Raw genomic sequence first — 229,483 nt, forward strand, 5'->3', positions numbered from 1 at the left:
TACGTGAAAGAGTAACAAACATCCATACATCCATACATCCTTACAAACTTTCGCCTTTATAATATATATTAGATATTAGATATAATATGATCATAATTGATGTTGATGAAGTGGACGAAATTAAATAAAACACCAACTGATAAGATAATTCTATATGGAAAATCGAATTAGGATTCTGAGAGAAATTTTCAGAAAATGCAATTAACAAAAGCTGATGATAATTATATTAAGGAGATTAAATAAAACACCAAATCTCAATAAAAGGATTTATTAGTTAAATATAAGATCCTTGTAATTGGACAAGAGGTAGTAGTTAGAGACGCTACAGTTTGTGGACGTGCGCACGACGGTGGTGCGGTCCGCACGCTCGAAGTTGGCTTTTACTATCTCGTAGTAACGCCCGTCACTGGAAAAGTTATATGTTATTTTAAAATAAAGATATGGAAACTACTGTATAATTAATATGCGATCTTTTTATATACATTTGTAACCCTGAATCGTTTGTTTATACTTAGGTATATATAATCTAAGAAAAAGCCATTGCTGTGAATTGAACAAGTATTTCGTGAATTCTTCGTATTTTAAACAGAAAGTCTGAATTCAATTAATACTCTACGACATGTCAATAAAAATCAGTCTAATAAAAATTAACATATTTTATAACATAAGTTTCCAAGATCGTTTCATCAAGATCGGTTCAGCCGTTTCGGCTTCAAACGTAAACAAACAAGTAGTGTGATTTCTGCTCTTTATTTCATTAGTATTCTTTATTTACTAGTTTAAATATAAAATCTTTGTTTGGTTGATACGAGGGGGTACCACAAGGGTCTACATTGAGACCGCTACTATTTCTTTTATACAATACTGACTAGCTTGACATTTTATAAAATTTGTGATCAATTCTTCTTCAATTTTACTTTCTTTACAAACTTCATAAAGAAAAGATGAGTTTATATCAAAAATAAAACAAAATTTTAAATTATTAATAAGATGTACTGAGTTTTCCAAATATTTATTTAAACACTTACCTCAATACAAGGCACTTAAGTTTAAGGCATTTAACTCGCAAGACGTCGATAGCCTTTTGGCTCTTATCGCTAAAACGTAAGTTTTCTGGGTCCCAACGCAGTTCCAATCTTTCTAAGTTGGGACAACTATTTGCTATTCCGTCCATTAGCTGGAAAGAAAAATAAAATAAAGAAAAATGTTTATTTACCAATCATAAGAGAAATGAAGAAATAGGAAAGAATTCATAAAATATTTTAATATATTATTATTTTAATAATTTTTTAAATTACCTGATCCACGTGAATATTAACGCCTAATCTTTCTTGCGTGCCCATTATAAGAATCCTGAAAAAAAAAAACTTCGATTACTAACTATATGGAACAAATTTTTATATTTTTATGATATACTAGCGGTCCGCCCTGGCTTCGCCCGTAGTACATGTTTACGTTTTCTCTCTAAAAGAACAATCCTCGTACTTCGAGTACCTCGTAAGTCCATTCTTCATTGAGTTTTATGCAAGATTTATAAAATGACAGTAAAATATGCCATTAAAAGAGTTAAGGGAATACCACAGGGTTCCATCTTAGGGCCACTATTATTGCTTTTATCTATCGATCGAATTGAATTTTGTTGTGTAGTAGAATGTTTTAAGTTTATATATTATATTTTCGGTTAGCGTTTGTATGTGTGTGGTGGTGTGGTTGGACTGGAATAAGTGATAGTTATGTTTTTGTGTGTGGTTTTACATTAACGACGTATCTTGTAATCTTGTGAGTGACATGTATATGTGACGCGTGTGTGTAAATTGTAGTAAGTGCGAGGGTGTGTGTGTGTGTGTGCGGGCTCACTTGGCGTTGGTGAGCAGGTGCAGCACGCTCTGCCACAGCTGGTCGGTGATGTGCGGCATGCCGCTGAGCGCGAGGGTGTGTGTGTGTGTGCGGGCTCACTTGGCGTTGGTGAGCAGGTGCAGCACGCTCTGCCACAGCTGGTCGGTGATGTGCGGCATGCCGCTGAGCGCGAGGGTGTGTGTGTGTGTGCGGGCTCACTTGGCGTTGGTGAGCAGGTGCAGCACGCTCTGCCACAGCTGGTCGGTGATGTGCGGCATGCCGCTGAGCGCGAGGGTGTGTGTGTGTGTGCGGGCTCACTTGGCGTTGGTGAGCAGGTGCAGCACGCTCTGCCACAGCTGGTCGGTGATGTGCGGCATGCCGCTGAGCGCGAGGGTGTGTGTGTGTGTGCGGGCTCACTTGGCGTTGGTGAGCAGGTGCAGCACGCTCTGCCACAGCTGGTCGGTGATGTGCGGCATGCCGCTGAGCGCGAGGGTGTGTGTGTGTGTGCGGGCTCACTTGGCGTTGGTGAGCAGGTGCAGCACGCTCTGCCACAGCTGGTCGGTGATGTGCGGCATGCCGCTGAGCGCGAGGGTGTGTGTGTGTGTGCGGGCTCACTTGGCGTTGGTGAGCAGGTGCAGCACGCTCTGCCACAGCTGGTCGGTGATGTGCGGCATGCCGCTGAGCGCGAGGGTGTGTGTGTGTGTGCGGGCTCACTTGGCGTTGGTGAGCAGGTGCAGCACGCTCTGCCACAGCTGGTCGGTGATGTGCGGCATGCCGCTGAGCGCGAGGGTGTGTGTGTGTGTGCGGGCTCACTTGGCGTTGGTGAGCAGGTGCAGCACGCTCTGCCACAGCTGGTCGGTGATGTGCGGCATGCCGCTGAGCGCGAGGGTGTGTGTGTGTGTGCGGGCTCACTTGGCGTTGGTGAGCAGGTGCAGCACGCTCTGCCACAGCTGGTCGGTGATGTGCGGCATGCCGCTGAGCGCGAGGGTGTGTGTGTGTGTGCGGGCTCACTTGGCGTTGGTGAGCAGGTGCAGCACGCTCTGCCACAGCTGGTCGGTGATGTGCGGCATGCCGCTGAGCGCGAGGGTGTGTGTGTGTGTGCGGGCTCACTTGGCGTTGGTGAGCAGGTGCAGCACGCTCTGCCACAGCTGGTCGGTGATGTGCGGCATGCCGCTGAGCGCGAGGCCGGCGAGCTGCGGCCCGGCGCGGCACACGAAGCGGTGCAGCGCCTCGTCCGACAGGTTGTCGGATGCGTCCACGTCCAGGGCCACTAGACTCCTGTACACAAACAAATGTGTACAGCTCACGACACAAATTTCTTAGTCACACTGGTCATGCAACCAATCGGACTTGTAACTCGAGGTAAAAATTTGTAAGACCACCGGTCATATAGCTATTGTCACTAGCCACGTAAGTCAAACTGAATTGAACTCTACAAAACCATGTGAATATTATCGTGGCGTGGTGCAAAAATCACAACATGCTGTTCAACACTAAAAATGTTTTCATATGAATTTTTGTCGTAACGTCAATGGTCTTATTTACCAAGACTCAAGAGTATGATATTTACAACACTGATCTTAGGACTGTAATAGACGAGATTTTTAATTTAAATTTCCTCTTTTGAAAATTGCATGTTGTATTAAATCTCAATTGTTTAACCCGTACGATAAAAGCACAAATATTTCTTTATTAATTGTTTAGATACCGCCTAATTTATTTTAGTTTCTGCGAATGTTGTGTTCATCTTAAATTGTTGTTTATTTTATAACGCGAAACATGCTAAAGTAACAACTGAACAAAATATAAGCCATGACAGCTAAGGCCCGCCAAGTCGTTACATAAAAAAAACATAGTTGAGTAATCATTGTGCATGATAAAGAAAATACAATAAATAATAAAATCATTTTTCGAATTGGTAAATTAATGTTTTGAGTGACGAATCAGTACTAAAAGTATGCAAAAATTTTCCACACTTAAAAATAAAATAAAAAAAAATCAAAGTTCCTATAAATGTACGTGTCCAAAAATAAAACACACACTTACACACTTTTCAACTCACCTGGTAGTACCAGCTTCCATCCAGGCCTTCAACACAGTATCATTGAAGCCGTTAATCTGTCCAGCACTTAAGAACCTCAAGTTCTGGATCCTGGTCAGCATGTCAATCAGACACTCTGTGGACAAGTCTGTAGCGGTCACATCAAGCTCTTGGATGGAAGACTTCTCCCATTCCACTTGCATCACGTATTCTGATTGGAGACCTGGAAAAGAAACGACGAAGACCTTGAAGAACCAGACAAATAATTAATCTTGCTCGAATGATCAAATAGTAATTAATCTTGCTAGAAGAACCCGAATGAATCCTGGTAGAATGACTAGAGAAAGAATTAATCCGGCTCGAAGGAGCAGAAAAATAATTAATAGTTCTCGAAGGACCAAAACATAATCAATAGTACTCTAAGGTCTAGAAAAACAATAAATACTGCTCGAACGGCAAGAGAAATAATTAATCCGGCTCGAAGGACTTAAGACATCAGGAATCCTGCTCGAAAAGATCAAACAGTAATTAATTTTGTTCGAAAGACCAGAGAAATAATAATTCAGGACCAAATAAATAATTAATACTGCTCGAAAGATTAGAGAAATAATGAATCCGGCTCAAAGGATCAAATTAAAAATGTATCCGGCTCAAAGGACCAAATAAATAATGAATTTTGCTCAAAGGACTAGAGAAATAATAAATTCCGCTTAAAGGAACAGATAAATCCTTCTCAAAGGACCATGATATTAAATGACGCAAAACTATATTGGAATTGGTTTATTTGTATTTGAAATCGATACGAACCTAACTATTACAAAATATCAAAACATTTTGAGTAAAGAGTAAATAAAATACATTTTAATAAAACCTGAAAAAGAGTAGTTACAAGGAGCAAATGAAAAATCTTAATGATCGCTATTTTGATGAATATTATGATAATAATTAAGAATTAACTTACTGCATCCATTCATAAGAAGACAGGTAAGTCTACGTGAACGCTGGAACAAGGTTTTCATGGTGGAACCTGTCACCTTGTTGCAGTAGTTCACTGCAAGGCATTCCAACTGAAATGTTTTATAAATATTTATGAAAATAAAGTAGTTACTTAATGGTTAAGCAAAAAAAATCTCTTGAAAATTTGTAAACTTGTGCATGATTTGTAAACTTTTCGTTCCTATATTTTTATTTTTTTAATAACACTTCATAAGAGGGCTTACTGACAAAATTATAGATACACTTATTATAATGGACAAATACACTTATTATATACCCTTAAACCCTTGACCACTGAGCGGCTCGATTGGGCCACGACACAATAGATTTTCTATTGTGTCTGTGATTCCGGGGGCTGAGGCATTAACCTGAATTAGGATCAAATAAATAATTACCTGAATACAATTAGAACTGAACGCATCGATATGCGAGTCGTCCACAAAGTTGATACCAAACAAGTTAATCACGCGCAAGTTAGGCGTCGCTGACTTTAACTTGTGAACGTTAATAACTTCGTAAATTTCTTCTTCTTCTTCCTCGACCTTTTCGTAAGTACCTGGTGAACCCGTAAGCAGTAATCATATTTTGAATTAAATTTTTCACAAGTATCACTATAATTTTTTCTACAAAACTACTGCACTGTTTTAACTAATATCACATTATGGTGATTGTGAACATTATCAAAGGCTTTGCATAAAACGAAAGATAAAATTACTAGACCGATACGAATACTTATAAAATTACTAGCGGCCCGCCCCGGCTTCGCCCGTGGTACATATGAAAAATAGATGTTGGCCGATTCTCAGACTTACCCGATATGCACAGAAAATTTCATGAGAATCGGTCCACCCGTTTCGGAGGAGTATGCAGACTAACATTGTGACACGAGAATTTTATATATAAGAAGATTTTGAAGTGAAACTTAAATATTGCCAAAGAAGTTTTGACACGTATGCTCGGCACACACGCTCTTTTTTGTTTTATGTGGTGTTGAATAAACTTTTTTCTTCCTTTTTTTAATATTTTATTAAACAAAATGCCTGGCTTACTAAAATATCGAAAATTAGGTTGGGACAAATTATATGCCGAAATTAATTAAGTGAATTACTCACCAATTAAGTGAAGAATTTCCAAACCATTGATGAAATTATATATTTTTCTCATGAAGCCTTCCATGAAGATGACTTCAGAAAGGCAGATGCAAAGATATCTTAGCTTTGTGGGGAACGCCTGCATCTCGGAGAAGTCATGCAGTTGCATGGCTGAAATCCACAAGTATAGGAAATTAAGACAAAATACGTATAATATATCTGTTTCTATGTGTATTTCTTCTGTTTGTGTGCTTGACTGAACTGCTCTTAACTGCTCTTAGTGGATTATAAATATGATCGAATCGACGGATATTCGAAGATCGGATTTCGGATATTCAGATACGTAACAGTAGAAAAACAGAGTGTTCACCTATATCATCGTAGCTCCGAAAGGGATGATCGTACTTGGAAGATTTGGAAATATGAAAATTAAATGGTTCTTGATAGTCAACATTTTACAAGTTTTTAGTTTTTTGGAACTAGCGACATTATCACAATATATACTTAGGCAAGAATTCCATAACGGTTAAATTAATAAAAAATATTTATCTTACCTGTACTAAAGTCCAATAGCATGTGAGTCAAGTTAGGACATTTAGCAGCCAACTCATGGAGTACAGTGTGAGTGATCAGCTCTATCGGTAGTTCGATGTAGCGAAGTGATGGTCCGAATCTGATGGATATTAGCGCCAGTAGGGATTCTAGTGATCCTGGAATTGTATTTAAAATATATTTGTTAGTGTTTATAAATTTAAAGTGATTTAGTTTTTAAATCTGGAAAAATTATACACGAAAAAGAATTATGGGATTCTCATAACTTGGCACTTTTTCTGTTGAGATCTTGGAGATATTATATTTTACATTTTGCGAACTTCTTTAGATATTTACGTACAATTTTACGTCAATTAAGTTTTGGTTATTTAAATTGCTAGTAAATAAATATGAAGATAAATGCTGCTGGGTACATAAATAAATTAAAGATACGATTTAAGATTTTCTTAACCTTAAAAAAGTTACGAACACTTAAGTAAATTCATAAAAGGAGGATGTTCTAATTCGTAGGAATCTTTCTATTCATATTGTAGAAATATCACTTACCTACGTGCAATCCAGATATCTCAGGTCGCAAGCTCACGTGGGTCCAGAGCTTCGTGTCGTACGCGACCATGCGCCAGCGCTTGCAAACTGTTGCCATGCGACATATCTCCCGGTGCGTTAGGTACGAGAATATGTTCAGTAATACCTTGTCTGGTAGCTTTTCTATCGTCTGAAATGAGGGTAGTTTTATGTTAATTTTGTTGTACCGAGGGTGGTTGGGATTGGTTGGTTAGGTTAAGATTTTTGTTAGGTACAATATAGTGGTGAAGATTTGATAGACCTATTTTTCATCGTTTGAGCACAGCTGGTCTTGCGATATACTCCAGGGGCGTTAGGTACGAAAATATGTTCAGTAACACCTTGTCTGGTAGCTTTTCTATCGTCTGAAATGACGGTAGTTTGGTATTAGACTTGTTCTGCTATCGGGGGTTGTTAATATTGGTTGGTTATGTTACGTTAATTAATTATATTTTTTAGGTACAAAATAGTGGTGAAGATTTGATGGACCTATTTTTCAGCGCTTGGATGCCGTCGCCATGCGACATATATCCTGGTGCGTTAGGTACGAGAATATGTTCAATAGCTTTTCTATCGTCTGAAATGACGGTAGTTTGGTGTTAATTCTTTTCTGGTATCGAATGTTGTTAAGATTGGTTGATTATGTTGTTTATTACTTTTTATAGTTTTTGTTTGGTACATGAATATCAATTCATGTACCAAACAAATATAAAAAATATAAAACTATTTCTGAATGAGTCTGGGTGAAATTTGGTTGGCCCTTTACCCCCAGACTTAACGTAGTAATTTATTAAATTATTAATTAATAATTTAGCCAAGTTTTACAACTTCTGCATAAACCTATGTTGTGTTTATCTTTGTAAGGGCCGATTTTTCAATGCTTGGATAAAACTTATTTGTCGAATAATGTATAAAACTACCATTTTAAAAACGTATTCTAATTGCCCGTATTTGACAGTTTACGTGACATTTTAATATTATCGTGTAATACTTTATTGGACGGATAAGTTTTATCCAAGCATTGAAAAGTCGGCCCTAAGTGTATGAAATAGATGTAAAATATATTAAATAGGCCATCAGTGACATTATCTAAGTAAATATTGTATTAGCTAAACAGAACATACCCAGAAGTTGTAAACCAGTCCTTAATAATTTGTATTCTCTACTTCAGTTTAGAAACCGGCCATTATTTATTCTGTACTTCAATATATAGGGTGATAATTAGCGCCATCTATAATCTCAACTAATCAACAAACACATTTGGCATATTTTATATTTTTGAGTTTAGTTTATTTTTAGTATTGAGCACTTTCTATTTTGTGATATCAATTTTTTACCAATTTAAAAATATATTATTCTGAATACAATTAAAAACGAAATCTTAAGTAAATAAGAACATAACAGCAATTACTTTTACATAACATTGTTATGATTATTTTTAATCTATATTTTGCGTGTTGTCTGTTTTGATTCAAAATTGGGTTAAAATTGTATTATAAGGTCGTCTATTATAAATATAGACGACCACATATTCTATCTATAGATAATATATCTATAGGTTATTACAGACAGATTCATTCTAATTACTGAAGCTTTTACATCACATATTATACTATACATGTGTACATATAAACACGATTTTACCGTATTAGCGAAGGGACTCCGCATCCCACCTTCAGTTAAATACACTTGGCTGGCTTCGAGAGCCAGCTGGCCCCACACATCAGTCGGTATATCCATCACAAATCAACAAAATATCACAAAAAACATGAAAAATGCAAAATCAACTAAACTTGATCCGTCCGAATGTCTACGGGCTAAGAATATGCTGTAGTTAATTTTGGAATCATCTGGGTGGTGTTGCAATGTGATGATGTTGAAATGTATCGTTTGCGTACATATTTTTTAATTATTGTATCAATAAGAGTAATATTTGGTGAAAAATTTGGGTTTTTATTTAGAAAAATGACGGGCTTGTGTAGCTTTTGAGGAAAATAGGCTTGATAAAAATTGTTAGTTTTGGCGGGAATTTCGAAAGAATGCGCGCGGTAATTCGGCCATTTTGTTTGTTGAAAGATTGTAGAATGTGGATATTTTGATACTCTTATTGTAAAAAATACATACTTCTTTGTAAATAAAAAATATTGTTTTATTTTTTGTTCTTTTTATTTCTGTTTATGTTCCGTACCGTGACGATTTTGTTGATAAATACTAGGTATATAAATACCTAACTAAGCAATTAGGGAAATGTGTTGTTTTGACATTATTTCTCGAACATTTAATTATTTCTAGGTCACTGTAAAATAATGTTAATAAAAGTAGATATTGAGCTTTTAATTGAACGTGGCGTAAAACAAGACGCATACGTAGAAATATTTAAAAAAAAGTATACCAACGTATACTATGGCTTATTTTTTGTTAGTCACCAATTGTTAATTCACTAATAATAATAATTGTTAAATTTGTATAATATCATCCTGATACTTTCCTATTGTAATGATATTCTGCAATATAGCTCTATCAATCAAAACTAGATGGCGCTGTGTGTTACATATCTAGAACGGTTAATTTCTAGTATAATGCTTTTATTTAATATCATCTATATTAGGATAGTATTATATTATCTATGGTTTTAGTAAATAATTAAGAACAAAAACACATTATGTAAGGCTTATCTCCGTGCAGGACTTTTACAAAACACATATTTTCTCAGAGCAGTTGTTCTGGCGATGCTGATAAACAATCATTAATACGAACTTACGTGGCAGAATCCATAGATGCGATCAAATGCGAAAACTGACTTAGAACATCCTTAAAATATGTGACGAAACACACAGAAAGATACCATTCAAACAAACACTAATATTAGTAAGTCTATCGATTACTAAACCGAATCTAGAGTTCGATTCAAACTTAATGGCGGTTCGGAAGTTAAGTGCAGGTGCGAGTGCGTGTGCACACAGGTCCCTTAACGTCCCGGCTCCCGCTAATATCTAAAATTGGTTCCGAGCCACCATTAAGTTTGCATCGAATGTACCATGCGTGCAACGGTTGAAGATGACCAATGATACTAATAAAACTTCACCGACTTGGCTCTTTTTCCTCCGTAAAGGCGCTACTGGCCTTGCAGGTCGTACTATGTCTTGGTCCTGCATCTTCAACGCGTCAGGGAAAGCATTAGTTAGTTAGCAGTTAGTCCTGTGCAAAATAAATAAATAGTAAAAATTGTGCAACGTTAGAACTTTGAAGCGTCATTTTAGGTTATGTTTAGCGGGATAATAAGCTTATTGGAAATAATCTTGCATTTAAATAATATAGGTTTGCTAATCTGTACAAGTACGTTATTTCAAAACATTTGGAATTTATATATGTTGGGTTAAGTATGCAAAAGCAAACAATATTAAGGTTAATTAAGAAATTGCGAATTTCTCATATTATTGAGCACTAAATAAGAATATTATTTGCTATACAAAATTATTATTTCATCATTCAAAATCACTGAAAATTCTAAAAAGTATTAATCCTGATTCAATGGAATTGAGAAAAAATAGCGGAATGAAAATTATCTACGACATATATTTAGCATAACAAAACTAATTTGGTATTGCTTGTACTATAAATTATTAGACTGAAATGCCGTAGCACGCCTAAGACTTTAACTAATACATCCATAATTAATTATCACTATGTACCTAAAACATTAGTTTAGAAAACTTTAAGGAATAAATAAAGGAGCACTATCTTAAAATTTTAAGTCACTATACTCATCAGTAAGTAGGTACCATAGAGAAACACTTTGCTCTTATTATTTTGGATTCAAAACACATTGTTGAATATAATACAAAGTTCAACGACGTACGAGCAATGAGTTAGTTACGGTATTTATTCCAAAAATTGAATACTTACATCTTCATTAATCTTAAATCTCAAAATGCACATTCACTATCAATTAATAATTGTAAATGGATTGTAAATCATAATTCTCTTGTATCTAAAGAACACTTGTAAGTGGGCAGATCGCCAAAATATCACTTACGGATGATTCTATACTTCTGTAACCTTTGATTTCATTATCGTAATGTTACTTTGGTTCTAGTATTATTTGTCTATGATTTTGATAGTGAAATTTTATCTAACGTAATAGTGACGTTGTACGTAAAAATGCAGTATCGTACCAAGGCCTAATTGTATCTAAGCTTTCAAATCTAATCAAAGTTTATTGGGTTTTTAAATGATCAATGAGGTCGACAAACTTTCTGCATGAAAAATCGTCGATAAATACGTACAGAATACGTAATATGGACATAAACAAAATCCAGATTTGTAACGTATGATATTACACAATACTAGCGGTCCGCCCCGGCTTCGCCCGTGATACATATTTCGCAGTAAAAGGTAGCCTATGTTCTTTCTCAGGGTCTAAAGATTATCTGTGCCAAATAGCAAAAAATCAAAATCGGCCCAGTAGTTTATGCGTGAAAACCATACATACATACTAACCTTTCCTCTTTATAATATTGGCATATTCTACACTTTACGATGAAGGCAAGAAAAATGGCATAAATTAAATATTATTATATTGAAACCTAATCGTATTTGAAACGAATCCTCAGACATTAGAAATTAGAATAACTAGAACACTTGACCGCCATTTGATATTGTTTGACAGAATATAGGTAATGTTGTTTCTATCGACGTTGAGGAATGCGAAATGTGTTAACATTAGGCTGTGATTTATAGTTACAGTAATGTAATGTTTACAGCTTTTGTTAAAGAGACGAGTGACATATAATTGTCTATATGCAATTATTTACAGAGTTGAACGTTTAATATGTTTACGAATTAAGAGAAAAGTGCTAGTCACATACTGCATTCATGCAAGTCTAATGCACTTCGTTTATCATTATTTACATGAAGTGACAATTTATTGAAATACCCATATCTATTTAAAACTTAAAGCTTTCAGCCTTTATTATTTTCTCTCTTTTCTTGTTTTAAATTCTCGTTGATTTTAGATCATAAGTATATATAGGAAGGTACCAAAATATATTGTAATGTTTGTAAACCTCTTTATTTATTTTCTATTATCTAGCAAGAATATGTTCTAATATGCATATGCGTAGCGAGAGGAATTTCATGTATCACAATTATTTCACTAATACATTTTCCTCCGGAATCCAGATAAAAATAGATTTTAGTAGACACATAGGAATATATAGGTGTTACTATGTTGCTCAATCGATTGAAATTCTGTGCCTCAAATAATTATTATCATTTATATTTAAATTTCTAATAAACTAGCTATAGCCTGTGCCTGTGGTCGCATGTCAGATATATATAATGGGCTCTCTTCACAATGGGCAACGCTGCCCAACGAATGATGGAATGACGGCCGATCCAAAGAGAATACAAATACTACGTGGGCCGATCATTATGGCAGTTGGCAGACCATGTGTCCGAAACATCATCACAATTTTTTAATAAAATATCACCAAACTTATTGTATTTAAATAGATCATTAAATTGTTTTTACCTACATGTTTAATTATCAAACAATATTGTCTTCAAAGTCGCGTCCAGTTATTGGCAAGAGACATGGTATTTCCTGGACCAGTGACTCACGCGCAGACTGTTAATCGTTATTCAGTATAGAACGAGGTCGGATTGGGAGTATCGATAGTGTATTGTGATGAAGATGTGCCTATTATAAATGTAATACATACAGCGTCTAGCACATAGTGGCACATATTACTAAATATAATACTATACGTAAACAAAATAAGTATATGTATGATACCTACGTATTATGTAGGTAGGTATTACCATAGTATTACATATATTATATGATAGTACATACTCGATGAGATGAAAGTCATCGGTTTTTGATCGTCCGATCAACCCACATTCTTTTAGGAACACTGTAGATAGATATTTTTATTTATAGAAATACTTAGAGATGAATAACCATTGACCGCTAGTCGAATTAAACGACTAGTCACTACTCACTAGCATATACATAATTAAATAAAAGTGACTTAAAACTTTCAACTGCTGGTACAGTTGTTTTGGGAAGAACAAGAACACCATGAAGTCTTAGATTTGGTAGTTGGAGGGGAAGTTTACATTCTCGCGAAAAAATCGATCTATAAGAGAAATGTACTGTATATTTTCTACATCGGTTTTTAACACTGACATATATACTGTAGGTACACATGTGTTGAGTGTAATTACAAAGAAAACAAACAATAAAATATATCAACCTTCGATATCAGTGTTGTGTTGCCAAAAAGGTCCCCGTCCTTTGAAATCAAATTAACGCGGTAGTTGAGACCAATGGGTTTTCAGCCAGACCGTGACAGCGCTTAATTCTATTAATTAAATAAGTATTGTTAGATGCTATTTTTAAATACAGCGTTTGTCTTGGCTGGCGGAGTTTATTATATAATATATTTGAACATTGAATACGTATTGATCGAATGATTGTGTGATAAGAAACAATATACAACAAATTGCAATATGTAGGTAGTTGAAACTGATGGTGAAGATGGCAGTAAGTAGTGCTTCTATGTATATGTACTACTAACACGTTACACTGGAGTCTACACTAATAAGCTATACAAAATTTCATGCAGATCCGGTAATAGGCCGATAGAAATCGTCACTAAAAAACCCTAATATCAAATTCAAATTCAAATTCGTTTATTCAGTCTAACTTAACCTAACCTTAGAGCTAAATACATTTGGTGGTAACTGTATAATGATAGGTTTATATCAATCAACGGTTCAAGACTGGCATCTTTGCTAGGTTATCGCAAAGCAAGTGCTGCATTTTTGGTATGTTGTTTGGATCAGGGTGATGTAAATACCAATTTGCAACTTCTAAAAATTTGTGCTCGCCGCGCGATAAACTGCGAAAATTTTGGACTATTTTCACTTTTTGCTCTAAAAGTTATGGAATATGCATTACCGACCAGTAACATTCACTGAATAAATGAAGCTAATTAAATTTACAACAATTTAATTTCCACCGGCCTATAAGCTGTTTTTGCGTGAAAGACATCTATACTTACACTAATGTATAAGAGCTTTCGTATTTACTAATAAAATTAGTAGGATTTTATAGTCTGTCCACTATAAGAATTGCTTTTTGACAGCTCGACGGGTGATACCAGAAGTGATGTTCAAAAGATTATCGGTTGTGATACCATTTCAATTATAAATTAAAAATATTATCATAAATCGAATCAGGTACGTAAATAATAATTACAACGTAAACGTACTAATAAGATATGTAATAATAAGACCACATATCTATGCATTGTATGTTAAAACTAAACTAAACTAATATTTTATTATTTATTGGTTTCTATCTTACAATTTGGTTGTCTTTACGTTTAAATTATATAACATAATAGAAGAGTTTTTCTGCATCGGATATATTTTACAGAGTATTTCTATCGATTATTATAATCTATCGACCCATCATTGAATAATTCTGTGTAGACATCACTAAGTGGGCGGGACCTGTCCATGAAGAACGATAATTATTTGTATGACATTTTAACATAGACAATACAATCCTTCATAGGCGTGAAGCTGTCAAAAAGCAAATAATATAATGGACAGAGTATAGTATTTTAACTAAGTACCTATTTATATATTTATAAATATTGTATGCGATATACATCTCAAGTTTTTTAAACCCAAATCACGAATACCATAGAAAACTAAATAACAAGGCACTTTGCACACTATTCGAATACTGAAAGGTGCACTAATTTTGAGAATATTATGTTAAAAATTTGGAAAATCCAAAAGTGCACGCCTCATAATTTTTTTTTAATAAATATTTATTAATTATTATTTTTGTTTATTTAATAACAATTAAACCACATCGAATCAGACCCTGAAAAATGAAAGGGTTCTATTCCTGAGCATACTCAAGCGTAAGAGAAAAAAAAAGACTCGATTAGTAAAGTATTTCGGTCGCTATCGTGTTAACAAGAAAAAGGATCCGCACATACAGACACACGGACGTCCAAGACAGAACTTTTTAAAACTGTTTTTTAACTAGTTTAAATAACAAAAATGACATCAAAAATATCATGAACGTTAAAAATAGTGTTTTTTAGGGTTCCGTAGCCAAAATGGCAAAAACGGAACCCTTATAGTTTCGTCATGTCCGTCTGTCCGTCTGTCCGTCTGTCCGTCTGTCACAGCCGATTTACTCGGAAACTATAAGTACTACAGTGATGAAATTTGATGGGAATATGTGTTGTATGAACCGCTACAAAAATATGACACTAAATAGTAAAAAAAAGAATTGGGGGTGGGGCCCCCCATACATGTAACTGAGGGATGAAATTTTTTTTTTCGATGTACATACCCGTGTGGGGTATCAATGGAAAGGTCTTTTAAAATGATATAAAGTTTTCTAAAAAACATTTTTCTTAAAGTGAACGGTTTTTGAGATATCAGCTCTCAAAGTCGTAAAAAGTATGTCCCCCCCCCTCTATTTTTATAACTACGGGGTATAAAATTCTAAAAAAAATAGAGGTGATGCATGCTAATTAACTCTTTCAACGATTTTTGGTTTGATCAAAGTATCTCTTATAGTTTTTGAGATAGGTTGATTTAACTGTAATTTATTATATTTGCTGCTACGGAACCCTTTGTGCGCGAGCCCGACTCGCACTTGGCCGGTTTTTTCTTAATATGTGTGTGTATGTATTATCTTACAAGTGCAATGTATGATACATAAAGACATTTTAAGTTTGAAAAATCAGATGTTTTGCGCGAAGTGACAGTAGTACCCACCTCAACGCTTCGCTTAAGAGGCGTGCAATATACATAGTGGAATCGAGGAATTCCGCGGTAATTCGGAAAATTGGGAATACCAATCAAAGCATCGTTTTCGGCATCGCATGAAAATAAACGGGTATGAACACAGACATGTACTTAATACATGTCTGTGGGTATGAACTATGATCACTAGTATGGCGTAACGCAAAAATGTTACACTAAATTTTTGTCCAACCCCGATAAAGAAGTTTCACTTCAAAAAACCGTATCAAAATCCGTTGCGAATTTTTAAAGATTTAAGCATACAAAGGGACATAGGGACAGAGAAAGCGACTTTGTTTTATACATACTATGTAGTGAAGATGCAGCCACCGCAGGATTAGTGTGTTCATCATGAATCAGTGGTGGTAAGGTATTAATCACCTTGCCATCATAAACTGAGTTGGCTCCATTTGTCAGGTCACTCACTGCCACATTACCTACTGTTTCTTAGGAATAAGCTTCTTCTTATTCTTATTATTTTTCTTTTATTTGTTTTTCCTTTGTAAATCAATTTGTAATCATGATGTGATTCTGACAATAAATGTGTTTATTATTATTATTATGTTTCTCATTTCCATAATACTCGGGTACCACCAGAAGGACAGTACCCGGATCTTTGGAAGGCTTACGTGGGGACACGGATCCAACACGCAGAGGCCTTTCGAGAATTTTAATGTGTTGTGGGACACCAGCCGCAGCCTGCCCATGACTGCACTATAGAGATACAGCCCTGGGCAGTCCGCGGCCGATGTAGGACTATTGCAGGGTATGGAAATTTAATGATTGGGCTATGGATTGGGATGCTAAATGGACTGGTACTGAGGACTATGGGAAACTATGGCACCTGCCTTTCTACTAAAAGAAAGTAAAAATATGTTGGCAGGTGGTGACTCGCCCTCTCACTGTATGGGCCCCCGAAATAAGTCGCTGCAATAGTGCGACAAGGGGGCAACATATTGTGAGCAGCTAAGGGTGGAGAGGCGTCCCTGGACTTTAAACTACGATCACGCGCTCCCTGAGGGTCCAGCATCACGTGCCCACTCGCCACTTACGCTTCGCATCCACCCTTCGAGCTAAAAGCTCTCGCGACTCCACTCTGGCCGGCCGGTTAAGGCAAGCCAGAGGTGGGGGTCCTGTCCTCGTCAGGCTTCACTCCGACCGGCCGGTGAAGGCGAGCCGGAGATGAAGACAGGGGCCTCCCCGGGAGCACTCGGTTCCCGCGGGGTCGCTACTCCCCGACACCCCGCCACAAGATGTCCTGCGGGTTGACTGATTGCACGGGTGGAATATCTATTGTCACGTAGACAATAGATATTCCAACCGTGGGCGATGGGGTCGTCACATCCCTACGCCCTTATTATTATTATGTGTATCTCACTTCCATAATTATTATTCATAGTTTTTTGATGAAACCAAAATTTTATGTACTTATATTTATAATTAGGAGAATATATTATATCAACATTTCCAGTCAAAATTTGGCTGCTAGCCTGCTAGATATGTATACCGAATACAATATAATAGATATAGGTAAATTGTTGAATGGTCAACCATTCAACAATTGATGTAGTACACACAGATACACAGTAAACATGACTTACCTATGTAAATAATTGTAAGTTCAACATTAAATATCAAAGTACACAGGTGCTTATGTTATGCACAGTCGAGCTATACCTACTCTGAAAAGTTTATGAAATAACTTTATTTTGTACTAAAGATGGTACCTATGTTAAAAACCTATTCAAAACAAACTAGGTAACTTTAACAACCTTTTGCGGTATATCTTACGATGACCGCTGATTTCAGGTTCTCTACACAACTTCAGACGTTTTATCGCCATCTAATGTATTTTAATTTTAACTTTTATTCAAAACGTGTTATACGTGTAACTATGAATGTTTTTTATTTGCCATAATTTCGCTTAAAAATGCATTCCTGTTTGAAATTACTCTTTTCCAAATCTGTGGAATTTTGTCGCCAAGAATTAGGGACGGTTACAAGAACCACAGAGGTTCTTGCGCTCTATCCAGTTCTCTGTAGAAATACTTTCTGAACCGGTAGAGCAGTATTTGGTAAACAAATATTTGATTAATTAACTGTATCGATTTTGTCGATTCAAAAGTACTTCTAAAAAATTACTTTTAAAGCGTATGTTAGCATACTGAAGCGTCTTTAATGCTGGTTTCATTTTCAATACATTTAGTAGATACTTATTGAAAATCACTACATAGTACAAAGTCGCTTTCCGCCGTCTGTATGTCTGTATGCGTCTGTATACCTTTAATATAGATACTTATACTTACAGTGATTCTCGAGGAAGGTTTTCGCTAGATAGTATTATTTTATCTGTGGTTTTATTAAGTAGGTATATAATTTATTAATTTTAGACAAAGCGGGCGAAGCCGCGGGCGGAAAGCTAGTATTTAATAACCTTCAAATATTCCAGCATTTCCAGACGTAATGTCACAAAATTATCAAAAAATAGATATGTAGGTACATATCTAATATTATATTAATATCTATACATTAATGGAATCCGTTGACGTTGGTTGAACATCTGTTACTATTCGCTTGATGTCATACGTATTTTATAAAAGAACACATCTCATTTAAAACGCGGTTTTTTGGTCTGTCCATCTTAATAAGATAAATATTTATACGGTATGATTTTAGTTATGAATGCGTCAGTAACTTAATTATGATAGCTGTTGAAAATATAGTTTTTAATAAGTACTTTTTTCTTCTATTACATTTCTAGTGTCTACTGAAGATTATTTTTTTTTTATTAGAATGAACATTCTTGTAGGTAATTATGAACCTGCCTATCTATACTAATATTATAAAGCTGAAGAGTTTGTTTGTTTGTTTGAACGCGCTAATCTCAGGAACTACTGGTCCGATTTGAAAAATTATTTCGGTGTTAGATAGCCCATTTATCGAGGAAGGCTGTAGGCTATATATCATCACGCTAAGACCAACAGGATCGGAGCCACGCGGGTGAAACCGCAGGGCGCAGCTAGTAGCTAAATATTTGGTGGGTAGGTAGGTATGTAAGACGCTTTTCTAACATACATTTCTATTATCTGTATGTTTCCTTAATAAATTATATATATAGAAATTAGGTTTTTCAAGAATTAAGATTTACGTTTGGATTAAAAAATATTCATATCTTTAAATTCTAAAGTAAGTATGTTAAATATTAATTTAAAAGTAAATGAGTAATCTTTGATTATAATATGTTGTTTTATTCAGAATCGAAAAAAATATAGAAGTAAGTACTTAACTACCTAAGTACCTTCTTCTTTTTATTGTTCGACATTTACTGTTATGTATTTATTTACACATTATAAAAACATTGCTTTGCATGATAAAATAATTAAAAGGCAACAAAAACAACATCAGTAGGCGCAATAAATATTATACTACCTACCTGCCTGAAAAATACTATATTGTGTACGAATAAACAATAATTATTTATTTATTTCCAATAGATGTAAGATGTCAATCAGAATATATTTATTTGTGAAATGACATTCAGAATCTTTTCCAATGAGTCAACTAACATAAATTACAAATGACACACACATTACATCTTAATTAGTTGAATGAAATACAAAAAAAATTAAAAACATACCACAGTTTGTTTCCTGCGAAAGCTGGCTTGAGTGTCATCACGGGATACAAGAGCCACAGAGTCCACATTCAAAATGCCCCAGGAATCCATCGTGAAGGCAACAATCCAAATCGGGCAAAACACTTCAGTCTCGAGGTGACGCGGGAAATTTCGACACAAAATTCAAACGAACATTTTGGCGCGAACTTATTCAGATCACTGCTTTTAATTTGTAGCCGATAGGTACGTTGTATAGCGGAGTACTGTGATATATAAATTGGCAGGCCAAAATAAGTACGGCATTTCGCTTTAACTGGGTTGGAGAGCATTGCCAAGAAGATTCGTGTTGCATTCGTGTCACGCTGTCGCTTGTAGATCGGTTTTCAAACATTGTTAATTATTCATTGTCGCGGCTATTACCCGATGGTTTTAGTGTTAACTAATTGAATTCCAATTTTAAATGTTTTATTTTTTTTACAGATACCATATTTAAAAAAAACAATCAGTTCTTAAGTCTAATAAAAACTTACTTAAATTAAAATTATGTATTCAATTTTATTTAATAGATAAATTAAATTAATCATGTTTAAAGCATTAAATTAATAACGTTAAAGTATTACTTCTATAATATTACGTAGGTATTCATTAATGTCCTATAAGATTGATTGATTCCAATGATGCATGCGCAAATCAATTTTAAAACATTATTTAACATAGGCGCAAATAATACATTTTAATAACATAATATATTTGTCGTTATATTTTTAGGCAGTCTTAAAATAATATTATCAATGAACATTTTAAAGATAATTTACAATACAACCAATTTGCTAATGTAAGCGAGCAGGCGCCAAATATTGGTAATTTAGCACAAAAAGTTTTATATCCACGCTCACATTATAAAACAAAACTTAAACAAAACGACTTCAACAAAAAAAAATAATAATCAAACGATAGGAATTAAAACTTTCCCACGTTTTGGGGACGTAAGGAACGTCGGTTAAAAAGTAGATTCGTTACGTATTTTCCTTTTTTAAATGATTTAATTTTCATTTTCAGTGATTATTTTTCCGACCCAAATATCGACCAATAGAATTGCACCATTCGACGTCATTATACTGATAATTTTTTGAAAATTTTCTCTGGTCGTTGACGTCAAACTGACAGGTTCAATTCAATTGTGAAATTATTGGCCGACATTTGGGACGGAAAAATAATCTCCCGAATACCACACGAGCTTCAAAATTATCTGGCATTTCCCTCAAGGTTCCCTGCAAACAAATAAAGTCGTCAAGTTTTTCAGGAAAAATCACTCGCGCTTCGCGCTCGTGATTTTTTAACCTTGACTAAAAACTTTATAAAACCGTTTATAAACGCTCGTCATTTTGAAATATTATGTTGAGAATTTACTTTTTCCTAACGTCCACATCCACAATTAGTCGGTTGAAAGCAGACAAAGCAGCGCTTCGGGAAACTCCTGTTTCTGTAGCAATAGTATTATATGTACTACTCTTTGTTGTGTAGTTTTTATAGTAATAATTATATTCCTAACCATCTTGAAAATTTTGAATGATAACTTTCATATTAAATAATATTACAAATAAATAGAATATTTTATGAAACATAAAGTTGAAAAATAAGAAATCAATAATAAATTTAATAACGAACTTTTATTTGTTTGAAAATTTATAATTTCTAATTTCATTAGATTTCAGTGCAACATTTCTTGACTTATATGGCGACACTAGCTGGTTTAAACTGGCAATCTAATGGACTCTATCACTCTAGTCCAAAGAGTATCTAGTCTATGCTTCTTATGTCACAGTGATCATATTCATTTGACGTTTGGATTCAATAATTTTAATTTGAAACAAATCAAGTCAAAATAAAGTAGTGCGTAGAGATTAGTGCTCCTAAGTACTTGTGATTTATAAATCGAACACAGTATATTATGTAAATTTTTTAAATAGTAATCTTTATCAATAATCTTTAGTCTGAGTAGATAAGGTTGAACCACGGACGCACTCGATCTCAGTGCAGATTAGTACGTATAAATGGTTGTGTGTTCCTAAAAATATGAGACTTTATTGAAAACAATAAAACCTTCTTGGTGTAAACCTTTGTTTACAAAAAAACATTGCCAGTCAAGTTTAAAAATAAATTACGAAAATGGAATCAACGGTTATGGCGGGAATTTTTCCAGAATATTTCTATACCTTTGTGGAAGAATTAGATGAACACCCATGGTTATTTTCTGCAATGGCATCAGTACTTGTTGGTTTAAGTGGCATTCTACCTTTGCTGATAATTCCAATTGATGAGACTGCATCGTTCAAAGACGGAGGTAAATTATTTTTATCATATTTCAATCTATTTTCGGTATTGCATTGTCATATTATTACAAAGAACATCATTGTCTTCGTAATTTAAATTTCGAATGCGATTTAAGCAACTGAGCCAATTATTGTAATAAAAACAGAACAAGATATTTTTTTTCCATAAAATTAACTAGTTTAATCAGATCAACATAAAAATATAGGATATAACAATTTTTTATTGCCTGCTATGCTGCTAAATAGTTTATAATTTAAGTTTTTGCGATCTAAATTCACTGATGCATGGTGTCTTATGTAAACTGGAATCCTCATTTCTTTGTCTTTTGTTGTGGTTTATACAAAAAATATTCATAATTCATATCACATGATAGATATAAAATTGTATTTAAATCACTACATAGTATAAAACAAAGTTGCTTTCTCTGTCCCTATGTCCCTTTGTATGCTCAAATCTTTAAAACTACACATAACACAACGGATTAACGCTTACCAATCTATGTTATAAAATTTGATTCATTTCCTCATCAATAAAGTAACCAGACATGCTGCAAAAGCTTATATGCCTTACAAAAATACTTTTAATTTTCATACATAATTCGCCTGAGCTCAAAAATTTTACCCTTATATTATTAACACTAGCTGCTCCACGCAGTTGCACCCCTGTGGCTCCATATATCCTATAGCCTTCCTCGATAAATGAGCTATCTAACACCGAAAGAATTTTTCAAATTGGACCAGTAGTTCCCGAGATTAGTGCGTTCAAACAAACAAACAAACTCTTCAGCTTTATAATATTAGTTTAGATTAAAAATGTAATTTATAGATAATTATAAAAGGAAAACTTTTCTCAGAAAAGAATAGGCTATTCTCAAAATTTGATCGAGATGTCATTTGTTTTTATCTGTCTAAATTTAATAACAAAAGTACTCATCATGTTTTAATGCAAAAAATGAGTTTCCTATTGCCAATTCAACGTCAGTCAATAAACTTGTCCATATTATGGGAACCAAACAAATGTTTACAATAAAGTTTTCCTCAATAAAAGGATGTTACATGATACACTGATAATTGTTTATTGCTTAGGGTAATTGTCTATTTGACCATTGATAAATTTTACGACAATATTAATGAGCATATTTTCCAATTTCCAATAGGATGTACTGAAAGCCTGATAATGATTAATGGTACTATAGTTTGTAAAAAAGCATTTACTTGTTACATTGGGTAGAAAAACAATTGCTTTATATTTTATTTTTAACTGGCAGATAGTATGAATATAATTTTAAAATATTATGTTGAAAAGGCAATCAGATTAGATTTTGTCAGTGTCCATTTTATTTTACACTAGCTGTGGCTCACGGATTTACCCGAATTGCTCCGGTCCTATTGATCTTAGCGTTATGATAATATTATACAGCCTTGCTCGCTAAATAGGCTATCTAATACTGATATTTTAAAATCAAGCTCGTAGTTCCTGGTTTCCTAATCAAACAAACTCTTCGACTTTATAATATGTATTTTTTTACAGTAGATAGGGAAGCCCTTGACCACAATCTCGCCTGATGGAAAGCTAACATGAGGTTTCATGGTACGCGCTTCCCTAGTACTATAATATATTTAGTATATCTGTATATTTTTGTTTGTCATATTATGACTTAAATAAATAAATCGTCTCACTGTCATGTCGGCGCAAAATGGCCTTAGAATTTCAGAAAATTAAGCAATATTTTAGCAACGAGTTAGTGACAGATTTCTCTTTAGATAAATAATAATCTATCATTCGATATTGTGATAGCAACATTGTCCGCTACGTGGACGAAATTATTATCTTACGTATTGACTTTGATCACAGACTTTGATGTTTTAAAATAACTCAGGCCAACATCTACTATAGATTTATACATAGGTACATCTTATAGTGTATTTTTTGGATTGCCAACATCACCAAATCTTTACATTAAGCTACATATTATGAGTTGTTACTGTACCGATTTAAAAAAATCTCTTTCTATGTTCTTCAATATTCTTGAGTGACAAAGGCACATTTATTTATGCAATTAGACTTCTAGAAGCACTTTTGAATCGTCATAATATATTTTTAACATTTTTATTTTGTTTATCCCGGGCGGAGTCTGGTCTAGCGGCTAGTTTATAGTTTATTATCAGAAAAATTAGGAAACTCGAACGTGGCGTAGTCTTACAATTTCTACTTTTTGTAATTTACTTTAAACTATTTCTGGTTTGCGTGGACCATTCTATTAGGTTGATATAAATTGATGACGAAAACTCGCTCTTGCGAAAAAAGCAATTTCATTCTCAATTGAAATCTATCGTTTCCATCAGCCGTAAGTACCTATACTTACGATAAAAACAGAAAAGTGTAATTCTTTATTCGAGAATAGAATAAAAATGGCTATTTTTTAAATAAAATAAATAACTTTATCGCTTTTTATCGTCTTTTGACACTTGTCTTCTACTATATAAAAAATAAGTCGGGTTTTCCTTCTTGACGCTATAACTCCAGAATGCACGAACCGATTTCCACGGTTTTGCATTCGTTGGAAAGGTCTCGGGCTCCGTGAGGTTTATGGCAAAAGGTGTATCTGGTGGCGAAACGGAGTTCGCCCGGTTTGCTAGTTATTAATATAAATAAGTCTTTTTCATATCTGTCTAATAACGATGACTGATTTTTTCTCTCCTACCAATAACCTAGCTGAATTGAGTTCCGAAGTAAAATGTAGGTCTCGTTAATTTGTGTGGTGAAATAAGTCCGGGACCAACAAATTAACGTACTTGTAAAGGTAGGTACTGTTAGTTGTTACTATTTTGTTAGAAATTGAGTTAGGTATTTCTTTAATAATCAAAATGTATGCCAATTTGTTTATTCGTAAGACCATAAACATTTCTTTCTTAATTTAAGATGGTTCTCTTGCCCTTAAATAGAAAATAGCCCAGTTTACTTGACATAATTTGTAGTAACACATTATCAAGTAAAACTTTTAAATATTTAAACACTTGAAAGGGATAAAACTTAATTCGTATTGCTGATAAACAGTACGTGATGCCTTACACGAAATATAATTGACACAGTTGTAAGATATTTTAAAGCACTTCATCTCTCGCGGTGTATTTAATCAGGTTTTGATAATAGATATCAGTAGCTTCTAAGTATTATGAAGGATTTGTATTTATATTTTTTCTATAGAAGGAAAATGATAGTTTAAAAAAAATCCCGTTTTGTTGATTTGTGCTCGTTTGTAATTTCACCTATGACCTATGTGAAATTGAACCTGAAACCTGACTTAAAATATCATATAAAACTTAGCCTCAGTATGAATAATTTCCACTTTAGTATAGATTTCCTGATAAGTGATAACATAGCGTTTTCTGGGGAAATAACTAATTTCTAAAGATTCTATATTAACAAAAAAAAAATTGTTGGGACATGGGTGGCATTGTCTACTAGTTCAAAGCTGATAACATACAGTGCCCATTCATTATCTTAACCACGGGGAACCCTACGACATTTATATTTAATACCTATAATATATAATTTATTACAATAGATAAACCCGGCAAAGAGATTAAACTCTGACCCGGCATTTTATTTATAAACATCACATCATTACTCGGAATTCAGACGTTCCTACTTTTGTTTTATTCATCCTCGATGCTCTTTTTGGCATTCCATAAGTCGTTCTACGAAAATCAATTCGTGGATGTTATTTTTTTTTAGTTTCTAATCATTTGGTATGCCTTGGCCATACAGCATTCTATAATATGATATGCTCTGATGTTAATTAATTTGTCCATTGGTTTTACTTAAGTATATTTTTCTAATCATAATTTCTAAATTGAGAATAAGACTAGAGTTAGACGCGGCGTCACATGTGCACACGTGATAATATTTTTTTTGTTGTGTTCGTTATTGCCAGAAGAAGAATCTTATAAAGGAAAAACTTAAAAAAAATTGCGCCAAATATTCTTAGAGCATTAAACCACAAATATTCATTAAATTTAGAAAACTTAGGCGCGCGTTAGACAGTTCGCGCAAAGTCAGGACAATGTATATCGGGTCATAGAGCAGGCTCCAAGGAGATGTTCGTTTGCAAAAATAGCGGACCTAAATCTGACTTCTGATATAGATTGTATAGATCCCAGACATCCTATAGACAGATGTTGCCAACCAGTTTTGTGGCCTCCCTCTCCCCACCCCGGTAATTAAATATGGCATACAATGAAAAAAATAAAAATTTCCGAAACATGCCGTGTGGGGTATCAAATGAAAGAGCTTATTGTGTAGATCACGAATACATATATAGCATACTATAACATTTCTTACACTTTCTCTAAGATTTTTTAGAAAATTTACGAAAATGCTCCGTTTTTGAGTTAACTTTAAACCACTATAGATTGAAAACTTATGAATATATTTTTTAAATTATTATTTTAAATAATTAACAATAGTCCATTGTTTACGATTCAATAGTTCGTACAGTGAAATAGTTGCATGGGGGAGTGGGGGGAGCATTCAAAGATGGCGAGTATATTTTCAAGTTTTTTTTTTATATTTAATTACCGGGGTGGGGAGAGGGGGACCACAAAACTGGTTGGCAACATCTGTGTATAGGATGTCTGGGATCTATACAATATATATCAGAAGTCAGATTTAGGTCCGCTATTTTTGCAAACGAAACTCCACTGAGAGTCCGGTCTATCAGCTAGTAGACGATAAATTTTTAAATCAAAGGTCGATCAGTTTAACATTGTGGATGTGTCCGATAAGAATATGAAACTCTTAACGATAATCTATCAGATAACATCAATATGTGACTGATTCTGTATATCTTCGCTCCAAATGCCTTTATTCCTTTTGTTCTAAACCTTCTATATCCAAATAAAGGAATACAATTACTTACATTTAAATTATAAATGTGAAAGTTTGTTAGGATGGATGTATGTGTATGTATATTTGTTTGTTACTCTTTCACGCAACCAGGTACCTACCTATGGAACCGATTACCATGAAATTAGCACACATATACAGGGTAACTTGGATTAACACATAGGATAGGCTTTATCCCGGAAATCCCACGGGAACGGGAACTACGCGGGCGGAAAGCTAGTTCTTTATAATATTTATTTTGAAAACTGCATAAAAGTAATTGTGAAACTAAAAATTGTCTCTATTATTATCTTTTGAAGAATATTCAATCACAGCTCGATATAGAATTACCAATAACAGATTAACGCTATCTAAAGTACAATTTTATAACATAATCTGTACAACCTGAAGTGATTTTGATAACATCGATTGCTGTATTACATGATAATTGATAGCGGTGTTTAATTATTGATTTGTTAACTTGTTCCTATGTTTATTCGAATGATAAGAATGAAGAAAGAATACGATAAGCTTAAATATTAGTTAATAATAGACATGATGTTTCCAAATGGTGAAGAAAAACATCAATATGATATCGACAGGATTTTTCTGTAAATAAAAATTGATGTATGCGTAATCAAACTAATCCATACTCGGCGTGCGAAGTTGTCTTTGGCCTTAACCCTCATATGAGGCCGGTGTCCCTGTATTGGTACACTTTATCGCTCCATTATACGATTCTTTAAATTTCTAAAAATGTTTCAATATATAATAGATACGTCGGCAAAACATAGTTGTGTAGTGAATGAAGGTAGTATTTTAACACCTAGATTAAAATAAATATTTCCGGACATATTAAGTACCTAGTCCCATACGCAAAGCTTATCCAACCAATAGGAAACGGATAAACAAATATAAATTAATAAACTTATACACATAAACAACTACAACTTAGAAAACACATTTTGTTCCAATAGTAGGAATTATGATCATCATCACATTTTGGGTTAATTTATATCTATACTAATATTATAAAGCCGAAGAGTTTGTTTGAACGTGCTAAATGCTAATCTCAGGAACGGAACAGTAGGGTCCGATTTGAAAAATTATTTCAGTATTAGGGCGCTTGTGCACTACAAGGAATTTTACTGTCCGGCATTCCGATTTTTTACGGTCCGGTGTGGCATGAAAAAACCGATGTATTGCTTGTGCACCTGTCCGTCTTTACTCGGATCAGTGCGGTACAGTTCAAGGAAGTTTGGCGGTATAATGCTATCATAAATGATTGTTTTTGCATTTTGCAAGAAACGAGTAAAAAATATAGAAGGTGAAATATTATATTATTTCGTTATAATAAAAAGTAAAGTTCCGTAAGAGATTTAAAATGCGTGTTTCACTTATTTATTTTAATCGGTGACGAGGAGCTAAAGCTATTCCCACTTGAACTTTAACTTACCAACACTTACTTAGATAATAATTATAGGTCAATGCTTGGTCAATGTATATAAAATAACAATACCGACTTCTCAAATCTCATTGCCAACTAAAAGAAAGTAAAACAAGAGCTTGCTTTCAATTGGCATATGCAGTAAAAACAGTAAAATCCAAGCAAGTGGGCATTCGAAAACAATTATACCTACAGCGACTCGTAGACACAAAAAACCATCCGGAATAGGGAAAAGTAAAATGTCGGACAGTAAAATTACGTATAGTGCACAAGCTAGTATATAGATTAATGGCGTGCCATACCGGACCGTAAAAAATCGGAATGCCGGACCGTAAAATTCCTTGTAGTGGACAAACGCCCTTAGATAGCCCATTTATCGAGGAAGGCTTATACATATTTCATCACGCTAAGACCAACAAGAGCGGAGCAATACGGGTGAAACCGTGGAGCACAGCTAGTAAATAATATCTAATAATTAACGACCCACTAATATGTTTTGTACATGAGACGTTAATATTTTTTAATCTGTAATATATTTTTCCAGCTGGTGCGGCCACACTAAGGATACTGCTAAGTTTTGCAGTGGGCGGTCTTCTTGGAGATGTGTTTTTACACTTGCTTCCTGAAGCGTGGCAAAACGATCTTGCTAATACGAAAGGTAAGTTAATAACTTAGTTAGTTCTTAGCAAGGCTTTTAAGGTTGTGTTAAATATTAAGAAATGGAAAAATGAAATCCAGTTTCCACTTATATAAATTTAATATTCGCAAAAGTTATAACAAAAATGTAAATTTTAGAGTATTTTAATTTATGTTCCTATGCTTATTAATTATGTTACTTTAATATATCTGAAAAGTTATCAAAGTGTGGTTAAAGAACATTATTATGTCGTCCTAAAATTAAAATATAGTGCATATTTAAAACTAGCGGTTGTAAGACCGATGACTGCTAAATATTTTCGCCAGTCCACTAAGTATTTGTCCTCCAAAAGAATCTTAAAATCTCCTTTAAACGACCTCTAAACTTCAAATCACATTCTGCAAATCAATATTATTTCAGACCTAAATACATCGATTTTCACTATTACGTGTATCAATCGACCGGCAAATACGTCACTCCCGTTATTTATTCACACCTAATTAATAGTCCGGGATACATCGCCCATTTTTGCAAGTGATTACTATCAAGCTAATTTTTCGTGAGTAGCTTTATTTTGATGAGATGCCCAATAATTTCATGTACGAAACTCTCGATTGTGGTAGCTTACAGAGGTATCAAGGATAAAAATTTTTGATTTGACGGTTCTCAAATATTTATTACGCAATTTGTAGGACAATATGTCTGTTGAATTATATAAGTATTAAATAAGTGAAAATAAAAAAATCAGCTGGTTAGTAATCATTTATGATGACTTCGTTATCGATACACATTGGAAAGGGGGACTCTTTGATCAAACCATAGATTTTGTAGGACAAATATTTTTTCGAATAATTTAGATAATTATCTTGAGATTGAACAAAAAAAAACATTCAGTTAGTAATTAATATTTGAGAACCATCAAATCAAAATATTCTATCCTTGTTTCCTCTGGTAGCTACCACAATCGAGAGTTTCGTACATGAAATTATTGGGCATCTCATCAAAATAAAGCTACTCACGAAAAATTAGCTTGATAGTAATCACTTGCAAAAATGGGCGATGTATCCCGGACTATAATTCTTTGACCCAAAGTTTCATCGATCCAGTAACTATTATTTATATTGTCCCAGTATATTGTTAATTCAATGTCACAAGAAGAACTTGAAATTCGTTTTATGTAATAGGAAATGGATGTTTTTGCTATGTATTATTTCCTGTATTCTTTGTTATGTGAATCTATTCAACAAGGCTTTTTAGATATATGTATTTAAATTAAATCTTAGAAGTATACTTGTACACTGTACAGATATATTTATTTAGTACTAACGGTCCGCCCCAGCTTCGCCCGTGGTACATATATTTATGTTTTCTCTACATAAGAACTATCCTGGTACTTCAAGGAATATAATAATTAATTATTCTATCGAATACATTTAAAATCAAAAGCTTTATGCTATATTGCCTTCTCAAATGCAACATTATCACTTAGAGCATTAAACCACATTATCATTTATAACGACCATCTCTCCTTAAAAATTTTAACAACGAAAATTAAGTCACATAAAACATAAACATTTTAAAAATTTATTTAGTCCCATACTAATAAATAATTTGGAAAATCCAAAAGTGCACGCCTCATAATTTTTTTTTAATAAATATTTATTAATTATTATTTTTGTTTATTTAATAACAATTAAACCACATCGAATCAGACCCTGAAAAATGAAAGGGTTCTATTCCTGAGCATACTCAAGCGTAAGAGAAAAAAAAAGACTCGATTAGTAAAGTATTTCGGTCGCTATCGTGTTAACAAGAAAAAGGATCCGCACATACAGACACACGGACGTCCAAGACAGAACTTTTTTAAACTGTTTTTTAACTAGTTTAAATAACAAAAATGACATCAAAAATATCATGAACGTTAAAAATAGTGTTTTTTCTTAATATGTGTGTGTATGTATTATCTTACAAGTGCAATGTATGATACTTAGAGACATTTTAAGTTTGAAAAATCAGATGTTTTGCGCGAAGTGACAGTAGTACCCACCTCAACGCTTCGCTTATGAGGCGTGCAATAAATTCATTTATATAAAAGTAAAAATAATTAACCGTTTTAAAAAATACACTAAATCCCGTAATATATTTTATAGCACCTTATATGTAGTATGGAAAATTAGTCTCCTAATTGAATTGCCCAAAATGTAAGTTTTTACGTGAATCAGACATATAACAAAAGCCATCTAATGACAAGTACACACAATCTGACAGTTAATTCAGAAATACAATCACGTCAATATTAACAATGTGTCATACAAGTCCATTGTCAAGAACGCACGTGTTTTCCTACATGACGATATACTTAATTATGCGTCGAGGTTTTGTGTTGCCAGCTGATTACTCGCTAATATAACCTCTATTGCATTGTAATAAGGTAACGTTAAAATCGTGTGATCACGAGGTAATGTGTTCCAAGTAAATAAACAAACTTGTTGTGGCGTTATCTTACCATTTGGCGTGTATGGAGTCTATGATTGTAGTGTAGTGATTTGTAAGAAATAAATATTAAAGTAACAGCACATTTTTTTGTCGATTCATGATTTGGTGTGTTTTTCTTATTGTGAATCTGATTTTCATGTGTATTGAGTAGTAATTATTTAAACTTACAAACTATAGAATTTTACCTAATTAAATTTCGTATACAGATGCAAGATGACACAAAATCAGTCAATTCTTACTTTTTCTTATCCCTATTTTTTGTCTTAAAACATATTCCATACATCAGTCTTTCACAACATTATGCAATATTCATATATACAAATCGGACCAGTAGTTCCCGAGATTACGCGTTCAAACAAGCAAACTCTTCAGCTTTATAATATTAGTACCTATAAATTTTCATGTATATACATTATACACTATACACCTACATTCTTATATATTATGTTTTTTTAGTCTTATGAGGTTCAGTGACATATTATGTTGATAACAGAGGAATCTTCTTTATGAATCATTTTATGCTATGGTTTTATGTTTGTTTTCGTCTACGTAAGATATCACTAGTAGATAATTTTGTAAATATTTAGGTAGTCTGTGTAATATTTAATGTTTTATTTATATAAACTATAATGTTTACCTAGTGACCTAGTGCTTTCTATAAACAACTTATTATAATAATAAATAATAAATAAAATAATATAATAAATTATATAATAAATAAAAATAATAAAATCATTTATTGATCAATTTGTAGGTTAGGTACAAACATGTAACATTTGGACCCCAAACTAGCCTACTAGGACAGCCTGTATTTTGGGGTCCAGTACTACAACTACAACGTCGACCGAATTGAAAAATGCTGATAACCGTTATTTCGAATTACGAAGCTTTCAAATTTTGGTAGAATTATACAAATAGGCTATTCATCATCATCAACATCAGCCCATATACGTTCCCACTGCTGGGACACGGCCTCTTATTAGGGTACAGGCCATAATCCACCACGCTGGCCAAGTGCGGGCAGATATCACATGTCGTGGAACTTTTGATTCTTCGATATTTCGCTTTCCTCACGATGTTTTCCTTCACCGTTTCGAGCAATAGCAGATAAATAGAAAATATTATTCATACAAAGGTTAAAGTACAGAATACGTGAATTAAAATCACAACAACAGTTTATCAGAAGCCAATGTAACATATTTTCATATACAGTGTCAAAAAAATTGATTTGCGAATACATCCTAATCAGCTGTATAAAATATATTTTGCGATTTATTAGAACAATTAAATATGCATAAAAAATTATAAGATCAACAGATATAAAGTACAAAGCCAAGTCGTTACGAAGAAGTTTTCTTACAAACACTGAAGCGAAAATCTAGAAAATTCATGATCACATTATTACCATCGTAACTACTGGAAAAAAATATTAAAAAAACATCCTCTGCAGTCCAGAGTTTATATCCAAAATAAACACGTATATTAATGTGATCTAAGAATTTCACAAATATTTATCATGTACTAATTTCAATATTGAATTAATGTATGTGTTTACAAGTCATTATTTTTTAACTAAAACAATAATGTTAACCTAAATTATAGCTAATGTTCTTGAAATATACACAAATATTCATTTATTTTAAACATGGCTGAATGATAAAAACTTTCCAATATATGACACTGTAAAAGTGTTGTCATTTATTATGGCCAGTATAACTTTCGTTCCAAAATATTGTACCTAGTTCACTCTAAAAGTTTTGCGTTACTGGCCACCCATAAATGTTTGAATTTCGAATGTTATTTTTTTTTAACATATGAAGTCTCATTAGTAGAAGAAAAAAAAATTTTGGCGGGAAGCGCTTGTCAATTGTTTTTTATCCCAAGTTGAAGTTCATTGTCCGTAGCAAAAATGGAACTTACACGAAAAGATTTTAGGGCGATGATTTTTTATGATTTTAAAAGTTCGCTTTCTCCACAAGATTGCACTGCTCGCCTTCAAAATGCTTTTGGGAGGGAAGCACCACATTTGAGCACTGTAAGGCGTTGGTATGCTGAATTTCATCGCGGCCGTGTTTCTCTCTATGATGAAATTCGTGAAGGTCGACCCACAACTGCGATCACGGAGGAAAATTTGGCTACCGTCAGACAACTAATTGAAGAAAATCGCCGTATCACTTATGAGGAGATTCGAGGACATTTGGGGATTGGTATGAGCCAAATTCGGAAAATTTTACAAGAACATTTAAAAGTTAGGAAGCTTTGTTGTCGGTGGATCCCTCACGAACTCACTCCAGAACAAAAACGGCATCGAGTAGATTGGTGTAAGGAAATGCTATTTAAGTACAATCACGGACGTTCTAATGCTGTGTATGACATCGTGACAGGAGATGAAACATGGATATATTGTTATTCTCCAGAAAGAAAGCAGCAATCTTCTGTATGGGTGTTTGAAAGTGACAGCAAACCAACAAAATTGAGGCAGGCGAGAAGCGTCGGCAAACAAATGATTGCGTTTTTTTTCTCCAAGACGGGTCCTGTCTGCACTATCCCACTTGAGCAACAAAAGACCGTTAATGCTGAGTGGTACACCACTATTTGTTTGCCCAATGTCTTTGAAAAAATAAGGGAAAAACGACCTAGATGTCGCATCTTGTTGCACCATGACAATTCTTCGGCGCACACCGCGAAGAAAACAAAGTCATTTTTGGCTTCTGAAAACATAGCGCTCGTGACCCATCCAGCACACAGTCCAGACCTAGCACCGTGCGATTTCTTTGTATTCCCAAAAATTAAAGATTTAATGAGAGGTTCGACATTTACGGGGCCAGAAGAGGCAGTGATTGCTTTCAAACATCATGTAGAAAACATACCATCGGACCAATGGTCCTCATGTTTCCAGAAATGGTTTGAACGAATGAAAAAGTGTTTAAAATGTAACGGAGAATACTTTGAAAAGCAGTAAATATAATATTATAAAAATAAATTGTTTTATTTATAAATTACGCAAAACTTTCAGAGTGGCCCACGTATTTTTCTTTTCCTTTACATATTTTGACTGACCGGTTGGCTTAGTTGGTAACTTGGTAGTGAACCTGCCTTCCAAGCCGCCAAGAGGTTGTGGGTTCGATTCCCACCCAGGACAAATATTAATGTGTTGAATATTGATGTTTGCTCTGTGTCTGAGTGTTAATTATCTTTATACCAAAATATGTATTTTAAATTAACAGTCATTTGGTTTCCAGCCAAAGCGAAAAGCTTATTATGGGATCAGATCGTGCGGTGTGTGAAAAATGTCCTGAAATATTTATGTATTTATAATAAATAAATTTCTTAAAATTAAATTCCAGAAGGCGAACACGTATCAATGAAATGTGGACTCTGGTGTCTGTTCGGCATGTTAGTCTTCATTATAGTAGAGAAGCTCTTCGCTACAGTAGAAGAAGAAGAAGAAGAGCCAAAGCAGAATGGATCTATCCGACACATAGAGATAGAAGAGATAGAGAAGCTTCTAGAAGCCGAGAAGATAAGGGGGGGAGGGTGTGGGGGGAACGGGAAGGTCACGGCCAAGGAATTGTATGATACGTGCGTGTTTAATAATAATACTAAAGGTGGGTTCAGTAGAATTGTATTTCTGGATGATTTGATATAGCTAGAGATAAATGGGCAATAAATATGTACTATGCAAATAAGTCAAATTGAGGGGTTTGTACCTATAATGGAAAAAAAAGAAAGTTTGGTTATACATGCATATGAAAATTTTGAGTTTGAAAATATGCATTTGTTACCAATCGAATTTAATTGAATCAAGAATCTCCCCAAACAAATACAAATTCACACAACTTAGCGAAATATATTATTCACATTTACTTTCACATTGTATATTTTTGTTTATATGTTATATTTACATAATTTTAAAACAAACTTCGGCTTTATTTACGGCTCTTCTCTAAACTGCTTTCCAATCCGATGAACGATTGGATGTTTCCAAAGTGCTTCTGGAAGTTTAATTGTCAACATATTAACGTTTTATCAACCCAAAAACTAAAATTATTTACCTATCTAATATAATATTATCAAGCTATTGCATAGCTTCTATCGCGGGCCTTGAGCGCGGGGACCGAATCGAGAAATTCCGTAACGAAAAAACCTCACGCTCCCCACTCCGACGGACACGGAGGTGTGGCTTGAAGGCATAGCATGCAATAGCTTTACCGCGGCAGTCCCCGAGTGACACACGTCTTTTTTTTATTCAATTCCAGGTGAAGGAGCCTGTTGCAGTGCTATAGCCTCATCGAATGGTGCTGTTCGTTGTAAAGGCTCAAGATGGATGGGACGATGCTTGTTAAGAGAAGCCAGGGAAAAAGTGCAGTCTAGTGAAAAGAGTGATAAGAAACATGTGAGTACATAGTATTATATTTAATAATCTTACTAATATGTATTATAAATTCGAAAGTTTGTGAGAATGTGTGTGTGTTTGTTTGTTACTCTTTCACGCACTACTGAACCGATCACAATTAAATTTAGCACACATATAGAGCGTAACTTGGATTAACACAGAGGATAGGTTTCATCCCGGAAATCCCACGGGAACGGGAACTATGCGGGTTTTTCTTTCAAAACGCGGGCGAAGCCACGGGCGGAAAGCTAGTTTATAATATGTATGACAAGCCTGACCCAGGATAAAGACGAAAAATATAGCCTATGTTACTTCCTAATAATTATATTAATAATCCTTTTTATTAGTGAAAAAAATCATTAAAATCGGTCCAGTACTTTTGGAGCCAAATAATATGCCGGAGCCTCATAAATACCCAAAATACACATTCTGGGGATAAACGATTGTGTTAACACATACATAATATGTTTTTTAGCAAAACTGTATAAGAAGCGGATGAAATTGAAATCAAATTCCTTTTTTATAGTACTTGATAGTAATTTAGGAAAAGATAAATAATGTTTAATTACAAACGATCATGCCTCATGTAAATACTTTTAGAAATATAAATACAGGGTTTCTTTTCAATGACCGGCGAAATTTTCAGAAATGGTTCAGAATCAATAACATTTTCGATCTAATGAAAAAAAAAACGTTTTTTTTAATTAGATTTCATTCCTGTCCGCCACTAAAAAGCGAACGTGTGGACATTACAAAAGCACAATTCAGTTCAACAACCCAGATAGGTAGAAGTTAGCACACACATAAATTTGGCGATGCGCGCACGCACACAAGTGCATTGATTCTCAATAAGCTTATCGCGTGTTTACGATTTAGGAAATTTTTAAGACATTTTCAAATGAATGCTATTATTATTTTTTTTTTATTCGACAGTAATATTTCAAATGTACCTTTGGTTTAAGAATCCTTATCGATTTTAGAGTGATTTTGACTTGTTTCTGTAATTCTTTAGGCGCTCGTTTAACAAAACTAAATTAGTAACAATGTGTTTTATTATCTTAAATTAAAGATTCATTCAATATCTAAAATATGCTCGAGACAATTTATTGATATTCATTGTCCAGTTTGTTTAATAGCCAATAACCTGAGAGGTGTTTCAATTTTTTCCATGCGGGACGTTCGTGTCTTTGTAGTTTACACGGAATTTAAAAGAAGAAGTTTTCTTATAAAATATACGACAGTAAAGACACTGAGACATCCTAAAATATGCTCGAGGCAATTTAAGTACTTTTATTCAAAAATTCAAAGAAAATCTAAGTTAAAATAGCCTTACTTTGATGAAATTTTATGTGTATTTGGCGTCGAATTTTTATAACATACAACAGAGTAAAAAATAAATAAAAAATACACATTAAATGATAGATTTATGCTTAAAAATTTGCAATCAAAAAAATACATATTATATGATTTATGAAAGTAATGGAATATTTTAAAGTTCTCTAGAATTTTCGATTATATACGGGAGCGCAAACGCTGTTACGGCAGACCGCGCTCCGCGCTTTAGGGAGTAGGACGTGTTGCGCTGCTCCGTCAGACACAAAATTACTAAAGTACGTTTTTCCCGCGCGTAGTAGTCGGGAAGCCCACGATACTAGATTAGAATTGGTGGAGTAGACGATACCGAGATAATAAGGTCCTATAATGTTTCCACTTTGAGCGCTTTCAGCCTTTGCTACTCGACACACGATGATCGCCTTCAAACGTAAAAATACTAGCTTTCGTCCAGCGCAATTTTGTATTAGGACTCTTAATAACTAGATCTTAATTTTAAATTTTGGCTGTTCATTGAAAACTAACCCTGTATTATTATTATGTTTCAGGTGGCTGGTTACCTCAATTTAATGGCAAATTCAATAGACAACTTCACCCACGGGTTAGCAGTTGGAGGCTCTTTCCTTGTCGGCTTTAGAGTTGGTCTACTTACTACTTTTGCTATACTTGGTGAGTTTAAACTCATAATATACAAGTGGTCCGCCCCGGCTTCGCTACATGTTTAAACTATCCTATCTCTCAAGTTGGATCGAACTGCACATGGTGTGTGAATTTTATTATAATCGTTTAAGTGGTTTAGGAGTCCATTGAGGACAAACATTGTGACACGAGATTTATATACATATACATATTAAGTTTAAACTCATAATATATATTAATTTATGAACATTTGAAAGAATAAAGAAAAATCCGTAATGAGGTGGAAATCGAATCCGCGTCTTTCGCCATAACGTGGCGACTGATTTTTTTTTTTGTTTAAATTGAAAATTATCCGATAAAAAAAGTCATATTTCAATAAAAGAAACGTGAATTCCAATATAACATTACAAGTGACTATGTTGCAATGTGCAACTAACTTTAAAATAAATATAAAATTTTGTTTTATGTTATTTATATTAGAAATTATTGTTGTCATTCAAATAAAAATATGATTGAAATGATACCTTAAATCTGGTGAATAAAAAAACTATATTTTCAGTACACGAAATACCTCATGAAGTGGGTGATTTCGCGATCCTATTGAAAAGTGGATTCTCACGGTGGGAAGCTGCTAAAGCGCAAATGGTAAGAATAAAAGTATTGTATATAGAACCATTATCAAGTTAAAAATTAATAAAAATACTTATTTGTACTCGAAGTCTGGGTAAACTACCCAATAAATGAAACACATTTTCGTTTTTTATATTTTACATTACATATATGTAAACTAGCTTACCGCCCGCGGCTTCGCCCGCTTTGTCTAAAATCTAATAAATTATATACTAAAACCTTCCTCTTGAATCACTCGTTCTTTTAAAAAAACCGCATCAAAATCCGTTGCGTAGTTTTAAAGATTTAAGCATACAAAGGGACATAGGGACAGAGAAAGCGACTTTGTTTTATAGTAGTGATGCAGTCAATTATTTTTATTGGTTTCTCATGATTAAGTTCAAAAGTAAAAGTAGTTTTTATTCATCATTCAGTAGAAATATAATATTAGTTGTAATAAATGAAAATAATTGTTACAGGCGACAGCATCAGCTGGTCTTGTGGGCGCCATGACTGCGGTTATCTTTAGCGGAGCTAGGAATGCTATCGGTATGTATATTGTATATCCTACTAATATTATAAAGGCGAAAGTTTGTATGGATGTTTGTTACTCTTTCACGTAAAAACTACTGAATGGATTTGAATGAAACTTTACCACAATATAGCTTATACATTAGAATAACACATAGGATAGGTTTTATCCCGGAAATCCCACGGGAACGGGAACTATGCGCTTTTTCCTTTGAAAACACGGGCGAAGCCGCGGGCGGAAATCTAGTTATTTTATGAATATCAGTTTATCACAAATGCTAAAGAATTTATTACATACTAGCTTTCCACTCGCGGCTTCAACTGCGCAGTCAAAGAAAAACCCGCATAGTTCCCGTCCCGGGATTTCCGGGATAAAACCTATCCTATTTCCCGGGGTAAAAAGTAGTCTATATCCTTTCTCGGGTATCAAAATATCTATACCAAATTTCATGCAAATTGTTTCAGTAGTTAATGCATGATTGAGTAACAGACAGACAAACAGAGTTACTTTCGCATTTATTATATTAAAGTATGCATAGTGATTTCGGTTTGTGACATTAAATTATTCTTTTTAATTATTACATATAACTTCTAAGACATGTCAATTACATAATATGTATATTCAAGTGCTGAAATATTAAAATTTATTTTTGTTACATACACACTTCTTAATATTAGTAGTATTTTTATTTATTTATTAATACTTTATTGCTCTTAGAATCATTACAATAATACTTAATCTAAGGATACATTACAACAATTGGCGGTCTTATCGCTATGCAGCGATTTCTTCCAGACAACCGGATGTACGGAGCGAAATTAAATTAGATTTTTATTTACTTATAAAGAAAAATTTCCTTCTCTATTATTATTTTGTAATAATTTATTATTTCCAGAGGCGCGAACATCGTGGATAACGCCATTCACAGCGGGGGGCTTCCTTCACATTGCCCTAGTTACTGTACTACCAGATCTACTGAGAGAGGAAAATCGCATCGAATCGCTCAAACATTTAGCCGCTTTGATAGCCGGGATAGTGGCTATGGCGATTATGTCGCATTATTTCTAAAATATAAATTAGCTGAAGAAAAAATAGAATGATTTCAAAAATGAAAAATTTCTTAGTCTATTTCGTTTTTCCCGTCCGGAAATCTTTAATTAATGATGAGTTTACGGGAAGAATAATAAATAACTAATATTGTGAGTTACTCTTTGGATTCTTAACGGATTTAAACATGACAACAAACACAAAAATGTCAATAATTTTGTCATGAGTAGTATATAAGGTTGGTTTTTGCCATCCTAAATCGTTATTGCGGTAATTAATATTCAAGGAAAAACTAGCGGGAATACATTTATAATATTTTAAATAAATAACACTTAGAAATTGTATATATTTCATCGGATTAAAATTAGTATCGTGCAAGTCACTCTGTCCGTATGTTAGTTTTACAACTAAATAAGCTTCAAGGATTTAGAAAAACGTTTAGATAGAATGTTTTAAATTAAAGAATAAAGTGTAAATGTTGAAAAGCATGCGATGGAAACATCGGAAAGTTTACGCATAAATGAACAGATTTGTAACCTGACCTTAAAAAATTGGTTAATAATACATGTAAATAGTATTTTCATAAAAAATTATCGAAACTAGAATAATTCAATAAAAAACGAAAACTCACAATAAATAAAAAAAATAACACATTTAGTCCCAGGTTCGATTTCTAGCTAGTCCCAACCATTTATAATAAGTGTAAATAAATAATCCCGCCATATTAAATCACTTGTAACTAGTCGATACATTTTAAATGTACAAAAAAAAACATAAAAATTATTTTTCGATATACGTCCGAACGGACAGACAAAAGTATTATTGGAACTTATTTTAGTTAAGTTGCACTGTTGACTGTTTTAAAAATATATTTTTTACAGAAATACGTAAATTTCTGCTTATTTGTGAGTTATTTATAAACTTTTTAGATCGAAATATTAAATTAGGAACTAATTCGAATATTTAAAATAAAATATGTAATTAAATATATCTAAAAACAATCAACAGTGTTATAGTAATAAGTAACATTTTAATGTACTTTTTATTAGGTATATTTAGTAAGAACAAATACTCCACTATCGACAAGCAATATAATTTAATTTTTATTCAATATAAAATCTTATTTTTTTAGAAATAGTTCTGTCACTTTTTTTCATTCAAGAACTTTCTGTACGAAAAACGCAAGTATGGAAAGTTTCAAAGAAATATTATGAAAACTAAACCAGTTTTTCAGGCACATAGAATTTCTATGATACGCATATTTTTTGTTTTAAAACCTACAGTTTGGAAATAATAATTAAGTACATAGGTCAATCCAATTTCTATTTAAATGTAAAAAGTTTATTTTCAATAAAAACTACATTTTTAACTTCCTATAATATCTTTAGGAATATTTTAAATCGAATAAAAATATTTTTATAGTTACGAAAAAATATGTATTTTTATGATACGTAGTAAGTACATATCCTTATTTTTAATATAATATTGTTTCTGTTAAAATCCAGTTATTTAAGTTCATACAAAAGTAATATATTTGCATTTAGTTGTAGTACAAACTCCACTATATTGTGATATTATTTATATAGTATCAGACTGCGCTCATAAAAAACTCCACAAAGCTGAAAAATAAGCAATCGTACTATATTTATATTTTTTAATATAATTTTGAGTGTGATTTTTATTGTATTTTTAGGATCATACATAAATATGAAACGTGTTTTTACTATTGCATGTTAATTTTTAAATGGTGTGAAATTATTTAGTTCAAAAATGTATTAAAATAAATACACATTTTAAATTGTACTTCATAGATTATTGTGACAATTTTAGCGTAGTTTTTGTATAAGTGATAATTATATAAATTTAAACTTGTGATAAATATGGCCATTTGTATAGTATTGTATCCTGTAACATGTTATGAATAAAATGTTTATTGATCAAGTTTTTGTTTTATTGTGTTTTCCTTTGTACAGTCTAATATTTGTATCTAGTAAAAAAATCTAATAGACCATAAAAATTTTTTTTATTGATATACATACACCTTATAATTCAAAACTCATGCAAAAGTTCTAACAGTACCACATACTTTATTAATTTATCTAACAATGCCAATGCAATAAAAAAACTGAAGTAGTTACAACAATAAAAAAGATCATGAAAGAACCTGAACACGGAAAAATCAAGGCAAAAAAAGCTTGCCTTGACTAATCAGTTCTAAGTGCGTTCAAAAGTAAGAAAAATTATTTATTGTGCTTTACACACATTGACATGATTTTAAAAGCAACTACATTTTCTTGCCCGCTATTCCCTGGAAAAACTGCTAACAGAACCGGTCGCGGTGGTAAAAGGAAAACTAATGACGATTCAAAAGTAAGTACATCTATTAAAAAACTTCTTGAATAAATAAATTTTTGCCTTTAAAACACGTACCTACTAAAAACCAGAATTAACTATGGTAAAAAACGTATAGACGATTTTTTGTAACGATGAGTCGAGGTTTGGGTATTACCATGTATTACGGAACTTGTAAAAAATTAAGGCATGTGCAGTGCCACTAAATATCACACCTGTTACAATTCACGAAAAATTAAAAAGGCCTCAATAAAAATAATATTAGAGGCAAAGGCCGCAATCTGATCAAGGACGACGACGGCTGTTAATTATTATAAGATATAACGGCTATCATCTATGCATAAATTATAATAAATGAGTAAAAAAGTGTGCCTAAACATTTACAAAAACATGATTGAGAAGTGCTAAAAACAGTAATAGAACAAGAATTTTTAAATTAATGTCTGTCAGTTTGTACAAGCTGATTTAAAACGGCTTATAAAAACTTACTACTGTACGGATTTCAAAGAAACTTTTTCAGTTATACTTGTATACGTAGTATATTATTATTAGTCTGTGGTTATACATTAGTAATCTGAGCATCATAATTCGGAAACTGGATCGCCTGATACAGAAACAGAACCATATTTTTTACGATAGAGCGTATAAACGTGGTGCCTATTGGTAATATCACCATTCACCGCCCATAAACATTGGCATATGGGTATTGGGTTGGGGAGCCCTTCTGTAAAATTTTCATTGCAGCGTATTTACGAATTCCGATAGATGGCGCTGTTATCCTCGATTGTGTAGGACGCAGCGAAGCCCGCATGGTTTATACATTTATAGGAATGATGTCCTTTCAGTCTGATAGATATTTTACTTTTAAGAAGAGTGTAAGCAGATATACATTTACTACTTATTAAATAATTCAAACAATATCTATGTCAAAAGTCCATCTCTAATTTACCTAAATAAGCTTAAGGTATGACGCTCAGCCTAAGCTAATCTTTTCATTAAATAACACAATAAAATATACTTACACAATATCAAACATCCATCATTAAATCCTCGAGGACGAGGACGCGGGCACCAGCTAGTTACAAAAATAAAATTCTCCAAAATTAAAAACATCACAATAACAAAAAACGTACGGTCGGGGGAAAATTAACAGACTGGTTTTTATAGTTGAATTAATGACATCAGATAAAGTATATATATTTGAAAAACGACTGCACTGCTTGCTATAAGACTCATTTTGGTTGCGCAAACTAGAGAGACGAACAAAACTCAATAATATTTTGTTAATTTTAGCAATTAATTTGTGAATAAATATCTAAAAGTTGTTAGTTCAAAAATAGAAGACTGAACGATGATAATAGGAATTAGTACAGATATGGTTGAGCTCTCGAGAATTGAAAAAATCATCACAAATAAATCTTCGTTTATACAACCAGAGTTCTCAGAAGAAGAATACATAATCTTCTAAAAGCTGCTTTACAAACATCAAGGTCAATTGAGAAAGGAGGAACACCAATGGCTGCAATCGGATGGTATCGTCCGACAAGATTATTAATTGATACGCAAGCGATTAAAGCAAATGTAAAAAATGTATGCCTGCGTTTGCCACAAGGTTCAGAGTTGTTCGCTGTCGTAAAAGCAAATGGATACGGACATGGAGCTGTCGAAACAGCGCAAGCCGCAAGAGAAGGTGGAGCTTCAGGTTTTTGTGTTGCTCTCCTTGATGAAGCTATTGAATTGCGACAAGCGGGAATTACTGAACCGATTCTTATTTTAAGTGTGGTCGATCCAGTGTATATTCCGTTAATGTTGACGTATGAATTGTCTGTTACTGTAGCTACAAAGGAGTGGCTGATAGAAGCAGCGGAGCAATTGCAAGAGAAATCGGATGAACCGTTAAACCTACACATAAAGGTTGACACTGGTATGGGAAGAATTGGCTTTACAACACCGCAGGCAACGAAAGAGGCTGTTAAATTGATCAAGAAAAATCCTAATATGTATCTGGAAGGGATATTCACGCACTTCTCGACCGCAGATTTTAAAGATTCAACTTATTTTGATCAGCAAACGGCGCGCTTTAATGAACACTTGGACCAACTGTCTGAATTACCAAAGTATGTGCATGTTAGTAACAGTGCGACTGCGTTGTGGCATCCTGATAATGTGGGGAACATGATTCGGTTCGGAGTTGCGATGTACGGTTTAAATCCCTCAGGCCGAATGCTTCCGGAGCCGTTTCCACTGCAACCAGCGTTATCATTAATTTCATCGCTGATCCAAGTTAAAGAAGTGCCTCCTGGTGAAGGTATCGGGTATGGTAAAACGTATACTACGACCAAAAAAGAATGGGTTGGAACGATTCCTATCGGCTATGCTGACGGGTGGTTGCGTGGTTTACAAGGGTTCTATGTACTCGTCAATGGATACCAGTGTGAAATCATCGGTCGAATCTGTATGGATCAGTGCATGATTCGATTGCCAAGACAAATGCCTGTAGGTACGAAAGTGACATTAATAGGCGAGGATCATGGTCAAACGATTACAGCGCAGATGGTAGCAGAAAAATTACGAACAATAAATTACGAAGTTACGTGTACATTTTCACAGCGGATACCAAGAGAATACATATAGTGATATAGAAAAGGAAGTTCCAAATAGTCAAATGTAAAAAAAGTTGCCGGTTGTAAACAAGTTTCGGTGCGTTTCAAGGCCAAAAAAGTACGTTTCCTACAAAAATATGTGTCACATACGTATAGATTTCGACGATGAAAGCATGCCGGGAAAATATTTTAGTACATAGAGTCGAGGTCGAGGTCGAGGATCACCAGCGAGTACGATGCGCCAACTGACGTTTTATAATAAAAATTGTTATCGTCTATAAACTGTTTTATTTATGATCATAATATTTATCGAAAATTGTGTATGGAATTTTATAAAAGTTTATTTTAAATATTAAGTGCATTTGTGTTGACAATATACGAAACATTAATAAAATTGAGTTAGATAGCTTTTAAATAATTGTCATTTTAATCATGGTACATATTTATATGCTAATATTTCTCAATAGTAAAAAATACCAAAAAGAAGCTACTGTAAAATCTTAAATGTAGTTGTAATAATGAGTACCTACTTGGTAATAATGGTATTGAGGAAAATATTGTCAAGAGGATATATTTTAAGCTACGAACATATTAAATTTGAATTTTTTGTGGATATTAAATCTCTCAATAAATAATCATAATTATATAATCATAAGGAGGCAAAAAATAAAACAAAAAATGACTTAAAATAACTTTATTGAGTTACATCATACAATGTTATACAGTATTTCATACAATCCTTTACATGGAACATTTTAAAATGCCTTAATAAAACACTGCTTACAAAATGGACAATCGCAAACCGCGTGTCTACACGCAAATAATTGATATTGGCAGTAAAAAGTAGAAAATATAAAATATTCGACAGGAAAACTATACCCACACTAAAGTAAAATTAAAAACATCGTAAGTAATATAATTTTGAGTTTTATTTTATCACCTAAACATAAAAAAAAATGTGTGCGTGTACTAGTGTACACACGTAAGAAGTGAAACTTCTGTATGACCTTATTTTTCAAAAAATAATTTACTAAAATACGCAACTTTATAGAAATACGTCAAATCACGCGTGGTAGGGATAAGAAAAAGATGGCGCGTAACGGAAAAATGTCACGCGTAGCGAAAAAATGTTACACTCAATTTTTTTCCAACCCCGATAAAGAAGTTTCACTTCAAAAACATCGTAATATAATTTTGAGTTTTATTTTACCACCAAAACATAAAAAGTGTGAACTAAAAACAATAGTTGAGCCAATGCAAAATAACACATATGCATTTGACAAAAAATATAGAAAAAAGGTAAATATTTTGAATACAATGCAATATATATACTTAAAATAACCGTTGAGTATCACACATTTACATAACATATACTTTCTCGACACGTTTCATGCAGAAGACCTCCTTGGTCTTGGGGCAGATTATCGAGCCGTGTTCCTTCATCATTTCTTTGAGCGCCTGTTGAAATAAATTAGCAGATAAATATGTGTTTTTGTTATTTTTTTTTTTGGGGAAAAATTAATTGTTTCTTTACAGTCGATTGATATATTTTAAGTAGTTGATAAAGATATAGGAAATATGTAAAGAAAGAAAATTACGTATCATTTACCTAAGTTTAGCATTTAAACAATATTTTTTTTACTTGCAGCGATAAAAAAGCTTATTATTAGGATGCACGGAATGAAAAAATCACATTTCAACAACAAAAAATAGTAAATAATTACTAGGCAATTTATAAAGATGACTTTAAATTCCGGTTGATTGTGCTGTATGGACTAAGAAATTTAAAAAGAAAATAATTATTAATATTTTTCCTGATTCATCCCGGTAGAAGCGATTTACTGAATCGATGGTAGCTTGTACTACTGCATAATGTATGTGCACATACATTATGCAGTAAACATATACACATACAGTACACACACACATATACAGTACGCATACACATACAAGCTACCATCGATTCAGTAAATCGCTTCTACCGGGAGAGTACTATGTGCGTGTGTGAGTACCGTATGTGAATATATTATGAGTACTTTAAATGTGTGCGAGTACTGTAAATATGTGAGAGTACTGTATGTGTGAGAGTACTGATTGTGTAAGAGTACACCGTATGTGTATGAAAGAAGAAGAAGTCGATTATTCCGTAACTATTACAGATATCAAAAAACTTTAAACTGATATCGAAAGTACTTCACCTAATGAGTAAAATGACAATAATAACTTTTTTTTTAATTACACGAGAAATATCCAAAAATGTTACATTAAACGTAATAGTTACGGAATAATCGGCTGTGCACCCTTAACGATTACATCCTGTATATGTGTGTGATTACTACATACATTTCTGAGTACTGAATGTATGAGAGATTTTTATTCATGTATACGTGCACTGTCGTTAGAGTGTAATGTAAATGTGTGTGAATGTACTCTATGAGTGAGAGTACTATGTGTGTATGTGTGTACTGTATCTGTGTATGTTTTGTTTGTATGCATGTGTACTGTGAATGCTGTGTGTGTGTACTGTATATGTGTGAGTGTACTGTATGTGTGTACGCACCTTCTCGCCGTACACCTGGCCGTTGGGCAGCACCATCGGCTGGTTGTGCTCGTTGAGCGGCAGGCGCGTGATGCGGCACACGAGCCGCGAGTGCGAGCAGTGCGCGTGCGGTAGAGTGGCCGCTAGTGCGTTCAGTGGCGGCTGGCATGCGGGGCAGCCAGACACCTTGGACATAATAATATATAAGTCATAAATTCAATTTATAAATTCTAAATTTTCGGGTTGTCTGGCAGAAATCGCTTACAGCGATAAGACCGCCCTCTATACATGTTATTACTTGTTTGGTTCTAGTTTATAATCCTGTATTAAGTGTGCAATAAAGAATTTTTCATTCATTCAATACGTAAGCCTTCCAAAGAGCCGGGTACTTTATTTCTGATGGTACACGAGTATTATGGTACTGAGATACATAATTTTAAAATGGGCATGTCTCCGCAAATCGACGACAAGAGCCTATTTTGCGTGTGAGAGTAAAAGAGGTGGGGAATCCAGTTAAAACTGACACCTTGGTTTGAAATGATTAATTTTATAGCAACTTTTAATATTCTTATACTTTTAACTTATATTATTCTTATCTGTCACGGCTCTAACGCTGAACAGATTTTGCTAGCTTAGATTAGATTTTTTAGCTTGAAAAAGAACAGCCACGAGCGGAAAACTTGTTAAATACTAAATTTATAAAAGTTTGTGAATATGGATGGTATTATATGTTTGGTACTATTTCACGTAAAAACTACTGGACGGATTTGGATGAAACTTTACAGAAATATAGAACATCAGAATAACACATGAGCTTATATAGATTATTGCTACATGCTGATTATATTATTACAGATAAGGTGCGTGTACACACACGAATACAGTACTCACATACATATATACGGAACTGACACACACACAGCATTCACAGTACACATGCATACAAACAGTACACACGCACATACAGTGCTCTTGCACAAATACATACAGTATTTACACATTCACAGTATTCTCACGCACGTATTAGATATATAGACAACTTAAATAATACTTGACTGTGCACGGTGATTCTGCACACATAGATGAGAAAATTTTTATGATTTTTTTTCAAACTACCCACCTTGGTGCTTTCCGAGTAACATTGTGGAGTATTCAACGCTGCAAGACCCAATTGTAATGTCACGGGTAGAGCGGGAAGACGCGCCGGGTGCAAGAGACGAGCGTGTTCCCAGCGGAACTGCGCGACTAGGGCTGTCCAACGTGAGTCGGCTAGCAGACGACGGTAGGGCTCCACTTCTGTGGTATAGAGATAGTAGAGATATTGTGAGCAAGGTAAGTGTCAGTGTCAGGTAAAGAAAAAGCATAGAAAAAATGTAAGACTTGGTTTCGGTCGTCCCAAACTATCCGTCTCGAAGGACCATCCCGATCCCAAGTCCGATTTCTGTAAGCGTATTGTAAACGTGTACAGTACGAGGCTTGGTTGAACTTAACATAGGTTATCCGTCTCGAAGGATTATCCCATTAATCCACACCTATTGGTGAAAGTAAAGTCCGGTTTCTGTGAGCGTAATATAACAAAACAATGCGAGGCTTAGTTAAAGTTAACATAAGTGATCCGTCTCGAAGGACTCATAACAATTAATACCAATAACTGCATTTTTATATTACGTCAAATAAATAAAGAAATAAATAAAACAACGAAAAAACAACAAAAAATATAACACAAAAATAAATAAAAATTACTATACCTGTATCCTTGGGAAAAGCAAGCATGCCCATGCAATGCTGTATGTCTTCCAGCTGCCCGTCTTCGTATGTAGAGAAGTGCTTCTTAGCGTAGCGGACCGCTTCTAGACGTTTGTCTTCACGGACTAGCTCTATAAACTCCTGTTAAAAAAATGTATCATGTAATTACTAAATAGATACGGTAGATTGATTTCTATAACAATATGATACATTTTGATAGCAGTGGCTTACTATCTATACAATAAAAACTGCTATTTTTCTCTTTAACTATTCATTGTACGCGTACTTTCAACAGCAATTGCTATCTCCATCTTTGGTCCTTCGAGCCGGATCAGATCAAATATCGTCTAATCCGGCTCGAAGGACCAATGATGGAGAAGCTAAGTCATTGAATAAACTAAACTAGAATCTCTTATTTCTTTGAAAAAAAAAATCTATATGATGCGCTTTTCATTCACTCCATAAAAATTCCGATAGATGGCCCTGTAATTAAAATATGAAATGGTCCGGTGATAAAATGATGAGAAGTGGTGGCTCACTCGGACCTTGAATAGCGAGCACGCAGGAAATAAATTGATTTTTCAATTTATCTGCACATGTTGTAACATCAGTTGTGATGTTCAAACGGTGGAGGAAAACATCGTGAGGAAATCGACATGTCGAGAATCAAAAAGTTCGACGAGCTGTGTCATCTGCCAACCCGCACTTGGCCAGTGTGGTGGATTATGGCCTGTACCCTCATAGGAGGCCCGTGTCCCAGCAGTGGGAACGTATATATGCTGATGATGATGATGATGATAAAACCTTATGTGGAGTTGTACGTCAGTAGGTTGTCACTGCGTGTGTGTGTGTATGTGCTCACTGCGTGCGTGTGTGTGTGTGTGTGTGTGTGTATGTGCTCACTGCGTGTGTGTGTGTGCTCACGTTTTCTATGCGTGTGTGTGTTCACGTGTTATATATGTGTGTGTGTGTGTGTATGCTCACGTGTTATATGCATGTGTGTGCGCTCACCTGCAGGCGCGTGTCGAACTCCATGGTGGAGCCGAGCTTGCGCAGCTTGGAGCGGTTGTCGGCGCACCACTGCAGGCAGCGCGCCGTGCGCCGCGCCGCCAGCTCGCGCTCCACCGCCGCGCCCGCCGCGTATATCTCTGCGATAGACAATGTTATCGTAAACTAGCGACCCGCCCGCGGCTTCGCCCGCGCAGTCAAAGAAAAACCCGCATAGTTCTCGTTCCCGTGGGATATCCGGGATAAAACCTATCCTATTCTGATATATAAGCTATATTGTGGTAAAGTTTCATTCAAATCCATTCAGTAATTTTTACGTGAAAGAGTAACAAACGTCCATACATCCATACTTACAAACTTTCGCCTTTATAATAGTAGTAGGATTGGTCTTAGCGTGATGATATATAGCCTATAGCCTTCCTCGATAAATGGGCTATCTAACACCGAAAGAATTTTTTTTATCAGCCCAGTATTTTATAGCTACTTCGAGAGTGCCGCAGGGATCGCACCTAGGTCCTATTTTGTAGGAAGGCTAACATAGGAAATTATAAAATTCTACATTTAAAGTTTTAGCTAATTACGTTAGATTCAATATTTGCTATTCATAAGCATTAGGCGTACTGGATCCTAAATGTTACAACAAATGTCAGGTACTCACATAACACTTCAATTTAACATAATGTATGTAATATCATAGAATTTATGATATGTATAATATGAATAATCTATGAATGAAATAAATAAAAGAAAATGAAATGAAATGTCTGACTTTTACGCTTATCACATTTCTGAATGTTTATAATTCTAGTTCATTTATTTATAACGTCACTTGTCATTGTAGGACATGCCTAATAGACTTACAATAAAACTACACAACTTACCGACATTAGTCAAATCTTTGAGATTCCGAGTTTCGGCAAGTTTAGCTGCCGAATCATAATATCCATTGCGTAGAAAGTAATCCACTATCATTCTGTCCAAGCGCACTTTACGCCACTGAGTCATTGCGGTCTGTAAAAAAACAAGAAACAAATTAAATCTACAAATTTCACCTTGTATAGGGCAGAATAATTACACATGTCTCTCTTATGTATGAATAAATTATTTATTAATTTTTCTATACATTAGCTGTATATGAAAAGCTGCAATAGACATTACATCCAGAGGCGGCTCGTGACAAAATTTTATGGGTGTTCACTTGAAATAAAACACTGAAAATACATGGTGTAAATCAGTACAATTTATTTAAAAAAAAAAATATATATAGATTCCGGGATTCAGGGATTCCGAAGACTCATCATGCCCCCATAAAGCAATTTGAAATGCACCACAAAATACGACACAATCTATTAACCTTCGTAAAATATGTCTGTTTTGAGTTTTCATCGACACGGTCATTGAACTCGCGTATTGACTTTCGGTACCTACGCGGAATCTAGTGCTTTACGAATGTCTTGTCGTCCGATAGACGCCAATTGCAGTTCATTCAACAAATGGTACCGAGATTGTGAATGTTTTTTCATCTTGATTGAAAGATGAGCTAAGTCGTCAACGCCCGTTTCAGTCCAAGCACTCTCACCTCCGCCGGCCGCGCCCGCTTTAAATAAAAGACACGGAAAAAAAAATAGTTTGTTGCTTTCATCACAACCACACAACCACGGTGTTTTCACATATTGTTCAGATTTAAACACACGCATATATGTTTTCGTTTTTGTCGTACATTTTTGCGTAAGATCAAGTTCAGGCCGTGGCGGTCCCTTATTAGCTTTACATTCAAGCCGAATTTTTAACGTTTTAACACACTTTTTAATGAACGCCACATTATAATTTATTGTTCATTTTAACACTCACAAGTAATACTGATAACTACAGGCTATTTCAACACGTATTTTATAATTTTAATTAGAAAATTGCATGAATCGCGCGCGTGCATTGAAGTTGACTCGAGTGTTTGTTTATATAATAGAAGTGGAAACTGGCAACGTCGCGCCGCGCGCGCAATCGCTGTCCTCAGTCCTGCCGGGCGGTAAAAACGAACCGGCAACGTTTGCGGGTGCGGCGCTCCGAATTTTGCTACTTTTCCATAGAAAATCTTTTGTTTCACGCGCAGGGCTCTGGCAAAACCCTCTCTTTCACTCCTATTGGATTTCGTATTAGGAAATGTACTAAATCTTTTTTCATTGGAGCGCAATCGTGAGCGCTCCGCTTCGCGCGTTACATAATTCAGTAGGTATTATACAGGTGTATGGGATGATGGAATGATGGATATATTCATTGGTATTAACAGTAGTTTTAAAGATTACGATTGATTTTAAATAGTAATAATTAATGTTAATAATTAAATTAAGGAGTATGATTTTATTATAATTATTTATGGGAGTTCACTGCACCAGCGCTCCTTAGGGCGAGCCGCCTCTGATTACATCTACACTTATGTATATTAAACAGATATGTGTACTTTAGTATATGTAACAAATAAACTCAAAAACAATCCAAAATTATTTAACTGTAACAAACTATTTTATACACTACTAGATTTCCGCACGCGGCTTCGCCCGTGTTTTCAAAGGAAAACCCGCATAGTTCCCGTTCCCGTGGGATTTCCGGGATAAAACCTATCCTATGTGTTAATCCAAGTTACCCTCTATATGTGTGCTAAATTTCATTGTAATCGGTTCAGTAGAATTTGCGTGAAAGAGTAACAAACACACACACACATCCTCACAAACTTTCGCATTTATAATATTAGTAGGACATTCTTAATACCAAGAAATATTTAAAAATTTTACCTCTCGAGTCAACCCAGGCAAAGTCGGGGCAAGCTATAATAAAGATTTGACAACATATTACCTTATTCTGTGAACTATTAGGTTCAGCAATGGCCTCCGCCTGCTCCTTCAAGTGCTCAAGACGTTTCTTGCAGACGAACGCTGCTTGTACCTCCTCGGTTATCGCGTCTGACGCTTTCCTTTTCATTGTGGTTAGTTTCTCCACCTGGAAATGAATTTTGTGTATGTGTATTTGATAGTATTTAATATACAATGCATGTAGGATATTACATGTTTATAATTAGTAGCCTTTGGCTTTGCTTGCATGGTATGTCTATACTAATATTATAAAGAGGAAAGGTTTGTATGTATATATGGTTTTCACGCATAAACTACTGGACCGATTTTGATGAAAATTGTTAGACCTTGAGAAAGAACATATTCTACCATTTATTGCGAAATAAACCGCACCGTGGTGTACCACGGGCGTAGCCGGGGCGGACCGCTAGTATGTAATAAAAATATAGTAAGTTACAAATATATCTGGGTATTTCGAAACCTATAAAACTCGTATTTAATTATGTACAAACTCAAGATTAAGGATTCAATATTTCTAAAATATTAATGGATTATCTAAACAAAGCTCAATATCCATAAAATTTAAATCAAATTGTTTCATTGTTGAACTGAAAAGAAAAAGCTTTTTTTTTACTCATTAAATTCTTCATAATAACTTAAAAATGTTTAAGTTTAATATAACGAAAATAACCAATATTAACCGAACCTAAAATGACCAATTATCAACTACGCAATCTACTCAACCTGTTAGTAAATATAGCAATCAAAGAGCTTACCATGCCACCAAGTAAAGTGTTGATTTCACCAGCTGTCGAGCCGTTTTTGACAGCTGTATCCAGATCACCGACTGCAGCCACAACCTGCCTCGCTTCCACGTCAAACACTCGCTGGGCGTTACGATACTTCTTGTTGAAGACCTCGTAAGGCACCTGAGGAATTCAGTATATACAGTTCTTAGAAACGAAGTTATAATTATTTTTTATCAACTACATATAACGGAAATTTAAAATAAATTAACGCCACAAATGTGCAAACTGGATAAATTTAGATGTGAAAGGCAACAGCATTTCAGGAATGATTGAAAAAAAGGAAAAACTTATGCCAATACTAAAAGTGAATATATTTTAAATCTTAAATCAGCCTTTGCTAAATGCTACACAAAATATTTTCAAACAGCACTGACTGTCAGGTTGATCTAGTGACTAAGGTTTAAAATAGTAGCAGACAAAAATAAAAATTCCGATGAAAAGATTGAATACCTGCGTTCAATTTAGTCTAAAGCCAACTATGCAGGAGATAGAGTTGGAGAACTACAACACTTTTTAAACTTAATTGATACATAATTTATTAATAATAAGATTGTGTTACTACAAATCTGTGATTTGTAATTTAAAATATCGGCACAATTCCATAGTTAATAATTAATACAGCTTAATAATTCATTCATGATTAAAACTGTACCTTGACAATATCTTAACTTATAAGGAATCAAATTTAAAAATAGAAATAAAATATATCTAGGTAGGTACCTAAGAATCCCACAAAAAATGCTTTTAAAGGCAACTTAATTATATCATAATTTGCTTTCCCACAATAGAAATCAAATTTAAATTAGTGTGAATTTCGAAACAAAACTGACTATTCTCGAAATAGGTATTAGCAAAAATTTATACCCTACTTTCTGACCTCCATTAATCACTGTATTAGTTCAAAGAAATTTGACATTAGAAATAAAATTATTTTAACTTACCTTCAATGTCGCATGTTCCAAAGATTTTATTTCATTCATTGTTGTTATTTTTTCAGGCCTTCAAGTAAACTTGCGACTTCAAAAATGATGGAAGATGTACACTACGCAATGAAAACAAAACTCAGCTGTTCACTTACATGAATAGCAGAAAATAAACACGTTATTTCTACCAACTATAAACTGTAAACAGCATTTAGGAACAATCGTATTGTGTAATATATAAAATAGTTATATTGTATCACTATTTTTATTCCAAATTAATGTGTTACAAAGAATAAACTATAATTTTATTACGTATTGAAATTGAATGAATTGGATACTGTGTTTACCATTACCAAATTTTATGTTCAATATTTAAGCCTCGTCTACACCGTTAATTTTGCATGTAAAATAATTAAAAATTCTTTACAGAATAATATGGATCTGTAGTATTAGATAAAATCTGTTTATTATAGCAAAACATTTTTTATATTTAAGAGAAACGCTAATTTTATTTATTGCATAGCATTTACACATCTTTTTAAATTTTAACACTTTGTATAAAATAATTACTAGCACATAGAATATGTTGTATTATAATGTAGGAACCTGATTATAATTGTTTATGCTAAAATTACAGGAGGTTTATGGAAGAGGAAGTATAATTACGAATAATTCACGGAATTTATACGAATATTAGAAAATAAAGATAAGGACTCGGCCAGTAAGCATTAGTATGAATACACTATATTTTAGTTTTTGAAAGTGAATGGAGTTAGGCAAACAAAGTGTTATTGATTTATTAAAAAAAAAGCTTTTTAAATAACTTACTTTTAGTATCAATGTTACTAAACTAATCGTCTGTTTAAGTCTAAGGTTTATGTAGTAACATAAACTTCTCAATCTTTTCATTTGTGTAAAAGTAATTCACTGCTTTTAATCTTTATTTCAGCTTTTGCTTTATAAATTATTTTGTTTATGTTTTATTTTAAAAATATATATTATATCGACACTGATAAATTTAATGAGCAGTGCAAACTATTCTTAATAAATTCATAAGTTTTCTACATATCCATAACTTTAGTTATCTGTTGTATTTCAACGTTTGTTATCTGTGTAAAATCGGCGCGTCAGCGGTCAGCGCGTCACATTTCATGAATCCGCCATTTTGTACGTAGCTAGCGGCAATTGAGGGTTCGCTTTCCCGGTTATGTGTTGATTGCGTGAAAAAACTGAAAACTTCTTCCGATTGACTTTGCAAACTGACTTTCTGCTGAATTGACATTATATAGTGTAATATATTTGCAGCTGTACCTAGTGCTTTCGTGAATAGTGAGTGTCGAGTAATTGGAGCGCGTGGCTGGTTGTTACTCTTTGTTGTTGGATTCTGCGTATATACGGTAAGTTTCGTTTAAGAAATGCTACTTTGGATACATTTTCATTGTGAAAAAGTGGATTATAGTGTTTCGCGTTAGTTGCGAGTTACACATGAATTGTAATTAGCGACAATGCGGTAGCGTCAGTCTGATGAATTAACGCTTGTGGCAGGCGCGTTCTACGCTGGGGTCTGAGCTCACTGTGTTCAGTAATGGCTGTCGCTTTGAAACGTACCAGTTACGACGCCACGCGTATTGGAATCAAGTTCGGACAATAGTTCAATGAATGTTTCTAGAACTTATTGCTATGAACTTTCAAGGTGCACGCGGTCGTCATAGGCGGACCACGGATCGCTGACCTAGTTAATGTAGAAAGTTGATGCGTTAATGATGCAAATAATTACTTTTTTGGTTAGATACCAGTGGCGACTATCAGGGAAATCTTTGGTAAAATTTAATTTATTCAGTTTCGCCTTGTGTTTTTTTCAGTCTCGCCTATTTTCATATATTATGTTAAAACATTTTAATTTCACTGTTATGCTAATCACTCACTTGAATAGTAAATTTATTTTTTAGCAATATATTATTATATTTATAAAGTGAAAATCGCAATCATAATAACAAAAAACTGTAAGTTGTAAATAACTAAAAAAAAAGTGTTATTTCCATGCATTGTAATGTGATGAAGTAGAACAAAGGTTAAGTATTCGGTTCCAAATATATAAAAGTATACATTTTATAAAACACAATATAGCATAGTAAACCTCAACAGAAAAAATAATTAAAAAACTTTAATATGGTTTGTCTAAAACATCACAAACATTGGTTATAATCCACGGTAATAATTCAACTTTGAATAGAACACTGTCCCTTTGCAAAGTGTAATTACAAAGTTCTTGTTCAACTAACTTTGATTCAGGTAAAAGTTTGAATGAAATTCATTCCAAAGTTTCACCTTTCGTTATTTACCTATAAAAGAGCCCGTGTTTGTTTCAACTTGTCAGGTTAGTTCAAAATTCTTTAACTTTTATTAATTTATCTCATTGCTTTATAAAATAAACAATTTGGAATTTTGAAGACCTACACAATGCGGAGTTTGCCAGAGTTTTGTTCAAATGAAAATTCATCAAGTTGCAACTTTTTGTATTTCTTTGACAATTGTATTTCAAAGTTTTGTTGTTTGAACGATGATGGGCATTATTAATAATTCTAAGAACTTGAGAGAAGTAAACATTTTAGATTGCAATTTAAAATTTTATATTACACAGGCTATTACAATAGGTACTTCAAAGTTATAAAATTTAATATCAATGTTTACTTAAGATATGACAAAAAAATAAAGTGGGAATTTTAGAACAATTTACTGTGAAACAATCATCTGAGCTTTAGTTTAATATCCCAAGAACTTTCTCTAAAGTAACCAATATTGTCTAGACCTAGAGGAAATTTTGAAGGAAATTTAGACAAAAATACAATGATTTACAATGCAACAGGTTGCATAATGTAAACAGTCATTTAATAGAGTTATATTTAAAAAAAAATATTATTGTCAGTTTCATATGTACAGACTTTCTCTTGAGACATCATGGAAAATACCCATTATATTCATTATGCCCAAGTATTATTTTACCTTATCTATCCTATTGTGTGTGTATAAACGATTACATATACGAAACATAAGGTCGGATGTTTATATGCACATAGCGCGATTCGTCGCTTTCTGCATAGCAACACATTCAACCTGTTATGACACAAGCAGTTTGTTTTGTACTGTAATTCTCACAATGCCTTATCATATAAATATATGTAGCGTCATTATAGATTATTTCATAATATTAATGTATTTTACATCACTTACATCTTACATCTTTCTCTAATGCCTTCATATCAGTTGTTGAAGAGTAGGTAAATAAATTACTTACTATAAAAATACACAAGGTTTTAACTTTTAATACTAAAGTTATCTACCGAAACATCACACGGACAGAGACACGCGTACTTTCGCATTTATATAATTTATACGCCTTTATTGTAACAAAGTAGAAAGTATGTAATTTCTTCCGTTTGATTTTGACGCGATTACCTCACTTTCAGAAAATGTTTCGGATGCTGATTATTTGGTGTAGTGGTATTATGAATAAATAAGTCGAATATGTAACCTCAACCTGAAAACGCATTTTTACTGATAAATTTTCTTTCAAAATAACATCGTATCGTAACTGAATGATCTAATGCAAAATTTCACACTTAGTACCTATCTGAACTAAGTTACATTAACTATAAACTATTAGTTTTTCAAGTGTACATTAAATTGCCATATCTACAAACAAATACATAAATATCAAGATGACATCGGACTTACCATATTACTATCGATATTAAGTTATGTAACTCTCATTTCATCGTTATCACAAAAGAGTCGTATAAATGACGTCATGTTTGCGCATGTTATAACGCGGCATTGTTGTATTTCAAATTAAAAGCATTACAAGATAATTTTTGCCAGCGTTTCATTATATTTTTGCAGACTGACTGACCTAAATTATTTTTAATTAACGACAAGCATACGCCGTCGGTTTTTGTTCATTCGTAAGCATAGACATTGTTCACGTTGCCGACGAATGTTGACACAAAAATAACACAATTAGACAATGAGCGTATAAAAACGACACTAACAAAACTTGTTAACCTTCGACAATATTAAATTCTGTACTAAGAAGGCTTTAATATTAAATGTGACTAAGCAATGAATGGCGAAATATTAATCAAGTTTGAAAAGTAAATCAATTTAGTATTTACCTACTTTGAAATCGGAATAGAATTATTGAATGTGAAGTGTTTTAAAATTATGTACATATTCTTAAACTTAAAAATAATTTTTTATGAATATTTAATGATTAGAACTTAGAAGTGTGCTTAAAACCTTTTATAGCGTACCGATTTCACTATACTATACGTAGGTATCAATTAATATTTGCACTTGTAATAACATTATAAACTGTTAGCATTTTTAAATTACTCGATCGGCACATTTTATCACAGCACGCGGTATTAAATGACAGTGACCATGGCCAAATTAACGAAATAATATAACCATTTGTATACGTATTATTTATTACGCAAAATAAACTAGATTTTTAGAAACACGTTACGTTTCTAACGTAATGTAGAACGCGCAAGATGGTTATTTATAAAAGCGTAGCTATTTTATGTTTATGAAGCCTTCTTCATTATAAATTCCTATTATCTTTATTAAAAGTAAGTTTTGATAGTAGAGTTAAAACGTTGTTCCTATTTTTATCTGGTTTGTACTAATAACATGGTTTCATCATGCCAGGACAGGTGAAACAAGTTAATGTTTACTCGTTATAACGTATTTTCCTTTTGTGTTCTTATTTCTAATTACATAGATGTTATCATACAACTTTAAGGATATTGTAACGAGGCCACTGCGGTTATGATTCAGAAAAACCGTTGCAAGTTATCTTTAATTCATTTATATTAATAAGCAAGGACCAGAGCACCTCATTTGCATAGCGTGTGTACAAATATTTTTACTTTTATCGCAAGATGAAATCCACAACGTTATTTTGTACTGAAACGTCTTTAAAAGGTCATAACGCTTTAACGGGCTTACATAACGACGCTCTATTCGCACGACACGTCTCAGTAAATAGCACTCGTATGCAGAGACCACATCCGCTCCGTCCACACACACAGGCGCGCACACAAGCACACGGCCGTGTGAATCGCACACACCCGAGGTCAATTCGCCCGGCCGGCTTGATCGACTATCGATTGTAGTTTTATATACGCCCACTACTTTGTCTTTATCTCGTTTCAAAAGTGAACATCTCCACACCCTGCACACGCTTTTAGTACCTGCATCAACGCAAGCCATAAACATTACACGACAAAAGTACATAGTAATAAAGTGAGAACGAAAAATTAAGATAACGCTTTTATAGATAACTTTTGAACATGTACGATAAGATAGAACATGCACGTAACACACCTAATTTGATACCTAAAATTCGCGCTTCTTCAAATGCAAAGTGTGCTACGTGGCGTAACTTTCTTCGTCACGAATTGGATATAAAACGGTCGCTGACAATATATGCGCATACATAACTCACTCGAATACAACGCCGCGTTTATTTTTTCGACAGTGAGGCTCGTTTTAAAGCAAATTGGACTCGTCTGTCACGCAGAGGGTTTTCCCCAGATGTTACTGTGCGGTATTTTTTTCTATTTCGCTCGCTTCGTCACGATGAAATGTCGCGCCACTTGATAATGCCGTGTTTTTGAGTGGCGTTAATGTTGTCTGGTTTTTGGTTGTGAATTTTTCGATTCCACACTTTAATTTTCATACAAAAATTACGCTCGGTAGCAAGTGTTATCAGCGGAGCTGTTAGAGCAAAGTGCTTAACGCGAGAAAATATCTAAACGTATAAAACAAACTTGAACGGTCACGCTCCACTGAAATTGGTCGATATGAGAGCTATAATTTAAGTTACGTAACGTTGAATTGTTCCGCAGACTTCCACTTGGAGCGCAAACCGAGGGGTCCTTATCCACCCCTATCGTTGACCGACCTATTAAAAACGTAATTACAAATCGCCTTTGTGTGTAATTGTTAAATGAGCGGTGAATTTATTTTTGAAACTGGTTTCATAATACAGACTTGCGTAGGAGAATAATGTTCTTAAGAGATAAACGGTCTTACTTATAAAATGTTACCCATTCGCTAAGCAATGGATTAGTTATTGCAATAACCTGTCTTGTTTTTATGAATGACGTTTCATGTGAGCAAGAGCAGGACACAGCTATGGTAGGAAATGGTTGAAATTTATCCATTGTTTAACTTTTTATAAGTAAGGCCGAAAATTATTAACAAGTTTTGATGTTAAATAATTAGGTTATCTATGTATACTGAAAGTTTGAACGGTAAAATGACCAGTAAGCGTTATAAATTTGAACAAGCATCAGCACGTTTTACGACACGCCAGCGGCCGTTCGCGCTTAGTTGCCAGTTTTTTCAAGTTTGATTCTAGCCGGCAGTATAAAGGCCGATAACAAATGACGGTCATAGCGGAGCGGGCATGTAATAAAACACTCGAATGTTATTGCTCAGCGATTCTGATGGCTGAAATACATAAAATTCCGGTCATACTGTCGCTTCAGCGAATATCAATGGCGCTTCCTTGAATTTACTACATATTTTAGATAGATATCTGCGGAAATGGCTCCTATTCGAATCAAAACGGGAAATGTTAAGCGGGGTAAATTTATATGAAAAAAGTTCTAGACGATTCGCTGCTAGCGGCGAGACGAGGTGGGTGTCTTTAGACAATTCTTTTGCGACAAATGACCAATTATAGCAATTTGTCTTTTGTAGAGTTCACCTTCATTAAAAATGTTATTGTACGCACGGCCATACAAGTACGTATGTAGACAAAGGGTAGGTGAACAATGGGTAATGTATTTCTGAGACAAAAGGGACGACTATGTAGGTACATACGTCCCAGGAGGAATGTTGAAGGGAAGCGATCCCAAGATTTGAGATACGACCTTGTTCCGTCCCCCCTCTAACTCATTTATCGACTGCTTTGTGCTCCCGAGTACCTACTATGTCTGTCATTTTGATATCGCGATGTGACCGGGAATCCAATTTCGGTGAAATATACAGTACATTGTTGTCAAAGTAATTGAATATACTATTGCCTATTTGTTTGTGATGTATCAATAAGTTTGATTTACATGAGAATTTGACGACAGCAATGCGGTGTGTGGGGACGTCAAAGCGTCTAATAAACAAAGATATTTTAATATTTACGCCATAAATGCGATACAAAAACAGCCACTTACTCATCTAGCGAGGAGACGGAATAGTAATTCGGAAACTTGCTCCCGAGAGACAAATATTAAAGCGAAGTTGTAAGCGCTTTTATTCCAGAAACTACCATGAGTAGTTTGGAACTTGTGCAAAGCTTCCAGTTCTTGCTAGTTTTCATTACTCTTGAGGGTAGTTTAACATGTGCTTTTGCTTAATAAAATCAACTATTACTTTGTCTGTAATCAATTTTGGTAATGTACATATTTATAAAGTTTGAATGTTGAATTTCAAATTGTGTCCACATTTATCATATTATTAATTTTATTCATTGTTAATTATTATGTGCAATAAAAATCAGGTTTGAAACGCTTACTTTAGAATAACTCACAATTCACATTTCATATTGTGTAACGCCTAGAATTTGCCCTACATTTTTCTAAAACTTGTTTTGGTATTATGGTTTTTATGGTTTTGTGTTATAGCATACACGTTGCACAATATTTTAGTATATCGTATCAAGTATCGTATGGTATCACAGGATATTTTTATTTATAATTTTCCAGAAACTATTTATTTATACAAAAGTTAAATTGCGATGACTTGCCTCGTTTATTCTACGTTCGAATGTGACGCCTAAAGTCGTAGCTACATCAGATATTATATTATTTTTTCAGATAATTAATAGTGGCCCCACTAATTTACTCGTAACATAATGAAATAGGTATGTACTGTGTGTGCATTTCGATCTACGGAATGATAGCATTATATTTTTCTTATATATAAAAATGAATAGCAAAATGTGTTGGTAAGCGCATAACTCGAGAACGGCTGAACCGATTTCGATAATTCTTTTTTTATTATATTCCTTGAAGTACGAGGATGGTTTTTATGTAGAGAAAACATAAATATGTACCACGGGCGAAGCCGGGGCGGACCGCTAGTTGGAAATAAATAAAGAACTGGTAGTAAATATATTATCATTTATCACATTATATATTTTAATTGAATGTAGAAAATATATCAAAGTAAACGTAGGTAAGTGATGTGCAACGCAAATAGATGTAAAAATAAACATCTTCAAATGTTTTATACAGTTTTTTGTTAGAAACTACCGTGTGTCCGGGTTGTGTTGATGTGATTTTGTATTTTAATTTTTTCAATATGAAACACATTATAACCATATATTAGTAGCAAAACGTAGAGATTATCGGAATAATTTAAAAGATATTGAATAGTTTTTTCAATTTTCATACTTAAATCGCAATTATTATAACATAGTATTGGTAGTAGGATAACTTTTATATTTTCGCTTTAGTTGCATTAACGTCAGTAGTTTAGCTATTTGGAAATGTCTGTTTCATTTTAGACCTTATAAGTTATCATGAATGAATAAAAATTTATTCTCTATTATTGAAAACCACATCTCATTGGTAGTTTGTTGTTAATGGTGATAGCATGTAAAATAAATTGCTATACAATACTATCACAAAATAAAATATGATTTAAAGAGAAACAGCTTGATTGTACATAATGGTATTTTTATCAAACAAAAATCATGAAATATGTAGATTAAACAGATAGAAAACAAAATTAAATTCGTCATGTCTGATGCATCGATGCGGTGTCATTATCCAAATAACATAGGGGCTTGTTGGTCCCCGCTCACTAAGTTTCAACTAATATAATACATAATTGAATTGTAATATGATACCAGGACCTTTTTGGTCATAACAAATATCAAACTCGAATTTAATACAAAACTTAGATTTTTCTAAATGGTTAATTTATAGTCCGAAATAAATATAGTGTGTTTATCTACACTTGAGCCTATTTCTACATTAAATCTTTTAAGAATCCTGAGCCAAAACCACAGCTAACAGATGCAGGATCTTTCGAGCCGGAATTTATTCCGTCGCAACCCATTTGCCACTTTATGCCTGGCGTATTCTTTAATCTATTGTCTAGTAAAACTCGTGAATTATCGAACACGTATAGCGCAGTGGCGGTGGCACGCGAATAATCCATTTAAGTGTGATCATTTGGTTGTTTATTGGCGTACGGTCGGCCGGCGATAAAGAAATTTATAGCTCAATTCGGCAAGAGCTGCACGGTCGGTATGCCTTTGTGTTGAACCATGCTGCGTCAGCGGTTTGCACACGGAGACATTGTTTTCTTGTTATTGTGTCTTTAGTAGCGGCATTTCGGGGGAATTATGCATGTGCTAAATTTAGTACCGTACTATAGATAGATGTGGAAGATTTTGAATACTTCTACTATAGATAGATGTGGATGATTATTGGGTAGTCCTAAATGAGACTAATCGTTTCGCTTTTTCAGTCTGTCGGCAGATTCCTTGAAGATAATTGTTGCCATTTATAAATGGCGCCAATCTATTTTATTAATCAGTCCTATTAGTGAAGACAATAGAAAGTTTTTTGCGGGGTATTCTGTTATTCAATTTACTGTAATTATAAAAATAATGATCTAGAAATTTATAGCTTACTACTGTAAAGTAATGGTTCTATACTAATTTTATAAAAATCTTAAATGTTTTATTGTAATGCTAACTTTGTGCGTGCAAGCTGTAAGGTAAATACTGTGAACTAGTTTACATTCGATGATTGTAATAATATTTCACACAAAATCAACATTAGCTGTTGTCCACCAGGTGTTACGTACACAAATAAAACATCACCTTTCTAAGCACAATGCTTTCGAAACCATTCACATAAGGGACGGGACCTAAATGGGTCGAGTTTTGTCAATGGAAATCCATGATTAGCTCTTACCATGGCTAGTATTTCCTCGTGTTTGATTTGACGCGGGTATCTCGGTGCGTTTTGACCAAACGAACATAGAGCTAGAGCAAGAGCATTCTTTCGTGATATTTTAGTTTAAACGAAAACTCTTATTTAGTGTTGATCAGCATTAGAACATTGCATAGAATCTTTTCGAACGCACTAAGAACAAAGAAAGAATGCTCTACGCTTGTTTACACTAAAAGTGGGGTAAGAATGAGCATTCGCTCCTTTGATTTAAACTTTACAGCAACTGTAGTATCCTCATGACCGGTCTTTAATCAGCAACTGTAGTATCCTCATGACCGGTCTTTAATATCTAACTAACTAACGGCTAACTAATGATCGGCCCAATCCGTGTTGCGTGTATGTTGTTACAATCGAATAAATGAATTGGATAACGTATTTTAGATGATCATTAGCAACGGTCGAAGGAAAATTTCGATTGTGTGTGTTTTGGGTTATGGGGAAATTGTATGTAATGTTTGAATCGTATTTACTATTTATACACGTTTGTAATGTCTTCTATACAGGGTGGAAGGTTAAGATGGGGCATGAAGGGCAGGTACCTTAACCGTTGTAGCTACATGAAAACGTTCTTAGGAGACTATCCTTAAATTCTTGAGAAATTTTAATCTACATTCACAGATTTTAAAAAAAATGTACGGTCAGCAAAAAAAAATCTAGCAGAAAGTGGCTCATTTAAGAAAAGCTTGACACGTCCGCGTCGTTCACGCGTATTGAATGAGAATACGGTGATAGCAATTTTAGCACTAATTGTGGAAGCATATCCCGAAATTTCTTCAAAAAAAGTTGCCGTCGAAGTTGGTTGTTCGCACTGGATAGTGTTAAAAACATGGAAGAAATACGGCTACAAATGCTACCGCCATGGGCGATTAGTCCAAGCATTGCAATCTGGGGACTATGGACGCAGAGTTGCATTTTGCAGATGGTTACGGGGCAAATTTAGTAGAGATAATGATTTTATGAGTTTTCTATTAGCGCATCTTTTGTTGAATCACTTATTTTCTTAGTGAATGTGTGGAAATAGTTTTTCGCGATTTCTGACTTTTCTAGTACTCATACCTCAGTTGGTCTTTTAGAGTGTTTTGATCCACATGAGAAACTGGATCGATTGGCATCAAAAAAATTTTTTTTGAAAACTGCCGATTTCCTTGCTGACCGTACATTTTTTCAAAAATCTGTGAATGCAGATTAAAATTTCTCAAGAATTTAAGGATAGTCTCCTAAGAACGTTTTCATTAGGGATGTAACGATACCGATACCGATACCGATATATCGGCCGATATAATCGGCAAGCCGATATATCGGTATCGCCGATAATAAAACAACCGATACCGATATCAAACAATTCAAAAAACCGCGCCCGCGGCCCGATGAACGATGCGGGAGGCCGCCCGCGCGTGCGCACTTTGTTTTCTGAAAAAACTCTACCAATAGTGAACTTTTATTAGGTACTGATTGTATGTGTATTACTTAAAGTTTAACTGACTTTGTAAAATAATAATACTAAAATAAATGGTTTTGTTGTTTTTTGATTTGGCATTTTTATTTAGGGCCGATTTTTCAATCCCGAGATAAACAGTCTAATAACTACCCCTCGAATAGATTTATTCAATTATTTATCTAACTCATAACGGCTCGCCTATTTTTCAATCGAGATTTATATTTTGATGAATAACTATCTGACCAAATATTTCCATATTGGCAGCTCTGCTCTCGGAGTGGCGAAACAAACATATTAAATTAGTCAGGTTAGAGCGGGATAGAGTCAACTCTTGCAATTTGTCAACAACCGTCATTATGACTCACGTCAGGAGTGCATTTTAAGTTTGTCTTGTATTGCTCTTGTCTTCTATGATTGTTGATTGTTATTTCGATTCGAGTAAAGAGTTTAGTTAAATTTGTGTTTCAATTTAAATATTTTACGATGGAAACGACATACTTAAAGGCAGCTTTCGGCAAATTTTCAATGGCATGGTCATCAGTACTATCAAAAACATCAATTTCAATATGATTTTAATTGATAATAATTATATAGAAAGAGGTTTAATTGTTAATAATTCTACGCTCTATGTTATGACATACGAAAATATCCCAAATTTGACGCGTCAGTTGTCAACTCAAACGCCTAACCGTCGAATAGCACGCTATCTGGCCGTTGGAGCGGCAAATAGATTTATTCCTCAAATAACGTAGTTATTCGATAGATAAGTCCTATTCGTCTATTGAAAAATTGAATATTTTGTTAACTGAAGAATAAAGTCTATCTAGCTGTTTATCTGGGCATTGAAAAATCGGCCCTTAAAAGAAAACGATTAACAGTTGAGTCTCTGTTAAATGTTGGTAACTTTTTATGCATAATTCACTATTTATTTTTCTCCCAAGCCATCGATATCGGTATCGGTATCGGTATCGCCGATACATTACTACAAATATCGGTATCGGTATCGTATCGGCAAAATCATGTATCGTTACATCCCTAGTTTTCATGTAGCTACAACGGTTAAGGTACCTGCCCTTCATGCCCCATCTTAACCTTCCACCCTGTATATAAATTAGGCTGACATTATTTCATTAAATCTAATTAATTTATTATTTTATTAAATCTCAACTCAAATGTAATAATAATAAAATCGCTTTTAGTAGTCCAAGTTGGTCCAATGGTTAAATGGTCTGTAGAAACAATTAAAAGATGTTGTAGGTACAAGTTTTAGAACACAGCATCGGTCGAAACTATATTTATTATTATTAAAACATGATGTCAGTGCAGTTTCAAATGATCTGACCCCAATAAACCGCAAACTGTGCATTCTATTTGAAGTATTGTTTTGTCGACGTCGTTTTAAATTCAACCACTTAGTGCACGTATCGATTACAATGAAATCTCGAGCATTTATGAAATTGTTTACTTTTATTAATAGCAGCAAAAAACATCTATCTGTTATTAATACTATGTCTCTTAGCATTTAAATGAAATCTTTTCGTTAATTACTATTTGTTCGTAAGCACTCTTTAATTAAGCGTCCGTTTTTTAAGTGGAGAGTTTATTTAAAGCGTTGGTGTTCATAATTTAAATGGCGTCCGTGTAAACAGTATTTAGGCGGTGTTCACAATAGTCACAAATGATGGCGGTTATGCGGGAGTGTCAATAGAAGGATGGGGGTGTAGGATAAACCGAGTGTCACGATGGGAAATGTAAATAAGCCAATATTCATCAGTTTTAGAGGCCATGTCGTTTTGAGAATTCCTTTTGTATGCCTACGTTTGACTGACTGACGCTAATAAATGGCGACAAAGAATGTATTTTGCACAGTTATTATCCTTATGTAAGCGGAGACATGTATCAAACAAAAGACCATTTAAATGTTCAGACTATCTTGAATTATAAGTGGCATAACCAATTCGACTTTCTTTTATATGATATGTGTAATTAAAGCGGCTATTAAGAGCCTTGTATTTGCATAGCCATGGACGCGGCGCATCCACGCCCGTCGGTCAGGTTTTTACGGTTTCCGCTGGGCTCACGGATTGCCGGCCGAATGCCGAGATGGGATGCTTAATTGGATTTCGTTTGGTATCGGAAACGGCCGATTCTTTCCCCCGCTATGCAGTTGTTCACCTTTGTTGCTATGCCGCGCTTTTTGATATACAGTTTTTGAAAGTTGTAGCAATGTTTTTTAACGTTGAAGATCGGATTACTTGTGATTACGAAGAATGGTTTTGAATTGCTTTTTAATTTAAGATTGTTATAGAGGATGTATTTTTGCAATATAACGTTTTAAATAAATAGGTACCAAGCATAGCGTCGGAAGTGTTTAATTTACATTTAACAAATCGTGTTATAAGAAAGCTTCTTAAATTTATTATTTCAGGTTTTTTTTTATTACCTCAGGCATAATAGAGCTGTCTATGTGTACATCTTGAATGTTCCTTTTGATCGCTTATACAAAGTAAGAAGCACCTATACAGTATTTATTGACCCATAAAAGCTTAATGGATGTTACAATAACATAGTTACTATAGCCGTAGCACTTGAAGTAGCTTCTATTTTGTTAAAAAGTTATTCCTTTACTTGAGTTTTCCAGTTCGAAAGTTGCGGTTAACTTTAAACTGGCGAACCGAGTTAAAATAGGTGGGTCTCGGGAAGTTTGCCGTTCGCGAGCGACGTTCATACCTCGTGGTTAGGGAGCCAGGTGCAAAGGAGAATGGGCGATTTGTCCCCAGAGTGTATCAAGTTGTGATGCATGTCATTTGAAAGGTCATAATAATAGCTTCATTTTATTGTATGACACCAACAATGAGACTCGTGCAGGGAAAGAACTAGGAATCATTTAATTTACTAAACCCGTGAAAGTCTAAAACAGTGTTTTACATACGTTTTTACGTTTATTCCGTTTTTTTTAAAGAATATATTAAATAAGAATATATTATTTTAAGTTTGGCTTTTATTTGTGTGCTATTATTTTATTTGCTTTTAATTTAGCACACCTTGCGGTGCGTACCTATGCCGGTGGTGGTGGGATGGTAGGATGCCTGGTGGGGGACGGCGTCGGCGGCGCGTTGTTACTTGTAATGGCTGGTTCACACTTTGATTAGTGCGAGTGCAGGTGATTAGTGGGAGTGCAGGTCAATGGTGAAATTCGCGACGCTACACACTACGCTAAACACTTAACACTAAACACTCGTGTCCAGACGTGTTTAGGCAGGCACACTGCGAGTGAGGGGGAAGGGAGGGCGCGCGGGACGTGACTACTCGCAGTCCACTCGCAAAAAAATAGAACACGTTTCTATTCACTTTACTACACAGCCTACTAAACACTTGCACTAAACAGTCGCTGTCCACACGTAGTCACACTAATCATCTGCACTCGCACTAATCAAAGTGTGAACCAGCCATGAACAGCGACTGTTTAGCGACTGTTTAGCGTGTTCTATTTTTTTGCGAGTGGACTGCGAGTAGCCACGTCCCGCGCGCCCTCCCTTCCCCCTCACTCGCAGTGTGCCTGCCTAAACACGTCTGGACACGAGTGTTTAGTGTTTAGTGTTTAGCGTAGTGTGTAGCGTCGCGAATTGCACCATTGACCTGCCCTCGCACTAATCACCTGCACTCGCAGTTGAATTGGACACTACTCGCACTACACACCTGCACTCGCACTAATCATCTGCACTCGCACTAATCAAAGTGTGAACCAGCCATAACTTGCAGTCGGTAATTACGCCGCGCGCATACGCACATACATTTTGCTCTTTCGGATCCGTACTGTTTTGTATTTTTGACCTCTGCACGTTTAAGAGCTATTACGCACTGTCGACCAGTCGCCGGCGACTCAGTCGCCGGCGACTGGACTTACTCCTGGACGACTGACGACTAAGTGCGCAAGCCCCTATTTAATTTATAGTAAGTCACAGTCGCCGGCGACTGAGTCGCCAGCGACTGGTCGACAGTGCGTAATAGCTCTAATGGACTTGAGTTTTCTACACATACTTTGATTTTGGCTAGTTTTATGGACTTGATTGCAAGTGAATTGGATACGTTGTTAGGATGGAAGAACGTGTGAATTTCTGGATGAAATAATTGATGTTGATTATTAGTTCTGTATATCTCCTTTACTTTTTGAAAGCATGTAGAAAAGCGAATATATATATATAATACATATTCTCTCGTATATTTTTGTAATTCCAATCTCCTCATATGTTTATTTGTTATGAACCAAGTCAACGTGCCAAGTCAAGTGCCAACTCACGATCATCGTGAGATTGCACTTCTTCAGAGCAAAGTTCGCATGAAAAAGGACTCTGCGCATATAGCAGAGAATAATTGAGTGCGATACATATTAAAAAAAATCTTCTCATATGATATTTTATGAAAAAAGTCTCAATAGGTGTCTAGGTGTGCCGCTTATACGCTACGCTATATAAAATAATATGAAAATATGAATGAAAAAAGCGTATATCCTTAATAAAACTGTTTTAGACTTTCACGGGTTTAGTAAAATTAAATGATTCCTAGTTCTTTCCCTGCACGAGTCTCATTGTTGGTGTCATACAATAAAATGAAGCTATTATTATGACCTTTCAAATGACATGCATCACAACTTGATACACTCTGGGGACGGAATTCATACAAAAGTGCCCATTCTCCTTTGGTTAACTATTTCCTCTCAAGAGATAATTCGTCAGACGCATGAGAGTATAGTATTATAAAGCCTCGTGAACGTCAGCTGGCGCTCGGTTGGGGGGGTGAGCGGTTGTAGCCTCCCACGCACATAGGAAAAAAAATACATTCATTCATTCATTTCCTCTCAGCTAAAAATTTGTCAAATTGTAGCTAACCCAATTGTAGTGTATGTCCTTCCCTATTATCGGCTCTTAGACGCACACGACCTCTCGCTCCGACCGCCTGCAGCCAACTGAGCTGTGTGAGCGGTGTCACCGTTGCACGTGCGCAAGAGATGACATAATACTTCCCTCTCTTTCACTCACATACACTACATCCCTCCTTTATTTTAGAAATTTTTTATTTGTTCAATTAATTTTATTAAATAAAATATTATGTTCTATTCGGGTATGTTAGTCTATACCTAAGCACCAGTATCAGTTAGTAAACACAACTCAGGGACACGTCCGCTCCATACCAGTGATAGAGTAGAATGTGTCACCTGGCCTAGTAATATAATTCTATCTATATGCAACATCTCTCCTTTTCATTTTTTTTTTCTACATTAAGTATATGTATATTCAAAATTATAATAATTTTTACAATATATGTATTCAAATCGATGTTAATTAATAATTTTTTCAAACTCAAACCTTCATTCATCAACCAGACCTCGTCCAGAAACATTTTAAAATCGTCAATATAAGGACAAAATATGAATTTACCACTGGTTCGGAAAGCCGCCTCAACAGAGAAGAGCCGGCAAGAATATATGTATAGGCATATAGTCGCTCCTTCAAAATCATAGAAAATAGAAATGTAACATCTTACGTAGGTATTTATAATAACAATAATGACAATTTATTTAAGTATACGACAATCTATCATGAATAAGTTGTATACTTATATTTAAGTTTATTAAGTCATCATTTATTTATTAACCAATGGGACGAAATCGTTTTCAGTAACTTAATGTATATGTAAGGTATAATGTTTAAACTATGTTCCTTCTGTAACTTAACTATACTTTTGACTAACTGTACCTGTACTGTACCTGTACTGTACCTGTTTTATTTTTTCCTTACATGGCTATTGCACTACCTTGTTGATATGTTTCACTCACTATTTATGATGACCTGCACTCCAGGTCATTTAGAAGAGGTGAATGCTGCTTCTTCTGACGCATAATTTAATTCACTTTACCTGCACCGGCATCACACACCGGCATTTTCCCACATATTAAAATTATAAATAAACGATAGCTGCAAAAGACCTTATAATTGGATTAGTAACAATCTAAGTAAAACTTCGGTACAATTATTACCAAGTGAAATGCCTATAGACTGGGTACATACTTAAATGCTCGGTTATTATTTAATATCTATATTCTGTATATATGTACTTCGTTACTAAAACAATATATGTTCCGATTTTAATTCAATATACCTAATAAAATCGGAATGTAATATAATATGTATATATATCTGTACCCTAAATAATATAATAAATATTATACGGCAAAATTTTAACCAAACATAATTGGTTCATTATTTATTCTTATTTAAGCAACAACAACTTATCATATGATCCTTAGGCACAAGGAAGATTTGTTTATTTCTTCGTTTGTCCGTCTCTCTTTCATATCGTAATAAAGCGATTTATGATATATTTTTGGGCGATAGTTTAGAGGCTAGAAAGTGGCAGCCTTTTTTATAGCGCATTAAAAATATTTAATTCATACAGATACATAGTATTACAATGTTAAGGTTGATAATTATCAATTATTTAAATACCAACTTTCGGGTATAAACCACTCTGACAGAATTATAGTCTTAGTGGAGCTTGCTCTGCAACAGTACAATATCATACTACCTATACTGTGCCATTGACTTCTATTGAACCGCTTTTAGCTTCACCTGTATGTTCGTATGACTGTATGCAACCGATTCTTTTCGATTCGCTTAGGACCTACCCAAACCGTACAGATTTAACTTCAGTGACAATATTACAACAATTTATTGACAATACAATAATGAATATTTAGTAAAGCGTGATTAATAATGTATTTCTTTTTTTATACTTCTTATTGTAACCTCAACACACACGCGGTGTTGTTCATTGTATGGTTATTACATTAATAACACATAGGTATTTAAAATTCAATAAATGTAACGAACCTAAAACGAATCAAAATGTATCATTTTGTTGATGACTTTTTTTTATTTGTTACTTATGATAACATTTGTATTTGTATTACTGACAACTTAATAGCCACTTGAAAAAGATAAAGATAACTTAATGACAATAATAGTGGCTAGACATTAATCGCACATTAATGGTCTGAAAATAAGTACTTAGTTGGATACATATTATTTTTTTTTAACTGTACAATGTTAACTGTAACAATCAGTAATACAAATTTAACTGTAACAATCAATAAAAATTAATTAACTTGAATTTACAATATTCAATTTTGCATTTCGAAATCAATACCACTATACCACCTCAATATTGTAGAGATTAATACTTGGAATTTATATTCTGACTAAGGCACGAATGGTGACCTTTTCGCGATAATACATTTTTTTTTTTTTTTGCTTTGATAAGAAATCTTTAACGTATTTCTTAATTGATAATCTTTTATTCATTCTAGTACGATATCCATTATTTTTTCGCAGCGGTGTTAATGCATTAGGTGCGATATTGAATGTTCAAAAGATGAGCTCTTAAAAGATGTATTACGTCGTAAGTACCTACTTTATGAATATGAAATCAGACCAGTCTTACAAACCACCATTAAAACTTGGATTTTATATGAATTGCTACGTTGTAAATCTTATTAAATTCTTAATAACTTTTAAACTTGTAAATAAAATTATTAGTGTATTGACCACAGATCACAGAAATAGATCTCTATGGTATTGACTTTTATAATACTATTCACGTTGATGTTTGTGTTGCTGATTTTCTCGTCTATTATAAAATTGGTGTTTTTAAATTAAAAACAGTCGTTATTAATATAGTAATAACTAGATACACATGGTGTATGATTTTACCTTGGTTCTTACATATACCTTGCATATAGGTACCAATATTTGCGGTATGATGTGGTTATGATCCATTTTTTATTTTACATTAAATGTTCGTCTTGAAATTGACCTTTATTATCTATCTAAAAATTTTAAGTGTATATTTGACAGGTTGTTTGTCACTATACACTATCTAAGTATCAAAGTAATCTACTATATAAAAATAAGTCGGGTTTTCCTTCCTGACGCTACAACTCCAGAACGCACGAACCGATTTCCACGGCTTTGCACTCGTTGGAAAGGTCTCGGGCTCCGTGAGGTTTATAACAAGGAAAAGGTGTCTCTGGTGCGAAACGGACTTCGCCAGGTTTGCTAGTTATTAACAATTAACGATTCATATTTTATGCCAACTGTCTATTGTCCAACTATTGTCTTTCACGGTATATTATTGTATAAATTACGTAAAAGTCGTTTTCAACGTTCCAACATGTAATGATTAACAGTGTGTTATACCTAACCCCAAACCGGGGTGCTACATTTCCGCTGAGGGAGTAGTGTTATACTACTGCTACGTTCCGTTTAGAAAGCTTCTACATACCCGCAACGTTCCCGCGCAGGGAATTGTCGCGTCCTTGCCACGTTCCGATAAGGAACCTCATACGCTGCTACATACCGCTTAAGACCCATCTTCAGTAGTAGTACGACATTGCTACGATTGCCGCTGAGGAAATCCTTCTACGTCTTGCTTGCTTCGGCTCCTTAATTCCTGTTGAAGGAATTCAGCGACCAACCCTAACGACACCCTACCGCCTAGCCTTCGCAACGAGACGCGCACTCCATCTTACGTCCACCTATATCAGTAAGAGCCCTACCGGAGGGTTTGGACCTAGGCACACCACGGCTCTTATTGTTACTGATATTTGTATTTTATTTTATTAATTAACTAAATTAATTGTCGACTGTATGGTGAGCAGTTCTTATTATTATTTTTTTTTGTTTCCACCTCACCTACAACGCCACATAGTATGTATATATAATAAAAATGAATAGCCAAATATGTTGCCAAGTGTAAAACTCAAACCTCGGCGCGCGGCGCGTATCGGCTTAACCAATCCGGATAATATTCATATTCCAATTCGTTTAACGAACCGATAAATGGCGAAAGAGCATAACAACGTCTGCCAGGTGGCTAGTTTGAAATAATGAATATTGAGACTACTCTGTATGTCTCTCATTCCATTTATTTTTGTTTTCGAATATTCATTGTTTTATTACCTTACTCTGTTTATGATTATTATACAATCACTTAACCTGACTAACTTTATAGTTGTCGGTTAAAATATGTGCAATACCTACCGCAGATATTTTAGGCATTGTTATCATTATGATTATTCTTTCGTTGTTTAACAAAATCTGCTATGAATTTACGAAAATATTAAGTCACCTTTAGATATTATGAATAATAAAAACTACCTACTGTAAATATTTTAGCATTTATTATTTATACTCTTAAAATTGTGTTATTCCATTTTTAATTTGGATAACAATACTAACCGTAACTATTTTCGAAGATACAATCCATATTAGAAGAAACACTATGAAATGATGACTAACTATCACATCTTTTTTAAAATCGCGTATGTAAGTGCATGAATTCGCAATATCGGCATCACCCAAAATATAAACATTTTATACGAGCATCACCCGTATCACATCACTACAGGCATCACCTGTATTGTAATTATATTACGACTACCAGGCATCTCTGGTATAAAATTACAAAGTACATACGGGCGTCACCCGATTTTTGTTTTTTCCACTACCAGGCATCATCATCTGGTATAACATTACAAAATACACACGGGCGTCACCCAATTTTTCTTGACCACCAGGCGTTATCTGGTAACACAGTACAAAGTACACACGGGCATCACCCGTTTTTTTCCTGTACTACCAGGCATCATCTGGTAACACATTTCAAAGTACGTACACGGACGTTACCCTTTTTTTGTCAGGCTTCATCTTGTAAAATTATAGCTTAACAACAACAACTTTAGAAATCCCTTGTCGTGGTCTACATCACCATCGAAACACATACATCAGAACTTCCATAATGTTACTATATTAGCCTGTCCAGGAAACTTACGTTCCTGATATAACCATGATGATAACCATTAATTACTTCTTTATGCAATAATGAATAATCTTAAATAATACTCATGCAACTTCACATCGAGTAATTAAAATAAGATATAAGTGGGTATTTGGTATAATTATATTTTTTGTAACCAGACAAATCTATTCTGAGCTGATCGGGAATCGAACCTTCTTAGCTCATTTAATCATGTTTAATCCTCTAAGCAGGTTTTTACATATCAGTATTAATAAATTTATATGTAATCAAATGTCCCAAAATAATAATCTACAGCCTCGACTAAACAAAATATCACATAAATTAATCTCGCTTAACGCAGTTACAGTCCTATGAATGACTACGTGAGTACATACTGGACGACGCTAGCTGTATACCCGTACACTGTACAGTGTATTTATCATACAGGCACCATACGCTCGAGCAATAAAGACAGCCCGCGTATGCATTGGTATTTGGTATCAGTGAAGTTATGTATACGAGAAACATTTTACAACACCTACTTTATCCTTCTGGCTACAAAAACAGCGTTATTAATACATACCTACTTACTAACGCATTATCACCAATACAGTTGTTCTCTCTTTTACTCTCACGCACGAGACATAATACATGTCTCACTCATGTACTTCGTAATAACAACTGCCGATTAAAATATAAAAGAACGTCCAGCCACGACGCTGAATGGTGCGTGACTAAGTGAAACTCGGGCACTTAGCTGAGTTTTTTCTTGCCAAAATAGAGAGCGGGTAACGTATCTAGCTTTTTATATATCATAGTCTGGCTACAATTATTTAAGAGGTTTTGCTAAATCTTTATGTAAACGAAACCTTCGTTTTCTACGGCGCGGAGGCACGCACATGTTATTGCTTTGTGCGGGTATTTTTTTTTTTATGTAAGCGTCACAAAATATCATAATTAAAATAAGTATGTGTGTCTATTATTATTAACTTTAATATTCCCTTCGATGTAACTTGACTGTGGATATAATTAGTTCAATAGTTATCACAGCACACCTATTTCCTCCCTTTTTTTGTTTGTTTTGTAATTTTTTTTTTTATTATCAACAAAAAATTACTTACATTTATTCCCGATTTACCTCGTCGCCAAAAATGTAGTGTATGTCCTTCCCTATTATCGGCTCTTAGACGCACACGACCTCTCGCTCCGACCGCCTGCAGCCAACTGAGCTGTGTGAGCGGTGTCACCGTTGCACGTGCGCAAGAGATGACATAATACTTCCCTCTCTTTCACTCACATACACTACACCAATATCTCAACGAAAAAAAATAGTCAGCTGGTTACAACATGGTGTATTATACGTCAGCTGGTGTCTCGAACATGAAAGTTAAATTTAAAGAAAAATTTATTTTCCGTTATTTCCTCTCAAACAAAAATTTACCTGATGATAGCTTATATGTAACTGTGGATAAATATATATGTCAGCTGGCTGTATCTTGGTGGAAAAACCGTCAGCTGATACGGGAGGCTACAACCGCTCTTCCCCCCAACCGAGCTCCAGCTGACGTTCACGAGGCTTCATAATACTATACTTTGATGCATTTTACTAATTACCGCTTGAGAGGAACTTGGTCATAAAATCTGCTGCTGGCTCCCGGACCATCGCCGGAGTTCGAAACAAAGAGGCGAAATTCGCTCCGGCTCAGTAATTTATTCCCGATCACCTTTATCATTGCCAATGGCGCCATTACCGAGTGCTTTATTGACGAAAAAATGCTATGTTACAACGAAAACAAGCCACTAGAGTTGCGCGGCGTCGAATTTGATATAACGTCGGCGCTGACTCATGTAGTGACGGCGGAAGGGGGTGGGCGGGAGCGGGCGAGCCGCGCGGGGGCGAGGGGGGAGGTGAAAACGCTCAACTCAGCCATCTATTGTAGTATTGTGGAGGAAGGTTGTTTTTGCGAAGTGGTATGTCAGCGACATACCGAGTGCCGGCGGACCGGAGGTAAAACAATCGCTTAGAATAAAACGGAGAGATAGTAGATTTTATACGTTGCGTTGCTTGCGTTGATGGGTTTTCTTGGATGTTCAACTTTTGTTGTTTTAAAATGTCGTGCAAGAAATTTCGTGTGTTGTTTTAAGGACTGTAGCTGGTTTGGATTTAACTTGTTGCATCTTATTATTTGTACTCGAAAATAATGTTGCTTACTGTTATTCTAACTTATTAAAATTTTCACGTGTAAGTTTTTGCATGGTGAAATAATATGATGGATGTAATTGGTATTAAGAGTATGGCTATTACAAACTTATTCAACGCTCTAATAATACATAATACTGAATTCATGTACATGTGTTGTCTTTAACAATAGATAAGCGTAATGCATCACACTTCTATTTATAATACCGATAATTAGGCACGTATTTCACCAGTCGATACGAAGTACGAACGGTTGACAAAGGTAGGTAGGGACGTGACTTTAAAGTTTTTATTTCCACGAATAAGGTGTTTTATCGTAGAATAGGTGGGAGATGAGTCAGCGCGGAAGTGAATTCGCGACAATGCTAGAAACGGCTATTACTTGGCCGAACTAAAGTTGGCCACGGCACTTTGGGAGCGGTGCGAAATAGGGCTGCTGACTAGAGAGTTTTTGTTTAGAATATACAGTTGAGAGTTGACTATAATCTTTTGTTATAGATTTAGTTGATACTCCGTTTTTAAGATTAAGTGTTGTTTTAATAAAATGAGCGGTTCATTGGACGGTCATGCAATGAATTTATTTTCGTAATAATTTTCAATCTGATGATTTCGTTCAATAGAGTGATGAGTCGTTTTTTTATTGCTTGCGACACTCGATATATTCGCTTTGTATCTATACTTTAAACTTAAAAAAAATACAATGAATTATAATGGTGTGTCAAGTGTCAACCCTATCATTTATCAGACTTCAAAGCAAAAAACGGAAATCGATTAAATGACACCAGAGTAATTGCGTCACAATCGTTTTATAAACGTTTAAAATAACAGTATAAAGTATTTGAAACACATCTTAATACTTAATATGTACCTAAATAAAATGATTATGTAAACAGCTATTTCGTCACTCGTCTCATATGTAGGTATCTCCGATGTTTTACCTTATCGGACGCGTGTTTACGAAAAATATAATAACGTTTTATCAGTTTGTTTGGTTGCCATAGTACGAAGTCTGCTAAATGCTATAACCATTTTGTTGTCACGGGTTGTCGCGTTTATATATTTTCATCTGTGACGTTGTTTGTTATCGTTTGTGGGGTTATATATTATCGATTTATGGGAAGAGTATTAGTTTGTTGTATTGGTGTTTGGTTACATATATTTATGTGAATACTAGCGGTCCGCCCCGGCTTCGCCCGTGGTACATATTTTCGTTTTCTATACATAAAAACCATCCTCGTACTTACAGGAATATAATAAAAAAAGAATGATCGAAATCGGTTCAGCCGTTCTCGAGTTATGCGCTTACCAACACATTTTGCGATTCATTTTTATATATAAGAAAGAAGATAAGAAGAAGATGACAATACAACTAATGCATTACTTTCTGATGATACGTTTACGTGTCATCATTACATGAGGAGTTTTAAAAAACATTGTAGGTACAATATAAAGGAATGTGTTTACTGCAGATAAATTTATATTTAAATATCAACTATCTACAAGAATTCCACAGAACGAGACACGTTCCCGCGTCTTATCGGCTGCTGTCAGTCACCTTTCGAAATTACGCCTAGAATTCGAAGTATTCGTCTTAATAACCATTTAATACATTTAGGGCTTTGTCAAATAGACTACGTTATTAGCGCGCGTCAGAGTGCTAACCTGACGCTGCGCTATGACACTGAAATGTATTGTACTACGCGGTAAAGTCTTTGCCAGATAAAAAGTATCTGACAAATTTATTACAATATTGTGAGAAAACGCGTACCTAGCGTGTGAAAGAGCGTTGTCATTTCGTTCTGTTTGACTGTTCTCACTCCACATAGTACAACATAATTCGGCATCATAGCGCGGCGACAGATTAGCGCTCTGACGCGCCCTAAGTGCGCATTCTATCTGACAAAGCCATTATATTAATATGAGTATGCATCGCGATGCTAATTTATTCGATGCGATGTCGGCTTAACCGGATCCGTAACGAGTGAGTGGTCAGCGTGAATCGGTTTTATACCTCTTATGTATTATTTATAGCGTAAACGTGCTGTTTAAAAGTTTTTGCGGCGTCATTTGTGAGGAGAAATGTTTGATGTTAGACGCGTGCCTATTGAAATTTGGTATTGTTGCTTGTATGGCATGTACTTGTATGAAATGTTTGGTTTAGCTTTAACTTTCATACAACACCCACCTAGGTATGTGTTATATGAAAGTTTCTATGTGTGTTTATATTGAGAGAATTATGGAAATACTGCCGTTAGTTTTCTTTTAAGTACGTAGGTGTTATGTATTCTATGGTCTTGATTATGATTATGGAATTTCGAAATGTTTGTTAATTATATTATATATACGGCATTGTTCGGATTCGTTAAAAATACATTTAATCTTTGTAAGGAATATAATTTTACCACTTCCTAATTCGATGTTACTAAAAATAACTGATAACGAACCAAATGTAATCGGAAAGTTATCGATTTCGATACAAATTTGGGTTACGCTGTATGTGGCGTATTTACTCAATTATGTAGGTGTTGCGACAAACAGTATCTACGATAGCGGATATTTTATACCTCATATAAATATATGTACGGAACGTAAGGCTTTAACGAATACCTATTTTCAAATAAATATTAGTCTTATATTGAGATGTTATGAGCTCTTAAACTAATAAACAGTTATGTTTTCTATTGATTTAACTCAGTCAAAAGTAATAAGACTTCTTTGGCAGCATTACGAAAGACGTACTGTTAAAAATTGTTATGTAAATAAATCTGAAGAGAAGAGGCAAGTAAGTGTAAGTGTTCATAGTAGAATCACAAATATAAGTAGGTAGTTTGTTTTATTAGAATATGCGTGCCTTTATAAATAAGCCTCTTATAAAGTTGTTGTTTGTACAATTGAGAGGAGCAACTTGAAGCAAGTATTAATATTTCGCAAACGCCTTGTATTGAAAGTTGAAAACGTATTTTCCGTACGACTGGTGCCGTTGTGCATTTGCAGTTTGAAAGTATTTTGTGTTGTGCATTTGTTTGTGGATATTTTTGTTATAATTGTCTATGCAATGTAGCTTAGGTGGCTCGTATGGAAAGGAAGCCAAATCGATATGGATGATAGGTATCAGAACTTTTATAAATACGTTGACTTGTGATGTAGCGTGATTGTGTAAATAGTAAATACCGATGCGTATGTTTTATAAAATCCGATTACATGTGAAGCTGCCATGTGCCCTATTATGTACTGTGTTGTGATAGGTTCGGATTATTTTATAATGGGCTCATGTACGGGTGATGTAAAGAATGCTAAAATACTAATAATATACACGTATACTAGCTTTCCGCCCGCGGCTTCATATACCTTTGTCTAAAACTTAATAAATTATATACTAAAACGTTCCTCTTCAATGACTCTATCTATGTAAAAAACCGCATCTAAATACGTTGCGTAGTTTTAAAGATTTAAGCATATGTACATATAGGGTCATAGGGACAGAGAAAGCGACTTTGTAGTGATGTTATAATATAAAATGAAGATGTATTATATACCTATAGCTTATGACTTAAATATGTACCTACTTAGATTAAGTCGTAAGTTAAAGTTAAGATTATGCATGATTATTTAATTTGAACGGGATTTTCTTTGGAGTAATTGTAAAAGAATTAATTAATTGATATTGTTAATTAGAAATTAAACGCTTTCCAGTTTTACACTTTATAACCTAAACTATCTACATGTACATTTAATAAACCAAACGTATCTAGTTTGAACCGGTTCCGAATTGACGTATTTATCGGGTAATTACCCGTAAAAGCGGCTTGTCTAATTATTATCGGCGTTGGTCGGTGACGTTAATAAGAATGCTGAAGACATCCATTTCGAGGAACGTGCTTGTCTGTTTAAATGGATAGATTAAATACGAATATTTTATGTGTATAAAAAAGCTAATTTTAATTTAAATTTCGTCTTTTATTTACACAAAAATAGTCGGTAGGTAAGTACCTACTGGCTGGTAATTAATACGCGTTAGTTTGTGTGACATTATTATTGAATATGGTTTTATAATTAACGTTTATAAAAAGTAAAAACGTATAATAATTGTTTTAAATAATGTTGCCGCAAAAGAAAAAAAAAGTTATAATTGAAGTTTAATAAGTTTTTGATAGAATTTGTTGAACAAGACGATCTAATTAGAAATAAAAATTCGTGAACGTCAAACTTTTTGTCACGCCGCGTTCTAAAAGTTGTGAATTATTATAATTCAAAACTTTTGAACTTGATTTAGCATATCGCGAAAGATTTAAATTACATGTCCATTTTTAATTTTTAAATATGTAACTTCATCGATTAGGCCGAATGATATTTTTTTGAACGAAACTTAGTAATTCTCATTTCTCATTTTCAGCTAAAAAATTAAGGCAAAAGTTTCAACAGAAATTGTATTTTTATTATTATTAATAATTCTGCAGTTAGTGAAGTTATGAGTGTGTTATGTTCATCTTTTATTGCTCATCTTCCAAAGCAAAATACATCGTCCGCGCGAAGCGAAGCGAATCGAATTGTGTATAAGTTGTTATTTAACTCCACACTGAACGCATTCGCGAAATCGCCTAAAGGTAATTCATTTCGGAATTAATCGATCTGTTCCGGCCCGTACATAATATTATAATAGGTTACAATGACGTCACTATGCGTATTTAGAGACACGTGTAGATAAGAAGGCACATGAACACTATTTAGGTAACCGAGCCGGGTGCGACATCTCGCAGTGACGTCACGCTTTCCAGAACTTTCCATGAATTATCGATTCCCCAGGGCACACGCTGGGCCTTGATTAAGACGGTTTTATTAGCAGATGGCGCGGATTAATTTTCTCGAGGAATTATTCTGGAAAAAAGTAAAAAAAAAATGCTCGAGACTTTTTCGCTTGCTTAATTAAAAGATAGATGAAACTGATAAACTTTGCAAAGAACATTTTACTTGCATATAGTTGCGACAAGTCCTACTTTGAATAAGCAAAATATACATGAGTATTGTTTACACAGCTCTTCATATTTGATAATTTGTCGTTTGTATAGTTGTTTAAACTCATAGTCATACAAGTATTTATTAAGTCGCCAATCGTCAGTGTACGTATCAAAAACGAATAGATCAACTTGCGTAGACGACTATTTACAAATAAATATCTCGCCCGTCAGTAACAAAACAAAACAATCAATGATTCAAATTATTTCACTTACCATTCATTGACGTTAATTAAACTAAATGACATTATGACATCTCCAATATCTTTCCTGTCACAAAGCTTTTATGACGTAAGTAAGTTAGCCGATTGGAATCGCTGAGATATACTGTGGCCGTTTCAATCCATTGAGCTGATTCCGCTAAAGTTAGATATACTATAGGTATATGTGTGGATATAGGATTGAGAGAAATTTTCAAAGAGCAGTTGCAATCAGCTCTGTGTGCCCGGTTTGCGGGTTGAAAAGTCGCTGACGTAACTATTCACGGGCTAACGTTATTTAGTATTGAGGTGGATAGATGCTCCAGGTTTTAGTTATGTTCTGTGTAATGTATGTAGTGTCCTCGTTTTGATGTGAACAATTAAGCTGTAGGGTAGTTGGTAGAGGTTGTGTGCTTTGTTGCGAAGTAGATATTTGCGGGTGAATTTATTAATTCATTATTAGATTTCTAGATCCATGATTTGAATTTTTGTTTATTGCTGAGTCAAACTGATAATACTGTGGGTCAAAATATAATTTTCCCGGTATGTATGACGCCACATACCTTCTAAGCCGTTCGATACATGAATATTATAGACTTGTAACATAATTTATGTAAAACAGCATGCAAATAAAAGGGCGCCGAGCGACATCGCGGTGAACAGCTAGCGAAGCCGCAAGCGAACCGGGTGATACGCAAACTGGATATCGGATGCTGCACCGCGAAACGAGTTTCCAATCGCCAGGTGGCATTGAGCGAGGTGGCCTGTCAATGTCAATTAGATGAAGTGGCCCGACATTTTGCATTTTATTGTGCGCCCAATGCATCACGTTCGGGGGGAAAGTTTAGCGGTTTTAGTGTAATTAATTATAATTTTAGGTAGGTTTCAGTGACGAACTTAAGTTGAAGTTTGTGAGTGATACCATTTTACACGATATTTTAATCGGAAAAATAGCAAATAGCTCTTATCACAGTAGACTGAAGAACTTATGTAATAATACTCGTACTTTTAACACGTATTCATTCTACACATCTCGATTTATGTACCCAAATGTCTAAAAGATGTGTATTAAATAGATTAACATTTTTTATTCTGCAAACGGTATTCATAGTTATACGTTACAATGTAAATCCGATAGTAGGTAGGTACCAATACACATATCAGTTACAATGTAATAGATCGGACTTCACGTTTATCCAATCTAATGCCGGGTCCAGACTGGTGAAACGTAACATGCAATGTAACATGCAATGAAAGAATTCACCGTCCACATTGCTGCAATGTATCATGAAAGGTAACACACTTTGTAACAATTTCTCATAGTTTGGACGTCTTGCGCGCGCGAATTGTGCATTACACGCGCATGCTACGAGCATTACAAGCCGCGCGCGGAGCGATCCGAAATTTGTCGGTTTTTCGACGAACACAAAGGGGCAAGGAACACGACTACGGGAGGTTCGTAGTGAATGCGCGTTATGAGCGCGCTATGCGTCCACACCAGCAGCGAACATGCAATGAAAGGCAGAATGTTACATTGCATGTTACGTTTCACCAGTCTGGACCCGGCATAACGGTTACTTGACGTTTGCTGCCCATTTTTTACAGATCACTTTGTAATTAGGTCGTTACGGCTCGCTGCTCATTGGCGGTCAAAAGTTGGTTCTGTTTTCTGTTTACAATACTTTCTATTTACCTGTGAATGGATTACAGTCACTTTCGAGCGGTATAGACGGTTACTTGGAATAGATATCTATTGTTTACGATACGGCGGTGTATTTAAGAAGGGATGTTCAGTTGATGATGCGTTTTCGAAGATACAAAAAAATGGATGAGACAAAGACAAACGTATTCAGTTAAACTACAAAAAAACGTAAGCGTGTAATTCTGAGATATTTTCTATGAAATAATGGCTTTTTTGTTCTTTGTTCAAATATATCTTTAAACATTTCAGATTAATTAATAATTAGACTATCTAAATTCTCATAACGGCATAATGTCAATTGGAAATTAATGATATCTCCAAGATAATTAACGTTTTATCCTCTCATCAAATCTCATGAATCAAATACATATATATGTAATACATAGTCTATCAAACTATCAAGTTATTGAATTCTACAAATTGGCTCTGGTATAATCCGAATTTAAATTTATTAAGCCAATCCCTATTATATTCTAAAAAATTAAAATGATAGTCCGTGAATAATTTATAGTATAAGTATAATATGTAGGTACATAGTAGTAGGTAATAATATCAATGTGTATTTATGTAACTATAGGTACATGGGTCAAAATAATACACGCAATCGATAATAAAATTAAACCAAAAACGGATAAAAGCAATAGCCAACATTAACCGTGTTTCCGTTTTGTAATGTTCAGTTATATGTATACTAAATAATACTCTCGCTTCCACGACCTTTTGTCCCATTAAAAAAACATGGTGCAATAATTTAATCGCAGCAATGATTCATTGTAATTTGTAATATAGTTGCGAATGTAAATGATCTTGGTGGAAATTAACTTGATAGCGCTGCGCTATAGTTACCTCGCGCTTGTCACATGACGTTTAATATATGGAGGATATAAGAAACGCAATTGCAACTGTCGGTGTAGGGGCAAGTATGAGATGTGTAACGCTATGTGAAGGTAGGGTGTTAAACTGTTATGGGTGTGTTAATTGGATTATGAGGAGCAGTAAATAAGCTTAATAGTATGGATTGTGTAAGAATGAGTCTACTAACGAAGAAACGGAAAGCTTGCAATTTGGTATCATGTTTTTGATGTGTGAAAAAAGTTATATTGGATCCAGTTTTAGATATGTAATCAGAATACATTAATACAAACTGCCTGTTTATAATACGCGCGTACCGGTTGTTTATATGTACCGAACATTTAAGATGTAACGAGCCATCAAAAGCACATTATCAATTGAAAATTGAAATGATCGCCTTGAAAACACCGCTTTGAAACTCGTCTCGAAAATATATTACCAACTAAAACACCGATCATTGAATTACGCCGAACTTTCTCCATACAAAATTTTATTACGCGAATTGTTTGTGAAGTTGGTGATAAGAAATGTGAACAATCAAATGTCTCGTCGATTATTCGGGGCACACACTGGGATAGCGAGTTGCGCCGCGGCGCGGGGGGAATACCGAGTCGGTAGTCACCCTACTGTGGGAATGCGGTAGGGCTGGCACTACGGGGTTATCGTTTATTTTTGTTTGTTTTTATTATACGATAAGTTTATAGTTTAACGTGTTGAAGTATATGCGTTTGTATGTAGTGTGGTGGTTAATATTTGAAACATTATATTTTATAAACTATTTATATACAGATAAATGTATAGAGATAAATGCGTTCAAAATTCAAAAAATCTACTATACGCTTGGCTAGTGTCTGTAGGTGTTTACCTACATTAGATACGGTTAACGGCTCCAGCATTATTCAATCGATCAGAAGATACATTTCTAGTTATAGAGTAAGTACTAAGTACCTAGTAAGTATCCTAATTACTAATTAATTATATGCAGTGTATTTACCAACACTGTGTTTTGTCAAACAGTACATTACTTTAGCTACATACTGACATACAAGTTTAATTATAATTTGTGTTTATTAAAAGCCGAGTGGCATCCTTAGCGCAAAGTCACCCCAGTGGGTCGGGGTGGCTCCAAGGTCGCTCCCCCGCCAGCGCGACCCAACTGCGTCGTCCGAATTCGTATTGAATGACTTTGAAGGGAATTCTTAAACTGTCGACTTTGTAATAAAGAAAAAAGAGCACATCGCGTTGATTTATTTATTTATCTTGAATTGTTTTTTTTATCTATGTATTTGGTGGATTAGTTACATACTGTACTGGCTTGATTAAGGATGTCAGTGTTATGATTGTTTTGCTTATGGCTATGGTGTGTTTGTGTTATGTACATATGTATTCACGATAGTGAATGTGAACTTCCATTAATTTGATAAAAGGAAGGTTCTTTAGTAATTAATACGATAGTATCGTATATATGGGCTTATTATTTTATTCGTTTATAACTATTAGTTCATTTTTTCGTTGAAAATAAAATAAAATGTCTACTCTTGATATTTGAATACGATATCATAAAAAAAACGTACATACATGTTTTTCGAAAGTCACAATATCTTTATAAGTTTATACCAATTTTATGCACAGACAGTATTGAATATTGATATTCCTCAGTCAAAATACGGCCTTCGTCTACTAACTATGTAATTAATTCTGTATTTCAATTAATTTATAATTATTATTTCGTTGCAGGTACGTAAACGAGCCAATTAACGTGACGAGGTATTAGAACGCGCCGCCGCGCCGGGTACAGTGAGTCACACAAGACATAAGACTTTCTAAATAATGGCATAATTACATGAATATAATCAATTGTAATGCTATAGTTATAACTTTGAAAAGTGGGAAAATAATCTTACAGTATACGACAAATCGTATGGTCTATTAGTCTTTAATGTATACAAAAATATCGGGTATGTGTGGAATTTAAGAGCCATGACGCACTGTTGATTTGTCGTCGGCGACAAGTCGGTAAGCGTGCGTCATCAGTTTAAAGGGGATACGGGATGTCGTAAGGTAAGGATGTATTATACATACCTACAGGATAGTACTTGAGAAAGGTAGATTCTACATTAAACGGGATTCTTCAATCCTGTTTGGTAAAATCTGCCTTCTGATCTCACCCATGTCAAAGTATGCATAAGCTTATGCGTTCAGAGTGTAGAAAAGGGGTAATCGGTTGGTTTTATGGGAGATGTATTTTTAAAGTAACACGTACGTATTTATACTTTACACTAAAAACGTTAAAAAATATTTTTCCTCATGTAATATTTGGTAAACCTAAATCCTGTTACCTATCTACATGTATGCTAAGTCTCCTGACGTACAATTTCGGTGCACCCGACTAGGATAAGTTAATTTAATGTTCGGATTACCTTGACTGCTAATTACTTTACGGTGATAAAGTCTAGACATGTGCCGACCTAATAAATCTAGGCGCTGGAGCAATATGGCGACAGATAGTTAATCAAGACGGCTCTCTGTGTGGTTGTTTGTGACGTTATAATTACGTAAATGCATTAGTTTGGATGGTAATGTGTTTTTGCTTGATTTAGTTTAAATTGTAGGCTGGAGGTGTCGATGGATGCACATGCAACTATAGGTTGAGACTTGAGAGTACTATAATGTATAACATACTTGGTATTGTTCACTAACACTTGTGATTGATTCACGGTTACAAAGTTGCATGCTTTAGCTCGTTGTTGATTATATAAAAAGGTGACTGTAATGGCAATTTACTGCTTCGTATTATCTCTATTTTTAGAAAATTAGCTTAGCGTTACAGGCATTTTTGCTTCTTCAATCGAGAAATTTCGAAACATCCTGACAAGTTCCACAATTTATAGAATCGTGTCTCTCAAAACGCAATACATATTTGTTTGCCAAATCGTTAGTTTAGCTGTGGACGGGGATCGTAACTATGTCACGTCAGTGTTTTGTGGAAACGTGAAACATGCCGACCCAGCCAGCCCATTTCGTGTTTGCTCCAAAGCATCTATAGGACATAGACAACGTAGGTCGGTATATAATATAACTCGAGCGACGGGCTTAACGTTTTAGCAGTGCTGAGAAGTATCTTTCTAAATGAAGCGAACGTTAGGGCTAATGCCAAAGTGGTGTCAGGACTATAAAAAGTTTTGTTTTACTTTCTACGTGCGTTTGCTAACTTTGTTTTCTATGATTATAGTTTTCATTAACAATTACTAAGGTGGTCGTAGCATGGCAACAGTGCTTGATTCGGGGTTGAGTATTATTAGATGTCTACTTGTATTTATATGATTGTGTTGAACTATCATTGTGGTAGGTTCTTGCTCGTCTTCATGCAACGCAATTAGCAGATTTAATTGCTTCTTATTGGTGCATTAAACTTATCAGAAGCACGGTTAATTGATCGGCGAACATAATGTATAAAGTATTTGCAGTTAGCTCACACCGCAGTGGTTCGGATTTACATGTCGGATCCAGGTATTAATTCGTTTTACGGCATTGAATGAATATATTCACGCGTAATCGGATGAGGCCGGACAAGTGTGCGTACCGATGTTATTCCAGTCGCGTGTAATATAATTAAATGGGCTCTGATAAAATTGGGTTTGTGTCACAATGTATCTGTCTGTTTTAAATAATGTTAATTTTATTTGTGCGCAAGGTTATCGCGGGGTCTTATTCTCGAAATGCGGTTCCTATGCAGGCGGTTAATAACGCATGTATTGTTTTGAAAGTAGGTATCATTTGTATTGGTTTTTGTTTGTATGTAAGAGAAATACAAAGTAAATTATGTACTTATGTAGGTATGTTACAGTGCTTAGGAATGTGTATAGAAGTTGAAATTGAAGAGTTTGTCAATTTTGAAATGGATGATGATTTGAATGGATTTGGCTAAATTTAAATGTGTATCTAATGCCAAAACCTTTTGCTAATGCTTCAATGAAACTTAGATCTATAATATAAAAATGAATCCCAAAATGTGTTGGTAAGCGCATAACTTGAGAACGGCTGAACCGATTACGTTAATTCTTTTTTTATTATATTCCTTGAAGTACGAGGATGGTTCTTATGTAGAGAAAACGTAAATATGTACCACGGGCGAAGCCGGGGCGGACTGCTAGTATAAAATAAATAATCATTTACAGTTCTGTGTTATTGCAAACTGCAGCTGCACAACGTCATCTATTAATTAAAGTTTTTGCAATTAATGCGCCCGAATGTATTTGTAAATTTTCTCATTAAACTTCTTATGGATAAAGTCGAGCAGCATAAGTTTGCAACTTTGAACTACATATTTCAGTGCACTCGCTAGTTGCGAGTTGGGACGCTTGCTCGCAGACAGAAACTTTGACTTGGTAACTGCCGTTTATATTATGTTTACGATATACATAATACAGGTACAATCGATGACGGAATGTGTTAATATGAAATAATATGCTAATGTTATTTTTGAAAAGTATAGAGGGGAGTCGGTTTCATTCAAAATGTATGTTGAAATACTCTGATCATTTAAATACGAAACAAGCTCTATTAATAAACAAATACACTGAATCATGATATAGGCTGTTGTTAATAAACATTACACAATACATTATCAGAATTATTTAGATGAGATACATATCAAATGTCCAGAGATAATTTGTTGAGTCGATTTCAAAGAGAAGCGGTGATAACTTGTTTACGCGACTGTCTTGCTGTTTGTGCGCGGCGTCTGATAACTAGTAGGTATTATTACCAACAGGAAAATATGTCTCGAAATAGCGCAGTTATACATGTCGACTCGGTCATTATTCACTTTTTGTCCGAGCCCCGGCAGACTAGTTGGGTGAACGCGATTGTACACGCTCCGCTTGTTGCCGCTTTGTCATTTTTTGGACGAAACACTCAAATTTCCGGACCACAACTTGAACGAAAAAAAGTAAAAAAATATATTTCGAAAGTCTCGTTTTGTATTTTTCGCTTCATTAACGTTCCCGTTTCGAGTGTCTGCTGCGCGCTTTTTGTCCCAATTGTGAATCACGTCGCTGTGCGTTCGCGTGTCGTCATAGACTTAATTAAGCTTGACGGCAAATTGATCAATTTTCGCGTCTCGACGTGCGCTCCGATAGGCCGGGAGGCGTAGGCGTCACTGAGCCGATATAATCTCCTTATTGATCGTATCTCGGCAAACGTTACCGAACATAACTTGCGAGCAAACTACACGGCGCCCCTCGGCGATAGGCAGAGGTTTAGCAATAGGCAGAGTGCGCGACGCATAAATTGACTTATATTTACTCGTGAAATTTTATAGCCGCCGCGTCGACGACCTCTCGTCACCTTCGCCTTACACGAGGTACAATTACTCTTATCAATGCTAATGTTGCGCAATTGCGTTAATAAAATATTGAATTAATATTACACGTGCTATCGCCGCGGCGCATTCGAGAAGGTTCTCGGCTGCCGCGTGGCTGCGCTCGCGCTCGCCGGCGCGACTAGTTTGAAGCCCGCGCTCATCGCCCTGCCTGCAGCCGGCCGCTCGTAAATTGCATTTCGCCTGTGTGAAAGGCGACCGCCAACGCTGCATTCGCCGGCGTGTCGAATTTATCGCGGGATCGATACGTGTACATGTAGTGGGTGCACTCGAAGCTCGCAGTCGTTACCTGGGCCGACGTCACCGCACGTGGTGCGACGGCGCGTGTGCATGTGTGCGCGCCGATTACATGGAATTCGACGATTACGCCCACCCACACACGCGCGCCGCGCTGCGAGCGCGCGAACAGTAATAATAATAATTAGCGGCTTTATTGTTATTCGGCCGGCGCGGCAGATAACGTGCAAAATGTACGAGGCGATCTCCTATTTGGAAAGGTTTTCATTGTTAGCGGTGTGCGGACGTGGCGCGCTCTGATTGGATTCGATACTGAAGGACTTTAGTTTGCGAGCGTGCGAAGCATTCGTGTTGTTTCCGTTAGAGTTAAGGATTATAGTGATGTGTGGAATTTGTTAGACTTGTGTTTGATTAAGTTATTAAACGAATAAACTTCTTATGTCTTAAAGTTCACTCTTAGGTATTTCGGCTTCTCGTGAAGAAGATAAAATTAACAATATTTAAGGGTAAGTCAACACACTTTCTAGGCCACTACGCGTCTTATCTTATCACAAAGTTTTGAATTACAAATGTTTATAACCTGTTTATCACGAAATTATCCATACATATGTAACAACCAAGGTATACAATACAACATATATAATAATTAACGGGCAAGTAAAATAATGTATCTACGTATTAGATGTGTTATAATTTTAAATTTATATTAAGCACACTATGTTATTAAGCTATTTCCATATACGTATACATTTTTTATCGATGTATAACATTATGCGCTCTTACTTTGCATACGTACCTAAAATTGAAATAAATAACATTTTTATTGAATTTAAAAGTTTTAGGTCGTACATGATATCGTGTTTTCAGACTTCTGCTCTATTGCTACATCAAAACTTCATCGCGTTCCTAACTTAAAGGATGAATGAAATGAACGAAATATCTTACGATTGTTATAGAAAACGTTATCGAGGGTTCGACTCGTACATCATTATTGCAATTATTTGCGAACATTTCATGCCACACCACTTTATCTTTCACCACCTATAAAATAAAACAACATAAAGACAACAAAGACGTGTCCATTACGCGAAAAATGCCTCATCATCGTCCTTGTAAAGCGCCATGATGTGTGATGTGTATATCATGAACTGACGCGGCGCAATCGTGAGTGGCATGTGTAGTGGGTAGTGGTGTCGGCAAGCCCTTTTTATATGTACGGGCTATAATATGGAAGCCCGCTGAGCCAGCCGGTATGGATAGATCCGTGTTGTATCTATAGATGAAGAGGTTTATGAGGTAATTAGGTAGTAGTTTAAAGAGCAGAAGTGTGATGTAGCTTTGTGAACATGTTAAATTGGTGGCCACTTTCTTTCATTATGATAAACGCTTTTTGAGTAGAAGCTATACAATCTTTCACGTAACGCATTGAAAAGATTGTCATCTTGCTCGCAAGTTTTAATTTCGCATACGTAACGACGAGATGCGTTTTCAAGATAAAATTCAATAAAGAGCACCGTTCACTGCGCTAAGTGCAAAACTTTCTAGTCGAGTCATGCCGTGTAATGCGTATGTATATGTGTTTGTGCCTATATAGGTGCCTTGTGTGTGGCGGTCAGATATGGTAACCAGACGAAATTGATTTTGACTGACTGAGACAAGTTATTTTTTGTGTTCAACAGTTAGTTTTAGTGAGTTAGTATGCATGTGATTTTATGGTTGGCTGAATTGATCTTTAAGGTGTGATATTTTTTTAATTATAGCGTGGAGCGTAATATTATAAATAGCAAGGTGTGTGTATTTTATATTACTTTAAAGTTTTGTGTCGACTAATTCAGTAGAACGTAGAAAAACAAAGCAAATAAGTTAGGTAGCTAATTAATATTTGAATAATTTTGACTTTGAATTGTCCTTATTCCGACACAAGGACATTTCTTATCTCACACCTTATTCAAATTAAAAACGACCCAGAAATGCCATTAAAGCCTGTATTTAACTTTAACGTGAAGCGAAAATTGTAATAGCCACATGAGCACTGTCTTGAGAGTTTCTAACGTCGTAGGTATAGGTACACTAGACCTACACCACTATAACTTTCTTTGATCTCACGGCTCGTTCTGAACGTGTGTATGTGTGCTGTTCGACCGGTTCTCGTTATGTACTATACGTGTGTGTGTGTGTGTGTGTGCCGGGCGTATGACCTAATGTCTGGGCTAAGACTAAGCATGGGTGAGGTTTAGTGTTTCGGCTTGTGTTAAAATCGATATAAGAAAGTATTGATATTAGTTTAGAAAACTTTATTTTAATTTGTAGACGTAGTGCAGCAGCAGAATCCGAACTTTTTAGTATGAAATCTGTTTTGTTAAAGCAGAATTCCACGTAAGAAAAAATAAAAGATCAGGATCGTTATGAACTTGTAACTTAACACGTCAGAGAACAATACGTCTGTATTTCATATTATCTAGCATATTTTTCCTGTATAGGTAGATAATTATGGATAGAGATTAATTTAAATTATTTTAATATAAACTTTAAGTGTCGGCATTCATGAATATCATAAATATGAAGGATTTACGTATGTAAATTTCTGTTTACTATAAGTTAACACTAAGAATCTAAGTAACTTGATTTAAATAAATATTATGCGCGTTACGCTTGTAAAGATTCATCTTCAGTGTTTTTATATGAAAAGCAATGAATAAATTACGACGTGTGGAATATTATTATATTCACTTATTATATCAAAGGAAGTGTTGAGAAATAATGTAAATAAAAATGAAAAGTTGGCAACCCTAGCAGAAAGCCCCTACGTCGATGTAAAGTGAACGCACTCAAGTACGTACGCGGGGCATATTGTGTGAGCATTCTTGTAATTGAGTATTTGAATAATAAAAAAATATTGATTTTTTTTTTATGTATTTTAAAACTTTATTATTAATAATATTGATATTTAATACAAAAATCTCCAAAAAAATTATTTTTCAATTAATTATAAGCAATTAAAAATTGATGAAATTTAAATTAAAGTCACGTGACTATAAACGCGCCATGACTGGTCACGATAGATGTGACGTCAAAATATTATAGTTGTATACGTTTTTCTATCAACTGCAATGAGTGAAAACTAACATTATGACGTCACACGCGTTCGGGTGACGCTTCGGGAGTTGTCGGTGTGTTTTCGGTACTGGATTCAAAGACTAATTTTTATTTTGAAATAACTTTTGAATTATTGCAAAAAAAAATGAAAAAAAAAAAACAGTTTTGTTAAGTATAAAACTAATATATAATCTTTCCATTTAGCACAAAAAAAAATTTTATTCAAATACTCAATTAATGCGCTTTTTAATGTAATTTCTTTGGCAGGACACTTGTCTATGTGTTAGGTTTGCGGTTGAGGTCTATGTAGCATGTCTTGCTTAAATTTATTGTTGGAAAAATATGGTAAGACTCGTGTAAAGAAGGATTCTGATTAATGGCCGGCAATGGTCGGTCGGATGAACCTTTCTGTCGTAATTGAACAAAACATACTGTAGTATGGTAAGCATTAGAAATTTAGAACAAAGCAAAATAGTTTGGAAAATCCAAAAGTGCACGCCTCATAATTTTTTTTAATAATTATTTATTAATTATTATTTTTGTTTATTTAATAACAATTAAACCACATCGAATCAGACCCTGAAAAATGAAAGGGTTCTATTCCTGAGCATACTCAAGCGTAAGAGAAAAAAAAAAGACTCGATTAGTAAAGTATTTCGGTCGCTATCGTGTTAACAAGAAAATCCTCCGCACATACAGACACACGGACGTCCAAGACAGAACTTTTTTAAACTGTTTTTTAACTAGTTTAAATAACAAAAATGACATCAAAAATGTCATGAATGTTAAAAATAGTGTTTTTTCTTAATATGTGTGTGTGTATGTATTATCTTACAAGTGCAATATATGATACATAAAGACATTTTAAGTTTGAAAAATCAGATGTTTTGCGCGAAGTGACAGTAGTACCCACCTCAACGCTTCGCTTATGAGGCGTGCAATAGCCCTCTATAACAGGGTGTAATCGTTAAGTGTGCACAGGCGATTTTTCCGTAAGTATTACAGATAACAAAAAACTTTAAACTGATATCGATTCTATAATAACCGGAAAATGTCTGGAAAATATCCGGAAAATGCGTGGAAATTTCCGGAAAAACCGTGGAAAATGCCTGGAAAATCCCTGGAAAATGCGTGAAAATGTCCGGAAAATGTTCGGGAGAAGCGTGGAAAATGCTCGGAAAATGCCTGGGAAATTCCCGGAAAATAACCGGAAAATACCTGGAAAATATCCGGAAAATGCGTGGAAAATTCCGGAAAAACCGTGGAAAATTCCGGAAAAACCGTGGAAAATGCCTGGACAATATCCGGAAAATACGTGGAAATTTCCGGAAAAACCGTGGAAAATGCCTGGAAAATATCCGGAAAATGCGTGAGAATGTCCGGAAAATGCGTGAAAATGTCCGGAAAATGCGTGAAAATGTCCGAAAAATATCCGGAAAATGCCTGGAAAATATCCGGAAAATGCGTGGAAATTTCCGGAAAAACCGTGGAAAATCCCTGGAAAATGCGTGGAAATTTCCGGAAAAACCGTTGAAAATCCCTGGAAAATGCCTGGAAAATATCCGGAAAATGCGTGAGAATGTCCGGAAAATGCGTGAAAATGTCCGGGAAATGCGTGAAAATTATCCGGATAATATCCGGAAAATGTCTGGGAAATGCGTGGAAAATCCCCGAAAAATGCCAGGGAAATGCTCGGAAAATCCCTGGAAAATGCGTGAAAATGTCCGGAAAAAGCGTGGAAAATGCCTGGAAAATCCCCGAAAAATGCATGAGAAATGTCCGGAAAATGTTGGGACATGCGTGGCAAATGCCTGGAAGATCCCCGGAAAATGCCAGGGAAATGTTTGGAAAACATCCGGAAAATCCCCGGGAAATGCTCGGAAAATCCTCTGAAAATGCCTGGGAAATTCCCGGAAAATAACCGCAAATTGCCTGGGATATGCTCTAAAATGTCTGGAAAATATCCGGAAAATGCGTGGAAATTTCCGGAAAATCCCTGGAAAATGCCTGGAAAATATCCGGAAAATGCGTGAAAATGTCCGGAAAATATCCGGCAAAAACGTGAAAATGTCCGGAAAATGCGTAAAAATGTCCGGAAAATATCCGGAAAATGCCTGGAAATCCCCGGAAAATGCCAGAGAAATGTCCGGAAAATGTCTGGGAAATGCGTGGAAAATGCCAGGGAAATTCACGGAAAATCCCCGGAAAATATCCGGAAAATGCGTGAAAATGTCCGGAAAAAGCGTGGAAAATGCCACTTCAAATTTGCGTAGTAATTTAAGCAGAATACCAAAAATGTATATGGGATATTCATATTTCATACTTAATGTATGGGAGGGTTTAAAGATATTTTTTTTGATATTTCTCGATTTATTTTTAAAAATTTATTACGGCCATTTTACTCATTAGGTACCTACTTTCGATATAAGTTTAAAGTTTTTTGTTATCTGTAATACTTACGGAAAAATCGCCTGTGCACACTTAACGATTACACCCTGTAAATCACAGTCTCAAATGCATAAATTGAAACGTTTGCAAAACTTGAATGCACGACTCCAGAGCGTTCGCGTTGTGTAAACAACAACCGGCAACAAGCAACGAGCGACATGGTAACAGATAATGTCGTAGGTACGGTTGTTGGCATTTAACTGAGAACTGGTTCGAGGATAGTGTGGGAATGCCTTTAACCAATTAGATGGAGCGATACCGAGCTGGCCCGTTCGATTTATTTGCTCGTGACACTTATCACGATTGTAATGCTTTGCTATATTTTGCATAGACTAGATGTAGAAGGGAGTGCATTGGTGGGTTATGGGTAGTACCGTTTAGTGATTGTATTGTTTTATGGTTTGTAGTTTGGTATTGGGAACGCAGGTAGTGCAGAGTCAATGTGTAATACAGTTTCGGGAGGTTTAACCTATTAGAAGATTTCAACTTTTTAAAAATATTGTGTACTAGTGGTCCGCCCCGGCTTCGCCCGTGGTACATATTTCGCAATAAAAGGTAGCCTATGTCCTTTCTCGGGTATCAAAATATGTCCATACCAAATTTCATGCAAATTGGTTCAGTAGTTTAGGCGTGATTGAGTAACAGACAGACAGACAGAGTTACTTTCGCATTTATAATACACTAGCGACCCGCCCCGGCTTCGCACGGGTGCAATGCTGATACTAAATACACTACAGAAAAACTGTGAACGTTGTATATAAAAACATAGCGACCCGCTCTGGCTTCGAACGGGTATATAAAATAGATAGCCGGGCGGCCGGCCGATACCGCCGCAAACGCTACGTCCCGCAATTTTTAAATCTGTAATATCTTCGAATATATTCACTTAAATCATACGGTATAAAGGGCCATATAGATCTATACTAAATGAACAATGTACCTATTCAAGGTATTTAATTTGTTAAGGATTAATGCTGTATTGGTTAAAATCGCATCGAAAATTTGCCATTATTTGTCGTAAAAAGTAAATGACAAAAAAAGTTATTGTGGGTTATCCATAAGAGATAGACATATACCATCGCGGACTTTTCTGTAGATCTTTTCAATGTGTATAATACTTAGTACATTATTTTGATAAAACTCGTAGGGTTTAGCCTGCGTTTGCAATGTAAGCGGAGAAAATGTAATTTTTTACGACATCACATTAGAAATCTCAAAAATAACAGTACTTCTCCACTATTTAATGGATGTTATTATACATATAAACCTTCCTCTTGAATCACTCTATCTATTAAAAAAAACCCCATCAAAATCCGTTGCGTAGTTTCAAAGATTTAAGCGTACAAAGGGACATAGGGACATAGGGACAGGGAAAGCGTCTTTGTTTTATACTATGTAGTGATTTATAACACAAAGATGCCAGTCTCGAACCGTTCATTGATATATACCTATCATTAAACAAATGTACAACACCTAATGTATTTAGCTCTAAGGTTAGGTTAAGTTTGATTGAATAAACGAATTTGAATTTGAATTTGAAAAGCTGCCGTAATGCCGTAAACAGTGTGCGCTGCAAAAAAAACAGGCGACAGCTGTTGTTATTGTATTCGTATGTCTTGTCTGTTTGTCTGTCGTAAACGTCAATAAGAACCAAGATGGCCGAGTGGGGGACCCGTATTGTGTGCAAGCGCGTTTGGACATGGCTATCTTTGGACTATGGTGCGGTAGAAAGCGTCGGTCTTGACACTGTGAAAATATAGGAAACGTTGAATGTGAATGTGCGGTTTATTTTGAGTTGAAGTGTGCGATTAGGTGAATTTTAAAGTGGTGAAGTTATTGTTATTTGTGTGTCTTGTACATCTAAAATTATCGTGTTTAAAGACCCAACATATCTTAATAACCGCACGCAAGATTGTCAGGATTATTCGTATATTCGGTAGGTACGTAAACTATTTTTTATTACTTTTTATACCTAAGTAAGTAAGGCAAACATTCTACAAGACTGTAGAATGTTTGCCGGGTAATCTCGTAATATTTCAGTTAGTGAATATTCGTATCGTGTGGCATGGTTATGTCGTTATGTCATTACAAAAACAACTAGCTTGCAAGTCAGTGGCTGTTAACTTTAAGTGGGTAAGGTCACGAATAATCTTACATCCACTACGGTATACGATTAAAAACGTTGATAACATAAAAAGCGATTATTCTCCGCCTTTGAGAATGGAGTCGACGAATTTCTCGAGTATAATTTATACTGTACAAGGATTTTTGTATGAGAGACGGTGAGCGTGGAGGGCTTTCGTTCACGGCACGCGACCTCTCGAGGGTTGTTTTCGGGTTCGGGGCGAATTCGCAGGATTTGCGACATGCTTTCTAGAAGTTTTCATATTTGTGTTTGTTTCTGTTTGTCGGTTATGCGGCGTGTAGGGTAATGTGTGATGTTTGTGTGTGGTTTGAAAGTTTATATGTTTTAAGCTGCTAAGAATATTATGCCTTATTCTTCGTAACTAATTTTTCTAGACGATGGCAATATGTAATTGTTATAGTTGTGAATGCGCCGAATTACACAATTTGTTGCAATGTATATGAAATATCTGAAGAGATAATATTACATCTACTTTTGTGGAAAAACATGTTATAGGAATTTTCATGCAGGTAATCTTCGATGATAAAATGATTTTAGATAAACATTTCACATGAAAAAGTCTAGTCCATAGCCCGCTTATAAGACTACTTTACTTAAAACACGTTCCGTCGACATATCTTTCGTAATAGCAAACGATAAGAAACACATTACCCGCAAACTGAATGAACCATTGAACTGCATACGACGCTTACGTATAAGTACAGAAAATTTCGCTCTGTCACGGGCCATCTAAAAATATTGCACTTGGCACGATGCGCCGCGGCGAACTCTTTGAAATGTAGCCAAGGTTTGGGTTTTTTTATTTCTCCTTTCTCTTAGAACCACGTTATCGGCGTGTGATTGTGTTGTTTGTGTACGTTGATAAGCGACGATTTAGCGTGACGACTCGAATGGATCAAGGGGGTTTGGTCGTGCTACATCTTTGACTGTGTGCGTTTAATTGACATATGTGTGTGTAGGTACATGTATTTCGTTTGTTTGTTGAACAGGATTGTTGTTTAAATTATAACGTGTTGTGACAGGCGGGCGGGTGTGTTTGATGTGCCGTCAATTAATATTATTATTGATTTATTTGATTGTACGTTTTGTACGCAAAAACCGAACAGAATTGGTTTAAATTGGACGAATAATTGAGGAAAGAAAGCTGTTCCGATTCACGTTTACAACTTTCACACAATAAAGTGAACTATTCAATAAAATGCCTTTTAATTAATTATATAAAAACCACAACTATCGTAAAATTAAAAGAGTCACGTTGCGAAGTTCTATTTAAAGACATGCTTAGCGTTCAAGGCGAAAACGGGTCCATTAGAGAGAAATTAAGTGTAGCGTCCGCCATCTTCCCATTGTGACGTGATTCGAGGGTTTTTCTGGCCATAATATGGCAAACATTATGTTATACCTATACAAAAACTAAGTTGACTTATGAATAATTATTCATAAGTCAACTTAGTTTTTGTATAAGTTTCAACAATAATTGTTGTGTGCTCATTGTTTATATTTGTATTATAAAATGAAGTCTTGACACAATAGTATCAGTACTAATATAATAATTTAACACTTACTTACCAACTTATATTTCAATGCAATTCGTAGAAATATTATGTGCATACAAATTCATAGAATAGTATATCTATTATAATAATATCTTGTGTTTCTGCAACGTATTGTTTATTATTATATCGAATAAACACTTTTTCCGCACGCCGCCAGCCCTAACCGACGAGGCGATACGGGTCATTCGACCTCGCCGAAGGCCGGATCGGCCTTATTGATTTTTTATGCGCATTGTTCCATTCCTCTTCTAGTGTCGACCGGTGGTTAGATGTAGGTATACTGTATATTATGTAGATTGTAGGTATCGAGTTACGTCTGTGTTGTACTGTCTCACTGCCCGATATATTGTGTCTTTCACGTTTGTATGTAGATGTGGAAATGTCGAGAAATAGATTAATTTGTTGCGTATTGGTAACGGATAGTGTCTCTTCTTAGTTGTGAATAAGACGATTTGGTAAAGAAAATACTTGGAATTTACTTATAAAGTAAAGTCAATTTTATTGAACGAAATATTCAGGTTCTTAATCACCTGTCTCTTTTTTGTATCGGTCGGTTAAAACATGCACGCTTTCATGTTGATAGCCGAACACGTATTTACAGAGACGCATGCAGCCACGAGATGGAATCGTTTAATAATTCCCTTTGATCTGGCATTAACTGATGCTGTTCTCTATACACATCACAATATACGCCTTACTTCCATAACAATAAAGGCAATATTTGCAGTTAATGTATGAAGAATAACCGGTTTATCACGGCCGTTGATTTTCGTCTCTTTTGTGCGTGATCGAAGCGCTATTAGCCGGCGTGAAAGATATTCGAGCAGTGTCTAACGATCCCAATGAAAGTTACTGATTGACGGACGGACTTTTCTATTTCTTGTCTGTTGGAATGGAAAATTGAAAGAATAACGTGTTGGAAATGTCAATGTTTTTAAAATTTAATTGTAATGTTTTGTTTTTAAATTAAACTGAGACATGCACGTGTGTTGTTATGATTAAAATAATAATTATAATGTTACTAGCTGTGCCTCATAAGCTCATGTGTTATTCTTAATGTACCTATGACCTATATTATACTAAAGCTGCAACCAAATGCGTCCAGTAGTTTACGTGTAACGTTCGTTACTAACTTTCGCGTTTATAACATTGGTAGGATTCATTAGTCTCTATGAACTTACTGTACCTTTGTAAACTATAATAAGTTTGAAAAATCAGATGTTTTGCGCGAAGTGACAGTAGTACCCACCTCAACGCTTCGCTTATGAGGCGTGCAATTCAAGGTACCTCGATATCACGTTAAACTTTATACACTACAAATAGCAAGTTGTGATATTTCGATCACGGATGACACTCTGTAAATAGCATTCGCTCATTACGCGCAGCACAAGTTGATATTAAGTGCATAACTACATCGTGGATGAGCGAAATTCGCTAACAACTTGTTATGTAGTTTTAGAATAAGAAACTTGTGTATAATACCGTCGCTTACGACACTTTATAATTGACGTAATCGTTTTGTGTTTGTTTCAGATTGTGTACGGAGCGGTCGCGGGCTTTAACTGTAAGTATGGATGTTTTTTTGTTGACTTGTATGTGTTGAAACTTTAAATATTAAGTAGGGGGTAAAAAGGGGATCGTGTCCCATAAATGGATGTGTTTGTTTTCATTTATGGGATAATTATATTTATAAATAGACGATAGACTCGTGTGCCCTGTTTTATAGGGATAACAGATACATTTCTATAAGAAGTAGTTAATATTGTTGCTCCTTATACTATGTATTATATACAGGCAAAACTACTTATCTTATTATACACTAGAGGTCCGCCCCGGCTTCGCCCGTGGTACATATTTCGCAATAAAAGGTAGCCTATGTCCTTTCTCGGGTATCAAAATATCTCCATACCAAATTTCATGAAAATTGGTTCAGTAGTTTAGGCGTGATTGAGTAACAGACAGACAGACAGAGTTACTTTCGCATTTATAATATTAGTATGGATTATACATACTTATGTGTTTAATATATCTAACTAAAATTACTATCGTTTAATTATAATATTATCAAGACATAATCCTGTTATAGCAATGTAGCTCATTAAGCACACAGACTACATTAGAGATGTCTAAATCGCATTACGCTAAGACCAAACGCAATTTGTTCGTGAATGTCTTGATTTTGAGATAATTAGTTTCATCACGACGCGAATTAATTCAAGGTTGAGATTGTATGAAAGGATTCACGAGAGAATGGAACTGTATCGTTTATATTATTAAGTTAACTGTGCACCGCAGTTTTACCCGCAATGCTCCACTCCTGTTTGTTTTAGCATGATGCTATCACAGTATTACCATCCTACAGTATCGCGACGAATGTACTTGTGCAGAGAAACGGAGGGGAACTGGCGGGGGGTCGGGCGACGCGGGCCGCTTAATGCAATCACGCTGAGTTTGCATTAACTATCGCGAAAGGACGACGCAGTCGTATTTTTTGTGTAATAATTTTATTATACATAGGTACTTACATATTCTATTATGACGCGCAAAAACTGTTCCGTTTACGGATGTAAATCTACATTGAAATCCCAGAAGGAAACAATATTTCAGAAAGATTGTATTAATTGTAGGGGAGACCGGGTACAAAAGTAACACTTTGTACTTGTACCTTGATTTCTGACTGGGTGTTACTGTTATCATTAAATTAATATAACCATATATAAATTTAGTTTATATTCTTTACACTAGCAACTCAATTTATTATATTATGTAGTGTTTTATATTAATAAAGTAAATTAAAAAAAAAATCGTGAGTTGTTACTTTCGACCCCGTAAGCAGGTCGAAAGTAACACGTCGTGGGTCGAAAGTAACAAGACAAAGGGGTTGGTAATTAATACAATATTATGATGGTAAATCAACAAATTATTTGTTTAAAGACTTTGTATTAATAACACATATCAACTCTTGCATTTTAAATATAATACTTACAAATATAATACAAAACAATCGCTAAAAAATATTCGAAGTTCAAGTAATGAGATTAATTAAGGGAATCATTCTTTTATAATTAAAAATTCTGCATCCTGCATCCATCCACTAGCATTCCCAGCTCCAGCACAACCAACAGGACCCTCGGCAATACGAAAAAAGCGGAATGTGTTCTCTTAGAGCATTAATGGCAACAGCAACAGTTACTAATTTTCCAGGCTCTGCTAAGGTTATGGCACCTACTTGTTAAATCCCTTTTTAATCTACAATTTTGCTAGGTTTTTGGACAGTGGTCACCCCTGTCTCGTCCATATTCCAAATATCTTTTGGCTCAAATTGGTACCTTTCCCATTACCTCAGCAAGGTTATCAAAAAAATTATTCACATTATGCTCGTTGATGGAGATAACTGAAAATAAACTGCAGAGCACTCGATTAAATAGTCGCGTAGATTACTTTACTTGTTATTAGTAAATCTCGATCGACGCAAGGTAGCTGCACTAGTATTACCGGCTTTTATTTTTTTATAAATCTATATAATGTTACATGGCAAATATTATATTTTTGCAAGGCCTCTAATTGTTGCACCATCTTTCAAAATGCTCTTCAGCCGTGTCGGTAATTCCTCGATCAGTAGTTCTAATGCGTTGTCGCGGCATTCTGTTGAAGTAAAGATGTACATAAAAATATACATTATCATAATGGGACAAAAATGACATGTTACTTTTGTACCCGTCTATATTTTTGCCAAGACGTGCAACAAAACTTTAAAACGGAACGTGCTACATAAAAATTATTATGAGCAATGTACAATTACTCTAATCAAGAATGGATATGCAAACATTCAGATTTCTATCATCCTTTTAAGACTACGTAAACGTTTAATAAAAAAATGTCGAAAATCTTACTTTTGATTCGTGAAAACACGTAGCGTCCTGTCACACAGCCTAACAGCGCGTGGCGCACGCGGCGAATGAATACAATTAAGGGGGTGCTCTCGGCTATCGCCTGACAGAGGCTAAGCGGTGTTCGCCCATTGGATAAATCTAGAGAGCATTTGTTACTTTCGACCCACCGTTACTTTTGTACCCGGTCTCCCCTATCTGTTGAATTAAAATCAAAGCTATGTATATGTTGTCCTCATTATTTTCTAATCAGATTGTACATCCCAATGCGAATGCATTACTTAGTTAAATGGTATAATATACAATTAAGAACATCCAAAAATAAAGTGTCCACGTAAATAATATTTAGCAGTGCAATATCTGTAATTATATATTTATGAACAAATAATTACATCAGACTTAATAATCGCAATTATTTTGAATTTACATATGAATAAATGATTTCATCATAATATTAATAATCAAAATTGTTTATTTCCCATTTGTTGCAACCCTAGCGTATTTTCGTGTGGCAGCGTAAGTACCTACGCTGGCGGCGGCATCGCGCGACATCAAAGGCGATTCCTTACTGTAGGAAATAATATTGTAATACTGTGATGCTATATTATAGCCTTTCTCGATAATTGGGACATATATCACCGCCAGAATTTAAAAAATCAGACCAGTAGTTCCTGAGATAAGCGCGTTCAAACAAACATTTTAGATTTATAATATTTCAAAGAAAATAAAGCGCTCTTTCAATTTGATTCACACAAATGTCGTATTTTTTGCGTATCAAATAATCTTATAATATATAAAATTCTCGTGTCACAATGTTAGTCTGCAATCTGCATACTCCTCCGAAACGGGTGGACCGATTCTCATGAAATTTTCTGTGCATATCGGGTAAGTCTGAGAATCGGCCAACATCTATTTTTCATATGTACCACGGGCGAAGCCGGGGCGGACCGCTAGTCATAAATAAACTTATCCGACACATTTCACGCGAGGTAAATTTGCGAGATTTGTTTTGCGCGACGCACGTAAAAATATTCTAACAACACAACACGGCCAACGACAAAAATATTCGCGTCGACTAATTTTAGATCGTCTGCAAGCGGTTTTGTTATTTTGGCTCAGGAATCCGACATACATCGCAACGTGTGTATTTCTACCTACCTACCTGTTTATAATTTATACACGTATTTTGTTTGGCTTGAGCCACGCAGTGTTGTGTAGAAATGATTTTGGTAAAATTCTTGAAAATGCACTATTTGTTTTCGACTGTCTCTCTGTGTTGTTGTTTAATTGTTAGTTTAGTTTGGTTTAAATCTATGTCTGTTTTACTTGCACGGTTTTAATATATTTAAATAAGTATTACTCGTTAGTAATACTTATTATTAAGTAAGTTATTCCTTCCCGTTGGAAGGAATAACTTGCATATCCACTCAAATTTTCTCTCTTTATGTGAGCTTTAATAAACATGATGATAATTGCAAGTGATTACGAAGGTAGGTTAGCATTTATTATTTTAGCTACAGTTGCATGATGAGAGAATGAACTTAACTGAGCTGAATAAAAGAGGATTAGCTTGAAGTTAGGTGCTTGATGCGAGCATCAACGTAAACGTTTTACGGTTTCAAAAAATCTTAATGAAACTACTATTTTAATAAATTTTACAAGCGCACGCAATCATTACTTAAATTTTTTAATAATAAGCATGTGTCATGTATACGCAATTTCCTTTGAGGTATTTCTAATTGATTCTAATAGATACGGGACAGATGCATGTCACATCTGTTTCATTAATTTTTCCATACATGAACAATATTATATTTATGACAAACAGCTTTTTAAATCATCCATACCACAACTTTACTAGTAACCATGTTTCTCCATAGTTACACAAATGCAGTAATTTATAACTATTGCTAGTAGGAGTATGTCTGCCCATTACAACGCTAGTATTAGATAAGGCGCCTCTAACATCTGTCTCCGTGCAAATGATGTATAGCATAGTGTCTCCAATGTTATATTATGAACGAACCGCGCAACAAATCATCGCTAGCTACTAACTCCCAAGACGTTCTAGCAACTAAAATGTATGTGTGTGTACAATTAGATGTATGTGTATGTGTATGTTTCTACGTTACTAATTATTTCTATGTTAGTGTTAGTAATATTATAAAGCTGAAGAGTTTGTTCGTTGAATGCGTTAATCTCTTAGGGACTACGGATTCGAATCGAGAAATTGTTTCAGTGTTATTCAGCCCATTTATCGAGGAAGACTATGGGCTATATATTATCATCACTGCAAGCAATGCGGGTAAAACCGCGGGGCAGACCTAGTAATGTATATATGTAATATGTTCATGTGTGTATGTATGTATATAGGTAGACGTATTTATTGCACGCATGTAGTAAATTATATAAATAGTGAAATGTGAGTTCGCTTCGGCCGTTTCTCAGTGAGCACATTAATTACGTTGACAGTGTGTGACATTTCTTTTTGTGTATTTGGCAGCAAATTTTCCCGTGATAATAGATGTCAGTTTGTTGAAATGAAAAAGAGGACAAGTTTGCGTCTTTGAGAGTGTAATAAATTCAGTATTTATTACGTTTTCAGGATAATATTTATAAGGTAGAAGTTAAAATAAAGAAAGAAAGAAAATTATTCCTTGTCGTTTTACAATGACTTATACTAACGTAAAACTTGATACGCAGTAATCAATTAGTATGGTGAATTGTATTCGTCGTAAGTACAACAGCCAAATTGTATTGCTACATCTATTAATATTATCAAACGTCATATATCGGTTATTTATATGCGCTTATGCAATACAGCGACACGTGTTGACATGGTAATTGCATGTACGACGGGGTGCGGGCGTATGTATGGCTGTTTAAGAGATTTATATGTACGTATTTTTATTTATTTGAGTACCGACTACCGCGGCACACCGCGGAACGGAAAGGCAGCTTGCTTTGGTCCAATTCATGGGAATGATAAGTAGGTATGGTATGAGTAATGTGGGTTGTAAAGGAAATTATAGTATGAAACAAGTGTTAAAAGTTTAGTTGTTGTGTATTTAGTTTAGGGCTGATTTTTCAATCGTTGGTTAAAACTTATTCATCGAATAACGTATTAAACTACCATTTTAAAAATGTATTCTAATTGTCCGTATTTGACAGTTTACAGGCGACATTTTAAAATGTTCGTGTAATACTTTATTGGACGGATAAATTTTAACCATGGATTGAAAAATCGGCCCTTAGACTGATATTCAGTGTGAAATAGGTACGGTTAATTTTAACTAGAATTTTATTGGCATAAAATTAATTTCTGAGCACACAAAATCTAGTACAAACTAAAGATTTGACTCACTCACTTCCTTTCTCTGAAACAAATAACATCAAAAGCAATGAATGATGTTTTTTCTAAACTGTATTCCTTCAAATAAACAAACATATTTGTTCAAACGTTTTTGTTGATCGTATCATCTCTCTTCAACCGTATGATAAATGTACTTAAACATAATAGACGGCACACGTGTAGTCTATTAAATGTTATATGTCTACATGATATCGTATGGAGTACGGTGACGCCCTCGCGGCTCGTGTTGCCAACTGTACATATGTACGTACTTATTTGTATATGTACCTATATGTAAATAAGCCAAGTATATATTTACATGTGGATATGGAATATGGCGATTAATCAATTAAAACATTTGGGTGCGTTTTTCTGTAAAGGTCAGTGTCGATTTCATTAGTGTTATTGGTGGCGGTTTTCGATGTTAATTGTTATTGTTGTTTATTTGCTTATTGCTGATTTTCGTTGAGATATGAATGAATGTTTGTGAATACGTTACCTCGAAAGTGAACCAAAACTTTTTTATAATCCTTGGTAAAAATTCTTTTATAATATCAATTTTCGTTCAGCTCTTTTACGTTTATTGCCACTCAAACGGCACAATAACTCCCAATAACGTTTCAATAGCCCCAACACCGTACCTATACCTACAATACACTATCGGGAGAGCTTTGATTCCGACGAAATCAAATCTGGCATCGGCTCTTTTAACGTAACACAATTTGCCGTCAGCTCCTATATAGATGTGGGTAGGTATTTTTATGTGGGAGACACGTTTAACAGGAAAATGCTGGAGGCAACGCCGTCGGCTCTCACTACTCAACCGCACGAGTATACAGTCGCCACACGATTATCCACCTTAAAAACTAGCTATAAAAGTCATTTTCCTTCAAAGTGGCCGAGCAAGAACCGTCGAGGCGTGCTCACGGACTCGGAAAGTAAAATGCGAGTGCCGCAAATGATTTCTTCTTATATTTCCACCGGACTAGATATATTTAAAGCCCATTGGAAATGTACACTGCGAGATTGGATTTATTGTGTGCGAGTACGAGTTTTCACTTGTGTACTCAATGCAGAACAAGTTATAGAAATAAAGTAAGCGTATTTATTTGATATGATCGTAGCTTTAAAAAAGCTTATTAGAGACATCATGAATAATGTTGAAATTAGATGTTAGCAAAACAACTAACCGTTTGAAATCTCTATTACTAATCTGAAGCATGTTTTAACTAAATTTGGTTTGACATGACAATTTGTTGTTCCTTTTAGGGCCGATTTTTCAATCCCGAGATAAACAGTCTAATAACTACCCGTCGAATAGATTTATTCAATTATTTATCTAACTCATAACGGCTCGCCTATTTTTCAATCGTGATTTATTTGATGAACAACTATCTGACCAAATATTTCCATATTGGCAGCTCTGCTCTCGGAGTGGCGAAACAAACATATTAAATTAGTCAGGTTAGAGCGGGATAGAGTCAACTCTTGCAATTTGTCAACAACCGTCATTATGACTCACGTCAGGAGTGCATTTTGCATTTTTTTTAAGTTTGTCTTGTCTTCTATGATTGTTGATTGTTGTTTTGATTCAAGTAAAGAGTTTGGTTAAATTTGTGTTTCAATTTATATATTTTACGATGGAAACGACATACATAATAGGTAGCGTTCGGCAAATTTTTAATGGCATGGTCATCAGTACTATCAAAAACATCAATTTCAATATGATTTTAATTGATAATAATTATATAGAAAGAGGTTTAATTGTTAATAATTCTACGCTCTATGTTATGACATACGAAAATATCCCAAATTTGACACGTCAGTTGTCAACTCAAACGCCTAACCGTCGAATAGCGCGCTATCTGGCCGTTGGAGCGGCAAATAGATTTATTCCTCAAATAACGTAGTTATTCGATAGATACGTCCTATTCGTCTATTGAAAAATTGAATATTTTGTTAACTGAAGAATAAAGTCTATCTAGCTGTTTATCTGGGCATTGAAAAATCGGCCCTTAGTTAAACTAAAATAGGAAGTATCCGCTCGGCTCGCTTAGCAGTTAGCGTGATTCTTCTACGAATCTCTCGTTTGTTGCCAAGCACGGCGGGCATTCATCACGTTATGTACCGTTACGAAACACGGGACTAAAACAACTATAGAAATGTACACTCAGTATGTGTGAATTTTAATCCTTTAACTAGATTCACCGCAAACTAACTCTTATTGTTCTCGCGCTACAGTAGAGAATCGCATCATCGCTTTTATCAGTTTGAATGACGAGTTGTGAATATCGCAAATGACTGCGAGCGAGCGAGATGCGTCGGTTATTTATTTTGCACAAAACTATTCGTGTCGCGCCCGCTGCGGTTCCGCGAAATTCTAAAGGGATGAATATCTTGAATGCGCGTTTTAGACGTTGTTTAATAAAGAATTTAATTCATTTATCCCGGCCGGCCTTTTCACGGGGGAAATGTTTCACTCTAAATGCGGGTAAACTGAAAAATGTTTCTGTAATACGTCTACGAATGTTTGCGCGCGTTCATTGGTTGATGTTGAAAGTTATGGCGGCGACTTATTACCCTTATTTCGGTTTTATATAAAACGTAAGATAAAAATATTTCATCGAGTATACTTACTGGTTTTAGACGTGTTTTTTGGGACATATTTGGAAATGTGACGAGGGTAAAATCCTTTAAAATTTGTTCGGATATTTTTTGTGGCTTTATAAATATGAAAGGTTCTATACGTAGCGTATTATTTTCTTATATTTTGCTAACTTCTGCACGTATATTATAAATATTTGTATAGATACATTTAAATAGGCGATCCGCTGTATGTTTGTTAGCATAATAAAGATTCTGTTGATATTTTCCTGTTTGCAACACGACATTTTCGAGTCGCGGCTGACGACAAGCCGTGGAAAAACAAAACTTGGCTCATTCAATAGATACATAGGCGAATAGTTTCCCAGCGGTTTGGTTGAATACATTTTTGTTTCTTTATGGTAATTGAAAAGGGAAATACGGGAAGTCGTAGGAGACGGTCATTTTGTGCTCGAGTTTATACGTTTTGGCCAACTGAATGAAGCTAAAATATATCTTTAATAAGATATTCGGTTATTTTGACGATTGGATTGAATTTTTCATGTATTTGTGTCTAGGTACTTGGCTAAATAAATGAATTGAAGTTTGAATTAATTTCAACGAATTTTAGCATACCTACTACCTCATTTAAATTCAATTTTAAATGTAATCCTGATTCTCATTGGTTTTTTTTTTAAATTTGTGTATTTTGAACGTTACTTTTGTAAAGAGGACAGAAAAACAAACTTTAAAAAATAAGTAACAGTTTTCATTACACGCTTCAGTTCCGATGTGGATTGAGACGCATTTTTCCTTATTAAAAAAAAATAAGACCAACATTAAATACTTAAATAGCCTGTTTTTAATGAGCAAGTTAGTAATTAATTAATACAGTCATTCACAACACAACATAACATGTTTTATATATGTATAGGTACCTAGGTGTGGTTGTTTTCCGATTCATAGTATCTCATTAACGGTAGCGTGTTTTTCTTGCCCGTTGCGATATATTACCTGTGTGATATGCCATTCATTAACCTCGTGTGGAGTGTTTCTGTGAATTTTGCGTCTATCCATGTATATTTATGAGTGGGTAATAAAAGTTTTTAAATCGAATCGCAGTCTCTGGGGAAAAGATTCAAGCTTAGTGTTTAGTTTTTGTTTGTTTTGTGTGTAAATATGGGAAAAATATATTTTTAAAATGATATCTATAATAAGAAGAGCTTTCACTTAATTAATAGTTCGGTATTACCTAAAAAAAGTGGTTGTGAGACGATTAAATTTACATTGGTTGTCTCGTTATGCTAATAAGATGTAGTGTATGACACATTCGAAGAATATGACGGATTTTGAATGGGTATGAATTTATAAGAAGTTTTTTTATTAAACATGAATCTCCAAAAAGGCTACGTTCAACATAAATATGTATACCTGTGTATTGATCGCACTTTATTAAATGTAATATATTCAAAAGATAAGAGAAAATAAATTTATACCTACTTAGAGGAATATTTACCTATAGGTATAGGCGTCGACATCCCTGGGTAAAGTGGATAGTAGCAGTTAGTATTCATTGCCCTTGGCGCGTCCCAACTCGGGCTTTATTTGTACAAACGGCTCATCGCATATTTCAGTAATTGATGGCTCTCCGGGAGGAAGTATTACCTGTTTCTCGACATTTCACAGCCGTCCGTCCGTCCGTTGCTCATGGTTACCGTGGTGCAGCTTGCTTGTGTATTTTTGTACTTGCCATTCAGTAAAAAGTTTTTACTAGTTGTTGATGAGGGGTTTTTTTTGAACTTTGTAGTTTATTATTTGCGTTTATTGTATCGTAATATGTAGTTGTAAACATTAGCAACAGTTTGTTGAACTCGTCTCTATTGTAATAGGTGAGAAAATTAATGCTCGAATGTGACAACAGCTGACAAGTAACATTTTTAATGTACATAAGTGTTTGCTTAAATTTAAAGGTGGCTAAAAACACAACGTTATTTTTAAATTTTTCTTAATATAAAGTAAAAAGATACGATATAATATGCAAACTTTATCAACGCAAAAGTTGCAGATTTTATGAAAATGCTTACGGCTTGTGATCTCTATCGTGGCCGATATTACAAAGAGTATGCTAACTCGGCTGATTTACAAACCAGTTCAGGGCAAGAGAGCAAATCAATAAATACTACATAGTAGATAAATGATTGAATACATACTTTACTTTCTGTAAAAAGATTACATAAAATAAAACATAGTAGTTAAGAGATAACGTTCGTACAAAAGGCGATCTTGATGACTTACAACAATAAATTTATTGTAATAGGTACCTATACATTTTCGTATTTTCTTTTTAACGTTCTGATTAACACTTGATTTTTATAAACCGTCTCAGCATTAATCATTATTAATAGACCTTGAGCGGCGATACTTTAGTCATGGATATAATACAGTTGAACAAACCCATTAAAGTTGTACAGGTCACGAACATGGCTGAAACTTAATTTTTGCGATTTCTTTATGGTGTTAATTTTTATATTGAATTTAGCCTTTTGGCTTTTATGTCTTTTCGTTTTAATCACACCGAATTCAGAAGATACGTTATCAAAAGACATAACATACAACTTTCCGTTTTAATTGTAATAATTAACGCACTTGTTAATGTTATCAAATTTTCTTATCGTAGCCGGATTATAAATAATTGTTTTCACACAAGACAATGTAGGAACCTCATGATTTATGTCCATTTAAAATTGTGATAAAATGTATGAGAAGTTTCGCAACATAATATTATACAATAATGATAGACATACAGAATAACGTGTACAAAAAAATATCATTCATGGACTTCTAGTCCAATACAATATGTATTCATTGCCATAGTTATAAAAGAAAAATACCAATATTCTTAGAAAACCTTCATAAAGGGTTCAAAAAACTTACTAGAAATTATATAATTCAATTGGTACCTAACAACCACACGATACCTACTTTGATAATGGATTATTTACAAGTGTCTAACTAGCAATAATAGCTAATAGCGTTGATTAGTATTATACTTTGAATAGCAGCATCCCCGCTTAAATAAATCAGCTTATCACGCGCTACACTGCGGCTTCTGTACTCCACTAAACTTGGCATTGTGGGTGGCCAGATCGATACAAGTCGTGGACTAGTCCACTAGGCGACTGATGCATGCGTTCATCAAGTTTCAAGTATCATAGTAATGTAAACGAAAGTTTTTAGAATGTACGAATGTGTTTCAGGGAAGCTGATTGGAACTGTATGGAATTTGGTAAAGAGGTACATATAGTCTGGATTAGAATATAGGCAAATATTATTCAGGTATCACGCGATTGATGCCTCGGTCTCTAGCTTGTTTGAAATATTAAGTTTTGGTTGGGTTAAGATTAAGATATGTATGTATATAATATATACCTACGTAAGACATTGTTTGCTCAGTAATGTTTTGAACTATTGCCAAATAGAGATAGTGGGTCATGTGTTTGTCGTTAATTATTTAATATCTATTCACATTTTTTATTGAATAAACGGTATTATTATAAATGTATACCTACGTGTAATTCCGCAGTAATTGAATGAATGAGCGATAAGAACACGTGATGTTATATATGTAACGTCCCCGTATCATATTATATTCATTATATAAATATTATAATGGAGTCTACGCCGCGCTATCTCTGCACATGTCATTGATATTATTACATAAAGAGATAAAAAGAAACCGTCTGATGATATATTAGATGGTGTAACTTATCAAAATTACTTTGCTCGAGCACTTTCCAAGAAAGAATAGTAGACGTGTGTGTTTATCGTGAAAAGTATTTGTAAGTACTTTGATAATTTTAGACGAATAATAGTTGGCAAGGTGAAACTTTAATAACGTTTTTAGTTAATATTCTTCTGTATCATGTTGTATAGAAATGTTTTGTACGTTTTTTGTGATGTATGTTATCTACGCGCTATTTTATTTATTTACTAGCGGTCCGCCCCGGCTTCGCCCGTGGTACATATTTACGTTTTCTCTACATAAAAACCATCCTCGTACTTCAAGGAATATAATAAAAAAAGAATTATCGAAATCGGTTCAGCCGTTCTCGAGTTATGCGCTTACCAACACATTTTGCGATTCATTTTTATATATAAAGAAGAAGAAGATAACAATTGATAACTTAAAAATTATGTTAGTAAAAATAATACAATTTAATACTAATTATTATGACTACTAGGAATGCTATGCTTATATAATGTGTGTATGTGTAATTATAAGAAGCATATTCACACAAACAGTTAGCAGTTAGTCGTTTGATAGTGTTAAATGGTGTCAATTGTGCAATATAATGCATTATTAAACCAATGGGCGGTAGATTCCTGCGTCCGTGCTCCGATTTACACTTGTTTGAGCTAAAAACACAGATGGCTATATTTGCGTTAATTGAATAGAAATGTTTAATTCAATAGAACGGTGCATTTAGTCATCGCTATATAAGTATGCACGTTGTCTGATGCTGGTTAGTTATCGTGTGTCAATATTTATTTAATTAGGTGTTTCTATTTCTAATCGTTACTCAATCATGCCCAATAAGTATTTGATCATGCTGTTCTTGTATGGTCTATCATCTTTTCTCTATTACCTATAATATTAAACTAACAAATGCCTTATGATAAACGTTATCAAAGACTAGCATCGGAAAGCGTGTCGGTAACGACATTTCCCTCACGGCATGAAACGTAATGGATTAGCGGTTCTGCGTAATTGCAGTTATATTCCTTGAACGAGTAGGGTAGATAGTAGATACGCATAAGGGGCTCTCTTTATACACTTCGATGATGTTGCGTGTGGTTACCTACAGACTCGTAAATTAGTCATGATAGTATGTATGACTATTCATCGAAGATGTTGATTGAGATATCGGAATAGTTTTTATATAATTGCTAGTTAAAAAATTTAATGTTATAAACTGGTAACATTTTATCATTGACTAAGTTTACCAACGGATTTAAGTCTCTCAATTCTGAGTACTAATTAAGTGATTAATCTTTAATAACTTATCGGGTCCGCGTACAATCGAATGCAAGGAAATAATGCTATATCGAGAGTCGAGACGCATCATAATTATTATTTATAAATGATGAAATAAAACCTACATATAAATAATGTTAATGGTTTTAATGGTATCGATTTAATTAGTTGTTAATTGATAGCCTGCTTCACCGTCAAGGTTCGCGTCAATTATTAAAATGCTATTTGCGGGGTGCAATAATTGTAAATAGACATTTATTTATAGTCAACATGGTTCGGTATTTGTTTAAATATTTGCTGATGCACCTGACTGAACTTTGGACTTCCTATTTTGTAATGTTTTTACGTTCGCGTTAGTGTAATATATTCTTCAAATTAGTTCAAGGGTAGGCGCTTTATAGAACTCAACGATAATATCAGAGGAATTTTATATATTATTGTTTTAGTAACAATACGTGTTTTAACATTGTTTGGGATTACTGTAATGCGTTTAAACTTAAATCTTTACAAGCTATATTAATTCTATATAGATTTTGATATATTTTGATTAGACGAAGGTAATCTTGTGCCATTTTCGTCATATCGATTTAAATAAAATATTTGTGGGACGTTAGTACCACAGTAACGATTAATCTCAAAGTAATAGCCGCATACAATTTAACATTAGAAAATATTACATGTAAGTAGTGAATAGATGTAATCGGACAATTCCTTAGGTTGTTAATAGTTTATCTAGTAAAGACGTCTGCTATCGCGAGCGCCATCGCCGCGACCTCAGCTGACCCGATGCGCTCGGTTGCATGCTTTCACAGCACCTAGCTAGGTCTTTGTGTCTGGACCTGTATGCTGGTGAACAGGTTTTGCATATATTTGCATGTGGTATGATGTAGTAGTTAGGTGGTAAAGTGAGTTTGGGTGGTTTTTGGAGACTGAGATGGGAAGTTACGTTATAAATCTCATTCAAAGTGCAATTCATTTTTTTTTTCGCCTTACCTTCACTTATTTCGGACCAAACATTACCTAACTAAGAAGAAGAAACTAGAAATTAAACTTTAAACAAAATTTTGCAGAATACTTGCGTGTAATTGTAATGATATTATCTAAGATGTAAAAGCACAGCTTCTTCATATAAAGCAGGCAAGCACAGCTTGCAGTAGAGACGGCCGCCCGAGGCGCGAGCCGCGACCCGCGTTGACCTTTCGCCGATGCCACATGATCTTATCGCCGAGAGACGGCGATTGTTCCCTAATGTTCTAGTAACGATCCACGTGTGTATATTTTGACGTATGTTTTAGTTTCGCGTCGATTTTACGAGCGGAATAGTTTGTTTGAAACTCGCGTTTGGGGTTCTGAAGCTCGATAAAAAAACATAAGCGGATAGCAGAATCTGGGTAGTCTTGTTTTTTGATCATTAATAGACCAATTAAAACGCGTCCCATATCCAGTGTATAGCACGTACATATTGTAGTAAATACTTACACATTTTTGCGGTAAGTGTGAGTGACCCGAGCGCCAGCTAGACTCTAGAGAAATGGGGACGCGGACTTTGAACCGTTTCTGTGAATGTGTTGAACGACACTCGTCATTCGCTAGACGCAGTTACGTGCACTCGAAGTGGATTCGAATTGCGAACTTTTTATTTTTTTTTCTCTCATGCCTGTATTGTCCGTAATAAAGTCGATTAGTTTTTTAACTGTTCCATTTTTAAATGACATGGTTAGTTCGTTTGTTTTTATGAAGTACTAGCTGTTGCCCGCGACTTCGTCAGCGATTACGTCGTTTTTCGTCATTCGTCGTTTAAAAAAAATACGTGACACTTTATTTTTGAATGTTCTTAATTGTCTCTTATAAAAATAAACTACATTAAAATTGAATACTCTGATAAGAAAATCTTAAAATCGGAGGACATAGAAAATCTGAGGAAAACATGAATTTGATTTAAATTCTACATTACTTAGTAATTCAAATAATAATCTAAATTAAATGTAGATTAACAGTTTGAGCGCATCATTATATAATATGTACCTAAGTATTAAATTACGTTAGTTTACATAGTAATTTTACTAAAAACACGATGACTTTCTTTCGCGCTCGGTACAACAAACTAAGCATGTTTGTGGTACGTGGCCCGCGTCACTTGACCCCCCGCGAGTTCCCCTCCGTTACTATGCGAAAATACATTCGTCGCCCTACTGTAGGAAAAATTGTAATATTTTAAATTCGAGAAATATTGATTTCTTGTATTCGACTATTCGTTGTAGTCGAATACAAAATATATTTGAAGAAACTTAGGTTGGCCTTCAGGCAAAAGGGATCAAATGATAAACTTGACCTTGTATCTTAAAAGTAAGCATGAAAGGATCCTCTGATAATTGTTGAGCACCAAAGGATCATTTAAAACGCACTACTATAAGAGCGAATATTGTCTAAGAACTGTTTAGATTGCACATGTTCCTCTAAAAGTAGTGATTTCAAAGGTTCTGGTGTATCTTCAAACGAAAGCCGACTCCTTAATCCTCTTTAAAGCATTACAAAAAGAACATACTACGTTAATATCGCCTATACAGAAGATGATCTGTAATCAATTGTGAGGTTATAAGCAAACCCACTTTTATATTTGTCGGACCACACCACCGAATTCGTAGATTGATCTTCTATGTTTACCTCTTAAGTCATTAAGACTGTCGAAATCTGTCTACAGTAAGACGGGCCTCTCGCTATTCGTCCGTTTCAAGAGACCAAATAGTTTCAATTCTTAATCTTTCATTAAACAAACTTATTAATCGTACTTGTCTCAAATAATCTTGTCTCAAATAATGGTAATATTCGCGTCCCTACTCTAGTCATTGCTTATGCTCATGTTCATCTTCAAGAGATCGAATAATATTATGGTGCACCCTATCATTTGTCAATCGGTCTTCATATTGAGTAAAAGTTTCAGATTATCGAGATAAAATATGCCATTTGCGATCAGCTGTGAGACGTTATACCCTCTCAGTGAAGGTTTCGGTCTCACAGGATAGTACATGCCGTTCGCGGTCAGCTGTGAGCCGCAATTCTCGTTGTGAAGCGGTTTCAGGTTCTCGGCATAACACAATATGTTGTTTTCGGTCAATAGTAAGCCTCTTACCTCTAACGATCCTTGAGAACTCTTATTTCTCATTTTCTTAGCTTTGCTCGAATTTCGATATAAAGATTTTTTAGGTGGCACTGATGCGAGTAAATAAAAATTAAGTTAAAACGGACTGAGAGTGTTATAATCATCAATCATCATCATCATTAATACATATAATAAAATTGTGGAAAAGCGATGTCTGTACAATGAAAATATGTAGAAAAAAATTAGCAGGTGTTATTATTAAATCGATCTTGAACCCAAAACTGTAGTTAAAAATTTTTTTGTGTGTTTGTCTGTATGTTTGTGCACGCTAATCTCAGAAACGGCTTATCCGATTTAAATGCGGTTTTCACTAATGTATTGTGGTAATCTTCATTTAACAGTTAGTGTTTATTTCATGTCAATCGGTTCATAAATAAAAAAGTTATGACAATTTATAAGTAATCACGGCGAACATTTGCTAAGGCATTCTATTGTACACTGTACAGTGTACAGTGTACGATAAAACGTAATTTATCTGTTATACGCTACAGTTATTCCTTTACATGTCCAGATGATCATATCAAAATTCCCCAAGGGTTTGGGGGTAAGCTGAGGTAGTAGGGGGGGCGGGGTCAAATTAACATTATGGTTACTTCTAATAGGTAAATTTTCCACACAAAATGTCCTTTAAATTATGTCGTATTATATTTTTAACCCCCGACGCAAAAAGACGGGTGTTATGTGTTTGACTGCTATGTATTTCTGTGTGTGTGTGTGTGTCTGTCTATGGCACCGTAGCTGGCTAACAGGTAAACCGAATTAGATGCGGCTTTTTTTTGTTAGGCAGCATATTTTCCGACGCTGGTTCTTAGATAAATTGTATCGAAATCGGTTCATCCACTTATTATACCTACATAGGGGTAAAAGTGGGAATGAAAAAAATGATATAATAATTTATTTTTAAAGATCGTTGGGAAGTTTATGAAATTATTTATTCCTTTTTCTATACACTTTTCTTCGTCTAAACGGTTAAGTTACGTGCTCCCTCTCTCTCTCTTCAGCCTTTAGTTACGTGCGTGAGACAGGAAACATCTAATTTGGATTTGTTGCCGGATTTGATAAAAATTGAGTATCGATTAAGCTGATCAGTGGCTACACCATACATTATTAAAAACATCCATTTAAGAAAGGAAGGAAATAGAATTTGCTCCTCTCCCCCCCTGGTTCCTAAAAAATAATATGACATAATTTAAAAGAAATTTTACGTAGAATTAGTTAGGCATTTCTTTTTTGATTTTCGATATTATATACTAATCATAATTTTTAATTACAATATTATGTAGTAACTATTTGGTATAGGTTAGGCATTTCATTTCTTGATTTTCTTTAATAAGTTGGTACGTAAGTTTTTTAGCTCAGTTTAGTAAGAAATTTTAATAACAATTCTTTTAATTATTTATGGTAGTACGTATTTACTCAATAATTGTATGTTAAGTAGTAATTCAGCATGGGCGTAGCCACGGTGGGGCTGGGTGGGGCGCTTACCCTGGCTTTGATCTGGTAGGTACCAATTGTGAAGGGGAGTGGGCGTGGGCGTTGGCGTGGGCCTGGGAGTGGGCGTGGGAGTGGAAGCATGAAAATAAAAACAATTATTGTTGCCCCACCCTGAGCCCATGGTCATAGGTCCCATAGTCACTATTCCACGCGGACGAAGTCGCGGGCACAGCTAGTAGACAAATATAATCAGAAAGCTTTGAACTCCTAAGCTCAACCATAAAAGATAGACATTAATTATGATGTCGGGAGATATTTTTTATATAATATGGAGAACATTTCTTTCATACTAATAATTGTACCAAGTTTCGTTTAAATCCGTCGAGTAGTTTTTGTTTCTATAACGGTTATACAGACAGACAGACGGACAAAAATTTTTGGCGTCAGTGTCGATCCCTAATCACCTCGTGATAGTTATTTAGGAAATATATTTCATGTACAGAATTGACCTCTACAGATTTAATATAAGTAAGTATTATTCATATAATTAGATGCCAATTTCCATGTAACGTTAAATTCGACTATACAATAACTAACAGACAACGCAGGTTACTCTCGTTTCCGTAAGTTGAGGCGGCTACATATTCGGTCCTCATAACTTCACTTTTTGTGAACGAAACGACAGCGCGGTTTAATTCGATGCCAATACCATCAGAAAAAAGGAAATATTTTTAATTGTGAAAAAATATTATGATTTACACTATTAATACTATTTTAACATTAACACAAAATATAAGACTGTGAGTGTGTAAAAATAAATCCAGCTAGTTTCACATCAAACTTATGTTTTTAATTAGGTATACGACATGAAAATATATTAATTACCAAGCAATAATCATACAGGTAAATACTGAACAAAAGTATTAACAGTCAAAGTATATTTTTACTTACAACATGTAAATGATGAAGGAATAATAATTATCAACGAACTAACCTTTTTGTATTATTGTTTATAAATATAAATTCATAAACAATAAATTTATAAAGAATAGAAAAAATTCGACCACTAAAGAATGCTGGTTCGAGTCCCGCCTCGTTATCGAATTTTTAAAACACGAAGATTTTTAAAAATGTAACCAATGAACACAATCAATATTAGATTAACTGTAATGGTGTCTAGTTTGACTTAAAATAATAAACATCTACCCTCACTTTTAAAAATGTAGTATATTCACACGAATTATAAGCGCACCTTATAGGGAAGGGAAGATATGGGTTAAAGAGTTAAATAAATAAATAACATAATTATATTTAAATTATTAATTTTTAACATTGTGTTCAGTAGTTTTAACATGTAAATTGATTTGATTTTTACGAAATCTCATAGATGGCGCTGTTTCAAATTTGTATACTAATAAATTCATTAAACTGATTCTCTGCCCAAATTACGTAAATGACATAGTTTTTATTGTGTAAAGCTAGATAATAGCATAGCTTACCCGAAACCAACATTTAAACATGAGTCTTTAGATTGTACGCTGTCGTAATACACGGAATACGTAAGAAAAAAAAAGGTTCACAGCTCCTCCCCCGGAGGTGATAGCATGATAATATGTTTAAAAAAGCCTCACCCGACCTGTTAGTAATATTCATGCAAAATTTGAAGTCAATCTATGCAGTACTTTTCGAGATTAGCCTGGACAAACATACAGACAAACAGACAAACAGACAAACAGACAAAAATTCTAAAAACTATGTTTTTGGCTTCTATATCGATTATAGATCATGGATTATGTATTCTTTTAAAAAAATATTCAATGTACAGTTTTGACTTTCCTACGATTTTATTATATGTATAGATGTAATGTTACATTTGAAAATAGAATATGCTTTTTTTTCTATTTTGAAACATGACGCTAATCCGTTTTTTGAAAAATCAAGTGTCTTGTAACGTTCGAAAATAGATTCTTTCTATATTTAAAAGCGATCATGACATACTACATCGCATCGCAATTCGCACACCGTGTAAAATTGGTTGTTAGTGGTATTATGGTACAGGCAAGTGACCTCATGAACTTGTTAGGAGAAGCTTTAGTCGATGTTCGGTTTCGTCTAGAGACAATGACGAATTCGTCATCCATTGTCTTCTTATAAATGCTAGTGAACTGTGCGAAAATGGTGTTTTCAATATTGAATTATATTGTATTTCCACTCAATACTCAATACCCGGCCTCGTATTTGAGAATAATGTATTTGTGTGTTTCTCATCTATTGTGCGAGGTTAATGAACTCTGTTAATTAATATTTTCGATGTATGATGTACTCTGTAGGTGCTTGTAGAAGAGATTTGTGTTTAACATATAAATTCATACGAGGTCACGATCGCGCCGGGGTCGGTTATCGCACTATATCAAAGATGATTATTCTTGGAGATGTTTTGCATATTTATTAAACCTTTGAACAAGTTACTTAACATTTGACTGTAAAATACTAAACTTTTTATGATGAGTCAATAAAACGTATTTATAAAGTAGAAATTGTTACATATTCTGTATAAATATTTATTAAGTATAGTAAATTGTGACTGAATTAGCGTACATCGTAAGTTATTACGAAATTCATAAAAAAAAATTGCTTTGATAGTTGATACCCGGATAAAATATTTTCTTTTTATCATCGCTCGTGTTTTATATCCGCTATCATATCGGTGTGTGCGTTTATATTATGTATGTGTGTGTAATGCTACTGTATGATGTGATATGCTGTGTGCAGTTATCGTTTCCTAGTGGGTAGGCATGTAGTATGTAAAGCGCATTGCGTTTTATAATTCGATTTTAAGTAGAGGATAAGTGGAGTGAAGGTGCGCCATCTCGTTTACCTGATTATAGCAAAAGGGTCTTGATTGCGGGGTTTAAATGATACGTGTAGGTATAATATGATTTGCTAGCGACGAATTTGCAGTTCTGATCAAATGTACTATTCTAGTTTGTAGAATATTTCGATTGAATCGTGTTTTTAGACATTTTGGTAGACTTTCACTATATTTCTTATTCTATATTTAAATTTAATTATATTCCAGTTATTCTTCGAATAAAAGCACTATTTGCTTAGGATTTTATCTGTTGCCACGCGGGCGGTCCTCAGCAAAAGAATGAAGCGACGACATAACTTATCTAACTCGCGAACGCACGCAGCGTATATTTTTATAACTATCTCCTTAAGTACTAATTGGTCGTTTTTTTCATCTTGAGACAATGGATCGCGTTCGCTGTATTGTGTATGTGTGTGTGTGTGTGTCGAACAAGAAACGCTCGCATAGTCGCATTGTGTTGTTATTGTTAACTGCCTGTTAGTTTTGTTCGTGTGTCTAAAGTTAAGCAGGGTTCTTAATATCGCGACACGTGGGATTGAGGCGTGTGTCGTGATGTCTTGTGATGTGACGCGTCAGATGCAATTATTTAAACTGTGTTTTTTATCTTCTACAAGTTTGTGTATGTAACACTGCAGTAAAAATTGAAATCATGCAATCGTTCTTGTGAAATTCAGTGAGTTTTTTTCTATCGGCCTATGCTTTCGCTATGATGTAATTTTCCTTATATTTATTCTAATCTAGCAAATTTTGTCTCGCATACAGGTTAGAGGAAATGAATATTCTTAGAATAAATAACTTTAAAACATTACGTATCAGTATTTTTATTTGTATAGAAATGCTGACGATTACCGCATAACGCTTATGAGTATTAGTTTCAACTATTTTCCGCAAACTCGGTAGTCATTGTTTTATTGTTATTGCGTTTCGAATAGTTGTTTGTAGGGCTGTCCAAAATAGAAAATCATTTAATTTCTTTACTTTAGCCAATATGACCTACATCAGACTATAGACTAAATAAACTCGTACAGTAGGTATAAACTAAATGTGTTGATTTTACCCTAATATATGTGTTGTTTTTATTTTCAGAAAAAAAGTATCTATAAATGCAAATAAATATTGTTGTTTAGAAATTGCCAACCCTAGCGAGCTCACACGGCTTACACAACACAAGGCGATGATCGTTAAAAGTGAACCGCTTCTGCTTACCGATCTAAATAGTAATTAATATCGATTGAGTCAGCGCGTAGCGTCGGAAAATCCCCGGCGTGCGTCGTGCGGTGCGGTGCGATTTTACTTTCAAAGTGGCCTGCTAGCTGCTGATGGCGTGTGTGAAAAATTTTCCACGCGTCTCTCTTAGGTTGATGGATAATGGGGTCTCTGCTTGGAATTTTTGCTCGCTCGTTTTGATTGATGCTACTTGTGTCGTTTGTATGACGGTTTTATATGTGTGTATTGGGTGCGTGTAACTTTAGGTGCATAATTAGGGTTGGGAAAGATGCCTGATAGGTAATAGGGATGGAGAAGGTTTGCCACTAAGGTTGGAGTAAGCAGAACAGCTATTAGATGCATATTCTGTAACTTAGTTGCTAGGTGCGTTGGATCGCTTTGTGTTCAGTTCATACAAAGTTAAATTTTATAACATCCAGGTGAAAATGTAACATCATAAAGGATGCTTACGTAGGTATTTATGTCCACTAAAGCGTACCTGAAACTGTGAAGTAACCGAGACAATTCGACTACAACATTGTGCACACAATCTCTTGCGATCAAGGTACGATACAAGTAATATACAATGTAAACCGAATGCGCTCACATAATTTACACGAAATCGCCGCAGTAAAATGTTTTGTGTGTTTGTGTGCGGGTTCACACGTCGCCCGTGGGAAACGCTCGAACTTAGACAATGTGCCCGCGACATTAGACATTTTGTCGCATGAATGTACCGCTTTACCGTGTACAATCGTGAACATTCAATGTATCATCGTATTGTTTTCGCAGACAGCTGAAAAGCGTTTTTCGCCGCGACGATACCGATGATCTCTAGACAAAGATGCAAGTTCGATGTACCCATTGGATGGATTTGATGGCGTTTAGATCGCGTTTAATGTGTGGATGGATGGTGTACGTTGAACTTTTTAAATGAATTATCGCAATCGTGAGTTATGAACGGACATGAATGGGTTCTCGTCGTGCAAATAAGTTGATAATATTGATGTACGACAAAATACTCTTGTCTATTGTATTATGTTAAAAGAAATTTACACGAAGATCAACCACAAAAATATTTCCGTCATTGAAGGCATATTTTTCTTTCTTGCTTCGTTTTTGGAAACGAAACTTGAAGAAACATACATAGAAGAATGTTTAACACGATTTTTTACTTAGTAGGCACTTACAGTTAGAAGACTTAACTGCGATAAATTGCATCAGTAAAGCATAGCTGTTTTAAAATCAGTCTCAAGTCTGTTAGATTAATACCCGTTGCCAGCCTCCGAGCTAGACGTTTATCCATCTCTGGCACGAAGTGGGAATTTTCACGAGCCACCGCGCTTTTGGGTCAGCCGTGCGAGCGGTACTCGGAACGCTCTGCGGGGCGGGGCCGGCGCGCGTGGACACTGGGTACAGTGCCTTGTTGCGTTTTGTTTTATTGCTCTGTGTTGTTGCTAACTGCTAAGTGGAAAAAGTTAGGGCTGTAGATGGAAAATTGGAAGGTAGTGCAGTTTGTACTTATGCGATGTGAAAAGCCTGTTTACTTTTTCTGTAATTAAGTGCTTTGTAGTTTGTTGCATTTATCTATTGCTATTTATTGTTTCTTACTGCTAAAGTGGCTGGGTAGGTAGGGTTAACGCTATATTGGTTTATGGCAAAGTGTTAGGTACTCATTTGACAGAGATGATTCTGGAATGAAAAAGATGTTTTATTTTTACAATAATTGATGAATGTTCAATGAGGTATAAATCCATATTCATCAAAAAATTGCGTGGTATTTTAACTCATTTGTATGAGAAACTCATCAAAGCATTGTTCATTATAGTCAAGGATAATAATAGAATAATTATTAACTAATGAATGCATCGACAACCCTGCGCATAGTTTGCGCTCGCAGCACCGTCGAACTGCGAACTAAAACATTTAGTTTGAAGTACACAGCTTTGTGTTTGTTCGGAGCTTTTAAAGATACATAAGTTCCGTTTTTGTTGCTAACTGTATGGAAGTTTAGTTGGGGAATTGTAGCCTAAAGCCGAGTTGTATCGTGCTGCCAGTTTTGAGACTTGATTATAATTTTGTTCTTGTTGGCGTGTTAACGTATCCATACTATACTATACTATACTATATAATATTATAAATGCGAAAGTAACTCTGTCTGTCTGTCTGTCTGTTACTCAATCACGGCTAAACTACTGAACCAATTTGCATGAAATTTGGTATGGAGATATTTTGATACCCGAGAAAGGACATAGGCTACCTTTTATTGCGAAATATGTACCACTGGCGAAGCCGGGGCGGACCTCTAGTACTTTATAGTTTCTTTGATTAGCTTTTATTAAACATTGTAAACGTATAGTTAATATTTTCAAATTTTCTTTTATCACAGTGTTTGTTGAATTTATATTTTTGGTTTTATGGCATTCAAATGCTTTATAAATATAAATTTATAAAGAATAGAAAATATAATATAAATTTATACACAGTGTTTGTGTAATCAAAACTGATCCAATAACTGTGGGTATTCAGTCAATCCACAGAAGCTCATTTCTTTGCCTCGTATGTTTAATTGAGGTTTTAGTGACGAAGTAATCCTGCTAATATTGCATTTCAGCACAGTTTCAATCAATCATTAACCCAATCGTGGAGAAATTTAAACGCTACTCATTATCATACACAAGTAGCCGTCTCGCTTGCAAGTGACGCTCGTAAGTCGTAACCCGTAAGTGGCCAGCACGTTCGCACCACGTGCAAATGTTAGTCATGGCGGACACCTGCCGTGATCGTGAATATCCTGTGTAAAATTAATGTATGGAGATTTTACGTAAACTATGTAGTTAATTAGTGTAGTAAGATGTACGAGTGTTGAGTTTTGTATCGATTTGTTGGTTAGAAGGTCATTTTTTGGTAGATGTCATGTAAAATTTTGTTAGAACTTTTGACCGGTTCGATGTAGCGTAAGGTCGCACCACGTGCAAATGTTCGTCATGGTGTTATAGCGGACACCTGCTGTGGTATCTGCGATAAATTTAATGCATCATCATCGCGACAGCGACAGCGGTCTGAGGGATTTTACGATTTAGTTAATTAGTGTATGATGTAAGTGTTCAATTTGTATCGATTTCTTGCTTAGAAGGTTATTTTTTGGTAGGTGTTTAATATGTTGTGTAAAATTTTGCTAAAGGACTATTAGTAAAGTAATAGCGTAATAGTCAGTTCTATAGTTATGGAATAAATAAGCACGTTTTATTGTAGGACATTAATCTTTTACGTAAATGAGCTTAGGTGAAAGTTAATGTGAGGTTATGACTGGTTAAGTATTGACATTTATATAAAAATAGGTACGTAATCAGGTAGATATAAATTGTGAATGTAATTTAGCTATTGATTAACTGAGAAATATTAATTCTAATCAGTTTTGTTAAGATACAATGAGCAAATTGTGTGATAACATTCGTAATAACTAAAAATATCCTACGCACATGAGGCTCGCTAAAATTACTAGATGTCGCATGAATAATTCATATTATTAAATAGGTAGGTAGGTATGTAATTTGTATTTATTTTAAAACGGTGTATTTAAAGTAATTGATGCGAACAGTCACAGTTATTCTGCGAACATTAATTAAACGCGAAACACACGAAGTATTGGCACCGGCCGCGGCCATCTTCGAAAGCTGTACAGTTGGAGAATAATGAACGCTTTAAAAGTTGGCGAAAGTGCCGTTTAGTTTGAACGAGATCAACCCGATTCGTGCTTACGGTAAAATAGTGTCGCTTGTGATTGTGCGACGTTTTTTGAGTTCTTGTTACTATTGTTTAGTGTGAGTGTAGGTAGGTAAGTGAATACGAGCTGGGGGCTTTATGAGTCGATTGATTAACACTTGTTTGATATGTTTGTTTCCAATTAAAAACGTTTTTATATGCGTAACTTTAAGAAGTTTTCTGTTCGTATTCAATACTTTCTATTTCCACTATAGTGGAGAATTAATATTTTGTTTTTTTGGTAGCTTTAAATTAGGCTAATTAACTATATGTAGGGTCAACCGGGGCAAATGCAACTATGGGGCTATGGCAACTAGTTATCATAACTAATTTATTAGAGTTGTTGTAATAAATCGCCACCTATGATTCAATAACTCAACGACTAATAAATCTTACAAGTAATAGATGGTGCCCCTACGATGAAAACTATTTGATTGATAGGCCATTGTGTCAAACCGCTATTTTGAAGTTGGTGTGCGTAAAAACAGGTGTCGAGTTTTGCAGACAAAAAAATTGTTTAGGAGTGATTTTTTGCAGGTGTTTTTGATTGGACACGATTATCACAAGCCGTTAAGCTTATTTCATTTATATTTTTAGTGCGTTAGTTGACTCTATTTTGTGTTATTGATGCAGTTACATTTGCCTCATGAAAATTTCACTGTGGGGTTATTGCAACTGTGAGGTTAGTTACAATAGCCCCTTATATTTTTGTATGAAACTAAAAACACTAGTGATGTGACAGTGTCGATATTTTTATTATGTATCCTTCTTGGTAGTCAAAATATACTTTCTTTATGATTAATTAAAGAAGAACCATCGATTATTTCTTCGATATTATACCCAGAGACGGGTTCATAAGTAAAATTCAAATTAGATAAAAAAAAAGGTTAAAGAATATAAGTAACTAAAAACGATAGGTAGGATAGTTCTGTGATTGTTCAAGTAATTTTTAGTAAACGGTTAATTAACTAATAAACGTATTTTGTTTGGTTTACGTTTTTAACAATATTTAATACAAAGAATATTATTTGTTCTGACCAAAAACTAAAATTGACTTAGTAGGTAGTACACTGTAATTTTTTTTTGTTGCGATTTAAAGTGGTAAATCAAAGTAGGTACATGAGTTTTTCCTCTAAATAATGCGGCGCCATCTACGATCGCAACGTTATTGTATAGATAACGTTATTGTATATATACATATATATAGAATAATAAAAATATATCGATGAATAAGTTTTTTGCATTCCCCACACTAATTCTCTAACAAATAGTTGCATTTGCCCCACAATCAGAAAAATAAGATTTTTCCTGAAAACTCGTCCTTGCTACACGGTAATCCAGTTCAAAATCCTATGAATAACATGAAATCTCATAAATATATTCTATATTCGTTGTTTTATATGAAATAGAAGAAGAGCTATGGCAGTTAGTTGCATTTACCCCCGACTAGGGGTTAATGTAACTTTTTCTACCAATTTTAGGAAATATTCTCACTACCAGTTATTTATAAGACTACTGTATTGCTTGATTGGTTGAAAATAATCTTGAATAAATACAATAATCACTAAATGGGTCAAATAAATGACCAAATATAACAGGAGATAACTGCAACCGATCAAACTTGAAACTTGTTATTTTTTAGTTGCATTTACCCCGGTTGACCCTATAGTATATTGGTACGAATCTAATTAACTATGTAATTTGAAGTTTGTAGTAATTCCACAATATCGCAGAGGTTTTTATACGATAAAGAGATTTCTTCAAACGTTGCAATTGACGTGATAAAAGCACAGTCGCGATAATCTTTCGAAAAAATGTATCTACCAACTAGCTAAAACAGCTAAGAAGTATCGCAGTCGTGTCGCACGGTGTGGCCGCACGCCGCGCGGTCCGGCCGGGGTGAACGACCGGAGCGCGTCGCCGATCGACCGCCCGCGCCCGCGCCCCCCGCACCCGCCTCGCCCCCGCCGCACCCGCGGATACTTGCGACTTTGCGATCGTGCGACTTGAGAGTTTAAGCGTGGATGACATTTTTTGTGAAGTGATTAGGATTTGTATGAGGGATGGTGTAGTTGGATGTTTGATGTAGCGTATGTATTATCTAGGAGCGTGTTTGGGTAGTATAGAGATGGTTAGTAGGTCAAAATATGTAAATATTAAATAACTAAATGAATGCGATGTCATTAAATCTACTTGTGTAATGTAGGTACAATTATTAAACCGGTCACCTGTTAATTAATATTTCGAAAAAGTTATAAATTTGAAACTTGAATTCGTTGGAGCTTTTGATGTCGATTAAATTCTACATATAACATAACAATACATGGTTAACTGTTACAATTAATATGGAATAACTCGTTTCGCTGTCAACGTTTTATTATGTTTTGTTTCTGTGTGTAATTAACTTGTTTGTTGTCAGTCGCACTATTCATTCGTTTATTCGTGTAATTCTTGAATAAATAGTTGAGTTGGAAAGCTTTTAATTAGAAACGTGGCAGTGCATAGTTAGTAAGAACTAAGAACACACATAATTATCGTGACTAAAAAGTAAAACTAGTTTTCATAGCGGTGATAACAAAAATTTACTGTTGGTTTACTTGGATCAATATGATTAAATAAATAATTAAAAAGCATGAAATTGTGTTTCACAGTCAAGGTAATGAATTCACGATCACAATTTACATTACAATTTCCACAAAATTTTGACTCTGCGACCAATTAAAGTTTAAAAAATTTAAGCCCACGTGTCACTCTATGTTCTAGCTATAATATACAGCTACCTCCGAGAGGCGCTCAAACTTTAACATTCAACTTGGCACCGCGAGGCGCACCTCTAAATAATCAAGCAGGCGATAGGGGAAGGCCGTGAATACTCTTTTTTCCTTCGGCGACCTCGTATATGCGAACATCTGTTTGTATCGAACGCTGAATATATTAGTCGCCCATTGTGTTGTATAATTTGACGTGCCCCACATTACATATAGTAAGCGTAGTGCTTGTTGCTATGGTGAGTGTAACGGGATCTGTATGGTGACTGTGTGTATGTTACGTGTTTTAGTTGGACGGTAGTTGCTTTGGAATTTTAATTTATAGGACTTTTAATTGTATACGGTGATTGGTTGATTGGGTTGTAACTTGTAATATTTGAATCTGATTCCGTGATTCCGTGATGAAAATATTGTTAAGCTGTTTTTGTTGTTTTTTTTAGTATTGAAATTTTTTCTATGTTTTAACTTTTAATTGAAATAAACTGTATTGTGTAGTAAATAAGTTATGATATTTTACGAAAATTTTGAAATAAATTATGAAGAAAGTTGTAGTTTTCGCATTCACTTGAAATTAGGAAAGTTTATAATTTACTAAAAGTAAACGAAATTTTTCAAAGTTAACACATTTTTCTTTGAAGTAACAAATTTTGGACCTTATCAAAATTTGCAAACATTTTCTATTCATTAAAACATAACTCTTTCTCGACGAAAGATGAGATTTCTAATATATAGTTAATTTTCGCAACTCTAGTTTGTACAATGTATATTTATTATATGTATAAGGTATGTACATTGTTAGCATTTAAGATTCCTCCGAGACGGAGATTGACCGATAAAACTGGGTCCTGCACTAATTAGGTCTACGCTCGTTTCTCCACGGTTCGTTAAACTCTTAATTTAAACATATCTGGAGATTACTATTTGATTTTTTATACAGTTGTAATAAAGCTGCTGGAGTTCGAATTAATTGTGTCCCCTTGGAAGTGTATACAGGTTTCTCTGTACGTATTAAAATGCAGGAATCTTAATACTATTATAAAGGCGAAAGTTTGTAAGCATGGATGTATGGATGGATGTATGGATGTTTGTTACTCTTTCACGTAAAAACTACTGAACCGATTACAATGAAATTTAGCACACATATAGAGGGTAACTTGGATTAACACATAGGATAGGTTTTATCCCGGAAATCCCACGGGAACGGGAACTGGTTTTCCTTTGAAAACGCGGGCGAAGCCGCGGGCGGAAATCTAGTTTATTAATAAGTAGCTAAATATAATGCTATATATATATGAATTTGATGGTATTTACATTTTACATATTTCAAAAACCGCGATGAAAGTTCTCATCTACACATGTACATATATAACAGTTTGTTTGCATATCAGTTATCACACATACAAACTTGCACGTTTATAATAACACACAGTAGTTATATTACCTAGATTAGGATTTCTAACTAGCAACTAGCAAAAGCGTAGTGAGCGGTGAAAGGCGCCACGTTCTAGCGAATAGAGTGCGCTTTGCGAGTGCGCGCGGGTATCGGTAACGAAAGTTTTTGTTGCTATACATATAATAGCATTGACATGATTTTAAAAGAGCAACTATGGAGTTTCTTGTCCGTGCTTTTCCGTAGAAACTGCTTTTTTTTCGGTGGTAAATAGTAATGGTAGTGTAGATGCTTCTACAAGAAGTCTAATTGCATAAATATATGCTTGCGTTACTAGCTTTCCACCCGCGGCTTCGCCCGCTTTGGCTAAAACCTAATAAACTATATACCTATCTCTTGAATCATTTGTCTATTTTAAAAAAAGTCATCAAAATCTGTTGGGTAATTTTTAAGATCTAAGCATACAGACACACGGACGGCGGAAAGCGATTTTTATACTATATAGTGATAAAGTTGGTTCACGTAGTTTTACAGTTGCCGCAACTATGTATAAAGTGATTCTTCAAAGACTAGCTACGGACGACTATGTTGCATGCACTTGCGGGTGAATTGTTTATGCCAGTTGATACGGTGTTGTGTGTTGGGATATAGTAGTTTATGTTCATTAAAGTGTGCTAAAGGTGTTTCTTGTTGTTGTATTTAAAGTGGAATGGATTACTTGTGTACCTACTGTTTTTGTCGCTAGCCTGTTTCATAGTTGCACTTATTGTTTTCTCAGGTCTCTTACCTAACATATATGTATAATGTATATATACCTAACATACGTACATATCTAATCATAGCCTTATTTCTGAGTTCACATTATTAAACTAAGGGCCGATTTTTCAATGCTTGGATAAAACTTATCCGTCCAATAAAGTATTAGAGCGAGCGCGCACGAGCAACTTTGTCTCCGCAACTATTTTGTCTCTCCCATCAATTTGTATGGGGAGTTGCGTCGCTACGTGCGCGCACTTTCATACTAGCCCATGGGTGAAGAGACAAAATAGTTGCGGAGACAAAATAGTTGCGGAGACAAAGTTGCTCGTGCGCGCTGGCTCTTACACGATAATATTAAAATGTCACGTAAACTGTCAAATACGGGCAATTAGAATACGTTTTTAAAATTGTAGTTTTATACATTATTCGACGAATAAGTTTTATCCAAGCATTGAAAAATTGGCCCTAAAATAAAGAGAAGAGGAAGATGTTGTGTTTATCGAGGTCAAAGGTTATCACTGCAGTAAAAATGTACGATGTCACGATAAAAATATATTTTATATGTATTTAATAAACGCGATGTTTAGCTGACCTATATAATTGTACTGTGCAAATATGTACTGTATAATTATATGAGAGACTTGGCGCGTAGCTGTAGTAATAATAACTTTGTTGATTTTAGTGTTTTAATGGTTTATGTGCTTTAGATTCTCCATGGTGAGTGTCGTTGAGAAGATAAACTAGTGTGCATTGTTTTAAACACTCGTTGCAGTTTTATATGCTTGATGCTGGAGGCTGTATGAAGATATAACAATGTTTTGTTTTTTTTTAATGGTGTGATGATGGTTTTGAATATATAGTTGTTATTTTATTTCTATACATTGTACCGCATCTAATGATATCTAACATTTGATGTGAATAATATTACGGTCGATTTATATTATTTTAGTTTGCAGCTGATAGGAAGTGTAAAATTTTACATTACAAATTGTGGAAAATTAATTAAGTTTGAATTTCCTGTCACATTAATATCCAAACTCCGAAGGTTTCTTAGTTGTGCACTGAGTTAAATTAAATATGTGAGATAGTAAACAGGAAAAGCTATGCAATTTCTAAACTACGCAAAAAACCGTAGTCGGCACTTGTACACGGGTAGCGAACTATTATTTATTCCGTCCCAGCACTCCGCCCTTGAAGATAAATCACAGTCGCGCAAACGATACATCCATCGAGATCCGCACAATACGAGATTACTCAATTTATATATCCACGTGAAGCATTTGTATCGATAAATATGTAAATTCAATCATTTCTCAGTGATCCCATCGGTTCGATACAAGCATGAATTATTCATTATGAATATTTAAACGTTTCCATTGCTTATTACTTGTGCGTCTTGCGAAACTTTTTATGTATCCAGTAAGCAGTGGTTAGCGGGTATGGTATTACATACATGGTGATTTATTACTTCCTATGGTGGTTTTTGTCGGTTAATGATGGAATGCGTTTACGCGTTTCGTTTTATATTATGTGTGTGTGGAAATACGGGCAGGTGTGTCGTCAAAGAGTGAGGTTCAGGAGCCGTATTATGACCTCTTATTTCTAACCAGTTTACGTCGTGAATTGAACTGACTGGCAAATTAATATTATACCTACCATAAATAACCGTGGCTGGTTATTGCGATCATAATATGAATTTGTCAGTCAATTCAATTCACGGCGTAACCTGTCTGGAAATAAGAGGTCATAATACGGCCCAGGGCCTATAAAATATTCGCCGTACTTACGGCGTTGGATTTTGAAGACGTTTTGGTAGCACGATCATTAATACCTTAATTGGTAGGTAGAGGTATTTTATTCTATAACGCGAATGATTTGTTAGTTTCGTGTTAAAGCAAAATCGATTAACTTAGTTAAATTAAAACATACCAATTACGTATTCATCAGATATGGTAGCTTATGAATCTATAAATAGCATTATATTACGATACCTAATCGCAATCAAACATGATGGAAAATTTCCATTTCGCGCGTACCTATCGCTTTCACTTTTATAACCATATCTGCTGTTACACATTACACACACATACCTACTATCTGTATTAAGTACTTGGATATACATATAAGCAGATGTATGTATGTGTTACGAGCAACATTAGCCGGTGTGTCCACGTGTTGAGTCAGGTACGCGATAACAGGCGATTAGATGATAAGCATGTTTGCAATATGGAATGGCTATTGATGTTGGCGGACGTGGATTTGGTTGGATTATTCATATGTGTATGTGTGGGGTATGACCGTATGCTAGTCCTTTGTTGAGATGTTGAACAGGTTAGGATGTGAAATGTTGTTGTAGAGCGCTGGTAAATAGATTTTTATCCAGGAAAAATGTTTAATGTGTACATCTATAAGTTGAAGAATCGCTAAAAATATCTTGCATATTACTGTGAACATAAGTAATAAACGTTACACGTGTATTTCGTTTCATTTACTTTCACGAACGAGTGAATGTAAAGCGCATAATTACACAATGCATTATATTCTGGCTTACGAAAGATTACTTTTACGTAGATACTCCGTTGCCAACTTGTAACTACGTCGCGAGAGACGTACTTTCCTACGTGATTGAGGATCTCCGAATTAACTTTTGCCTCACCTCACCAAAAGTTATGCTCACATGCGAGTGTGTAAATTGAGTTTTAAAGCTAATTTTAAGTTCTGTAAGTCACTCGAGTTTTCCCGTGCGTCTTTGCCTAAATACGATGACACATTAGTTCAAATAGGCTTATGCGGTATCAAAGTTGTGCCGTTACACCCTGACGTTTTTAGGCACGATCGAACTCGGGGGTTAATTTTGGGGAGAAGTCTCGAATGAAATGTCTAAGAATGAAACTTCTGAATGATGGTAATTAAAGGAAAAACAAATATAATATCTAAAGAGGAAATACTTTTTGGGTAGTTCGAATGAAAAGCGTCGCTACTCGCTGTCGATTTAAAAAAAACTGATTTGTTTGAGTAGCAGGCCATTTTTTTATCCTGTATACCCGGCTATATTTTTTTACAGTAGCTTGACCTGCTTTATTAACACTTCAGTAAATAATGAAACCAAACATTCACATTGAACATTACATGAAGCAGTTTGTTCGCAAGTTGAGCCGCGATGAGTTGGTAGTTGGTACTATGTAGATAGTTACCTCGCAAACGGCAGCCATCGGAGGCGCGGTGGCGCGGAACTTGGCGAAAGATTTAATGGAAGTTTGTCTGTCTTCGTCTGAGATGCCGCTCTGTGCGCACCTAGCTTTCATAACTGGAAACTTGGCGCGTCAACGAGAAGCTATATAGCTATTTATTTATATATACATATAGGTAGGTGCTATGCCATTGTTGTGTGAACCTATCGCTTGACGACTGCTGTCTGTGGCATTGTTTGTTTGTACGCTTTGATGGGTGTCTTTGATAGGCATCGATTGGGGTTTGGCTCCCCTAATGTTGTTTAACTGTCGTAAATACATGTCTTGACGTAAATGGTAGTACAGAGAATGTTGGTTAAGTTCAGATTAAAGATAATGAAATGTAGTGTTCCAATTCAATGTACTTGACCGATTCTTAGTTCTCATTGTATGTTTACACGTGTAACAAAAGTTCAAGTATGTATGTATGTGAGGACTGTGGGGTAAGCCGTAAGATGAATCTATTCGCTTTTTGTTTTAAACATAAGCATGTAAACTTGAAATAAAAAAGGTTTTCACAATACAACTTTGCATCTTGGAAAAATGTTTCTACAGTCTTAAATACAACTGATTAATTTGATCTTCGCGAATACATTTGAACCCCATTCGAGTAGACGGTCCCCGTCCCAAAGTGCGTCCCCATCGATGTAGCAGCGACAATTTGAATCTATGCGAGCCGCCATTGAATTAACATAGGCGGAGTGCGAGCCGAGCGGCCTCAGACGGGCCTCGGAAGGGAAGTTTTATTGCTTGCGAATTCCATTATAACTTGCCAACTTGGTGAACCCCCCCGTCTCCCGCTCCGCAGCCCCCGGGACGTCTTTAAACGAGAATTGTTGTCTAATTTGTTGGAATTACGGCGGGCTTGTACGGTTGTTCTGTATGAATAATGATGATGCCCCACCAGCCACCTGTCTTGTCTGTTGGTGCTCGGTGTAACTCGAAATGTCTTTGAATTTGCCGGTATATCGGTATGTTTTATTGGTATATTTGAGTGTTTAACTTAGGTTAAAGTTAAAGAAAAGTTGTGATGGTTGTATGATAGAATCAAAAGAAACGAAATGTCTGTAACGTATTTATATTGTCTGATGTTTGTAGAATTAAATAATACTACCAGAATAGTTGATACTACAAACATTCGCAAATCACATTATAATTCCAGTCTCCTTCAAATGGTTTCTCAAAATCCACACCACAGCAAAGTCACATAACAAAAGGAAGGGAAGAAAAGGCAATAAAGCAACAGTGAATTATCACGTACGTACGTCGCTCGGTCGCGTCTCGGCGTGGCCCACTTTGCAGGAGACAATGCCGGTGGCACTACGCCAGTCGCCAGTGTACTGTGTATGTACAATGTATAGTGTAGGTGCAGTGTTGCGACGGACGCACGATGCATGAGAAAACGTTGATTTATGTATACGGAACTATGGATCGAGTGTAGAGGATTTGCACTTGATGTAGCTATAGTTGTATGGTCACTGTTGCAGAGGCTGAAGAGCCATTGACTGTATAATATATGCTTTGTATACGTTCTAAAGTTGTTAATGTTACTTAAGATCACGCTTAACCAGGTACATAATTGAGGTAGTTAAGTTAATAAACCAACTTATTGCGCATTAAAGTCATCGTCTAAACACAACAAACGTGAGCCGAACAATTTACTACCTATTTAAAGATGACCCGACTATTTTTAAAGTTTCATATAGTTTTTCTCAATGACGATGTAGGTCAATCTTTGTTGCATACGAAACTCGAACATCATTACTATAACGCATCATGCAACGTGGACAAACACACAATTCCCACATTATACATTCGACTGGCATGAACTAATAACCGCCTTCATCCATCAACGCTGGCCATGTTTGAACTTGGCTTAATGAATATTCATGAAATCAGCACTGGTGCTATGTAGTTATATTTGTATGCTGTATATTTGGATCTGTTAGGCATAGTATTTATGTTTGAATTAAGCCAGAGATTAAAAGGGAAAGGATTTATCGGTCACAACTGCTGAATTGTCACAAAGAGAAATGGAAGCTATTTATTTGTCGTCACCAATGTAGAAAGTCAAATAAAAGCCTATTAAAATGAAAGTATTATATCGTCGCATAATAAGTAGGAATATTTGAACAGGCTTTCCTTGACTCATTTTAACTAGTGAATTGTTATGATAATGTATTTCTAAAGTAACATAATAAATAGACAAGTATTCGAAAGTCAACTTAGATTTTAAACAAAACTGATTGGCCACGTATAGTCGTATAATAATATTTCATATTTGTTTAAATACAGTATACAATCTTCATTAACTAAGAATCCTTAGTCTGGGCTGCGATAAAGCACCCAAGTTTATTCTTACGTAAAACGACTAAGTTAAGTTAAAACATAATGTTCGCTGACTATTAACGTAACAGTAATAGATAGTTCCGTTCAAGTAGAAAATATATTTAAGCCGTGTATACGCAGTGACAGCTTAGAGAGTTATAAAGTTACAAGATAAGTTGGCCACGTCAGCGAAAATAATAGTGGCTAGTGGCTACCGAAGATCGCTAGCTAGCAGGGTCGCGCAATCGATAGGACGTTGACCTCGGCGTAACGAGTTATTGAGTCTCCCGGCAGGGCTGCCACTCGCAAGTTTTATGGCTGAAAAGAAATGGCGGTTATCGATGGTTTCAATTTTCAAATACGAACGTAACCTAGTTTTATGTGAATTTTAAATCGAAAGGCGAACTTACCTACAAACTGTATCGGGAAGTTCGTGGATGCAAATGTTTGAACTGAGTTTTTCGTACGTTTTGTTGTTATATTGAGATTAGAGGCGTGTTTTTAGATCTGATCATATCTTTTTATGTTTTATAAACAGAATTAAATAAAAACCTCCCAATATATCAAGTAAGTTATTAGTAATCTTTATTTTTCTACTTAAAAAAAATGCTTTGTTGACAACCCTATATGATATATCCAAGCGTCCTCGCCAAGCGCCCTACTGTGATACAAGTGGACGGCGCGATGGAAAACCTTTTTTATCTACTATCTACTTGGATACTGAAAGTCTTTAGATGGATATATTGCAAAGGAATATTCAAGGGAACTTATCATAGAAATTTCTCATCCCATGTTAATGGGATAGAATAAAATCGAACTATTCACGAACATAGTTGAGGAAGCTTAGAAAAATGTTAACAAGTTTGTTGAAATATACGGTATTCGTACCTTTTTGTAAAGATATTGTAAGTTAAAGTTTTGGATTGTTGATTGTTATCAGTTTATTATTGGAAATAAGAGATGCTAAAGTATGATAGAACAACGTATATAACGATTCGTGGTATTCGTATAATGAATTAATAATTACTGTACACAGTGATAATTCTAATTAATGGCATTGTGCAATCTTTACTAAGTCGAAGCAATAATAATTACATATTATAAATAAAATTTGGTACAAAGTTAAGTAGATACATACCGAGCCCAATCACGGTAATAAAGCTGTAACAATAATAAAATCACATATTTCGTGATAATTGTATTCATTTACTAGGTTCGTTACAAGATAAGTGAGTAAATATGTAATGTATGTACGTAACTATGCTCCATGTAATTGTCTCGTACATTCTAAGCTCATATTATTCTCGGAAAATCGTCTTAAAGCAGTTAGAGCGATAAGAGCGGTCTTTGGCGTTAATTAAATAGATATCGTCATGCCGCAAATCTGAGAAATTGGCATTCGGAGACGTGGGATCTTTTATCTGGACGTTTTAAATGGATTCCTCATATTGGATATTCGATATTTGAGAATAGTTGGCTCGTATTGGAGGAGAGAATGGCTGATCTGATAATTTGAAGCTTTGTGAAATGATGGGATTGTAGAATGGAGATATGGATTGATTAATACTCTGTATCTAGGCAGTCTTTTGTTAGCGTTACGAATTCTGAATTTTTGTGTCGCCTAGAAGTGCATACATCGCTACAGAGATAGAGATATAGTTGCTTAATGTAATTTGGTTATTGTATTCAATATTAAAAGTGTCTTGAAATTAAATTCTTTAAACCTTAATCACGGCGATATTAAGCTGTCGATAGAAATAGAATGCACATCTTGAATATTATAAATTATAATATTGTGGTCGCTTAATGGCACCGGTTTCGTTCAACACGACACGAGCATCGGAAACTTATAAGTTATAATCACATTAATTTATTAATAGAAAATTTATGTTCGAATATACATTTCCTTTCACTGTATTTCTATATTCGACGACAATCTACAAAAGATATAATCTTAATTGAAATTGTAATGTTTTATCGGAACTGCATTAGTGCATTAGCGGGTCACGATAGCTTTGCGCGGAACGGATTGCAACAAAAATGGACTATGGATTTATTTGTTGTATTTAAATGAGCTAGATCGAAGTAGTGAAATGTGGTTATTCGATTATTTGCTTTGAAACTTCACTACATAGTATAAAACAAAGTCGCTTTTTCTGTCCCTAAGTTTTGCTTTTGATAACGAATCTTAGAACTAAGTTGTGCGGTTCGTATATTTGTCTGTATATGAGTTTAATGTTTATTACATTGCTATGTAATTTACTTTGCCTTCGATCGAAGGTAACCAAGTAACAGGTGCCCTTATTGAGGTAATAATTGTTTATTATAATAATGAGTACGGTCGTTGATGTGAATTGAAAACTTGTATATTCTTTACTATATCGAAATAAAGCTACATTACATAGAACAGATTATAAGAAGAAACCGTGTTGTCGATACAATTTGAACATAAAACTAGACAAAATAAACTGGAAGCACTTGCAGTAAGAAGTGATGAAAGAATAATTGTACAAAGTCTGCAATAATAATAATTACTATTGGCAAATGAAGTTGTCGCAGACGCGAGTGTCGGCTACATTTCGGCCGCGCTTCGATCAATGGGCGGCTTTCAATTAAAAGTTTAGCCCGCAGCGCGCCATTGTATTGTTCGGCGGTTTTGCCTTTTTGTTGATTCACAAACGCGAGGAACTGTCGAGGTCTTCCTGTAGTCGACTGTGGGTTGTTTGGAGTTGGAAATTCGAAAGGTGTTTTATGTTAATGTAACGATTTATATTTTATATAATTATTTTTTTTTTATTATATAATTATTATTAGTAGGTTAGTACCTCCTAACACAAACCCTAGTGGGTAAAGAAAACCATCAACGTCGTCATATTGTGTTTCATAAATAAATTGCCAGTCTTCTTCATTGTAGATGTAAAGGCTATGATTATTTTGTAGTCTTTAAATTTCTGTGAAAGCATTTAGCTTTTAGATTCATTCTAACTCAGTGTTTTTGAAACGTAAACACATCGTTCATACAAACATTACACTTGAATAATCGCGATACATCAAAAAAATACATCCGCATTTTTAAGCGTTACCACCATCAATAAATTGTTATTTCAGCTGTAAATAAAAACATAAAAAGCACGTTTGCAATTATGTTATACGTGATGCAATTTGAGTTCAAAACGTGCAGCAGTTTGGTGCGTGTGTGTGTATGTATGTACACACATACACGCGCGATCCGCGAGCGAAATATAAGTAGGTCAACAGTTAGCCGAGTTGATGGAGGGGGCTCGATGTTTCCGTGCTTTTTTTCCTCTCTTTTGTTGTATTTTCTCTTGGATTGCTCTGAATTACTAGGACGTTTGAAGTTTGTGCAAAATGAAATGTGACTATCGATTGCGTTTTGCAATTGAGTTGCATTTTTCGCTGTGTAAAGTGCAGATTGAGTGTGAAGCGTTTTATTTTTGTTTCAATAGCTTTACGATTTCGTCAATAAATGTGTGTGAAGTTATATTTAGTAGAATTAAATAACTAAGTTATAAGAGAGAGAAGTTAATTATCAGCTCTGAAAACTTTATTGTGAGTAAAGTGATAACTTTCTTCGTACGTAAATGGAATAAATGAAACGAAACAGACATTTATATTACAATTAATTTGATGTGTTCATTCTACTCTACGTGTCGTGTATTTCGTCGTCGCTATTATTGTGTATAAATTATAAATATAAATACCCGCGCGCCAACGCTCGGGCTATCCAATTTATATTTTGTTGGTGATAAATAATAGTATGAAGTTCAGTGCCAAGGGCGTTTCATGAAAGAAAATATATCGAACGATCGTAGGTATTAGTGAAAGTAGTCGTCTGTGAAATGAAAGTTACAAAAATGAAGATCCGAAATTAGATCTTTTTTATTTACCTTATAAGTCTACTTATTCGGCCCGAAGACATATTTATTTGTATGAATAAATAAGTAACGAAGTATGTATATTCACAAATAGTTTCACATAGTTCCAATGAAATATTTCTGTCGTTACATTTTAATGAGTAGGCACGTATACCTCGTTAGTCAGACACCGGCGATCGGTGAGTCAGGGCTGAGCCGCTCGAGGCGTATAATCATGTGCCGGCTAAACTTACATAAACCATTAACTGCACGTTTCATACAAATCTTCTTATATATAAAAATGAATCGCAAAATGTGTTGGTAAGCGCATAACTTGAGAACGGCTGAACCGATTTCGATAATTCTTTTTTTATTATATTCCTTGAAGTATGAGGATGGTTTTTATGTAGAGAAAACGTAAATATGTACCACGGGCGAAGCCGGGGCGGACCGCTAGTATCCTATAAATAAATAGCTCAACATATTCAATGACATTACACTCACCAGATACGTTTCTTTGTTACAGGTGTCGCGTTGTGATCGTGTGCGCCGCCAGTAAACGTGTGTGTGTGCTAAGTGCAGTGTAAACTAGTGTACCCAGTGTGTGACGGTGCTGTGTGTGTGCGCGTCGGTGTGTGTGCGCGTGTGCGTGTGCGCGCGCGTCCCGAGCGGCGCCGGCGCCGGACAAGTCGATGCCGGTGCGCCGATGGATCGGTGATCTCGGTTCGATTACGTCACAACAACGTTGGTATGTATGTAATATGTTTATTGTTGTTTAATGATTATTGAATGTGTATGTAGTTGCGTTCAGTATGAGTAGGAATATTACAAGTGCACATGAACGCTATAAAAAATAAAAATATCTAAAACTTATGATGCTTTTCACCTAAACTTGATGTATGCGGCTTACAACGTGGCAAGTTAACTAATTTTACTTCGTCTGAAGGGCTAATAGGATAAATCCTATTAGCCCTTAAATAAATTTAGCCCAATAAATTTAGTAATTTTAATACATAAAAATAACAAATTTTCTAGGAAAGAACATTTTCGTAAATGTTGCCCAGAATTCGTATATAAATATTAGAGGTCCGCCCCGGCTTCGCCCGTGGTACATATTTCGCAATAAAAGGTAGCATATCATATGTCCTTTCTCGGGTATCAAAATATCTCCATACCAAATTTCATGCAAATTGGTTGAGTAGTTTAGGCGTGATTGAGTAACAGACAGACAGACAGAGTTACTTTCGCATTTATAATATTAGTATGGATTGCTATTCTGCAGAAATAATATTAAAGCTCTCCACGTGGTTTCAAACGCGACCCACGCACGTTTAAACTGTAAGCACTTCTTACACTATTCATTTTTAAATTGGTTGAGGAATAAGGAGGAGGAGGAGGTATCTAAATACGTATTTTTAAATTATTGAAAATAATGTATATTAAAAAATGTTCAGAAATAGCTACGTGTGATATTGCTGATGAAAAACTTTTTAAAGTTAAAAATTAAAATAAACATGCTAATCCATCGTATTTGTTTTCGATAAGTAATACGTACTACTACTATCATTAAATATTCACAACAATTAATTGCCTAAATCTAAAATGGGATTAAGGAACCTTCATGAGATTAGTACATTATATTAAGTAGAGTAAAAACGATTATAATAAGACCCACTCAACATAATTATACGATTAAATGTGTCCCTTCGTCCAGCATACTCACCACAACTCACCATGGAATCCTGATATTTCATGAATGTCAAAAAACTGTTCTGAAATAGTGCTAAATAGTGCCCAAAGGAAAAAAATAGTGCTCTTGTACTTGCGAAGTTATAGCCATAGTTCGATGAGTATGCTGGACGAAGGTTTCGCCCAGCATACTCACCTCCGTCCGGAGAATCTGTATCCGCTTCAAACATAATTCATACTTCAAAAAATAGTTCCCAAATAGTGCCAAACGGTGCCCAAAAAGAAAAAACAGTGCTCGAATAACTTCGGAGTTACAGGCTTCGTTCAGTGAGTATGCTGGGCGTAGGTTCTACGCCCAGCATACTCACCTCAGTGCGCGAATATCGAACGAGCTATAGGAACAATTTACGTCTCAAAAAATTGTGCTTGAAATAGTGCCCAATATCAGTCCAATTTTTGCTTGACTTTTGACCTAGAAAACCATTAAATTTGATTGTAAACTTCTACATACATTACATTGAGTACAGTCGAATACAATATTATTAACTTTCTTTCTAACAATTTTTGTCTTGTGTAAATTATTTGTTTTGTTATATTGTCTATGTAAGGGAGTATTTACTTTAGAATCGCAATATTATTAATTACACATTATTTTAATAATACTTTATAATAATATGATTAAGCCTTCGCGCGTCGCATGGGACCCCGGTAGCTAGGAACAATGATTTTATATATTTGTCTAGATCACGGCGCTTGAAGGATTAAGATATCAAATGAAGTAAATCATGCATGAAAAATAAAGTTGCTGTTATTAATGCTTACATTACAACTGACAAAATTATTCAAAATAATCATTTTCCGGATCAAGGACGGTACCACAACGTTTACGGAATTGACCTGTATTCCTCATGTGATAAAGTTCAATATAGTGTGGCAGTAATGGATGCACGTACGGTCAATAGGTATGGGGCTTACGACGCGCGGCGCCCGCGACGCTAAACATTTTTTTATATGTATATTATATACAATATTAAAACTACAATTTTTTCTATTTACATTGATTATATTATGAATGTTAACAAAAGCTGTGAACTAGTTAACTAGAATTCTGATTACTTTGGCCCTTTAAATAGTAATAAATAACGTAAGTAATTAAAAATGTTTTTTATTGCTAAACCTTTCATTGATGAAACTATTGGAAAGAGTTTTAAAAATTTGTATAACTATGTCACAGTACTAGTTTTGACTGGTTATAAGTTTTGCCTGCAACATATACTTATACAAAAAGAAACTGTATAATTTCCTTTTTACAATTTTTCAAGATATTAATTTTATTGGCTGCAAATGACTGTTTTTATTCAGACAAACACACAATGCAATGAAGTAATAGACTTCATTTACGCTTAAAGTTTCATTCATTTATTTCATTCATTCATTTATTTATAAAATATATAATAATGCATTTAATCGAAAGTTTTTGACATGTGAGAAAATACCATAATTATTTCCAATAACATGAAGTCTACAATTAGAAAGTTTAATATTTTTGTCCAAAAACATGTGTCGACGACTGTACCCCATTTTACGTTAGTATGTAGAAGTTTACATTAAAATTTAATGGTTTTCTAAGTCAAAAGTCAAGCAAAAATTGGACTGATATTGGGCACTATTTCAAGTACAATTTTTTGAGACGTAAATTATACCTATAGCTCGTTCGATATTCGCGCACTGAGGTGAGTATGCTGGGCGTAGAACCTACGCCCAGCATACTCACTGAACGAAGCCTATAACTCCGAAGTTATTCGAGCACTGTTTTTTCTTTTTGGGCACCGTTTGGCACTATTTGGGAACTATTTTTTGAAGTATGAATTATGTTTGAAGCGTATACAGATTCTCCGGACGGAGGTGAGTATGCTGGGCGAAACCTTCGTCCAGCATACTCATCGAACTATGGCTATAACTTCGCAAGTACAAGAGCACTATTTTTTTCCTTTGGGCACTATTTAGCACTATTTCAGAACAGTTTTTTGACATTCATGAAATATCAGGATTCCATGGTGAGTTGTGGTGAGTATGCTGGACGAAGGGACACGATTAAATCCTGTAAAATATATTATGTATATGCTATCGCTATTGTGTCGAAGCAGATGTTAATTAGGTACTACGTTACGAGCTTGACCTACAAAACTAATGTATTATCACGCACGTATTAACCATAATCTATACAAAGATCTCGCTAATCTCACTTATATAACTATGTCAAGACTTGCAGCTTCTCAGCTAAATTGAATTCTGTTTGTGCAATGTTTGAACCGCCCCGGAGGGTCGAAACTCGGTCGTAGTCGGAATACTCGATTGGTCAATGTGTAGTCTGAATTCCTCGGGGAAATCTTAACGGTGCAAGCGAAATGATAACGAAACGCTTCGTAAGTTTGGTGGAACGTCGCACCTACTGATACCGTTCGCCGGGGTGGGTGTTCGTTTGGTTAGAACTTAGACTTGTACGATTTGGATGATTTTATAGGGTAAAGTTTACGGGTGAGGTTAATTGTAGGTACGCAAAATTGGGGCTTATTATACTAGTAATTATATAATTACTGCTTGAGCTGTTTCGATATGAGTAAATTTGAGGTTATGAATAGAAATTTTTGTTGTTTTATATTTAATCAATTAGGTACCTACTGAAACATTAATTGATTATTGAACCATAAAAATAAGAGCTTTATTATTAACTTCGACGCGATGCTAATTACACCGGCTACATCGTACAGCCGCGGTTTTATGAACACTTTATAATTGATGACAAGTTAAAAAATAACTACTGTTTAATTATATCATCTACGTGGCTTGCAATTGAAATCGAAATAAAATTTATATTTTCATAATGCTCGCCCATTATGTTTGTCGTTCTGTGTTCATATAATCGCGTAGTTCTTACCACACTCGATTTATTTATACGTTTATTTACCGCTTAGTAACGCGCGAATACTGAATAGATTGAACACGACGCGGACGATGCGGATGTTTGCTAGTTTTAATACAACTTATATGGACTTGTTTTTGTTATTGCAGGACTTTATTGTCTATATAATACGAATTGAACCTGCTAAATGCTAATTAAGCTTTTGTTCGACAATCTACTTCCGTTTAATCCTATACTAATATTATAAAGATGAAGAGTTTGTTTGTTTGCTTGATCTCGCTAATCTCAGAAACAACGGGTCCGATTTGAAAAAATATTTCATTGTTTGATAATCCATTTATCGAGGAAGGCTATAAGACAGGCTTATATCAATCAATTTTAAGGACGAAATTTGATAAATCAAATGAAAGGAAAGCTATGAACTGTTTAATTCTTTATTTTAATGAAGTATTTACAAAAAAATGTAATTAATCTCATACGTACTCGCAGTTACGTTACTTACATCTTTTTTTGTTTAATTATTTGCACATTGTATAATTTGTTAGCTCATAAGTCTCATAATATTGTACCTACTCAAATTATGTCACACAAGATGTCAGAACTCAGAGGTTAAAGGTCACGAAAATAGGTTTTTGCAAAGATCTCGTTTCCTTTGTTTTAAGTGACATTTGAAGTTACTACCTACGGAATATATTGTTGATGCTTGAAATCATACAAATTAAGTCTTTGTTGAACTAAAGTAAATTATACATGTATTGTGTATGTAATTATCAAATGAAGAGTATAGTCTTTGTTTGAACTTTAAACATACATTAATTATAAATTGAAACAATTTCAGTATCCCTACTAATATTATTAATGCTAAAGTAACTCTCTCTGTCTGTCTGTTACGCTTTCCCGCTTAAACCTCTCAACCGATTTTGATGAAATTTGGCACAGACAATCTTTAGACCCTGAGAAAGAACATAGGCTACCTTTTATTGCGAAATATGTACCACGGGCGAAGCCGGGGCGGACCGCTAGTTTATTACAAGTATGGGCTATACAATAGCAAAAACGCTTTATTTTGATAATCATTTATTTAGCATATAAAATAGATAAGCTTACAGAGAGCCAAAATTCATTGACTATAAATATCGCTCTCAAACCAATATAAACTCGTAATCATTCTTGTTATCATCCCATGAATCTCATTTATAGCTCAAGTGAATAAATCAAATCATTTTAAATTTTATAATTCTGTAATACGTACAATAAATACAAAGTTACAAAGCCAAAATACTTGTAGATACATATCTATCACTGTTTTTCTAAGTGTGAGTAATAATAACATTATTGTGTGTGTTAAGGTCGCGGTCGTGATGACTATGCAGTTAGCAACCGAATAAACTAAGCTCTTACGTACGAGACGAGCGAATATTGTTTGCAAATCGTTTAAGATATAATATAAAAAGTATAGAGCGTCGTTGGTATATTACTCATCGCGTAATTTAGTGTATTACGGTTTTTTTGCTATCGTCGATTCGTTGTTGTTATGATGCTTACGTACAGAAGGTACAGTAGGTAGATGTCGCCATCTAGTGATGGAAATTGGAATAGATCGTTTTTGTTGTGTGTGGGGAGGTATTCTAGTTGTTAACAATGGATTTAAATGTAATAAGTAATTATGGGCTCTTGTATTTTCTAAATTAACATGTAGCTCAGTCGTGAATTATATAGTCGAGAATTTCTACTGTTATATCAGAGGGCGTTATATTGTATGTATGTATACAAACTTTAACATAGAATAAAATGAATCCTATTTTAATGTGGCCGATGGATCAGCTTTTTAGTTATGTGTAAATAAATATGTACTCAATACTAATACATAGCTTTGTGTGTACATTGTAATTTGTAACGTTAACCAGTCGATAATAATATTTTTATCTAAGTTGGAATTATTGATATTTATGGCAAGTACAAGTTTATTAATTATTACTAAAGGTAAAGATACTTATGTATAAATAAATAACCACAAAAAAGTAATAGCTCATTTTTAATAATGAACGTAAAACCTTCAGAATTTGTAAATTTAAAGAGCCGGCTACTACGTTGGCATTGACCTACAATCTACATGCTATGATATAAATTATAAACTGAATAAGCGTTCGCTCTGAACCGGACTTTTTAAAAACAAGTTCAATACAGTTTTGTAGGTAGGTACCTACTAGGTTAATGAATGAAACAAATTGCTGTTCATTTTTGAGGTTTTTCGAAAGGTCATGCAATTAATCACGGCGCGAAATAATGAAAAACTACGTGATATTTTTTTTTCGTACTTGAATGAAAACAAGTACCTACCATGTGTTACGTCAATACTACTTTTTTTAAATTTTAAAGATTCAAATTCAACTATGTTATTTATTTCAACACAACAATTTAAACAAAGTGTCAGTGAACCAGTATAAATACAATGTAACTTTTTAAAATGACTACATCTATCTATGTAGGTATTCACTCTGCTCAATTTCTAATTAGCTATATCTTCTATATTATTCGTTTACCCTCTTGATTTTTTTTATTTACAAAATATTTGTTTACTCAATAAAATTACACGTAGGTAGTTATTATAAACGGTTGGTAAACCTTGAAATATAGTGTTGATAATGAAATTTCTTTTTTTTGGGTAAAAATATATTGTGTTTATTTTGAATCTGTCTCCACTCTACATAACAATCAAATATTCATATGAAATCGTAGCCTGAATATGCTTTATTATTAGTTTAGGATCCATCGCCCATTTTTGAACTTGATTACTATCAAGTATCAAGCTAATTTTCCGTGAGTAGCTTTATTTTGATGAGATGCGGAATAATTTCCTGTACGAAACTCTCAATTGTGGTAGCTTATAGAGGTCATCATAAATGATTACTAATCAGCTGATTTTTTTATTTTCACTTAGTTAATATTTATATAATTCAACAGACATATTGTCCTACAAATTGCGTATCTAATAAATATTTGAGAATCATCAAATCGACACATTTTATCCTTATTACCTCTGTTAGCTACCACAATCGAGAGTTCCGTACAGGAAATTATTGGGCGTCTCATCAAAATAAAGCTACTCACGGAAAATTAGCTTGATAGTAATCACGTGCAAAAATGGGCGAAGGATCCTGGACTATATATACTAGTTGACCCGACAAAATTTCTGCCCGGACACCCGTGTCATTCAGGAAATAATATACATAATATAACATATAGTTTATGACCTATGCTTGTATTTACCGAATATCTTTATACAAAAATAATATAAAAAATCGATCAAGCCAGTTTGGTTACAACACAGTGACAATATAATAGAAAAGTACACAATAAATCTATGTAGGTTATGTAAACGTTTGAAATGTAGGTACAATTTCGTACATTAATTAAACCCCGGTATTGTTAATACTTGATTACTTTCATTCGGCTTCAAAGGTTACGAGACTCGAGAGTAAATTGTAATACCTACATAGATTAATAGAGTTAAAGGTTATATGTAGTTGAAACGTGATTTGGAAACGGCTAGGGCTTAGTAACTGCTATAGTTAATTACTTAGTATTATGGTTTTTGTTTTATAATTTTGTGTTCTCCATTTTTATTTGAAGAAGTTGTGGGACCCTTAAATGTAATTTGGAATACCCTTTTTCGTAAAACGGTATAGCAAAACCAAATAATAGTTGCTAATCAAAGCCTACCCCATAAACCTGATAAGATTATCAACAAGCATATATTTGCGTTTATACATAGATACATACGTATGTGTATTTGCAATTAGATAATATTCTGTACATTTACTGTTATTTATTATACTTTAATTTATTACTCAGTTAAAAAAGGAAATCTTTTCATCCGCTTAGTGTCAGTCTTGAAGCAGAGCATCATTTTGTACGTGAATAAAAGTATCATATGAATAATTTAATCGTGACCTTGGCTTCATTATACTAACATACGTGCGTAGCTATTGTTATATTTGTTTACATATTGATTGTGTAGAAACTCACGTATGATTGTGGAATTAATAACTCTATAATATATATTAAAATTTTTCATTTTCATTTTCAATGCTTGGATAAAATTTATCCGACGAATAAAGTATGTATTACACGATAATATTAAAATGTCACGTAAACTGTCAAATACGGGCAATTAGAAAACGTTTTTAAAATGGTAGTTTTATACATTATTCGACGAATAAGTTTTAATCAAGGATTGAAAAATCAGCCCTTAGACGTACCTAACTTCACTTGGGGACAGTTGGGGACACTTTGGGCTTCTGCCCTGTTTGTGTTGTGGGGGGCACTGAAAACCAGCGTTATGCCGACCATGTCGACATGACATATGCTGAGGGCCTCACCATTTAGGTCGCCACACAAATTTCTTATCGTGTTTTAGTTTAATTATTTTTGTTCATTAGTCTTTATTTTTTTACGTGTTATTTCTTTTTTAAATTTTGTTATATTTATGTTCTATGTGGTGTACCTAATAAAAATGATTTTCTTTCTTTCTTTCTAATATGCATTGGTACTAAGTACTATACTATATATACTATATTATATATGTATAGAGTATATTAAACATGCATAAGATATATTTCACACCTGTTTGTTTGTTTCTGCACATACAGATGATGTACTTATAGGTGATGATCCAACGCTGTTAAAACATATCTTCTATTATGTTGTATTTATGAGGATGAATAATTCTTTTGAGGAATACTCGCCTATCTACGACCCTTTAGTTCCTTGTGTTTGTAGGTCAGTTCTCGGTTGTTATTTATTGCCAAGATCCCTTAGTTTTAAACTTTTTCTGCAGGTTTCAACAATAAGTTATATCTTAGTATGTTTTTATAAACTTTTACTTTTGATCACTATGGATAGAGTATAAAAATGCTTTGTTAATTAATTTTCCATGGGCAAAAGCCATCAAAATCTAACATTGTCCAACAACAAGGTACTGAGGTAACAAAAATATAAGCACAAAAATACGTTTATAATATTTGCGCGATTTATATATGTACCTACCTAACTTTCCGCAAGCATGCTCACGTAACTTAATAGCCGTTTTTGTTTGCAGGTAAAATGAACGCGTCGAGATCGTTACGAGCGATTTGCCAACAACAACCCTAATGACATTGAAATTGTGAGTAAAACAGTTTTGTACCTACCTACCTACTTGCGTACTTTACGTCATCAATCATTATATTCGTTAGCAGTCGTTGTGGCGCTTTTTATTGCGTTTTATTTAGACCGGACTCTCAGTGGAGTTTCGTTTGCAAAAATCGCGGACCTAAATCTGACTTCTGATATATATTGTATAGATCCCAGACATCCTATAGACAGATGTTGCCAACCAGTTTTGTGGTCCCCCTGCCCGCACCCCGGTAATTAAATATGGCATACAAAGAAAAAAATAAAAATTTCCAAAACATGCCGTGTGGGGTATCAAATGAAAGAGCTTATTGAGTAGATCACGAATATATAGCATACTATATACATTTCTTACACTTTCTCTAAGATTTTTTAGAAAATTTACGAAAATGGTCCATATTTGAGTTAACTTTAAACCACTATAGATTGAAAACTCATGAATATATTTTTTAAATTATTATTTTAAATAATTAACAATAGTCCATTGTTTACGATTCAATATTTCGTACAGTGAAATAGTTGCATGGGGGAGTGGGGGGAGCATTCAAAGATGGCGAGTATATTTTCAAGTTCATATAGTATATAGTTATTTTCATCAAATCCACCACATAGCTCACTTATATTATATTACGAACTATTGAATCATAAACAATGGACTATTGTTAATTATTTAAAATAATAATTTAAAAAATATATTCATGAGTTTTCAATCTATAGTGGTTTAAAGTTAACTCAAAAATGGACCATTTTCGTAAATTTTCTAAAAAATCTTAGAGAAAGTGTAAGAAATGTATATAGTATGCTATATATTCGTGATCTACTCAATAAGCTCTTTCGTTTGATACCCCACACGGCATGTTTTGGAAATTTTTATTTTTTTCTTTGTATGCCATATTTAACTACCGGGGTGCGGGCAGGGGGACCACAAAACTGGTTGGCAACATCGGTCTATAGGATGTCTGGGATCTATACAATATATATCAGAAGTCAGATTTAGGTCCGCGATTTTTGCAAACGAACATCTCCTTGGAGCCTGCTCTAATTTGCGTGTTTGCGCGCGGCAATGACTTTCTTTTGCTTTGGTTTGTTTTACATTTAGAGAGGTATTTTTTGTATAGTAGAGCAAGTTTTGCCTTGTATTTTTGATTTGGCTAGGCTATGCCCTAATACTGCAGTATTAGGGCATCATTTTCTTGAATTATAGGGTAAGAACATGTGTTTTAGTAGAAGAAATGTTCATTATTTTGCTTTCTGTATGTCTTTTAATGAGCGCTTCTTTTTCCCTAGATTAATTGACACGATTTGGTGATAGGATTGTTTGATTTGAATTTATTATGGACATTTTTTTATTTGGAACTAAAAAATTATAACTACCTGATGTGAGGGGCAGAAGACATTTCTTCAAAATTACTGCTTCATGAAAAAAGCAAAAGATATTTTCACATTATACACCTATCTTCAAATCCATATCAGTACTTACAGACTGATAGTTCGTATGTTTGTTATGAATCTGCCAATGTTATGGTTAACCAGTTATTTTCATTGTTATTCAACTCTTGTCTGTATACATATATAACTAATCATACGCATTAACTCTCATTACTGAAGCTTTCAATTATCTCTGTAATTAGCAGTTGTAGCGTCCTTCAATATTAATGAGATTATCGTACCGTTAATTCATTCATTAATTGTAATTATAATACGAGAAATATGTTTACGTAATGACAGCGTTGTCGAGTTGAAAACGAAGCTATAGACATCTAGTTCATCTGTTTGTTTAACGTATTATAATAAAACTAGAGTCCGCCCGCGGCTTCGCCCGCGTTTTCAAAGAAAAACCCGCATAGTTCGCGTTCCCGTGGGATTTCCGGGATAAAAACTATCCTATGTGGTAATCCAAGTTACCCTCTATATGTGTGCTAAATTTCATTGTAATCGGTTCAGTAGTATTTGCGTGAAAGAGTAACAAACATACATACATACACCATTGTATACATCTATTCTCATAAACTTTCGCATTTATAATATTCAAATTAATGTTAATAATATACAAAATACAAAGTTAAGATTGATGCATGCGTACGGTAATGCGAACAGCGAAGCGTTTGGCAAATACATACAAGTGTCTTATGTTAATGGTGTTTGTTTTTGAATGTTAATGGTTGTTTTACATTTATTATATGTAATAACAAAAATATACTATGCACTTTGGGAGTTGACCGAGCGTTGTATTAACTATCGACGTATTTGACTAGTGTCCTTAGTAATAATTATTAAGTTACATGTTAAATAATAAATATCGTATCTTGACATGTCGTCCTACATACGAGAAAAGGTATGAAAGGTAAAGGTTGAAATAAAGAAAAACATTTGTATAGCACTTGGGCTAATGCTTAAATAAAATATGCCATTTATGGGTTACGATTACGAGGTGTCTGGTCAACGCAATATCGGGGTTAATTTAGTAAGCATTGTTAATTCTCATTTACGTGAAAACTAGTTTCAATTGTAAACAGAAATAATTCTTCGCTAAGCTTTAATCTCTTAATATTTTGCGTTTATAATTTATATTATATTGAAAGTATAAAAGAATTACGTTTTGTTTATGTTATAATTTCTATCACCAAAACGAAGTTACGTTCCTCCAACTCTATTGTGCTATACACTTCATAAACTGCAGTCTGAAAGTGGCCTACTAATGTAGTAAAGTGGATTAAAACAATGGTTGCTCGAACGCGAGACTGAGCTCGTAAGCAAATCAAGCGAATGCGCCGTTGTGTCATGAGTGATATGAGAGCGTATTATGCACGGGTGTCTGGAACCTACTGGGAAAATAAAACTGCATTTTTTATGGTATATTTATCGATGTAACTGGTATAACGTTGGTTATAAAGTTACATGATCTCATTGGTAGGGGATGTAACAATATGTTCTCATAAGGTTAACAAGAGATTTTAAACTGCAAAAAGTTTTAGCTTCTTGTTCAATTTTTTGTGATAGTTTTTGCAAAAGTGCATAAAATTTCAATTATTATTTGTTATAGTATCTATTTAGTTATCCGTGTTTATACTGAAAATTATTTTGATGTCGTATATAAGTATATACCGGTATTGTTTGACCTTAAAGTATTGTCGGATCGCTTATCATGTGGTATTTTGCTTAACTTGAATGTAGACAGAATTAATCAAAATAACGTAGGTAAATGCCACAAATAGGTGTGCAGTGTAATGCAACGAATATTTTATCTTTAAATCAATTTATAAGCACATGAATTTCAGATAAGAGATTGCAAAAAAGTGTCTGATAACAAGTTACATTTCAAAAATAAGACGACTTTTTTATGATGATCGTCTAGTTAGTATAATTTTAAAATCGTATTACAAGTTTTTCATTTCCTATTTGTAATATATTATGTTGTGTGTTGAATGGATTGTGTATTTGCACTTTCCTACTTCCATTTTTGATATCGATAAGAAACAACATCATTCAAAGAAAAGTTATCAAATACTCGATGAATACACATTTCCATGTAAATACCGTAACGCTCACTCTGTTAAGCCTTTAAAGGTTATCAGGCCACTGCAACGGCTTAGCTATAGGCGGGTTCACACAGAGCGAGCAGCCTCACGAAGGACCCGCCTTATAACGTTTACCTCTAAAGATGTTCGAGCCACTGTAACGACTTTGTTATAAGGCGGGACCACACAACCAACTGCCTCGCGAAACATTTTCCTCACTAGGATGCTCAGTGCTTGGACGTGGCTCAAACGAGGCATACGTGCATAAAATTCTTCGCCAAGATGCTCGCTCTGTGTGTGCCCGCCTTATAACGTTTACCTTCAACTTGTAAGGTGCTCGAGCCACTGCAACAACTTTGCTATAACGTTTTGCCCGGCGATTATCCACTGCTGGCTCGACGCCAACTCTCGCAGACAACGTGGCGGTGCGGAGCCAGCAATTATCGAATACGTTCTTATTATAATTTGTATTGATAATTGATTTTAAGATGGTAGTAGATGTGTTGTTGATATATATTATGGATATTTTGGTTAGGAATGAACAGTGGAGGATGGTTGACTTTGTGAATTAATGATTTATTTATTGTTGTAGGCAATGTAGTTGTCGTAATGTGCGATGAGATTAGAATAATAGAATTTTGTAATCCTTTATTCATTAAATGTTGTGTTTAAATTTTACGGTTTCGATTCATCTTTGTTTAATCTTTGAAAAGTTCTTAGGTATAGGTTCTATATCTTATTCCATAAGGATTCTTTTAAGAAGTGTTGTCTTTGTCTTTTTACCACTGATGTTTTTATTGATTAATTTACATATACTTGGTAGAATATTCACCCAGACCAATCTTATAAAACTTTATAGACTACAAGCCCGCATAGGACAAAAATATGGGTCAAATGAACCACCAGGGGACATATCTAGAACGATAGCAGAGCAAAAAATAATAAGATTCATCACTATGCCGTCACTTGTAAGCTGTCCAACTGAGTGCAGATGAGAATTGAAAAGTACAGGTAGACTCGGTAAATTTTGGTCATATATTTTTGTACGGCATTCTTAACCATCGATAGATCCATTAAAAATAATAAGAAACCGCTCAGTGCCGTACAAAAATGGTGGTCCACCAAGTCGGAATTTTTATTTAATTTCCGAGAGTTACCGGGGGTAAATTTGGTCATTTGACCATGTACGGCATCTGTGTCATACTATTGCTATACTGCTTTTAATCCATTATTCCGCAACGCCGTACAAAAATCATGGGGACAAGGGGAAAAAATCGAGAGTTGTAATCCCCTCTCTTTCCCCACTCCAGGGGGTCATTTGACACAACACGAAATAAATTTATTTTTAAAGTATTTTATGCATAGATAATATTTTTTCATGTGCCGTACATTTTCGTTGGTTCAAAGGGGAAAAATCTGAAAAAGAAAAAAATCCATATAACGAAATGTTTGCTTTATATTTTTTTAATAAAATATAAATATACATTAATATTAAGAAGCTCGAGGTGGTTAATTATCACCTTGGAAAGTCGGAGTCAGGTGGAATGGACTCCGTTAAATTGATGAACTAATAAAAAAGCTATGAACGAAAAGATGTGAATTATATGCAATCAGTCCATGAATACAGGTAAAGTCACAAGCAAATGCTAGTAATATATATGTTACGGCTAAAGGTAGGTGAGAACATAAACTTAAGATTAGCCGGCTAAACTTAGGTTTATTTTCGACGAGGTGTTAATGTTAGTTTGTTCTATCTTTAGCCGGCTAAACTTAAGTGTAACCGCAGGCCCGTGGCTAAAAATGTCGGGGTGGGTAGATTTGGTTACTATAATACATGTAAGGAACAGGGCGAGTGTTTTCTGGCACTTCGCCGGCTGCTGCCGCAGCACGCTCGCTGCGCTCACTCGGCTCGTGCGGGTCTTAAGAGTTCTAACCTAACCTAACCTAGCCACCAGCTTTCTGCCCTGAGTCGGGGTGGGTAGATTTGGTTACTATAATACATGTAAGGAACAGGGCGAGTGTTTTCTGGCACTGTGCGGGCCCCTCAAGCCCTCCACCGGCCCGGCGCTAACCAAATCTACCCACCCCGACATTTTTAGCCACGGGCCTGCGGTTACACTTAAGTTTAGCCGGCTAAAGATAGAACAAACTAACATTAACACCTCGTCGAAAATAAACCTAAGTTTAGCCGGCTAATCTTAAGTTTATGTTCTCACCTACCTTTAGCCGTGACATATACATATTCAAAATGTACAAGTAAAGCGCTTTCAAATGATACCAAACACTGCATATTTATCTTAACTCTTTTTTTTTACTCTGTATGTTTTGTCCGCTAGAGGGCGCCACATTAGATTTTGTGAAACCCCATATAGCCTTTAGCTAGCTGGTCGTTGGTTATCCAGTGAACAATTCAGACGCTTCTAATGATATGTCATTTGTCGAATTCTGATAAGTAGTTTAGAAGTTACGAGGGAATAGATGAACATACATACATGACCTATAAACAACCATAATCCTCCTTTTGCTTTGCCGTAGTTGGGTAAAAATATGTTAATGCCGTACTGTATCAAATGGCCATAAAGCACTCTTAAAATTGTAGCTTTCGTCGCTTTCATCAGCCTAAAAGATGTGGTCTGCACAAAAATGTACGGCATCGTTTTTTCCTAATTTATCTATGTTAATACTATTTAAAACAACGGATAAAGTGTAGAAAACTATTATATTTCATTAATCTACGATGTTTAAACTTTAACAAAATTTCTGGTTTTGCATTTCTCTATAACTTTTTTTAGAACGGTTTCTTTTGAACGGCAATACTATACAACCATTGAATTTTACAATATCATGTTAAAAAAAAAGTTCCCGTACAGGGTCAAATGACCTTACAGCTCTTTATATAAAGAATTCGATGAAATTAAGATGATTATTGGTATACATTTAAAAGAACAATTATTTTTTGACGGCATTGCTTTTAATAGTACTTTTGAGTGCTAGATAATGTTTTGGAACCGAAGCCGTACTTAGTCAAATGACCCCCTGGAGTGGGGAAAGAGAGGGGATTGCATCTCTCGATTTTTTCCCCTTGTCCCCATGATTTTTGTACGGCGTTGCGGAATAATGGATTAAAAGCAGTATAGCAATAGTATGACACAGATGCCGTACATGGTCAAATGACCAAATTTACCCCCGGTAACTCTCGGAAATTAAATAAAAATTCCGACTTGGTGGACCACCATTTTTGTACGGCACTGAGCGGTTTCTTATTATTTTTAATGGATCTATCGATGGTTAAGAATGCCGTACAAAAATATATGACCAAAATTTACCGAGTCTACCTGTACTTTTCAATTCTCATCTGCACTCAGTTGGACAGCTTACAAGTGACGGCATAGTGATGAATCTTATTATTTTTTGCTCTGCTATCGTTCTAGATATGTCCCCTGGTGGTTCATTTGACCCATATTTTTGTCCTATGCGGGCTTGTAGTCTATTAATCTTATGAAAGCGTCCCGTACAATTAGCTACATATTATTATACAGACATGTGCGTTTAACTCATCGATAATAAAGCCTTTAAAATACCGTCAGTAGATATAAATAATTTGGAAAATCCAAAAGTGCACGCCTCATAATTTTTTTTTATTAAATATTTATTAATTATTATTTTTGTTTATTTAATAACAATTAAACCACATCGAATCAGACCCTGAAAAATGAAAGGGTTCTATTCCTGAGCATACTCAAGCGTAAAAGAAAAAAAAAGACTCGATTAGTAAAGTATTTCGGTCGCTATCGTGTTAACAAGAAAAAGGATCCGCACATACAGACACACGGACGTCCAAGACAGAACTTTTTTAAACTGTTTTTTAACTAGTTTAAATAACAAAAATGACATCAAAAATATCATGAACGTTAAAAATAGTGTTTTTTCTTAATATGTGTGTGTATGTATTATCTTACAAGTGCAATGTATGATACATAAAGACATTTTAAGTTTGAAAAATCAGATGTTTTGCGCGAAGTGACAGTAGTACCCACCTCAACGCTTCGCTTATGAGGCGTGCAATAGGTTCATTTATAAAAGTGTATCGGTATTTTATCGATTTGTTAACAGGTAGCGGTAAAGACGATGGCATTAACACCTGCTAAAAGGTGGTATATATGGCATGTTAATTGGCTTACATGAATATCACATGGTTGTAGGTACTTTATTGTTGAACCCATTCAGGCTTCCCATCGTTAAAAAATAATGAAGTTTCGTACGTAATTACTCATTTCTTCACGACATGATTGGAATTCTTAATATCCTGATAAATAAATAAATAAATAATAAATAAAGCCTTTATTAACAATCTAAATGTTACATTTCTTCTTAAAAACTACTTAAGTATTATTAACATGTAAGTTTATGAAAGCAACATAATTCAAATATTATTGTTTTTATTAGACACCGGTTTTATGATTGTCTTGCTCTTTGGCATAGGCCTCCCCAAGAATTCTCCACATCGTTCTATTTCTCGCTATCCTCGTCCAGCATGGTCCTGCCACCTCCTTTATATCATCTTCCCATCTTCGATATTGCCTTCCTTTACTTCTTTTATTGTATCTAGGGCACCATTCCGTCACCTCCCTCGTCCACTTTTCTATCTTACTTCTTGTTAAATGTCCTGCCCATTTCCATTTCAGCTGTTTGATTCGGTACTTTATGTCAATAACTTTAGTTTGTTTTCTAATTGTTTTTAGCCTAATTTTGTCCTTTAGTTTTACATTTAGTATGCTTCTTTCCATTCGGTGTTGGCAAGTCTCTAGGGATTTTATGTTCTTCTTCGTACAGCTCCATGTCTGACAACCATAGGTCATGCTTGGTAGTATGCATGTATTAAATATCTTCTTCTTGCCTTCAATTGGAATATCTGCGTTTTTCATTATGTCTCTTAGAGCCCAGTATCTCTTCCATCCCAGGGTTATTCTATTTTGCACTTCTTTTGTTGTGATGTCAGTTGGAGATATTATTTGGCCCAAGTATGTGTATTCGTCGACATATTCCAGTTCAACAGCACTGTCAGATTTAATTGGAGTTTTTATATAATTAGTCATTAATTTTGTTTTACTGGTATTAATTGATAATCCTACCTTTTCGCTTTCGCGTATCAGTTGCTCAATCATAACCTGGAGAGTGTTTGAATCTTCACATATTAAAATGAGGTCATCTGCGAATCTGAGATGATTTAATAATACTCCATTTACATTTATACCATATTCCTTCCATTGAAGCTGTCGAAATATATGCTCCAAGGTTGCCAAGAACAGTTTGGGTGATAAGGGATCTCCCTGTCTAACTCCTTTACTAATGGGAAAACATTCTCCTGTTTTTTCTGTACGTATTTTAGCCTGCATATTTGTATATATTTTCCTTATTATGTTGATGTATTTACTATGAACCTGTTGTGTGGTGAGCGCTTCCCATATTTTATCATGCTTCAGTGAATCAAATGCTTTATTGTAATCTATAAATGCTAAGTAAAAGTGTATTCCATATTCATTGCATTTCTGGATAATTTGTTTGATGGTGTGGATGTGGTCGATGGTTGAGAAGCCACTACGGAACCCTGCCTGTTCTTTGGGTTGATTTTCTTCGATGATCTTCGTTATCCGGTCAAGTATAATCTTGGAGAAAATTTTGTATACGTTCGACATTAACGAAATTGGTCTATAGTTCGAAATATCATCTGTTCTCCCTTTTTTGTGTAGTAAAATTATTGTAGATATGCTCCATTGACGAGGTATATATTCGGTTCTTAAAATGTCATTAAAAAGATTTGTCAGTGTGTCCAAGATGGTCTCAGATATTCCTATTAAAAGTTCATTAGAGATGTTATCCTCGCCTGATGCCTTTCCTCTTTTCTGTGATTTAATCGCTTTAATAACTTCATCTTTTAATATATACGGAACTGGATCATCTAGTGTGCTTAGCCTAATTGTTTCACGATTTGTAATGAGTGTGCTTTGTTCGTCATGATAAAGATCGCGGTAAAACTCGGTTGCTGTATTTAGAATTTCGTATCTTTTCGATTTATGTTTTTTAGTTTTGTGATGTGTTACGTACGTAATCCAGTTTGAATGTTCTTGGAGTTCCTTCCATGCATTCTTGATTCCTCCTAATTTTGCTATATGGTATTGTATTAAATTAGTTTTTTGTGTTTTTCTGTATTTTCTTATTTCATTGTATATTTGTTTGCTTATTTTAGTTATGTTTTGTTTATTAGTCTTCTTGTTTTTGAATAAAAATGCTCTTTGTTTAATTAATTTTCTTGCTTCAGATCCTATTCTGTCTTTATGTGGCTTGTCTTTTTCTAGTATCTTATTAATTTCTTTAATTTCTTCTTCTAAGGCATCATATTTTTCTTGAATTGTTTTTAGTGTAGTTATTGGTAATAGTTTAGTTTTTAGGGATTCTAGGACATAACTGGGCAATGGAAGTGTGATAGGATGTTTTGTATTTTGTATATGTTTTCTAGAATTTTTTGGTGCATTTAGGTGTAGTTGTCCGCGGAGTAACCTATGGTCAGTAAAGAAGTTAAAGTTGTTTAGAACTTCGACGTTTGAGAAAAGCTTCGGCTTGTTTGTTGTTATAAAATCTATCTCGTTTTTTATTTGCCCGTTAGGAGACTCCCATGTCCATTTTCTTTCCTGTTTTCTTTTATAAAAAGTATTCATAATATGTAAGTTATGTTCTAAAGCGTAGTTTATGAATCTTTGTCCATTGTCGTTACGATTACCGGTTGCGTAAGGTCCAATAATTTTATTTTCGTGTTTTCTTCGTTGGCCAATTTGACTATTAAAATCTCCCATCACGATGATGCTTTTATTTAGAGTCTCCATTGTCTCATTTAGGGTTTCGTAAAAACTATTTTTAGTTTCCTTCTTTGCTACCTCAGTAGGAGCATATACTTGGACAATCGATGTCGGGTGTTTGTGACCGGGAAGTAAAATGTTTAAGACAGCTATCCTATCTGAAACTCCTTTAAATTCTATAATATTATTTTTCAGATATTTTTTGACTAAGAATCCTACGCCGTATATTCCTGTTATTTCATTTTTGTAATACATTATGAATTCTTTATGCTCTTCAATATTTTCATTCGATCTGCGTACATCACTTACACCAAGAATATCCCAATTAATGTTACTTAACGCTTGTTCTAATTCTATTAAACATTCATTCGACTTGAGTGATCTCGTATTTAATGTTGCTATGTGGAGTCTCATTTTCTTTCGTTCTGTATTATTTTTCGTTAGTAGTGAAGTATTTTGGGGGGTTTGGTCGATAACCCCGCGGTGACCAACCGTATTGGGGTTTCTTTTGTTTTGTCTTTTGTTTTTGTTTAAAGTGTTTGTTTTTATTTCGTTACCGGTGTCTGATATTTCCTATGCATAATGATGTTGAGATGGTTTTTCGGTCAAGGACGCAGATCTGGCCCTCATATACTCAAACGCATTTGTTTTATGTAGTTTCGGGGGTGCAATAATGTTTTTTGAACCGCTAGTTAGTGATGTGCGTGTATTGTTAGGCGATAACGAGGTCTCCCTTTTCCTTTTCTCTGTATCTGGTGCTTCTTTAATAATTATTTTATTGTTTCGAATGAATGCATTTTTCCCATTTTGTTTTTCTTGTTTGAGTTTTTCTTGTAGGTTCTTCCGCTTTTCCAATGTTTCTTTCGAAAAATCCTCAGTTATATAAGTTTGTAATATCCTGATACTTTTCCTCAACTATATGTTTTTAGGCGATTCTAGCAATCATTTATTTTTTGATGACTTTGTTTTTTGTCTATATATTGTTATTAAATTGCCTCTTCAATATGTATATAAAATTGTATGTTCAGCTTATTTAAGTTAACGGCTTCCGTTAGAATAATGATGACCGCTGTCTAATGCAAAACGTGCAAGGTGCGCAATGTTTGATTCGTGTGCATTTAATAGTATTATTAACATTGTGTGTTGAACTAATTATAATAATCGCTCATCGGTCTTTATTTATAGTTAAATATTTTATAAAACTATATGTATAACATTGCATCGTTAAACAAGGTTACACAAATGCTTAATTTGTTATTTTAAACTAGACCTTTGAAGCGTAGTTATTAGGTACTTAGCAGACGTTTTATATATTTAAAGTTATTTTCTTTTTAACCGACTTCAAAAAAAAGGAGGAGGTTATCAATTCGGCCGGTATGTTTTTTTTTTATGTACACCGATTACTCCGAGGTTTCTGAACCGATTTACGTGATTCTTTTTTTGTTCGATGCGGGATGGTGTCGAATTGGTCCCATAAAAATTTTATTCGGATAGGCCCAGTAGTTTTTATTTTATGAGCATTTTTGTCTGTATTTGTAAATGTTGCAAGTGCAAGTTTGAAGTCGGTTGTTTTTAACGCAGTTATCACTTGTTAATTAATTAGTAATGTTGTCAATTACAGGTGACGCGCTGCGAAGCGGATATTAAAGCGGCTCTGCCGCTTTAAATGGACAAACGCAAGATGCTGCCAAAGAGAGCTCGCATGGATAGCATTCGGGGACCCATTGCAAATGGCCCCTTACAATCGAGGTGCGTACATACTTACTTTTATTTAAAAGTTCCTGTTAGGGTCGATTTACATCAGACGAGCGAATGCTCATTCTAACCCCACTCAAATTCTTTAGTGTAAGCAGGCGACAGGCGTAGAACATTCTTTCGTTGTTCTTATTGCATTTGAAAAGATTCTATGAGATGTTCTAATACTGAATAACACTGAATACGAGTTTTTGTTTACACTAAAAGATCACGAAAGAATGCTCTTGCTCTAGTTCAGGCTCTATGTTCGTTTGATGTAAATGCTCTTGCTGAAAGTATCTAAGATACAGAAGTAAAATCTTCGAAAGTATGTTTTACCATGTAACTCGTTTTACAATTTTCGCAATAAATTAAAATATCTCATCAAAGTGAGAGGAACGAGTGAATACAATAATGGTTTATACTTTATAGTGTTGATTAAAGTGTACCACGTTTATTACACGTTGTGGTAGTGCAAATAATGACCCAATTTATCCAGCGCCGCGGTTGTATCATGGATAAACATGATTTAATTGCTACCGACGATACTGCTTAATCGGATGGTTCATGTGATTTATGTATTAGTGACTTTGAATGTTGACGAACCCACTGAATATATGCATGTAATTGGTTAATTGGATTCTCTGGAAATATTTCTACATAGCAATTGTGTTTGAATTGATATTGAGGACTAAGAGCGTATACGCACTATGCGGGTAGCCGTCCGGCTGACCGCAAGCACAATTATGTACGTAATATTCATTTCTATGCGCACTGTGCGGTCTGCGGTAGCCGCATCGCAGTGCGCATAGAAATGAATATTACGTACATAATTGTGCTTGCGGTCAGCCGGACGGCTACCCGCAATGCGGCTACCCGCATAGTGCGTATACGCTCTAACAGTTTGTTATTGCACGCTGTCTCGTAGTGTTTATAGATCGTGGAAAATAACAACCGACCTATGTTGTTATTGTATGATAGTTGATAAGAATAGTTTACTACAGCTGGCTTGTAAACAATTTGAAAAGTTAATTCGTCACACACGAAAGGGTAGCTGCATAGAAATCTAAATAACAAGACACATAGAAGTGCTATAATGTCATAATTCGTATGAAAACCGCTGTCGCCAAAATGAACACATTCAAACCGAAAGCTAAACAGTACACACAAGTAAACTATGCCTTTTATTGGACAGCTTGATTTTAGTGAAAACTAGCTTATCTATTAAATTAAGCTTTTGAATATGTATCCTAACGCACGAATTTACGGTTTATTTTAGAATAACATCCCTAAGTATATGAGACTTTTTGCTCCAATACGAATAAACGTGATAATAAGAATGGTCGACTGTGTCATTCATTGTTATTTCGATTACTATGGTGACACTCGTAATACTTGTATTGTAAATCTTCTTATATATAAAAATGAATCGCAAAATGTGTTGGTAAGCGCATAACTCGAGAACGGCTAAACCGATTTCGATAATTCTTTTTTTATTATATTCCTTGAAGTACGAGAATGGTTCTTATGTAGAGAAAACGTAAATATGTACCACGGGCGAAGCCGGGGCGGACCGCTAGTATTCTATAATTTTAAGGAAAAACGGCATTATTTCTAAAAAAAAATATTTTCCGATGAAATATTATTCCTTTATAAGTATAATAACAACTTGTGGAAGAATTTCCGCAATGGGAATTGCTGAAACACACCATGTATACACTCATACGTCTCCAGAGCAACTGAACAGTGACGAATGCACTGGTGATGTGCAAATCACCTGAGTGGCGACAAGGTCACGCACGCTTACGACTTCTAGTGTCTTGTTATTTAGATTTCTATGGGTAGCTGCTATTATAGACGAAGCGAGGGTGGAATTATGTAAAACGTTTTTGTGAAGTAAGCGATGCGATACAGATTGATAAACAATGAATAATTGTTGTAGTGCTTATTGCACGATCGAATGTATTTATGTATGTCTGTATGGTCTCGCTTTCGTATGATCAAATGTACCATTTATGGTTCGCGATGAGCGCACACATTATAAGCGGGATCACCTGTGCAAATGAACGCTTTTTGTTGTTTGCTTTTTGTGTTTATTCGAACACTTGATTTAGTATAATCAACTCACTGACGATGACTAGATATTATATGATGACTAGATAAGTCAAGTGAAGAACATATTTGAGTAGAGCTCTTTGAAATGTGTGCATGTCTCAATAGATTAACTCTGAAGGGAATCATTTTTGTCGTGTTGAAATAGAGACCTTTGGTGATGAGTTTTTTTTTATGCACCTACACAAATAAGGTATTGATAATTTTAAAAATTAACAATTTTGCGTCATGACCAAAGTAAATAATAAATAAATAAATAATATTGGGATTAGATAAGGATTTATATTGTTATTGAAGTCGTTTATAATAGGTAATTTCCATAGATTATCTGCAGGTGTAACTAACTGTCTAGTTGTTATTTACTATCGGTAATCCATCTGTTTGTTTGTCAGCATTTATAAATGTGAAATGGCCAATGCATTTTGCTCACGTATATGGCCCTCGTAGCGGTGTCTTTTATATCGTATTATTTTGCATAATTTTACAATTGGAATAGAAATGTGGCGTTTATCATAGCTAAAAGTATTTAAGTTGGGATGACGAGAAAATGTTTTTTCTTGTAAAATGAAATATAGAAAAACACTAATGTTTTTGTGAGTAACAACATTGACTTCTATAATAATAATAAAGACGTTTGAATGATGTAACTACAGTCTATATATTGTATTAAGTCTTCAATCTTAAGTTTAAATAGCTGAGGTACATATATAATGTATAATGATTGTAAATTATTCTAACTATGTGTGAAGACATGTAGGTATAACAGCCTATAAACTTTATCTATAAACTAAGTGAAGTTTTTGTACACAGACAACACTAATACCTCTTATGCACATCTTCCGATTAACTTCTTAATACTAACCCAGATGTTAATGTCCCAAAAGTTGTCCCAAGCAGGACATTAGAACTTTGCGACGACAAACAACACATTTCCAACTTCAAGAGACCCATAGAGAACCGTGTTATCCTTTCGGTTTTTGTAATCTTATTCTTTCGCGCTAATCCTATTTGCCTTCCATCAAAACTTGTCCAAAAGGGATTGCAACCCCCACCCTCGCACCACCATTGTTAGACGGCAAATCTGTTTTCGTCCGCCCCCGGGGCGAAGTTTGGGCGAGTCTCTGTAAAACTCTACCCATTTCGGAATTACTTTCGTCGAAAGTTTTGCCGGCAATAATAATAACTTCGCTCCGCTATGACGAAAGTTTAAATTATTAATTGAATCGGAATGGCGAGGGGTTAATTAGGGCCGCGGTGGTGGGGGCGAGCGGTCAGCGCTTCGATCGACTTGCCTAAATCCGTTTGTGAATGATGTAGGGGTATTTGTTACACTTTTGAGGTCATTAACTGAGCCATATATATAGGTCCCCTTAACATAATTTTTATTATAACTTCAATGGTCCGATTAGTTGTAAATACATATAATTTTATACTTTGACATTAATAAAGATACGTTTAGGTCTCTACAACTTAAAATTCATTTAAACTTCAATATATTAGTTTTAAAAGCATAACATTTATTATAATAACAAATATGTATTTATAACCTATTATGTTTAAAATAGCGAAGTCATTAAGAGCCATTACAGTCGTCAAGAAATATTAACATTTACAATGCAAAGTACACATATTATATTAAACTAATAATAATGATGACCAATGACCTACTTTATATGGAAGGCGTAAAGATCAAATTATACCTAAGTATATAATAACACCTGTTGCTTCTTCGGATTGAAATATTGTTAAATAATTGTTCTTTATTGTATTTCTTTTTAATTTTTGAAAATACATACGTACGATCGCGTATAATCGCGTATTGATGCCTAGATGCATGACTAAATTATGGATTTTTAAATCAAGATTTTCCTTAGTTTGCGTTATATACAAATAGTACCTAAACTGTTACATGGAATGTTATATTATAAAAAGAAAATTGGCACTGATCCCTTGCGCGTCGTTCCGCGTGCATTGCGAAGCGTGCAACGTGCAACTTTCTCAGATAAACATCTGTTGTGATCGTACGCGTATTGTTATGCATCGCTGTGGCCCGTGACGTGCACGGACGAACGAACGGACGGCGAGTTAATATGCATTGTTGTTTGCACTTGTATACCTTTGGAAGTCAAGTGCACTTTTAGTATGTGAATTATTTCTTTAAGATGAATCATAAAGTAGGGATGTTAGGGATGTAGGGAAAGTGCTTATAGTGGTTCTGATGTCGAGTCGCAAACTTAACTTTTACATGATAGCTTCACATATTTGCTTATTTCATTATCCAACTTGTAACTTAAATGTTCTCAATGTTATGGTACATTATGAGGAACTATTGACGTATCAATATTACATACATCCTTACATCGTACATTCAATCTGGGTACGTCTATCGAGATAATTACTACGTAGTGTGTAGGATCTTGAACGTTTGAAAGCATCTCCCAATCGCATCGCTTCAGTACAGAAGCATTGCCGTCAACCCATTAATTACGGCACGTATCCCGTAATGGGATCCCAGATACACTCACGGGTCGACGGGATCCGAGAATCGAGATAGACACACGGGTCGATGGCAATTTGTACTATTTCCTTCCACTTAATTAATTTGCAATGGAAATTGTAGTGCTCGCGCGCGGCATATAGACGTTCGTCTCTCGTATTGTAAGGGGCTTGTAGAATGTAGATTGTAAATGTAGTGGGTTTGATTGATTGCTCGTGTGCTTTGACAAGTAATGTATGTAGGTTATGTTGAATAATAGGTATAGGTAGCTGGTATGTTGTAGTTGGGAATTGAATGAATGATAAGTAGCATGATTTGTCAATGTTTGTCCCAAGATCAAAGGATGATAAAAGAGTAACTATCGAGTTTTTTGTCGGTTCTTCTCCATAGATACTGCTTTTCGAATCTGTGGTAAATGTAAAAAACTGTTATGAAGATTCAAAAGTACTTCTAGAAGAACTCTTTTGAATAAATATATATTTGAGTTTGAGTTTGTTTGAGTTTGATCGGAGTTATAATGATATAATTCATGCATTAAACTAATGAACAATTTGTTGTCGTTCCAGGCCGCTGGTGGCCCTGCTGGACGGGCGCGACTGCACCGTCGAGATGCCGATACTGAAGGACGTCGCGACGGTCGCGTTCTGCGACGCGCAGTCCACGTCCGAGATACACGAGAAGGTCTGGAGTATTTTTTGTATGAACATTTTGTACCTTCATAAGTATATTATTAAGTTTGTATTTGTCAGCATTTTTGTTAATTCAAATAATAGTATGAAATTAATAAATTAATAAATATTTAGGTGCTGAACGAGGCGGTCGGCGCGCTCATGTGGCACACGATCATACTCACCAAGGAAGACCTGGAGAAGTTCAAGGCGCTAAGGATCATCGTGCGCATCGGATCCGGCGTCGATAATATTGACGTCAAAGCCGCGGGCGAGCTGGGTGAGTGTGTGCTTTTGTTTAAAGTGAACAATTTGAAGGGTTTGGTTACATTAGTTGTTTTTTTTCCTCAACTGTGCTGTGTGCATACAATTTGGTTGGCATTTTACCGCAACATGTGATTAAATTTGTGTATAACCAGTCAAAATTGTCAGCTGTGTGCACCTTTTTAAATAAATAAATAAATAAGTTGTTTATGGCGATTTCAAATTTAATGAATCGTAATTAAGTTGAGAATTTAGTTAAATCGATTTCATGTGTAGATTATGCTATCATCGAAAATAATCTTTCACTTCGATATTTATCTGTTTTGTTTTATATCTTTCTGTTTCAAACTCAAAACTCAAACTCAAATATATTAGATTTAAGTCTGATAATTAGGTTAACTATTTGCTATTTGCAGAGATACATATGATATTTCTTAAATCAAAACCTCAGTATTAACTATAAGGAAACTAGAAGTAATATTCAACCTACATCTTTAAAATATCAGTATACCAACAAGGAAAATAAATATTAATAAAGAAACTGGTATTTTTCTCATTGTTACGTGTAATTTACATTTGATCCAGCAGAATAAAATTAATTTAGCAGTGTATAAAAATCTCGAACACTAAAAACATAAACATTGCATAAAAATTGATTGAGTGAGAAAAACCTAACAAAGCTTTCGTCGTAACATAATAATTGATTAATCAATTGAGTTATAATTTTTTAGTTTAAATGGCGTAATTGTGTCCTGTTGTCGCTGTTAACCCATTGACCACCGTAAGGCCCGATCGGGGCGCGACACAATAGATTTTCTATTGTGTCTGTGATTCCGAGGACTGATGGATTAATTACTTGTTTGTGCGATGAAACGCACTTTTCTGTCATTATTTATCAATACACGTGTATCTGTAGAACCAATTAGTTGTAGGTATTAATCAAACTATTTAACTGTTACATCATGCGTGCTGTAATAGTTACAACCGGTATTGAACGTAAGATGTTTGTAGATTTATGTACGAACTTGAGAACTATTTAATATTAAAATTAAAATAGGACATCTAAGTACATATAATTTAGAATTAAATTTAGGTACTATTCAATTATCAATTTATAGCGATGAATGGGCTGATGTTGGGACATAGAGATTTTTGTTAGTTATAGTTCAGAATTATCAATTTTGATATGTAGCTTAGTAACTATTTACTAAAAGTTACTTTAATGCCAAAATAAATCCAAAAAGAAAACTTTCTTTTTATCATAACACTAGCGGTCCGCCACGGCTTCGCCTGTGGTACATATTTCGCAATAAAAGGTAGCCTATGTTCTTTCTCAGGGTCTAAAGATTATCTGTGCCAAATTTCATCAAAATCGGTCCAGTAGTTTATGCGTGAAAACCATACATACATACAAACCTTTCCTCTTTATAATATTAGTATAGATTACTCGCCCCAGCAATAACCCATTGTGTAACCAACAGAACTTTGTGTAAACGTAACTTAACAATGATAAACGTACATTGCAGGCATAGCGGTGTGCAACGTGCCCGGCTACGGCGTTGAGGAAGTGGCCGACACGACCATGTGCCTCATACTGAACCTGTACCGGCGGACGTACTGGCTCGCCAACATGGTGCGCGACGGCAAGAAGTTCACAGGTGATTGCGATTATTCATATTTTTTAATTTAATTTAATAAAAAAATTTGACGTGGGGATCACCAACTAAATTATACCGTGAACACGCATATGGATAATGTGAGGGTAGTATTACATTAGAGCCACAGGCGAGAGCAGACGTCTGTCTATTTTCGTACTTTTTGTAGAAACGTAGCTTTAAAGCACAACAGTTTGTGCTGATAAAAATAGCAGTTTAATATTTGTAACATTTTACATTTTTTTTAATTTCAACCAGGTTATTGCTTAATTTAATATACTTTAAGATTTTCCTTTGTATCTGTAAAACCTTGGTATTTTCATTCATGGTAATAATTTGCTTTTCTATCGGCAGAGAGCTTTTCTACATGCGTTATTCTACAGTGTGACAGCACTTTGCACTATATTGATTCGATTTTATTGCTAAACAAATGTTTAGAATGTAAAATTGAATACTTATGGTTAAACAATTTAAACACAGTCTAACTTTTAACCAAGGATCTGTCACTTTAATAGTTGTCTGTGTGAAAAACGACAAAATCAGATTAAAGAGAACCCGCGCTTAAAGATAAACCCTGTCTAAAATTTTTTCTGTATATGTTTTGTCATAATATAACTATGTATATACATATCTATAACGTGTTTGTTTGTTGCACAGGTCCGGAGCAAGTGCGCGAGGCGGCGGCGGGGTGCGCGCGCATCCGCGGCGACACGCTCGGCATCGTGGGGCTCGGCCGCATCGGCTCGGCGGTCGCGCTAAGGGCGAAGGCGTTCGGCTTCAACGTCATCTTCTACGACCCCTACCTGCCCGACGGCATCGAGAAGTCGCTCGGCCTCACCAGGGTGTACACGCTGCAGGTGTGTGCCAGATGTGACATGTTACACGCAACACGCTACACGTTATAAGTTACACGCTACACGTTACATGTTACACTTTATACGCTACACGTTACATGTGACACGCTACGTGCTGTACGCTAGTTTTATAATGCAAATTACACTTTTATGTGTTATATTATATTACATACGCTGCAGGTGTGTGCACGTTACATGTTACACTTTATACGCTACACGTTATAAGTTACACGCTACGTGCTGTACGCTAGTTTTATAATGTAAATGACACTTTTAATGTGTGATATTACAAGCTACACTTTGCATGGTACATGTAACTTGCTACACTATACATGTTATAACATGTACACGTGGCACGCTACGCGTTATACAATAATCGTTGTACGTTATTAATTATATGTTACACTTAATTCATATGTTACATTTTACAGACTACATGGTACACAGTGAGTGTTATACGTTACAAATTACACGTTACATGTTACACGTTATACAATATATTATACACAAGATTCGTTATAATATGTTGCATGTTAAATGATATTAGTTACAGGTACAATGTTATAATATATTATGTTATACATTACACATAGGATGCTAAATATTACTCTTAACGGGTAACATGTTATAGGTTGCACGCTACAAGTTACATATTACATGTTACATGTTATGCGATGCAGACTATAAGTGATACATATGCACGTGCAAGCATGTATATGCTGCACACTTAACGGTGTACGTTACAAGCTTCGCTTTACAAGCTACACTAAAAATTAAACTCAAACACTTCATCTAACATCATTTTCATAATCCTCTTAAACCATATTCTAGGCCAAAGTTTTTAAAAATGTATTGAGGAGTTGTAATATCTACACATATTTCTTTTTTAAACTAGCAACGAAGTTTTATTTTACACTGTCTCTATGAAATATGCTTTTGATTAAATTTTTACCCACCAAAATATGAGTAGCAAATACAATAAATGCAACAATAATTAATATTTTTCGTGTCTCTTGTTCCAGGACCTTTTATTCCAGAGTGACTGTGTCTCATTACACTGCAGCTTAAACGAGCACAATCACCACTTAATCAATGAGTTCACTATAAAACAAATGCGTCCAGGTCAGTACTGTTAATTAACTAATACATTTTTGAAAGTCAAAAGTTCAGCAAAAATTATGTCCTATTAACATTTGGTTGGAATTAGTTGCAACCAAAACCAATATATTTTTTAGTTTTATAGCATTCAAATGCTTTATATTTTATAAATTTTTATATAAAAAATTAAAGGTCAGGTGGGGTAAGAGGAACATATTTCATTTTCAGTAAAATATTTTGACTGCTAGGAACAACAGTTATAGCTTTTTAAGATCTTTGAAACACACAGAACTTACCTTTATGTATTAGCTTCCCGTAGGCTAAATGTCATTACTCTAATAACAGTTCTTACGAAGATATTGACGTTAATGTCAAGATTGAGTAATCGTTCCTCTTCCCCCTTACATGGGGTAAGAGGGACAGTCATTGTATTTCCTAAGATTGGTGTTTAAATTAAAATATTCGTTGCCAAATGTTCGTTAATTTGTAGGTAGAATGTCTTTGGTCAATATTAGATCTTAATATCGATGAAATAAGGTATAATTTGGAATAAAAAAGAAGAATACATCAATTCGGGGTAAGAGGGACATACAGGTTCGATCAGGGGTGGCAAACTAAAAAGAAGTCGACTAGTTATAATTCTATTTTTATTTAATCATACATAGTAATGGTAAACAGTCTGTCCCTAACTAGTTTTCCTAGTTAGTTACTCTTTAAAAATAACAATGGCACTATGTGATAAGATCAATATTGCGAATCAGTCTTTTAATTCTTCTATTATTCTTAATAGAAGAATTAAAAGACTGATTCGCAATATTGATCTTATCACATAGTGAAAGACTGATTCCTTCTCCTTTTTAAGAAGTCAGTTAAAAATATAAATGATCTTCTTGATCCAAAAGAAATTCTTTTTAATTTCTGGAATTTTGGGACAGGCGAACTTAGCGAAACTTGGCGAATAGTGGTTCCGTTTTACATCACTGTGTTCCGGTTTGGTGGTGAGATGAGGCTCTGAAGTAATTACTGGCACAGGAGGCATAACACCGTAGTCCTTTAGGCCGGCAACGCACTTGTGACTCCTCTGGAGTTGCGAGTGTCCATGGGCGGCGGTAATCGCTTAACATCAGGTGATCCGTATGCTCGTTTGCCCGCCTATTAAATAAAAAAAAAATATATAAAAAAACACATGAACGAAGTCGCGAGAAATTTTTAGTTATAATTTAAAATTGTAGTAGGTACAGAACAGTCAGTCACTTCTTTTCATTTTACCCACATATAAAATTATAAATTAATCAAAATGTTGGTCACCCCTCACACGGGGGAAGAGAAACATATGTTCCTCTTACACCGTCAATAGTGTGCCTCTTACCCCAGCTATTGTTTTTGTAGGCTAGGATTTTCAAGCGAAAGAAACTCACATAATTTAGTTGTTTCTTAACTAAAATGATTAATAAAAGAAATACTTACAGTTTTCTCCGTGTATCAGTATATTTAAAATATTTATAGCACTCGTTTATCACTAAAATATGGGTTCGCAAAAAAAGAGCCAACTTGGTCTTAGTCGAATTCGCAACTGTCAAATTTGTTTACATTTTTTGTGACGTCTGTGCTACGTAGCGACATCTACTCAAAACCGCTCAAACTAATTCGCCTTCACTTTTTTATCCACGGAAAGTACATAGTCATAAACGCTTCGGTTTACTAGTTATGGTATCTAGGCCCTCTTCCCCCAGTGACCCTCTTACCCCACCTGACCTTAATATCAAATTCAACAAAGGCCATGTTCCATCGTTACAATATTATATCTAATATTTTCAATAGATTGCGCGGGGGTGTCCCTTAGACACATAAAATCGAAAGAGTAGAAATAGTCAAAGCTTCGCACCAGCGAAAGATGCGGGTTCGAATCCCGCCTCGTGATCGAATTTTTTTTAGTCTTTAAAAAAATTATCAACTATTTTGTGTGTGTATAGCAAACTACGTAACTAATTTGTGTGTTTGGTGTGTTTATAGCAAACTACCTAACTAATCGTGTGTGTATAATAAAGTAACTAATGTGTGTGTGTCTGTTTGTCCGTGTGCAGGCGCGTTCCTGGTGAACACGGCGCGCGGCGGGCTGGTGGACGACGAGGCGCTGGCCGCGGCGCTCAAGCAGGGCCGCATCCGGGCGGCCGCGCTAGATGTGCACGAGAACGAGCCCTTCAATGTGTTCCAGGTTTAAAGCTTTAATAAATCATTACTCAAAATTAGGAATAATCGATTAACAGACTATAGATCATATAATTCTGATGTGAGGAATTAAAAAAAAAAGCATTCACACATTCAAAACATTCAACACTCCGGGAGTGCCGGCAGAAGTGAAAACTTGATTATTAACGTTGAGCATGTTTGATATTTTGGAATGGTATCCGTCTTACGCTTTTTCGATCAGATCACGTGTCCTGACGCGAGTTTAAGATTTTATACCCATTACAGAAAAAGTGCTCAACGCCGCTAAAGAAGTTTTCACTTCAAAAATATTGACATTTGGGCATATTGACATATTGACAGGTTTGGGCCACTCTGTATGATCGAATCAACTTGCCAAGGGCAAGAGTGCGTATCCGCACTCCGTTTTTTATGAAAAAAAAGGGATAAAATGAATGGCCTATTATTTTTATTCAATCCAGTGGTCGGCACTGTCTTTCAGAGTGTTTTATCATTCATCCTGTATACACTGTTTGTATTAATTCACGTATGTGTGTGTAATATTGATGTTTTTAACCCATTGAGCCTCGAACGTCCCGATCGGTCCACGACACAATAGATTTTCTATTGTGTCTGTGATTCCGGAGCCTGAGTTATTACATAAATGAGTTATTTATATGACTTATGTCTATGTGCAGGGTCCGCTGAAGGACGCGCTGAACCTGCTGTGCACGCCGCACGCCGCGTTCTACTCGGACGCGTCCGCGCAGGAGCTGCGCGAGATGGCCGCCTCCGAGATCCGGCGCGCCATCGTCGGCCGCATCCCCGACTGCCTGCGCAACTGCGTCAACAAGGTGCGTGTGTGTTGTGTGTGTGAGCACAGGAGCTGCGCGAGATGGCCGCCTCCGAGATCCGGCGCGCCATCGTCGGCCGCATCCCCGACTGCCTGCGCAACTGCGTCAACAAGGTGCGTGTGTGTTGTGTGTGTGAGCACAGGAGCTGCGCGAGATGGCCGCCTCCGAGATCCGGCGCGCCATCGTCGGCCGCATCCCCGACTGCCTGCGCAACTGCGTCAACAAGGTGCGTGTGTGTTGTGTGTGTGAGCACAGGAGCTGCGCGAGATGGCCGCCTCCGAGATCCGGCGCGCCATCGTCGGCCGCATCCCCGACTGCCTGCGCAACTGCGTCAACAAGGTGCGTGTGTGTTGTGTGTGTGAGCGAGTGACCATATCTATTTTTAAATAAATAAATATTTCGAGCCATTTTCACACACAGCACGATCTGATCCCATACTAAGCTTTCGCTTGTGTTATGGAAACCAGATGGCTGATAAACATACATATATATGTAATTTTAAATAAATACTTATATAGATGATTAAATTAACACCCAGACACAGAGCAAACATCTATGTTCGTCACACAAATATTTGCCCCGGGTGGGGATTGAACCCACGACCTCTGGCTTGGAAGGCAGGGCCACTACCAACCAAGCCAATTGGCCAGTCGTACATATGTATAACAAGACGAGTTAATGTCAAGCTATGCGTGCAAGTGTGCGTGTAGGTGTATAATTGGTTGACTATTTACTTTGATTTTGAATAAGTAATTTTTTACATGTGTATCTAATATGTATTAATGTGCCTCATAAATTGAATTTCCATGTTTTTAATTGGTAAAGGTAATGGAACAATCTCTCTTTGTTTTGGTTTTTCCATATCTAACTTGTATGTTATGTGTGTGCAGGACTACTTCCTGGCGGGCAGCGGCGGCGGCGTGAGCGGGGCGGGCGGCGTGGGGGGCGGCGTGGGGCTGGGCGGCGGCGCGGCGGCGCCCTACAGCGAGGGCATGAACGGCGGCTACTACGGCGGCACGCAGGCGGCGCACTCCACCACGGTGCACGAGCCGCCCGCCGCCGCGCCGCAGCCCGCGCCGCAGCCCAGCCAGCCGCAGCCGCCCATCTCGCTGGTCAGTGCACAGGGAACCCTGACACAGTGACACAGGCACACCTAATAATACACAGTGACACAGGCACAACTAATAATACACAGTGACACAGGCACACCTAATAATACACAGTGACACAGGCACACCTAATAATACACAGTGACACAGGCACACCTAATAATACACAGTGACACAGGCACACCTAATAATACACAGTGACACAGGCACACCTAATAATACACAGTGACACAGGCACACCTAATAATACACAGTGACACAGGCACGCGTGCGAGCATTGAGACGTCACAGTTCATGCGTGGTAGGCGCCCGAGCGAAGCGATCCTGTGACGCCTAGAAATTGAACTTGTAAACCTTACTACGCACTCGTACGATGGTTACAGTTAAAATAATACGGTCGTCGCTTCGCTCCTCGCCTTATCGACCTATTTTTGCCCTAAAAAGCTTCAACTTAAGATTATTATGAAACAATAATATTTACTGTGACGCAGTATAAACTAAAATTTTCACTCCATTAACTCATTTCCCTCTTCGATCTTTATAACTTATGCTTTTAGTAAAATAATAAAAATAAAATATTTTTTTTTGAAAATGTCATAATATTATGTCATAATGCTATTTCATGAAAATGTTCCATTGACTTCGATGTTTTTAACGTAATATTTTGTAATATTCCAGCCGCCAATCAACACATCGGACCCGGCTAACCACCAGATGAAGCAGGAGAGCTCGGACGTGCACTAGGGCGCAGTACGTTGCAGTACCGCACCGGACACAGACGAACATACAAACAAACAATAGTTTTATTCACCCCGATACCCCCCCTAATGTAAGGCGACCGGCATACGGACACTGGTGTGTGAATGAATTGTGCGGCGTCGGATAGATGATTTAGTTAAGGGACGTTTGGGGCCCCACTCGGGGCCCTGCTATGGAGAAATGCTACGACGCGACGTTCGGCTCGTACCAGTGCGATTTGACACAAGAGACTATGTTTTAATCAGATTCCAAATACGATATGAGCAGTGTTTGAATCATTTCTGCATAACAGGGCCGAGAGGCCCGACGCGTGTGTGGGGCTCCGGTTTAAGAATGTTTGGTGTATCCGTTTGAAATTTAATAGTCGGTGTTGGGGCCCCGGCGCAGTGTGGGGCCCCGCGGAGACGGTCGGCGTTTGTCTGGGACCCCGTTTAGCGATTGATAAGATTGTTGTGACGAATTGTTTGTAAACCTGTTGTGTAAATTCCGGGGGCGCGATATATAGTAATATAATTTTGGGTCTTAAGTTAATCCAAGTCTACAAGTGCGGGGGCTCCAATGGCCTTGAGATTATGTAAGCGAACGAATCATAATTTCTCGGAGCTTTTATCGCCGTCTATGTAACGAGGGTTGGGCTTCGCGGTCGGTTGGACGGTTGTTGTAAAGCACGTTACACACTGTCGGCTTTGTTTCATTCGCACGGTATTGTGTGCTGTATTTAAGCTTCCGTAAATAGTATTGATCGTCGGCTATCCGATATAAATTTTATTCCTAAATATTATCCGTTTCGATAAATGCGGTTATCGCATGCTTACATAATAATTACGAGTTGCGTGAATCGTGCGATTAAATGAATCCAATAGTGTGTAACGTCGCTAAGGCTTTAGGGGCCCCGCCGAGTGAACATGGCGGGCCGGGGCCCCAGATCGAGCTGTTTAATAGTGCTGCGTATGATTAGTTTTCTTTTGAAAATAAACTCATCGCTCTGTGTGATTTGTGTTTTTGCATTGCGCTGTTCGTACAAGTTTCTAAAATTAATGTTTTTTTGTATTGCAGTTTAACTTTTAGTTGACTGGCAAATATTAATTAGTTTCTTTGTAATAATATTTAGACAAAATATAGTGGACGAGTCATGAAATGACGATTCTCTAGCGATTTATTTGAATGAATTTGTATCAGAATTAAAAAAGGATTAGATAAGAGATATGATGAAGATAGCATAATATAAAAGTCATCAAGGGAGAAACAATCATTTTCACCCTATATAAATGCTAGTAGTACCACTTAGTACATATTGACTATAATATTAAAGTTTTTGTTCGAGTCTCTGACAAAGTTGCACCAACAGCGCGATGCGAGAAAGTTCTAAAGCCGCTTCGATAAGCATTTGATAGCATTTGTATAAGCCCGGTCCAAACATCGCATTCATATATTATTTTTAAGACAAACGACTGTAGGAATATCATCACACTTTATTAACGAAAAACTTAAAGAAGGATGCTCTTGTGTTTTTTTTTTTATTTGAAATGTACAAAAATATGCTTTTCATTTTTGATTCTTTTATTTTTTTCTTTTCTAAATAGCGTTAAGTAATTTGTACATGAGCGAACACCAATCGATGTAAGTTAGGCGCAATAGCTGGCCAAATCTCTGGTGGATCCGATTGAGACATTGGTATTTAAAATTAGTATTTACTTACAGTTTAGTTTAATGACAAAAACAATGTGTATATTTTATGAGAAAGTGAAAAGTTCTTAAATAAAACTATTGTTTTCGGATTAATTATTACTGTGTTTTATTTATGTTTCCCAAGTGTGTGGCGAGGTGGTGGGTTAATTTATATGATCTATCATATAAAAATGAAACGGTAGATATGTTTCTAAGCGCAAATCTCGAAACAGATGAACCGATTTCGTTAATTCTTTTTTTATAATAGGGAACTATATTATCTATCACCAAAATTTATATTTGTCATCAAGTTGTATCACCTAATAAATAGATCTATCACCACGAAATATTTTCGTTCTCAGATAAACAAAAATCGTTCCCACGTATGAATTATCAAATTAATGTTAAAATAAGAGATCGATAACCAATAAAATTATATTGCATTGCATGAATATAAACTTCGTTCTTATAATAACAGTTTTGTTACTTAAATAATAGCTCTGTGCTCAGAATGGTAGATCTGTCACCAAATAAATCGATTATCGATCCCTGACTGCGACTCCTTTTTATTTGATATTTTGTCACCAATACAGTAGTAACATTTTATTTCGTTCAGATATTAAATTAATAGTATTCGTTACCAATTTAATACATCAATTTATAATTTTAATGAAAAAATGATCAAAGGGGCGGAGACAAATTGGCGCGCTTTAAAAATTGATTATTTTAACTTTAATTAAGTGTTTTATCTACAATAATTATGCTAGCCATAAGCCAGCTATTAAACCAGAGCTGACTATTCAGTGGTTATTATTTTTAAGAATAAATATATTGATTATTTTAACTTTAATTAAGTGTTTTATCTACTATTCTGCTAGCCATAAGCCAGCTATTTTAAACCAGCGCTGATTGTTCAGTGGTAATAATATTAAACAATAAATATTGATTATTTTGACTTTAATTGTTTTATTAACTACTCTGCTAAAAATTTTATTTAAATATAATTTATACTACCAGTGGAAATTTAGAACCTTGGGAGTCTAGTTAAGTAGCAGAATCTTTTGGTTGAAACGATGATGACAACCCTAATTTTTTATTTGAACTTAATGCAAATTTCTAGTAACTTAATATGATTTATTGGTGATCTCTTTAAATTGCTAAATAAATGCTGCTTAAATACTTATTAGGACACACCTATTATAATACATACAAAAACATTTATTTGGTACTAGACCTTATATCTCAGGATTTTAGGTGATTTATTGTGGAACTGATTTTGCATTGTTTGGTGACTACATTTTGGTGACAGATCTACTATTTTGAGGACAAACCCTATTATTTAAGAAACACAAAACTAATTAAATTGGTAATAGCTTAAATGATACCCTTTATAATATTCCTTGAAGTACGAGTATGTTAATCTTATGGAGAGAAAACAAAGATGTACCACGAGAGAAGCCGCGGTGCTTTGCTAGTACATATCAGAGGCGGCTCGCCCTAAGGAGCGCTGGTGCAGTGAACTCCCATAAATAATTATAATAAAATCATACTCCTTAATTTAATCATTAACATTAATTATTACTATTTAAAATCAATCAATCTTTAAAACTACTGTTAATACCAATGAATATATCCATCATTCCATCATCCCATACACCTGTATAATACCTACTGTATTATGTAACGCGCGAAGCGGTGCGCTCACGATTGCGCTCCAATGAAAAAAGATTTAGTACATTTCCTAATACGAAATCCAATAGGAGTGAAAGAGAGGGTTTTGCCAGAGCCCTGCGCGTGAAACAAAAGATTTTCTATGGAAAAGTAGCAAAATTCGGAGCGCCGCACCCGCAAACGTTGCCGGTTCGTTTTTACCGCCCGGCAGGACAGCGATTGCGCGCGATGTTGCCAGTTTCCACTTCTATAATACATATAAACAAACACTCGAGTCAACTTCAATGCACGCGCGCGATTCATGCAATTTTCTAATTAAAATTATAAAATACGTGTTGAAATAGCCTGTAGTTATCAGTATTACTTGTGAGTGTTAAAATGAACAATAATTATAATGTGGCGTTCATTAAAAAGTGTGATAAAACGTTACAAATTCGGCTTGAATGTACCTAAAGCTAAGGGACTTAGGGACCGCCACGGCCTGAACTTGATCTTACGCAAAAATGTACTACAAAAACGAAAACATATACGCGTGTGTCTAAATCTGAACAATATGTGAAAACACCGAGGTTGTGTGGTTGTGATGAAAGCAACAAACTATTTTGTTTTCCGTGTCTTTTATTTAAAGCGGGCGCGGCCGGCGGAGGTGAGAGTGCTTGGACTGAAACGGGCGTTGACGACCTAGCTCATCTTTCAATCAAGATGAAAAAACATTCACAATCTCGGTACCATTTGTTGAATGAACTGCAATTGGCGTCTATCGGTCTTGTCGCTTTAAGTTATAGATATTTTTGCACACCAAAAAGAAAGACGTATCACGTAGGTACCTATGCATTTTCATTACTTATACGTAATTTTTTTGATAAATTGTACTGCTTTACACCATGTATTTTCAGTGTTTTATTTCAAGTGAACACCCATAAAATTTTATCACGAGCCGCCTCTGGTACATATTAGGTATTATTATATCGGTTGAAAGATAACCATGTTATTTATCGAACAAACTACAGATTTGTGACTGATTAAGAGTCCTAATACAAAATTGCGCTGGACGAAAGCTAGTATTTTTACGTTTTAACGCGATCATCGTGTAGTCGAGTAGCAAAGGCTGAAAGCGCTCAAAGTGGAAACATTATAGGACCTTATTATCTCGGTATCGTCTACTCCCCCAATTCTAATCTAGTATCGTGGGCTTCCCGACTACTACGCGCGGGAAAAACGTACTTTTGTAATTTTGTGTCTGACGGAGCAGCGCAACACGTCCTACTCCCTAAAGCGCGGAGCGCGGTCTGCAGTGTTAGCAACCTGAAGTGAGCTGATTATCGTACCAGGGGCGTAAAATTATCGTACATTAGGTGTTTTTGGTTCGAAATTATCGTACTTTTTAGAATAAAGTCAATTATAAATAAATAAATCATATAAATTGTAATATTGATAAGTATGCAAGTTCTCTATAGTTAATCTACCGCTGTCAAATCAACGGTACACTGAAACCCAAACGTTTTACGTGCCTTAATATTCATTAATCATTATACTCTTTGGTTTTACGCGTGGTACAGACTACAGACCTGAACCGATTCCATTTCCACTTTATGTTCAATAAACGCGCCAAGTTTAAAATTCAATCTGACAAAATTTCACTGTTCCCATGAAAGTTCGATATGAAACACGTCAAAATTTCATATTTGTATGGGTGAAATAATATAAATTCTCGAATTTTGCCTGATAGAAATTATCGTAAAATCAGCGTACGATAATAACATGCTATCGTACATCGTACGTAGGCACCAAATTATCGTGTTTGTACGATAATTATCGTACGGTTGGGAACACTGGCGGTCTGCCGTAAGTCGTAACAGCGTTTGCGCTCCCGTATGTAATCGAAAATTCTAGAGAACTTTAAAATATTCCATTACTTTCATAAATCATATAATATGTATTTTTTTGATTGCAAATTTTTAAACATAAATCTATCATTTAATTTGTATTTTTTATTTATTTTTTACTCTGTTGTATGTTTTAGAAATTCGACGCCAAATACACATAAAATTTCATCAAAGTAAGGCTATTTTAACTTAGATTTTCTTTGAATTTTTGAATAAAAGTACTTAAATTGCCTCGAGCATATTTTAGGATGTCTCAGTGTCTTTACTGTTGTATATTTTATATGAAAACTTCTTCTTTTAAATTCCGTGTAAACTACAAAGACACGAACGTCCCGCATGGAAAAAATTGAAACACGCCTCAGGTTATTGGCTATTAAACAAACTGGACAATGAATATCAATAAATTGTCTCGAGCATATTTTAGATATTGAATGAATCTTTAATTTAAGATAATAAAACACATTGTTACTAATTTAGTTTTGTTAAACGAGCGCCTAAAGAATTACAGAAACAAGTCAAAATCACTCTAAAATCGATATGGCCTCTTAATTTTGATAACGAACTGTTCCTTGTTAGTTAACTACACACAATGCATGTAGAATTTTAGCAATCGTAGATATTTATTTTAATTCAAACAGTTATGATGATGGAAATTAGTTCTATTTCACTTTACATATCAACAAAGGTTCGAAATAAAAGTAAAGTATAATTCTTATCTTATTTTATTAAACGTAACAAAAGGTTTCATACAAACATAGCCTTGTAAATGTAAATGAGATCAAAAACTTTGGCACAACAAAGATTGCACAATTTATCAAATATGAAAATATCGTAAAAATATTAGTAATACAGGAAAATTCCGAAGACCGAAAATATTGTAAATCTTACAACATCAACATTCATTTTATACACAATTGAACACAGAGAAGTACATGATTTTTTCAGATAATATGAAGTAAGGTAGGTATAAAATATTATTGGATATTATTTATAAAAAAAATGTTTTGCAAAAATTTTAAGAAACGTGATCACTAGCACTGTTATGTCACAGATAAGCCTTGTTTTATATAATAAGTTATTCGAAGTTTTAAAGCTTAATTTCATACCTTTATAATTTATAATTATTGTTCTTGTGAAAACACAAAATATGTCCGCATAAACACTACCCAAACATGGCATACCTAAAACAATTTTAAAATAATTCTCATTCATAAATAAAACTTAAACACATGAGACGAATTATATGCATCTGAACATCAGATTATTAAAAATCAGAACAATTTGTATCTTATTCTCAAGGCGTGGGTATTTTAAGTCGGCGAGCTTCGTCCGCGTCCAAAGCTCTCTTCATTTCATAGTATTTCTGCTTGAACGAGTTCAAATCTTCGTTCACTTTGTCCAGCTCTAAACGTAAATCCGTTACTTGCTTCTCACGCATGCTTAGTTCTGAAATAGTTAAAATTGTTTTAAGAGCTTTAAAAGGAATCACTATTTTCAGAAAAATGGAAAAACACCAAATTAACTATTTCATTGTTAAGTATTTAATTGTGTACGTGATTTTTTCTCATTTGACACGAGAACGGTAAATTTTTCTCAATTTTGGCATACAATTTTAAAATGGCAATATTAGAGGACACACTTGAATCATGATTAACCCATTGAGCCCCAAGCGGCCCGATCGGTCCACGACACAATAGATTTTCTATTGTGTCTGTGATTCCGGGGCCTGAGTTATTAATTATTATTATTGAGAGTAACAATTAACAAAATATGCATCTTAAAAAACAAAACCTAGCACGTATACATCTTTACTGAAATAATTGCGAAAGTTACTCTGCAGTCTTATCTGATTTCATGTTCAAACTACCGAACCAATTTTGATGATATTTGTGGCAGCGAAACGCTAAGAAAGCCCGTAATTTTTTTAAATATATAGTTATTAACAAATATGTTCTACCGATTGGGAAATGTGCTGTGTTAGTTTAGAAGGTGTAAATTTGTTCAATTACAGAATTCTCCGTATTACAACGTCACCACCAGAGAAAATCAGCTTGATCATTGATATTGATGACGCACAACCAACATACTACAAAAAATTGAGTTGAAAGTTATAAATAATAATTATACTCACCAGCTATAAGACATTTCATTTTCGTCGTTCTTTGTGCAAGGGCACGCTGTGTCCTGTTCAAAGTTTGCTGAAAGAAAATGTTTTTAGTACCCTTGACATATTATCTACTTTTCAGAGAAGCATAGCATTAATGTCTGACTCTAAACATGATTACAGTATTCAAATAATGTTTCCTGACTGCCTGTTCTGAATTTTACCAATTTAACCAATGTATGTTGACAAATTTTTATCAAAATTATATCCACACATTATTTTACAAACCATTGCACATCGTGGTAATTGGTAAGACGAATGAAGATTCAAAAGTGCTTCAAAAAGTCTAATTGAATAAATAAATGTTTGAGTTTGTTTGCATTTTTCCTCTTTTCTATCTCTTGCCAACTTTCTACTCCAACTCACTCTTCACCACTCCTCGTTACGATATTTTGTTTTATAGCATTACACACGTTACAATTTTATGGTAAAAAATCGATCAGGATTTGAACCCGCGTCTTTCGTCTAGTGAAATTTTTTCTATTCTTTAAAACTTTCTCCACTCCACTCTTACTTACCTGTATCTCAGGGCTAGGTTGTAACGCAAGCATATCTTTGACGGCGCCGTACAGATTCCTAGTTTCTTTCAATTCACGATCCTTTAGTACCAACATTTCGCTTTGGGCTAATACTTTCCTGTAGTAAGAAGGAATGAATGAAAGAATTCATAAATGTGAATGATTTATTTTAAAGTCGACATGATATTTTATATTTTTATTGCTGTATGGTGCATATATGTACAGAGGCGGCTCGCCCTAAGGAGCGCTGGTGCAGTGAACTCCCATAAATAATTATAATAAAATCATACTCCTTAATTTAATTATTAACATTAATTATTACTATTTAAAATCAATCGTAATCTTTAAAACTACTGTTAATACCAATGAATATATCCATCATTCCATCATCCCATACACCTGTATAATACCTACTGTATTATGTAACGCGCGAAGCGGTGCGCTCACGATTGCGCTCCAATGAAAAAAGATTTAGTACATTTCCTAATACGAAATCCAATAGGAGTGAAAGAGAGGGTTTTGCCAGAGCCCTGCGCGTGAAACAAAAGATTTTCTATCGAAAAGTAGCAAAATTCGGTGCGCCGCACCCGCAAACGTTGCCGGTTCGTTTTTACCGCCCGGCAAGACAGCGATTGCGACGTTGCCAGTTGCTACGTCTATAATATAAACAAACACTCGACTCTCGAGTCAACTTCAATGCACGCGCGCGATTCATGCAATTTTCTAATTAAAATTATAAAATACGTGTTGAAATAGCCTGTACTTATCAGTATTACTTGTGAGTGTTAAAATGAACAATAATTAAAATGTGGCGTTCATTAAAAAGTGTGATAAAACGTTACAAATTCGGCTTGAATGTAAAGCTAAGGGACCGCCACGGCCTGAACTTGATCTTACGCAAAAATGTACGACAAAAACGAAAACATATACGCGTGTGTTTAAATCTGAACAATATGTAAAAAAAACCGTGGTTGTGTGGTTGTGATGAAAGCAACAACAGATATTTACGAATGTCTTGTCGCTTTAAGTTATAGATATTTTTGCACACCAAAAAGAAAGACGTATGTAGGTATTTCCTTTATAAGTAATTTTTTTGATAAATGTACTGCTTTACACCATGTATTTTCAGTGTTTTATTTCAAGTGAACACCCATAAAATTTTGTCACGAGCCGCCTCTGTATATGTATATATATGTATACATTATGCGCATTATGCGTGTATATATGTATACATTATATGATGTATACAGTTTATGATTGAACAAGTGTGTGTGTGTGTGTGTGTGTGTGTGTGTGTGTGCGCACCTCTGCGTGAGGCGCAGCTTGTGCGTGAGGTGCACGCTGTCGGGGTCGGTGCCCTGCAGCTTGCGTGTGTGTGTGTGTGTGTGTGTGCGCACCTCTGCGTGAGGCGCAGCTTGTGCGTGAGGTGCACGCTGTCGGGGTCGGTGCCCTGCAGCTTGCGTGTGTGTGTGTGTGTGTGTGTGCGCACCTCTGCGTGAGGCGCAGCTTGTGCGTGAGGTGCACGCTGTCGGGGTCGGTGCCCTGCAGCTTGCGTGTGTGTGTGTGTGTGTGTGTGCGCACCTCTGCGTGAGGCGCAGCTTGTGCGTGAGGTGCACGCTGTCGGGGTCGGTGCCCTGCAGCTTGCGTGTGTGTGTGTGTGTGTGTGTGCGCACCTCTGCGTGAGGCGCAGCTTGTGCGTGAGGTGCACGCTGTCGGGGTCGGTGCCCTGCAGCTTGCGTGTGTGTGTGTGTGTGTGTGTGCGCACCTCTGCGTGAGGCGCAGCTTGTGCGTGAGGTGCACGCTGTCGGGGTCGGTGCCCTGCAGCTTGCGTGTGTGTGTGTGTGTGTGTGTGCGCACCTCTGCGTGAGGCGCAGCTTGTGCGTGAGGTGCACGCTGTCGGGGTCGGTGCCCTGCAGCTTGCGTGTGTGTGTGTGTGTGTGTGTGCGCACCTCTGCGTGAGGCGCAGCTTGTGCGTGAGGTGCACGCTGTCGGGGTCGGTGCCCTGCAGCTTGCGCCAGCGGTGCACGTTGAGCGGCGTCTCGAGCGCCTCCTCGAGCGCGCGCACGCGGAGCCGCTCGCGGCCCAACTCGCGCTCCAAGTTGAACACCTGATGTAACAATTGCACGATGCGTGCGTGATATAATGGGTGAAACTCTCTTTTATAAAAATTCAATAAAAGTGGACCAAAGATAGATCCTTGTGTTACCCTTCTCTAACAATCGACTTACTTAATGGACAGTCATATTAGTCAATGTTTTTTTTAGGTTCAAAACCCTGAATGTAACACGAAAATATTTTTAGTCGGTTCGAATTGTTTTTAAAATAAATATTTTTCAATGATGTTGTATGAACACATAATCGAATGCCTCTAGAAAATCTCTTTTGAGCATTCCGATCACCCGTTATGACTAACTTCTCGTTATGTCCGTCCTTTTTTGGATAAAATGGCGTAAACCCATTTTAAAACATAATGAAGACTATTTTATTTTCGTGTAGGAAACCCTGCAATACGTATGAGAAGATGATCTATCTTTTATTATTATAACCTTACCTCTAATCTTAAGTCTGTCATATTCTCAATTCCCTTGGACAGTAAGTTCTTCTCTTTTCGTAGTCGGATAATTTCCAGTCGTAAGAGACGGATGTCTTCAACTCTTTGCTCATATTGTCGTTCACCTGGATATTGGAAAAAAATATTTGCGCTTCTCAGACAGGTACATTAATATGTCGTCAAAGTAGGTTTGATAAACAGTAAGGCGTTAAATGGTATATGGTATGAGTTTTCATTTAAGGTGTGAGTTAATATTCAAATAAATTAAATATAATATAAATAATATTTTTTTTAATGCATTAGTGGATCTATCTGTCTCTTTCATATCTGATTAGGAAAAATGCGCGTTAAGCTGTAGCTGTAATATTTATATTGGAAAATGTGTATTTTTTTTTCTTTAATAAACAAGCATGATGGGTAATAACATTAATAATATGTGGATTGTAGGAAAACTAAATCTTATATTTACTATACAAGTAACTACTACCCCCTAAAGTTTAAAAGCATCCATTATCACCATAAAGCATTACAACCTTTACTGTAGGTACTTATATGCGTTTGTGTGTCTGTACGTGCCCTGGCGCGTATTTTTTTGTGCATATCATTTATATGTGTGTGTATATGTTATTGATTTCACATCACCTCTATGCAGCGTCAACTCCAATATTCGTATCTTCTCATACAATAACGCAATCTCATCATTCCGTCGCACGAGCTGAGCGCCGACCACATCACGCTCGCTCACCAGACCTTCCACCTCTTTTTGTAGCTTCGCTTTAGCTGCGTCGCTTTCCTAATGCGATGAATGTGTATAATAAACTATGTTAAATGTTAAATTTTAAATAATAAATACGTAAATAAAAAACTTGGATCTTTTTTTAAATCATCGGGACTTTTAACCGACTTCTTATTCTTTCGTATCTATACAGCTTAATTTTTTTTATTTACATAAAAATTACTGTTATTTTTTTGTTTAATCAGTTGTAAAGCTTTTATTGATACATTAAGGAAAATATACAGGCTTTTTATAGATTTTTTCTTCTTTTTATTATCTACTAGCGGTCCGCCCCGGCTTCGCCCGTGGTACATGTTTACGTTTTCTCTACATAAGAACCATCCTCGTACTTCAAGGAATATAATAAAAAAAGAATTATCGAAATCGGTTCAGCCGTTCTCGAGTTATGCGCTTACCAACACATTTTGCGATTCATTTTTATATATAAGAGAAGATAACAGCTGCAATACATTGCATCAGATCAGTTAGAACTTACCTAATTATTATTACACATACTAAATACTTTGGTTTACTTAAATTGGTTTTGTAAGTTAAGTCTCCATATTCGCAATCCTACGGAACCCCTACTTTATGAATCAAGTTCGCACTTAATTGTTTTTTACCTATATTAGTTTCAATGACATTTTTAACTAGTGAACTGGCGAGGTCAATCGGTAATTGGAATATTCACACCAATATTTGAAGATCAATTGAAGTAGATTCATGTGAAGGTCTAACGTCAAATGTTAATTCGTAATAGCGTTGGGTCAATTTATTTGAAACTATCGATTGGAGAAAGTTTTATTGGAAGCAGGCTAGTGTTTTAAGAGGTGTGAATTTATTGGAATTATTGAGGAATCTGTCATTTTTTTTATGTTTAATATTTTGCCGTATTTTACGGCTACGTACACCAGTTTCGCATGAATGACCTGATAAAGAATTAGAATCGACAAATATGGTAAGGATATTAAGGAAAAGGATATGCTGAAAAAGCTAACCTCTTCTTTCACAGCCGGCTAAAAGTAGTCCACATAACAGAATTTCTCAATGACGCACTGGTATCCCAAAAACCGTCACATAATTTGTTCAGGGAAATCCCAATAAACAAACAAGTGTAAAAACTAAATCAATATCAGTATGACGTGTTGTAATGACAATTATTTTATGTAATTCTTGGAAGTAGGCGACATTAATGATTTTCCGTTTTGTACAGGCGTTTGAAACCTTTCGTCTATTTGGTATTACTGCTACCTACCTACACTTTTTTGTCTGAAAGCTATAGAGAGGTTTCGAAATTTTTACGTTTCTTTACGTAGCCTTTAACTACAGTAAATTTAAAAATTTAGTGACACACATTTCGCACAATTTATTGACAAATTCAAGGATATTGCATAAAAATATACGACGATAGGAATTTTTAGCAACTATATTTTGAAAATATGGACAGTATTATAAAATTACCTGTGTCAATGAATAAAAAATATTGATTGAATAATGAATAAAAAATATTGATTTAAGCGAGGATTTGTAAAAAAACTGTCTACTAAACAAGAAAATGTGAAAAAAGTGTTCAAATATAATCCGTCATCAATAAAAGGTTAAGCACCTCTGGTCTAGAATAAGACAGATAATTTCTAGTGTTGGTTTATTGTTTAAATAAAATGACGTAGTCTTAGAAAAATAAGTCTTCTTAGAAATTCAATGTTATATTTGAAATTAAACACAATTATTTGTTTATGCAAAGTTTGAAGTACTTATAGGTATATTGGTTATTGCTTATTGAAAAAATAATAGATTAATCTATAGGAAACCCTGATTTGAAGGGCTCTTGGATAAAATAATTAATTGTAATTTACACGCTTTACTTTACCTATTTTAGGGTTCTTTAACAAATGAAAATATCTAGTTAATTTTGAAATATATTTTAATCCCAGTTATTTATGTTATTATCAACAGCTAAGTATTTAATAAACTAGTTGTTTATTATCTTCGTTCCGTAAGAGAAAATAAATTGGGCATCTTGTCTGAACTCTGAAGCAAGTAAATCGCGTAAAATTTGTGTTGTTGTGTACAGCGCAGTTCACAAGCAGCATGACGTGTGTGTGTGTGTACACAGCGAATACGCTCTAAGTCTAGTGCGTGTATGTGTATGTTCAGCGGACGCATCTGCAGTTTGTGTGAACGATAACAGTGTACTCACCCACTCAACTTATACGCGGTGTGTGTGAATGTGTACTCACCTGTAACACATGTGTGTGTATGTCATGACATAATATGCTGAGCCAGAACCATTTAACAGCCATAGCACATAATAACAATTAACAACTATTTATTGTTTTCTATTCTATTTGTCTAAACCGTTGGTTTAATAGTATAAGTTTTAGTATTGTTTAGTTCCATCATTCGATAATAGATGACGCGAGTTGTAGAAGCCGTGTTTTTAAATCGCGCTTATGTTATTCTTTTGTAATTAGATATAAGCAAAATGGTACTGTAGTTCCGCATCCTCCGCAAATATACGGTCAGAGCGTTTTTGTGTGTTTTATTTCCGACTCTGGCTAGTGTGTACTACATTGCTGGTGGTACATAACCTTGGTCCTGCGAGCCGAATATTGGAGACCAGGTGGTGACGTCAGCGGCCATTGGAGGGAGCGAGAGGGAGAGCAGCCGGGACGCCAGCAGCCATCGGAGGGAGCGAGAGAGAAGCAACCGGGACGTCATCGGCCAGCGGAGCGAGCGAGAGGGAGAAGAACCGTGACGTCAGCGGCCTGCGGAGCGAGCGAGAGGTACAACAACCGTGACGTCATCGGCCAGCGGAGCGAGCGAGAGGGAGAAGAACCGTGACGTCATCGGCCTGCGGAGTGAGCGAGAAGGCGACAACCGTGACGTCAGCGGCCAGCGGAGCGAGCGAGAGGGAGAAGATCCGTGACGTCAGCGGCCTGCGGAGTGAGCGAGAGGGCGACAACCGTGACGTCAGCGGCCAGCGGAGCGAGCGAGAGGGAGAAGATCCGTGACGTCAGCGGCCTGCGGAGTGAGCGAGAAGGCGACAACCGTGACGTCAGCGGCCAGCGGAGCGAGCGAGAGGGAGAAGATCCGTGACGTCAGCGGCCTGCGGAGTGAGAGAGAAGGCGACAACCGTGACGTCAGCGGCGAGCGGAGCGAGCGAGAGGGAGAAGATCCGTGACGTCAGCGGCCTGCGGAGTGAGCGAGAAGGCGACAACCGTGACGTCAGCGGCCAGCGGAGCGAGCGAGAGGGAGAAGATCCGTGACGTCAGCGGCCTGCGGAGTGAGCGAGAGGGCGACAACCGTGACGTCAGCGGCCAGCGGAGCGAGCGAGAGGGAGAAGAACCGTGACGTCAGCGGCCTGCGGAGTGAGCGAGAGGGCGACATCCGTGACGTCAGCGGCCTGCGGAGTGAGCGAGAGGGCGACAACCGTGACGTCAGCGGCCAGCGGAGCGAGCGAGAGGGAGAAGAACCGTGACGTCAGCGGCGAGCGGAGCGAGCGAGAGGGAGAACATCCGGGACGTCAGCGGCCAGTGGAGCGAGCGAGAGGGAGAACATCCGTGACGTCAACCGACTCCGGAGTACAGGTGCGAGGGAGAAGGACTACCAGTGAAGTGAAACGTGAGTACTTTGAAGTTCAATTATACAAAATTGGACCTTAAGTCCAAGAAGATAAAGTGAAGTGACGGGGAATCCATGCCCAAATTAAAGTAAAGTAACTTTAAAACACTTAGAAAAATTTTCATTGTTTACATAGACTTAGAATATTTTCAATGTTTACATTGACTTAGTTTTTTGTTCGTTGTATTGAATAGACACTTGTAAAATTTTGTAAAAGAATTTACCACTTATAATATTTTAGAGTTGAGGAGACAGTTTGTACATGTGAGTTAGTTTTTGTTTTATGCAATTTAAACATTAAGTTAAATTTATTTACTTAAGTTTTGGAGTATAAAGTATATTATTGTTTTTGTGAAGTCTCTAAAATATTATAATGGAAGTATTTAATAGAATTCAAGAAAATAGTAAAGAGCTTATCTCTAAGAATAAAGTAAATTTTAAAAAATTCCCTAAGGAAAGAATTACTGTTTCGTATGTTGAAACTCGTTTAGAATATTTAGAAAATCAGTGGCAATCATTTCGCGATACTCATCGCCAAATAATTAGCGAGATTTCTAAGAGGGAGTTAGACTCTTCGAGTTATATTAAAAATTCTATATATATTGAGACCGAAGAACTATATATAGATTACAAAACTGAATTGAAAGATGCTTTGATTGAATTAAATGGAAATAGTCGGTCCGTAGTAAAGTCAAGTGAGTCAAGAGAGTATCAAGAAAAATCTGTCATAAAATTACCTGTGAACAATTATACTTTGACGGATAGTATTGAGTCTGGTCAGTCTTATGTAGCGAAGTGTCCGTATTGTAAGGAGGCAATTCATAAATTATATAATTGTAAGGAGTTTGCGAAGTCGGACTATGATGTGAGACATAAATTTGTACAAAATAGTCGCTTATGTTTGAATTGTTTTGGTAGCAGCCACTCCGTATTTTCCTGTCGCCAATCCACCAGATGCAAGGTTTGTAAGCGTAAACATCATCCATTGCTTCATCCCGAAGAATCTAAAAATGTTGAGTCCCATCAAAAGAATGTGGTTGTCTCTTCAGCCACCACATCTGAACGCGATGTTGTTACGTGTGTCTCGAATGTCCGTAGTCAAGTTCTTTTGGCTACTGCAGTTGTGGAAGCGGAGTCAAATACAGGTAAGGCTAATTTTAATTTGCGATGTTTATTGGATCAAGGCTCAATGGTTTCTCTCATCACAGAATCTACGGTCCAGGCTCTTGGGCTAAAGAAAATTCAAAATAAGGTTTGTATTTCTGGAGTTGGAGGTCAGGAAGATTCTTTAGCGTCAAGATTTATGGTAGAAGTAAAAATCAGATCAATTTATAATCCCAAGCTTACCATGGTCGTTCAAGCGCACGTTCTCGGTAAGTTTACATCTTTTCTTCCACCAAGTAGAGTCAATGTGCAGTTGTGGCCAGAGCTTACACACCTGCAATTGGCTGATCCGAAATATGAAGTCCCAAACAAAATTGATATGTTGCTGGGTGCAGAGGTATATGCGCAGATACTTGAGGACGGTATGATAAAGGGTCCCCCTGGATGTCCGTTAGCACAGAAGACGCATTTAGGGTGGATATTATCTGGGCACATTCAATCAGAAATGTTAGATTCTGGAACGCACCAACAACCGAGAGTGATCGTCAGCATGCACGCTGGATGCAATGAAGATGAACTACTAAAAAGGTTCTGGGAAATAGAAGCAGAGCCATGTTTGGCAAGCAATAAAATAATGACAATCGAAGAAAAGGCGTGTGAAGAGATTTTTGAGAGGACAACTAAGAGAGACAAGGAGGGAAGATATATTGTTAACTTACCTTTCCGCCCCGAAGTAAAGCATGAATTTGGAGATACACGAAGTGTAGCGGTGCAAAGGCTAAAGAGTTTAGAGAAAAGATTTAAGAACACCGAACTCAAGAATAATTATTCGCAAGTGTTGAAGGAATATTTATTGCTGGGTCATATGGAAAAAGTACAGGAAGACTCGGAAGAGACGCGGAGACGTTCGGTATGGTTACCGCATCATGCAGTAGTCAGACCAGACAAAAGCACTACTAAGACGCGAGTAGTATTCAATGCGTCAGATAGAAGTGCTAATGGTATGTCGTTAAATGATGCCCTGATGGTTGGCCCAAGACTACAACCAGAATTACGTCATATAATCATGAGATGGCGTCTCCACCCGATATGCCTAATAGCCGACATCATAAAGATGTATAGGCAAGTAAGGCTGAAAAGGGAGCATACAGATTATCACCGAATCGTGTGGAGAGATGACAACAACGAAATCCAAGATTATCGTCTACTTACCGTTACCTTTGGCACTTCCAGTGCACCTTATTTAGCGGTCAAAGCTCTCCAACAGCTTGCAGTCGATGAGGGTGGGAGCTATCCACTAGCTGCTGCAAGACTAAAAACGGACTTTTACATGGATGATCTGTTAACCGGGTGTGATTCTGAAAAAGAAGCATTACGATTATATGAAGAAATGACTGAATTGTTAAGTAAAGGAGGTTTTAGGCTACAGAAATGGAGTAGTAATAGCATGGAGGTGATGGAAGGTTTTGAAGGAAATATAGAACAGGACAGGGAACTTAAGGAGGATGACGTGACTAAAGTAGTAGGTCTCTTTTGGAACCGCCGTACCGATGACTTTAGTTATAGAGTTCAGTTTTTATCAGCGTCGCTTCCTGCAACCAAAAGAGAAATTATAGCCGAAATTTGTCGACTGTACGATCCGCTTGGTTGGATCGCTCCATGCATCATCACTGCAAAAATATTCATACAAAAATTATGGATGACTGGATTTGGATGGGATGATAGATTACCGTCTGAACTTATTAGTGAATGGATAACTTACCGGGAGGAATTATTTCAGCTAACAAATTTCCAAATACCGCGATGGGTGCAAACACGAAGCAAAGATACAGTTGTGGAGTTACATGGGTTTAGTGACGCTTCACATGCCGCCTATGCTGCTGTGGTTTATATTCGTTGCGTTTCTGAAGATAAACAAATTAAAACTCACCTGGTAGCTGCAAAAACTAAAGTTGCCCCGATCAAGCAAATCTCCATACCTCGACTGGAACTCTGCGGTGCGGTGTTGGTAACTAAATTGTTAGTTGAAGTAGCTGAAGTTTTGAACATACCAATTTCCCAGTTGCATGCTTGGACGGATTCCACCATCGTCCTAGCGTGGCTTAGTGACCATCCCAGTCGGTGGAAAACATTCATAGCCAACCGGACTTCTGAAATTCTAAATCATTTAGAACCTTGTAAGTGGTCGTATATACAGTCCAAAGAAAATCCCGCTGACTGCGCGTCTCGTGGAATACTACCTTCTGAGCTAGTTGAGAATAATTTGTGGAAGTATGGTCCGGATTGGTTAAGTAAGATTGATATTCCGTATGGTAAACCGCTTTCCATATGCACTAAAACTGACCTGGAAGAAAGAAAGATTAAAGTACATGCTACAACTAAGGAGAACTGTGAAGATATAGATATATTTTTAAAATTTTCATCTTTTACGAAGCTGGTGAGAGTAGTCGCATACTGCAGAAGATTCCTGAAATTGAAGGATCCCGTTGAAACTCGTCCGAAATTTCTACCTTACCTTTCAGCTGAAGAGCTCCGAGATGCCACCATGTGTTGTATCCGTCAGCATCAGCTTACTTGGTACCCTGAAGAAATGAAGAATCTGAAACATAAAAACATCATTAAAAAGAGTAAAATTGACAATTTAAATCCATTAATAGATGAATTAGGAATTATGAGGGTCGGAGGAAGAATGGAAAATTCTTGCCTGAAGGATGGCAGCAAGCATCCGATAATTGTAAACGGTGACTCCTGCTTGGCGAAGTTGATTATAGCCGATGCCCACGCCAAAACCATGCACGGAGGTCCCCAGTTGACCATTAACTACATACGTTCGACGTATTGGATCACCAAATTGAAAAATCTAGTACGATTTAATATACACAAATGCGTTTCATGCGTAAGAAACGCGGCGAAGTTTCGAACTCAATTGATGGGCCAGCTGCCTGCCTGCCGAGTCACCCCTCGAAAACCTTTTTTATACTCCGGTGTTGATTACGCTGGTCCCATTAATATTCGCGTTTCGAAGGGTCGTGGCCATAAATCCTATAAAGGATATATTTGTCTCTTTGTTTGCATGGCCACAAGAGCCGTTCATATAGAAGCAGTTTCCGATCTTACTTCAGAAGGTTTTTTGGCAGCTTTCAAACGTTTTGTTGCTAGACGAGGCCGTTGTATTCAGTTGTGGAGTGACAACGGCACCAATTTTGTAGGTGCTTCTAAGGAGTTGCGGAATTTGTTTGCAAAGGAGAAATCCCAACTGCCCGTTGACATTGCATCATCATTGGCTAACAATGGTACAGAGTGGCGCTTTATTCCTCCTCATGCTCCAAATTTCGGTGGAGTGTGGGAAGCAGGCATAAAGAGCACTAAACATCATCTGCGTCGCGTAATCGGCGATTCTACTCTTACTTTTGAAGAGCTGGCGACGGTCTTGGTGCAAATTGAGGCGTGTCTCAGTTCGCGACCTTTGTCCGTAGCTAGCTCCGACTCAGGTGATCCCAACCCGTTAACACCGGGTCATTTTTTAATAGGGGAGCCGTTGATCGTGGCTCCGGATAATAATTTTGAATACGAGAAAATTTCCAATTTGCGTCGTTGGCAGTTAACCCAAAGGATGGTGCAGCATTTTTGGAAGCGTTGGTCCCAAGAGTGTCTAACCCAATTTTTTCAAAGGTACAAATGGAAAGGCAAGGTCCCCGACATCAAGGTAGGAGACGTGGTCTTAGTGAAGGAGGACAATTTGCCTCCTGCGAAATGGATGTACGGATTGGTGGTTGAATTACATCCGGGTAAGGATAAGGTGACACGTGTTGTCACGTTGAGATATAGGGGTTCTCACATACAAAGACCGACTTCGAAACTATGTGTGTTGCCCGTTAGAGAAACATAAAAGTAAAAAGAAAATATATATGTATTATGTTAGACGTAAGTAAAGAATAAGTATTAGTTTAAAGAGATGTATTTGCTTCTATGTATTGCTGTATCTTTTTGCAAAGTTGTATTTTTTTTGTATTGTGAAGGACTATTCGTCCTTGGCGGGCGGTATGTCTAAACCGTTGGTTTAATAGTATAAGTTTTAGTATTGTTTAGTTCCATCATTCGATAATAGATGACGCGAGTTGTAGAAGCCGTGTTTTTAAATCGCGCTTATGTTATTCTTTTGTAATTAGATATAAGCAAAATGGTACTGTAGTTCCGCATCCTCCGCAAATATACGGTCAGAGCGTTTTTGTGTGTTTTATTTCCGACTCTGGCTAGTGTGTACTACATTGCTGGTGGTACATAACACTATTTTATTTTTTATTTCTTAATTGTAATGTTCTGTGTTTTGTCATTATTTTTGTCAGTTGTTGTGTGTGTTATTGTTTGTAAATAAATGTGTGTCTATGTCTATGTATGTGTACAGTGAACTTATACACAGGGTGTGTGTGTGTGCTCACCTGCAGCGCAGTGTGTGTGTGCTCACCTGCAGCGCGCGGGCAAGTCTGGCCTCCTCCTGCCGTGCCGCCGCCAGCTCGGCCCGCAGGTCAGCCTGTCTCGCGGCGGCCGCCTGCACGTCGGCGCGCAGCTGCTCGGCGCGCTTGCTGCACTTGCTGAGCGCGCCCTCGCACGACTTCAGCGCGCTCTCTTTGCCGCTTATGTCCTCTTTGAGCTGCTCGATTTGGTACGCCAGCATCTGTGCGATACACGTGTGTTAATATAAACTTTCTATCATGAGTGTATCGATAGATCGACACTAAAAACAATCCAAAGTGTTTTATGACACTAAGTTTGTTTCTAACATATAATGCGATCGTCAGTTTCATAAATATATGGTTGTTTGTGTCTGATATATGTGGTATGTGGTATAAGAAATTGATTGTGTATAGCTTATGTGGTTATTTATGTCTGGTAACTAGAGAGGGTACATAATATTGTAAATTGATGCATTGGCCAAAATAAATCGACTCTCTTCGATCAGTGGATAGACGTATTCTGTCTATCCCCTCTCATCGCACTCATTTCTACGCGGGTTCGTTCGCTGTCTCTGCTGTCAAGTTATGGAACTCTTTACCTTTAAAAATTAGACTTGCTCCTTCCCTATCCTCTTTTAAATATCAAGTTCGTAACCATTATCTCTCAACTGCTTTTAATTCGGATTAGTATATATTTATGTAGTATTAGTATATTTATATATATATTTTTAGTTATATAGTTACTACTATTTAGTATGTATTTGTATGTATATATAATATGTATGTATGTGTGTCTTTAGTTGTATTAATATAATTAGTTTATTATAATGTATAGTATGTTGTGTGTATCTTGTATATGCATTTTATTGTATTATATAATTACTTCTACTCAATCCAATTTTTTTTTTTTTCCTTCTGTTTCTCAATTTATTATCTCGCTTCTTTGCCTTCTCCCCGTGGTTGCCTGGCAGAAATCACTGCATAGTGATAAGGCCGCCCTTTGTGCTTTTGTTTATTGTAAACTGTTTTTTTATGTACCTGGTTTATTGCACAATAAAGTGTTAAATAAATAAATAAATAAATAAATAAATAAATAAATGTCTTTATTTTTCTTTTATTTAAAATGACCCATTATTATTCCCTAACCTTAAGCTTCTGTTTCAGATCCTGTATCTCATCCAGCGCTTCCGTATGGTTTTTGTGCAGCATGTTGCGTTCTGCCCTTGTTGTGTCGAGTGCCACGGAGAGCTTTCTGCTGTTGATGCCCTCGTCGCGGAGGGCTTTCTTCAGGTCTAGGATATCGGCGGTGCGGAGCCGGACCTCCTCTGTATCGATCAATGATCTTTTATTGAAGTGAAACTTCTTTAGGCGTCTTTAACTTCTTGAGAGTACTATTTCAAGGTCGCGTCATGGCAATCCATGACATGATGGAGAAAAGCGAAGATTATATTATCTTTAAATCGTGCTAAAGAAGTTTCACTTCTCTCACGTGTGCTCGGCACACACGCTCTTTTTTCCGTTTGCCAAAGAAATTATGACGAAATAATATATTCTTTAACTATGTGTGTAATAAGTTTACTTTTAAGTCACTCGTATAATATCTATTAAATCAAATGATTTTGAAATCTGGGGGCACGGTAGTGCCCCCGCCAAGACGAGCCAAGCGAGGCGCACGGGCACTACCTACCTGTTCTCGAAGCGCTTCGACGTTTTTTTGAACCCTCATAACTTGGGTTTGGATTATGCTAGATCAACAAAATTTTCGGGATATATTGTCAATAGCGGACTTATTGAACATATTAAGTTTTAATTACATTAGCTTTTATACTTCAGATTTTATTTATATCTAAAAAACGCTAATTTCGTCACTGACTCACTGATGATCATCAAAATTCTTAAGGTATTTCCTAATGTCCTAGAAAGCTGAAATTTTGTATGTAAGCTAGTATTAGCACACAAACAACAAAACAATTATAAAACTTGTAACTTTCATCCCCCAACCCCTTAAACTAGGGGATGGGAGTTTGTATGAGACCTGTAATTTTAAATTAAATTTTGATGACGCTATGCTAGATGTCTAATCTTATATGTATAGGTACTCCTTGTTAAAAAAAAAATTGTTACAAACAACTTACAAAAAGAAATGAAATCCCACCAAAAACATTTTCATGTAAAATGTTACCAAGACGAGCCCATATGACTGGCACTGTCAAAAAGTTATCAGATCTCATGTAGAGCCAAGCTTCTAACACTACACGCCCTAACTCTACAAGGCCTAACTTCACAAACTCTACACATTAGTCAAATATGTGGCTTGGCCGTTCGTTACTACAAGAACTATTGTATAACACAAAAGTAATGAACAGTGAATTAATTTTTCACCTTACGCCGATGTGAATGTAGCGAAATGGCCAAGCCACATATTTTGACTAAGGTGTAGAGTTTGTGAAGTTAGGCCTTGTAGAGTTAGGGCGTGTAGTGTTAGAAGCTTGGCTCTACATGAGATCTGATAACTTTTTGACAGTGCCAGTCATATGGGCTCGTCTTGGTAACATTTTACATGAAAATGTTTTTGGTGGGATAAATATGTTATGGATGAAAACACTTGTTTTATTTTTTAATCCACATAACCTGTTATTCGATGACATTTTTATTTTATACCAAAAGTATTAGATTAAGATAAAGTAACGTGTAAAGTAAAGTAAAGTAAAGTAACGTGTACAGTTTTTTGATATATTCACTGAAAACACACCAAAAAAATCTAAATTTGAAAGGAGGAAATTAAAATAATACTTTAAGATTCGTTAATTCATACTATTACACTAGGTATATATGTAATCAAATACGAGCATAATTTAATCAAATACGAGCATAATTAAAGTCAACCGTTGCAAATTACGGAATTAATAAGGCTTCGAGGTGTTATGCTTTATCAATAATTTATGATCTGTATAATTTAATACGATAATTTGACCGTCTCCTCGGTACAGTGGTTGACGCGTGAGCGTAACACCGAGGGGTCCTGGGTTCGATTCCCGGTGGAGACGAAGAAAAAAGAATGTCTTGGTCTGGTAGGACACAGAAGGCTGGTCACCTACTTATCCCTAAAGAAAATTGATCAGTGAAACAGATGTATAAATCACTTATATTTAAATACGAAATAGTCTAGTAAGATTCATTTTACAGAAAAACTAACTTGACTAATGTTAGCTTACACTATACACATATTGAATTTAACATTATTATTTATTACCTACTTGAATTGATTAGTATCCGGGTTAAAGTTAAGTTTTCTTCGTCATCATAAAATATAAATTACAGGAACAAAGTTTATTTCATTAAAATAATATTTTGGTAATTCCTATACGTATACTTTAAACTATTAAAACCATCATGAGGTATTCGTTTTTTATAAGATTACAATAGTAATATTTTATGCAACACTAGCTTTCCGCCTGCGGCTTCGCCCGCGTTTTCAAAGAAAAAACCCGCATAGTTCCCGTTCCCGTGGGATTTCCTGAATAAAACCTAGCCTATGTTACTCAGTGAAGATGCAGCTTTCTAATGGTGAAAGAATTTTTGAAATCGGTCCAGTAGTTTATACGTGAAAACCATACATACATACATACATAATTACAAACCTTTCCTCTTTATAATATTAGTATAGAAGTATAGATATGGCAAAGTTGAGTGCGTATAAGTTATTCATATAAATATCCTACTTGAAATTATCCATAAACTACAAAAATGTAACATTGTTTTTCCAAGAAAATATTTCATAAAAACTCTTAATGCATTTACAAGCTGTGGTACTAAGAATAAATAATTTCCAGTCTCAGACAGGATAAAAATTTCTAGTTTACTTGCGAAAAGCTAAAGGCAAAACTATAATATTATCAAGCCGAAGAGTTTGTTTGATTGTTTGAACGCGCTAATCTCAGGAACTACTGGTCCGATTTGAACAATTCTTTCGGTGTTATGCTGGCCATACACCATACTTCCTATCGTCCATTCGGCATGACGCTACCGATTGGATCAGTTAGAACTGACCATGTGTGGGAGTGGATTGGCATTATTTGGCATGATAGTTATACTTGACGGAACAATCGAATTTCGATTCTTTTGGCTTGATCATGGCGATTGGATCATGTCGAATGGACCGTGTATGGCGGTATGCGATCGTCTCTTCAGTCTGGTCAATTTTCTGGTCATTTTTCGTCCAAGCTGAAGCATAGGCGCTTCGCTCACTTGGTGGATAAATATGAAAGTATATGGATGTTTAGATGTCAACGGTTACGGATTTGAATAAGATTTGTTTGGGAGATAGATGAAGTACCAGATTACTTAACACATTGGGTACTTCTCATTAAATAGGTGCATATATATAACAACAATCTTCCCGGCATATAATCCTTTTTTTGTTTCATTTTTACGAATAAAACGCCCAAAATGGCTAAAACATCGTCGTCTGTCACCGGTGACGCCATGGCTTCAACTGAACGTTGCTGCCGATTGGACAATTCAAACGTTGTGTGTGTGGTCTCTATGGACAAACTGCAGATTGGATCAAGCTACAGCGTCATGCCGATTGGACGATAGAAAGTATGGTGTATGGCCAGCATTAGATAGCCCATTTATCGAGGAAGGCTATAGCCTATAATCTATATCACACTAAGACCAACAGGAACGCAGCAATGCCGCGGTAAACCGCAGGGCTCAGCTAGTATATTTTTATAATAGTCTAATATTGATAACAATAAACTTACCGGATATTTCGTCAATTTTCTCATTAAGAGCTATTGTGTCTTCAAGCATTCTGTAAAATAAAAATTTATTTGAAATAATTACATACATATCTTAATATGTATATATAAATCTCGTGTCACAATGTTTGTCCTCAATGGACTCCTAAACCACTTAACCGATTATAATAAAATTCGCACACCATGTGCAGTTCGATCCAACTTGAGAGATAGGATAGTTTAAACATGTAGGTACCACGGGCGAAGCCGGGGCGGACCGCTAGTTGTACATAATATTTTGATTAGAAATTTCATGAAGACCGGAAATTCGAGAAAAAATTGAATAATAATTTCAAGTCTGTTTTGTTATTTTATTATCATGTCAAGTCTAGTCGGTCTGGTCACAGAGACCAGACGATACATATCGTCTGATTGACCAGAACGTCTCATCACCTGTCCTTATCCTTCTCCAGCTGTCTGATGATGAGCCGCTGCTTGTTCACCTGCGACCCAGACACCTCAAGCTCGTGCTCCAACTGCTTCCGCCGCTGTTCTTGGCGGTTGATGATTAACAGGTTCTCCATGGCTTCGTCTGATGATGAACAGTACTTTTTAACGTGATAACGTTTTTAAAATCGTTTTAGTCGGGTGACATGTTCAGAAACTTGTGTCACACCAAAACCTCACGAGCGCGATTGCAGGACGAGAGAGACGGACCGATCTCCCGTCTCATCTCGAGCGCTGCCACCAATCAGACGTTATCACGTAAACATCTCGATCGTAAACCTACTTTACAAACAACCAATTTTTGTTTCATTACGACTAGTATTTATTAGACACACATAATTTTAAGGAAATTTTGATTAATAGGTGGTGAACGAGGTGCGTTTGACGAATGATGTAAAAAACTAAAAGGATTGGTTACACTTAAAATAAACAAATTATGATTTTATCGGAAATGAAAGAACCCCTTTTTCTCATTTAATGCATGTAACATTAACTATTCACTGCACAATAGGTTCCTGTAATTTTGAAATATTTTTTATACATTTTTTTATTATTATTTTAATGTAAGAATTCAAGTGATAACGATGTATCATTTACAATATAATCTACACTATCATTTACTCACTCTGAATCTTTTGCATGTTCTTATTGAATATCTCCTTCTCTCTGTTCAAGTTCTCTATCTCTCTTCTATCTGCTTCAGCTTGTTTCTTGTTTAACATGATCTCTCTCTCCATGACGCTCACTTGCTGTCTCAAATTCTCTCTGTTATAATACAAAAATAAATAATATTATATAATACAATCATTTGTTTTAATTTCATTCCTTAAAAAATAATCTAATACTAATCAACTAATCAACTTTCTTTTTAATATTTGCACACCCAATCAATGGGTAGAATGTATTAGCCACATAATATTGTAATCAAAACATCTAAAATTTGTAACTAATGTAATTTGAATTTGAATTTGAATAATTTTTGGAATGCTATAAATCCACATAATGCCACAGGACAGTTGGATCTGAGGAATTTTAACTCTGCTCTCTATCGACAAAAACATTTAAAAAAGAGTAATCTCTCAAATCTTCAAATAACTGTCTTACTTATTAGCACGAGTCTATATAATACAAAAGTTTCGTGTTTGAATACGAAGAATGAAAAAACATTATATGTATTATAGGATTTATATGATAACCTACACAATACCCAAAATCTTAATTCGTGTAATCTAAAGCATTCGTTACTAACTTCCCTTCTACACTCACTAAAACCTCTTCTATAACATCATCATCACCACCATCACCAATATCATCATCACCATCACCAACCTATCATGTTCCACTCCGGCCTTGGCCTGTTCCAACAGCTGGTACTTCTTCATCTGCTGGACGCCCTGCTTCGTCAGTTTGGACACTTCATTGCGCAGACGGTTTCCATCGTCTATCGTGTTCTATATATACATTTTTATTTTAGGTCCTACTAATATTATAAATGCGAAAGTTTGTGAGGATGGATGTGTATGTGTGTATGTTTGTTACTCTTTCACGCAAATACTACTGAACCGATTACAATGAAATTTAGCACACATATAGAGGGTAACTTGGATTAACATATAGGATAGATTTTATCCCGTAAATCCATTATTTCCATACATATTCCATATAGTTTGAAATAAGCTTTATTAAGAGATCATGAAATTCTAAACAGACTATTCGACAATCTAAACAGGAAAAAAATACACTTTTTTGAAATAATGAATTAACCTTACACTTACGCTATGATTAATCAGACAACTTTTACTACCTAATTGTGAATATTTTAGTCTCGTGTACCTAAATGTCGATATAATTAATATACCTATATCCAATATATAACAAACCTGTCATTAAGCATTATCAAAATGATATCCTAATCTATACATATAATAAAATCGTAGGAAAGTCAAAACTGTACATTGAATATTTTTTTAAAAGAATACATATTCCATGATCTATAATCGATATAGAAGCCAAAAATATAGTTTTTAGAATTTTTGTCTGTTTGTCTGTTTGTCTGTTTGTCTGTTTGTCTGTATGTTTGTCCGAGCTAATCTCGAAAAGTACTGCATAGATTGACTTCAAATTTTGCATGAATATTACTAACAGGTCGAGTGAGGTTTTTTTAAACATATAATCATGCTATCACCTCCGGGGGAGGAGCTGTGAACCTTTACTTTTCTTACGTATTCCGTGTACTACGTCAGCGTACAATCTAAAGACTCATGTTTAAATGTTGTTTTTGAGTAAGCCATGCTATTATCTAGCTTTACACTATAAAAACTACGTCATTTACGTAATTTGGGCAGAGAAACTGTTTAATGAATCTTAGTACTATAAAGACAAATTGATTCAGCGCCATCTATGAGATTTCGTAAAAATCAAATCAATTTACATGTTAACACTACTGAACACAATGTTAAAAATTAATAATTTAAATATAATTATGTTAGTTATTTATTTAACTCTTTAACCCATAATAAATCTTCCCTTCCCTATAAGGTGCGCTTATAATTCGTGTGAATATACTACATTTTTAAAAGTGAGGGTAGATGTATATTATTTTAAGTCAAACTAGACACCATTACAGTTAATTTAATATTGATTGTGTTCATTGGTTACATTTTTAAAAATCTTCGTGTTTTAATAATTCGATCACGAGGCGGGACTCTAATACAAAAAGGTTAGTTCGTTGATAATTATTATTCCTTCATCATTTACATGTTGTTAGTAAAAAATAATATACTTTGACTGTTAATACTTTTGTTCAGTATTTATCTATATGATTATTGCTTGGTAATTAATATATTTTCATGTCGTATACCTAATTATAAACATAAGTGTGATGTGAAACTAGCTGGATTTATTTTTACACACTCACAGTCTTATATTTTGTGTTAATGTTAAAATAGTATTAATAATAGTGTAAATCATAATATTTTTTCAAAGTTAAAAATATTTCCTTTTTTCTGATGGTGTTGCCATCGAATTAAACCGCGCTGTCATTTCGTTCACAAAAAGTCATGTTATTAGGACCGAATATGTAGCCGCCTCAACTTACGGAAACGAGAGTAACCTGCGTTGTCTGTTAGTTATTGTATAGTCGAGTTTAACGTTACATGGAAATTGGAATCTAAATATATGTATACCTACTTATATTAAATCTGTAGAGGTCAATTCTGCACATGAAATATATTTCCTAAATAACTATTATTTTTCATATTCGTGAGCAGAGCAGCAACTCCATTTTTAAGCTTTCGTCGCGTGTGCGTTCTTAATGCGTGTATCTTAATGGTTAAAGCTACACAGAAATCAAGTATGAAAGAAATGTTCTCCATATTATATAAAAAATATCTCCCGACATCATAAATGTCTATCTTTTATGGTTGAGCTTAGGAGTTCAAAGCTTTCTGATTATATTTGTCTACTAGCTGTCCCCGCGACTTCTTTCGCGTGGAATAGTGACTATGGGACCTATGACCATGGGCTCAGGGTGGGGCAACAATAAAAAATCATTTTTATTTTCATGCTCCCACTCCCGCGCCCACTCGCACTCCCACGCCATATGCCACGTTCAGTCCCAATCCCACGCCCACGCCCACTCCCCTTCACAATTAGTACCTACCAGATCAAAGCCAGGGTAAGCGCCCCACCCAGCCCCACCGTGGCTACGCCCATGCTGAATTACTACTTAAGATACAATTATTGAGTAAATACGTACTAAAGTCCGGTCGCGAAGCAGAAAGAATTTCGTACAATGACCTCTTTACCTACTGACAGTGGTCACAAACATTTTTGAATGAAGTGCAGTTTACATGAAATATTTGGAGGAGAAAATGTTTTTTACTAATTTATTAAATAAATGTCCTCTATTCATTTACAATACTTATTAGTTAGTTACATTTTAACTTTTTCAATAACAACGATATATTATATAAAAAAAAGTGTGCGTGTACACACATAAGAAGTGAAACTTCTTTATGACCTTATTTTTCAAAAAATAATTTACTATGTAGGTACAATATTACAGAAATACGTTATTCTAACACGCGATTTCGACTTAGGCGGATTTTGATTGGACATAAAGAGTTTGAGGTTTATTCTTATAAATTTTGAATTCACAAAATCATAATTGAACACCTGACACCAATCAAGCAAACACAAACCTTACGCTCTCAGGTTAAAGGTTTACAATCCCTAAGGACGGCGGTCATTGCACCTGTGCGAGCAAGACACATTATTTTTACAAGGGAGTGACAGTGACAGGTTAATGTACGAAATTCTTCCTGCTCCGTCATAAATAATTAAAAGAATTGTTATTAAAATTTCTTACTAAACTGAGCTAAAAAACTTACGTACCAAATTATTAAAGAAAATCAAGAAATGAAATGCCTAACCTATACCAAATAGTTACTACATAATGTAATTAAAAATTATGATTAGTATATAATATCGAAAATAAAAAAAGAAATGCCTAACTAATTCTACGTACGTCTACGTAAAATTTCTTTTAAATTATGTCATATTATTTTTTAGGAACCAGGGGGGGAGAGGAGCAAATTCTATTTCCTTCCTTTCTTAAACGGATGTTTTTAATAATCTATGGTGTAGCCACTGATCAGCTTAATCGATACTCAGTTTTTATCAAATCCAGCAACAAATCCAAATTAGATCTTTCCTGTCTCACGCACGTAACTAAAGGCTGAAGAGAGAGAGAGCACGTAGCTAAACCGTTTAGACGAAGAAAAGTGTATAGAAAAAGGAATAAATAATTTCATAAACTTCCCGACGATCTTTAAAAATAAATTATAACTTTCATTTTTTTCATTCCCACTTTTACCCCTATGTAGGTATAATAAGTGGATGAACCAATTTTGATACACTTTATCTAAGAACCAGCGTCGGAAAATATTCTGCCTAACAAAAAAAACCGCATCTAATTCGGTTTACCTGTTAGCCAGCTACGGTGCCATAGACAGACACACACACACACACACAGAAATACATAGCGGTCAAACACATAACACCAGTCTTTTTGCGTCGGGGGTTAAAAATATAATACGACATAATTTAAAGGACATTTTATGTGGAAAATTTACCTATACACCAGGGTAGATAATTTTTGAAACAAAAAAAAAATCGCAGTAGGATGAAACCCATTAGAAAAGGATATGATAAAAATGTAAGGAAAAATAAATTACGGTCAATCGGAGTTCGGGAAGTGGGAGGGGGGGGGAGCTTTTAAGAGAAAAAATGGTTTCTCTCGATTTCTCGATAATAATAACACCTGCTAATTTTTTTCTACATATTTGTACAGTAAATTGTACAGACATCACTTTTCCACAATTTTATTATATGTATTGCTTCACAAGCATTGGCAGACGACAAGCGCTTGTCGCCATCCGTCGCGATTTGAACTGAGCGTTCCCACGGCATGTGTGCGTATGGCAAGCACTGGCGAGCGACAAGCGCGCCGATTCCCATGGCATGTGGTGTGGTGTGGCGCGGTCGGATTTGTGAAGCAAACATGTCGTGGGAATCAGGCTTTAACTTAATTTTTATTCACCCGCATCAGTGCCACCTAAAAAATCTTTATATCGAAATTTGAGCAAAGTTAAGAAAATGAGAAATAAGAGTTCTCAAGGATCGTTAGAGATAAGAGGCTTACTATTGACCGAAAACAACATGTGTTATGCCGAACCTGAAACCGCTTCACAACGAGAATTGCGGCTCACAGCTGACCGCGAACGGCATGTTCTATCCTGTGAGACCGAAACCTTCACTGAGAGGGTATAACGTCTCACAGCTGATCGCAAATGGCATATTGTACTATCCCGTGAGACCGAAACCCTCAATGAGAGGGAATTACGTCTCACAGCTGATCACGATCATCATATTTTATCTCGAGAATCTGAAACTTTTACTCAATATGAAGACCGTTTGACAAATAATAGGGTGCACCATAATATTATTCGATCTCTCGAAGATGAACATGAGCATAAGCAATGACTAGAGTAGGGACGCGAATATTACCATTATTTGAGACAAGAACGATTAATAAGTTTGTTTAATGAAAGATTAAGAATTGAAACTATTGGTCTCTTGAAACGGACGAATAGCGAGAGGCCCGTCTTACTGCAGACAGATTTCGACATAGTCTTAATGACTTAGAGGTAAACATAGAAGATCAATCTACAAATTCGGTGGTGTGGTCCGACAAATATAAAAGTGGGTTTGCTTATAACCTCACAATTGATTACCTACAGATCATCTTCTGTATAGGCGATATTAACGTAGTATGTTCTTTTTGTAATGCTTTAAAGTGGAGTAAGGAGTCGGCTTTCGTTTGAAGATACGCCGGAACCTTTGAAATCACTACTTTTAAGTTTTAGAGGAACATGTGCAATCTAAACAGTTCTTAGACAATATTAGCTCTTATAGTATTGCGTTTTAAATGATCCTTTGGTGCTCAACAATTATCAGATGCTCCTTTCATTCTTACTTTTAAGATACAAGGTCAAGTTTATCATTTGATAGGATCCCTTTTGCCTGAAGGCCAACCTAAGTTTCTTTAAATATATTTTGTATTCGACTACGACGAATAATCGAATACAAGAAATCAATATTTCTCGAATTTAAAACTGAACTCATTTCACAATTTTAGAACATGTTAATTCATCAGGTTAATCCGTATATATGCGTTTTAAATCGACATTAGAAGCTTTTACTCAAGATGGTGATATTAATATAAAATTGGTATAAATGCCGATAGACGGAAGTCTATCAGCACTCAGGAATTCCCTGAGCGTGTTATAACGCCCAGGCCACAGTATTACAATTTTTCCTACAGTAGGGCGACGAATGTATTTTCGCATAGCAACGGAGGGGAACTCGTGAGGCGTAAAGTGACGTACCACAAACATGCTTAGTTTGTGGTACCGAGCGCGAAAGAAAGTCATCGTGTTTTTAGTAAAGTTACTATGTAAACTAACGTAATTTATTACTTAGGTACATATTCTATAATGGTGCGCTCAAACTGTTAATCTACATTTAATTTAGATTATTATTTTAATTACTAAGAAATGTAGAATTTAAATCACATTCATTCATGTTTTCCTCAGATATTCGATGTGTATGATTTTCGATGATTTTAAGATTTTCTTATCAGAGTATTCAATTTTAATGTAGTTAAATTTTATAAGAGACAATTAAGAACATTCAAAAATAAAGTGTCACGTATTTTTTTTAAACGACGAATGACGAAAAACGACCGAATCGCGGACGAAGTCGCGGGCAACAGCTAGTTCCTAATACACAATGTTATTGAACGTTAACAAAAAACACTTCCGAATTTTTTTGATAATAGCAATTGCTAATTAACATGTGTTGTTATTGACAAACAAAAGTGGATACAAAAAAATGAAACTACTTTTTCTAATATATGCGTCAAGCCATGGCCCATGACATTATAAAAAAAATAAAAAAAACACTTTCAAATATTTCTTTTGGTTTAAAAGCATTTAAATGTTTTAGAAATGAAAATTTGTTAAAGAATAGAAAAAAAGTCGATCTAATCCCAACCCCACAGTCGATTTTTTTTTTAACTAGAAATTCATAGAAAAAAAATTTTTTGAAGTGAAACTTCTTTATATAAACAAACTTCTTTAGTAAAATTTCAAGGACGTGTCATGGCAATACCGTCACATCATGTAGTAAGGCGACTATTTTGATATCTTTGAATCTTACCAAAAAAGTTTCATTTCTGACACGTGTGTTTGGCTCACACGCTCTTTTTTATTGTTTTATTTCAACATTTACCTTAAGTTCCTTGCTAGTATTAGTTAATGCTTGTTTAGTTTTATCAAATTCAGCATTAGTAAAGTCAAGCTGTTCTCTGAGTTGAGCTGCTTTATTTGAAGCTGCTTCTTGTTCCTGTTGAGCTACATCCAGCTTGTGATTTATATCTTTGAGCTGTCTGTCGCGTCTGTCGATCGTTTTCTCTGCTTTTGTTAACTGGAAAAAAAGCATTCATTTATAATGTTGGTATTATTTTGATAATACCATATTTTTATTTTATTCTATACGCTAACATTTATAAAGGTATACAGTACAAGAGGGATTAGTTTTATTATTACATTGGTAATATGCTAAACAATCCTATCATATTATGTTTATGAAATTTATTGAAAAGTAAACTTGTGGTATGCCTTTTTGATTTCCACATTTTTTTTCCACTAGTTTTTTGTAACAATCATGTTATCTTAAACAATTTTCTTAGTCATTTTTTTCGCTTTTGATTCGGACATCTTTCCCTTCAACCAAACCTTACTAGCTCTTTTTAAGGTAACATATTACACTTACCTTATCTTTAAGACTGTTAATTTGATTCCCGCGACTTTCCACTTCACTCTTGAGTGTTGAACTCTCACCTTTGAGATGATCCACTAGTCTGTTTTGTCTAACTGCGTTGTTATCTGCTTCCTGAATACAAACATCTGTATTAGAAAGATGTAAAGAAATGTTTTCTTCATTCAAAACACTATTATCAATTTTATGGATAGATTTTTGAAATAAACGATACGATAACGCTCCCTTTAGAGATGAAATTGTTCCTTATTATTTAAGTCAATTTCAAGTTTAACAAATGTTTAAGTAGATTGTACTGTAGGTTTTCGCAGATTATGCAGTAAGTATGACCAAAAATATTCACGAGTTTTTGCGAAAATTCTAAAATTCGCATTAGACGGGGCCATTATCACTTATTGCGTCTTCACTTTTAAATAAATTGGTTATTTGTAAAACGAAAGTATCATCAAATCTACTCAAACAATCACATCCAAAACTAAACACAAATCATATTTCCTACCTCCAATTGTTCTTCCAATTTAGCTATATTCTCATCTGCTACTGTATTCTTATGTTCCAATTCCTCTATATAACCGAGAGCATTGGTTAATCTCAATTTGACTCCATCCAATTCACCTTGAAGACGTGCTTTTTCCTTTTCGAATTTCTCCTTTTCTTTTACCGCTGATGTTGCACCTCTAGAAAGTGATTAAATTATCAGATTACCTTTTGTTGCTATAAGTATTTAGTAAAATGAATGTTACTTAAATTAATATTGCTTAATTAAAATATTGCTCGGTTACAGCTGACTGTTAGTTTTATAGAATTATTTTCCGGTCCTATAAAACTAGAAACTAATTTATGTAGGATCGGAAAATAATTCTATAAACCCAAAAATCAACGAGTGACCATAAACCAAAAATAAAAAAAATCATTGGTAGAATTAAAAGTACTTAGAACTTCAATTAATTGCGAAAGTCCATATAAATAAAATAAAAATCTTTATTTATGAATTCATAGATGATTTTGTTACATTGGATGGAGGTTCAGGCCCCTTTACCTGTGTTAAGAGGATTTTTATGAAATTTGCATAGAAAAAAAGGAAGTCTAAAGCGAGAAATTTCGTATATTCTTTATAGGAATTAAAGTTTTTACCCCTGTTTCTACTACTACCCATATATTAATCACCAGAACTAACGCATCATCGTCCCCCGCTCGTTTCCTTGCGTCTAGCTCTTTCTCCAGCCTAGTGACAGTCTTCTTCATCGTCTCCAGAGATTCCACGCTTGCCAGTTCTCGCGCGTGCATCGCGTCCGCTAGTGCTCGGGCTTCCTCTGTTTAATCGAAACTATACTTTTATTTCACCTATCTTCTTATAGATAAATAATTAAATATTTCAGGACAATTTTAACACACGGCACGATCTGATCCCATACTAAGCTTTCGCTTGTATTATGGAAACCAGATGGCTGATAAACATACATATATAAATATAATATTGTTAATTAAATACTTATATAGATAATTTACATCCAGACACAGAGCAAACATCTATGTTCATCACACAAATATTTGCCCCGGGTGGGAATCGAACCCACGACCTCTGGCTTGGAAGGCAGGACTACCGGTCAGTCATCTTATATATATTTTTTATATTTAATATAACGCTATTTTTATACCTAATCTTAATACGTAAAGTAAATAAAGGCGAAAGTTTGTATGGATGTATGGATGTTTGTTACTCTTTCACGTAAAAACTACTGAACCGATTACAATGAAATTTAGCACACATATAGAGGGTAACTTGGATTAACACATAGGATAGGTTTTATCCCGGAAATCCCACGGGAACGGGAACTATGCGGGTTTTCCTTTGAAAACGCGGGCGAAGCCGCGGGCGGAAATCTAGTAAAGGTATATATACTAATTCGTCAACTGATTTTCTTTTGGGGTTGTTTATTTAGTGTTAATCTAATTTGATTATGGTTGTTTCAAATAGTTGTTAGTTTTGTGGTATAGATCTTTTTTATTATTATTAATTGATCAAATATTCCCCTTAAATTGAGTGGGAAGAGCGTTAGTTATTTATTTTAAAGTTACATCTATTTCACTTAATTTATAATCTATTTTTTGGAGCGCGAGCTTGCTCTATCTATGTTGGCTTAATAAAACTAACGTTGAAATTGTACTATCTGCATTATACAATAAAATTATAAATACAAACACATCCCTTCTACTTGACTGTTACGGTTTCACGCCTTAACCACTAAACCGTAATAAATTTGATTAAAATCAGACGTTTTTAATTAAATTTCCTACTACGACTAGACCTTCGGAAAGGCTGTTTGTTACGAAAATAAAACTTAAAGGGAGAACATTATAGACACAATGATCGTGGTATTCTATATTCGATTGGATAATTTATTGGCAACTAGCTTTCCACCCGCGGCTTCGCCCGCTTTGTCTAAAATCTATTAAATTGTTTAAAACCTTCCTCTTGAATCACTCTATCTATTAAAAGAAACTGCATCAAAATCTGTTGCCTAGTTTTAAAAATTGAAGCATACATATGGACGGACAGAGAAAGCGACTTTGTTTTATACTATGTAGTGATAAGATTGTAAACCAAAAACACACGAAATTAAAAAAAAATAAGAATTTTACAGTTACCATTATCATATCAGGCTCAGAAATAAAAATATTGTTTCAAAAATTTATATTTATTTTATCCTACTGATATTATAAATGCGAAAGTTTGTGATGATGGATGGCTGGATGAATGTTTGTTACTCTTTTACACAAATTCTACTGAATAGATTGCAATGAAATTTGGTATGTAGGTAGCTATAAGACCCAGAATCAGACATACACTATTTTTTATCCCGGAAATCTCACAAAACGGTAACTATACGGGTTTTTTTGAAAACCCGTCCAAGCCGCGGACAGAAATCTAGTACATATTTAATATTTAAGCAGTCACTTACCAATCTCAGCTCTCAACTTATCAATAGTTTTATTGGAGTCAGATATTTCATTGAGGTAGGTGTTAATAACTCCATCGTACCGACCCACTTTGTGCTGTAAGGTATTATTGAAATATTACTTAATATTATTATTATGCGTAGATATATAATAAACAGGCTAAATATCTATTGAAGAACGTTGTAATAATCTACGTGTTACTATATCTGTAATAATAACAAGCTTATCGTTTGTATGTTTGAACGCGCTAATCTCAAGAACTACTGGTCCGATTTTAAATACTATTTCTCCCTTGGTTATGTGACCATATGATATACGGACTTCGATACGTGATCCAAGAGTCCTACAACTACAACTATAGACTATATTTTAATTAAGTACGGATGAACCCGGGTCTGGGCGATAGTTTGTTATAAAGAAATACATTTGTTTCTGTCTACTGCTCGATTTTATTTACAAGAAAATTAGTTAGTTAGGAACCTGGCTTTTACGCGAAAGCATTAACCACTCTACCAAGGACATTATTATCATATATATTAATTATTTTCCATTATAGTACACATAATCACCGTTAAACCAGCTATATTCTCCTGGTGAGCGATGTTCTCTTCCTTCAGCTTATAATAAGAGTCGTAGAGCTTTGTATACACGTCTGTATATAATTTGAGCCCTTCGGACTCTCGCATTTGTTCGAGAACCTAAAACAACAATTTAGAAGATTACTAGCTACTATTTTTTTTATTTATTTATTATTTAACACTTTATTGTGCAATAAACCAGGTACATAAAATAACAATTTACAATAAACAAAAGCACAAAGGGCGGCCTTATCACTATGCAGTGATTTCTGCCAGGCCATTTTATTGTCGATAGGGAAGCGCTTAACCACAATCTCCCCTGATGTTAAGCTGAGATGTCTAAGATGGAACGCGCTTCCCTAGAAGGTACCTGTTCACTCTACGTTTGAAGACTCCCATATTGTACTCGTCGGGGAACATTCAGGAAGCTACTAGCTACTAGCTAATATTAACTTACTCATATGGCTTTGGTCATGTGTATTTTATAGGGTAGGAACTATTACATATAAATCCTAATTTTGTAACAATAACTTGAATAGTCGCCTTTTAATAACTCAGGCCCCGGAATCACAGACACAATAGAAAATCTATTGTGTCGTGGACCGATCGGGCCGCTCGGGGCTCAATGGGTTAATTTGAAACGGGCATGAATGAATGAATGAATGAAAAATACTTTATTGTACACCATAAAGAATACATTTTACAAAATTAAAAATACAATATAACAATGTACAGTAGGCGGCCTTATCGCTGGCAGCGATCTCTACCAGGCAACCCAGAAAAGACGAGGAAAATAAATGAGTCAATAACATGGTGGTGCAAAATAAATAAAAGTGCCAGAATAATAGTCTTATTATATATATACTATATCTACATATATGCAGCTTACATTATTATATACATACACAAATAATAATATATTATATACACAATACACATATTAGATAATAAATAAGAATACATACTTAAATATATACAAGCATACATACATATATACATACATACATATTTTATAAGCACATATATTATAAATAAGTCGACAGAGTTAATACCTAGCCTGTGACAGAGTTAAATAATAGTTTTTAACTTTCTTTTTGAAAATAAAAATCGATTGAGCTCGTTTTATTTCTTCAGGTAAAGAATTCCATAGGTTAATAACGGTGACAGTGTAGGAGGAATGGAAGAAGTTGGAACGGTGAGAAGGAATACTTAAGGTTAAAAGGTTGGAGGAACGGAGAGTGAGGGAATGCTCGTTGAGGAATTTGAAATTGTCTTTAAGATAGGAAGGGGTCTTAGGATCAAACAAAATACCGTATAACGAATGCAACATATGAGCATACCGGCGAAAACGTATAGGAAGCCATTCAAGTTTTTTGCGGAATTTGGAAACGTGGTCGTATTTCCGGAGACCAAATACGAACCGAATGCAAAGATTTTGAAGGCGGTCAAGAGAATCGAGTTGTAACTCGGTTAAATCGGGGTAACAGGAGTCGGCGTAGTCAAGGATGGGAAAGAGTAAGGTCTCTGCAAGCGAAATCCTAGTAGGTATGGGCAGGAAGTTGCGCAGCCTGCGTATCGATCCTGCAGCGCCAAACAACTTCTTACGTACAACTTCAAGTTGAACCTTCCAGGTCATATTTGTGTCAAAATGAATACCAAGATTTTTGACAGAGTTACTGAAAGGTATCACAGTTCCATCCAGAGTTATCTTCGGAACGGAGCTCCAGTCTATCTTATTTGTCAGTTTAGGGCATTTGTATTTTCATAAAATATGTTCAACTACATATAGCATTTTTATCGCACATTTATTGTCTCTTGAAAATTGTAGAGTTTGGAAAGCTGGGTTACCAATTAATTTAAATAAAACAACAAAGTAAAAAAAAAAAATGTTAAATCAGTCATGTGTTTGGGTATAGCTGTAAATGTACAAATCCTATTTCTTAATAAATAAAAGGATTCTTTATATGTGTATCTACGTTTTTTTACCGCCAAATATGTAAATAACATATTTGTGTTAGCATATTTTTATGTCGACACCATGGACGTATAAAAAAAGACGGACGGAGTATCGCCACATTGAGTGAAGCCTAGTAATGGCGGCGACACATCCATGTGTGTGTGCCATGTTGCCATGGCAACAGCTGTGTTGATGACAATGGCGGCTGTATTTTTTTCTATAAATTTTGCCGTAATAATTTTGTCATTAAAACATAAAAGAAATAACTTGCTTCCCTGTGGAATGTAATCCCTTGTGTTTTGTTATTTAAAATTGTACTGTTGCGACACCATTTAACCACGCAAGACGGCATTTTAAATATTTTTTGTGAAACAGTGACGCAGTTAATCAGTCGGTAGTTCACGACGTAATGGCGGCCGACTAGCTTACTATGGTGAGAGTGTGTGCGTGTTCATTGTCTTTACACGATCGCTAGCTTACTACGGTGGCTTCACGTTGTTTGTTCGTAAAACGGCGTCCGTCTTTTTTTATACGTCCATGGTCGACACATCAAATAAATTGTTTTTTTTCGATAAAAATATTATGTCTAAACGAGCAATTCTTACGCCTATTATTAAAAAAAAACTCAAAAGTATTTCTAACTACACCCATAACATAAACAAAGCCGCAGGCTACAACAAGTTAACCAAAATATTACTCTTTCATATTCCTTCTCTGCTTCCGTAGTTTCCGAACCAATGACGATAGCAGCCCCAAAGTCTTCTTCCTCCACGTTATCCATTTTAAATTATAAAAACAGCGAAAATATATTAGCAAAACAAATGTCGAAAATATTGGATTGTTTACGCCGTTGCTATGGAAACGCGTCTGCCACAGATAAGTAATGAAATGGTAAAATATATATATATAGATAATGTTATAAGAATTAAATCTATACTATCGATTTAATTATTATCAGGAACTACTGGTCCGATTTGAAAAATTATTTCGGTGTTAGATAGCCCATTTATCGAGGAGGTTGACTAAAATTAGTAAATTACTTAACTAGCTTCAGTTCGCTGCTTCGCTCATTGTTTTATTCAGATATATAGAAAGCTCTGTGTTGCTAAGATCCTGTCTCTATATAAAATATCATCAATATCTGTTAAGAATTTAAGGTGTGATTGAACAACAAACTTCCAAATATTCTTACTGATATAACTAACTAGCTTTCACTTGATAAAACCTTTACTCCCATCAAAATTAATGCAGCAGGTCAGTCATGATATTATAACAGACAAATAAACGGTTACTTTGCCCTTGAAAATTAAAATAATAACAATAGGATATCCACTCCTATAGCATATTCAAAAATTGTTTGAGAAAATCATTGGCCATAAGGTCAAAACTATCAATAAATTGATTAAATTGACATGACCACGTACCTAATTGGGGCAAGGGGCAATAATTGTCCCATAATGAGGAAACTGGTCATTTTACAATTGTAGCGGGGACTATTTTAATGTAAATAATTATGGGTCTAGAATTTCTTCGAGGTTACCGGGGGTCTTTTTGGAGAAAAAGAATCAAGATTCCTACCTGGTTACCTTTGTTAGTGTTGTAAAATATTTTTTGGAGACCTATTTTATATTATTACATATTAATTTTCATACAATTTGGTCTGTGGAGTTTGTTTTTAAACACTCATGTTACGTAATACAAAGTTACTCTCGTACAAAGTTACTCTAATCGTTACGTCTGTGTACAAAGTTACTCTAATCGTTACGTCTGTGTACAAAGTTACTCTAATCGGATCTATTTTTCAACGAAAGTGAAAGTTTAACACAAAAGAAGTACATACGAAAGATTTTATAGTAGAAGGTATAGGTTTGTATAAAGGAAAAAACGAATTATTTTTTAAGTTTGTTCATAAACATAACCGGTCATTGTAAGTAAATTTTTGTACGTCTCTACGGGGAATAACTCTGGAATGTGAGACCGATATGGAAAGCTATTAATTAATTATCTATATTAATATTATAAAGCTGAGTTTGTTTGTTTGAACGCGCTAATCTCGGGAACTACTGGTCCGATTTGAAAAATTCTTTCGGTGTTAGTTAGCCCATTTATCGAGGAAGGCTATAGGCTATATATATCATCACGCTAAGACCAACAGGAGCGGAGCAATGCGGGTAAAACCGCAGGGAACAGCTAGTTAATAATAAGAGTAAATACAATATACAAGAATGTATGATTATGTCGCTCAATGAAACTGGGATTCCCTGCTTATTGAATGTTAAGCATTCATATGTTGTAAAAACAAGTTATCCCTATATGGATTTGTAGGTTTTAATCCTGTGACCTGTTACATTCATTAAGGCTTTTATTTATCTTCTTATATATAAAAATGAATCGCAAAATGTGTTGGTAAGCGCACAACTCGAGAACGGGTGGACCGATTTCGATAATTCTTTTTTTATTATATTCCTTGAAGAACCAGGATGGTTCTTATGTAGAGAAAACATAAATATGTACCACGGGCAAAGCCGGGGCGGACCGCTAGTTTATTATATTAATATAAACCACTTTTATTGCTGTTACTTGGGTTGATGGATAAATAAATCTTAATAATAAAAACTAGCTTTTACCCGCGGCTTCGCTTGCGTTAAGAACTATTAGGTACATATTATAAATTAGGTATCTTTTTTTATTTTGTTCCCTTGAGGCAGAATTGATCAAAATCCTTTCTGAACGGATACCTACGTCATAACATCTGTTTCATACAAATTACAAACTTTTATCCTCTATTTCATCTCCTTAGGCGTGGAATTTATCAAAATCCTACGTCAAAGTAGCTTGCAAAGTCTCAGCCCGATCAGTTTAAAATTGAAAGTTTCATACAAACTTTCATCCCCTATTTTATCCCTTTGGGGGTAGAATTGATCGAAATCTTTTCAGTGATTATGGTTTACGTTGATAGATCAATATGTCAGACAGTCACATTTGAGTGTTATACAGGGTGTACCAAAAAGTAGTGATGAACGGAAGCTGAGAGGTAGAGGACCTAGAGGGCTATCCGAATCACCCCCATGTATGTTATGCGATTTTTCGTGTTTTCGGAGTTATGACGTTTTTTTCAATTTTTCACTTATCGCCGAGTACGATGATATTTTCACTCATGCTGACGTCAATGATTGCGGAAGATGCTTGATTTTTTTTGTGTGCTAAGCTGAAAGATAGGCCAATTCAGTATGGTAACATTTACTATCGTTAGATCTTTGAATGGAATAAAAAAAAGAATTAAATGGCAAGAAAGATAAAATTACCCAGTATGTTCACCACTTCAAGGGCCCGTAAAAAAATAAAATCACATAAAAAAAGTTTTCCGTTTGACTTTTAAAAACTTGCTCTATCTACCAGATAGCTACCCTGAAAATTTCATTTTATTATTCAGAAGGCTTCAATCGAAAAATTTAAATCTAAATGTGGTAAGTGCAAAAATTGAATTAACATGATGATCATTAAAACCAATAAATAGGTGTTTAATTACCAGAAATTTTTAAAATAACCCCGCTGTTGCTCAATGCAAGTGCGACATCACCGTAAAAAGTTGTCTTTTAAATGTCTGAATGCCCTTTTATCATTTTTAATGGTTTCTTCTGCTACTATGAATTTCCGGGTTATTTCGTCCAAATTGTGGCATTCTCTCAAGTAGCCGAGGTCTTTTTAGTATTCCCATTGAAACAAATCAATGGGGTTTAGGTCGAGGGACCGTGGAGGCCAGGCTTTAAGGCAGGCGTCACCGGCGCATGCGCAGGCTGCAACGACCAATCCATCTTTCAGGGTATCTTGGCCCTTTAGCCTGGCCTGCACGGTCCCCGGACATAAACCCTATTGATTTTTTTCCGTGGGGATACTACAAAGACGAGAGACTGCCACAATTTGGACGAAATAACCCGGAAATTCATAGTAGCAGAAGAAACCATTAAAAATGATAAAAGGGCATTCAGACATTTAAAAGACAACTTTTTACGGTGATGTCGCACTTGCATTGAGCAACAGCGGGGTTATTTTAAAAAATTCTGGTAATTAAACACCTATTTATTGGTTTTAATGATCATCATGTTAATTCAATTTTTGCACTTACCACATTTAGATTTTAATTTTTCGATTGAAGCCTTCTGAATAATAAAATGAAATTTTCAAGGTAGCTATCTGGTAGATAGAGCAAGTTTTTAAAAGTCAAACGGAAAACTTTTTTTATGTGATTTAATTTTTTTACGGGCCCTTGAAGTGGTGAACATACTGGGTAATTTTATCTTTCTTGCCATTTAATTCTTTTTTTTATTCCATTCAAAGATCTAACGATAGTAAATGTTACCAAACTGAATTGGCCTATCTTTCAGCTTAGCACACAAAAAAAATCAAGCATCTTCCGCAATCATTGACGTCAGCATGAGTGAAAATATCATCGTACTCGGCGATAGGTGAAAAATTGAAAAAAAACGTCATAACTCCGAAAATACGAAAAATCGCATAACATACATGGGGGTGATTCGGATAGCCCTCTAGGTCCTCTACCTCTCAGCTTCCGTTCATCACTACTTTTTGGTACACCCTGTATGTAAAACTCAAGAACGGCTCTACCAATTCGGCAATTTTTTAAACGTTTTTGTGGCACAGGGCAGAACAACGTCTGCTGGGGCAGCTAATAAATAAAATATAATTTTTATTGCTCCTAATACATTGAATACATATTAGGTACATATACTAGTTTACCGCCCGCGGCTTCGCCCGCGTTTTCAAATAAATCCCGCAGAGTTCCCGTTCCTGTGGGATTTGGATAAAATGTTGCCTTATCTTATTCTGGGTCTTCAGCTATCTACATACCAAATTTCATTGTAATCGGTTTAGTAGTTTTTGCGTGAACGAAAATTTTAAATACTACTGAACCGATGAAATAATGTGCATTACAGAATACAGATGCATACAGACAGGCTCTATTTCTTTCCTAATCCTAATAAAACTTACTTTTTAAATTAATAGAGCAGTTTTGTTAGTTAATCGTAACAAAAAAAATCTAATCTTACCTCGTTATATATTAGTTCAGATTAGATTGAAGGTTAAGATTAAAGTTTTTGTTAATAATTTTAATAAACTTATAAACCGTGAAAATAAATGCAAGGAAACACTGTGAATCATCTTGAAAATTTACTTTATTGGTTTTACACCAACTTACTTATTTCTTATCGATAAGTCTCATTTTTTTAATAAACTAGCAGTCCGCCCTGGCTTTGCCCGTAGTTCATGTTGACGTTTTCTCTCGATAAGGACCATCCTCGTACTTCATGGAATATTATAAAAATAATTTGGAAAATCCAAAAGTGCACGCCTCATAATTTTTTTTTAATAAATATTTATTAATTATTATTTTTATTTATTTAATAACAATTAAACCACATCGAATCAGACCCTGAAAAATGAAAGGGTTCTATTCCTGAGCATACTCAAGCGTAAGAGAAAAAAAAAGACTCGATTAGTAAAGTATTTCGGTCGCTATCGTGTTAACAAGAAAAAGGATCCGCACATACAGACACACGGACGTCCAAGACAGAACTTTTTTAAACTGTTTTTTAACTAGTTTAAATAACAAAAATGACATCAAAAATATCATGAACGTTAAAAATAGTGTTTTTTCTTAATTTGTGTGTGTATGTATTATCTTACAAGTGCAATGTATGATACATAAAGACATTTTAAGTTTGAAAAATCAGATGTTTTGCGCGAAGTGACAGTAGTACCCACCTCAACGCTTCGCTTATGAGGCGTGCAAAATAATTAACGAAATCGGTTCATCCGTTCTCGAGTTATGCGCTTACCAACACATTTTGCGATTAAATATATCTGTCTAGATTTTGACTTAACTATTGCTTTGAACATAAAACAACAAATTGTACAATTACTTAGTTTATGGTACAATTAACAGTCCAAGTAATTAGAATTTAAGAGCAAATAAAATCTAATTTTAACAACTTTGTTGTAAGTGTCTATTTTTATTTATTAGAAATTAGAATGCAAAGTAAATCTGAGAATTGTAATGGGAAATACTGTTAGTCATTGCTGTGTGACCTAATTAGTATTTATAAATTATAATACTTTTAAAAAGTCCTATTATACTTTGTAATATACGAATTACATATTTTTTTCATTGTAACTGAACAGATAATGTACTGGTTAGGGAGCCAGGTGCAAATTTGGTTAACTATTTCCTCTCAAGAGATAATTCGTCAGACGCATGAGAGTATAGTATTATAAAGCCTCGTGAACGTCAGCTGGCGCTCGGTTGGAGGGGTGAGCGGTTGTAGCCTCCCACGCACATAGGAAAAAAAATACATTCATTCATTCATTTCCTCTCAGCTAAAAATTTGTCAAATTGTAGCTAACCCAATATCTCAACGAAAAAAAATAGTCAGCTGGTTACAACATGGTGTATTATACGTCAGCTGGTGTCTCGAACATGAAAGTTAAATTTAAAGAAAAATTTATTTTCCGTTATTTCCTCTCAAACAAAAATTTACCTGATGATAGCTTATATGTAACTGTGGATAAATATATATGTCAGCTGGCTGTATCTTGGTGGAAAAACCGTCAGCTGATACGGGAGGCTACAACCGCTCTTCCCCCCAACCGAGCTCCAGCTGACGTTCACGAGGCTTCATAAATCATAATACTATACTTTGATGCATTTTACTAATTACCGCTTGAGAGGAACTTGGTCATAAAATCTGCTGCTGGCTCCCGGACCATACGGATTTTTTTAAATTAATAGATGTAATTTTGGCGACAGACAAAAACTATAACTTATCTATACTAATATTATAAAGTTGAAGAGTTTGTTTGTTTGAACGCACTAATCTCAGGAACTACTGGTCCGATTTGAAAAATTATTTCGGTTTTGTTAGATAGCCCTTTTATCGAGGAAGGCTATAGAGTACCTATAGGCTAAATTATATCATTACGCTAAGACCAACAGGAGCAGCATTGCGGGTGAAACCGCGAAGTAGTAGATAATAATATATACAAACTTAGAGTAGTAACCTGATACATATTATCTGTGATCTAAACTACTTCAATTCATTCAACAGTGTTCTCATTGTAGGAACGCTTTTGTATCAGGTAGTATCAAAGTGTATCAAAGTATATCGTTTTAGCGAATTAATCGCTAAAATAAATATTAACTTACCAACTACATAAAAAAGTGAAAAACAAATACTCTCTATACAATACACATACTATAGTCAAAGTTTATTATTACTAGAAAGTTTGTTATTCTGCAGAGTTCTAGACCATATTATTCAATTATTAAAAATATCGATTTAATAATCATAACAATGGCAAGTACACACTGTTAACATCATCCCCATTGTAATATCTACAACCGGTGTCACCCCAAAGTCACTCATTTCAAATCTGAAAATACTCCAAATGCCGTTATCTACACTTTCACTTATACAAAAAGCAGTCATTCTTAACACCTGTCGTCTCACAAGAAAATTTCTTAATAACAATACACCCACATCTACTTAAGTATCATGTATACCAATGCACTTGGCTCAGGCCCGTGTATTGGTTTTAATTTGACCCTCGAAAGAGGAGAAAAAATAAATATAAAGAGATAATTATAATCTTCCAAATATTACATAATGGAATTAAGATATATAAATCATGCATCGTTCACCTTGTGATTAACATCAAAAATAATTTCCTCATTCCTTAATACATATACAAATACTTTTTATGAACTATGTCTATATTAAAAAAAGTTTTAAATAGAGGAAGTTCTACGGTGCGTTTATGATTTATAAGAACACATACATATGTACAATATATTAAAAAAATAATTACACTCATCATCAGTCTATTTTATTATAAACAAGTTCCGCCCCGGCTTCGCCCGTGGTAACGTTTTCCCTCCCATAAGAACCGTCCTCACACTTCAAGGAATAATAAAAAAAAATACGAAATCAGTTCAGCCGTTCTCGAGTTATGCGTTTACCAACACATTTTACGATTAATTTTTATATTATAGAAAAAGATTAAATGGTAATAATAATTATGATAAGTTATCATGTTCCCGCTGCTGGGACTCGGGCCTCCTATGAGGGTACGCCGGCCGGCCAAGTGCCGATTGGCAGATGTCACATGTACTGTATTCATTTTTCATTACTGTAGATTTAGTTTAGTGAAACGACATAATACCACTATAGCGTTTTAGTAAAAAGATGAAATAAACGGGAATATTATTTTATATTCATATCTTCGTGATAGAGATTTGCTCCTAGTGATTTTGTGTAACGTCTGATTTCGCCAATTTTCTGCGACATATAAAATGTCAGCTTCTGACCGGGAGATACTGACACAAAATTTCGAGTCATTTGTAACAGGATGGCGGTTCTACAGGGGTCTTAGTACGCAATGACAAAAATAAAAATGATGGTGTGAACGCTGGTACCGGTGGGTTAGTCGCGTGGGCGTTAGTCGAACTCGTCGGAAAAATAGCGAAAGTCAAACGATTTGTAAAGAAAAGGTAATTGTAAGAGAAAAGGTTACAGCGATCTTCTTGGATATGAGTCGGGCTTTTGATTTTGTTAATCATAATATTCTTCTCCATAAATGTAATCTGTATGGAATAAGAGGACCAGCACTTGATTGGCTCGAAAGCTATTTAAAAAATCGTCAACAATACGTAGAAATAGCCCACGTACACTCGGATCTAAACGTTAGAATGCACAGATCCGCTCCTAAATATAACAGAAGTGGAGTGCCGCAAGGAAGCGTCCTTGGACCTTTATTATTCCTCCTATATATAAACGATTTGCCCAATATAACACCGCATAAATGTGTACTGTTTGCTGATGATGTATCAATTATTATTGCCGATAACAAACTTACTGACTACCAATCCGTTATAAATAGCACAATTAAAAATGTAATAGAATGGTTAGAAACTAATGATTTAAACATTAATATAGGTAAAACAAACTTTATTCAATTTCACAATTATAAAAATAAAACAACCCCACTACATTTAACTTTTCGCGGAACATCAATGACCGAGCTTGCAGAAACTAAGTTCTTAGGTGTTATTATTGACAAGAATTGTAATTGGAAATCGCAAATTCAAACAGTTGCATCACGACTTCATAGATTCGTGTATGCTCTAAGAAAATTACGTAACGTGGTTTCAGAAAGGGCCGCTATTGTTGCTTACCACGGCTATGTTGGCTCTATATTGAGATATGGTATTTTAATATGGGGTAATTCTACTGACGTACACCAAGCTTTTCTAGCTCAAAAAAAGTGTGTCAGAGCTATAACAGGAATAGGACCCCTCGATAGTTGCAGACCGATGTTTCGAAGGTTACAGATCCTGACTGTAGCTTGCCTTTATATTCTCGAGATAGCTCTTTTCGTAAAAAAACATACATATCATTTTGTTACTTTTGAAAAAGACTGCCTGTTTCAGACTAGGGATCCCACCCGACTACGCTTCCCCATGTGTAAATCAAAATTATTTTGTGCTAATTGTCAAGGAATGGCTATAAAAATCTATAATCACTTTCCCCCAAATATAAGGAGTTGTAATCTTAATAAATTTAAATGGAGGATTACTTCATTTCTGAAACAAAAATGCTTTTATACGGTGAATGAATTTCTGACATGTAAGATGAACGAGGACTTGGATTAGGCTTAAATATTGTATTGACTTTTGTATCTTTATTTATTATAATAATATTATGTAAAAAAAACTAATTTCCGAACCGAATATTCGACCGAAATATTTGTTTGTAAAAATTTATAATAGCTGCTATAATTTAATATATATATAATGTTAATGGGATCTACTGTTGTGTAATATAAAATTGTTTATTGTAATTTATAATATATTTGCATGCTCAATTAAGAGCCAGAATGTTTAAGAGCCTATGTAATATGTATCTACCTAACATCTTTGTAAATCTACATTCTGCAAATAAAGAAATTTGAATTTGAATTTGAATTTGAATTAAACATTTGCGAAAGTAAACTAAATATTTTTTTCAAAACGTTCTTAACTTAGTAATCTGAGTTTACAAAACAACAACAACCGTAAATAAATAATTTTTATACATATTATGTACTAGCTTTCCACAGGCGGCTTCACCCACGCAGTCAAAGAAAAACCCGCATAGTTCCCGTTCCCGTGGGATTTCCGGGATAAAACCTATCCTATTTCCCGGGGTAAAAAGTAGCCTATGTCCTTTCTCGGGTATTAAAATATCTCTATACCAAATTTCATGCAAATTGGTTCAGTAGAATTGGACAGACAGAGTTACTTTCGCATTTATAATATTTCGCATTTATAATATTTCGCATTTATAATATAATATTTTTTGTTGTTTCGTAATCCATACTGGATTACGAAACAACTACGCATTCCTGTCAGAAAGTTTATTTTTAAATATTCTCACGAATTTTTTCACAAATAAATTACTAAAAATAGAATAAAGTTTAATAATGAAAGTACTTTACCTTGAGTTTTAAAACCAAAGGCTTCCTATAAAAAGGTTTTTAGTTAATGAATGAAGCTGTTAACTGTCTTGTTCAATGGAGCGTTTTAGTGATTAAGTTCTGGGTTCGATTAACTCAAACTCAAACTCAAACATTCATTTATTCAATTAGACTACTATTTAGTAGCACTTTCGAATCGTCATTACATAGTATTTTAACATTTACCACCGATTCGGAAAGCAGTATCTATGGAGAAGAATCGGCAAGAAACTCCATAGTTGCTCTTTTAAATAATGTCAATAAATTTACATAATATGTAACTTATATCTACCTAACTACATAATATGCCAAAGAACTGTCCTGTGGTTTTTACGCGACAACCCTCCATGGGTCTTTATCGTCCATATATTCCTGAATACTGTAGTACGCTCTCTGAACTAGTACATTTTTTATGTAAGTTTTAAATTTAGTACTACTAAACTCTTTAATATTATGAGGAATTCTATTGTATAAGCGTATACCTTGACCCATAAATGAATTTTTAACTTTAGCTAATCGGAAAAATGGCATTTCAATTCTATTCTTGTTCCTTGTGCCATAATCGTGTCTATCTCCTACTCTTGTGTGTAAGTCAGAGCTTTTGTGTACATGCAAAATATTATTAAATATATACTGTGATGGTACAGTAAGGATACCAGTATTCTTAAAATGATCTCTTAGTGAGTCCCGAGCACGTAAATTATATATAGAGCGAATGGCTCTTTTCTGTAAGATAAATATAGTTTCTATATCTGCAGCCCTGCCCCACAGTAGAATTCCATAGGACATAATGCTATGAAAGTAGCTGAAATAAACCAATCTGGCCGTATCTTCATCGGTGAGATGCCTTATTTTTCGGACTGCATATGC

The 229,483-nt window shown here is 35.1% G+C and overlaps 5 protein-coding genes across 7 annotated transcripts; 2 read left to right on the forward strand and 3 right to left on the reverse strand.

Moving 5' to 3' along the window:
• Positions 1–252: 252 nt before the first annotated feature.
• On the reverse strand, positions 253–8,904 carry FipoQ (F-box/LRR-repeat protein FipoQ). The gene is made up of 11 exons (XM_089709947.1): positions 8,725–8,904; positions 7,063–7,231; positions 6,519–6,674; positions 5,986–6,135; positions 5,269–5,429; positions 4,839–4,944; positions 3,899–4,100; positions 2,947–3,114; positions 1,299–1,353; positions 1,029–1,177; positions 253–406 (listed from the first exon to the last, which is right to left on the reverse strand). Exons 1-11 carry the CDS (start codon positions 8,818–8,820, stop codon positions 271–273), a joined length of 1,548 nt encoding a protein of 515 aa, XP_089566073.1. The 5' UTR covers positions 8,821–8,904; the 3' UTR covers positions 253–270.
• A 12,468-nt stretch (positions 8,905–21,372) lies between these two features.
• Zip99C (Zinc transporter Zip99C) lies at positions 21,373–40,077 on the forward strand. Its single transcript, XM_089710068.1, has 8 exons — positions 21,373–21,884; positions 28,753–28,866; positions 34,689–34,949; positions 35,601–35,737; positions 37,618–37,738; positions 38,268–38,353; positions 38,797–38,866; positions 39,745–40,077. The coding sequence occupies exons 1-8, from the start codon at positions 21,710–21,712 to the stop codon at positions 39,915–39,917; spliced, it is 1,137 nt and encodes a 378-aa protein (XP_089566194.1). The 5' UTR covers positions 21,373–21,709; the 3' UTR covers positions 39,918–40,077.
• Positions 40,078–45,530: 5,453 nt separating this feature from the next.
• Positions 45,531–55,075, reverse strand: Kaz (E3 ubiquitin-protein transferase Katazuke). Of its 2 annotated transcripts, none has more exons than XM_089709784.1 (9): positions 54,741–55,075; positions 53,767–53,919; positions 52,995–53,138; positions 51,026–51,155; positions 50,148–50,284; positions 49,139–49,277; positions 48,511–48,686; positions 47,412–47,576; positions 45,531–46,309 (listed from the first exon to the last, which is right to left on the reverse strand). In XM_089709784.1, exons 1-9 carry the CDS (start codon positions 54,777–54,779, stop codon positions 46,211–46,213), a joined length of 1,182 nt encoding a protein of 393 aa, XP_089565910.1. In that variant the 5' UTR covers positions 54,780–55,075; the 3' UTR covers positions 45,531–46,210. The 2 variants fall into 2 exon arrangements, with proteins under 2 accessions (XP_089565910.1, XP_089565911.1); XM_089709785.1 differs by lacking the exon at positions 54,741–55,075 and adding an exon at positions 54,520–54,650.
• Positions 55,076–55,866: 791 nt separating this feature from the next.
• On the forward strand, positions 55,867–180,266 carry CtBP (C-terminal binding protein). 2 transcript variants are annotated; one of them, XM_089709778.1, is made up of 14 exons: positions 55,867–56,119; positions 102,418–102,448; positions 143,058–143,279; positions 152,245–152,310; positions 164,312–164,439; positions 169,600–169,714; positions 169,837–169,981; positions 171,492–171,623; positions 172,278–172,477; positions 173,497–173,596; positions 175,657–175,787; positions 176,458–176,613; positions 177,504–177,725; positions 178,401–180,266. In XM_089709778.1, the coding sequence occupies exons 5-14, from the start codon at positions 164,357–164,359 to the stop codon at positions 178,464–178,466; spliced, it is 1,350 nt and encodes a 449-aa protein (XP_089565904.1). In that variant the 5' UTR covers positions 55,867–56,119; positions 102,418–102,448; positions 143,058–143,279; positions 152,245–152,310; positions 164,312–164,356; the 3' UTR covers positions 178,467–180,266. The 2 variants fall into 2 exon arrangements, with proteins under 2 accessions (XP_089565904.1, XP_089565905.1); XM_089709779.1 differs by lacking the exon at positions 55,867–56,119 and adding an exon at positions 91,623–92,144.
• Positions 180,267–184,961: 4,695 nt separating this feature from the next.
• Positions 184,962–218,825, reverse strand: LOC149477861 (cilia- and flagella-associated protein 58-like). The gene is made up of 19 exons (XM_089709659.1): positions 218,742–218,825; positions 216,079–216,207; positions 215,512–215,605; positions 213,726–213,861; positions 213,048–213,225; positions 212,543–212,662; positions 212,000–212,194; positions 205,475–205,596; positions 204,771–204,910; positions 204,092–204,230; positions 203,663–203,712; positions 200,043–200,221; positions 198,908–199,117; positions 189,582–189,732; positions 188,940–189,064; positions 188,338–188,495; positions 186,389–186,506; positions 185,838–185,904; positions 184,962–185,152 (listed from the first exon to the last, which is right to left on the reverse strand). The coding sequence occupies exons 1-19, from the start codon at positions 218,823–218,825 to the stop codon at positions 185,001–185,003; spliced, it is 2,547 nt and encodes an 848-aa protein (XP_089565785.1). The 3' UTR covers positions 184,962–185,000.
• Between the last annotated feature and the right edge of the window lie 10,658 nt (positions 218,826–229,483).

Source organism: Colias philodice, chromosome 23 (genome assembly GCF_061535455.1).
Source record: "Colias philodice isolate Cphi_HAF_F1 chromosome 23, ilColPhil1 Martin Lab GWU primary, whole genome shotgun sequence".
Classification (NCBI taxonomy): domain Eukaryota; kingdom Metazoa; phylum Arthropoda; class Insecta; order Lepidoptera; family Pieridae; genus Colias; species Colias philodice.

Coding starts and splice junctions, on each gene's coding strand:
- FipoQ (XM_089709947.1), bottom strand. CDS start 8,820: ATGGATATACCGACTGATGTGTGGGGCCAGCTGGCTCTCGAAGCCAGC. Junction 4,101..4,838: donor TCTTCTTATGAATGGATGCA/GTAAGTTAATTC, acceptor TTTCTTTTCCAG/GTCTCCAATCAGAATACGTG. Junction 3,115..3,898: donor ATGGAAGCTGGTACTACCAG/GTGAGTTGAAAA, acceptor GTTTGTGTACAG/GAGTCTAGTGGCCCTGGACG.
- Zip99C (XM_089710068.1), top strand. CDS start 21,710: ATGGAATCAACGGTTATGGCGGGAATTTTTCCAGAATATTTCTATACC. Junction 35,738..37,617: donor AAAAGAGTGATAAGAAACAT/GTGAGTACATAG, acceptor ATTATGTTTCAG/GTGGCTGGTTACCTCAATTT. Junction 38,354..38,796: donor AAGCTGCTAAAGCGCAAATG/GTAAGAATAAAA, acceptor TAATTGTTACAG/GCGACAGCATCAGCTGGTCT.
- Kaz (XM_089709784.1), bottom strand. CDS start 54,779: ATGAATGAAATAAAATCTTTGGAACATGCGACATTGAAG. Junction 50,285..51,025: donor CAAAGATTTGACTAATGTCG/GTAAGTTGTGTA, acceptor TGTCTATCGCAG/AGATATACGCGGCGGGCGCG. Junction 46,310..47,411: donor GCCAGGTGTACGGCGAGAAG/GTGCGTACACAC, acceptor TTATTTCAACAG/GCGCTCAAAGAAATGATGAA.
- CtBP (XM_089709778.1), top strand. CDS start 164,357: ATGGACAAACGCAAGATGCTGCCAAAGAGAGCTCGCATGGATAGCATT. Junction 164,440..169,599: donor AATGGCCCCTTACAATCGAG/GTGCGTACATAC, acceptor TTGTCGTTCCAG/GCCGCTGGTGGCCCTGCTGG. Junction 173,597..175,656: donor TATAAAACAAATGCGTCCAG/GTCAGTACTGTT, acceptor GTCCGTGTGCAG/GCGCGTTCCTGGTGAACACG.
- LOC149477861 (XM_089709659.1), bottom strand. CDS start 218,825: ATGGATAACGTGGAGGAAGAAGACTTTGGGGCTGCTATCGTCATTGGT. Junction 204,231..204,770: donor GAACATGCAAAAGATTCAGA/GTGAGTAAATGA, acceptor GTTCATCATCAG/ACGAAGCCATGGAGAACCTG. Junction 185,905..186,388: donor AACCTAGCCCTGAGATACAG/GTAAGTAAGAGT, acceptor ATTTTCTTTCAG/CAAACTTTGAACAGGACACA.